This window comes from Triturus cristatus, chromosome 11, assembly GCF_964204655.1.
Source record: "Triturus cristatus chromosome 11, aTriCri1.1, whole genome shotgun sequence".
Classification (NCBI taxonomy): domain Eukaryota; kingdom Metazoa; phylum Chordata; class Amphibia; order Caudata; family Salamandridae; genus Triturus; species Triturus cristatus.
Window position 1 is genome coordinate 979,475,076 of NC_140594.1, and position 288,358 is coordinate 979,763,433.

General features: G+C 45.4%; 2 protein-coding genes across 4 annotated transcripts in view; one reads left to right on the forward strand and one right to left on the reverse strand.

Annotated features, from left to right (window-relative positions):
- The first annotated feature begins 50,283 nt into the window (after positions 1–50,283).
- Positions 50,284–174,682, forward strand: LOC146785778 (uncharacterized). Of its 3 annotated transcripts, none has more exons than XM_085633643.1 (5): positions 50,284–50,377; positions 83,986–84,038; positions 88,405–88,534; positions 155,798–155,851; positions 173,705–174,682. In XM_085633643.1, exons 2-5 carry the CDS (start codon positions 84,034–84,036, stop codon positions 173,849–173,851), a joined length of 336 nt encoding a protein of 111 aa, XP_085489769.1. In that variant the 5' UTR covers positions 50,284–50,377; positions 83,986–84,033; the 3' UTR covers positions 173,852–174,682. The 3 variants fall into 3 exon arrangements, 2 of the variants coding, with proteins under 2 accessions (XP_085489769.1, XP_085489768.1); XM_085633642.1 differs by lacking the exon at positions 50,284–50,377 and adding an exon at positions 55,513–55,611; XR_014970480.1 differs by lacking the exons at positions 50,284–50,377; positions 155,798–155,851 and adding an exon at positions 55,513–55,611.
- A 58,853-nt stretch (positions 174,683–233,535) lies between these two features.
- LOC146785779 (zinc finger protein ZIC 4-like) overlaps positions 233,536–288,358 on the reverse strand; it is a 394,504-nt gene continuing 339,681 nt past the window's right edge. The window contains exon 4 of the transcript XR_014970794.1: positions 233,536–233,647. The gene's annotated coding sequence lies outside the window, so the exon portion shown is untranslated. The remainder of the gene's footprint in view (positions 233,648–288,358) is intronic.

Genomic DNA, 288,358 nt, shown 5'->3' on the forward strand with positions numbered 1-288,358 from the left:
TGCATGCAGTGTTTATGCATAAATTGTAATCCTGCTATCCTTTAAAAATAAATGTAGTCCAACAGCACTTTATTTGCTGCAAGTATACCAATCAACAGGTTTTAACATATTCATTAGAACTATTTCATTATTATACTACAGTCTTACTGCTTACATACTAGAATGACTGCTTACTGCATCTCCTAATACATGTTACAGTCACTTAAGACAGAAAAACAAGTGGGCTATTTAGCAAGAATATAGCTCACTTCATAAATTGAACCATTTTTACTTCAGCTTTGATTAAATACATTTGTTCATACATTTAATGCATGAAAACAGTATAATGTAGGCCATATAGGCAGATCCAGCAAATGTCACATGCTATTTATTGTCACTGTAGAGGTGGAAAGACGTTACAACAAATTGCCAAATTCACTGCTCTTTAGTCATGGTACTTCTCATCAATCAACAATAGTAATATTTAGCCTGTTATTCAGAGAACAAAAAACTTTCTTTATAAAAACATATTCTTTTTTGCTCATAAAATCGTAACTTTCGTTTTTGAATACCCTACAAAATGCCACGAAAAAAACACAGTAAAAGCAATGTTATGGTTATGAAACCAAACTTGAAAACCCCTCAAACAGGTATTAACTATTAGCTATGCAAAACATAACTAACACCCCCACCATACTCTGCTTATGACTTCACAAAGGACATCACTAAGAACATCTCACATGACATCGTCAATGAAATCACCCAACTTCTCAAATGTCATCTTCATGACACCACAAATGATATTACTTATAATATCACCATTGAATTTATCAATGACATTTCTTTGGAAACAATATGATTACATGAAATTGTTCCATAATGTCAATAGTAGTAGTAATAAGTTTATTGTATTATTCAATGGTTACAATAATTCAGTATAACAAATCTGATACCTCCTTAAAACATGTATGGAATACAAATCTGTGTAAAAATAGTCAAATAAATAACATACTCTGAATAAATGAATTAATTAAAACTATGAGGTTGTTGAAGCTTTTTCTAAATGTGCAATTTTGGATGACAAATTCTATTGGAATACTAATGTTTATATAATGAATATAGATGTAATTGATGAATTAATGAAGTTACACTTGAAACGATTTTACCTAGATGTTTATTAACGTAGTTTAATTATGCCATATTTTTACATGAACACCATTTTCTTAAAATGGGTGCTGTTTATGTTGTTCTGCTCATCTTGCTCTTGCTCATCACCTCTCCCAATCAATGTCCCCCTGCATGTCCCAACAGTCTTCGCAGAGCACAAGACACAGTGGCACAAGTGGATATTTTCCTTAGAGACCATGTATTGTGAATAAAACTTTTTCTTCATGTTTCTAGAACAACTGTTTGAAGGGCACTTCCTCTAGTAGTTCAGATGCAGGCTTGCTAGCACTCTTGTGTATTAGTCTTTATTTTAAAATGTTTTATATTGTGTTGTACACCTCTGGACTGCGATGATGCTGTGGAAGCTAATGGAAGATTTCTTCTACCATAGAAATGGGTTAGTGTTGTAGCAATTTGTGTGACAATCATCATTCTTACAGTATGTGTTATTGCTAGTCATACCATGCTGAATGTGCAATTTATTATATTACTTATACCTAAAATGTGTATTGAAACTGCTGGGTTTAGGGGTGGGCCCAATACTTTTTGTTTTCCTCATGGGACTCTATCTAATTACTTTTTGATGACTTGTCTATTCCTCTAAGGACTCCGTTCATTTCTCTTATGGTTTTGTTGCCTATTGGGACTTAGAATAATATTGATTTCAGACTATCTTCTCTGAATCCAAACCTTTATGGCTTATATTCTGCATTTTCCCGTAATGCCTACTTTTGAGATTTTTTGTGTAATAAAACTCTTTAACTCTTCCTTGAACTACAACACTGTTATGGAGTGGTCTTAGTCACTACTTCATTTACTTTGCACATTTTTGGGTCTAATGTTGAAGGAAAGGATGGTGATTCTTATCGCTAGATCAAGGGTGCCTGAGCTGATCTGCCGGACGTAAATGGTGGGTGATCAAAATATTTTGGTATAGTGAATTATTGGGGTTTGGCTCCAATAACCTCTTGGTAATTTGTTTTGCATATTTATAAGCTTGATCAAGAAATGTCATACGTTTTCTAATAAAAGAAATGGATTGGGAATTAAAACACAATTTATTGGCCTATTGTACTGTCCTCACCTTGCATTCTTGAAAGTTTTCCTGTAAGTATTTTTTCCGTTAGTGCAGTAAATTTTAGTAAAAACAGATAATGTGACCAATGAAATCTTAAAGCCACACATCCTGCATCCAATGGTTCCGGCACAGAAATTGTTCCATGGTCCTTCAAAGTGGAAGATTGGTATGAATATTATTTTAAATCTTTAGAATGTCATTTTTACTAGGCCTTCCAAATTTGAACTGATGTGCAGCAGTTGTCTTGAAGTGAAGTAAGAGTCTAAAATGAATTCTGTATGTTTGTCTTTCAAATATATTAATACGTCATCCTCAAGTCTGTTATCCAGCAGTGTATTCTTTATTAATCTCTTAACTGTATTTCTTGGCATCTCAACTAGGTTGTTTAGTTGGGGTATTTTTTGTTCTTCAAATGTTTTTATTAGTTACAAGAGAGTCTGTCCTCCTTTCCTATCTGTTTTTATTTTGAACTCTTCTAGGATTAGCCATTAAAGTGTATTAGCATTCGTCCGACTGCATTTGCAAACATAATTTAATTTGGCTGCTGTCTGGTGTATCCACAGAGATGATGGGTTCAGTTCAAAACCCAATGTAGTTTGTGGTGTTGCTGACTGTAGATTGAACAAGGTTTCTCATGCCTACAGATAGTGTTCCTATCATGAATTGTTTTGTGCTGAAAGTCAATGAGCCATAAGTAATGATCGTATGTTTTTCTAGTTGACCACAGTGATTGACTGATCTATAGCCCTTCTTCTATAGCTCCTTGTAAACCTTTAGATTGATTGAGCTATTGTTTTTACTTTCTGTTTCTTTCTTTGAATGTATGACATCCATTTCAGTTTATCATCAATAGTTACACCGAAATACTCATAACTCTACTTTATCAATCGTAACTTTACCAATTTTATATAACATTTGCTTATTATATTTCCCAAGACACATTACTTTTGATTTGGATTAGTTGACCAGGATACTTTTCAAAATGTTAAATTTATGAAGTTTGATAGGTGGTACTGAAGACCTTTGGATGTTAATGAGAAAACTACCAGGTTGTCTGTGTAGGCTAAATGCGAGATTGATTGTTTTCCTCAATTTGGTGGTAAGCTATCTGCATTATCCGATTGCGCATGTAAATTGGAATTGTAGCGGAAGAACAAGAGAGGGGCCAAAATACAGCCTTGTTTTAATCCATTATGTGTAGGTATTTTAGAAAACAGGATGTTTTCATTCGATAGTTTAATTTGCAGCCACCTTTCCTCAGGCAGTGCCTTCATGAAGTTAAGCAATGAATGGTCAATTTCCCAATTCTGCAGCTTGGTCATCGATGAGATCAGTAGACTTTGTCAAATGCCATGTTGTATTCCATGTAGCACGCTCATATTGTGCAATGCCTGTCAATAGTGTTTTGGACTAACAACATCAAGGCAGCGATATTATCATTAGAAGAGCAATCAAGCTAGACTCCTGTCTGATGGTAGCTGATTACTTTCTCCTCACCTGTCCAATGAACTAGTTTTAGAATAAATATTTTGAGTGAATCTTACAGCTGCAGTCAAGAGAGCAATAAGCTATAGTTTTTTTGGATTGTTTTTCAGTCCTTTATTATATATTGGGTGAATGACAGATTCTTTCTGTTAGACCCTGTGGTTTGCGGCCAGCTAGGATGCATCAAAGCCAATCAGAATCTACTGTTCTAGACAGGATGAGTACAATACACATGTCCGATAACCTGTGCTCATCCTTGGGTAGCATGGCACCGAGCAGTCAGGCTTATCCTCAGGACCCAAGTGTAAAGTATTGCAGTGGCGGCTGGTGAGTTTGAGAGTGTTGGGGCTGAGCTTGGCCTTTGGGGGTGGGGCATGTGGAGGGGCAAGATATGGGAGTGCAGTAGGGCATTTTTGGGAGGCCAATCACCATTTTATGTGCAAATGCAATAACATGATATAGTTTTAACTGCACAAGAGTTATGGCTCTATTCTACTGTCCATACGATAGCAGGGTTCAATGTTTCTAGGTGTCATTAAGCTCCATGACATTCATAGCTAAAAACACATTTACCATAAACAAGGGGACCACCTGTCACATAGAATCTGCAAATATCCCTGTATGTTACAACACATGTGGAATCGCCTTGATGTTTACCTTTGCCCCACTGCACTGAAGTGCTTATTGAAGAGAGAGTTTTTAAATATGAACTATTTGTGCACTAACTAAAAGCCATACAATTGTAGACCCTGCAAGTGGCCCAGATTATTACAGAGCAAGTTCTGAGCAACATTAGCAATACCTTCTGATTGCAATTACTAGCGGATTTGTACAAAGTGAAACTAGAAAACATGGGTAAATCAGGGCTTCCCCTCTTAAATTATGCAGATTTTCAGCAAAGCTTATGCCTCACCAAATCTCTTTTCCTTCATTTTCATGTATGAAAGCACTTTCAATCAAATATGTGCTTTAAGCATGCCAGTTGTACAAAAATCATTAGGGCTGTCTTCATGTTAAGGTTAGGTCGCTGTCGTCATCTAGGGCCTCATGTAGGTAAATTACATTTACCACTTCATAAATACCGAATCATACCGATTCGGTATTTATGAAGTGGTAAATGCAATGTAGGTAAAAAGTCGGTAAATATTACCGATTCGGAAAAATTCGGTAATTACCGAATCGGTATTTACCGATTCGGTAATGAGGCATACCTTCCCATTGATGGGAAGGTATGCCTCATTACCGAATCGGTAAATACCGATTCGGTAATGGGGGAGCACATGCAAGGGTGGCAGGGTGTCACATTGACACCCTGTTGCACCCCTGCTTCGGCCATGTGTGCACATGTGGCGCACATACATGCCCTAAGGGCATGTATGTCAGCCACATTGCACACTTCTAAGCGCTATAAAATGCTTTTACACATCCATTCTTTATTTACCACCAACTATTAGTTGGTGGTAAATACCGACTCCAGACAACACCCACACACTCCCCCTACATCTCATTTCTGTATTCGGAATTTACCGAATCGGTAAAATTACCGATTCGGTAATTTTACCGATTCGGTAAATTACCGAATACAGAAATGAGCCCCCTACATGTCAAAAGCCTAAATACCGGTCGGTAACGGTATAATTACCGAAAATCGTCCGTTACCGACCGGTATTCGGCTACGTACATGAGGCCCATAAACACTACAGAAAAATGCACAAAGAGGTAAAAACCAAAGCCTTAATACAAGGAAAGACTAATAGGCTCTCAATTACTGGCTGATTTGTAAAGTGAAACCAGAAAAATGTGGATGAATCAGGGCTTCCCCTCTTAAATTGTATGATCTTAAGCACATCTTATGTCCCCACAACTCCTCAGAGTACAAAAACAATCACCATGCATATGATGAATTTACTTTAAAATATGTGCGTTCAGAATGCCAGTTATATCAAAACAATTATTGTTTGTACTTTTAATTAGGTGCGTAAATGGCAGCTGTACAAAAACCATTAGCTGTGTCTTTGGGTCAAATTCTCACAGTTGCTATTTAAAACTGTGGAGAAATGCACGAAGTGGTAAACTGAAACACCAAAGCACACACAATTGTTGGCCTAAAGTTTTTCAGGGACCGATGGAGTCATAACATACAAACAAACCACTCACCTCATGATTCACAGGGTTGGGACTCTGCAGAACACCATCTGGAATCTGCATGCTAACGCCGTAGGCCTGAGTCACAGACAACTGCAGTGTGCACCTGCACCACCTTCCCTCCACGCAGCCACCAGGTCCTTGGGTCTGCTTCTGGCTGCCCAGACAGTCCATCCCTGTGAAGTTCTACTCACAAAGGTTATGCAGTTCCTCAAGGCGGTCAAAGTGATAAAGAGGTAGGAGGAAGGGGATCCTCCTTGTCGGAACTAGAGTCTTCAAACACCCAGCTAGGTGTCATGCTTCATCATTTGGACTTGCTCCTCGCTGGGTCAGCGCTGCAATACCCAACGGGCACCTTCAAAGGGGCTTTTTGGCGGAGATCTTTTGTTCCTTGTCGTTTGGTGCTGTGGGTGTGAGGGGTCTAGATGGTGTAGATGTGGTGAAAGTGAGTGATATTAAAAAAGGTTGGATAGTCCAAATAAACTTTTATTCCAGCTGGCTAACCACCTTCTTAAAAACTATTAGAGTGGCTGCTTCAACTATTGATTCTTTTCTGACTGTGGAAATTTAGCTTACAAACTGAACATTATCTGCGCCATCTTGCCTCTCCTCAGCGCCACGCACAGCGAATGCACGGCCGCCATTTTAGGCACCCCACTCTCTCCCCACTCATTGTCAATCGCCAGCGCGGTCCCCTTGGCGCTGCGAGCATCCCCCGCGCGCTGGCCACCCCCGTTCTCTCATACAGGCCATAAACCCTCTCTTTCTGCGCGACCCTGCTACGGAACCACTTCCGACCGACAACCCATACATGGTCATGCCTCTCCTTTGATAACCCCCTTCCTCTGCGCCCCATTGTCTGAACTGGTCCCAGGCCATCACCTAGCCCTGCGGATGCAGTTTATTGCCCCTACTGTAAGGGAAACACCCCACATCAAAGGGATTACAGTAGATCAAAGCCCCTACTCCCTGAGACCCGACCGGTCACACACCCCCCAGGAATTGGCGGAATACCCTGCTGCGCAATAGCCATCTCCTACTGTGGGTGGGGTGGGAACTTCTACTGTATCTATGTGTGGGATCGGATCTGAACCGGGGCTTCAGGGGATATTCCCCCCGTACATCAAGGGAATCTCAAGAAGGTACTATGTGTAATAAAGCAATAAACCAGTGTATAAGAGACCAGGTCTCAGAGATGCAGTTAGAGCACCTCGTGACGATACCTTGCTGTCTGATCTGATGTGTTCTGCTCTGACGGAATAAAACTTTGTTTCCTGCCTTCCAGTCTCCGGCGCCTGCCTCTTTTATTGGTAAATTATCGAGTGGTATGAGAGGCGATTACCGCCGGGCAAATACTTGAAAGGTTATCGACTGAAACTGCCGCTACCATTTAACAATTGGCGCCCAACGTGGGGCCCATCAGTGACACGTGGATCCAGTGGGAGAGGTCCCGACGACAGAGTGAACGACTGCAACGATCGGGAGAGCTCCTGCCCAATAGACCCTCGTCTGGCAGCCGATCATCCGAACTTCACTGGTTCCGAGCAGACCTCTCTCGAGTGATCTACGGTTCTGACTGGGAACCATCAGGAGTGCCGCGGCAAATACGGAGAGTAGAGGACGATCGGGCGCTGGAGGCGGAAGACGAGAAACTGTCCACGCGGTCCGGGTAAGGTCGTGATACACGACAAATTGAGAAATAATTGATTGATTGTTTGATGCTTTGGAAATACTAGTATTGCTCATTGATTGTTCTTTTTGAGATATTCGCTGTCTACAAACGGGGAGGAGTAGAAATACTCTCTCTCTCTCTCTCCCTTTGCAGATAGTGAAGGGTAGGTAACGCAGACTTTTGTCCCCGTTGAAACCCGTCGTGCCTATCTTTATCTCCCCATTGATTGATTGTCCGAACATTGATTGTTTTGAAGAATAGTGCTTTTTGAGATATTCTCTGTTTGCAAATAACGTAGAATAGGAATATTCTGTCTAGTCTTTGCAAATAGTGAAGGGTAGGTAACGCAGACTTTTGTCCCCGTTGAAACCCGTCGTGCCTATCTTTATCTCCCCATTGATTGATTGATTGATTGTCTGAACACTAGTTGTTCGATATTGGTTCTTTGGAGGTATTCTCTGCTTACAAATAACGAAGAATAGAGATATTCTGTCTAGTCTTTGCAAGCAGTGAAAAGATAGGTAGTGCTGACTTTTGTCCCCGTTGAAACCCGTCATGCCTATCTTCTCCCCACTGATTGGTAGTTGGTTCTGCCCGGACCGCTTATTAGAGGTGAACCACCCGGCTCCACTGGAAGGCACCCCTAATAAGGACATGTTCACTAAATATGGACTAGTCGCCGTAGCTTATAGCAAGCTGTGGCATAAATATACCAAGAAGGACCCCGAAAGTCAGTGGCCACTGATGGGATCCTTCGACGACCATAAGATAGAAGCGCTAGAAATAGCTCTGCGTAGCAACAAGACAACGCCTACTATGCTTGACAGTATCGGCATGTGGCGCAAAGAAGCGACGCAACGGAAAAAGAGGGAAGAAGTAAAAGCAGAAAAGGAATTACGAAAGGCAGCTCACCTTGCCGCTAGAAAGTTAGAAGAAGACATAAAGGAGAGAAGGGAAACTAAACTAAGACAGGAGCCCGAAACCTCAGGCCAGTACTCTGTTAGGACCCCTTCTTTGCTCTACCCTGAGTTGTCCTCCAAGCAGCGAACGAATGACGAGTTACTGTTAGGTCCCCCGATCATTTACATGCCCCCTCCGTATGCACCCTCCCAATCAATAGTGCAACACCCACAACCCCCGAACACGAGCGAAAGCAGTACAGGGGCCTCGGCCCTCACGGCCTCCGCGCCGGCTGAGCCTCTTGTGCCGAACCCAACGTCGACTACAACGCTAGATGACCATGAGATAGGAAAGAAAGAGTCCACCAGAATGAATCGATTAACTAAGGATGAACGAGCAGGAATTGACAAGATAGTAGGGACGCTGGTGGAACGAAAAGAAAGTGAGGAGTATATAACAGACGTGTATAACTCGTACGCCGACAGCCGCAGACGACACTTCGTCGTACGGCTCTGTTATCACGCCCTGAATGCATATGAGGATAGGTACCACGATAAAGGTCCCGAAGGCTTAGCGGCCCTATATAGGAAGGTAGACATTGGGGAAGAAAGAGAGGGCGATGTAGCGAACCTCTTCACTCGTACACTCGAGGTCTACCGACACCTTAAAGCAGCGTTTTTCAACCACTGTTCCGCGGCACACTAGTGAGCCGCGAGATGTTGCCTGGTGTGCCGTGGGAAAACGTGGGAAAATGGAAGCAATCGAAAGATTTTTTTTTTAAAATGTCAAATTTTCCCCCACTAGGCCGGGCGGCGCCGGACTGTATCCTGGGTATGGGGGGGGGTGGGGTTTTTGATTGGCGCTCCTCCACCTTTCTGATGTCCGGGCTGTGATTGGTCCAGACTCCAGCCTGGACCTATCACAGAGCAGTATCTCCCGCCCGAGCGCAGTGTGCGCAGCAGCGGAGAGAAGAAGACGTCGCGACTCGAGTCACCAGGACTCCCAGGAGGACCGGAGCAGGAGCAGGAGGAGACGGACGGAGACCAGGACTCAGCACTGCAGACTCAGAGAGACCGCATCCGGATCCAGACCAGGCCGCAGGTGCAGCGCGAGGTGAGTCTCACTCATTTGCACCCTCATTGAATGTACGCGCGCCTGGGAGGTGGCCGCACGCAGCGCTCCGATGATCTGGAAGTCTTATTTTTTGTTTCTAATTTCAACAGAATGAAAGATTTTTGCCAGTAGAGTAGACAACACGAGTATCAAGTGCTCCCCAAGTTCCCATTTATCACCCTTGGCTATCTGCATCTGTGTATTTAATTGCTGACGACTGATTCTTGGTGATAAATCACTTTATATCGAGGAGGGAGTTGCGAGCCCTTCTATGAAAATGAGGGCATGATACCGTCAGCTGATAGGCATTGATGTGAATCGCATAACTGTGCAACAAAAGCCTGCCCGGATGTGCTCGCTGCACAAACAGCCCGTTGTTTCCAACAGTGCCAGTTGTCTCTATTAATGTCAAGAGGAATGCAATTTTATTAGTATGTGAGAAAGGCGTACTCAGTCTCTGACGTAGGACTCTTGTAAACTTCTTTCATCCGCTCTCTTAGCAATCCTTCTTACCATCCCCGAGCCCCTGCTGTACATAGGTGCAATCAGTCGCTACGGATGTTAAACGTATATTTAATTTAAACACATATTAAACACTGCAACAGTCTAATAATATTACAGAGGGGCTGCGTAAGAGGTACAGAGTTAAATTTTCTAACATTTTCTAACATTTTCTAATGGTGGTGTGCCTCGTGATTTTTTTCATGAAACAAGTGTGCCTTGGCTGAAAAAGGTTGAAAAACACTGCCTTAAAGAACATGGACAGACCACCAAAACAGAAACCCCCATAGCAACTAAGCCCCAGGGAGGAAGGTCCGATGCCATGATGCCCATTAAAGAAGCTGCCCCCTACTGGGTCCCCCCACGGGGTCAGGGAACACACGACGACATCAACCACCAAGATGCGAAGGGAAGGGTTGTATATAACTGGGTCTACCAGCCGTGGGACCGGCAAGATATTTTGACCTTTAGAAAGACTCTACCCGACTTGAGAAAGAACCCGACTGCCTTCTACACTGAATTGGGTACAGCCTTAGGCTCAACGATAATGACGTTAGCAGATATCGACTTGTTCTTTGGGCTATGCCTGCCGGCTGATGTGTGGAAACAAATCCGGAAAGTTGACCACGCTGAGCCGTTCGGATATGCCTGGGTACAACTCGATACCATAGATAAACAGCGAGAACCAGGACAGAAACCCCCGAAGGCCATCTTAGAGCTCCCAGACAAGATTGTACAAAAGCTGAAGACTCTCATCCCAGAAAGAAAGGTAGACTGGTCGATAGTGACGGCTTGCCGCCAGAAACCCCAGGAGGATGTGTCTGAATACTTCTCCCGATTCGAGACTGTGTTCTCCGATTACAGTGGCCAAGACATGACCACCGCAACCGGACATCACCTTTTTGTCCAGAATTATGTAAAGGGTCTGTCGCCAGAAGTTTCCCAGAAACTACAGACCAGCGAGAGTAGTTGGGCAGCCTCCAAACCCGCAGCAATTCTCCAGATGGCCCAATACTACGAAAACCAGAAGAACGAGAACGATAGGGCGTCAGAGAAGAAGAAAAAGGAATTAAAGGAGAGGGTGATGATAGCACAGTTGCAAGGGGTGACCATAGGAAGGGAACCCCCAAAAGAGAATTACCAACCAACCGCCCCTAGAAAGCTACCCCCTAGAGACCATACACCTACACCCTACAACGGACGGAGAGACTTAGATGGGAATCAATGTGCGTTCTGTAGAGGGTTCGGACACTGGAAATCCCAGTGCCCGGTCCTTCTGGAAATGAACAAGAATAGGGACCCCAGAGACACAGCATATGACCCCAGAAATAGAGGACAGGGACGAGGGCACACGAACAACACCATCAACGACAGGCCAGGCAGACCGAACACCTTTGATCGCCCCCGACGAAACCAGTATCAGCAGTCCGACTACGAGAGCACCCATGACTTCGCATAGGACCGCCAGGGACAAGGGAGGGATCCAGTCGAACTCCGTGTTGACCAGCAACGTCCTTACGTCACCGCTAAGGTCTTGGGCACAAAATCTCCATTCCTGGTAGATACTGGGGCGACACGTAGTGCGTTATCTAAACGACTGATTCCTAGGGCACCCTTGTCTGGCTCACACGTAACCTCAATAGGCTTTGACGGAACGCCCTCCACTAACCCCTTATCAGCACCAATCTCCTTTGACTTAGAAGATAACACCACTGACACGACCTTTCTGCTCTCCTCCAACACCCCCGATGCTATTATGGGGCTCGATTTGCTAAAACATTTTCGAGCCACCATCAGATGCTCCCCAGACGGAGTTCGAGTCATCCTACACGATAACCCAGATCTGTCCAGACCCTGTCACACACGGCGTATGCTCTCTATAACCGATGCTGATACGTCCCTACTCGACACATTACCTTCACATCTATGGGCTAAAACCGACTCAGATGTAGGGCGCATGGTGATCGACCCGGTACACATAACCGTCCGACCGGACGCAGTGCTCCCAAAGCTTCCACAGTATCGGATATCACCCGAAGGCGAGAAGGCATTGGTGGAAATCATCGAGTCCCTGGTCGAGGCAGGAGTGGTAGAAGAAGTAGTCAGTAATGTTTGCAACAGCCCTATCCTACCCATTGTAAAGAAGCAAGGTGAGGGGGATGAGAAAGCCTCCCTGACCGAAGCAGTCCTCCTCCCCACACGGTTAGCTGTGATCAAATGCCAGGCACACAAGAAGGTGACAGACATTATAGGACAGGGAAATGCACTAGCTGACATTACTGCCCGAACCACAGCCGAGAATAGGTCCACGACCCGTATGTACGTGACCAGGTCACAAACTGAGAAATGGAAGGATGCTAGGGAAACAATTAGGGATATCCAACTAGCCAGCACACCACACGAGTTAACTGAATGGGCCCGGGTGGGATTGAAGGACGATGACGGTTGCTGGCGAACCAAAGACTTGAACAAATGGTTGTTACCAGATTCATACTTGATCCCCATGCTGACCATGGCACACTCCCCCGCACACATAGGGTCTGCCCCCATGATCGAACTCATCTCTAAAGTCTGGCACAACGACAAAATACCAGACTCAGCCAAACGTCTAGTCCAACAATGCCTAGTATGCCTCCAACACAACCCTGGGAAAGGAACTGCTGTACCCCGGGGAGGGTTTGGGGTCCCCAATCACCCCTTTGAAGTCCTTCAAATGGACTATGTCCAGCTAGAAAGGTGCCAAGGTTTGAAGTATGTACTCGTCATTGTGTGTGCCTTCAGCAAGTGGGTGGAAGCCTACCCAACCCATGACAACACCGCTATGACTACCGCAAAGGTACTACTGAAGGAATTCTTCCCCCGATACGGCCTTTGTCGAATTTTGTGGAGCGACAATGGCCCCCACTTCGTAGCCGAAGTTATCCAAATCATCTTAAAAGGGTTGGGTGTAAAACAGAAGTTCCATGCGGTTTTCCATCCACAATCTGCTGGCCTGGTTGAACGACACAATGCCACATTGAAGCTTAAGATAGCAAAAATAGTCGCCACCACAGGGCTAAGATGGCCAGACGCTCTCCCACTAGCATTGCTATCAATGCGTTCCACCCCCACCAAACACCACTTAACCCCCTACGAGGTCGTCTTCGGGCGGCCCATGAACCTTTGGACTGCACCAAAACCGACATCCATCCACGACGTCCCGGACGTCCTCATGTCTGATTATCTGTACAATCTAACTAAAACGTTGTCTATCATCCATCAGCAGGTGCTGCACGCCATTCCCGATGTTTCCAGGGGCCCCGGGCACGACATCCAACCAGGTGACTTCGTCTTAGTGCGTAACTTCCAGCGCACCAAGAGTCTGGAGCCCCGGTGGACGGGCCCCCTGCAAGTCCTGATCACCACCCGAACAGCTCTTCGAGTGGAGGGGAAACGCAATTGGCTGCATGCACACCACTGCAAGAAGGTATCACCGACCCTGACAACCACGGACAACGTCACCGCCCAAGAGGAACTTCTGAACAAAGACCGACCATCCCTGAGCCGCTGCCCGGATACAGAGACACTTGAATTGATTGAATATCCCGATCCCACTGTGCCATCCAAAGAAGGGTATAACTTGCGACGAAAGGAGAGAACTTCGGCTAAGCAGACCACAGGCTAAGTGGAAATCTCAGAGCGGTAGCCTAGTCACTTCAAAGGCCACCAGGAGAGAAACTAAGCAAAGTCTGTGGTTCTGCCCGCTACCGAGTCTCTCGAAGGTGATGGAAGCGCCCGACATGAAGGTGATGGAAGCAACCGGACGTCCGAAGATCCCCTACAAAAACCCAAAGACTGACCGAATGCACAGCTTTAAGACTATAACACTTTTTATTACCCTTCTCTTTTGCCTTCTCCTCATGGTCACCTTCTGGATCATGGAGGAGAACACACCCGCTCATAAGACATTGCTGACCACCGTTCAACCTACCACCACGAAGGAGCACCATCTGATCTCACTTTCACCCCAACTCCGAGAAAGGCGTAAGGAGTTCTGGAATAACTCTTTTGTGCAGTTGCTCCACCAACACAATCTTGCCACCAACGCCACTTACTGCTGGATCTGTGGATTGCTACCACATGCCACTGGGCACTCAATCCCTTTCATCCCTTCACCTTTTTCTGTCCATGGTTCCTGCCTCGCCTGGCTGATCCTTCTGCAGGAGAGCTACAAGGACAATGCCACTTCCGGCAGAACCATGTCACACTTCTACCATGGGTTCTGGATGTTCAAAACTGGTAGAACTTCCGCCCTCTTCTGCCGTCTGAGATCGAACACTTCCTTTCACATGGACATCCCTGCCAAAGAACGAGTTGAAATGCAAGTGTTCAACAATCCAGCCAGACCCACCTTCTCTTACCTCCGAAAACGGACGGCCGCCACCCTAACAGTGGCCCTGTCCGTCATCAACATCACTGGATCTGTATGCCTCGAAGGCCTGGGGGCACAGCTGGTGGGCCACAGCTCCTGCCTCATCACCCGAACATTGGATTCAGTTGACCCACCCTCCTTTGTTGCCTCCCCGAATATGTACTTCGTCTGTGGTACTAAGGCCTACACCTGGCTCCCGAGAGGTTGGGGAGGCACTTGCTACATCGCCTTTGTCCTTCCTCCGACGTATGTGGCCCCAGCAAACCATCACCGACAGAAACGGGCCAAAGACATTGTGCAGGCCGACTCCACCGGAGCACAGTTCATGGACGCAGTCAAAGGCCTTGTTCCACTCTGGGGCCCAATGGCAAACAGCCGTGCCATCCGCCACTTAACCCAGGCAGTCGAAACGGCAATGAACATTACGGCTGGCGCCCTCGCCAACAACACCGCCGAGCTCCAGGCCGTCCGCTTAGTGGCCCTTCAGAACCGCCTCGTTCTAGATGTGGTTCTGGCTGATCGTGGAGGAGCATGCCGCATCATTGGGTCCAGCTGTTGTACCTACGTACCAGACAACTCACCCTCAGTCTACAAAGCAATTGAACACCTCCACAGACTGTCCACAGAGGTCCATCAAGAGCAAGAAGAATGGTCGCTGGGGAGTTGGTTTTGGGACGCTATTAAAAGTTGGGGATGGAGGCTGTTTTCATTTATCCTAATACCGATTGTGATACTATGTGGATGTTGCTTGGAGATTCAGTGTCTGCCACCTTTATGTTCGCTTTTTATGAACTGCATCTGCCCTAAGACTTTGAACTTTGAAACAGAACGGATGAAAGCCCTTTATGAGGTGGAGGTCCGTAGTATTATGGGGATAAATCCGAACTAGACAAGCTGGCGAGATATGTTAAAAGGGAGGACTGTGGAAATTTAGCTTACAAACTGAACATTATCTGCGCCATCTTGCCTCTCCTCAGCGCCACGCACAGCGAATGCACGGCCGCCATTTTAGGCACCCCACTCTCCCCACTCATTGTCAATCGCCAGCGCGGTCCCCTTGGCACTGCGAGCATCCCCCGCGCGCTGGCCACCCCCGCTCTCTCATACAGGCCATAAACCCTCTCTTTCTGCGCGACCCTGCTACGGAACCACTTCCGACCGACAACCCATACATGGTCATGCCTCTCCTTTGATAACCCCCTTCCTCTGCGCCCCATTGTCTGAACTGGTCCCAGGCCATCACCTAGCCCTGCGGATGCAGTTTATTGCCCCTACTGTAAGGGAAACACCCCACATCAAAGGGATTACAGTAGATCAAAGCCCCTACTCCCTGAGACCCGACCGGTCACACACCCCCCAGGAATTGGCGGAATACCCTGCTGCGCAATAGCCATCTCCTACTGTGGGTGGGGTGGGAACTTCTACTGTATCTATGTGTGGGATCGGATCTGAACCGGGGCTTCAGGGGATATTCCCCCCGTACATCAAGGGAATCTCAAGAATGTACTATGTGTAATAAAGCAATAAACCAGTGTATAAGAGACCAGGTCTCAGAGATGCAGTTAGAGCACCTCGTGACGATACCTTGCTGTCTGATCTGATGTGTTCTGCTCCGACGGAATAAAACTTTGTTTCCTGCCTTCCAGTCTCCGGCGCCTGCCTCTTTTATTGGTAAATTATCGAGTGGTATGAGAGGCGATTACCGCCGGGCAAATACTTGAAAGGTTATCGACTGAAACTGCCGCTACCATTTAACATGACCAAAGCGACTAACGCCATTTCTAGGGAGATAGCCCTTACAGAGCGTAGGCTCTCTTTGGGTGATGTCGCACACGACGCAAATGCTGGGACTACGGCCCCCCCACTGGCCTACCCGTTGTTGCCAAACTCGCTATTGAGCTCCATATACGGAACTTTACGCAGGGCGCTTTTGAACTTTATAATTCTTTACCTAACACCTCCACATCTGTTATTGACTCTATTTGTCTACCCATTACCTCTACTGTAACCAACTCCCTTCCTTCTCTGGTTTTGAATGGCAAGCGGAAGAAAGGCCTAACCAAAGAACTTTCGTCTACCAGAGCCAAGAAAACTAGGAAATCCTCTCCCCACCACCAAGGACCCCAACCCAGCACTGAACCTCATGTAACCCAGCAATCAATACCCACTATGGAGGACTTATGTGCAAAACCTTCCACCATGATTAGCCCCATACTATCTTGTTTAGCTAATGTCGAGTACAAAATCGATGGGCTCTTAGGGCAATATAAAGCTCCAGCACACCCACTACCTCCTTCCCCTCACCCTATGCAATCTCCATACACTGCGCTTATCAGACACACTGCCCGATCCCAGCCAGAACGACCCCTTGTTATGGACAATCAGGGAGGCGTCCTACAATCAGAGCCATCCTAAAGAGGGGGCACACAAACATTACTAGGTGACCCAACCCACATTCCTGACCCTTTAACTGCAATACCTCCCTCACCAGAACCTGTGAACAGCCTGGACATTCCTAATTCTTCTACCGGGTCTGGAAACACCACCCAAAGACATGTTACCCAGTTTCAGACAGATTTTATGCAGGCATACTCCAAACAATATAACCTAGATCTCCCACCTGCAGCCATCCCATACGTACTAGTCTTATTAAACATTCCCGCTCTAAATTCCTCTCAAATGGAATATACCACTCAACTTATGTCGGAAGGCGAGCTATTGGCTAACTACTCACATAAGGTCAGAACCCCTAATACAGAACTATCTGCTAATGGCATGGAGAACCCCTTGGGTGGGCCCCTCTTCTAAAACCTATGAGGGTGATTGTGTGGTCCTAAACTTTGAAAACCCACAACTAGTCAGCAACCTACTTTCACAACCTATAGGCAGTCCTCATAGTACCACTAGGATTGTCACTGCACCCCTCTGCTTCTTCTACAAACCACCTACTTCGCACTCGAGTGGGGTCCGGTACATACCGTAGATCACCTCCCATGAGGGCATAGGAACCTTCTGATTAATACAGCGCACTATTATACCTCTAACAGGGTAGCAGGTTTATATTCCTGTGAATCCAGGTGATAGTTCGCCATTCTCAGGTACCCAGTCCATCGGTGTGCACTTAACGGCCGCCTCCCAGCTCTCAAAGGAGGAAATCAAACAGCAGAGCTATACCGATTCACATACAACAGCTCACGCACAAAAGACTTCTTTATCCCCTCGCAGGGACGCACAGAACCTACCTTATTCTCTGGCAACATGGAGTATAGCTGGATATAATAGTAAGCACAATAACAGAGAATGGTTGTCTATTTTGGCTACCTACCAAACAATTTCCATTCAAGAAACCTGGAAGATGAAGCAAATTCACATTGACCGGTATTTAGTCTTTTCAAACTCTGGCATCTCCGTCTTAAGGGGGCAAGTCAAGGGGGGGCTTGTTAACACTGATCCCTAATGTGGTGGTTTTAAAGTTCTGACTTTTATAAATACATCCCCAAACTTTCATGTATGGGTGATTGAAGGACCTGCAGCCTGGGACGTTTTATTGATAAACTATTATAACAACAACTTTTTAGATCCAGAGGGGGTTCCCCAGTCTCTAGATAACGTGTTAGAGGAACTGGTGGAGTCTCACCACAAGATATTACATGTAATCTGGTTGGGGGATTTTAATCTGAAACCCTGCTCCTAAAACTCCCCAGAGCTAAGCAGAATTTTGGATCACAAAAATGAATGCATTGCCCATTTCCATCATGATATTCACGAGAATGCGCTCAATACCATGTTAATGAAATGGCAACTTGTAATTCATAATGCCAAAGACCCACTACCAGGTCCTTTTCCTCAAACTTTTATAGAGGCAAATACCTCTCTACATTAGATTACATCATTTTATCCGAGTTCCTAAGCTTAAGGCTTTCAACACCTAAAGTCCTTTTCACCAAATTTAGCGATCACGCAATCCAGTCCAGTGCTTTGTCATGGCCAGTGTCAAAGCCCCAAAACGCCAATAATTTCCCCAAACCAATATTAAGTAGATCTAACAGCGTTATTTTGAAATGGGAGAAGAATGATGTGGCCGTTCTTTTTACAAGTTTTGTCCTGGCTAACCTAGAGAGCATACACATCTGTCTGGATCCTTCCTTAGACCACTGTTGTATAGTCGAGGCCTTTAGTACTTAAGATCACAGCTGAAATGCTCGCCTACTGTGTGAGATTCCAGACTTAACCGGTGGTTTGACAAGAGCTGCACAGATGCTTCGCAAAACCTGCACAAGGCACTTAAAATTGCACCTAGAAATTCACAGCAGATTCAGATCCTTAGGAATATCTATAAGTCAGCCAGGGCAAATAGACTAAGTTAGCTGAAAACAGAGGCATGGGAGAACCTTAAAAAAGCATCTCTCCTTTGGGACCATACAGCCTTTTGGAAAACTGTTAATATGCCCTTCCTGAGTTATAATAATGCCCCTTCAATAGATACCAATATCTATGAAGCTTCATGGGTAAAGCACTTCCAGGATATCTTTCAAAGGGTGGAGCCTCCTAAAGGTATACGTGACCTCCTTATCTCAGATCCCTCCACACACCTATCATTCGACCTGGAAGAAGTCAAAGTAGCCCTAATCCAATCCCCTTCTGGCAAAACACAGGGGCCCGATGGAGTCCCTATGGATGTTTTTCTGCCAACATCCCATTCTGGGCCCTGCTCCTAACTGTGGCTTTTGATGCCATAGCTGTGAACTGTCCTCCCCCCTCTTGGAAACAAACCAGCTGCTCAAAACGTGGCTCTTCTAATGCTTTCCCCTCGCTGACCACTAGACTCTTTTTCCAGCGCCGAGAGATCTCCTTGGGGTTGATTTGTGCGCGATACAAGTGACCTAAATAAATAAATAATCATCCCGATATACAAAAAAGGGGATGCCTCTGCACCTGTCAATTATCGACCAATTTCTTTCCTCGACAGCTCGGCCAAGCGTAATGGGTCGCGTATTGCTAAATAAACTAGAAATATGGGCAGAGGAAAGGGCCATTCTGTCGGAAGTCCAGTATGGGTTTAGATAGGGTAGGGGAACGTTGAATCAGTGTCTAAATTTGACTCTAACTATTGGTAATTATATGAAAGCAAAAAACACTCAAATCTATTTTGCATTCATGGACTTATCCAAGGCTTTTAACTGCATGGTCCATAGTAAGCTTTGGGAAATTTTAAAGGAAATGGGATTGGACAAAGGCATTATTAACTTTATTAGGGAGCTCTATGGGGGCGCTTCTGCAACAGTACGATATGGGAGAAATGGTGAATGCACCAATCCCTTCAAAATAGAGAGGGGTGTCAGGCAAGGTTGTGCCCTGGCCCCCTTCCTGTTATCTCTCTATACTAACATATTAAGTAAAGCTGTGATTGAGACCACGAAAGATACCCCATTAGTATTATCATCTCTCCTTCCGATCCTGCTTTACGGAGACAACAACGTTTTACTACCAAGCACTACAATGGCACTACAAAATCTCATCTCCCAGCCGATTTTATGAGTACGTTGGACCTTTAATTTAGGAGGAGAAAAAATTAATCAAGTACATAATTTTTACTATTTAGTGGTTGTCTTTGACAACAAACTCACTTGGAAGGAGATGCTGCAAAATAAAACTAATTCAATGATTCAAAGTATCGCAGCTTTATTTAGGTTTTCCCAAAAACTAGGCCATGAGCTTATATTGGAAATGCTCATAATTTACAATGCAAAAGCACTTCTAATGGCCACCTACAGGGTAGCAATATGGGTATCACTGATGCAACTATCCTTCAAGTACAGGAAGACAAATTCATTAAAAGATTACTGTCAATTCCTCATTCAACCAGTAACTTTATAGCCCTCAAAGAAGCTGGCATCCCCTATATCACGGACGCTTTTAGATTAGCTCCACTTGCCCTTTGGTTATCCATCTGGAAAAGGGAAACTGTGGGCTTGAATCAAAAAATTATCACAGATATTTTAACCGCGGATTATGCCTACAGAATCCCGTGCATAACCTACATTAGAGAACATTTTAATTCTCTGGGTCTTGGTTTCCTGTTCGATACACCTTCTCTTTGAAAACACTTCCCTAAATCAAGACTAAAGGTGATCTTTTTAAACCAAGTTACACAGGATAGATGGAATAATCATAAAGGGAAAGCATCTGTAAAGTTTTATGAATCAATATCACAGATTTTAAATCATTCTCCTTCTTATCTACAAATAGTGACGAATAACCAGCATCGATTCATCCTGACAAGGTTCAGACTGAACATAATTCCTCTTATGCTTGGTTAATCAAATAATCAATTTGTCCTTAGGAACCTATCCTCTTGCCGCTGTGACAATAAGTCAGCTCAATCAACGTTGCACACCCTCTTCTTTGGCCCACATTATGAAAAAGAGAGGAAGACCTTCATAATTCCGCTTTTAAGGAAATTCTCAATACAAACAGTAGCAGCAGCCCTTACTTTATTTTATTCTTTAGATACCCCATTGGTTTGCTTTGCATTAGCTTCCTTTCTACTGGCTGTTTTGAGAACCCGTAAGGTCCTTTGCACTTTATCTATAGCGCATTAAGTTTTTACTTGCTGATGCCACAGCTTGTCTGTTTTAAAATATCAGTGTTTGCACTACTAGTCTAACCCTTCTCTGCAATGGTCATCAGTGATAACTTTGTACTGTATAATCCTTTTTTTTTTAAACGTATTGATTGCCAATTTGTTTTAATGAATTCCTTTTTAATGTTACTATTTTTATATGTGTACTTTTATGCAATTCACTGAACTGCGAAATAAAGTTTATAAAGTAAAGACAAAGAAGTGATATAAAAAAGTGATCCAGAGAATGGGATCTCATTTTATAAAGTTGATCGGTATGCCATTAGGTCCAGGTATGGTGCAGCCCTCTTGGACCTACTCTGGTTCTCCTTTAGTTTTAACTTTGCACATTTTTATTAGACTTTGTTTTAGCCCTGTTACCTTTTACATATTTTATTTTCATGATTTCATGATATGATTCTAAGTAACACTGTACATGCTGCTTATTTTTAGAAAGTCTTTCCAGTGACAAAATCTATACTCTTCATCCAGGGCTAGGAAAATCTAGTAACTGCATTGTGTGCTTGGAGACAACCTCTAGCATCTAGACACACCATTGCATCAGAACTGCATCACTAACAGAGTGGTCTTTATTTTATAAACAGTGCAATGTCACTAAGTTGGTCAGAGGGGGCACGCCAGCCACAAAGGTCCTGGTACAGCTGTCTTGCACAATGATCACAATGCTGGTTGCTTTGTTTTATCTGCCTGTTAAAAACAAATTCAAAATGAATATGGGGCAGCCCCTGCCCTGGATTTAGGGATGAAATTAATTGGCAATTTTGCTATAGTCTCCTTAGTAATATTAAGTGAAATGCCAACATCTTGCGCAGGAAGCAGTAGCAGACCAGGAGCGCGAATTACCAAATATTATTGTGGACACCTATACATCTATAGGCCAAGATAATTTGAGAGCCAGACCAAATAAGCCACAGCATAAAGATAGATCTGAGAAGGACAATATCAAACAAGCACCAGAGTCTTCTAAAAAACCATTGGAACTAACAGAAAAATGAGGAAAAAGCAAAATCACGGGGTGGATCTCCGCAACTTAAGTTCTCTGAAAAATGTTACAATTTACGTTACAGTGATAATATTAAACAGCCTGTTAGCTATCTGTCTACTGATACATGTCCTTCTTGTTCCTTTCAGAAATCATCAGACAGATGTCCAGAGAGAGGGGGGCAATCAGAGTGCCGGCTAGTATAGATGTGAAACCGAAAAAGTACTCACAATGCTTGTCTGACATCAGCATAAAAAAAGAGGAGAAACTTTCACAACTAAAACCCCTATTCAAGAAAAAGAGGTTTGTGGAAACTACATCAAAATATGCCAAACACATTGAGAACTCTCTTTCAAAACAAGATGTGTGCAGTGACTCTGCCAGACAGTGCAGCAAGGTCACAAAAGTTTTCCAGAATCTTTGAGAATTTCTGGATGCGAAAGCAACTGACTGCTTTATAGAAGTCAAAACCCCAGATCAACATGTCAGCCCTCCGGATAGGCATTATAAATTTAATATGAAAATTGAGGGTGACATATAGAGGCCTATTAGGGTAATATTCTAGAATGTTGTAACCCTTAGGGCGTGATTATAAGTTTGGCAGTCCTTGAACCGCCAGCGAATTGGCGTCGGGCTCACTGCCTGATGACTAGGCTGTTCACCTAAAGTGTTACGATGTTGGTGGTTTGCTGAATGAAAGACCACTGGAGCACCACCGTCAACTGTCAGAGGGCGGTACAGAAAAGTTCACCATCGTTCGAATTACGAGTTGGCTTTCGGACAAGCTGACCATGGTGGAATGATTGCCTCCTTCGAGTCAGTAGAATCGAAGGAATTGGGGTGCATACTCACCCATTTCCTTTTCTTCCCTTCAGTCTCCCACGTTGATCCCTTTCTAGAGGGCCCCCTTCACAGCAGAATCTTGACCTCAAAGAGCACGACCCTGTTTGCACCTAAATTCAGGTAAGTCCATTTTGTACTATTTACCCATTTACTTGACTGTGCACATATGGTCCGGACTCCAGCAATGAAAAATGCACTGGTAGTAGGTATGTTTCACGTATCATGCATATGTGTACATTGAACACTTGTGCAGTAAAAATATTCACACCAGTTTCCACACATATAAAAAAATATTCCCGCTGTCAGAAACACCACTGCTGGGCTAGTGGGAACATCATAAAAAGCGGGCGGGAGTCAGCCGTGGTCTTCTAGGGATCGACAGTGCAGCAGTAAGACCGACAAACTCGTAATCAGGCCTTTAGTTATGACATTCTCTTAGCGGAGGTCGCCTGGCCCCCTGAGCTTGTAAAAGCCACATAAGGAGAGGGAAGTAATTTTAACATAATTTTCAGTGCTTGTCCCCGAAGAGGTTAAACAAGCATATGCCGCAGAATGGGCTCTTGCAAAAGCCCCGGCATTATACCACAACCATGTAGGCTGGGATAAGGACTCTCCTTATCACGCTAAACCCATGCCCGCAAGTGCAACCACAATACCCCATTAAACATGAAGCACATGCTCCTGTGAGAGAGATTCTTTCACAACTTGAGTACTAATGAATCATTGCACCCTGAGTATCCCTTATGAATAATCCCTTATTTCCGGTAGCAAAACCAGATCACTCCTAGCGCATAGTCTTGAAGACTATAGACATTTGAACAGTTACGCATAAACATTTGCAATACAAAACTCGCACAGTACGGCTCTAATGAACAACATTGTCCATGAAAAATGCAAAACAACCTTGGATATCTCCAATGTTTTCTTCTGCCATAATATAGCAGCTGAAAGCAGAGACTTGACAGCGTTCTCAGCACTGAGCTTACAATGCCATTTCTGTTGATTGCCTCAATAGTATAAGAACAATCCATGAATGTTTGCTGCCCTAGTAACATAAATTCTACATGATATTGACTCAGAAGTATTTTCCTATGTGATGATATATATCTGATGGACAATGACCTAAACTCACATTTAGCCAGAGTAGATCGCATCGTACTGGGATATGATGAACAAGGCTACAAATTCAACTTTAAGAGAACCAGGACTTTAAGAGGACTTGGCCGATGGCTAGGGTGGTCGACCTCGAATCTGGGGAGCTGGGTTCGAGTTTTGGCAATGATGCTGAACATCCTGTGATTCTGGGCAAATCACTTAATCTCCCCTACTCAACAAAAATGAATGTGTGTCCTAATGTAACGTAACTGGTGCTACCTAAAGCGCTCTGATACCCGTTTCGAGTCAAGTTCGCGCTATATAAAACTCTGCAAAAAGAAATGCTTTTCTCAGTGTTCTATTCTTAGGATACAAGACCTAATGAGGGCAAGATCCTGGTAATGCATTTCCTAGAGAACTGTGCTGTGTAACAACTACAAAATGTACTTAAAAACTTGCAATCCACGTTAGGATTCTTCGACTTTGGCAGAACATATATACCAAATTATGCACAACGCATCAAACCTTTGTATGATTTAAATCACCCTAATTTTTCCAGTACACATTGGACATTGGAGCATACACAAATACTCAGGTCACTACAGTCTGACATGCCAGCATCAAGACACTTACACCCACATGTAAACAAAACAAATTTGGTCTTCCATATTGTTGCGGGTGCCATAGGTTTTACTTATGTCACATTCAATGAAAATGACACATTGCCAATTACATATAAATTGCATCAATGTTCCTATGCAGAAATGTATTTTGCATCTACTGAAAAATACTCACTTCTGTTCATTTGGAACTCATCAAGGAAAGACCACTGGCTCAAGGGAAAATAATAATTGTTGTTACTCTCATTCCAGCCTTTGAGGCTGATACAAAGGCCAGAAGTCCTAACACTAAAGCCTTACCTTTTAGATGGATACAATAGGCCACATCCCTGATGGCGACTGACGTAGACTTTGTTTTTGACACTACTCTGAAAACTCAAGATTTTCTCCAATATGAACATGAATACCCCATGCACAATAACATTTTTTCTCTCGATTAATATAAGGACATCACATACACTGATGGTTAAGCCCAACCTGCTATAGGTACAAAACACCAATATTCAGTGGGCTTGCGCCACGGTACACAGTGCCACGATTGATGGATATATAATAATATTCTTATCTTCTAGGCTAATATATTAATTAACATGAAAGGAAAAAATAACTACACCGCTCAAAGTTTGTCAGAAAACGTAGCCCTGAAAAGTTAAACAAATGGCCAAATTATGTGACCTGTAATCGGGATGGAGCGTCCATCTTAACGTATTACACCATGTATATAAATGTCATACAACGAAGAACATAACATCTGTAACATTTATCAGTTATATTCACACACAAAAAAGTCCTGCAGCCTAAATCATAATATTTTCCTATCCTCTAGGCTAATGTGTAAATTAGAAGGTAAAAAGTCAAAGAAACGCAACGCTCCAAATTATATCAGAAACCACATCCCAGAAAGTAATTCAAATAACCAGATCATGTGACCAGTAACCAGTATGGAACGGCCATTTTAACGTGAAAAAGCCAATGCAACCAAAATGATCACTATGCAACTCTTAGTATAAAATCACTTTAAAAAGTTCTCCCACAATAAGAGGTGGTTCGAATTAGCTTCCTTATTTATAGTAATTGGATCCACCTATGTAAAAGTACAGAAACATTTGTGTGTTGCTGAAACACTAGTAGTCACAACTGTTGGATCATATGTTGACATTTTCTGACCTATGGTTTTTTAATTCAATTTCTGTAATTTCTTTAAGCACCCTTTACTAAGATACGGCATGGATTCCCCTATAGATTCATTTGTACAGTCCAGAACTTCCTCAACGGTTATTTGGTTGTTTGAAATCTGAGGCACTTTTGGTCTGTCAGGCAATGTTTTAGTAGTCAGTATTGACTGGGGTATATCAGTGACCATTAGAGATGGAGTTATAGTGGCTGGGTGGACTGTATTGGTTTGGGCCAACATAATTGCTTGAATTATTGATGATCTAGAGCATTACAAGTATTCTGTTGATTAGTAGGTTTCCCTGGCAATTGGTGAATCAAATCAATATTATCATCCAAGCATGATAAATTGTAAATATTAGATTCATAATGTTTTTGCATTAACTCAGCAGTGTTTGATATTTATCTGAATTGTTTTAAGGTCTCTTTTAATGCTCCTTAATAAGGATACTTGTTCAGAAAGTTTGTTAGATTCATCAATCAATGTGTTTGTCATTTGCGTTAATGAGGTGCTGATGGCGCCCATTGCTGTTAAGACTGTATATACTGGAGGAATGACATCATCATTTAATTCTGGCTCAGCTAAGTCTGCAACACCGATTGGAGAAGATGATTTTTGTAGTTGATCAATTTGCTGGTTCTTTCTAGCGAGGCACACTAATTCATTTAGCAAGGCCAAATCATTGAGGGAGTTGTCCATTTGTGAGGAGCTGACATCTGATGCCTCAAACCCCTCTTACTCTTGCCCCCACCCAAGATGGCAGCCCGCAATCTTGAAGTGATAATAGATACCAAACTCTCCATGTCGGACCATATTAATAATATAGTTCACACTAGCTATGGTCTAATGCGCAGTCTTAGAAAAATCTTCAAGTGGATTCCTCTATCCTCCCGCATGCCCCTAGTACAGGGACTAATCATTAGCCGCTTGGACTAAGGAAACTCATTGCTGGCATCCATAAACGAAGAATATCTAGCAATGCTTCAGGTCCTGCAGAACACTGCGGCCTGGCTGGTCCTAAACCTCCCCCCCTCGCTCACCCTTGACCCCCAGTCTGAAGTCCCTCCACTGGCTACCCATCAGAAAGCGGATTCATTTCAAACTCTGCTATCTGGTACACAAAACCCTCAATAACAAGGACCGCAATATCTAGCTAAAAAACTGACAAAACACCAACCAGTAAGAACCCTTCGCTCCACCAGCAAACAACTCCTAACGGTACCTAAGGTCCACACAGTCAGGAATGGTGGTAGATCCTTTTACAGAATTGCTCCTGAAATATGGAACACATTGCCTTTACACCTCCGATTGGAGACCGATCACAAGAAATTCTGCATATCCCTCAAAACCTGGTTATTCTAGCACTGTCGCCCTTGTTCTTCTGGTTTTTGAGTATTAGCTAGCGCTATGAGACCTATTGGTGATATACAAGCTTAACAAATACCAAATACATAGATACATAAATTAAGTAATTAAGTGAGTTATCTAATGGCAGAATCTGAGGGCCTAATTTACAAAGGGCCTTTGCACTCGAGGCGAAGGTCCTAAAGTTGTGAGGGAGTGTCCGCACTCGGGAGGAATGTCCACAATGAGAAGTCTCATTGCGGAGATTCCCTCACACCCGAGTGCGGATACTCCCCTACAACTGTGGGTCTCCGCAACTAGTATGGAGGCCCTTTGCGAATCAGGTCCTGAATGTTTCAAATGCTATGTACTTCAGTTGTATGGTATGTGTAGTAAAAGACAAAATTGGCTTGGAGTATTATTCAACGTCTGAGGCCTCAAACGCCCATCTTTTCAGCTGTATATAGAGTCACTGTATGACTGGTCTCCTGTCAGGCTTGGAATATATAGGGTGTTATGTACTGCTGCTGTAGTTATAAGTGTTGTAATAGGTGATCTAGGCCTTAGATTAGATTCCGTTAAGTCCTCTGTGATTTCAGCTAATGATGTCTTGCCCCCATGTGTATACTGCTGGTATGAATTGTGCTGTTAGTCCAAAGCATTCCAAAATAGACAACTGCTTTTTGGGTATTTTATCCAGCAGCATTGCAGTTTTTGTGTTTATATCCTTGCATGATTCATCCCAGGTAGACATCTCACCATCACCTGGATGTAAAACAGCTGGTTGAGTTGTACCTGATAAAGAATAAACAAAGTCGGATTCCGACGTAAGAGTAGGATTTGCGAGACTTGCTGGTCCTAAATTAGTTTTGATAGTTGGAGGGTCAATTGAAGTGCTTGAAAAAGACTTATGTAAGGAAATTAGATGATTCTGAGGTCTCACGGTTTTATATGCCCTCATTTTACGTTTTTATGAACTTGTTTCATCTTAATGTGTTTGAAGATCCAGAAAATGCAGTAGTGTAAACAAACAAAACAAGGATTTCTTAAAGTTTCATAATATTAGTGTCAATTCTTCTATTTTGATTATTATTATTTATGCAGTTTCCCAACAACACTTTAATGAATTTCCTTTCTGGAAACAGGTTCATTTCTTATTATACAAAGCATCCAAACAGTTCTACCAGAGACCCTACCATATTTCCTAAATGAAGATCTATAATTCATTATAGTTAAAGTACATTCGTCATTACTATATAAAGAGCTGGAAAAAGTACATTTATCTTAACTCCATCTTTCTAAAATATATTTCATACATTTTTCAAGTAAATTCCAGATTTTGCATGCCAATTGGGTAGCCCTAGCAGGGGCCCCACTACCACAATCCAAATAAATATACCAGAGATATTGCTATGTAACGTGCCAGAAACAAAAGGAAAGTGCTGCTATACATTGGTCTGAGTTATCGCTCACTAAAGTTCTTTCCATATGAGGAATAAAACACTGCCAAAAGTTAACAAACTTCTTACTCCTCCCCACCCTCTTGGCATGTAAATATTTTTTGTTATAAACAGTGAGCAGCTAAGTCAGCCATATTTGAAATTCAGGCAGATCCTTTGATTTCCAGCAATTGGTTATCACTGATCAAGCAAATAAAAATTCTATGTACCACCAATGTATGTTTCTGGTCTTTATACCAGGTGTCTAGACCTTCCTAGAAGTATAGCCTTAGCATCCGTTACTAACGAAGCTCCTAGAACCTTCTGAACATATGTTTAAACTTTTTTCCAAACTCCACTTGGTTTCCGACAGCTCCAAAGCTTATGTTCCCACATACCCAATAGGTTACATCTAGGATATCTGTGTGGTATATTTATGTTACACTCATGCAATTTCTTAGAGGTATTGCATACTAACCACAATGTTTACATCTGCATCCATTTAAAATTAGCTCCCCTCAACATCATGGCATTGAAGACCAATATTTCTGACCAGTCCTGAAATTCTGAAAATGACTTGGAAGCAGTCCAGCAAAAAGTTCAGATCTAGCCGATGGTGGTTAGCATTGGCAGGTATGACTTGCTAATACCATTCATACTGATGGGCTTCATCTCGGGACACCAAAGGTTTAATAATGCCCGGTAATCCCTGTTAGTGATCGAGTAGAGTGAATGTGACCAAAATCACTCTCTGGAAGTGCCACGATTTCAAGGCCTGAGTGGGTGATCTTGCAGATTTCTGATGGAAGTTGACTTGGGACTGAAAACTGTGCTACTTTTTACTCTGACAATGCCTGGGAAAAGTACCTGGCTTGGTATAACGGATGGAGGCAATGAGCCGTCCTTTTGCTTAACTCTACCGGCAAGGCAAGCTAAGCATGGCCCTTTACTCACTCCCCCCCAGCTCAAGATGCCACCAGTCTGGTCAGCAGCCTGGTCACACAGTGCTCTCGACCAGGGTCTCTTAGTGGTGCAACAGCATAACTCACCTTCCGGCTTCCTGGAAGTTAGAGCTTCATGACCTGGCCACGCTGGCAAGATTAACCTTTACTCAAGGGGCCACCACCTATGACAAAGCCAGGAGACCTGGGGGCCTATAGGGCAAAGCAGGTAGACCACAGGTCCTGGTGGGAAAAGACACAGCAGGATCCTCAGAGCTTCAACTGAGGAGGCGGAAGACAGGAGACCTGGAGAGCAGGGTCACAGGCACAAACACAAGCATGGACAACGTTCCGGCATCACTGGGAGTCAGCAGTTGATCATAATGTCACTGTACATGCATGAGAAACAAATTTTGAAGTTACTGTTTTTAGTTTCTTTCAATCTTTTGTACCACTCACAAGTACTACCACATCTGCAAACTATGTTGTTAGCCTACGAGCAATAATGTCTACCCTAATTGTGTACATTGTGTACATTTTTATCCGAAGGTATTCTTCTAACTGCATGAGTAGCTAGACAATGTACTTAACAAGCATCTTCCATTGATTCAAAGATTCGAAGTGCCAAGTAGGCATAACTTTAAACCACAGTTGTTAGTTTATACTCACTATGTTGCCTCCAAGTTACATTAAGTGCAAACTTTCCTAGCTCCCAGTAGATATCATGATCAGCTTACTAGAGATTTGCATCAAGAGTTAACAAAATTATATAGCATTGCTGACTACATTATGTGGCAAGGAAAGGTAAGCATAATATGTCATGTTATGTGTCAATATTAGTTCACTCATTACTCTATTTAACATACATTAATTCTGTCTGGGACAAAGATTCACTTATCCTCCGCAAAGGATCAGACTTTTTTGCATCATTGACTTTGGCACTTGGCTTAGTAACTTTTGGTTCATTTGAACGGGCAATATATGGTTTTTGGTGAAGTCCTATAATTATGCTGCAGATAGTAATTTAAGTGGCAAATGCAGCGCATCCATAATTATGCAGAAAATGGTGTGGCCCCAGAATGACTTAACACCAGTGGCCCTGATCATAATTAATTTGTCATTTTACATGAAAGTTTAAAATTAAATTTCCTTTGCCATGCAATTCTGCCCATTGCAAACTGCATACTTCCAGTGGCTTTGATCATACTTAATTTGTTGTTTTCCATAAAAGTTCAATATTACTTTACTTGCAACATGAATACTGCCCAGTGCTTAACAGGTTGATCACGCAAGACAACAATAACTGACTAGCCCACAGGCACTGCCTTTAATCTCATTGTGTATGGAAAACTATTTAAAAATGTGAATCTATCTGGAGCATAGTAAACCCTTCAATCACATTCTGAGTTCTTACTGATGCATTCGCTAGCTTTTTCTAGAAATGCAGAGGTCAGTTTTCTAGGCCCCCTGGTACCAAGGATTTACTCGATGTGCCAACCCAAATAAGAAAATGAGTTGTATTGCAAGCATTCCACAGCTTACTGAGCAATATTTGAAACAAGATGTGTTTCAGGCAACTATTAACCCTGAGACATTGTAACCATAGATCGATGAATCCCAAACCCTCTTTCATTAAAGAATTACACACTCAAAACAATTTGAACAAAAGGGATACATTTGAAATTTGTATTTAAAATCATAACCCTAGTCTAGTGCACATACTATGTATGAAATGTAACCATAACCAAGACAAATAAAATTGCAACAACAATGTTTACGAAAGTGTAAGTAATAGGAACCACTCTAACATAGTTGCAGTGATAAATTTACAGAAATCCCACCCTCATTCCTCGACTTCTAAGCACTGATCTAATTCTAGCATAGCAGAAAATAAAATCTATTTCGAATTTCAAAGGTGGGACACACTCGCATACCTGTCTGAAAAATAGATTTTTTGTTCAATGAAGTTACAAGATCTGCTATTCTCATCTCAAAAGAACAGGTGAACTGATAATTCGGAAAGTGAAGTGTCCCAGTAGCCTTTGATTGGAAAAATATATACAGCCTTTCCCAGTTTCACCAGATCCCCTCTACCTTTCAACTTCTGCACTTAACTTTTGTAACATAATCCCATTCTTGTCAGAAACTCTTAACAAAACAATTAACAAAATGTTGCCTAACTCCCGTTTAATTATTTTTGTTTTGCAAGAAGGTGTTCCCATTGAAATAACAACAATTAACTTGACAAATAGGGCTCAATTCACAAAGGCAATCTGAGACAAAAGTCTAACTTTACAACTTTTGGTATTCACAGAGGTCATCTACGAGTCGTATCTTTACGTCCACAGTCAGGCCGGAATCTCCGGCTTGGAACATACTCTCTGCAACCGGCCATACTCTCCTGCTCAGGCTGTGCTTTCCAGCTCGGGCCGGATGAAGTGTAATCAATGGGCCAGAATGCATTTTTTACCAAAAGAAACATTAGAAATGTGTGATAAATGGTAGAGGAGTTCATGAAAATCAGTTTTGGGCAGGGGAAAATGGTGTGGCCGGAAACTACATCATATCCCAGAAAAGTTTGCTCCTTTGCATCATGGTACACGCAGTCCACAATTTGTGTTCCCTTCAGTGTTGACTGTAGTGCCAACACTACTGTCAACACTAACGAAGTATTAGTGGATGGGGCCTTGTTAGCACTTACCTTTGGACATAGAAGACTAAAAATGTTTTGCGAAGGTAAAGCTCAACGGGGAAAGGCTGCAGGAGGTGTCTAAGGAGGGAGTATCATCATAGGATAGCCTTGGGACGAAGTTTCGTGGAAGATTTCTACATTTGGATTTAGTCTTTGAAATGGAAGTCGAAAATCTCTAGAGGGACGAATCAGAGGGCTGTAGTCGAAGGCAGTTCCCAGAGGCCGGATACCCTTTTGTCGAAGGGCCGCTGGAAAGGATTTGCTGCAGCAGAGTATAACGTAGCTGGAGAAGCCGTGAAGTCAATCTGACCAGCAATGCACCTCGGGCAGATAGCAAAGCAGGTTGTTCCTGGTCTCCTCATGGTTCTCAGAGCAGTTTTTAACCAAAAACTTTTAAGTCCCCACTTTTGAGTTTTGGCTATCTGGTCACCTTAAGCACCACTTCCAAGAGTCCAGGATCGGTGGGGCACCACTCGGAGGGTCAGGACTCACTAAGGCTGGGTTCAGGTGTGGGTCCATGGTGAAGGGAGCCTTTTGTGTCCCTGAGGCTCAGAACAAGGGGGGCAGCAAACTGGTCCTTTGGATTTAATCTGGTGGTCCTGGGTTCAAATTGCAAGTTCAGCCCTTCTTCCCCAGGCAAGAGGGCGGCAGGGCAGAAAGACAGCAATTTAGCAAGGTGGCAGCAGGTCAGCAGTCCAGCAAATGGCAGTCCTTTCAGCAGTATAGCAGTCCTTCCTGACAGAGTACCCACAGGTCCAGAAGTGTACTGAAGAGTTGGTGTCTGAAGTCCTACTTTTATACCCTGGTGCCTTTGTTCTGGAATGCCTGCGAAGCTTCTAGACAGTGGCTTTGAAGAGCATGGGATTCCCTCTCCTGCCCTGACTCCAAGCTGGCTGCAGTGACAATGTGTAGGTGTTAGTGCCATTGTGTGAGGGCAGACCACTCCCTATTCAGCTGCAAGTGGAGCTGTGCTCAGCTCAACCCCCTCATCCTGCCAGGTAGATGGCCCACCCAGGCACACCTAATCCCTCTATTACGTGACTGTCTGGGAGTAAGTCACAAAGTCTAACTGTCAGTTACACCCAGTCAGGTGACCACAGGCAGGCTCCAGGCACAAAAGGGTTCAGGGCAGGAAAATGTAAACTTTCTAAACGGGGGCATTTTCAAAATTGTAATCAAAAGCCAGACTTTATCATTAAATATGGCTTTTCATTACAATTCCAAAAACACCAAATATGAAATGACTACCTGTTCCCATTGGAAATTACGTCTTATTAAATATAATAAGGAATCTCCAATGTTATCCTATGGGAAGAGTAGGCCTCACAGTTGTGAAATGCGAATTTTAGGCTTTTTACTACCAGGACATGTAAAACTTAAAAGTACATGTCCAACCTTTTGATTACACATCACCCCACCCTGTGGACAACCTGAGGCCTACCTTATGAGTGACTTGTATCTAATAAAAGAGGAGTTTAAGGCTTGGCAGGGGGGTTTAATGCCCAACTGCATTCCGGATGCAATGGCAGTACTGGGACATGTTTTAAATGTCTGTGAAGATGGGTAGCACAATAAGTGCTGCAGGCACAGTAGTAGCATTTAATTTACAGGCCCTGGCCATATGGTATGGCACTCTACAAGGGACTTATAAGTAAATTAGATATGCCTATTGGGTATAAGCCAATGTAATCATGTTTTAGGGGACTGAGCACAAGCACTTTAGCACAGGTTAGCAGTGCTAAGGTGCACAGAGTCCTATGGCCAACAAAAATAAGTTCAGCAAAATGGAGGGGGAGAGGTAAAATGTTTAGGGGAGGACCAACCTAAGGCTGACAAGCCTGTGGGAGCGCACAAAGGTGGTCACCAAATTTCATCCAACTAATCTGTTTAAGTTGACTTAGAGGGAATGTGAATAAACATCCATAAAACAATTTACAGTTTGCATAGCCCATTTGGTTACACAATAAGGACCAGGAATCAGTGGCTAAAGTTAAATAGGTTTGTTACACGTTAACACTCAATCCAGTAAATTAACTTATCAGGAACTTTTCATAAAAGTAAAGAATTATAACTAGCAAATGAAGGCGTTGAAACTAATTTTGACTTGTTAGTATAAAGCACACCAAAATTGCAGTCAGAACAATACAGATGCTGAGAATAAGGAATCGGTTTTACTTTAAGAAACTTCACTCCTACCTCCTAAAAATGAACAGATTCTATAGTCATCCAGTTAAGACTCTAACCTAACAGCAACTGGGTCATAGAGGAAATATCTCAAAGGAATTCAGAAATGCAAAAAGGTGTCAGCATGGTGATTATTTCAGTGGAAATCTTCTAAAGGGAACACACGTTTAGCATAAGCCATAAACTTGTAAGAAGCAACAAGGTCTGCACCTCTCAGAATCCAAAAGGGATCTGCACCTGCTCTCTAAGTCTGTGAACACCAGTTAAACCAAAGAAGTTTATAGAACGATAATCCCATTCCACGTCATCAGAAACCCAATTATTCTTTCCTTCCCTCCGTAGGTATCGGCAACGTTCATTAAATTTCCCATACCATACACCTCGACAGTCTCTGCGACCTTGAGTATCTCTTGGTTTCTGATACGCTATGAATAGAAGGCCTCTTCGGCTTGTTAGCTCCTCATGTCCTTGCCAAGATTTCTCTTCTCACGCCTCTCTATCACTTAATCAACAATTCTTCTTTACCTAGCTATGAAAACTTGAGACCACACCTGCAGACGAGTGAACACACAAAGCAATCACAATGCATTTCAAAGTAAGGCCTAGTCAAGTCAACTTTAGTCAAGCATTTCAATGTGCACTTCGAATACATGATTATATGTGCACATACAACTTCAGAATAAAAGCAACACGAATAAAGGAGTTCATGGTTACAAATGTCATGCACTTTCAAATGAATACAATGTGACTTGAAACATAGGAATGTAAATGAATAAGAACTAAAAATCTTCATGTTAACCCAAACATTAGAATACACATGTTTATAAATTCCTAGTTTCTACAGTTCAATAATATGTTTATATGTATCATTTCACGTTAATAAAGTTAAGTCACACAATATATAGCGTTCAGTACACATAAATATTGTGCTTCTGTGACATACAAGGGTGGAGCCTAAATTGTGCTGCCCCAGGTCTAACGGTTATGTTATGTCATGTTACTATGGCCTCTTTGTACTAAGTTGGTCCTCAAACTACCATACAAAGGATTCATGATGGAAGACAAATTTGAGACCAAGAGAGAAAGATGAACAAGGGACAGATACAGATAGAGGGGAAGATAGCGAAATGGGGATAGAGATAGAGATGAGATAGAGATAGAGATAGAGATAGAGATAGAGATAGAGATAGAGATAGAGATAGAGATAGAGATAGAGATAGAGATAGAGATAGAGATAGAGATACAGTGAGAGTAGAGGGGACAAAGTACGGATACAGAAATAGAGACATATAGAGTGACGAAGATAGAGTGAGCTATTCTTACAGACCCCGTTTATGGTGTAGGACAGAAACCATAATGGAGACATACCGAGAGCGGGGCTTTAAGTGACACAGGTCCGTCAGGGTCTCTGACCCAGTAGTAATTAAAAACGGGCACTAAAACAGGTTCTTGTCGGGTCCGATATTAATGTTCTTCATCTCAGTTATAAAAACACTGATTAATTTTTGACAATTAATGTAAAACATGTTAAAGGCAAGCCATGTGATGGATTCAGTTACTGTTTATTTGTCACTATTTACTGTTCACTGTCTCGCTGCCTTCGATCCTCCACAGCTTACTGGGTGAAAGTACCTCGGATCAGAAGAGCTAAGCTACGGGGACAAGCTTTTAGTGTTGCTGCTGAGAGACTTTGGAATAAACTGCCCCTGGAGCTGCGACAGGTGAAAGATCTTTTAGTCTTTCGTAAACAACTTAAAACCTGTCTTTTCCCTAGAATCTAACATCTTTCTGTCTATATTTTAATAATTGTCCCGGCTTTTCCCTCTTTAGCTCCAGGATGCTCGATGAGTTGCAGTGCACTCTATAAGTTCTTTTTACATTACATTACATTACATTTATTTAATCGTGCATTCCCTAACAGTGTTAGATATTTCCAGGAGGCTGTGTTTCTGTATTTTGTGGTTCAGCATATTACTCTTGTATAGTGTATATTTTTAAATAAGTTGTCTCCAGGTGTTTATCAGCTATAGGCCAAGAATGAGAGCTCCGGGGTTGAGGCTGAAGGAAGTGTAAGTTTCTAACAGTCAGTAGGTCTTCAAGTAGTCCAGAATACATGGATATCCAATCCTTTGCCTTTCTGCAGAGTACACAGATCAATTGTTATTCTGTGCAAATGTATGTGAAGGAGTGTGTGAAGAAGATAAAGAGTTGACAAAATGTTAACAAGGCGAAAGTAAAGGAAAATGCAGTGCATGAAGATGAGAAGGTATGTTGTGTGTTTGGAGGGTGGTGAAGTGAAGGATATGCGAGGAAGTGCATTCAGAAGGGAGTGCAAAGATGGCACTGAGAAAAGAGATGATATGTAAGATACGCAGATAGGCGAGATGTGGAGAGAAAAAATGGCATACATATCTAACATAGAGTGAGCATAACATCAGTGATTAAGACACTCTGAAGACTACTACCGCTTCCATAGGCCTCAGTCATTTTTAATTCACAGTCTCACATTTTAAAGCATTTTTAATATTAATTATTCACAACAAATTATTAATTATTTACAGCAAAATTGTTGTTGTTAGTCATTTATATTATACAACTAACAACCACTTACAGAACCAATACTACTGGCTTGGTTTAGGTGTGCGTCTGCTGTTGTGTTGTATATCTGGATGCAATAACAGGAAGTTCAGAGAGTAATCAAATACCTTCCAGGGGGCACACTACGGAAATCACAGAAATCTAGTTTATGTGTTTAAGCTATGCCCTTAAGTACATAGGCCACGCCTCATTAGAAGACACCTGCTCACTTTTTTTATTCCCCCGTATAGCCCTGACAAAGGGATACAGAGAAATAGATAAAGGGGAACACAGAGGTAGAGATAGTCATAGAGACAGAAATAGAGATAGAGACAGAGATACACATACAAAATAGAGATGGATACAGATAGAGATAGAGACACAGAGACAGAGGTACACATACAAAATAGAGATGGTTTCAGGGAGAGAGAGAGAGACATGGGTCCACATACAAAATAGAGATGGATACAGGGATAGAGATAGAGATAGAGATAGAGATAGAGATAGAGATAGAGATAGCGATAGAGACACAGAGACACAGAGACAGAGGTACACATACAAAATAGAGATGGTTTCAGGGAGAAAGAGAGAGACATGGGTCCACATACAAAATAGAGATGGATACAGGGATAGAGATAGAGATAGATAGAGATACCGTATAGAAATAGCGATAGAGACAGAGACAGAGGTACACATACAAAATAGAGATGGATACAGGAATAGAGATACAGATCCAGATAGAGATAGCGATGGAGACAGAGACGGGTACACATACAAAATAGAGATTGATACTGGGATAGAGATAGATAGAGATACATAGAGAGATAGTGATAGAGACAGAGACAGAGGTGAACATACAAAATAGAGATGATACAGGAATAGAGAAATAGAGATACACATAGAGTATGAGATAGAGATAGAGACACAGAGACAGAGGTACACATTCAAAATAGAGATGGATTCAGGGATAGAGATAAAGATAGAGATAGAGATAGAGATAGAGATAGAGATAGAGATAGAGATAGAGATAGAGATAGAGATAGAGATAGAGATAGAGATAGAGACAGAGATAGAGATAGAGACAGAGACGAGGGTACACATACAAAATAGAGATAGATTCAGGAATAGAGATAGAGATAGAGACAGCGGGGAACACGTACAAAATAGAGATGGGTACAGGGATAGAGATAGAGATATAGACAGAAGTACATATACAAAATAGAGATGGATTCAGGGATAGAGATAGAGATACATATAGAGATAGAGATAGAGATAGAGATAGAGATAGAGATAGAGATAGAGATAGAGATAGAGATAGAAATAGAGATAGAGATAGAGACAGAGACGAGGGTACACATACAAAATAGAGATAGATACAGGAATAGAGACAGAGATAGAGATAGAAACAGCGGGGAACACGTACAAAATAGAGATGGGTACAGGGATAGAGATAGAGATATAGACAGAAGTACACATACAAAATAGAGATGGATTCAGGGATAGAGATACAGATACATATGGAGATAGAGATAGAGACAGAGACAAGGGTACACATACAAAATAGAGATGGATACAGGAATAGAGATAGAGATAGAGATACATATAGAGATAGAGACAGAGAGACAGAGACAGAGGTACACATACAAAATAGAGATGGATACAGGAATAGAGATAGAGATACATATAGAGATAGAGACAGAGGTGCACATACAAAATAGAGATAGATACAGGAATAGAGATAGAGATGGAGATACATATCGAGATAGAGATACATATAGAGATACATATAGAGATAGAGACACAGAGACACGGAGACAGAGACAGAGGTACACATACAAAAAAGAGATGGATACAGGAATAGAGATAGAAATAGAGATAGAGATACAGATACAGATAGAGATACATATAGAAATAGAGATACATATAGAGATAGAGACACAGAGACAGAGGTATACATACAAAATAGAGATGGATACAGGGATAGAGATAGAGATACATTTAGAGATAGAGACAGAGACAGATGTACACATACAAAATAGAGAGTGATACAGGAATAGAGATAGAGATACAGATACAGATACAGATACATATAGTGATAGAGATACATATAGAGATAGAGATACATATAGAGATAGAGTCACAAAGACAAAAGTATACATACAAAATAGAGATGGATACAGGGATAGAGATAGAGATAGAGATAGAGATAGAGATAGAGATAGAGATAGAGATAGAGATAGAGATAGAGATAGAGACAGAGGTACACATACAAAATACAGATAGGTACAGGGATAGAGCTAGAGCTAGAGATACATATAGAGAGAGTGATAGAAACAGAGACAGAGGTACACATACAAAATAGAGATGGATACAGGAATAGAGATAGAGATAGAGACAGAGATAGAGACACAGAGACAAGGGTACACATACAAAATAGAGATGGATACAGGGATGGAGATAGAGATAGAGATACATATAGCGATAGCGATAGAGACAGAGGTACACATACAAAATAGAGATGTATACAGGGATAGGGATAGAGTTAGACAGGGCTTTAAGTGGGTCAGGTCTCACCGGGTCTGAGCAACAGCAGTTTTTTAAAGGGGGCCTCGGAACGGGTCTCTATCGGGCTCTGTTTTGTGCCCTGGCACTTTTTCCAGACTGCAATCACAGCATGCTGCTATCACTGCAGTCTGGAAAAAAACAGACCGCATGTGCCAGGGCACAGAACAGCCCGACAGAGACCCGCTTGAGACAGCAGGCACATCATGTGCGTGTGCTCACACTGCTCACTTCTCACTAGAGGAGAAGTTACGGCATGATATCATGCCAGGTCAGCATTGTAGAGGAAGGGAAATCCTTCAAAGAGAGTCATTTTCTCTCTGGGTTACATTGTTGTGATGTCACTAGGGCTTTAAGTGGAACTTTTTCAATGTTACATACAAGCCATAGTAGCTGCTTATTTAGCTTATGCAACTAACAAGCATTGACAAAGCCAATAGTCCTGACTTGTTGTAGCTATGATATTACTTGTTGTACCATATATTTGGATACAATGACAGAAACAGCAAAATACAAGTTGGGCGGCACACTATGGTAAGCACAGATGTTTAGCTTACATGTTTTTAAGTCACGCCCTTAATTACATTGGCCACGCCCCTTTGAGCGCCCCCCCCCCCACACACACAGTTTTGTCATCCCTCTTAAAGCCCTGGAGATAGAGATAGAGGCAGATGTGAATGTTGCAGAGAAAGAGACAGAGTAGGATAGAGAAAGCAATTAAAAATTTGCAAACATTCGTGACAAGAATTTTCAATTCTATTAAGGACAAGGAGGCGAGGATTATGCTTTCTCATTTCTTTATTAGAAATGCCCAGCAGCCAATCAGAACCGTTTATGAAACGAAAAACTACAGTACCCATGAGTACCCGGGTACCACGTGACAACCATAGAGTCTCTCCTATAAAAGGTACAACAGTAGATAGTACGTCCTCTTTCTTTGGTGAGGAGCAGTTCACATGAAAAACATGAAATCCAGTGGAAAAAGAAGCAAGCCAGGAACCAAGTCCATCAGCCACAGTCGGTGATCATCCTGACGCTAGAAACACAGCAAACGCCGAACAGAGGAAGGCAGCAGATGATCCAAGCGGAGTAAACAGGATAAACAGTAGAAATCACTATTTCGGGTCAGAACCTGAAAAGAAAAGTATAGCCGTAATACTCATCCAATAAAGAGAATGAAGGCAATAAAAAGGGAAGGGTAAACAATGAGAAATACAATGCATTGTCATAAATCAAATGCCACTGTGACAATGATAAACATGAGAATCAAACATTAATTTGGGTGGGATAATCCTCGCCTCCTTGTCCTTAATAGAATTGAAAATTCTTGTCACGAATGTTTGCAAATTTTTAATTCTATGTCAGGACAGGAGGCTCCGATTATGCTTGTTCAAAGCTGATCCACCACAACAGAAGCAATATGTTCGATAGGCTTGTAATAAAACGTTTTGAACATAGAATCAGAAGACCAATCTGCGGTTTTCATGATGTCCAGTAATGAAACACCCATCGAGAACGCTTTAGAGGCCATGGCCCCGCGAGCCGAGTGAGCACCAAAAATGGAAACATCAATTCCAGCCTCAGATAAGAGCCATCTAACCCAGCGAGCTAATGTAGCAGGAGTAACAGGACGAAAAGGTTTTTGCAAGGCAATAAGTAGTTGACCCTGTGTATCAGAACGTAAAGGTGCAGTACATACCTCGTAATCCTTGACACATTGAACAACGCAAAGGTTGGGATGATGAGGAAAGGAAGGATAAGTAACCGAAGAGGTAGCAGTCTTGGTGCGTTTAGAGATTAGAAAAGTGACACCCTCAGGTGTAAATCTTCGACCTGCCAAGTCTAACGCCCGCACGTCAGACACTCGTTTACAAGAAACGAGACATAACAGCATAGTCAATTTAGCAGAGAGCTGTTTACGAGAAAGTAATGAATTAGGAGGCCAAGCCTCCAAAAATCTCAAAACAATGGAGACATCCCAAAGCGAGACATACTTAGGGCACGGAGGGTTCGCTAGACGAATGCCCTTAAGCAACTTGGAAATTAAAGGATGTTCACCCGCCGGTTTGCCATTAATGGGAACATGGGCGGCAGAGATGGCGGAACGGAAGTTGTTGACCGTACGATAGGCCAGACCAGAAGAAGCGAGAGAAGCTAGAAAATTAATAATCAGAGCCACATCCGCTGAAGCGGGATCAACTTCCCGCTGAACACACCAGTCACACCAACGCTTCCATGAGGCTCTATATCTTTTGTGAGTACTGGGAGACCAGGCGTCACTGATGAATTTGGAAGCGTCGCATGAAAGGCCTGGGAGCGACCAGCGATCCCCGAAATTCGGCACGCCAACAGTAGGAGATTGCCGGATAGAACCAGGGGATGCGGATCGCCTAGGGGATCCAGCAACAGATTCCACTTCTGGGGAAGAAGGAACGGAACCGCACAACACATCTCCAGAAGGTCCGGGAACCATGGTTGAGCTCTCCACAGCGGAACAATGAGAATCAGCTCCGTTTGAAAACGTTTCGAGTAGGCCAGAACCCTGGGAATCAACATGGACGGGGGAAAGGCGTAGCACAGAGTGGACGGCCAAGTCTGAAGAAATGCATCTGTGGCCAGGGCTTTCGGATCCGGTCTCCAGCTGAAAAATAGAGGGAGTTGAGTATTCAGGCGAGACGCAAACAGATCTAGGTGACAATGACCCCAAGTCCGACGGAGAATGCGAAAAATGCGCGGATGAAGGCGCCAATCGCTGAAGTCGCGAAGATGGCGAGAGTTCCAGTCCGCAATCTGATTGCGGCAACCGGGAAGATATTCGGCAATAACTGTGATCTTCTGTTGAAGACAGAAGTGCCAAAAATCCTTGGCGATCTCCGCCAAAATCTTGGATCGTGTTCCCCCCAACTTGTTGACATACCGGACCGCTGAAACGTTGTCCATGCGGAGAAGAATACAACAATTGGTCTGATGAGGGGAGAAACACCGAATCGCAAAAGACCCCGCTAGAAGTTCTAGGCAATTGATGTGAAGAGACAGTTCCTGGGGAGACCAGCGACCCCCGGTGGAGATTGGTCCGCACCTGGCTCCCCAACCCCAAAGGCTGGCATCCGATTCTATCACCAGATCCGGAGCGGAGCCGAACAGGGCTCGTCCATTCCAGGCCTCCATGTGGTCCAACCACCATTGCATCTCGCTCTTCGCATCCTCGGAAAGAGGAATCAGATCTGAATAGCGAAGACCTTTTTGGAGGTGACGAATCTTCAATCTCTGAAGTGCTCTGTAATGCAGCGGACCTGGGAATATCGCCTGAATGGAGGACGCCAGGAGACCTACTACCCGTGCTAACGACCTCAAGGACACAATCTGTCTGAAAAGAACAGACCTCAATTCTCTCTTGATGTACCGAATCTTTTGGTGTGGTAATAATAGTTGACAGGATAGGGAGTTGACTTGAAAACCCAGAAATTCGATTACTTGAGTAGGATTCAAGATAGACTTTTGCGGATTGACTAGGAAACCCAGGGATTGTAGAAGGTCGATAGACCATTCCAGATGGGTTAAAACTGTGAGGGGTTTGTCCGCCATGAGAAGAATGTCGTCGAGATAGATTATCAGGCGGACACCCCGAGCACGCAGACATTCCACTACAGGCCTCAGAAGTTTCGTGAAGCACCAGGGTGCTGACGAGAGGCCGAATGGGAGAACTGTGTATTCGTACCATATTCCTTGCCAACTGAATTGAAGAAAACGACGATGAGGCTCGTAAATGGGAATGGAAAGATAGGCATCCTTGAGGTCGAGCCGAACCATCCAGTCCCCTTCGCGCAGAAGATCGCGCAAAAGATGGATCCCTTCCATCTTGAAGTGTCTGTAAACTACACTTCCGTTGAAATCCTTCAAGTTGAGGACCAGACGATTGCCACCCCCTTTTTTCTGAACCAGAAAAACATTGCTGATGAACCCGTGAGGGTGGGGGACAGTTGACCTGATTGCCCCTTTGGCGAGAAGGGAGTCTATCTCTGCCGAAATAAACTTTTGGTCCCGAAGAGAAAAATGGAGAGGAGGAGGGGGGAGGGATTGATGTTGGGTCTGATAGAATTCTATTTTGAAACCTTGAACAGTTTGCAGAACCCAAGCATCGTTGGAGATTTGACGCCAGTTCTGGAGAAAAAAACGTATTCTGCCCCCCAGAACCACCTCGGAAAAACAAATCAAACTCACCTGAGGTATTAGAGTCTTGGTAAGCACCTTGGTTGCCACCGGAACGGCCTTTCCGGAATTGACCTCTCCCTTTTCGGGAAGGATAGAAGTTTGAGCGGGTGTTGTAGCCGGAGTCCTGACCCCCGCCTCTCTGGGACTGATAACCTCTCTGGGAGGAGTTATTGGAGCCACGGCCGAACGAGCGTCCCCTATGTCGTCCGGCCCTGGCAAAAACCGGACGAAGTGCACGCTTGATAGAAGCTTGCGCCTTATCCAAACCACTGAAGGTTGCTACAAATTTAGTAAGTTCCTTAAGGAACGGTTGGCCAAATAAAAGACCCTGTGCCACCGGACCAGACTCGGAAGTGGAGAGTTCCGCCAATTTCGGGTCAATCTTTAGAAGAATAGAGCGGCGACGCTCACTGGAAATGGCACAATTTGCGTTGCCCAACTGGCAAATAGCCCTCTGAGCCCATTCTATGAGTTCATCTGGATCCACAAGAGATTCTGCTTCCTTGGCCTGAAATCCGAGATCAAGGATCTTGGTGAGGGGTCCCATTAAATCCAACATTTTATCTTGGCAGGACCGCCAAGATCTGTCCAGACCCTTTTTAGGGTCCTTAGCAAATTTCTTCAGATAGGAAAGCATTGTGGGGTCAATTTCAGGAGTGTCTGCCAGGTGATCTGCAAGATCCGGGCGAGGGCACTCGGAGCGGAGGCGAGCTCTAACCTCCTTTTCAAAAGGTTGACGGATGTGCGCCTGGACATATTCAGCTACTGCAGGAGAAGGAAGCCATGAAGATGAATGGGGGTGATATATCTCCGAAGGCTCAAAGGTTAGGACTTGCGGGTGAGTAGGAGCGTCCACGTAATGCTCCTTGCGAGCCTTCTTGCGTGGTGGAGGGACATCCTGGTCAGAAGAGGAAGAAGGAGGACCGTCAGAGTCAGTGTGACAGGCTGCCGAGGTAGAAGCGCCTACCAAAGGACTGGAGGAAGCCTTTTCTGAGGCTAGAGTTTTAGCCAAACGTTTGAAATCCGCCCTGTGTGGATTTATTGGGGATTTGGAAGAGCGAGAAGAAGGCAACCAACCTTGCTGCTTTGCATATTGCGTCAAATGACGCTTCAATGGGTTAATAGCGTGGACCAGGGCTTTGGTAACGGAGTGCTGAACTCCTTGGTCCAATGCTTCGACTAAATCTTGCTCAAGGAAACCTGAGCTCTCCTCTTCGTAAGAGTAATCATCTTCATCAAAATACTCCTCCATTATTCTTAGTTTCACAGGAAAAGTGAAAGTAATGCCCACCAAATGACAATTTAATGTCAATTAATATTACAATGCCAAAGGCACAATTCAGGGGGAGTGAAAAACCCCACAGCAAGCCAATTAATGGACAGAAAAAAGGCTGACCAAAAATAAATAATTAAATTAATTGTGGAGGGAGGGCTTGCTGAGTCACTCTAGGCAGAGCCTATGCGTAATTATACAGCCCCAGGCCTTTAAACAGCAAAGGGCGTCGATGGGGCTGAAGAGAAGCTGAGGCAGTGGGCAGCGGTGCGAAGAACAACCGATTCCTGAGCTCCGTGTGAAAACACGGTTTGTAAACAATGAAAATGGCCGCCGCGCATGCGCGGAACGGCCGCCTCAGTTCTTATGTAAATAGAGAAGCACGCGCGCTAGCGCGAGCTTCTCAGCCCCTATTCTCCCACTCCACCGAGTTCGGACACCGACGCTCGAGCGAGCGTCACGCCCAAGGGAGGTGAGACCACGCTCCCTGCATGCGCGCCGCGCGAAGCGGAGCAAACGAAATAAATGAACCGGGACAGCGCGCAACAATGTAGCAATAGCTAAATACAATTTGGAAGCGAGCGCGTCCCAACAGTAGTGCACAGACAATAATGCAACAATGTTACAGTAATAAAACGAAAAAGGCACTTAACTGGCTGCGGAGCAGCAAAGAAAGAGGACGTACTATCTACTGTTGTACCTTTTATAGGAGAGACTCTATGGTTGTCACGTGGTACCCGGGTACTCATGGGTACTGTAGTTTTTCGTTTCATAAACGGTTCTGATTGGCTGCTGGTCATTTCTAATAAAGAAATGAGAAAGCATAATCGGAGCCTCCTGTCCTGACATAGAATTCATACATATTGTACCCTGCCCACACAGACCAGTGCACAGCAGAGGAGGATACAAAAGTGCATGTTATCTTGCCATCAAAAGAGGGAGGGCTGTGTGAACAAAGGTCGAAGTGCACCGCATTTCACATACAGCTCCTTTGTAAATGAATGTGCCCTGTGATATCACTTGATGCTGTGCGCGTGCCACGGTTATCAGCCTATACGTGACGTGCTGATGCGAAGCAGAGAACGAGTTTTGAACCAACTGAATATGTGTTTCGAAGACGGAAGACAATAAACGGTCTTTGCACCGGCGCTGGTAATACTTATTCTGACGCTAATAATGAAATGTAATTATCGCTAACCTTATATAGAAAATTATTGAGGCAACGTTTGTAAATAATACCTGCACACGAATATATATAAAAACGTAAAGCAGGTATTTGGACTGGGAGCTATAATGTGACCTGCCTTCGGAACGCGCGCCTTTTATGCCTCTCCGAATGTCTCGCGAGTTTTTGTAACTCGAGTTAGTGTCTTTGCGCGGCGAGATATAACCTACACAAGTTCTTTCCACAATGTATCCGCAACGGCACTCACAGTGCTCGACTTAATTAAGCTATTTGGAGCATAATGCTGGAAGCCAACGGGAGTGCAAGTGGATTAACAATGAACAGTTCTCCTATTTTCGGGACGGTGCGTAATTACCTCACTGGAAGCATATATTAATTTTTGATGCTTGCGAAACACAAGCTCACTTTACTACCGGCTTCGCGATGCTCTCCCCGGTTCATCCGCAAAGTGCGCAGAGGATGCGCAAAGAGCGCACCGGAGACCACTGGGCCGCCTCGCGGTTCTCCCCAGCGTCATCGACGGGTGCATCAACCGCGCAGCGGAGGGGGTGGTGACAGGCATATGGATGGCCTTGATGTCTCATTTAGAGGCATTCATCAAGTGTGCCCGAGACGGTCTACGTCTCACAATGCAAGTGTATTGTCTACCAAGACGCCAGGTCGCAGCTCATTGTGCAGGAGGGGTCATTACTAATTGAATTGCGGTCTCCCCTTCACTTCCCCCGAGTCAGGTCGCCAGAGGGGGTAAGTGCTTGGGTTCAAGCAGTGACATCCCTCCGGGTGTTGCGGAGAACATGCTAAAACACCGCCACGGCACAGCAACACAAACCAAACAAAATCTGCAAACTGCCTAATGGAATTATAAAACCTGATGGAAACGACTTTGACAAGAATCCTTTACAAGTTTAATGTCGCGTCTCCGGCTAAGATGGCGCCGGTGTAATTGACGGAGCCACGCTGTTCGGGGGGCGATTTGCATTTTCCAAACCATGATCTAATATTTGCACAAACCAAAGATGAAACAGTTCTGGTCGCTTGACCTCTCGGAGTCCAACTTAATTTATCACCTTTAATTTTATTAAAAAGGTGGGCCCCCATCAATCATAACGATTTCCCGTGGAGTGACCGTATATTCCCATAAAATATGTCAGCCCGTGAAAAATGCACATCTTTTCGCCTTCATCTGAAGTCTATCAATTTCTGAAACCCCATATGCGCTACTTTTTTAAGCACTGGAATCCCAGAGGGCGATGCTTAACACTGACCTAACTCGCGGGGAATGTACAACTGACACAACTGACACCATTTTTTAAGTTAAAGACGCCCTCTGCACTCTTGTATTTGTTTTTTTCAACCACGTTCATAAAGAGTACATTTCAAACTGACATTTCTTTTTTGGCATTCTTTGGTGACTATTATTCGTTTTTTGGACTCAAATAAAAGCTAGAAGTAGGAATAGATGCTACTATCCCTCGCTTTTATGAACATTCACCAAATGCCACTTTTTCTAGCTCAATAATGCAGGTCGCATGCACAATCTTTCCGTGGTATTTCTCTTTAACGTGCTTCGTGTTATCTTGTAGCGCTGCATGCGCACGTCTCTTGTTTCTAAGAGTTAAAAGTAACAGGTGTTGCTACTACCATATTTAACGGAGCTCGGTTAGCACCACAACTAAATGGAATGCGTATTCAGCCCTGAAAGCATTTCAGCAACTGGCCTGAAAATCTCTGCTGATGTCAGCAGCGAGCGTTCAAACTAGCCAGTAACCGGGTTTACGGCGCATTTTCCCCGCATGCAAGAAGAAGAAAAACGAACTAGGAAATCCTGTTAGACTTAATGAAGTTATTTACATGATTTTATAAAATGCCACATCCGATCAGGGGGCATCAATTCGAATTTGGGTCCCTTCTTGTACCTGACGCAGGTGATGTTGTTTCGAGCATCTGAGTGACAGCGGGGGTGAGGATAAAATCAAATAAAAACTAGTAATGCCAGAGTCTATCCGTGCAATTAAACTTGGAAGGATGGGACCACCTCCCGCAAACACGCACGCGCTCGCGCGCACACACACACACACCAGCACACACACACACACACAAACACAAATCACCCAAAAAGGTAAAAGCCATCATTTATCTCTTCTCCGAAGACCGTCGAACATTTCATTAATTTACAATTTATGATTGTTTGACAAATATTATAAAGTATGTAAATACGAGCGGGGTAATGTCTTTTCGGCGGGGGACGAGGAAATGACCCAGGATGTGCGTGGCTGCTAGATTACACACGAGCCGCCATCTATCTGTTATCAAACTGTGCCCCCCACTCGTTGCGGCATATTGTGCAAGTGACAAGTGAAGTAGTGCAGATAAACCAATGGTTTAAAACGTAATAAAGGCAACATCCATTTGCATTTTTTACATTTTATTACCTAGGTAATTTACTATGACACATCCCCAGATGGGATTTATGAAAACACTTTAAAGCAATTATATAAAGTGTTCAGCTTTTGAGGCGCCAGATATTAAAGAGTCAAAAAGATGGCAGAACATTTTTACACGTGTTCCGCCATACAGAACTGCAATAATTTTATATGACAATGCTTTAATGGCATTTTAGAGAGAACTACTTGTTTCTTCTTTTAAACGAATATAAAGGTGTTCACTTCAAATAGGCAAGTAAAACCAAACCATAACTGAAGAACTACTTTCTCGTTGGTATATTTTTGTAAAATTACATGTTTTATAATCTATGGGGCTTATTTGCAAGCCCCGTACGTCACTTTTCCCCATGTGTGTGTGAATTTGTGTGTTTAGTGTACATGTAGCAGATTGTGCACGAAACTCAACGTAAATATTCAAATTACTCGGCATAGGCAATAACTACTATATATGGACTAACGTGATAAAAAAAATAAAGTTTCCTTTCCGTTTTGAACAGATTTAAGGAAGACTGGAACTCATTTGAAAAGATATTTGCATGCGTTTGAAATATAGCTTGTCTCAGCAGGAAAAGGAGTCAGACAGAATGTGGTATATTTTAACCCACTTTAGCGGTGGACATTCAACAATGATGTGCAATAAAAATTCGTCATTTTCTTTCATGCCTTTGGTTATTCTGTGTTTTGTTTCACTGTGCTTCGAGAGGGCACTTTGTTACTTCTTGGCGCAGTAACTTCGCAGAGCTATCTTTCTTTGGCGCTGAGAGCGCATTGATGCACACATGAGCGGGAAGGGTAGCCCCTCTGTGTTTGAAGTTAGAGGGGCTGCCTCCTTCCCCCCAAAACCTCGATGCCCTTCCAGTGGTGCGTGGAAGAAGCCCCACTGACAGGCCCCACCAGAGGGGGATTCTCTCAGAGAGACGTACTGCCTCGAAACCTCTTCCCACCAGACATATTAAACCCGATACCCTAAGAAAAACAGGCACTTGTCAAAAGTGAAGTCTTATTTGTGGGGTGACCTCGTGCAGGGGCGCAGGGGCTGCTGATATTTCACTCTCTGGGATGACTGCTTTGAAAGGCGACCACAGGGGCATTGTACAAAGTCTGGCCGGAGTTTGGGGAGTTCGTGAACTTCCCGCCAACACCCCCTTTGAACCCCGGGGAGGAACATTTCATTAGACCTGTACAGTAGCCTCCTGGAAGGAGGCGTGGCCTTGACGTCCGCCGGGCCCTTTATGAGGTATTATACGCAAGTGACGCAGCTGCATTTCCCGTTTGACCTTGCCTGCGTGACCCGGCGCACAATTGTCTGGCTGCTAATAGGGAAGCTGGAAGGCAAGTAGCTCCCTGTCGAGCAACATGTGGCCGGCATACTTGCTGCCCAGTTATGCCAACTATTGCAACAGAATATCCCAAAACATGCTTCAAATGTTTTCTTTACGGTTAGCATACCTTCGGAAAGACCCATTAAATGTTTTAGAGGGGGGAGGGGCCAGCAGGGGTCCGAACCACAGGTAGCCTTTGCAGAGGGGTGTATTTACATTCTCCCCCTCCGCTGCTAGTGTGAGAATACGTGTTTAAATAACACTCTTCAGCTACCACTTAACTATGACAACACTGATCCCAAGGACCCAGGCAAACACCGGCGCGCTGTTTCGGTTCCATTACTTTTAACACACACAGCAAGGAAGTCCATAATCCTCCAGTAGTTACTTTATGTATGTATTGCATCGAGGCTGCCGAAAGCCGAGGCTGTCCTGAGAACGTTGTCAGAACGTGAACTGGACACATTTCTCCTTCTTTTTCTTCTTTTCCTTCTTCTTTTTCTTCCTCTTCTTTTCCTTCTTCTTCTTCTCTTCTTTTTCTTCTCTTATTCTCCTTCTCCTCTTCCTCCTCCTCCTCCTCCTCCTCCTCCTCCTCCTCCTTCTTCTTCTTCTTCTTCTTATTATTATTATTATTTTTATTATTATTATATTCACCATCAGTATTATTAATGTTACTATCTTTATTATCATTATTGCTGTTATTACTTTTTTGTTATCTTTGTTAGTGCTGTTAATATTTTTTTGGTATTATTGCTATTGTTGTTATTATTACTGTTTGTTGTTCTTGTCATCATCAGCAGTAGGAGCAATTCAGTGTTATTTTTTGGGGGAAAGGGGCGTGTTCTTTTCTGATAAACTGAAATTAAAATGTGATTAGAAAAAGATGTGCGCATCGTGTTTGTTTCACCAAAAGGAGACAGACAATACAAGTGACAGGTACGTAGATATCTCTGGGACTGATGGTGTCCGAACCAGTTTTGACTTTGGGAATTAGATTGTCATTTGTTCTTGAAAATATTCCGTTGCTGAAGCTCGCTGTCCTCCTCGGCCGTGGGACACACCACGCCATGTAAGTGGAGTGATTGGCTCGGGTTACAGTAGTTCACTGCGCCCAAAAACAACACGTTTTGTTTGCAAGTTGGAAACTAGAGAAAACACAAGTGCCGGCCCGCTCAAGTGCCAAGTGCGCATCGAAGGACAGCGCCTTTTATAAACAATGGAAGGCAACAAAGAACTCGACAATGTGTCTGGTGCGGGGTGGGGGGTACAAGTACGCCTCTAGCCCCCACCCCTCACCCATTGTATCTGAATTGCCATGTTTTCATGACTTATAGTATATGCAAAAACAAACTTTCCCGCAGTGTTATTTTCTTGTATGCCCGTCAGGCGCTATTCTTCACGAAAGCCAGATGATTTTTAAAAAGAAAAAAAAAAAAGTTGAAGGGGGAAAAAAACGCAACACCCAGAAATGATGAATCGCGCCGCATAGCTAAATGGCTGCGGGGCGCGTTTACCGATTCATAAGCATTTATTCTCGGTGATATATGGCCGCAGCCCTAAATCTGAAGAGCTTTCTGTTCCAAGGTGCAAATGGCTCCCTTTTTTTCTTGCAGTAAACCTTGCTGCATTAGCAGTGATTGATTTCGAGCGCAATTCGTCCCAGAGTGCTATTTTAGAGGGGCAACACCGGCTTTTGGAGATTAACTGGGGAGTCTGTACATATTAATGAACCTGGGAGATATACTAACGTTTTGGTAATTTAGTTATGTGTGTCTGAAGACGTCTTCGTTATTTTCCGTTAGACCCCCGCGGTTGTTATACATTGAATTAAGAAAAAAAAGGCGCTTCCCGGGCATCATTTTTCCCGTTCCAGGGGCGACTAAACGGCATTTAATGTGAAAAACAAATGTTGACTTCTTTCTTGGAGGGGAGTGCTTGCCTGCAACTCTTTCCGGGTTGCTGCAGGTCAGCCGTGTGCAGTGACGATTCTGCGAGGTCAGACTAAGAAGCCTGGGGCGCGTGACAGGGACAAAACTGGGTTTATGTAGAGCAAGAAATGCACGCACGTCTTTTATTAGTGTTAACATATCGGTATTCGGTCGTTAAAATAGAAACGCTGAATAAAGTGGAAAATATGTGAGCGGCTGTGTAATACAGCCACATTAACTTTCTTTGTTAATTCAAATACTTAAAACTAGTTATTATGTAAAGAACCCATACTCTTCTAAAGCAAGTCTAAACGCATAGTTATGGCGTCTTAAGGTCAAGTTAGGCTAAGTTCACGTTACGTTTTGTGATGATGCCTTACGTCACGTCACGCCCATGTCCTCATATATGACGTTAGGTCATTTCATGTGCTGCTGTTCATGCTATGTTGTGTTTTGTAAGGTAGGTTATATATATATATATATATTTTAATGTTTTCGTATTCAGTGCAATGTGATATAAGACTGTACATTTCTGAGATTTGCCACGTATTTTTATGATGTAATTTGGTGCTGTGTTATGTTACTGAATTTTGGCAGGTTATGTTACGTTGTGTTATTATTTCTTACAATATTGTATGATTGTGCACAGCTCTTCACTTGTTAGGTATTCATTGTATTCATAGGGCAGCAAATGCTTATTTTGTACACTAACATGTTTGTTTTGTGGCTCTGTCTCCGCTCCCTCATGTACATATCAACAATCGGGGAACCCATGCACTTTTTGCCAAGATCTGTTTTTAAAACGTAGGATCAGTGGCCATCTTTTCATGTTTCATCTTTCGGTGTCAGAAATATCTACTGTCTTGCCTGTGAAAATATATACATACACGCCAGTCCTTCTTTGCCAACAACATCCACCAATCTCCTCATATAGATCGTAACATATATACATACTTGCACTGATACGTGCTGGTTACTCTTTAGATCAGGATGAGGTCGCCATGCGATAATAAATTAGTTATATGATTCCAATAACTCAATGTTGACGATCCTTCCTAATCTTCAAACTTTTCACAAAGTTTGGGCAGAATAGTGTAAGTGTGTGTGTGTGCGCGCGCGCGCGGTGTCTATCTATCTATCTATCTATCTATCTATCTATCTATCTATCTATCTATCTATCTATCTATCTATCTACATCTATCTATCTATCTATCTAATCTATCTATCTATCTATCTATCTATCTATCTATCTATCTATCTATCTATCTATCTATCTATCTACATCTATCTATCTATCTATCTATCTATCTATCTATCTATCTATCTATCTATCTATCTATCTATCTATCTATCTATCTATCTATCTATCTATCTAATCTATCTAATCTATCTATCTATCTATCTATCTATCTATCTATCTATCTATCTATCTATCTAATCTATCTATCTAATCTATCTATCTATCTAATCTATCTATCTATCTATCTATCTATCTATCTATCTATCTATCTATCTATCTATCTATCTACATCTATCTATCTATCTATCTATCTATCTATCTATCTATCTATCTATCTATCTATCTATCTATCTATCTATCTATCTATCTATCTATCTATCTATCTATCTAATCTATCTATCTAATCTATCTATCTATCTATCTATCTATCTATCTAATCTATCTATCTAATCTATCTATCTATCTATCTAATCTATCTATCTATCTAATCTATCTATCTATCTATCTATCTATCTATCTATCTATCTATCTATCTATCTATCTATCTATCTATCTATCTATCTATCTATCTATCTATCTATCTATCTATCTACCACACAAACAATGTTTAAAATGTGTGTAATGTGTGTATATCTCTCTCCAAGTTTCTGCGTGTCCAAACAATGTATATGTGTGCATATGTGAGCGTGTGTGTGTTTGTGTTTACAAAAGCTAAACGTCCTATGAGTAGAAGGGAACTGAAATACTAAAACAGAGGACCGAGTTCAAGTCCTAGAAGTGGCAACTTAATAAAGTTGTCTAATAAAGTTGTCAACAATGTCAAGGATCCGTTAAAGAAAAAACCCGCAGAATCAGCGGACACACAAACCGTCACACTCTGGAGAACAAGGCCATCTTAGTCTATCCCGCACGCTGGCTGGGAAGAACTATTGTTTTCTAGTCATTTTTGTTCTTTTATAAATATACGGCTCGAGAACTAAAAATAAAGAGCGAGGCTCGAGAACTTTGTTACAATGAAAAAAGGACAAATTAGAAGACATTTTTGCCGATCAAAGGACGAGGAGAAAGCGAGTGTAGGCATTCAAGGGGCTTGACTTATTCAGACAACTCCTTTGGAAGACAAAGGCAACAAGCGCGTGCCCCCTTCACAGATCCGCTCTATTCATGATGCAGGTGCGAGGTAGTGCGACGCATTCCCCACATTATGTACAAGAAGCCGGAGATTAGTGTTCGGACTTAATAAGTGAAGCGCTTTATTTACACCGAAAAAAAAGCTCTCTCATCCTTGAAAAGTAAAATCATTTGGAGGATTGCTGATATCCTCATCCGGGTATTGTGGCGCTGAGGCCAGTCCAGGCGGAGCGTGGATTGATTTCATTGGCATTGATCGCTTTACTGCCGCAGTACCTCTCGCGGGCAGGGGCCCCGGTGGAAGGTTTCCCCAGCGTCCAAAAAACCAACTAGTAGATTCAGGCAGCATATAGCGCTTCGCGGCAGGTCGCGCTAACAGCGCAGAGCTGCTTCAATGCAAACGAATCTCGCAAAATGGATTGTAAATAACAGTGCCTCGTCAGGGGGAGTGAGCGCTATATAAATACAACTCATGTTTGAGCACAAACTTGTACAACGTGCAAAACTTCCAAATACGTTTCTGATGAGACGTCTCTGGTATCCTTGTAAACGAGGACTTTCTTACCCACACTCCTAACGGGAACACCACTATTAAAAAATGCAAACATGAAAAAAGCCTATTTTTCTTTAATTAAAGCGAGCAATATTGCAAGCACAATGCTTCTCAGTAGTGTGCACGTCTTTGCATCCCCGCCTCCGCCCTTCCTCAGACGTCGTTCTCAAGAAGCATATGTTCCCTTATTGCTGTGTAATGAGAAACACCAGTACACCTGAGGTAAACACACCACACTTTGTGCAGGAATGGCATGTGACATTACTACATGCGATGGATAGCACAGGAAATGAAGGCAGGTGTTAATTCCCCCATTTTTGTTTAGCTGCTGTCCAAGCAATCAAGACAAAACTAAGTGAAAGGCAACCACTGCGATGTACATTTTATCAAACACGGCTCCCAAAATAATCAATAGTGTTGAAAAATGCTGTCATGACCTCTCATGCCTGACGCTACGCATGTGAGGTTTAATTTGTATAAACACTGCTTTCTGGAACTCTCAAGGATAATGTGCATTTTACAGGGAAAACAATCAAAAGAAAGGCCTTCATTAGGAAGTATGACTATTTGTGTTTATTTATTATAAAACACTTCTCAAAACGCAGTCTGTGCAGGGAAAAGCAAAGCGAGCAAGCACGCGCGCGCGCCAACGCATGCGCACACACGAGTTTCCGATTACGTCACGGCGCTCCTCAGTCGTTAGCGTCGATTCTCGGTGCTCGCGGCCGCCGTTGTCCTCCTTTCAGACTGGCCTAAAATCCATGACGCGAACAAGGTGAGTGAGTTGTCCGCCATTGTTCGCCCTTGAAAAGGTCGCAAGTCAGCCCATTGGTGCCTGACCTGTCAGGCAAAGGTATAAAGGCGTCATTCATGCCCTTGCCTCTGTCCTCTGGGCTCCCACAAATGTGTCGTGTAAGTCCTTTTACCTACCTCCTTCCTTTATCAAACAATGAATGGGCGACGACAACAGCACCTGCATAATGCCCCGGCCAGAGCTGCATACTAATTCGGGCGGCCTTTGCATCTGGTAATTATCACATAACATCAGAATTCGAACAAAAACTTCGGCCTTTTGCCCCGAAAAGCCGGGCTAATCCTTCCTAAAAGAGCCCTGTGAAATTATTCAGCACAGTTTCCGGAAATTTAATCAGCGACTTTCCCCCATACAATGGAATAGCTTATTACTGAATGAGAGATTTCCGTTTCGTTAAAGGTGCTGCGAATCCATTGTAGTGACGCACCGTCGTCCCTTCCTCTTTGCAGTAAACCGTTAGAACTGTGCATAATTCGCAGCCTTGTGAAATTCAATTATCTGATGATTTGAGTTTGACCAAAAAAGAAGTGGAGGCAAACTTTGCATAAAAAAATAAAATTAATTCGCTAGCGTTTTATTTATTTACATTAGTATTCATCTGGAGTTTTTATATAACGTCGCGTGTCGCCCTTCGGTTACTTCAGGCCGCCAGGCAAGAAAAAAAATATGGAAAGTTAGGATTATAGGTTTTGTAGTGTCAGTGTAAAAATATGACTTTACTGAGAGCTTTAAAAAACTTTCTAATATCTACTTTTCAATGCACGCTTTAAACATAATAAAAATGATAACACGCAGAAACCCCACAAAACTAAGAAAAAGAAAATAAGCAAGAGGGCTAGCACAGTTGTGTGCGCCTGAAGCCTGTGAAATAAGGCGTGCATTTGTGGCAAACGAGGCTTTCCTGCTGCAGTTATGAATATGAAAACCTATGCCCTGTGATTGATCGGTCTGGCTCTCAGTTGTATGGTCCAGTGAAACGCGGAAGATACATTTGCAATATTATACAATTCGTCTTCAGCGCCCAATGGTGCAAACTTGTAAATGCGTGTTTATGTTGACGACAACATGTGATTTATTCCCCTGGCGCAGCACTCCCATATCGAAGATGGCGACAGGGAAATGAAGCTACTTTGTAAAGATGAGACTGCAGTTCATGAAACGAGTTATGACGCTGAAATATGACCATCATCTGAACATGAAAAACAATCTGCGTTTTCGTCTGATTAAACAAAGAAAATCAAGATTGCAATGTTGAAGCCCACTTAAAATAGGACCAATCCATTATAAACAGTTTTTCAAGTGTATAGGGGGAAAAAATAGCGTAGCAAAGTAACTCAAAATTTGAATTAGTGAATTTGGTGCAATACTGCACAAAGTTTTTATTTTTCCTGAAAAAAACCAAATTCACTGCCCACGGTTTGATGAGTAGTTTTTTTTTTTTTGTGAATCAACATAATGGAAAGAGGCTAAAATAAAACGCAATTTTCTTAAAATCGGGACAAAAATATTGTCACTTCCCAACAGAGAAAATACTAAATTCACGAAATACCAATCCAAAGGGTGGACTTTAAACCTTACATAAAATAAAGGTCTCACAAGAAACTCTGAAAACGAACAAGCACTATATTGCTGTTGTCCAAGGATGTACATGCGCATGCATTAACTTTAACAGTTTTTGCTGACCAGGGTTACCTCTGTCTGAAATAGTTTTTGTAAAGTTAAACCTCTATCTGTACACAGCTATGACTCACCCCTGTCTGTTTGATCTATACTTCTGGTTTTATGTATTTTCCAAAACATGCCAGGCGCCTATTTGAAGGCTGCTATAACCTCAGTACTGTTGTGGTGTAAATAAATCAACGTAGGGTCTTGGCAAGGTCTTACAAGTCCAATCAGAGCTGTATAATCTTAACAAGACATGTGGCTTACATTAGATGATTGTGTTCTCATTTTAAACAAACAACTAGTTATTGTTTCATTATGCAGTTTTCTAAAGGCACCCTGAGCAGTGACTGTCCTGTTATGTTGTCTCTTAAGGCACAATGAAGCCGCCCAATTTTAGGAACAACTTTGGACTGGAATGATACTGTTAGACATATGTATTACAGTATAGGCAAGTTGCCATGTAGGGCCCACAGAACAGTTCAAGAGGATAGCTATAAATTTACACGGTTTGATAGGACTGCGAAGATTTCTATTACACTACTGTGATGTTGCATAATATCTGAATTTATATTATTGTGAAAGTAGACATTTTTGAGTGAAGGGAGATCTCGCATGCTTTTGTTCTGCGTGATACATGTTCAAGTTGAAAAAATGTGCCCAGAGAAACATTTTCTCCTCAAGCGACCCATTTTCTCCTCGAATCAGTCCCCTGCCTCACAGTGGCTTTTTTTTAGGTCATGGATACTCCCAGGGAAAAGTTTCTTGGTGTACTAGCGAAATTTATTTCACATGATACATATAATTTCAGGGGAAAAATCACAAATTTAATACACCTATATATTTTTAGAAAGGAGCATGCATAGCAATCTTCATAATTTGAACAAATGCCCTCAGAAATCACAGGAGTGACCACCATCTGTGCATTTATATGCTATTGCAAAATGACCCAATTGTATAAAGATGAAAATAGTTCGCTGAACATTATTTGATATCCACCTTTTTCTAGCCAGTTAGACAACCTCAGTGGGTTCAAGTTCCTACTGCACATATTTCTTTCAATCCTGTATTTTACATTTAACTTAAGCTGTATATAGTGAGTTAAAGCCCTGATGCAGACCTCAAGGGTGGGTCACAGTGAGGCAATGGTAGAGGCTTGAACTACCATAACATTGCTGAGGAAAGTTGCCTTGTTTTTCAGGTTCTATGAAAATGAAGATGTAATTGTTAAGTTTATCTGTCATTGCCATTGCATGCTTCTACCACTGGTGTGGTCTCGCAGCTCTCTATTGTCCGACTGGTTGAAGCCTTGATGCAGCCAGCCTTTTTCAGATGATTACAAGTTGGAGCCTGCATTCCTTGTCTGTATGATCGCAGGCCAGATCTGCATAAATGGTGGGATGAGCATGCGACTGCTATAAGAAGAACAGTCCATAGCAGCCTCTGTTGCAAGGCTTCTCTGCGATTTTGCCTTTGTAGCTGAATTTCCCCATGATCTTTGCTAATGGCAACAACTTAAGGGGTGATCAGTGTCCAAATCGGTGGCGAAGCTAATACCATGAATGTTTGAGAGACAGGTGTAATAACAGGGTCATAAAAATTATTGACTTTTTGGGGATTAGAACGGGTGGATCGGCAGAGCTGTAATCATTGAACTAAGGATGATAATGAGGTTCAACTAAATTAGGAAGTCTACCTAATTGTAACCCGCCCCCCCCAAAACAAAAGATAAGTATGAAAACACAGTGCCCAGTGATCGAAGTCTTGTAGAATAGTTAAGACAATCTAGACACTTGCTTATGTGTGCGATTATTTTTAGGTAGTTTAATAATACTGTAACTTCCAAGGTAATAACTCTAAGAATCCCTTGTATCTACCATCTAAAGCAGCAGGGTTCCCCCTAGAGAAATTGATCTAAAATATTTTGGGGCATATTCACAAGGATCTATCGCTGAGTTAACGGCACTTTATCGCAGCCAAAGTTGGAATAAACTTATCGCCCAATCACAAGCTGGTGTTAACAGCCCACAGCACCAGTATACTTGCGATAGCAGCCACAAAAAACATCGCCACAGATGACCCCGCAACTATCGCTAATGAGATGCAGTGTAGGCATTCCTGTGCGAAAAGCCGGGACAACACCACACCTCATCATTCTCAACAACCAGCCAGATCGGCGATAAAATCACAAAACATGCGATAAGGAAATTAACACCTGCTCTGACCTGGTGCAAAGTCAGATGACAGCCTGCACCACAAAAGGAAGCCCAGCCCACAGCCACATCGGAAGGGCAACAGATGCTATGGTGCCACTGGTCATGCGCCCCGGACACCCAAGAGGGCCACAACACACACCACCACCACCCAAGGAACCCAACCCCCACCTGGAACCCCCCCTCCCCCCGGACCACCACAGAGGCAGGGCAGACAAAGACAGCGGACCCCCAGGAAACGCACCAGCCTCACAGACCCAACAGCTACAGGCTCAAAAGGACAACCATCCTACACATCCTGACCATCATCGCCCAACAGGCCAATGGCACCAACACAGCGGACAACCAACATCCCACCCCACACAAAGCTGCTGGCTGTGCTGCCCCTGTTGGCCCCTGGTACCCCCAACCAACACCCACCAGAGTCGGAGGAGTCTCACAGCCAGCCTCATCCGAGTCCCTCACACCTGTCCTGGACATCACCATCAGCCTGGTACCTGAAGTCCCTATATGTCCAACACAATGCGCAGGATCTGCTGGAGACCAAGCAAGGACCATATGCCATAGCTGGATGCACGCATGTGTTGGGGGCAATCCACAGCACACATGTCATACCTGTGCCCCCTGGTGACACAGCACACAATCACCACAACAGAAAGCACACGTCTCACATCAATGTGCATGCATCCGAACACCGTGGAACCTCCACCAATGTCGCCTCCAAATATCCAGCCAGTGTGCATGATTACTTCATCCTCCGTCAGTCCATCAGCAATCAGCGTTCCCTGGATGGCACCAAGAGAAATGCACAGCCCCTTGGCAAGTTCCAAATCAACACCCCACTCACCTCAACTCCACAACCATGCAACTCACAACTCTGGCAAAGCACAAATCACAACCAATATGCAAAACAACATGCCCACCCACCAGACACGACAGAACAACTCACAATGGTAACCTGGGCAAGCCGTGAACATGAGCCATCAATGGCATGGCACCCCAGCCACACAATAGCCGAATGTGGGGAGAGGTGGCAGCCAGGCATGTGTGAAGGATGCAGGAGAACCATGATTGGCAAAGTACACAATGCCAAGAGTGGCGAAGATGTGCTGGACAGACCGCAGTATGCAGAACACACCCATATCCATGACAACATACACCTCTGGTGTATGGAGTGTAGTGGACAGTGGATGCAACCATGTCACCCCAGCCAGTGGGGGAGTTCACGGAAATGTTGCCTGTTACTTCCCCCCGTAAGCATGAGCGGAGTTGGATGGCCCGGTGTATGCCAGGCCGGCGTAAGGGTGAGAATAAAAAGCACGTAGCCCTGGGCTTGGTTCTCTTCCGGAAAGCCCAACATCTCTGCCAGGGCGGTGCCTCTCACCATGCCACAAGGCCGACGCCGTCCTCGTGAGCGGAGTTGCCTGCGATCCTGTGTGCCTGCCGTACCCCGGCCCGCTGGACCCCGAACCCGTCAGGCCAGCCCCTGCGCAGCCAGGTCACACTGATCACCTTCCGACACCGGCGTGTGTCAAAGAGGGCTCACCACGTGCCGGCGCAAGCTCCAAGCCCGAGGCCCGCAACCTTGGCAGCCTCCTCAGACCATCACAGCCTCCAAGACACAGGCCCACTTTAGTCCTTTCCTACTGCCACCTCTGTCCTACACCACTGTAAAGTAGGTCAAACATTTGGAACTGAGTCTTGATTACATGATGGCAGAGTACATATGTTCATTGCAGAATATATGTCAGTGTACTCCCTTCGATGTGGTGCCACCAACTCTGTGCATGGCATTCTTACAAAACGTCTGTTGTCCCATGCTGACTACTGCCTTCGGACTACACTACGGACAAGTAGGTCACACATTTGGAACTCAGTCTTGATCATACATTGTCCGTGTACGCACAATAATGAAGATTCTACTTCACTGTACTCCCTTCGGTCAGGTGGCAGCAACCATGTGCATTGCATCCCAATGACACATGGCTGTGGGCCCTTGCTGACCGCTGCCCCCAGCCTACACTGCAGTTGAATAGGTCACACACAATTTCAAATTCAGCCTTGATTTATTTATGGATGATTTGATGTAATTGTACAGGCCTCATCGCAGACTGCATCCCCTTTCAGCCCCGGTGCCACTATGTCTATTCCCCGAGACCCATGAACACTTTCTGGTTGGACTTTGGTGGCGACTGAGTCCATGGGCTTGGGGTTGTCGTCGCCATCATGGCGGTGATATTGACTTTGTGGCGAAATCGAGGCTGTGCCATTCCACCCCTCCATTTGCTGCTTCCGGACAGCTTCCACCCTCTGCATCATGCCCTGGAGGACACCCTCCACTGTCCCCCGCAACCCTCCGCAACATACACCTTGGACGTTGATGAGGACACGGTCAGGTCGAATGGCCCATCTGACTGCACCGTCCCGTGGCTGGGTGCCTGTGCCGGCCGCAGTGCATCCGGGGCCCCTAACTCTGTGCTGGTCATGTCCGGGACCCCTTCTTCTGATATATTGGATGGCCTCTGAAGCGATGGCCTTGGGGTCATCAACGCCATGTGTCTGTGGCCCTGCGCTGTCTGCAGCCTCCGGCCTCAACTGCGTCCCACCAGGGCATACACATCAAATCGAGTCCTGACCGGCCTCGACATCGCATCACTGCAGGAGACACAAGACACCGCCGCCAGAACTAACTCCAACCTCAAAATGCCTGTGTCTAAATGGTTGTACTGGCAGACTGACAGAGTTGCCTCCACATGTCGTGGATGCAATCTTCTACCTGATCCCCTGCTCAGCACTCCAGGTGCCACTGACTCAGTGCACCATGAATCATTGTCCATTACTGTCTTGGTTATGTACTGTGGTGGGTTCACGCAGCAATGTCACCTCATGTGGTCTGGGAGATCTGGGACGATGATGAGTAAGATGATACAAGTGCGAAACCCCCCCACTGCATGTAGGTCCCAAAGGGACAGAATCCTCGACATTCTCTTCACATGAGCGCGCTCAGCTCTGGTGCCCCATACTCAGCACACTGCAACTCATGGACACTTCTGTTTGCTCACTGTGTGCCCTCTGTACTTGCTCAGGCTACCTTCATGATGCTCCACAGTTGTCCCTGTAATGCTGGTGTTGTCTGTTTCTGTATTCATTGTGTTAACTGTTGTATTTGTTGCCAGCACCAACAACTCCCTGAGGGCTGGCTTGCACACACCCCACACATCCAGCACAGGTGTCACTGTGCATGTGGCTCTGCCAATAAAGAGGCCAGGCACACGTGCCCGTAGCCAGTTTGACATGAGATCTGCATGTGTCCCTGTGGTCTTGTTGAATGCATGAGGGCCATGGGCCCTACGACATTACATTGTGCTGTGTACAGCGGACGCAGACATGTCGCCGCAGGCAGCGGGTTAGAGCTTGGACATGTTTTTTTATCGTCACCCACTCAATTCGTAAGGGAAGTGGACTGTGCTGTTGTACGCAGAGCCAACGTGGGTGTGTGACTGATATGTGCATGCCCCTGGGTGTGGTTCTGTACTGGGAATGTGCATCTGCATGTGTCTCTGTGGCCGTGTGGGTCTCCTTTGTGGGGTGTAGGTGGTCCGTGAAGGGTAATGGACACCCACGTAGGTGTTCTGTTATGCCTTCCATGGGTTCGGACCACACCCGCACCTGTTGGGCCACTTCCTTTTGGCGTTCTGACACCTCGCATTAGTGTGCCATGTGTGGATCGGTAAAGTGTTCTGTGCCAGCCATGCTTGCGGGTGCTTCATGCTGTGTGGTCTGTTGCAGGGGCTGGGTTCTCCTCGAAGTGGCTTGTCTACCCTGGTCCTGGTGGTGCTTTGCGTGGGATGTCCATGGGCTGTTGTAGGGCGTCGGTGTCGAAGGTGTGGTGGTCGTCTCCGACATCACTGATGGGTTGTCTGGTGTGACCTGCTGGAGGTGTTGTTTGTCCCTTTGCATGTTGACATTGTGTTGACATTTATGCTGGCACATTGTTCTTGTGGACATGCAGACTGTGTGACAATGTACATCATGACTGGGCGGTGCTGGCAATTTGAGTTGGGACAGTGGACAATTGGACTGCATGACTGATGTGAGGTTGTACCCGTACATATGCATCTCACAGTTCCCTGCTCTGTCCAATGTGATTGGCCTGTTTCTGCGCATGGGTGGACCCAGTTGTGACCCTGTTCTGCAGTGTCTTTGTTGCACTTTGTGCCACATTGTCATGGGATGTGCTGTGATTGCTATGTGTGTGTGCTGCAGTGTGCCACAGGCATGGGGGACATGTTCCTGGGTATTTTTGGTTGTGCAGTGTGCTACACATCGTGGCACGTGTGCCATTGTGCCCATCTCTCCTCGTCCCCCCAGTCCCTTTTAGATCCTCACCCTGTTGTTGTTGTGTCAGGTCCTATCGAGTTGTGTCCGGACTCCCAACTCCTTGCACCGTCTCCACACTGATGATTGGCCTTCATTTCCTCCAGTTCCTCCTGTGGCGCAGGAGTCCCACCTCCTGTCACCGTTGCTGCCTTCCTGTTGGCAGCGGGTTTGCGCCTGGTTTAGGTTCCCAGGTCATGCCAGCACCTCTTGGCCTCCTCCATTGGCATCCTCGACACTCTGTCTGCATTCAAGATGTTTTGCTTGTGGGTCAGTTGCTGGTAGTGTTCTGTCACCTCCGTGCCGCGGGTCTTGTTTTCCTGCGGTCTGCACCCTGTCTTCCTCTCCTTCTTCCCCTTGGCCTTCCTCGACCCCGTTGTTCCTTGCTGGTGGTCTGTGGGGCTTGTGGGGTTCGTGTTGGCCTCTGCGCTAGGCCAGGGTGCATCCATGTTGCTACGCACCTTGCATTCTTTCTGGTGTGTTGTTTTTGTTGCTTTTATAGTGCATTTTCCCGCCGGACGCGTGGGATTTGCTGGCCTTCCGCTGGTTTTCGCGGTTTTTTGTATCACGATTGGCCTCATCGCAACTTTTTTGGCATTCATGGTTCGCATTTTTGCGGCGTGACATTGATTTTTGCTCGGCCATTTGACGCGTTATCTGGTGACTATCACATGCTACCGCCATGTTGTGAATACTTGGTTGGCACAGCGTAATTTACCCGCGATAGGCTGCGATGTTGAGAGTTGCATTAAGCTACTCTTGCGGTAGTTATCCCACGTTCTTGTGAATATACCCCTGTATTGTTTTACTTAGCAAAGCCACAAAAAAGTTCAACAATAGCATAAATGTACCATTGTAGATATCTACAATAATTATTTACAATTCGCTGTCCTTAAGTGGCATTACATTTTCCGAAACGCAAATGCAACATGAAAGGTAAACATTCATCCCATCAATTTTACTGTGCGTGCATATGACCTATTACCATAAATTAAAAAACAGGGAAGAAGATATATGTGTCGTAGTTGTAGAAAACAAATACAATGTAAAAGTACATGTTCATTAGAAAAATTACATTTTAACGCACTGGTACATAATCCATTAGTAAATTGCACTAATTTCAAAAACCTCTCAATTTGCCTCTCTGTATTAATTCTCACCTCCCAACTCAGGATAAGGTTCCTCTTGTGAGGATCAAGGAACAATTCAAGGTAAGGCTTATATTTTGCCAAACCTTTATACGTTTTAGTTAATGCAACACATTTTTTCAACTCCACATATAACATGATCAGATCTTTACTGTTTTTTAGCATGAGTTTTGAACATAATTTTTGTTCCGCCCACAATTTTCAAAATGTGCATACTACAAAAACATCTAATAATTTTGTCTAACTGGATTGTAAAACATCTGGAAAAATAATTTTCCAACTTTCCAATTCCCTGCAGGCCCTTGGCTGAGAGTTTACATTTAAACCGTTAGATCTGACAGTCTTAGGGTGGTCTTCCCCCAACCTTTTGCCTTTCTCTTCTACTTTTCTGACCTTGTTTTGGCTAGCCATAGGAATTTGAGGACTTTACCACTGCTAACCAGTGCTAAAGTGCAGGTATCCTCGCCCTAAAACATGGTGATATTTGTTCATCCCCAATTGGCATTTTTAATTTACGTATAAGTCCCCAGTAAAGTGTATCACATGTGCCCAGGGCTTGTAAATTAAATGCTACTAGTAGGCCACAGCACTTATTGTGCCACCCACTTAAGCTGCCCTCTAAGCATGGCTCAGGCCTGCCACTGCAGAGCCTGTGTGTCCAGTTTACACTGCCATGTCGACCTGGCAAGACCTATTGCCAGGCCTGAGCCTTCCCTTTTTATACATATAAGTCATGCTTAAGGTAGGCCCCGGTCAACGCAGAGGGCAGGGTGCAATGTGTTTAAAAGGCAGGACATGTACATTTTACTTTTGCATGTCCTGGTAGTGGAAAACTGTCCAATTTGTTTTTCACTACTGCAAGGCCTGTCACTCCCATATAATAACATTCCATTGTCTAAGTTCAACTACCAATTGTGAAGAGGTAGACTTCCCAAGTTTGGTGTAATTGGAATCCTAATTTAAAATCCTAACTTATGGTGAAGTCAGTTTTTAAATTACAGTTCTGAAAATGGCACTTTTAGAAAGTTGGCATTTTTAGGTCTTGTCTGGCGTGTGCAGCGCATGCGTTGCCCTCGCCATGCGAGGGCTTTTGGAATCGATACAGATTCCAAAGCGGTCACGCGGAGGGACAGAAGATGTGCATGCGGGGACTGGATGCTTTACTCATGGCGTGACACTCTGGTGACTTTTTTTTCGCCGCCATTAAAGCATCCAGTCTCCGCGTGCAGATCGATGAAGCTGTTATAATCATCGGGCATTGTGAGCGCGGGCCGCCTGGCTCGCGCTTGTTTTATTTTGTGAGTGCATACAAAGTGAAAACATTCTCTGGTTTAAGATGAGGGAGAGGGGGAAGTAACCGATCACAAGAAAATCACGCGTACTGTGCTTTCTAAAGAGGAAAATAAAAATGGTTATCAGCCCGCACATAACATAATTTCCAAAACGGCAGGCGCTCCTCGAGAAGACATTTCTCTTTCCCCATGGTGTGTTTTAATGCAGCGTGATGGATCATTTGGCAGCCCGTTAGATCTTTTGCCACTTTAGGGGTTTAGAGGGCAACTGATAAAGGCAATCATATTTGTCTGATACTCTTCAAGCTCAAGTGTCTGAAATAATATCAAAGCGATTCACTGTGACAGAGCAGGCGGCTTCACAACTGAAATTTCTCCCTGCGTCAGGATGTCAACAGCCCTTCAAGGCCTACTGAAATATTAGCTGTTGATTACAGATCGGTGTTTTGCACCGGGCGAAATTTCCATTGAGTTGTTTTGTAATTAGAGCAGGAGCTGCACCATCCTATACCCCCTTTAGCAGCTTTTGATCGATGGGTGAAGGTGCTCTGCTGCTGCAAAATGTCTGATTCATCTAGTTCGCAGAACAGAAATGATTCTCTCTGAATACCGCTTTAGCTAGAACGGAAAGAGCATGTTTTTGGTCATTTGAATGCAGGGACGGTATTATGATCCTGTTCTGCCTCGCGCACACAAGCACTATTCTGGATTTTCGTACTACTCTGTCTGCAACTCAGGCACAAACTCACAAAATTATTGCACGCGTTCTTGACAGCACAATGTTTTTGAAATCGGGGGCATGGTTCCCTTCTGCACCAGGTACAGGCGCAGAATAGGTTATTGGAATAACTTGGGGCGTTAAGCACATCTTTGAGCCTTTTTAGGTCACACCTGAGATACAAATACTGGGGGGGGGGGCTCTCAAAGAGGCGTGGCCATTGTAATTAATGGAGTGGCCTAAAAGCCTTCAGCTAAAAATCTGCGCTTAGCATAGTGTGCTGTCCGACTGGTATTTTGCTGCTTCTGTCATTGCATCCAGATATATCATACAACAAGTAACATTACACCTACAACATGACAGGGCTATTGACCTGGCCAATGGCTGTTAGTTGCATAAGATAAATAAGCAACAACTATGGCTTCAGTTTAATTCATATTGAAAATGCTTCAGCTCTGAATGATAAGACTGTGAAAGAACTATAACGAGTCTCTTTGAAGTTACATCAAAGACACTGAAGGGTGGTACTGCTGCAGAGTTAAGATTTTTTTTCACCCTGTTGGCAAAATGGACAGCCAGATAGGCACACATCTCTGCATCTGATTTTTAGAGCTGCCGGTGCTGAACACCGGGCAGGACCCAGCCCAATTTCAGCCCTGCCTTAGACAACACATGTTTCATTAGCTTAGAGTAGGCTTAAAGCCCACCCATTTGCTTCCGGTTGACTTTATTGTCACTCTGATTTGTTGGCTTCCAGTTTGTTGAACCCTCGTGGGCACCACATCCTCTCCTAGTGTTTGACTCTCCTTTGAGCGTGGCCAATGTACTTTTGGCCTTCCATCGCTTGCATTGTGGGGGAAACTTTTTTCTTTTGTTAAAGCTACCAGCAAGTACATATTTTGTTTTTGTCTGCTTGCTCTCACCCCCTCCTGCAGGCTCACCCTCTCTCCGGGTTTGCCTCCCTCCTCTATCCGTCTTCCAACTTGAGCCTCTCTCTCTGTTTGTGACGACTCCTGCCCCGCAATACAAAAATAAAATGCTATGACATGGCCTTGTCACAGGGCTTTTTCTTTCCTTCTTGTCCTTGTTGCCCTACACATATACCCCCTCCCTCCTTGTTGCCTCCCACCTGATCTCCATCCCTGCCAGAAATAAAACAAGCATTTGCAATGCAAATAGGTCTCGCATTTACGCGAGTGTGATCAATTGGCACTGTAAATGACATTGCCTTCTATTTGTGTTTTGGTTTTTAAAACATAAATAAAAGGCATTTTCATTTACAATGCCAATGGCTTAAACTCTTGTAAATGCGAGGCCTATTGCATTACAAATGCTTGTTTTACTTTAGCTATTTAGTGCCTTCTGCCTGTCTCTGATCACATGTCTGGGGTCGCTGACCAGCTTAGGTGTGACTTGATGGGCCATTCTGGCTGTATTGGATGGAGGAGCTAGACCCAGCCTCATTTACACCTGAGTAGGCCGTGTCCTGTCCCCACACAAAGGGCTGCCTACCCCACGTAGTGATTCTGGAGCCAGCAGAGGAAGGGAGGACCTCTGTGCACTTCAACGGCATATCTTTGAAGTCTCTCCCACTTCAAAGGCACAACTGGGTATAAGTACTGGAACGCAGGCACCACCACTTCAGTACACTTCTGAACCTGTGAAGACTCTTCCAGGAAGAAGGACTGCTGTGCTGTTGAAGGAGTGCTGCTTTGTGGGACTCCTGCCTTGTGGTGCTGCCCTGCTGCCTGTTGTTCTCCTGCCTGGGTGAGAAGACTGGACCTGCATCACCTGAACCCAGAGTGACTTGAAGGGCTAACTGACTGTCCTCCTAATCTGAAGTCACCGGAACATAAACCACTTCCAACCACCCTCCGTCTGCACATAGACTCTGCCTTCTGTGAGTCTGCCTTGCCATATGGTGCCATCCCAGTTTGGACCCTTGGAAGTGGGCCTAACGTTTTTGTTTCAGCAGAGCCAATGCTTCTGCTGTGGAACCAATGCAGTGCTCTTGCATCTTGGGCCAGAACCGATGCTCTCTGCTGAGCAGATCAAAACCAGTGTATCGCCTCTGTCGTGTGGATCAGCACTGATGCATCGCCACTACTGCGTGGATCAGACCCAATCATAGCCTTCAGAACCACCACTGTTAAACACGCTTCCAAATGCAGGGTTCTCGCATATCTGACCACGGCAGTCTCAACAAAGCCTCCACATTGCAGCTTACAACTCATCAGAGGCCGACGCATCGCTGCTGCTACATAAATCAGGACCAGTGTATCATTGCCACTGTGTGGATCAGCACAGGCACATCGATTTATCAGTACCACGCATCCTTGAATTCGACACACTCACGATTAATGTGCTTTTGTTCAGCAGACCTCACTGGGTCCCAGTATCCGAACCTCACTCCATTGCAGTTGGCCTGAACTTTTGACTTCGTCTCAGTCCAGCACAACCAGATGTCCAGAATAGTGCGTTTTGCTTCTAGGCACTATTTTTGCCAAAAAAACTTTGAAATTCAGGATAACAAGACCTACGTATTGGATTTTTGTAGTGACCTACTTATTGGATTTTTGTAGGGATCTACGTATTGGATTTTTGTAGTTTTGGTCTTGTTTTATTTATTACATTAAGTTCTATTTTTCTAACTTGGGGTGGAATCTTTTTGTGTGGTGTTTTCACTGTTTTACTGTTTGAAGTGTTGCACAAATTACACTTTGCCTCCAAATTAAGCCTGACTACTCTTTGTCAAGTTACCAGAGGGTGAGTACAGGTTAAATTAGGGTTTGCCTGCTTCTTACCCTGACTAGGAATGTGGTTGCTGCTTGACTAGGGCTCATACGTCAGTCAACCTACTACGCAATTTCTAACAAATACAGTTTAGTATTTAAGAAAAAAATGTATAGCTCTTCTTCCATTAATGCAATCTCACAAGCACATCGCCAGTTCGAATCTTGATGAATGTGGCATTCCGTATTTACCAATCCCAAAGGCGTTTTATGAGTAAACCCTACTATACCAGAGAAGCTAAATTTGTCATCTAAAATAAGGTCCTCACTTTCTTAAAGCAGCCTTGGAAAGAACTTCACATTATGGACTTCAAGAGAGGAAAAACAGAAAAACCTGTTACATTGTCCTAGCCCTCTTCTAGCAGTTTTCACTTTTGGTTCCTTTTTCCAACAATGTTTTATCTAGGACATAATGCTAGTAAAAGGTGTACCTACATATTGGAATTGTTTAAGAATTTATACTCTATTATGTTTTTTTAGCCAACATACATAATGAACCTTCCTCATCTCACATTTTTCTAGTTTTTCTTTAGAGTTTTAGGTAGCCCAAACTCGACCCGAAGGTATCAGATATCAGAGCGCTTTACATGAGCACCAGTTTCGTTACAGACAGACACAATACACATACATTTTTTATTAGGCACTGGGAAATTAAGTGCTTTGCCCATAATCACAGGATGTTGAGCGTCGTTGCCGAGACTCGAACCCGTCTCTCCAGCTTCGAGGTCGATCACTCTAGCCCATAGACCACATCCTCTCATTCCATTACTTTCGTCTTTTTGAGTGTTCATTTACAAATTATTTGAAATGTAATACTTTGCAATGCTTACATTTTATCCAGTGATCTTAAGGGGTCAAACCAAACCTACCTAAGCATCCATGAAGAAAAGTGAGACAAAATGCTCCTAGCCAGTTTTAGGAGAAAATTAACAAGAATTGGAAATAGCCAATGACACATCAGAAAGTAATAGAGTAGAATCAGTACAAACAAGCATTCTATCTTTAAGCTATTCTTTGGAGGACTTTAGGGAAAAATATGACCACTAAAAGTGAAATGGGCTTCTTAGATTTAACTAGCACCAAAACCAATACTGAAGGCAAAAAACCAAGCAATAAAATTCCCGAAAGAGAATAATTTATTAAACAAAATAGGGAAAATATGATTAATATAGAACTAAAAGAACCGGAGATGTGAGTTTTCAAAGTTTAAGGCTATCAACAAAAAGAAAACACAAAGCACCAATTAATGTTGATGGTAGCAGTTCCATCATGCACTGATACACGTGCAGGATGGAATGCTTGGTGTTTCCTAGCTTGCCTAAAATTCCATTGACTGTGGCCTAACATTAGCCACCCCTTGAATTGCTCAGGGAATTCTGTCAAGTGATAGAAGCATGACAACAAGACAAGAGGGAGAGATCAAAGGGAGGATGAATTACTCCCCTGTCTATGTTTATCAATAAACTGTGGATGTGAAGATTGTGGCATATACCTTTAAGGTTCATGCTATGTACCGATGAAAACACTGTGTTGGCCATTCACATTTGATTCCAAGGGCTTTTAAATGAGACTTGGCCTCATGAGAGGGCTAAGAGAGTTGTTATGAGTGGGCCAGATTATCACAATCATTTATTGTCAAAGTGTTTGCAATTGATTAATGATTGAGAACAGTATATGTTGGAACCAGTTCACAAAGGCACGTTGAAGTATAACAATTAGTACTGCTGCATAATCCTTCTAAATACTTGCCTTGGTGAATTAGCCCCCCAAAATTAAAATGGGAATACATTGGAATGTTTAAGGATTATTCATATACAAGTAGTATAAAGAGAAACAATTGTGCCCTCTTTGTACTTTTTACAAGAGGGGAGCTGGATGTTTCAGGGTATTTCACAAGGTATGAAGAGTATGTAAAAGAGTCTTCCTGTAGTTTGACATCCCATACTCATAAATGCCTCTTTGAATAGCCCCCTTTGTATGTAACTCAGGTGCCAGTGTTGGAAACTCTTTTTAATATTGACACTTGGTTCCTTAATTGTATTGTGCTTCATCTCGACCTTATCATCACCACTTTTCAGCTAAGTCTCGACTGCTCAATCAAGCAACCAGCGAAATTAAAAAAAACTTGAGAGGCATTGCTGTTGTCTTATCTATCTATGTATGTATGTATATATGTGTGTATATGCATGTATGATATTTCTCTAGCACAAATCTAGTAAAAAGGTAGCAGGCTACTGTACATGGTGAAAGGTAATCTTAAAGTCAGTGAGGCGTAGGATAGGAAACTGAGCTGTGGACCATTAATGCATTGAGATGTTGTATTCGTTGAAGATGTGAGTCTTCAACTCTTTTCGAAATTGGAGTAGCGTTTGGGCAGTTCTGATGGATATGGGGGATGTTATTCCACATCCTGGCTGCATAGATCAAAAAGGACTATTGTCTTTTTTTTCTTCTTTTCTGCAGTTCTTAGCCTGCAGTCTGATGGCGTCCTGCCTGCAGGTGTGCCAAGAAACACCAGAGATGGTGACCTTGTTTTCAAGATAAGCATGAGTGCTGATTGTGATGGCTTTGTAAATAATGCAGTTGGTTTTGGAGATGGTGCGGCTGACAAGTGGAGCCAATTGCTCTTGCTATCTGCACATTTTAAACCGTGTGGATTTCTTTTTGAGTGCAGCCACGCTAGTGCTAGGACTGACCTGACTTTGTGACTGATCCTAGAGCACTTTGAGGAATGTCTAATTATTAATACTAGTCCATTGAAAGGCAAAGTAGAATCAGAGCTGTCCAGGCATACTGCAAATGGATAATTATTGAGTTGTAGTAAACGGTTTTGTTTCCAAAACGTTTAAAGTACAATAGCATGTAGATTAGCAGCTCTACACGGAGCGCCAGAATCGTTGTATTACATCATATTTGACATAGGACACATATAAGAAAATCCTGTATTACATTTGTTGATGTTTTCAGGTTCAAACTAAAATACAGGTAATTTAGCCCATAATGGCTACATTTACAGTAGGATACTGATTAAGTATTTTATTTTTCAAATTTATGGTGTTCATTGCCAGAAGCCGTACACCAGTTGCTTAGTGAGGTTATGGCATATTTGGCTTGGAATAACAGAGACCTCCTCTCACGTTTTAATAACTCAGCCTGCCAATTCTAGGCTTCCAAATTTTAAAGGGATTATCTACACTGCCCTGGGAATAGGACAGACAATTACAAGAGGCTGCAGAGCTGTCAGTTGGGAAACTTAACCACTTTACTCTTAAAAACAAGTTTGGTCCCTTCCAGACTTCTTTCATTTTGTCTTCTGTGAGATAATCCCCTGAGTAGAATAACTACCATCATAGGATTTGTTTTAATAGACTGAATTAAAGTGGATGTCTGTGGCTCGATCATGGAAGCAAGAGAGAACAAAAAAAATGGGATTATTCACAAAGTGAATTATTTAGAATATTTTGTAGTACTACAATAGTACTATAAACGTTCTACAAAATGCTATTCACAAACCTACATACACAGCTTATGCCACTGCCTTTTGAGCCTTTGACTCATTTTAGGTTGAAGTGATGCAGGTCCATTTCTTCTCACACAGGCAAGGGAAAAGCAGGGAGAAAAGGCAGCACAGCAAGGCAGGAGTCCTGCAAAGCAGCAGTCCAGCAGAGTGTCAGTCCTTCAGTAGAATATCCTCCTTCTTCTAGGCAGAGTCTTTACAGGTCCAGTAGAATACTGAAGCGTTGGTCTCTGAGGTACAGTACTTATACCCAGTTGTGCCTTTAAAAAGTGAGGGAGACTTCAAATACATGCATTTGAAGTTCACAGTGGTCCTTCCGTCTCGTTCTGGCTACATACTCACTACAGGGGGTAGGGTATGCAGCCTTTTGAGTGTGGATATGACACAGCCTATTCAGGTGTAAGTGAGGATGTGTCCAGCTCCTCCTTCCCATCCTGCCAGGATTGCCCATGAAGTCACAACTAAGCTCCCATTGTGTGTGGCTGTCTAGGGGGACTTAAAAAAGCCCAACTGTCACCCACTCCAGACATGTTATCAAAGACATGCAGCAGGCACCAAATGACTAAAGTAAGAAAATACCAACTTTCTAAAAGAGTTATTTTCAGAATTGTAATTTAAAATCCGACTTTACGATAAGTTAGGATTTTAATTTAGGATTCCAGAAACACCAAACTTGGAAAGTGTATCTCTTCACAATTGGGAATTACCAATCACACTTTGACAATGGAATAAGGTGATCCCAATGTTATCCTGTGGGAGAGATAGTTCGGGCAGTAGTGAATAAAACCAATGTAAGATTATTTGACTACCGGGATATGTAAAACTTAAAATACATGCTCTACCTTTTAAATACATTGCACCCAGCCCACTGGGATGTTCAGGGCATACCTCAGGGGTGATTTTCATGTACAAAAAATTAAAGATTTGGGCCTGGCAAGAGGTTTATCTTGCTAGGTCTAAATGAGAGTGTAAACTGCACACACAGGCTCTGCTGAGGCAGGCCCAAGCCATGGTTAGAGGGCTACACAAGTGGGTGGGTCAATACGTGCTGCTGCCCACTAGTAGCATTTATTGTGCAGGTCCTGGGCACATGTTGTGCACTTTACTAGGGACTTCTAATTAAATTAAATATGCCATATTGGGGTGAATCAATATTACTAACCCTGGGCGTAGTGGGCGTAGTGGGCCTACGCGGAGCATCATGGAGTGGGGGCAAATCTACGCACACCCGCACACTCCGTGTAGCCCCACTATGCACCACCCGCCTCCCTCCCACCCACTTTTAAATGCAGTTATAATGTAAAAGCAAGCTGAAAGTAATTAAAATAACTTACCTGAGCTGCGGCGTTCCGGGGCTCCCTCTTCCTTCTCTATCACCGACTTCTTTCTCACAAATGCGCATGCGCGGGTGCCCGTGCATGTGCCTTTGTCATGACAAATGCGCATGCGCGGGCGCCTGCACATGCGCATTTGTGAGGAAGAAGTCGGCGATAGAGAAGGAAGAGGGAGCCCCGGGACGCCGCAGCTCAGGTAAGTTATTTTAATTACTTTCAGCTTGCATTTAACAGTTTTTTACATTATAAGGGCATTTAAAGAGGGCAGGAGGGAGGTGTGTGGTGGGCAACCCCACTCCGCTGTGGCGTGTGCGTAGCCTGCCTGTTCTACGCCTACTTCGCGGACCACGAAGTAGGCAAAGCTACGCACACTCCGCGGGCGGAGCAGAGCACTTCGCCCAGGGTTAAATATTACCATGTTTTAGGGAGAGAGAACATGCACTTCAGCACTGGTTAGCAGTGCTAAAGTGCTCATAGTCTTAAAGCAACAAAAATGAGGTCAGAAAAAATGGGGGAGGAAGACAAAAAGTTGGGGGTAAGACCCACCTAAATTTTGCCAGGTTTAACACATGCCCCCCCCAGTTGAAAGTGTGGTGAGCTATCCAAGCCCTTCCCCTTGGGAACTGTCATCACTATGGCGGAAAAACCAAGAGAAACCATCAACATTGGTGCGATCTGACCCTAGGCGGTGTTCCACTGTAAAGTCCATTCCCTGCAGTTTGGGATTGTCAGCCCTCATCTGCATGAGTCATCTCAGGGATTCCCAAACACGTATGGTCTCAACTTCTTCAGTGCCCAGACCACAGCTAAAGCTTCTCTATCAGTTGCAAGCCATCTCTGTTCCCATGGTAATAGCATCCTGCAAATTAATGCTACGTGTTGGACTAAGCCCTCACCCAAAATTGGAAATGGACTTCTGGGATTGAGAATCCCGACCTCTCTTTAGCCCACTCAGTCAGAGCGATCTGCCAATAGCCTGAGGTCAAATCAAAGATACTGAGGAAATCGACAGCGCCCAGCCTGTCAAGGTGCTCATCAGCTCTGGGGATATGGTCTGCATCAGTCCTGGTGATAAAATTGAGTCCTTGTTAGTCCACGCAGAACCAGAGTTCTGGTGTTGCACCCGGTGGGGCAGTCTTGGGTACCAGACCCATAGGGCTGGACCAGGGAGTGTTGGATGGCTAAATCACCCCTAATGTCAGCATCTTGGAAACTTCCCCCCTTGACGCTGACCCTCACCCTGCCTGATAACCTGTAAATGTTGATTTTCACAGGTAAGTTGTCACCTGTGTCAATATTGTGGAGGTATGTGAGTTCAGGGGTTAGTGAGAACAGCGACACAAACTATCCCAGTAGCTTGTAACAGTCACTGCTATTCTGGGGTCAGAGTAGAAGAGAGTTTGACACACTCCACTGACCCATCCTGTTTCTGTGCATTGACTAGGTCTGGGAGATACACACTATCCTCTTCCACTTCCTCATCTGTCACCAGGAGCATGTTCACTTCTGACCTCTCAAAGTGAAACTTTAGGTGGTTCACATGGGGCACCCTTATGGGGTTCCCGGGGGTCTGGTGGTCTACCCAGTTGGTGGACTCCCCATTTCCCTTTATTTCTTATGTGCCGATGCAGCAGTCCTGGAGAGCCCTAGGTTTAACTTCTTTCATTACCCTTACTTTCTGGCCTGGCTGAAACTTCACCAGAGTAGCCTTCTGGTCATATCAGAGCTTCATGACCTCTTGAATGGTATCCAGATTACCTTTTGCATTTTTTCCAGAAGTGATGCATCTAGTTGGGGAGGGCCAGCATGTAGCTGACCACATCCAGATGGGGGGTGGGTCCTGGGAGCTTGCTCCCATCCCACCCTCCCAGACAAGGTTCAAAGGTCCCCTAACAGGGTGGTCATTGTGGAGTCTCAAAGGGGCTGAACCCTATTCCTTTTTGTGGCACCTCCCTGAAGGCAAAGAAAAAGCATGACAAGAGGACATCCCACTTACGCCTCATGGGTTCAGGCAGGTCTATGATGATGCCCTTTAAGGTCTTGTTGAATCTCTGTAAATGACCACTGGTTTGGGGATGATAGGATGTGGTGAACTTGTAAGTTACACCACGCTCATCCCACAAGGTCTTTTGAAGGAAGTGCCCCGATTAGGGCCATCTGGGTCACTCGCGACCACCTCTCAGCCTTCTATAAAAATGAAGAGTCGGTCAGACAGTAGAGAATACAAACCAAATATATTTATTCAGATACACTTGAGCGGAGCCCACTCTGCCCAGTCTCTTAAGATTGCTGCAGAGGGACTGACATCAGCAAACATGGAGAAATATTATGTACAACTCAGAACCAATGAAGGCACGCCCATAATGGAATTTTCCAGGCAGATCCACTTAAACAAAGAAGTCCAGAAGGGTAGGTTTCGATTCTGAGGCCGGGCACACACTATCTCCTACCCAAGGTCACTCTGTCCGTGCCCGCCACTAGAATAGTGGGAGAAGACCTCTAGCTAGTGGGAAAGGTATGCACTAATAAGAACAGTGTATTCATTAGCAAAGCAAGGCCCAACCTTGGAGAAACGAAACTCACCAAAGGCCGTTTCTCATGAAGAAAATAAAGATTAGTTTTAATCATGGTCCAAACTGGCGGCCAAACATAAAATGGTGCCGCGAAGGCTAACTTAAATAGAACAATATGTAGGCAAAGTAACAAAAACATTTTCATTCCAACAGACCCTCCTTTTTGCATGAGCTAACAATTTTTGTGAAATGATCAAAGAAAACATAACATTTCCAAGGACAAAGGAGCATTAGTATTAGGAGCAGGTCATATAGTCAGTATCAGGGATGGAGGATGCAAGGAAAGATGTAGTCTCAAAAATACCTTAATCAATCTGCATCAAATCGTCAATATCCTTATGTATCATAATTGCGGCATCGGTATCATGAATTTACATTTTCTGTTTGGGAGTGAGGATATTGACACAATAGGAGCAACAAGCTGGGAGAGATTGAATGCAGAGGCAACATGTAAAGATGATACCGGCTACCACAGCCAAGAAAATGAGTACCTTCCATCCCCAGGATGTTAGCATTTCCAAAACCACCCCAACAGAGTCCAAGTACCTGTTTCTTGGAGTATCTCAGCTGATATTCTATGTATAACGTCTAACACCATCCTGTTCTTCAAAGTGACTAATCTCGTAGCCTGGAGCTCAACTATGATATTTGTCACTATTCCAACAGTTGCAGTGCTAACCCCTTCAACAACTCTTGTTAATTGACAGATTTGAAGGCTATTAGCCATGGGACCCCAAAAAGGTAGCAGGGCCTTCATAGGCGATGTGCGGTGGTGTCTGTCTGATCTATATCCTTTGTGTCAACAACCCTTTTGGCTCAGGTCAGGCAGGTACTTCTACATTGATGATTTTTATAATAATTAGATGGGGCAACATATACAGGGGGGAGAAGGAAGGAGAGATAACATGTACCTGACTTCCCCTAGTGAACCAGACGTGAGCTTGTGACCCACAAACAAAATAGACATTATGAGGCAGGACCAAAGGCGGACTATTAGTCATATTCAGCTTGTCAGTAAAATGACATCTACTCTCCCCCAACTTTATCTTCCCTGTCCACTGTACACAAAAACTAGCTGTTGTATTGACCACCGACACAGGTATCGGCTTTTCTTCGGTAAGATTTCGACCTCTGAAGGATTAGAAGTACTCAGAGGTGTTAAACCATTAGAAATCAACCATTTCCATTCTAAATCAGGGCGTATCATTTACCCTACTGTACGTTTTCAAACATGACTTTGAGGACAGTGTCCCTAGAATCCCTTGTCCTGCTGGTCCTATAGAGGTAAACACTTGATAAGAAGCGTAAATATTGTTTCGCAATGTAAGAATCAGTGGATGTTATCTCCAAAGTAGAAATATGAAATTGGAAGTACACTAACCGAAACAGTTCATACCAACCCTCAGCTGCCAATATATGACAGTGGTATAGAGAGCAGATTGTCCCTCTTATGAGTCACAGAAGGGAGCCACCCACAAACCCCACAATTAGTTGTATTGGACACATTATGAGCATGTTGCAACATTTGTATAAACACATTGTATAGGACTGCCTATTCACTTCCTTGTGTAGAGCTAGAGTAACAAAAATGTGCTTGGGGGGCTGGAGTTGTACCAACCGAGTAATGTACATGAAACTTCTCCTCTAATAACCAGGATATTCGAAATATTTTTGCTAGTGCAATCATAACAATTAATATGCAAACAATTTTTCTCTTTGTCGACCAACCCCTCATTGAACGCAGTGTTACAAATGGCTGTTCCCCCTCATCAATAGGCCGACCAAAGGGATGCATAATTAAGCAAGGAGAGAAATGCAACAAAATTGATAGTAAAGGTAAGTATTCCTGGTGTCCGTCAGAGCCTCACTGGTACAGGCTCCTATTTTTAATCAAATGTTGGCGCTCTTGAGCACTGGAGGTGGAGCTTGCTCAGTCCTAACCTCGTGATGTATCCCACGCCGATCAGGATAATGTATCCCCCCTCCAAAGTTAGCACGTTCAATTTATCCTGTCCAGTGTCAAAACAATGCACAAATCACACTTCACCCTAAACTAACTCCGGTGGTACTACAGCAAAGTACATCCTAACTTGCACAGTCCATCCCTGTCTAACCTGACTTCTCCTTTTGTGCACTATTCCTCAGCCGAGGACGTAGATTGTACCTGGTGGCTCCAGGCACAGAAGGATCGGTGAAAAGGGGTTCCTGAATAGTTTGTATCTCTGGTGGAACGGCTGCATTCAGCACTTCATTATTTTTTGCATCCGTTTGGGTCCAGGTGAGCTTGGCATCACTAAAGGGGAAGAAATGAGGTACCTTCTAGCACTGAGAGTCCCCTATGACATCCCTCACCCACTGGTCATAGGGCAAGGGCAAAGGTATCCTGTGGCAGTGGATAGCGTGTACCCAGTTCTTTCAGCTGGCAACCTTCACAGCTGTACGAGTAGTCAGGTGGACCTGTTCTGGTCCCTTCCAACGCGACTCTAAACTCTTCTTCCTCTGGAAATAACGAATTCAGATGAAATTGCCAGGCTGAATGTCATGTCCGGGACCCTATGGTGTGGGTGGCAGGGCTTCCCGGACCTATTGGTGAATAGAACACAAATGTTCAGTTGACTGGTAAAGGTAATTGATCAATAATGGATACTCAATATCTGAGAACCACAGAGGATGCGGGATGCCCCAGACATTTGCCGGGCGTCCAAACACAACCTTGTACGGTGACCATCCTGTCCTAGAATGTTCTGTTGTTCTTGTCAACAAAAGAGCTAATGGTAAAGCATCTGGCCACTGTAATCCTGTTGTCTCCTGAATCTTTGCGAATTTCAGTTTGAAAGTACCATTTTACTTCTCAACCAAACCTGCCGATTGCGGGTGGTTTGCAGCATGAAACCTTTGTCTTATGTGCAAACCATCACAGATTAACTGAATGACCATAGCATTAAAATGACCTCCGTTATCACTCCAAATCAAACGGGGCAAGCTGAAACGAGGAAAGAACTCCTTCAGGATTACCCTTGCAGTTGTAACAGCTGTATTGTCTTTAGTGGGGTAAGCCTCAACCCATTTACTGAATGCACAGACAACCACCAACACATACTTCAAGTTATTGGCCCTGTCTAATTCGATATAATCCATCTGAAGGACCTCAAAAGGGAAAGTGGGTGGTGCAAAATTACCAGGTGGTGTAGTGGTACCTCTTCCAGGATGGTGCGTCATGCACACCATACAGTATTTCACTAAATGTGCAGCTGTTTTTGAAATGTTGTAATTCTGCCACACAGGTTCTAACAGCTTGCAAATACCCTTAGAACTAATATGGGCTGGGCCATGAGCCATCGTGACCACAGGGAGAACATAAACATTTGGCAACATCCATCTCTGTTTCTCTGACTTATCAATCCAACATCCGTCATCGTTCAATTGGGCCATGCTTTCTTGCCATATTGCTAACTCTTCCTTTGTAGCCTCACTCTGTATCTCCTTCATATTCTCAAGCGTATCCTCAAACATGGTAACTTCAGGCACCAACCTAGTGGGACCTGCTACAAGCATTTTCTTCATTTTAGTCTGTGCCGTTTCCTTAGCTATCTGGTCAGCAAAAGCATTCCCCCTACCTACATCATCAGTAATTTTCCTATGGGCGCTACACTTCACTATTACCAACTTCTTAGGGAGTGTCAAAGCAGAGAAAAGCCTCAATATAACGTTAACATGTTGGATCTTTGTACCACTGGAAGTAAGGAACCCTCTCTCAGCCCTAAGTCGCTCAAAATTCTGCGCGACCCCGAAGACATACTGGCTGTCAGTATAAATATTGATAACCAGTCCCTCGCTCATTCACAAGCTCAGATAAGGGCGGCTAACTCAGCTGCTTGGGCTGACTGATACGGGACTCGTGATGTCTATACAACTGTTCGCAATGTGGTGATAGCATAAGCAGAAGTTGTAGTGCCATCTGGTAATTTAAACACAAGAGCCATCGACATATAGTTCCCCTTGCGGGTCAGATAAGGGAACATCAGTCAAGCCTACCAATCAATTCATCTCCTCCTCTGTCGGGAAGATACAATCATGTATATCAATTTCATCACTCTCAGAAGGGAGGGGCAGTAACGTGGCTGGATTCAAAGTGGCACATCGTTTGATTGTGATGTGTTTCACAAACAGGATTAATTCATAGCCTGTCAGACATGCACTGGTGAGGTGCTGTGTTTTTGTTTTATTCAAAAGTATATCCACAGCATGGGGTACCATGACCATGAGATCAGTATCAAGTACAAGTCCTGCCGATTGCCTTATTGAGACAGCCACAGCCACGGCCGTTCTTAGGCAACTCGGGAGGGCTCGTTCGACAGGGTCAAGCACAGCAGAGAAATAAGCACACAGCCATTGCTTATTTCCAAATTTTAGTGTTAAAACAGAAAGCTCACAAGCAGCTGTCTCATTGACGTACAACACAAAGGGCTTGCTATATGTAGGTGTGCCAAGCACAGGAGCCGGACAAGGCTCAGCCTTTAATTGCTCAAAAGACTGCTGACTTTCAGGCATCCAAGGCAGGGGCTCATGCACATCTTTAGTGGTTAGTGCAAGCAGGGGTTTGATTAGTAAGGAGTAGTTAGGTATCCACTGCCTACAGTCGGAAGTGATACCTATGAAAGCGCGCACATCTTTCTGAGTCTGTGGGATGGGCATTTTAACAATGGTACTGATGCGCTCAGGAGTCAATCTCCTACCCTCCTTCGACAGTAGGTGACCTAAATAGGTGACCTCCTGTCAACAATACTGAAATTTAAAAAGGGAGACTTTATGTTCATGGTGTGCCAAATGCAACAACAACTTAACTGTACTATCCCTGCAACCTTGTTCTGTGTCAGAAGTGATGAGCAAGCCATCAACATACTTTAGCAATACATTACCTGTGGGGAGCGACAAAGAAACCAACTTACCTTTCAGTGCCTGACTAAAGATACTCAGACTTTCTGTATAGCCTTGAGGAGCGCAACAGAATCTAAAATTTCTGATAGCTAGGGTGAACCCAAACAGATATCTGCTATCAGGATGAATAGAAATACTGATGAACACATTTTTCAAAACAATGACAGAAAAGAATTTAGCAGAAGAGGGAATCATTGTCAAAAGAGTGGTGATGTCAAGAACCTCCAGAAACTGAGGAATCACAATTTTATTAACTTCGCGCAAATCGATCACAAAACGATAAACATCTTTATGGTCATCAGAGGAACCTGGGGGCGCCCTTTTGATGATCGGAAGAGTAGGGCTATTGCAAATATTAGCAGTGGTCTCCTCAACCACTCCCTTCCCAATCAAATACTGCACGATCTGCAATAAGGCTTTCTCTCCTGCCTGCTGTATTTTATATCGATTGATACGAGGTAAAATGGCACCATCCTTAACACGTATCGAGACAGGCGATATCTGCAACAATCCCACATCTGTGTTGCCCACAGAGTGGGTGGTAAATCTTTAAATTCAACAGGAAGGGGTGCATCTTTGGACAGACACAGCTTAGCGCTCACCACATCTGGACCCATTGTCATATAGACACCTGCTGGGGAACACTAAATTGTGCATGCAACTTTTTCAATAAATCCAAACCCATCAAATTCTCACCATAATTAGATGTCAGCAAGCATGGCAAATCTACAGAGAAAGAACCGATGGTCAATGCAAGAGGTTTTGAAATGGGGCTTACAACCGGTACACCAGAAAAACCTACAGAAACATTATTATTGCTGGACAGAGCCGCCCCAGGGACCATATTTCGAGAAACAGAACTTTTCGTTGCACCTGTGCCGAGTCAAATATCTTGGGGGAACTGTCTCCTTCACAGTGTGCCACATTACAATCAGATGGAGTAGAATGCCAAGAATTTCATAATAAGTAGTACCATTGGGATTAATTTTTAAACAACTGCTGACAATCTTAATATAGATTGTAGGACTCTGTTTAGGATACTCACCCTATAACGTGATCTGAGAATGACTAGTGTAAAGTCAGATCCATCAAACTGCCTCTCTTGCATGTATTAATGTAGTCAGTTGCAGACTGCAGTAGCTGTATGGATCTTTGGGGAAATTAAACAGAAAACTACTCAATAAAATCATACCACATTATAGGCATGCACTGGTAGTATCAAGTATTTAGTTGAATACATATGGTTATTTCACGTCAGCAATACAAACATTTTGTGCCATGTGCAATATTTCAATATAGATATCTTATTCCTTCTATCTTTTACCTGTTGTAACTCCAAATTCCTTTCCAAACCTGTCTGTCATGGTGCCATTGCATGGGTAGTATGTTGTATATTTAGAGCTCAGATAAAGAATACTATGTTTGAAGACATTCTTTACCTAGTTAATATGTAGCCATATCTCACGCACACTAAAACTAATCTAAGTCAGTGACATCATGGAATACTATTAGATTATGGTTGGAACATTTAATGAGCTATTGTCAGTTTACATTGTGGACTATTGTTTTAAACCTTTGTCCAACACAAAATAAATGAATTATCTCCTTTCTGGGATACTACAGATTAATATGTATGCATTTATGTATGTATGTGTGTATTTATTTGTTTATGCATGTATTCAGAGATCTTCGGAGAAGAAGGGGAAGACCATTATTTGTTCATCCAAAAGCAACAATATCACTAATTAAATCATGCAACACTCTCTTGTAGGTACTTGAGCCAATGCTGGGACCTACATGGACTTCAACATACTGAACAATGACGTAAGATTTATTTCTTCAACCATTGATGAAATGCCTGCCAGGGGTGACCACTCCAAAGCTTCAGCACCATATAAGAAAGGAGAAGTTAACCAGACAGTGTGGGCCTATTTTAGATTTATGTCAAAATGTTTTTATTGGTTTTAGAGTCAGAACAATACAGAACAAATATTGGCGGGAGACACCAGTACATCTTATAGGTCCAGAGTTACAGAAAGCTAGACTACAATATTCAGTTTGTGTACTAGGACTCGATCTGCTATGAATATTCACTTCATGACCCTTACTGGTCCCCAGCGGGCAAAGCATGTGTCACAATTCAAGAAGTTCACATTGATGGTCATGTTAAACTTTGGTACCTGCATCTCCCACCCTGTAACTAATAAATAAATAAATAAATAAGCAAACTATGGTATCACGGTCGAAAGGAGTTCAAGCTTGGTTGCGAGTGAGGGCAAGTCTATGGAAACCGGGAACACCCCAAACTCGCGGGGACCCCCCCCGCCCAAGTCAGGGAGTACTAGATATGGAAGAGGTGGAGAGCCCTCAGTCTGGACACACATGCAAACAGAGGCAGACCCTCCGATAAGTATTCAACCAGGGGGGCCCAAACATACTTAATCCCCTTTCTTGAGTCCTCCACAATATCCGCCATTCTTTCCATCACCAGTGCTTGCCATAACCTGGGATGCCATTGGGTAAGGGAGGGGGCCTCCACCTTCTTCCATGCTGCTGCCACTGCCATGTTGGCCGCCCCTAAGCACAGCCACATCACAGAGCGGTCCCCTTGTGTTTGTTTCAAGTTGGGATCCCAAATCCCCAGGAGAGAGTTGTGGGAATTGGGTAGCCCAGAATCAACTTGATTTGGGATAGTAACACCTTCCAAAAGGACTTGATGCATGGACAGTCCCACCAAATGTGCCTGTAGTACCCTTATAGCTTGAAACCCCTCTAACATCTATCTGAGGTAGTAGGTAAGATTGTGTGCAACTTCTAAGGATGTAAGTACCAATCGTACATGATTTTATAGTGGGCTTCTCTAAAAAACATGGATTGATTGTACTTAGGGATGTCCCTGTATAGGGACTTTCATTGTTTTCCCTCCAATGGAGTAGTTACAATTGAGTCCCAGAACCTTTGGTGCCTAGGAGTTGGGTGGGATCCCAGAGCCCATGTGAGTGAGTAAATGAAGGAGATAGTCCCTTTCGTGGAGGCCCTTGATTGTGCAAATTTTCAATTGGGAGTAAGTCCCTAGTTGCGGCCAGCCGTATCTGCAGTTGTCGGACCCAATGTTTAAGTTGCATGTAGTGGTATTTTTCGGAGGGCTGGAGTTTAAAGCCTTTAACTCAGTCCGCAAATGTCAGCGGCTTCACCTGTTTATAAAGATCAGATATCGTGAGGCAGCCACCCTCCCGCCAACATTCGAATGGCCCCTCCTGAAGTGCCGGAGGAAACTCGGGGTTGAAGTGAATGGGGGTATAGGGGTCGGGAAGGTGGTAAGGGGTATGGATCTGGCAAGTTCATCCCAAACCCTCAAGTTGGTAGCCATGGGGATGCTAATATAGGCATTTTGTGGTCGGTTGGGTTTCTCTTTCCACAAGAGATCCCAAATCGGCCTGCCCACTATTTGTCGATCCATGTGGAGCCAGAGTTTTTCCGATTGACGGAGTGACCAGTCAGTGATCACTCTGAGTTGAGCTGCTCTGTAATACCCCAAGAAATCCGGCAAGGCCATTCCCCCTTCCTCCTGTGCCCTGGTTAACACTCGATTGGATAATCGCACTCTCTGCCATATGAATTTAGTGATAATGTTTTTCACGTCAGTAAAGAAAGTCCTTTCTACTGGGATCAGTAGACCCTGGAAAAGATAAAGCAGCAGAAGGAGAATGTTCATTTTGATGGCGTTGACTCGCCCTATCCAGGAGATGTAGGCTGTTCTCCAACTGGCCAGGTCTGCTTTAAGCTGGCGCAGTAAGGCATGATAATTAGCTCCATAGAGATTCACTAGCTTTGGAGTGAGTTTGATGCCCAGGTATGTGATGTCTTTGTGAGTGCTTTGGAAAGGGGACATTATTTCTATGCTCCGCATGGTCTCCTTGGATAGGGTTAAGTTAAGGAGATAGGATTTGAGAGGTTCACCTTAAACCCGAGGCTTGTTCATATGAGGCAAGCTCTGATTGAATGAGTGGGAGAGAGGACTTCAGTTTCGTGATTGGGAGCAGCACATCATCTGCGAAGAGACAGATCTTGTGCTCATCTGTACCGAACAGAGCCCACCCTATGCCTGGATTGGACTGGATGCGTTCTGCTAGAGGCTTGATGCTGAGCGCAAAAAGCAGGGGAGATAGTGGGAAACCATGCCTAGTTCCCCGGGAAAAATCAAAAGGTTCCGAGGCTGCTCCATTCACCAAGACTCAGGATCTTGGAGTGGAATAGTTAGCCCGCACCATACCTATGAAGGTCTCATTGAATCTAAACCGCCTTAGTGTTCGGGTCAGAAAGTCCCAATCAACCCGATCAAAGGCCTTCTCCGCATCTAGCAAGGGAAGGGCTGCTGAAATGTCTTTCCTCTGCACATTTGCAATAATGTGCACAACCCTCCGCAGATTGGCATGGGTTTGCCTCCTCCTGATGAAGCACGCTTGGTCCGGCTTAACGAGCAGCGGCATGACGTGCTCTAAGTGCATGGCTAATATTTTAGAGAATAATTTGGCGTCTAGGTTCAGGAGCGCAATAGGCCTATAAGAGGCTCAACTTATGGGATCTTTTACCAGTTTGGAGATGACTGAGATCAGCGCTTCACCCAGAGACGGGGTCACCCGTTGTGTGGCAGCTATATCATTGTAAAGCGCCACTAGATGGGGAACCAGCTACAGAGCGAATGTACGATAGAAGTGGACATTTAACCCATCAGGGCCAGGTGCCTTTTGGAGCTTAAGCATGTCTATCGCCTTTTGGACCTCCTCAGCTGAAATAGGTCTGCTGAAATCTTCGTTTGTGGAGGCCAGGACCTGAGGCAGATCCAAAGCCTCTAAATAATGCTCCTGATCTTCAGCTTCCAACGGGTCTGCGGTATACAGGGAGCGGTAAATTTCTCCAAAGGCTCCTGTTTCCCTTCTTCGCTTTACTGGGAGAACCCCTTTATATCTACTATATGCGTGATGTATTCTTCTTCTTGCCTCACTCTCAGTTGGCGCGCCAGTAGGGCACCTACCTTATTTACCCCCTCGTAGCTATGGGCCTGCAAGAGTAGGAGGGTGTTTTTCGCCCCATTAGTGTAGATGGCCTGTAGCTTCCCCTTAATCGGCGTAACTTTCCTCAGGGATCAGACCGAGGGGTTGGTCTTGTGGTAATTTTCGGCATTTCGGAGTTCCCCTTCAAGTAGTAGTCGTTCCCCCTTGCGTTATTTTTTGAGCGTAGCATCTAGTTCAATGCACTTCCCTCTGATGACTGCCTTGAAGGCATCCCAATTATTAGCTAGAGATGTTTATACAGGGTCATTAAGGTCAAAATACTCTGTGATTGCCTTTTTTTGTTCATCCCTAAGGAGACGGTCTCTACATTGAAAGTTGGGGAAATACCATCTAACATGTTTGGAGCGCGGGCAGGCCAGTCCAGGACCAATTCTAGAGGGGGGTGGTCTGAGAGGCAAATCATGTGGAACTGGCATCCTGATAGTGTGTGGAGAAGGGATTGACTAATGAATGTGTGATCGTCACTGAATCTTTGTGATTGAAGAGTATTGTTTAGCTCTAGTCTTATTGTACTATAATATGATGGAGCATTATGCAGAAAGGTGGTTGGAGGTCATATGATGGATGGGATATGTCATGTGTGAAGCTTAGACGTGCAAATTTAACAGATGTAACTATGCTAATGTACAGCCAATTTGTGATTCATACACGTTATTTACCTACTGGCTCTGAGTGGTGTTTTCTAAGAATATGTACCACTCTCTAACTATGTTCACAATGACAACATCTTTAATAAACAGATCAAACAAAAAAATGAATGTGTGATCGAACCTGTCCTGTGTCAGTGCGAAAAGAAGGAATAATCATGAGTCGCGGGGTGAGCACCCCTTCAAGCATCCAATAGCCCAAACCCCTGTAGTGCCGCCTTAAGCGATATGCTAAACACCCCCCTATTGCTCTATGTGGGTGGGTAGTGTCAAGAGATGGGTCCCAAATTGAGTTGAAGTCTCCCAGTAATAATATGTCGCCCATGGCGAACCCCTCCAATGAGACCAAAAAAGAGCTCAGAAAGTCTTGTTGCCCCACGTTGGGTGCATAGATCGTGGCAATGGTGCATAATCTTCATCTTAGTTCACCCCTGACCATTAAGAACCTCCCCTCTTTGTCTGTTTTAGAAGCCTGGAGAAGATATTGGATGGAGGAGTGAAAAAGAAGAGCCACCCCGGTGTGCTTTGTGTGTGCCGAGGAGCGAAAGATCTGTGGAAGGCCCTATTTTTCAGCCAGCTGCTCCTCTCTACGTGGGAGGTGGGTTTCCTGCATGGCAGCTATTTTAATCTGATGGTCTAACACGAATTTCCAAATCTGTTGCCTCTTGTTGGGGGAGTTAAGGCCCCTCATGTTCCATGTTAAACAATTAACCCCCATTATTTACCGCGGGACCTGTCTATTTGCCTCACTAACTGCGCCCTTGAGAGCGTTGTTCTCTCTCCCTCCTCCCCCCCAACCCCTCCCTCAAACAAACCTTTGTGGAATTAGCGCAAAACGTACTGTGATATCAAAACAAGTTCAACAGAAACAAATACAAACCATGAGTTTGAGCTCCGAGGCTCTCAACCTCAGAAGAGACCCTCATCTTGAGCGTTACCTGGGGCGGACCAAATTCTGCCTCCATGGCCCATAGAACATCTACTTGGCACACATGTAGCATTAGCCATCAAACTCTTTAGCCAACAATGATAGCTTCTACCTCTTATCTTCAGAACCCTCAACCCCATTGTGACAGCCAGATTAGCTGGCAACTGCCATGTATGAGCCCAGTCCCCTTTTAGGAGTCCTGCCTCCTTCGAGCCACCCTGGGCCACTCGGGTGAAACATTCCCTTGCCCACACAACAAGTCTGTGCCTGAGTCAACCCGTCGTGTTCTTGCCTGCTCTTTTCGTCTGCAACCAGGGACCCCCTCCATGTTTCCTCATTCTAGTTGAAGTTCCCAGGTCTCTTGTTTCCGTCAACTGTGTCGGTGCAGGTACGTCGATCCCCAAAATGGCCACTGCTTCTTCCACTTCTGTACAGTGATAGTTCTTTTTGTCCAGTGAAAAAGCCAGGCCAAAAGGGTAGGTCCAGCGATATTTCAGCTTGTGTTCTCTCAGAACTGCCATGATTGGTAAAAACTGCTGCTGATGAGCTAGTCCGGCTTGGGCCACGTCTTGGAACAGCGAACATGACACATTCTGGAACAACACTTTGTCAAGGGCCCGTGCTTTCTGGAGGACCAGCTCTTTGGTCTTGAAGGAGCTGAATTTCGCCAGCACATCCTTAGGCTTTCTGGAGTCTCCTGGTGCTTTCGGCCCCACCCTGTGAACTCTCTCCAGCCGGACCTCCGGTCCTGTTTCTCCCAGCGCCATCGAGAAAAGTCCCACTATAAATGCTTCCAGGTCTGGGCCCTCACATCCCTCCTCCAGGCATCTCACACTGATATTATCCTGGCGGAAGCGGTTCTCAAGGTCTTCGCACCTGAGCAAAGTGACTTTCAGCTGATTACACAGGTCTACAGATTGGGCCTCCAACAGTTGCACTCGGTCAGCCAGTTCCTGGTATTTTGCCTCGAGGTCCAGAGTGCGGGCCTGACAGAGGCAACATCTGCATGTAGATCCACCAGTCGGCCCCACCTCTCAGCTTTGAATGCATCAAATGAAGCCCCCATATCAGCCTTAATATCATCTCTCAGCTCTTTTTTAAACTCTCTCAGTGAGGTCATCAGGTCTTCCCGTGTGAGCGCAGGCTTCTGGGTCTGAAGCCCTCTCAGGTGTGATGTCTAGGCGCGCAGGCTGTGTGCTTTGTGGCGACCTGAAGCCTCCATCCGGAGGCCCCGTCATGAGGCTGCTTTCAGGTGCCTGACCAATGCCATTTTGAGGTCAGGCACTCCGTTCTCTGGGCTTCGCTGCCAATCTCTCGATGGTCCAGGGGACCCCCAGCGCATCCTCGATCCTTAGATGTGAGGCGATTTTCCCCTGGGCTAGCCCCCGCCTCACATGGGACTCCACTCCTCACCTGGGGGTCTCCGCATCGAGAGCGCTTCTCCTCTCAAGGGCGCCAAGGCAGCAGAGCGTGTCCCACCGGCTTCAGTCCCAACTCCCAGGGCTTTATGTGTGGCGACGTAGGAGCCCCCGATTGTCCACAGTCATGGGCCTCCTGTACGCCCGTTATTCTCTCCCGAAGCCGCAAGGCTCGCCACTATACTTCATCCTGATGATGGCCGCCATCTTGGCTCGATCCGCACGACCCACGGGATCTGAGTTTCTATGATGCAGCTCGCATCGCAATGGTCCCAGATGATTCATCCCGGGAGCCCCCACTTGTCTGGTTGCCCAAGTGGCTCGGGTGAACCGATTCTTGGGTTTCAAGTGCCTCTAATTAAGCTAATGTGGCCAGGCCTGGAGCGGAGCCGAACGGAGTTACGTATGGTCGGCCATGATGGTTGACCACGCCCCCTATTGTAGATTTAAATTGTTTTGTCCCCTGTCCCAAAATTGTTTTTTTTGTTTGAGAGAGGTTCCTGAGGGGTTATGATTACAGCCAACATGATAGATTAACCAAGAACTTTAATTTCTCCATAAATCAGGCAGCTGTGTAATCTCAAATAAATTCTCTTGGGCCTGATAGCCGACCTTACCAAAACTTCCGTAGGCACGGCAAGACAGACCATTTGGCATTTCCTTGAAGGCTGTTTTTAGGTCAAAGCCTACCAGACAGCACAGCTGCTAAAGACATCTTGGTAACATTCAGAAAGATGACCTAGGAATGCATTCAGCCTGTTGCTTACCATTGACTTTGTGGTTTGTAACTCACTTTTAATGGCTTTCTATTTGCAGGCTTTATTTGCTTTAGGCTACTAAGCTTGAGTTTGTCCCTCCCATTGCCACAACTTTGTTTATTGCATTCTTCCACAAATTTGCTTTCTGTAGGCCTTTAAATCTTGTTCTTATCTTGTCACATTTGTGTGCATTCAAAAAGAGAGATCAAATGTCAAGCTGTCTCTGCAGAGAAAGCTTGGTGTTTACTTTTCTTTCTCTGACTACAAAGTGAATTTACGTGACAGTTCTGCTGAGTATCCATGGAAGAGGAGAGTGTGTTGGATGTTTTTTTAGCACACAACAAAAAAAAACTGTGCTGATGTTTCAGAAGATAAAAGAATTAGTATCAATCAATCAATCAATCAATCAATCAATCAATCACGGGTTTGTTAAGCACAACTACTAAACCGAAAGGGTCTCAAGGTGCTGGGGGGTTGGTGCCCGGCTTCAGGGTGTTACATTGCTTTTTTGAAGAGCCAGTCTTGAGTCTCCCCTAGAACTTGGCAAGTTAAGATGTCTGTCGGAGGTGGAGAGGGAGGGTGTTTCATGCCTTGGCCGCAAGTAAGGAGAAGGAGCGTCCTCCTGTTCTGGTCTTTGTGATACGTGGTACCGTCGCAAGAGAAAGCTGGGCTGAGCGTAGGGATCTTTGGGGTGCGTGGATCGAGAGGCAATGGTTCATGTAGGCCGGTCCAGTGTTGTAGAGGGCTTTGTGGGTGTGGGAGAGGAACTTGAAGGTGATTCTCTTCTCAACAGGGAGCCTGTGTAGTGTCCGTAGGAATTGCTGGTGTGGCAGTGGCGCAGTAGGTTGAGCACTGGCCTGGCGGCGGCATTCTGGATACTCCGGAGTTTGCGGGTGAGGTTCTTCTTGATATTAGAGTGCGTTGCCGTAGTCCAGTTGGCTGCTCATGAGGGTGTGAGTAACTGCTTTCCTGTGTTTGTGAGGAATCCATTTGAAGGTCTTTCGGAGGAGGCGGAGGGAGTGGTAGCAGAAAGATGTGACAGCTTGATCTGGCGTCCAGCTTGAGTTCAGATTCCAGGATGATTCTGAGGTTGCGCATGTTGTCCCTGGGGAAGGGTGGGTTCCCGGGGGCAAGAAGCCACCTGGTGTCGTTCCCGGTGCCCGCGGACTCATGGTGAGTACTTCAGTTTTGTCTGTGTCTAGTTGTAGGCAGCTGTTCTTCACCCACTTGGTGATTGCTTCCATTCCTTCTTTAAAGATGTGTTTGGAGATGTTGGGATCGCTGGATAGGGAGAGGATGAGTTGGGTGTCGTTGGCGTATGATACGATGTTGAGTCAGTGTGATCTGGCAATGGATGCGAGCAGGGTCATGTAGACACTGAAAAGGGTGGTGCTGATGGAGGATCCGTACGGGACTCCGCAGGTGGTCGAGAGAAAAGGGGGGAGTCTGACCCGCTGTGTTCTGCCGGAGAGGAATGAGCAGATCCAGTCGAGGACCTTGTTCCGGATACCTGTGTCATGGAGTCTGCAGACTAGGGGGCGGTGTGAGACTGTGTTGAAGGCAGCGGAGAGGTCCAGGAGGATGAGGGCCACAGTTTAGGAGATTGATCTGTAGTTCTTGAGGTCGGTGGGGTCCGCCGAGGGATTTTTCAGGAGAGGGTTGATCTCAGTGTGTTTTCAGTCTTCGGGGAAGTAGGCGGTCTCGAAGAAGCAGTTAAAGATTTGATGGATCTTGGGAGCGATGATGTCCGCTGGTCTGTGGCAGATGTTGTGGGGGCAGGGGTCTGTGGGGGCCCCGGAGTGGGTTGACATCATAGTCTTCAGGGTGTCTTCAGTGCTGATGGCGGTCCAGCTGTCGGGAGTCTGTTGTGCGTTGTGGGGGATGGCGGGTGTGGGTTCCGCATTGAGTTTATTGTCATCAAAATTGTCATAGATGGTCTTGACTTTGAGATGGAAGAATTTGCTGAGTCAGTCGCAGAGGTCCTGGGAGGGTAGGAAGTCTGTACTCTCACTGTTGGATTGGGCGAACTCTTTGATGATTTTGAAGAGTTCCTTGCTGTTGTGTGCCTGGGTGGAGATTCTTTCCTGGAGTGCTTTCTTCCTTGAGTGTCTAATGAGTTTGTGGTGTGTGGTGGTGGCTGCTTTGAAGCTGTCAAAGTCATCTGTGGTTTTGGAATTCATCCATAGCTTTTTGAGGCAGCTGCAGGTTCATCTAGATTCTCAGAGTTCGGTGGAGAACCAGCTGTCTTTCTTGGTGTGGGGAATGGATGTTTTCTTGGGGGGGGTGATGGTGTTGGTGCAGTTGGTGATCCAATTGTGTAGGTTACTGGTGGCGGTGGTTGGGTCGTCATCTGTGGCGGTGGGAGAGGAGCTGCTGAGGGAGGCGGTGAGTTGGAGAACTTGTTCCAATTCCTGCACTGGAGCTGTGAGGACGTTTATGGGTGATGTTGGTTTTGAAGGTGAACTGGAGGCAACAATGACCTGTCCAAGGGAGTTCAGAGGTGTGGCTGAAGATGATGGGGTTTCCTGCTGTGAAGATGGGGCCGAGGGTGTGTCCCACTGAGTGCATTGATTCTGGTATGATCTGTTTGAGTCCGATGTTGTGGAGGTTGTCAAGGAGGGAGGTTGAGTAGGTGTCTTGGAGGTTGTCGAGGTGGAAGTTGAGGTGTCCCAGCAGATTGTAGTTGGTGGAGGTGATGGCTTGCGGGTGGTGATGTCGGTGATGGAGTCGGAGAAGAGTGCGCGGGTTCTGGGGAGTCTGTAGATGAGGGTGCCCCGAAGGGTGGTTAACAGGTTAGTCTATATCTTGAAGTAGAGGTGTTCCATCAGGTCTGTGGGCCCGTCAGTGTGGGTGCTCAGGGGGAGGTTAGACTTGTGAGCAAGGGCGATGCCCCTTCTGGGGCAGTTGGAGCAGTCCTTCCGGGTGATCTGGTAGTCTTCGGGAATGGCAATTGCGATGTCATGTCCTGAGGCGGCATTCGTCCAGGTTTCGGTGAGGAAGGCAATGTCAGGGGTGGTGCTGTCGAGAAGGTCCTAGATTTCTGCGGCGTGCCTGTGGAGGGAGAAGACATTGAGGAGGATGCAATGCAGGGTTTCGGGAGCAACTGGGTTGTTGCTGGAGGGTGGAAGAGGGTCCTGGGTCTCGGTGAAGGTGAACGAGTGTCAGCAGTGTTGGCAGGTGAAGGGTCTGTGGGTGTCAGGTGAAGAAAGCTTTCAGTTATTGTTCTTGCTGGTGTTGAGTGCGTGGAGAGCTGAAGAGCTGTAGCGCTGGCGGGTTGGAGGACCAGGGTTCCTGTGCTGGTCGTGGGCGGGCCATGGATGGGCACAGACGGGTTTGCCTTTGGAATGACTTTGGCACATCAGTGGCACGGCTGCGCAGCTACCGGGTTTAAGTAGGGGTCGGGGGGAGGTTCGACACAGCTGGGAGGCAGGAGCGGGAAAGCGTGGGAGGGGACACGAGGCAGCAGCAGCGGGCAAAAAACGTAGGAAGAAGCAAGGGAAATAAAAAGTAAAGAGGATAGAAGAAAGAAAGAAGAAAGGGGGAAGTAAGTTAAAATGAGGAGGAGGAAGTAAGCGAGAATGAGATTAGGAGAAAGCAGGGGAAATAAAAAGTAAAGAGGAAAGAAGAGGAAGCAAGCAAAAATTAGATTTAGAGGGCAACAAAAAAGGGCACTGACGGAAGAAATAAGAGCAGGGCGAGGCACAGGCCTCAAACCGTGGTCAGCCGGGGTGCAGGGAGGTGACAACACACAATGAAGTGCATTTCTGTGGAAATTTGGAAGTGCGGTGGAAACAAATATTTGAATGCGATCAAAACATAACAATACACTAGGTGATGGCATTTGCATACATTATTGTTGCAGTCAAGTCATATTTTGGTGCAAATGTAATAATCATTTCAATTGATAATGTGTTTTCTGTAGTGCCAGTGTGCTATCACACCGTGCATACTCCACATTACGCCACTCCACTCTACTCCACTTTATGCCCTTCCACTCCAATCTATGACACCCCCCTCTTCTCTACAACATGCCACTCCACTCTATGCCCCTCCACTCTAAGAGGTCATGACACTGAACTCCACACGACTCTAGTCTACGCCACTCACTCCGCAACACAACATGCCACTTCTCTCTATGCTCCTCAACTTCACACCTCTCCAATCTACCCCACTCTACTCCAATCTGTCCCACTCCAGTGTACCCCAATGTACCCCACTCCACTTCGCTACAACCTACTTCATTCAATTTCACTCCAGTCTACCTCACTTCCATCTACCCCACTCCAGTCTATCCATCCCAATTTACCCACACCACTCCATCACACCCCAACCTACCCCACCCCACTCCAGTCTACCCAACTCTAACCTAATCTACCTCAATCCACTGCAAACAACCCAATCTACTCTACTCCCATCCAGTCTACCCCACTCCACTACAATCTACCCCACTCTACTCTGCCCTACTCTACTCCACTCCACTCTACCCCACTCCACTCCAATTTGTTTCACTGCAATCCAATCTACCCCACTCCACTCAATCTAACCCAATCAACCCCAATCCACACCAGTCTACCCCAATCCACTCCAATCTACAGCACTCCACTCAAATCGACCCCAGTCTGCACCAATCTAACCCAGGAGAGTTCACTCCACTCCAATCTACTGCACTCCAATCAACCCCACTCCGATGTACCCCAATCCAACCCACTCCGCTCCAATCTGAACCTACTCAACTCCACTCCAATCTACCCCACTCCACTCTACTCCACTCCAATATAACCCAATCCAATTTGCTCCACTCCATTCCAATGTATCACACTCCAAACTCTGCTGCACTCCATTCAACTCCTCTCCACTCTAATCTACCTCATTCCACTCCAGTCTACCCCACTCCACCACAATCAACCCCATTTCAATCTACCACAATCTACCTCACTCCACTAAAATCTACGGCAGTCCAATCCACCCAATCTACCCCATTCCTCTCTAATATAGCACACAACTCCACTGTACTCAAATCTACCCTACTCCACTTCACTGCAATCTACCCCACTCGAATCTGCCACACTCCACTCAAATCTGCCCCACTACACTCCAACCTAACCCACTCCACCCAATCCACCCCATTCACCCCGCACACCAATTTACCCCACTCCAATCTACCCATATCTACTCACTACAATCTGTGCCACTCCAATCGACCCTAATCTACCCCACTTCAAACCACTCCACCTCACCCACTTCACCCCACTCTACCCCACTCCAATATACTCCACTTTACCCCGCTTCAGTCCTATCTACCCCTCCACTCCAATTCAACCAACTCCAAACTACCCCACTCCAGTCTACCCCACTCCAAACTACCTCACTCCAATCATCCCTCTTCGATCTACCACACTCCAATCCATCCCACTCCAATTTACCCCACTCCAATTTACCCCACTCCACTTTTCCCCAACCTATCTCACTTCACTGCAATCTATCCAACTCCACCCCACCCCACCCCACTCCACTCCAATCTACTCCTCTCCACTGTCCTCCAATCTACCCCACTCCAATCTACCTACTCCAATCTACCCAATCAACCCTACTCTAGTCTACCTCAATCTCCCACACTCCATTCCACTCTACCAATCAACCCCACTCCACTTCACTCCAATCTACCACATGTCACCCAAATCTACCCCGCTCATGTAAAGTCTAACCCACTCCACCCCAATCCACCCCGCTCCATCCCACTCCAAATGCCCAATTATCAAAAGAGAGACCAGCTAATAACGCACACCCTTCTTTAAAGTACAATAGGTCTAGACACAACACATTGTAAGAAGACCAGTATTCCTGATAAATAGATAGGCAATTCAAAAAAGTTCTTGGAGGATTCAAAATATTCCACTGTTCCACCGGATAGGATGAAATAATCGTCAAAGCTTCTGAAAGATGTTCTTTTGATTGGTTTTGAAACCCATATTCAATATCCAAAACAGCCATCAAATATCCAAAGCAGCCAACACGTGTTTCGTCCGTGCATAATATACACAATGACTTTCTCAAGGCTGTGGACATAAAGATGTGTACATAAGCAATATGATGAAACTTGAAGAAAACAATATTTTATACTAGCAAACACATCTCAAATGTTACCTTAAAACAAAACAGAGCAGAGAAGATCTCACCAATAATGAAAAGAAACACCCGAACAATAGTGAAAGTGCTCAAATGCAAAATCCTATAGACAAAGTATATCACCCAAAGCAGTCTGACAGTAAGTGCAAATAACCAGAGGAGAAGGAAATCAAAGGGAAAGAACAAGCATATAGTAGACCGATGGTGGTGTGTTATAAGCTTCGTCATAAAGACCTATTCTAGAATCCTATAATGGTAAAAGATATATATAAATTTACCTAGTAATTCACCCTAAATGTTCTATGTGATGTCCCAGCTCTACGTGCAATATGAGTATAAGACATATACTCATAAAAAGTAAGATGCAAGAAGAAATACGGGGGTGTATAATAAAAAACCCACCTGATTGTTGGTTTATTGCTTCCAGACTTCAATGCATGATATCAACAATAAGATATCAGGTCAATAAGACATCTCCAGATGCCCAACCCCAGTCTACCCCATCCAGTCAGCCCTACTCCAATCAGCCCTACTTCAGTCACCCCAATCCACTCCACTCTAATCTCCTTCACTCCAATCCACACCACCTTAACTACCCATTCCACTCCAATCTACCCCACTTCCCTCCAATATACTCCACCATAATCCACCCAATCTATCGTACTCAACTCTACCTCACTCCACCCTAATCTACTCCACTCCAATCAACTCCTCTCCACTTCTAGCTATCCCACTCCACTCTACTTCACTCCAATCTACCCCACTCCACTCCAGTCTACCCCAGTCCACTTCACTCCACTCTTCCCCAATATACCCACTGTAATCTACCCTAATATATCCCACTCCATTCTACCCCAATCTATCCCACTCTAATCTACCCCACTCCACAACAGACTGCCACACTCCACCCTAATCTACACCACTTCCCCATTCTACCCAATTCAATCCACCCCACTCCCCAATTCCAATCTACTCCACTCCAGTCTGCCCCAACCTACCCACTCCAATCTACCCAACTCCACTCCTGTCTACACCACTCCATCCTAATCTACTCCACTTTCCCCATTCTACCCAATGCAATATACCCAACTTCCCTACTGGAATCTACCCCAATCTACTGGACTCCACTCTAGTCTACCCCAATATATCACACTCCACTCTACCCCAATCTGCCCTGTTCTACCTGTGCCTGTCTACAGCACTCCAACCTACCACACTTTAATCTATCCCAATCTACTCCACTTCAATTTACCCCACTCCACTGAGGAAATATGAATTTTGTGATCAGTTATGTCCCCTATCGTAGACCCCAACGGCTCCATGTGCATGCTCTAAGTACATGTATGTTCCCTCCTACTCCAGTTTTGAAGACGCAAATATATGTGCGTCCACCGTCAACATGTCCTCTTTCAGATCCGCAATGAATGGGTCAGATATTCCATTCCTAAGTATGAAAGGCCACCGACTTTATGTGGTTCACTTTCCACATTTTACAGATTCAGGCGAGTAGGCCCTGAATTCTGTCATCAAGCCTTTTCCTGCCTTCTGCCTCTGAAAGCTCCAGTCTGAGCCTGCATCTGTATCCATGAACTTTGTCCTACTCCCTGCGCGGCTAACGGTGCCTGATCCAGCATATTGCCTGCCAAAAACTGTATTTCACCTTCAAGATTATCTACTCCGCTCCTCATCCGATGCATTCCTGTCTAGCAGTTTAGGTAAACATTCCTTCAGCTACCGCGCAAAGGGGCCAGGCCTCGCTGTCCTCATGCAAGTAATTCCTAGCTCCGTTACCATGGAATATTCCTACCCTCTCGCATCTCATGTAGACACTTAGACGCTTGTACACGCACTAACAGTCAGTATAGAATAGATTCTGTCCTAGAGACCTTTCCTTTTGGATAACACAGTTCTTTAAACATAGGATATTAGATATGATTTGGGATTAGGTTGACATAACCCCCAGACTTCTGTCTCCACATGTAGATCTAAATGTCAAGTCCCCTTCACCCTCTAGTTGCACGTCAATCACACGTCATGCGGCTGCGCGCGCATCTCTGCCAAACATTTCTGCTGACATTGCAGGATTCTTTTATGGATCCACCCACTTGTGACATCATATTTAATGACGTATTTTAGTTACACCCATGTATACGCCTCTATTAGTTACGTATGCACAGTTTATCTGTATTATCAGCTGTTACGCCTCTTGCATCTGTTTCACTGTAATGTATTTTCTATAAAACTGCTTATCTGTCAATAATGTATGCCCTTCCTTCCTGAACTTTCGTGGTGATGGAATAGAAGGCCCACAATTCGAATTGTATTCCTTTGTATAGGAATAAAGCCTTTTAAAACCTCTAATACCACGGATTCTGCCTCTTATATTTACTGAGTTATTCTTAATAGACTTTACCGCATAAAAAATAGTACCGGTAATTAAATATTTACCACATAAATTGGTGCCCGAACAGGGACACTTTCTCATCTCACGCGCCGGCGGTGCGTTGCAGGCCCGGTCTCCTGCCACAGCTGAACGGACAAAAACGCGTACCTGCAGGATTTCCTGTATCTCCCTCCGGCCAAGCGGGGGCGACTGAGGCTGCGATCAACACCCAGACGAGGCGGTGAGAAGTGCGAAGTATCCCGACCAGAGCCTAGCTGAGAGAGCAAGATCCGAGGTATACAGAGGCCCACCAGGTTCCGAAGTTCCGAGTCCAGTCGAGTCGAGTCCAGTCCGGTCCAGTTTCAGTTCCGTTCCGAGGCCTTCCGTTCCGAGCTACCCGGTGAGTACCATTACCGGGGAGGCATTTAACGTGCACATAGTCTGTGCCGGTCAAGACGGGTTTGGGTACACAAATCCGGTCTGCACTGTTTCAGCAGTGTATCTGTACTGTTTAGCAGTATATATAGTATGTCTTGCATATAAATAAGTATTATCTAGTATCAGTATTATGTCAGTAACTAGTTTTCTATTAGTTATCATTGTTCGTTAAAACTGTTAAATGTTAAATGTTTTAATATGTTCTATACATTGTGGTGTGAATGACTGTTCATTATTGTGTTCATTGTATAAAGTGTGTTCTAGAAACAAGATCTAAAAATGCCGCTCTTTTCGAAACTAAGACAGATCAAAACCAGAAAAGGGGTACTCGAAGAAGCTGTTCCCATCCCACCTAGGGACACTCCAGGATACTTTATGTATCATAAGCATGGCCTAGATGCCGTATTTTTTCTTGATTTATGGGTGGACTACACCAAAGAATTACCAGAGAATCAGAGATGGCCCGCAGCGGGGACCTGGGATGCAGATTGCATCATGAGAGTAGAAGAAGAATTATGGAAAAAGAAAGCCAGACAGTCACAGAAAGATGCCATTGAATTATGGCGTAAAGAATCATACAGACGTACAGAAAAAGCACTCAGACAGGAAGAGAAAGGTAGAGAGAATTCCAATAAAACTCGAGAAAATCTATTACTTGAGGAAGGTACCCGAGTAAACTCAGAACAAGTAGATAGACAAAGAAACACTCTTATGAATGGTATGTATCCTCTTCTGGCCGAAGGGTTACCTAAGGCTACCCCGGAAATACCAAAAGATTTAACTCCTCCATTACTCCCGATAAAAGCACATCCCAAAACACATCCCAAAACAGCAAAGGACGTTTTCCTTTCCTCCTATTTAGATGACGTAGCTCCCGAGTATGCTAATGCCATACCACACATACCGCTTGCAGATGGTGTTCAACACCAAGAGCATCCGTCTGTATCTCCGCAACTACAAACTCCTACACAAGTTCCTACAGGTCCGTCCGTTTCTACAGTTTTTCCCGCATCTACAATCTCTATCCTACGTCCAACGAATCCTTTCGTGCCTAGCGCCTCAGATGGTGCTACAGGAGGTACGACAGACATGTTTGCCACCCCGCCGCGAAATAAACAGACCCTTAGAGATTTAGCACTCCAACGTACACCCCAACTAGCGACATCCGACATGTTTAAAGAACAGCTTGTGGATTGTAGATACGACCCAGTACCAGGTAGACAGGATAAATTGCTCATATCATCACTACGTATAAGACGAGCTACATTATATTTAATGACAATACCAGGAATGGGTGAACACCTAGACGAAATATATCGCTTTGTCCAAACAGGGCGAGGTCCAGAAAGTATTAACGAAGCTATGGAATACCAGAAAGTGGATGTCCAAAGACAACTACTACGTTTTTTCATAAATTGTGTAATTAGGAATCAAGACAGGCCCGGGGCAGATCACGATACCATGCAAAGACTTGTCAAATGGGGTCAGAACATATCAGAAGAGAAACATGATAGACAGGCGTGTATAATCGCCATGTGTCGAAAGATCCGCAAGGAAGTAGAACGAATACATAAAGAAAGACGAGAAACAGACAGAGTAGAATCCGAAGAGGAGGAGGAGCAAGATTCAGAACAAATAGAAACGATAGCTTATGTAGGTAGAGGAAGACCCCATAATAATACTAGAGGCTTTAATGATCAGATACGCCCAATACGTCCAGAATATAATAGACATTTTCCAAACCCTATGTTAAATACAAGGTCCCCCGAACACCTATTCCAAGCCGTTGATAAATTACTCCGAGATCGAAGGGGGTACCATATGCTCGATTCCATGGACGAACAAGAATTAGCCAGGTCAGCAGTACAATGGGCTGACAGTCCCGGCGAATACAATGATGATGTACTTGCACACACGTTTCTGAATCTTGACCCATACGAACAGCGTTTAGCTAGTATATACATGATTCAACACCTCCTTATATTATATAAAAGCCAACACTCCGATCCAGGACCCTTACCTGACATATTGACAGAACTACTAACGAACATATGGAGAGGGTCAGGCACTGATTTGATCAAAGAAATTCTAGAATTCCGAAACCAATATTTACATTTCGTATGCCCAGAACACGTTCCAGTTCCCATCATAGGAAGAAAAATGTATCACATAGATAGACAGAACCCGTTACGCGAAGTACACCCAATCAGAGGTGACGGTAATAACTTTACACGCGTGTTTGTGTACACGCCTATAACTAAACTGGAATTATTAGAAATGAAGAAAGTAGTACCCAGCCATGACAAGGACCCAGCAGGTTTCCACCGCGAGATAAAAGACATGTTACTCATGGGAGAGTATACCTACCCCGACATTATGAAAATATTAAAAGTCCTATTACCCGCCGGTGTTTACGAGAAACTCAGAGAAAAGGAATGGGAGGTGGGAGACCAAAAGATAGATTGGACAGCATTAGAAAACGAAGAAAGGGCCCGAGCTGCAGGAGCAGGACTTGGGGAAAAGACTACAGCACTAGCAGGACTACTAGTGCAGGTACTGCCACGTTTATTAACTACGAAAAAGGAAGACTGGGGTGCAATATCAGCCTGTAAACAAAAGCCAGACGAAGACACTAGTGATTTCTATTCCCGATTTGAAAAATGTTTTGGTATAAATAGTGGTATAAAAGCCAGTAGTGAGTCATATCCACATCTGTTTGTGACAAAATTAGTTGAAAATTCTCTGCTACAAGTCAAGAATAGAGTATTGAAATTCGAAAGTACCTGGCAAGGTAATACCCCATCACAGATGTTACAGATGTTACAATATCATCACAATAGAATTAGAGAAGAACAAGAACACGAACAAAGACGTATGAAAGATACAAAAATGAAAATGCTTGTTGCACAGTCAGTTCCAGCCGATGGTCACCAAAAGGGTAATTCCGCAGGTCCTACGAAAGGGACATGCAACTATTGTAAACAACAAGGTCATTATATACACGATTGTCCAGTTCTGAAACATAATATTGCTACAGGTAGAACCCAGGAGAGACCACGTCCACCTAGACAGGATCAGAATCAACAACAAATCCCTCAGCATGCACAACCTAGGCTAGCTCCGCAACAACTAGCTCCGCAACAGGGAGCTCCACAACAGACCGTAGCACCACCACAAATGCAGCCTATTGCTGCAACACAAGCAACAACACAACAGATGTATCAGTATGCACAAGCAGATTATCCCGATTATCAGCGATACTCATGAGATAGCCTAGAGAGGGAAGTTGGCTTACCCCTTATTGAGGTTCCTGTAGACCAAGAGGGACCTTATGTACATAGTGAACTATTAGGGGAAGACAGAAAGTTTTTACTTGATACAGGGGCAAGCAGAACTACTATACGACGCAGTGAAGTTCCAGGGGCACCCCTCTCAGGCTCACAAAATATTTCCCTTGGATTCTCAGGAAAACCTATAATAAATGACGTAACACAACCTCTTCCACTCACGATTGGTCCATTGACACGTACTACAGATTTATTGCTTACTAAATCATGTCCAGAAAACTTGTTAGGTATAAAAACATTGAAAGCTCTAGGAGCTATAATATGTTGTTCTCCGGAAGGAGTACGACTATTTTTACGTGACTTCAAAGGTCACTACGTGTCCAGAGACATGGATCACCGACTGCAGAATCTACCTACACATTTATGGGCACAAGGCCCCACTGATGTTGGTTGCATGAATATTACACCATATCGTGTCACACTAAAAACAGGAGTAATACTACCACGAATACGACAATACAAGTTACCACCCGATGCTGTAGTGGCTTTGCTGCAAATCATTGACGAGCTCATTGCACAAGGAGTGGTTGTCGAAACTGACTCCAATGTATGTAATTCCCCGATAATTCCGATTCTTAAAAGAACGGATCCAAAAGCACCACCAGTATATCGATTAGTTATTGATCTGCGCGAATTAAATAAATGTTTCGTACCACAATACCCTGTGGTCCCAGATATCTCTTCATTACTAACAGCTATTGACTCAGAAGCAACGTTCTTCACTGTAATTGACCTCAAAAATGCTTTCTTTAGCGTCCCAATAGATCCGGAAAGTCAATACTTGTTCGGGTTCAGTTTAAATGGACGAAGTTTTAAATTCACACGCGCACCTCAAGGATTTACAGAAAGCCCCAGCATCTATAGCCAAGCACTGAAACAAGAACTTGACAGTATCCACATGCCAGTTAACACTGCCTTGCTTCAATATGTCGATGATCTGCTGATCACCGCCCGAAGCGAACCTGAATGTGAAACAGCGTCACTGACGGTTTTAAAATTTTTGGCTAACAAGGGACACAAGGTGTCCCCTTCTAAGCTGCAATTCTGTGTCCAGCGAGTTGTTTACCTTGGGCACTCGCTGTCCAAGGAGGGAAGGCAGCTTACACCCGACCGCATCCAGTTAATCGCTAACATGCCACCACCCAGGACACAAAAGGAGGTGCGGGCTTTTATAGGCCTCACTTCATACTGTAGGCAGTGGATCCCTCAATATGCATTTCTAGCAAAACCACTCATCCAGTTGACAACACAGGAGGCAGCCACATCGACTGTCCTCCCTTGGACTCAAGAACATACACACGCCTTTGAAAGCTTAAAGAAAGCTTTATGCCAAGCACCTGTGTTAGCAACACCATGTTACAGCAAACAGTTTACACTCTTTGTTACAGAACGCGAAGGTACTGCCTTGTCAGTACTCACTCAGGAACAAGCAGGATCACACAAACCATGTGCTTATTTCTCTAGTACATTAGATCCAGTAGCTCAGGCTCTTCCTGTGTGCCTGAAATCGGTGGCAGCAACAGCTTTAGCAATCAGACAAAGCGATGCCATAGTGTTAGGACACCAATTGACAGTACAAGTACCACATGCAGTAGAGGTTCTCCTGAACCGCACACAAACACAACACTTGACTATAGCGAGACTCACTGGTTACGAACTGACATTATTTCAGCCACACATAGAAATCAGACGTTGCAATACGTTAAATCCTGCCACACTGTTACCAGTGGACGGAACAGATCCATTGGCACATGATTGTGTCGAAGTTATTACTATCACGACGAAACCCAGACAAGACTTGACAGATATCCCTTTGTCAGATCCAGACTTGACATTGTATGTAGATGGGTCATGTATGAGAACAAGTACAGGAGAGTTAGTGGCCGCTTACGCAGTCACAACAGACACTGAAGTCATTGAAACAAATCGTATTAACACTTTGTCAGCTCAAGCAGCAGAGCTCATCGCTCTGACACAAGCCTGTATTCAAGCCAAAAATAAGAAAGTCAACATATACACAGATTCACGTTATGCATTCGGAGTCGTCCATGACTTCGGCGTACTGTGGCGAGAGAGAGGTTATTTAACTTCTCACGGTGCCCACATCCAGCACGGACCCCTCATTCAAGCCCTATTAGACGCGATTCATCTACCTACTGCAATATCGATTATGAAATGCAAAGCCCATACAAAAGTTACCGATATCATTTCTCAGGGTAATGACCTAGCTGACAGAACAGCTAAACAGACTGCTCAGAATCAGACTCTCACAACTGACATGACAAAGACAATAGTTCAGACACTAACACATTGCATGACAGTTAAGGATCCCGCCCTTGATGTAATTGACATACAGACACATGCTACACCAGAAGAAATAAAGAAATGGACTGAATTAGGAGGGATCCAAACGGATCAAGGATGGATGACGAAGGAAAAATCTATATGGTTTCTTCCCGACTCAATGGTTCAAGTTATCATTAACACAATACATAGTCCAGCGCACCTAGGAGAAAACGCTATGCTAGACAGCATTCAACACATTTGGTTCAACAAACACTTGCGAGCAGCAGCTAAACAAAAAGTTCGTACCTGTATGATATGTTGTCAGTTTAATCCAGGTAAAAGCATCCCCGTAGAGCAGGGTGGATTTCAACCTCCCGATCATGCTTTTGAAGTCCTCCAGATGGATTATATCCAGATGGAACGATGTCGAGGATTCAAATATGTTCTCGTAGTTGTCTGTGCTCTTTCCCGTTGGACAGAAGCATACCCGGTTTCAGATTACACTGCTCCGACTACTGCCAAACAGTTAGTTCGAGAATTCTTCCCACGGTACGGTTTACCACGTGTTGTCTACTCAGATAACGGCCAGCCGTTCTCATCCGAACTAATGAAACACGTTTCCCTTTTGTTAGGCTACCAATGGAAATTCCACTGTGTCCGGCATCCCGAGGCCGCGGGTCTCGTGGAACGCCATAATCAAACTCTGAAAATTAGATTGTCCAAAATATGTAGGGAGAAAGGTGTCGATTGGATAGTAGCCTTACCAGTTGCACTCTTTTACATGAGAATGGTAGCACATTCTCGAACAGGGCTATCCCCGTACGAGGTGATCTTCGGTAGACCACCAAATATGTGGGGGACGCCTATACCTCGCAAAATAACTGATGTTGACTGTAATATGCTGACAGATTACCTGGCTTCCTTGATGTCTGCACTACAATCTTGTCGTTCACAGGTAACCGCAGCTTTTCCCGATAATACTGAGGTGAAGCCCCATGACGTGGTTCCTGGTGACCTGGTTTTGGTCAGGAATTTCGACCGGAAGACCCAACTGGATCCTAGATGGAAGTCGCCTAAGTTGGTTCTACTGACTACAAGGACTGCCGTGAAGATTGAGGGTCGCAAAGGGTGGTTGCACTCAAGTCATATCAAGAAATTTTATGGACTACCATCCAGTATCAATACTCAACCTTGTATTCCCTCACAGACAGACTCAAAGCTCCCCTTGGTTGAACAATCGAAACCAGAACTGTACAAACTGAAATTGAGGTCTAGCAAGTCAGACAATTTGATTGTTTAAGTCCTCTCCAAGGTGAATCGGTTGAATTAGTCTCTGACATGTATCCTCTAGACCGGAATAGAGAAAGAAATCAACAGATGCAGCTGAAAAAACATGCATATTGTAAATCACTTCGTAGTCACTGCACAGTAACATTATTAATTTTGTTTTTTCTAAGTCTTCTGATCATTATTTTCAGCATACTATTGCATATGTATTACCCTATTCTTAAGCGTGCTTACAACATAACTGCAGAACATTCTTTTAGCGAATTACCTCCGCATGAGTTGTCCTATAGATTTGCGCTGCGCAACAACACATTTATTAGTATGTTACATCATTCCCATCAGACCAGCAATGCCACAAATTGTTGGATATGTGGCCGACTCCCTCCCTATCAGAACTATAAGGGAGTTTTGCCCCTCTTTCCCTATCCGTTCACACACAATGGCTCCTGTGGAGCATGGTTTAGTTTGATTAATTCCCTAGATTCAAATTCCGCAGTTTATCAAGACAACTGGGTATGGGGAAACCTGAACCTAGTTTTGCTTAAAGTCTGCTACCCTAACAAGGAGGGACTTCCCAAAAGAACAGGAACTGATCTAGAAAATGAAGTATATGGATTAGGTAATTTTACACTTAACCTCATGATCCTGAACGTTGAATCTGAAGCTACACCAATCTTGCCCGCCATGTCAGTATTCCCAGTAAAAGGGGAATTATGTATAAGAAAGAATGGTTCCATACATATGGGCCATAGTAAATGCACCACTGTAATAAAATTCAGTGATCAAGGCAAGTCTACATTTAGAGCTTCCCATCATTCCTACTTCATATGTGGCCAGACCGCATATATATGTCTACCTCTAGATTGGGATGGTACATGTTACATAGCATTCCTTCTGCCACCTGTTTTCCTAGCTCCTCCTGATTATCATAGAAATACCCATTTAGTACACAATAGACAACAGAGAGATCTCCCAATTGTCGATTACACTGAAACAGCATGGGAAAAATACACAGATTTCAATAAAGGATTCTTTCCCTATATAGGTACAGTCACTAATAGTAAGCTGATACGTAGATTAACCAGAACACTTGAAGCAGTAGTGAACGAGACTATTTCCGCCTTAGGCAATTTAACAGAAGAGCAGTCTGCTATGCGGATTGTTGTGCTTCAAAATCGTCTTGTCCTTGACGTCATCCTGGCCGATAGGGGCGGAGCTTGTAGGGTCATCGGATCAAGTTGCTGCATTTTCATACCAGAAAATTCGCCGTCAGTATATAAAGCCATAACCCGCCTTCATAAGATTATAAGCCAGATACACCAGAGTCCAGGCACCTGGACTTGGTCCGGTTGGTTCTGGGGCGTGTTGTCAGCCTGGGGATGGAGAATCCTATCCTTCCTAGGTATTGGCTTTCTCATACTATTCAGTTGCTGTTTATGTCTACAATGTGGGCCAGCGATTTGTGGTCTGTGTGCCACATCGTGTATCCCACATCCAAGTTTTCGTTCAAGATCCCGGAAGAAGAAAGAAGAACAAATGATGCTATATGAACAGATCGATGGATTGATGAAGATCGATATCTCCTGAGGGTCCGTAGGGGACAAGGAGGGAATGAGGAAATATGAATTTTGTGATCAGTTATGTCCCCTATCGTAGACCCCAACGGCTCCATGTGCATGCTCTAAGTACATGTATGTTCCCTCCTACTCCAGTTTTGAAGACGCAAATATATGTGCGTCCACCGTCAACATGTCCTCTTTCAGATCCGCCATGAATGGGTCAGATATTCCATTCCTAAGTATGAAAGGCCACCGACTTTATGTGGTTCACTTTCCACATTTTACAGATTCAGGCGAGTAGGCCCTGAATTCTGTCATCAAGCCTTTTCCTGCCTTCTGCCTCTGAAAGCTCCAGTCTGAGCCTGCATGTGTATCCATGAACTTTGTCCTACTCCCTGCGCGGCTAACGGTGCCTGATCCAGCATATTGCCTGCCAAAAACTGTATTTCACCTTCAAGATTATCTACTCCGCTCCTCATCCGATGCATTCCTGTCTAGCAGTTTAGGTAAACATTCCTTCAGCTACCGTGCAAAGGGGCCAGGCCTCGCTGTCCTCATGCAAGTAATTCATAGCTCCGTTACCATGGAATATTCCTACCCTCTCGCATCTCATGTAGACACTTAGACGCTTGTACACGCACTAACAGTCAGTATAGAATAGATTCTGTCCTAGAGACCTTTCCTTTTGGATAACACAGTTCTTTAAACATAGGATATTAGATATGATTTGGGATTAGGTTGACATAACCCCCAGACTTCTGTCTCCACATGTAGATCTAAATGTCAAGTCCCCTTCACCCTCTAGTTGCACGTCAATCACACGTCATGCGGCTGCGCGCGCATCTCTGCCAAACATTTCTGCTGACATTGCAGGATTCTTTTATGGATCCACCCACTTGTGACATCATATTTAATGACGTATTTTAGTTACACCCATGTATACGCCTCTATTAGTTACGTATGCACAGTTTATCTGTATTATCAGCTGTTACGCCTCTTGCATCTGTTTCACTGTAATGTATTTTCTATAAAACTGCTTATCTGTCAATAATGTATGCCCTTCCTTCCTGAACTTTCGTGGTGATGGAATAGAAGGCCCACAATTCGAATTGTATTCCTTTGTATAGGAATAAAGCCTTTTAAAACCTCTAATACCACGGATTCTGCCTCTTATATTTACTGAGTTATTCTTAATAGACTTTACCGCATAAAAAATAGTACCGGTAATTAAATATTTACCACACCACCCCAATCTATCCTAATTTATTCTACCCCACTCCAGTCTACCAAACTCATCTACCTAACTCCCCCACTCCAATCTACCCCACTCCATCCCACTTCAATCTACTTAAATCCACCTCCCTCCATTCTACCCCGCTCTTCCCAAGCCACTCTACACCAATATATCCAACTCCACAAATACCCCAATCTACCCTCTCCAGCCTACCCTATCCTATCCCACTCCACATGACTAACTTTTAACCATACTAAACAGCAGCCACACTGTTGTACATAATTGCTAAAACACATTGCCAATGGCAATAGCTCTTGCATAGGTGAGATCTATTGGCTTTGCCAATGCTTGTTTTACAGTAGAGTCGTGCTCCTGGTTCCTCTGATGCTTTCCCCAAATCCCTGAGGTTAATTACAGCAGGCACAGGGAGGCTTCATGAGACAGAGAGAAAGAGAGGGGAGAGAGAGATAGAAAGTAGCAAGAAAGTGATCAGAAAGGAAGAATCAAAGGATGTTAGAAGGAGAGGGAGAGAAGGAATGGATGGATGGAATGAGAGATATTGCTCGAGAAGGTGAAGGGAGTGGGACTGGTTTGAGCATTTTTGCCAGGGCTGCTTGGGTTTCTCTGTCTGGACCTGCACATGGCACTACACAGTGTAGTGCTTCAGCTGTGTTCCCACTTATTATTAAGCGAATATGTTGCAATACTGGGAATCAGTTTTTGCCATGTGAGTGCCCATGCAAAATGTTAGATAATTGTTACTGATAGAATTCCTCAGTCATAATATGAACTGCTTTTGGTAAGGTGTGCTGTGCCTTGCATGTCCCATAACCTTCAGAAGGAAATAAGCATTGAGCTCAGACAATGCAATGCCTCTGTCAAAAAAGGTTGATTTTTCCTGCAACAAAACTCGCTGTTCACATACTCTATTTACAGAAGGGGGAAATGCAAAGTTACAGAAGGCAGATCCTCATCTGGCTCTGCAATTAACAAACTGTGCCACCCAACTTAGTGCAAGATGACCATCTCTGGATTTCTATGCCATGCGCCACATGCAGTCATGGCCAAGGATATTGTAAGAAAATTCCCCCTTTTGGCATAATCACCCCAATGTTTTGGGACTGATGATGCTCTTTTTTTGACTCTGTTTACTGGGATCCTGCTAACCAGAAAACAATGCATGTGCTTTGACCCCCTAAAACATGTTGAATATGGCTATACTCCTGATTGGTACATTTAACTTTCTTATAAGTCCCAAGTATATGGTACAGAGTGCATGCAGGGCCTATAAGTTAAACTTCACTAATGGAATGCATCACACATTGATTCACTACTAAAGTGACAATGGAACACAAACAATACTGCAGGCCTGCCACTAGTAATTTAGCTGTGCAGGTGTAAACATGCAAATTCAACCTTTGATAGGCCTTAAACCTCCTTTTAAATATTAATAAGCCGCCCGAAGTAGGCCTTAAATCCCTGTAACGCAGAGTGCATTATAATTGAAAGTAGGACTGTAAAAGCTTAATGTTAAGCATGTTCTCTTTTTTTCAATGTGTTTATTTAATTTCATGTATATAACAAATCCACATAGCACATATAACAGTAATGCTCCATATCGAAGGAGGGAGGTCAGTTGCAGCTTCATATTTCAATATGCGTGGTGAAATAAACATCAAACAAGATCAACAACCATGATCAAACATTTTTGTGTCTAGCCCTGCTCCTCAATTTCATCCCCCATGCAGCCCCCATTTCCTCCTTGATGTCACAATCTGATATCAGTTTATCCCCTCATTCACCAGTGCAGGTGGGGCCAACCCTCTGTAGCTCCTGATCACCAAAGCTGCCCCTCCACGTATCTCTTCATACAAGAAATGGTCTTGAATGGTAAATGTTACCCCTGTCCTACCCAATGCCCTATCTGGCCCCATTTCAGTATCATGGAGGTCGTTAATCCGAGTGTGTCTCTACCTTTTCCAGGTAGATAGCCCAGCTACATAATAGATACTCCCCACACCCCCTGGTACAAAGCCTCCTATGTACTGCCAGTTCAACCACGACCCAACTGCACATTTCAGCACACCATTTACTGATTGGGTGCGCCGTAGATGATTTCTATGCCATTGTTATACATCGCTTCACTAATATCAATGCCAAATTCTGGAACTGCACAGGCCCTTTGTTTTTTTAGTAATGTATCCTATATTAAAGGGACACTGCAATGGGTCCAAGGGGAAACACGCATCCCATTATCTTCACCACTAACTGCATGACTTGCTGCCAGAAGGGAGATATCAATGTACATGACCACACCATATGTGAAAAATCTAACTCCCCTGCCCCACATCTAGGGCACTCCATAACTGCCCATGGGTACATCTGCCCAATCATCTTCAGGGTCATGGAATGCATGATGCAGGTATTGAAACTGGATAAGTCAGAATCGTGCTTTCCATATCACCTGCCTAACTGATTGCTGACAATGAGACCACACCTTGTCAGAATACCGACTGACAAGGTCACCAATTACCAATATCTCAGTGATACGGTCTCCCTGGCTTAATGCTTCTGCAGTGTGGCATATAGCTAAGTAATGGCCTTAGAGCAATCCCCTAGTTCAGTACCACAGCTAGCTGGCGGCCCTCAGTGATGGGAGCTCCCTGTTGGAACCTCACGTCTTCCACATCATGCCCCTGAGGGAGGAGTAGAGATGGAACTGTTCTGAGCCAAGTACATAGTCTAATGTCACCTCCTGAAGCCACAGAGACTTTCATCAGACATCACGTCTACCCATGTACAAATCCCTGCCTCTTCCCAGTCCCGAGTTCTATATGGCACCAGCAAGCTGCACATTATGGCATTGCCCAGATTGGGGGACTAGGGCGTTAGGGAGTGAACCTCACACCCCTACAAGTGTAGCACATCCACATTTTTGTGCCACTCACAGCAGTGCACCACCTGAGGCCTTGATGGGTGTGGGATCTAGCAGCTTGTGTACCAGAGGCCATCTACCCAGTTCCTGCAGCGCACTCAAGTGTTCCAGCTGCGGAGCACATGCCTGCCATTGCATTGCAGCTGGGTAGCTGTATAATATAGCTCATAATTTGGGGCGATTAACTACCCTCCTCCAAAGGTGCATAAAGCTTGCTAAGTCCTACTCTTCATCTGCCGTTGGGCCATATCAGTTGTGTCAACAGCCCCTGCAGTTCTTTAAAGAAGGCCTCCCTCAGGATCAACTGGATGTCCACCCTGGGCTGCACTTGAATTTTAGAAACATCAATCCTGCCCATTGGTGACAGCGGTAAGCTGGTTCAAAAGGGCAGCGACTGGTAAATGAACATCATCAATTTGCCCAAGTTTCCTTCAAACGAGGTAGCCTCCTCATGATACAGTTGATCCCCAGATAGTTTATAGAGTCAAACTGCCAGGGGAGCACAATGTCTGGTAATGCTTCCCTCTGCACATCTGTCAGCGGTGCCAGAAGGAACAGGCAAGCCTTATTCCAGTTAATACAGACTCCTGATATACTTCAAAAGTCCTCTAGGACAGCCATAGCTCCCGGTAGCTTAAAAGGGTCCCCTCTCAGGTATATGAGCGAGTCATCGGCATAGAGAGAAAGGATCTGTGGCTGCCTCAGCACCACTAGGCCTCACTGTGGTGCTCGGTCCCGCAATAAACATGCCAGCGGTTCCATCGCCAGAGCGAACAACAACAGGTACGAAGGCCTCCCCTGTCTTGTCCCTCTGGTTATGGAAAACGATTCAGATATTACTCTCCCCGTACGTACCTGGGCAACTAGACTAGTGTATAGTAATGCCACCCATTTAAGAAAGAAAAGGCCCAATCACATTTTCTACAAAACCGCCATTATATAAGGCCACCTGAAAGTATTGAATGCTTTTTCTACGTCTAGGACTACCACCCATTCCTCAGTCCCCAAGTGCCTTGTACAGTCCATGGTCTGGAATAGTCGCCTCAAATTCCGAAACGTGTTCCTCCCTGTTATAAAGCCATTCTGGTCAGGATGCACCAGTGTTACCACCAATTCTGTCAATCGATTAGCCAAGATCTTACCAAGTACCTTGTAATCTAAATTTCAGGCAGTATTCACAGTAATATATCACAAATAAAAGAGGGGGGGCCAAGGAGCTATTCAAGGTCCAGTGTCCATGCTCCCAAAGTTTACATTCAATTTCACAAAGGGACACAGTTCCTATGGCAGGATGCAACAGTGTCACCCATGCTCGAGGGTGCAAATAGTCACCCGTGCAACAAGAAAAAAAGGGGTGAAGAAGTAAAAAAGAAGAAGAAAAGGCATCCTAGGTAAAAGTGACCCAATAGTCAAGTGGAACAACCATTGGTGTTTCCTCTGTTGCCCTCACACACCCCAAGAGGTGTCATGCTTCATCATCGGGCTGTAACTCAGGGTTACCGTCCGTAGGTCCAATATAAAGCGGTGAGTGAATAATTCTATTATTGTTGATCTTTCATCACTTTTCCATTAGCATCGTGGTGAGCAAGTCATTTAATTACTGATCGGTTTGCCATCATGGGTTCCAATAAACTAGGCACGATCCGCTCTCGCTGGTGCTCATTAGGGATTTTTTAATTACCAATAACCATCACCTCCATTCCTTAATAGCACTACGTTTATTGCACCGTTTTGGTTATGGTCACTTCAATGGGGTCACGAAGCATTGAGCTCAGACAATGCAATGCCTCTGTCAAAAAAGGTTGATTTTTCCTGCAACAAAACTCGCTGTTCACATACTCTATTTACAGAAGGGGGAAATGCAAAGTTACAGAAGGCAGATCCTCATCTGGCTCTGCAATTAACAAACTGTGCCACCCAACTTAGTGCAAGATGACCATCTCTGGATTTCTATGCCATGCGCCACATGCAGTCATGGCCAAGGATATTGTAAGAAAATTCCCCCTTTTGGCATAATCACCCCAATGTTTTGGGACTGATGATGCTCTTTTTTTGACTCTGTTTACTGGGATCCTGCTAACCAGAAAACAATGCATGTGCTTTGACCCCCTAAAACATGTTGAATATGGCTATACTCCTGATTGGTACATTTAACTTTCTTATAAGTCCCAAGTATATGGTACAGAGTGCATGCAGGGCCTATAAGTTAAACTTCACTAATGGAATGCATCACACATTGATTCACTACTAAAGTGACAATGGAACACAAACAATACTGCAGGCCTGCCACTAGTAATTTAGCTGTGCAGGTGTAAACATGCAAATTCAACCTTTGATAGGCCTTAAACCTCCTTTTAAATATTAATAAGCCGCCCGAAGTAGGCCTTAAATCCCTGTAACGCAGAGTGCATTATAATTGAAAGTAGGACTGTAAAAGCTTAATGTTAAGCATGTTCTCTTTTTTTCAATGTGTTTATTTAATTTCATGTATATAACAAATCCACATAGCACATATAACAGTAATGCTCCATATCGAAGGAGGGAGGTCAGTTGCAGCTTCATATTTCAATATGCGTGGTGAAATAAACATCAAACAAGATCAACAACCATGATCAAACATTTTTGTGTCTAGCCCTGCTCCTCAATTTCATCCCCCATGCAGCCCCCATTTCCTCCTTGATGTCACAATCTGATATCAGTTTATCCCCTCATTCACCAGTGCAGGTGGGGCCAACCCTCTGTAGCTCCTGATCACCAAAGCTGCCCCTCCACGTATCTCTTCATACAAGAAATGGTCTTGAATGGTAAATGTTACCCCTGTCCTACCCAATGCCCTATCTGGCCCCATTTCAGTATCATGGAGGTCGTTAATCCGAGTGTGTCTCTACCTTTTCCAGGTAGATAGCCCAGCTACATAATAGATACTCCCCACACCCCCTGGTACAAAGCCTCCTATGTACTGCCAGTTCAACCACGACCCAACTGCACATTTCAGCACACCATTTACTGATTGGGTGCGCCGTAGATGATTTCTATGCCATTGTTATACATCGCTTCACTAATATCAATGCCAAATTCTGGAACTGCACAGGCCCTTTGTTTTTTTAGTAATGTATCCTATATGAATTAGGATACATTACTTGACTATTGTGAATAGTCAAGTGGAACAACCATTGGTGTTTCCTCTGTTGCCCTCACACACCCCAAGAGGTGTCATGCTTCATCATCGGGCTGTAACTCAGGGTTACCGTCCGTAGGTCCAATATAAAGCGGTGAGTGAATAATTCTATTATTGTTGATCTTTCATCACTTTTCCATTAGCATCGTGGTGAGCAAGTCATTTAATTACTGATCGGTTTGCCATCATGGGTTCCAATAAACTAGGCACGATCCGCTCTCGCTGGTGCTCATTAGGGATTTTTTAATTACCAATAACCATCACCTCCATTCCTTAATAGCACTACGTTTATTGCACCGTTTTGGTTATGGTCACTTCAATGGGGTCACGAAGACACGCCAAAACTGTAGTAAATGTATATAGTGTAAATACACAATTGAAAATATTTGTATGTCTCCTTTTTACTTGAAATACTCTCAATGCAAAATTAACCAAATTATTCTGCATGCGCACACGGTGAGATCAGGGTAGTGGAGCCAAACATCATGTCCAACCTGGAGTTTAGGGCGTGCACCGATGAGTAGTGTGAGTATTCCCTGTTTGTTGTGTGTAGCACCTCCAGAGTTTCCCTAACTACATGTGTGCCTATGTACACAGCTAGTGTGAGACCGTACCTGTCTGCACCCCGGAGCAAAGGAGTGGATCTATTGGACGTTAAGTCCATGACCTCGTTGAAGTCTCTATGGGATCTGTAAAAAGGCTACCTGCCCTGTGTTAGGAGCCTATATAACCACCACCGTTAATGGCAGCCCATCTAGCATTTCCACCACTACCACAATGTTATGTTAAATAAATTTATATCGCGCTCAGCTACTCAACAGAGTGTCCCGGCACGTGCAGAGGTAAAGGCAGACAGTACCTAGGAAACGTCTAAAACAAAACAACCTTCAGGATCTATCGTGATATGAGACCGTGAAGGGAACCCACGAGGCCACCTACACCAACACTCGCCTGACATAGCCCAATAACATGCAATTTAATATGTTCTGCTGCTGTTAAATGTGTCTCTGGCAGACATTCAAAATGTGCCTGCCGCCACCTCTAGTAGGTATAGACCCTATGGCACTTAACAAATTAACCCCTACCTCTCACGTTCCATGTGAGCAGATTGAAGTTCTGTGAGGTCATGTAGCGTATATGTGCCTGCACTCCCAGTGTACTTCAGGGATGTTGGGTGGGTGGGCTAACTATCTCAACCTCACACATGTCTGAAAATAAAACATTTACCCTAATCTCCCCTCCCCAGGATTCCACACAATTATGTGGTGGCTGGCAAACCATAGCAAACAAAAAAGATAGTCCTGTGGATAGTGTGGGGTAATGCATGGCAACAGTTCAAGACATTTAGAATGACCCATGAGTCCCCCGGTGCCACTTCTCACCCTGTCCACCGCACCAAAATAAACCCCAATATTGTTCTTCGGAACTACTGAGTCAACAGCTCTACATGTTCCAAAGCACAATCAAAAAGGATACCACAGAGTGTGAAGGCTTCACAGGAGTTTAGGTGTTCTCAGGGTGACAAGGGCAAAAGGGCCTACAGTATCTCATCTGGTATGGAGCCACACAGTGAGGGTGTCCCAGTTCCCCCCGGGCTGCCGTTGACCGAGCCTGGGGAACCAGTCCTCTCCAGTTTCACCATCACCTGTGCACACTTGTGTTCTGCCTGCTCCTTAGTAGGATGGGCTTGTGGTCTTTGGGCTGATCTGCTTCGGTTCTGCACTGATTTTCATCCCCTGTCAGTCTCAAGAGAATCTGTGGGCGGGTGCTCTTCCCTGGATTCGAGCCACTCCCAGGCATCCTGGGTTGACTGAAAGATAAATGCCCTATTATATTATGTTACTTAGATTTGTAGAGCGCATGGCTACCCAAACACAGACTTCCTATCGCTACCCTGTCACCCTCCAGAACCTTCAGTAAGGCCGGGAACATCAAGGCATATTTAAGACCCATATGTCTAAGTTTCTGCTTTGCTGTGTAATAGGGGGCTCTCCATGTCTGCACATTTGTCATGTAATCTGCCTGCTTTTCCACATGCCATGGGCCTTTGGCACAGGCAATCTGTAGAATGTCACACTACCACTGGACGCGGGGATGACCTGGCTGAAGGCGGGGCTGGCTGGTACATATGTAGAGATCCATACTTTGGCCCTCCACCTGCTTGGGTAATTCCAACCCTCATATGCTATTGTGGTGTGACTGACCCTCCACGTCATCTGCTCTCCATCGCAGTAATTCCACTTTTTGTTGGAGTACTATAATTTGAATCTGCATCTGCGTCATCAACACTGCAGGCTGCAATTCCAAAATGGTAATCTCTTGCACTGAAAACTTCACCTTTAGTTTGCTGTGTTCATCCTTCATGTACCCGATATCAATAATCAGCATATATAATTTAGGCTTAGATGATATCTTCAGGTTTTTCCCAGCGGTGACGAGTTTCATACATTTTACATTGGTATCTTATACTACATGCTCTGCACTAGGAAGAGCGCATCTCAATAGAGGGGGTGGGCAAGAAGGGTCTCCCCTGCTTTAGAGCACTTCTGCCGTACCATCATGGTGTTCCAAATGAAAACCGAATGCAAAGTAGCCCAACTCACTCAAGTGCCCTCACTCGTTCCTGTTGATGTGGTCTCAGTCAGTGATTGTCTCACCAATGCACCAACCTCGCTAATGTCCTGTCTCACGGTAGATGCTCACAGAGTTGCAAATCTCATTCACGCAATATGCTCACATTCTGTCAATGGCAGGCGATCCAATAAACAGTTAGTGGCTGCACGTACACAATACCCCTGTAACATTACCAACAGTGTCTCGTGCATGTCCCCCAATAAGGACAGTGCCAGAGCCTCCCAGGAGCAGATCAAGAGTTCCCCAGACAGATACCACAAAGTATTCACTTGTGAGTCCAGTACTGCTTAATGTTTGCAGCCGTGTCTCAGGATCCTGCCACAGCATGTTTGACTCCTGGCGCATGCAGCTAGAACAGGAATCCATCAGGCCGCAGTGCCCCTCAGGCCTTCAGCGCTTAACAATGGGAAGGGAGCACCATCCTCTCCTGTGTATGGACAGTGTCAATGAATCCCGTCAGGGTCTCCTGTGTCCTCCCTATTTCCACAGCTCCTCTGCAGACTTGTCAGAACCAGCAGGGGTTCCTGTGTCCATGCAATGCGATGGATGATGGGGGTGGAAGGAGCCCAAAGTGACGTGGGACCCTTGTTAGGGCAACTACGCCAGCTCTACTGTCAGCAGGATTCCAGTTGCTCTGCCCCATTGATTCAGTCCAAGTCCCAAAGGGGACTCTTGTAGGCCCCTGGGGACCAGTAGGCCAGTAGTTCTCCCTAGCCTTTTCTCCTGGGCCCCCATTCCAGAAAAATAACACAGGACAGCAGTGATTCAAGTGGGGTGCTCCTGGTGCCCCTCTCCCTCTCACAGAGGTCACTCACATACCGCAGGACCTTCTCAGCCAGTCTCCATGACCATATAGGCCCCACAGAGATCCCACTGGAGGGAGGGGTCAGCGTCATCCTTTCTGCCCCAGCTGTGGTAGAGCTTCCCTCATGGCTGGACCTCTCGACAATTCCCTCTGCGTGAATAGTTGATCCCTAGCTGAGTTATAGGCATTGGCTGACTCCTTCTGACTCCCTGACGGGGCTCAGCTCAGACCGCCACTGCTGCAGGCCCATCACAGCTGGCTTCAGTAGTCAGGGAGGACTCTGAGGATTGCTAGTGGGGGATGGGCTATCTCACCTCGCTGTGTCACAGCTGCAGCAGTGCTCTTTCTCAGACAGCCCCTCAGCCCACTTGTGTGTCGAAGCGGGCACCACCTTGCTGGGTCCCGGGGCCAGCGCAAACCCTGCAGAACCTCAGATGGGGTCTCCACATGACTGCTATGGACAGGTTGGACTCACAGCCTCTGGGTGCCCTTCAAACGTGGCCCCCATTGCGATGTCACACATCAGTCACCCCAATCCGCAGTTGCTGCCAGGTGAGGGTGTAAGTGTTGTTGCCACCTCAATAACAGCAGAGTAGAGGGCTCACAGTCCTGATATTTTCAGGATGCCTTTAGCAACGGGATGGAGCTCGCCTTTATGCAACTTCTGCCTCCGCCATCTTGGCCACGCCCCCATCACTAAGCATGTCCTTAGAGTGAAAAGGCCTACAAATCTACTTTCATTGTAAGTGGCTTACCTGTCCAATTCATTGATGAAATGGAATGTATAACAAATATTTTACAAAAGGAACTTTTAAAAAGGTACCTTTAGCCTGTGTCAAGCCTCTAGATAGCCTGAGCTTGCCTCTGTCACCTTGGCATGGTATAGCCCCTGATTAAGTGAGAATTGGCTACTAGAGCTGAAACCAAGGGCTTGGGTGTGGGGAGGTGTGCTGTTCCTCTGACAGGATGACCAGAAACCTAATTTTCTTCAAAGGGCCTTGCCTTATCACACACAGCTCTAGCTCACACCTGGGCCGTTTTTTGAGTGACCACAGGTGTGGGTTTGTTTATTTCCCTGACCATACCTCTAAGGTGGACAAAGGAGCTCTGCAAAGGGGAAGTAAGTGAAGTAAAACCACACAAGTGAGGTAGGTAGAAAAAGGTTTATTAGATATTTGCATCCAGTGCTGTTCTCGGTCACCAAGTAACATCCAACAGTGCCTCACACCAACATTCCATTCAAACTTCATTTCAAAATTCCCAATGCCTCAACTGGCACAGCATATCGTGTTAGAGATTTTTATGGGCTTGCATTTCGTGCATTATTAAGTGTGTGAAGTATGCATTTAAACACTCAAATTTGCATGTGTAGACTGGTATAATATGATTGGTTTTAAAACTAATTTCCCATGACATGTACATGAGCAGTTTTTTTACTGATTATTAACTATTCATCATTTCTATGTAAATCGCCATCTTGTCCAACATATGAGTCATCTCTGTTACTCATTCAGTGCTTCCCTCCTGCATACATCCTCTCCCACAAGCTTAGCAAAACACAGTCAAGCTGCCATGTAATGAGTTGTATTCCACTGCTATGAAGGAAGTGGCCCGATTATGGTTCCCCGGGTCCCTCACGACCACCTCTCAGCCTTTCGTACCAAATACAGAGTCGGTCAGACAGTAGAGAATTCAAACCAATAATAGTTATTCAATAGTTTATTCAAAGAACACCAGTCGCTAGGAGTGATGCAGAGGGACTGACATCAGCAAGCATAACAGTACATTATGAACACTTCGAAACCAATGTAAGCACGCCCATCATGGAATTTTCCAAGGCGATTCAGCTGGACAGTAAATTACAAACAAGCAATTTTCAATTCTGAGGCCGGGCACACCTTATCTACTATTCAAGGCCACTCTGCCTGTACCCACCACTAGACAAGTGAGAGAAGGCCCACGTCTAGGGGAAAGGTATTTGCTAATAAGAACAGTGCATTCATTAGTGTAGCAGAACTCAGCTCTGAAGAAACATAACCCAGAGAAGGCCTTTTCTCGGAAATGGCAAAGGATTACTTTCGGTTATAATTCAAAATGGCGTCCATATACAAAATTGTGCCGCAAATGCTAACTTATGCAAAACAATACCAAAGCATATATTTCTATTCTAACAGACCCTCCTTTAAGCATGAGCTAACATTTTAGATAATGGCAAAGAAAGACATATAATGCAATAAATAATGAATAATTATCCTAAGAACACTCCATATCTTTGGCTTCGGGGGGGGGGGGGGGACAGTAAGGAGGGAAGAAGTCTCAAAAATACCCTCATCTATTTGCATGAGATCTTCTACTTCCTTTTGAATCATAATTGTTGCATTAATATCATGGATTGATATTCTCTTAGAATCATAATTGTTGCATTAGTATCATGAATTGATATTCTCTTAGAATCGAAAAGAGTGGTAAAATAAGAGCAACATAAGGGGAGACACTGGACCAGGACACAACAGAAAATCAGAATCACAATGAAGTAATTCACCTTCTCAAGACATTGTATTTTTAAACAATATTACTCCAGAACAATTGACATACAAACATGCGTCAGTACTATTAATTATCGGGCAACATGCGGGATAATAACCAGCTTTTCGAGTAACCTTTAAATCTTGGTAATGCCAGCCCACTAATGTGATGTTCTGCTCTCTCATGCACAAGTTAACACAATACGTGTTATTCTCACAACCTGTATACCACTTTCCTTGTGGCTTTCTATAGTACAAATAAGGGCCAGGATACCCCATAACAAACTCACCCCTTACCTCTATGAAGTGGGCTGGGCGAGTATACGTATAATTGACAAGTGACAATGGGTAAGCTGTCCACAAACTTATAACAGATTCTGTGGGATAACAAGCTGTTCCTTCTCCAAAAAACCTTTTATGTGTGTCGAAAAACACATTACTTGGGGCTGTCCTTTTCGTACGAATTTGGGAAACAACCTTATTGTTAATACATGATGGTGCATTTTGATCTTGTTCTAAAACCTAGGACACCCCACCCAGAATCAATAGCAGTAAAATCACAAAAGTAGTACATAATATCTTTTTCTTAGTTGACCAAAATATACGTCTATGAACAGGGGGAATCACTGGCTGCTCTTCATCAGCAACCATTCTGCCAAAGGGATCCATAGCAAATGATGGAGTAAGGGGGCAAAATGCCTGCAAGCGGAATTGCAACTTCATAGTCTCCGTCAGAGCCTCACTGGTACAGGCTCCTACTGTCCATCAAAACATTGGCCCTTTTAAACAGCGGCGGTGGAGCTTGCTCTGTCCTAAGCTCGGGTTCCCACGATAACGAGGATAATGTACCCCCAAAGGAATACTCACGATATATCCTGTCCAGTGTCCAAACAGTGCACAAGTCTCACATCACCCTAAACTAACTCCGTTGGTACTATAGAAAAGTACACCCTAACTTACACAGTCCATCTCTAAATAATCTGACTTCTTGTTTGGTGCACTGTTTCTCAGCCGAGGTCACAAATTGTACCTAGTGACTCCAGGCACAGAGGGATCTGTGAAAAGGGGCTCCTGGATTGCCCGTATTTCTGGAGGAACTGCTGCATTCAGCACTTCATCAATTTCCTCATCCGTTTTCGTCCATTTCAATCTGTCGTCGCTGAGGGGGATAAACCGAGACACCGCCTCACACTCGGAATCCCCTACTCCATCTTTCACCCGCTGGTCATAGGGCAGAGGCAGAGGGACCCTGCGACAATGAGTCTCATGGATCCAATTCTTACGGACGGATAACTTGACTGTAGTGTGTGTTGATAGGAGGACCTGCTCCGGTCTCTTCCACCGCGGCTCCAAACTCTTCTTCCGCTGAAAGTGTCGCACTAGCACAAAGTCCCGAGGCTTAATATCGTGTCCAGGCCCTCTGGCGTCGCTGGCAGGGATTCCTGGAACTGTTGGTGAATAGAACGCAAACTTTCAGTTAACTGGCAAAGATAATCTATCAACAACGGATACTCAATGTCAGAAAACCGCCGATGGCACGGGACACCCCAGACATTTGCCGGGCATCCAAACAGGACCTCGTACGGTGTCAATCCTGTCCTAGAATGTGCTGTTGTTCTTACCGACAAAAGAGCTAATGGCAAAGCATCTGGCCACTGTAACCTTGAAGTCTCCTGAATCTTTGCCAGTTTCAGTTTGAGAGTACCATTGTACTTATCAACCAAACCTGCTGACTATGGATGATGGGCAGCATGAAACTTCTGCCTGATACTCAAACCATCACAAATCAATTTAATTACTTTGGCATTAAAATGACTTCCGTTATCACTCCAGATCAAGTGGGGCAAGCCGAAACAAGGAAAGAACTCCTTTAGGAGTACCTTTGCAGTCATAACGGCTGTATTGTCTTTAGTGGGGTAAGCCTCGACCCATTTACTGAATGCACAGACAACCACCAAAACATATTTCAAATTATTGAACCTATCTAATTCAATATAATCCATCTGAAGGACCTCAAAAGGGAAAGTGGGTGGTGCAAAATTACCGGGTGTTGTATGGGTACCCTTTCCAGGATTGTGCATCATGCACACCATACAATATTTCACTAAATGTGCAGCTGTTTTCAAAATGTTATCATACTGCCATACAGGGTCTAACAACTTGCAAATACCTTTAGCACTGATATGGGCTGGGCCATGGGCCATCGTGACTACAGGAAGAACATATGCGTCTGGCAACAACCATCTCTGCTTCCCTGACTTCTCAATCCAACATCCCTCATCGTTCATTTGTGCCTTACTTTCTTGCCACATTGCTAATTCCTCTATTGTGGCCTCACTTTGTATTTATTTCACATTCTCAAGTGTGTCTTCAAACATGGTAACTTCAGGTACCCACCTAGCAGGACCTGCTATGAACATTCTTTTCATTTTAGTCTGGGCTGTTTCCTTAGCTATCTGATCGGCAAAAGTATTTCCCTTACCTACATCGTCAGTGACTTTCCAGTGGGCACTACACTTTACTATGGCCAATTTCTTAGGGAGTCTCAAAGCAGACAAAAGCCTCAATATGAGGTGCCCATGCCGAATCTTTGTGCCATGCGAAGTAAGGAACCCTCTCTCTGCCCAGAGTCGCATAAAGTTATGTGCGACTCCAAAAGGCGTACTGGCTGTCAGTATAAATATTGACCACCAATTCCTCACTCAATTCACAAGCTTGTATTAAGGCAACAAGCTCAGCAGCTTGGGCTGATTGATAAGAAACTCATGATGTCTCAACCACTGTAAGCAGCGTGGTGATAGCATACGCAGCAGTTGTAGTGCCATCTGGTAATCTAAAACAAGAATCAACAACTAAGTTCCCCTTGTGGGTCAGATAAGGGAACATCAGTCAAGTCTACCCGTTCTTTCATCTCTTCTTCTGTCCGGAAGATACAATCATGTTTGTCAACTGCATCAGTCTCTGAAGGGAGGGGCAGTAACGTGGATGGATTCAAAGTGGAATATCTTTTGTTCGTGATGTGTTTGGCAAACAATGTTAATTCATAGCCAATCAGACGTGCACTGGTGAGGTGCTGTGTCTTTGTCTTATTCAAAAGTGTATCCACAGCATGGGGTACCATGACTGTGAGGTCAGTATCAAGTATGAGTCCATCCGATTGTCTTATCGAGACGGCCACAGCCGCGACCGCTCTTAGACAGCTCAGGAGGGCACTTGAGACAGGGTCAAGGACAGCGGAGAAATAAGCACACAGCTGTTGCTTATCTACAAATTTGTGTGTTAAAACAGAAAGCGTGCAACCAGCCATCTCATTGACGTACAACACAAACAATTTATTATATTCAGGGGTGCCAAGTACTGGAGCTGAACAAAGTGCAGTTTTCAATTGCTCAAAAGACTGCTGACAATCAGGTGTACAGAGCAGGGGCTCATGCACGTCTTTAATAGTTAGTGCAAGCAAGGGTTTGAGTAGTAAGGACTAGTTAGGTATCCACTGGCGACAGTAGGAAGTGATACCTATAAAAGTGCACACATGTTTCTGAGTCTGTGGGATGGGCATTTTAACAATGGTACTGATGCGCTCAGTGGTCAGTCTCCTACTCTCCTTCGACAGTAGGTGACCTAAGTAGGTGACATCCTGTCAACAATACTGACATTTAGAAAGAGAAACTTTATGTCCATGTTGAGCTAAATGCAGCAATAACATGACTGTACTGTCTTTACAACCGTGTTCAGTATTGGAAGCAATAAGGAGGTCATCAACATACCGCAAAAAATCAAGTTGGGGGAGAATGGATCATTTGTCCTGTGAAATCAGGGTCTTTGTCGTTACGTAACCTTATAAAAAACCCTCATATAAGTACACAGGTCGGGGGCGGTATATCTTGATTCTCCGCCTCAGTGTACTGTCACAGCATGATCATAGGGTTTCGTTTTTGTGTATATGTGCTGTCCTCCACCTGGAGGTAGACCAACTGATTTGCTAGTAGTGTCCAGATATCAAAAAAGAGGGAAGTGCAAGTGCTCATGTGTGGTGATGTTTAAAGTTCCCTACATCACTCTAATGCAATAAAATTTTATTAGAAAAAGAGGGTGAAGTGGGAAATTAAAAGAAAAAGCGTGGTGCGTTTGTAGACCTAGTTACTAGTCTACTGCACTAATAGGTCAACATGTTTCAGCCTTCTTGCATTTTCTTGAGGCTTTCGTCAGGACCAGGTGTGTTTAGGGGCTCATTCTGCCTCCTAATCTGAGTGGTTGAAGCGCCACTTCTGTGTTAGTTAGTAGTCAGATCTGTCGTATCTGAAACTGAAATCAAAATTGAATTGAATGTCGCAATGGTTATATCAGTATACCCTATGTTTTTAATATAGTGACTACTTTGTCCTATACTTCACAAAGGTGCTGCAGCAGTATTCACAAATTCTTAATTGTTATTAGTGCTGCTATTAGGTAAACTCTGAAAGGTGCAGGTGTGCTCATTCTAGTTCGAATGAGGATGGGCAGTCAAGTGGTAGAGTTACAAGACAAGGTAAGTTTGGTAGGATTCTAGAGAAATGCAGTGATAACTACTAAGTTTCTTAATTAGCTTCGCAATGTCATCATCACGGGGTTGCGAATATTCTGCGCTCGTGCTTTACCGTTGTGGAAACAAGGATTAAAGATTTCTAGAGCGATCTGTTTTGTGTATTTATTTATTTATTTATTTATTTTTACAGTTTATTAAGCGCAACGTTTGCCCTTAGGCGTCTTGGCGCTAAGACTTTCAGCAATAATCAGAGGGGATGAAATATAGCAGAAACAGTAGGCATAATTATTGGTTAACCAAGTTTTCAGTAATTTCCTGAACTGAAGGAGAGTTTGACTTAATTTGATGTGTAGTGGTAACATATTCCACATTCTAGCTGCTGATACCACAAAACGTCTGTCTCCCCAAGACACAGTTTTTGTGCGTGGGACAATGATTTGTAAACTAATCACAGATCTTAGGGATCTGGTGGGTTGATATAAGGTTAGTTGATCTTGAAGAACTTGTGGGCCTTGCTTGTTTAGGGCTTTAAAAGTAAGACATAAGGGGCCATATGTAGGTAGCCTAACATTTACCACTTCATAAATACCGAATTTTACCGATTCGGTATTTATGAAGTGGTAAATGATATGTAGGTAATCCATCTGTAATATTTACCGATTCGGAATGGGTCGGTAATTTAGAATCGGTATTTACCGATTCGGTAATGGTAACTGGCTTCCAGGAGGCCCATAGGAATCAATGGGAAGCCAGTTACCATTACCGAATCGGTAAATACCGATTCGGTAATGGGGGGAGCACAATCAAGGGTGGCAGGGTGTCACAGTGACACCCTGTTGCACCCCTGATTCCTGCATGTGTGCACATGTGGCACATATACATGCCCTAAGGGCATGTATGTCTGCCACATTGCACACTTCAAAGTGCAAAGAAATGCTTTTTTCCAGCTAATCGTCATTTACCACCAACTTTTAGATGGTGGTAAATAACGAATCCCCACAACAACCACACACTCCCCCTACATATCATTTCAGGATTCGGTATTTACCGAATCGGTAAAATTACCGATTCGGTAATTTTACCGATTCGGTAAATTACCGAATCCTGAAATGTGCCCCCTACATGCCAAAAGCCTGAATACCGGTCGGTAACAGGATATTTACCGAAAATCGGCCGTTACCGACCGGTATTGGGCTTCCTACATATGGCCCAAGGTCTTAAATTTGATCCTATTCCTGATTGTAAGCCAATGATAATCCCTAATGGTTTGACTAATAGAAGCAAATTTGGGGGTTTTAGAAAGCAATCTTGCCGCCGCATTCTGGATTGACTGCATTTTCGCTATCACCCGGTTTTGAGCATTTGCAAAAATGCCATTACAGTAGTTTAAAGATGAGAGAACTAAAGTGCTCACCACTGTTTTAGCCGCATTGTCAGGTAGGAACGGAATGACTTTTTTAATAATCCTTAATTTCTGAAATGCAGTTGAGGCCGTCTGATTTGCATGAGAGGCGAAATTAAGTTTATCATCGAAGACGATACCTAGGTTCCTAACTTTAGATACCGGAGTCGGCAGCGTTCCCATAGATGGAGGCCACCAGACGGATCACCACCCTGGGGAAAGTTTCCCAAAGATGATCACCTCAGTCTTCTCAGAATTTAATTTCAGGCAATTCGCTGCCATCCAATCTCTGATTGCCAGCATACCATCCTGGAACCTTGCCGCTACCTCCTCCCCATCGTTCTTAATGGCAAGCACAAGCTGGGTATCATCCGCATAAGAGGTCAGGCTCATCCGGTGTTGTTTAATAACCCTAGCTAAGTCCGACACATAGATATTAAAAAGTGTCGGACTTAGGGATGAGCCCTGCGGAACCCCACAAGGCAACGCCAGACTTGCAGATTTGAAAGGGCCTAGCGTTACCGCCTGTGTTCTGCCTGATAAGAAGGAGGCGAGCAGATCCTTGGCTTTTGCTTGAATGCCTAGATTTCCGACACGGTCAATCAAGATGGAATGATTGACCGTGTCGAAAGCCGCAGAGAGGTCCAGCAGTATTAATACTGCTGTCCCACCTTGATCTTTGATGACTCTGATGTCGTCTGCGGCTTTAATCAAGGCCGTCTCCGTGCCATGAAGCTTACGGAAGCCAAATTGTATATCGTCCAGCAATTTATGTTGTTCTATATATTCTGCCAGCTGGGAATTTATAGCCTTCTCGAACACTTTTGCCAGGATTGGTAGTCCAGCAATAGGTCTGTAATTCTTAAGCTCCTCTTTGTCCAAAGAGGGTTTCTTAAGAAGAGGTTTAATTGTCGTGTTTTTTAGGCTATCTGGGTAGGTACCTGTTTTAAATACAGTATTACAAACTAAGGTGACAGTCTCTATAATCATTTCCAAGACTGAGAGAAGAATTTTTGGAGGGCAGGGATCCAGTGCCGATCCCGATTTTATCTGCTGTATGATGGTCCTCATGTGTGCGGTATCTATATCTTTAAATTGGTCTAAGGAACAGTTCAACCGCGCATGATTAGAAAAATTGTTGTCTACATTGTCCTTGGATGCAAACTCTACATAGATATCATTTACTTTAGTAAAAAAGAATTTTGCTATAGAGTCGCAAAAGCTCTGCGAGGAGGGAGGGCTAGATCTACCACTTTACCTGCCAACTGCTGTACTACTCCAAACAATTGTTTACTCGAGTTCCTAGCATTCTCTATTTGTTATTCATAGAAATTTTTCTTCGCCTCGTTGATCATTTTTTTTAAAACAGTGTAAGAGCATAGGTGTATCCGCCGACGCTGACTACAGGGACCACAGTTCTTTGGGGTAACACGCAGGTAGGTCAGCAGTGTGCGACCATTTGGATTTAGTTATTTAGTGGCTCTTTGAGCCGGGGAGTCGACGGGCTCAGGTTACGCACCTGCGTTGCTACGAGAGGTACATACCTGATAATGATTTTAGCAGCCTACACAGCAACCCTGCACTCTTTCCTACTCCCTGCTGACGAGAGGCAACAACCTCGAAACACGTGTCCAGGGATGGCTAACGCTATTCACACTTGCACTCACGACACGAGCATAGGTGTATCCGCCGACGCTGACTACAGGGACCACAGTTCTTTGGGGTAACACGCAGGTAGGTCAGCAGTGTGCGACCATTTGGATTTAGTTATTTAGTGGCTCTTTGAGCCGGGGAGTCGACGGGCTCAGGTTACGCACCTGCGTTGCTACGAGAGGTACATACCTGATAATGATTTTAGCAGCCTACACAGCAACCCTGCACTCTTTCCTACTCCCTGCTGACGAGAGGCAACAACCTCGAAACACGTGTCCAGGGATGGCTAACGCTATTCACACTTGCACTCACGACACGAGCATAGGTGTATCCGCCGACGCTGACTACAGGGACCACAGTTCTTTGGGGTAACACGCAGGTAGGTCAGCAGTGTGCGACCATTTGGATTTAGTTATTTAGTGGCTCTTTGAGCCGGGGAGTCGACGGGCTCAGGTTACGCACCTGCGTTGCTACGAGAGGTACATACCTGATAATGATTTTAGCAGCCTACACAGCAACCCTGCACTCTTTCCTACTCCCTGCTGACGAGAGGCAACAACCTCGAAACACGTGTCCAGGGATGGCTAACGCTATTCACACTTGCACTCACGACACGAGCATAGGTGTATCCGCCGACGCTGACTACAGGGACCACAGTTCTTTGGGGTAACACGCAGGTAGGTCAGCAGTGTGCGACCATTTGGATTTAGTTATTTAGTGGCTCTTTGAGCCGGGGAGTCGACGGGCTCAGGTTACGCACCTGCGTTGCTACGAGAGGTACATACCTGATAATGATTTTAGCAGCCTACACAGCAACCCTGCACTCTTTCCTACTCCCTGCTGACGAGAGGCAACAACCTCGAAACACGTGTCCAGGGATGGCTAACGCTATTCACACTTGCACTCACGACACGAGCATAGGTGTATCCGCCGACGCTGACTACAGGGACCACAGTTCTTTGGGGTAACACGCAGGTAGGTCAGCAGTGTGCGACCATTTGGATTTAGTTATTTAGTGGCTCTTTGAGCCGGGGAGTCGACGGGCTCAGGTTACGCACCTGCGTTGCTACGAGAGGTACATACCTGATAATGATTTTAGCAGCCTACACAGCAACCCTGCACTCTTTCCTACTCCCTGCTGACGAGAGGCAACAACCTCGAAACACGTGTCCAGGGATGGCTAACGCTATTCACACTTGCACTCACGACACGAGCATAGGTGTATCCGCCGACGCTGACTACAGGGACCACAGTTCTTTGGGGTAACACGCAGGTAGGTCAGCAGTGTGCGACCATTTGGATTTAGTTATTTAGTGGCTCTTTGAGCCGGGGAGTCGACGGGCTCAGGTTACGCACCTGCGTTGCTACGAGAGGTACATACCTGATAATGATTTTAGCAGCCTACACAGCAACCCTGCACTCTTTCCTACTCCCTGCTGACGAGAGGCAACAACCTCGAAACACGTGTCCAGGGATGGCTAACGCTATTCACACTTGCACTCACGACACGAGCATAGGTGTATCCGCCGACGCTGACTACAGGGACCACAGTTCTTTGGGGTAACACGCAGGTAGGTCAGCAGTGTGCGACCATTTGGATTTAGTTATTTAGTGGCTCTTTGAGCCGGGGAGTCGACCGGCTCAGGTTACGCACCTGCGTTGCTACGAGAGGTACATACCTGATAATGATTTTAGCAGCCTACACAGCAACCCTGCACTCTTTCCTACTCCCTGCTGACGAGAGGCAACAACCTCGAAACACGTGTCCAGGGATGGCTAACGCTATTCACACTTGCACTCACGACACGAGCATAGGTGTATCCGCCGACGCTGACTACAGGGACCACAGTTCTTTGGGGTAACACGCAGGTAGGTCAGCAGTGTGCGACCATTTGGATTTAGTTATTTAGTGGCTCTTTGAGCCGGGGAGTCGACGGGCTCAGGTTACGCACCTGCGTTGCTACGAGAGGTACATACCTGATAATGATTTTAGCAGCCTACACAGCAACCCTGCACTCTTTCCTACTCCCTGCTGACGAGAGGCAACAACCTCGAAACACGTGTCCAGGGATGGCTAACGCTATTCACACTTGCACTCACGACACGAGCATAGGTGTATCCGCCGACGCTGACTACAGGGACCACAGTTCTTTGGGGTAACACGCAGGTAGGTCAGCAGTGTGCGACCATTTGGATTTAGTAAAGTGTCTTTGTATTTCCTTCTGCTCTCAATGTCATAAGATCTACGCCAGCAACGTTCCTGAGTTCTGCATTGCTGCTTTTTTATTCTTAATTCCTCATTAAACCATGGGGCAGATGGTGTTGTCCTATTTTTTGATATAGATTTTATAGGTACAAGAGTATCAATCGCATTTCCAATCCAGGAAGTATATTGATTGGCAGCTGCATTGGCTTCTAGGGAAATCTTAGGACGTGAGCTTTCTAGGTGCTCTTTAAAAGCGACATAGTCTAAATCTTTCCAAATTTTAAAGTACTCTTGATTTCTAGGCACGTGCTTCCTACAATGTACAGAATTGACGATAATCCCGGCCAATATGGCATGATGGTCGGACCACGTAAGTGGTAAAATATCAGAGACCTTTAGCCCATTAATATTAGAGAAAATAGCATCCAACGTGTGGGCAGCCTCAAGTGTGGATGTGGTAATCTCAAGGGAGAGGCCAAAGGCATCCAGGTCTGCCAGTAGCGTTTGCGTGTCTGTTTCGTCAGTTTTATCTAAATGGAAATTCCAATCCCCTAGTATCATACAGGAGTCTTCAATAGCTAGGGTTTCCAGCAATGAACTAAAATTAGACAGAAAATCATTGCGGGGGCCCGGTGGCCGGTATATAAGTATACCTTTGAGATTAAATGTAGGTGTGAGCAAGATATTAAAATGTAAAGCTTCACAGGACGAGGAGTGAATGGGATTAGTTCTTATAGGGAACTCAGACCGGGATATTATTCCTACACCACCCCCATTCTTTCCCCGCCTGTCCATTCTCTGGATGGAGAAATCCGGTGGGACTCCAATCACTAAATACAGGTCAGAGGTATCGTTCAACCATGTTTCTGTCATAAATAAAATATCTATATTATTATCCTGGATTAAATCCGCTATTTCATGTCTATGCCTACCAGCTGAAGGCGCATTAATTAATGCCACAATAATATTTTTGGTTTCATTTCCAGTCTTTCCATATCTTGATTTATTTATAAATGGTGGGATGCACTTACATTCTGGACATATGATGATAGCATCTCTAATCACAAACTCAGGATCGTAGTGGGGACACCCATTAGTATGTCCTGGTCTGAGCTGGAACAAGGAGTCTGAGGAATAGGTAATCTGGGCCCCTTGCGTGGTTAAACCAGGGGTTCTGGCCCTCGGCTCGAACCTGGCGCGGACGGGCGCGGACGGGCGCGGACGGGCGCAGACGGGCTTGCCTTTGGCGCGCCTTCGGCGCGCTGACGGCGCGCCCGCTGCGCCCGCCCGCTGCGCGGTCGGGAAGGCATGGAAATTTATACTATGCAGAGGAGGGCGGGAAGCGTCCTAGAGCTGGACCGCAACCTGTTTTGTCCCGGTAAGATGGCGGCTAGCGTCCTTTGACCCCACGGCGTCAGCACCTTAATCGGCTGAGCCGGGAGTGAAGGATCGGGTACAAGGAGCCTCGTTGCGTCTAATATCGCGCACATGAGTGTCCGGTCTCTTAGCTTAAAAAAGGCAAGTTAAAATATTCACAAGTTTTTAAAATCGCTGCCAACAATTCAATCTTTTTCGTGCAAAGTAGCAAAAGGCAAAAATATAGCCCCCGGCTTCCGCCTCAGGGGAGATATAACTAAAGTCTACAAGTGTATGTTAATCTCAATGGGCAAGTCATTGTAATGGTTATTGGTGCCCACGTTGCTTAATAATTAAGTTCAGAAATTAGTTATAGTGTGAGCGATTATCATTAAAAATTGGTTTGGTATAATGCTACACGCTTGTGCTGCCTTTTCCATGAGGTTGTGAGGCTGCGTTGCGACGGTAGTCTTAGCATATAGCTTATACAATCAAATGGAAATAATACAGGGCTAAAGCGCGATGGTATTTGTGCACTATCACCTTTAAAACCGCCGTAGTTTGGCTTCCTCGGGTCACCGGAGATCGAGGAAGGAACCCGTTTCTGTAAAGGTAATACTAATATAACCATTGCGACATTCAATTCAATTTTGATTTCAGTTTCAGATACGACAGATCTGACTGCTAACTAACACAGAAGTGGTGATTCAACCACTCAGATTAGAAGGCAGAATGAATCCCTAAACACACCTGGTCCTGACGGAAGCCTCAAGAAAACGCAAGAAGGCTGAAACATGTTGACCTATTAGTGCATTAGACTAGTAAACCTCACCACACACGAGCACTTGCACTTCCCTCTTTTTTGACATCTGGACACTACTGGCAAATCAGTTGGTCTACCTCCAGGTGGAGGACAGCATATATACAATAATGAAACCCTATGATCATGCTGTGACAGTACACTGAGGCAGAGAATCAAGATATACCACCCCCGACCTGTGTACTTATATGAGGGTTTTTTATAAGGTTACGTAACGACAAAGACCCTGATTTCACAGGACAAGTGATCCATTCTCCCCCAACTTGATTTTTTGTACTAGCCATTGGAAGCCGGATGGATCACAGCTTCTCATTCCCTCCCCACTGATTACTACACATCAACATACTGCACCAATACATTACCTGTGGGAAGCGACAAGGAATCCAACTGACCCTTTAGTGCCTGGCTAAAAATGCTGGTACTCTCTGTATAGCCCTGAGGAGCTCGACAGAACCTAAAGCTCCTACCAGCTAGGGTGGACCCAAACAGATATCTGCTATCTGGATGAATTGTAATGCTGAAGAACACGTTTTATTAATCGATGACAGAAAATTATTTAGCAGAAGAAGGAATAATTGTTAAAAGGGTAGTAATGTCAGGGACCACTGGAAACTGGGGAACCACTATTTTATTTACTTTGCGCAAATCAAGCACAAAATGATAGACATCTCCTTGATCATTAGAAGAACCCGAAGGCGACCGTTTAAGAATGGGAAGAATAGGGCTATTACAAGTATTAGCAGTCATCTCCTCAACTACACCTTTCTTAATCAAATCCTGTATAATTTGTAATAAGGCTCGCTCTCCTGCCTTCAGTATTTTATATTGAGGGATACGAGGCAAAATGCACCATCCTTAACCTGTATCGAAACTGGTGGTATCTGCAGCCGTCCCACGTCTATGTCGTCTGTCACCCAAAGAGTGGGAGGCACATCTGCAAATTGCACAGGAAGAGGGGCATCCTTGGACAAACACTGTTTAGCACGTACTATATCAGGACCCATTGTCATATAGACACCTGCCAGAGAACAGTAAATCATAGCATACACTTTCTTCAACAAATCCAAACCCATCAAATTTTCACCACAACTAGATGTCAACAAAAATGGCGAATCCACAGTGAAAGGACCAATAGTCAACGCAAGGGGTCTTGAAATGGGGCTTACAACCTGTATACCAGAAAACCCACCAAAACATTATTATGGCCAGACCGAGCCGCCTCAGGGACCATGTTTCGAGAAACAAAACATTTCGTTGCACCTTTATCCACCAAAAATTCCTTACTCGAACCTTGCAGTTCCGCTGTTACATAAGGACCACGCTGGTCTACAGGTATCGGAACTGGTCCCCCACTCTGTCCCTGGTTGTCCTATTGCAAGACATTTCTGTCACTTCATCCATATCATAATCATCATGGTATTACTGTCCATCCCAATGGTCATCAAAGTAATTCTTATCAGAACAACCATATGAAGCTGCAGCATTCTGTGCCCTATCAGCCCCACCAGCTCTACGACCCGTCCACGAGAACCTCGTCCTCTAGGGACCGTTACCTTCGTTAAAAGCGCGGGACACTCGCTAAGCCAATGTCCCTCCTCCTTACAGTACACACACCGATTCAGCCCCAAAGGCGTCGTATTCGGCTATCTACTAGTGTATGGAAGCTGTCGGGCAAGACCACGACGTCGTCCACCATTCCCTCTAAAAGCCTGCTGTAACAACACCTTCGTCTTTAAATCCTTCTGCCTCTTCTCTGCCCTCTCCTTTTCCTCATTATCCCTATGTTCATAATACTGTGCCATTTTCAAGATAACAGAGGGGGAAGAGGTGGACCAAGTACTTTCAGAGGCCTGCAATCAAGTCCCAATTTAAGGAAGCAAATTAGAAACAAATCTATTAACAAACAACCGGACACCTCCCTCAATAGACAAATCCTGCCCACTGTAATCCAAAAACATACCTTTAAACCCAGTGAAAAATCAGACACACTCTCATCTTTCTTTTGTCGACAAGCCAACAACTTATCCCGATCTACCTTTCCCGGCGGAATAAGGGAATGCGTATAAGTAATAATGCGGCCTGGCAATGCCAACATTTCTGCTCTGGGCTTATCACCTGGCTTTCTTTCCCGGTCCCATTCTTTAATTTGATTCCAGGTACCTCCAAATTCCATAACACGATCTTGTGTGTGCACATGCCTTCAAATATCAACAGGAACCAGTAAACCAAAAAACACTTCAATATCAGCAAGAGTCATTACAGTGGAAGAGGTAGCTTCGGTCAATTCTTTATAATATGCAGTAGGAATTTTCCTAGGGTTGGGCAAATGACTCTTAAGAGACAAAACGTAACTTCTTTTCCACGGAGTATAAACCCATTGCTCCTGAAACCTGTCTGCCACTGCCGCTCGAGTAACATTACCACAGCCATCCGTTAATTCCGGTATCTCGGGGTGATACATGGGATGAACCTCTCTCCTCGGAAACTGAGACACTGACCTGGGACTTTTCTCATGCAATCTTCCTCCATAAGCTATTATGGTTGTGACATTAGCAAAGACTTGTTCTGGCCCCAATTCACTAATATACACTCGATCTCTTATGTCATATAAAAAACTTTGAGGGGCTTCCGCTTCAAAGGATTGTTGCCAAGACCAATTAAAGTTGTGCACATATGTTTCAGGGCATGCTGCTGAATAAAGGGCTCAAAATCTCTTTTAGTCGCCCAGACATCCTCTACATTATAAATAGGATTACGGGCCCACTGTGCAGTCTGATTGGCTATCACCTGTTTCTCATCATCTCCCACATCAGATCGCACCAACAATTTCGTCCAATCCCTATACTCAAATACACGTACCGGCGTCCCGCTACTTACTAATGTCGGAGGATGAAAGACCATAGTGGGAGAAGCAACAGAAGTTACAGGCACTATCGTCGCTAGTTGTTGTGCCACAGGAGAAAGAGCTGGTGAGAGGGACACTGAGACAATAGGTGTGGCAGGGGTACTAACAGTCACAGTTGCCACAGATGGCAAAGAGATAGAAGGAAGAGGAGGAGGAGGAGGAGCTGAAGCTGCAGCTGCTGACATAACAGCGGTAAACACAGGGACAGAGACAGTGGACTCAACTGTAACTGGCGGCTGTGAGCGCACTGGAACAGTGGGATATATTCTTTGCGGGGCACATGGAGTCGGGGGTCGGTCATCTAACAATTCTTCCACAAAAGTATCATCTTCTACCTGAACCACATATGATTTATCAATTTGTAATTGAAACCTTCTGTCTCTACTTTTACCTCCCTTTTCCTGTTTTTCCCTATCATATGCCACAGCCTTGTGAGTCAATGTCTGCATTCTCCCTTTCTGGGCCTCTTTTTCTGCCTTCAACTGCCTCTGTCTAGCTATTTTCTGCCATGTTCTGAGCTAATCAAACATAGACTGCTTACTTCGTCTCTTAAACAGCTGTTCTTGTAAATACTCAATATTATGTTCGTCGAATGTGCCCGTCAATGGCCACTACAACTCGGCGTTGTCCCTTGTATATTTGTGCCATGATGTATTAAACATAATAGGGCAAAGACCATGGTTCACACACATATCAAAATTTGGAGTGCCTTCTGGAGGCGCCGGCTGAGCTTCTTCCAATCGAGCATCAGCAGAACAACGGCGACAGCACAAAGAAAACAACGTACTGAATCTAGGTATTTTAAAAGAAAGCAAGTGCACTATTTATGCCTAGCAAAACAATTGCAAATGCTCTTATCCAAAAAACGGCCCTGAGACCGTACCCAATACAAACCAAAATGGTACCATATCCACAAAGAACCAAAACAAACACACCTGATATGTACAAGTCAAACAAATTTATTCTCGACTGCCGACTTTTCAGACCAGATGGTCAGATCCAAGGGTTTCGCCGTTCAGACTCCAGTCTGGATGACCACTGGGTGAGGCACTGTCCGGCGGGACAAAAGGGTCAGCTGCGAGCAATCAATGCTCCTCATATAGGGATCCCTAATCTGTCAGTCCGAACCGACAATATCCTCGACCTCCCCCTGTGCACGGAAGGGGATGGGTCACTCAACCGAAGGAGTGCCTGTTCGGGTTCCAACTGAAGGAAGTGGCCAGATTAGGGTCATCCGGGTCACTCACGACCACCTCTCAGCGTTCCTTACCAAATGAAGAGTCAGTCAGACAGTAGAGAATACAAACCAATAATAATTTATTCAAAGGACACTGAGAGCAGAGCCCTGCCTGCCCAGTTGCTAGGAGTGCTGCAGAGGGACTGACATCAGCAAGCATAATGATACATTATGTACACTTCAAAACCAATGTAAGCACGCCCATCATGGAATTTTCCAAGGAGATGCAGCTGGACAGTAAATTACAAAGGAGTAAGGTTCAATTCTGAGGCCGGCACACCTTATCTACTATTCACGGCCACTCTGCCTGTACCCACCACTAGACAAGTGGGATAAGGCCTACGTCTAGGGGAAAGGTATGCGCTAATAAGAACAGTGCATTCATTAGTATAGCAGAACTCAGCTCCAAAGAAACATAACCTAGAGAAGGCCGTCTCTTGGAAATGGCAAAGGATTATTTTTGATTATAATTCAAAATGGCAGCCAAATGCAAAATGGTGCTCGAATGCTAGCTTATGAAAAACAATACCAAAGCATATTTTGCTATTCTAACAGGTATTATTGTTTTGTTCGTGTAGAGATTTTCCCGGTTCAGCTGTAACTTGTAACATGTTTTGTTGTCCAATGGTCATTCACATAAGACTTTATTGTTCATGCATCATATTCTGTTCTAGCATCTTCGGATGAGATTAGCACAGAGGGTGTTGATAATTATTCACAAAATGAAAGAGTGCTTAGGTGTTAAGTCAATATGAAACTTATTTTTTCATGTTCTATGATTTGCAGAAGAAATGATGCATCACACCACGATTAATCTGCAGAACAGTTTCTTTAAGATGCACAAATAATGTATAAAAACCCTCAACTCTGGGTGTGAGCGAGATTGTTTAGACCTTTCATTGATACTGCTAGGGATACTGTCCTTTTTTTCTACTGATTTTTCTGCCCATTTGGGACATGAAATAATTTCTGATTTTTACATACTCTGAATAACTTTGCATCCAAGAGCCTTTATGGCATTTACTCTGCATTGCTTTACTTATTAATTTTGTAATAAAACCCTTTAACTTTTCATTGATGTGGAACACAGATATTTAGTGGTCCCAATCAATTTTAAATTGAATTTATTTTAATGTAATACATTGAAACAATGATTACCCTTCTCTTAAGGTGCAATGCAAAGTACAAACAACATAAATAAGTTATTGGAAACCCTGTCAACCGCGAGCAACACAGTGCTCCAAATACGGTTAACACAACTCAGGAATAAAAAGCAGTTCGCAAAGTTAATTTAAAGTATGCCATTAAGAGGACATCAACACTGCCCACTGGCCAAAACACAAAACGGAAATATAAATGTTTTAATGCTTGGTTTTGTGAAAGATTGGACAACTACAAGTTGTTTACTAGTGCTGTAGTGATGTGAGTGTGTATCCAGGCAAAGTTTGATAAACAGTCAGGCATTTAACTCTTTTTGGATAAGAAAAAGCAATGAAGTGCTAAACAGTTCGACTATACCAAATTATAAATTTTAAATAAATATTGATCCATTTTTGTATTGACTTTTTTACATCAAGAGATTTCGCAAACATATGCAAAGTGTCATTCTGTTTGTTTTACAATTGTTTTGTGCTTGCTTGCTATAAGCTAAGTGTCTAATGTTCGACATAAAATACGCAGTCAGGTGTGAGCGCTGACTCTAAATCTTACCAAACTACTGATAACAGATATGAACGTTTGTGTGATGTGTGGGTGGAGTGTATTCCAAGCATCACTATGCAGGCATGGATAACCGATTATAGATAGCTCTCTCTATGCCAGATCCTGTGTTGCTGTAGTGTGACCATTGTAAAAGATGATGATGTGAAACAGCTTCTCTTAATGAGTAGATATCAAAATAAAGATGTAAAGAATTTACCCGTTAAAGGATAAACGCTGTGTGGGCCCTTTATTTTTTAATCGGAGATTACATAATACTTTAGCAATCTACTTATTAGATGAAACAGAATCAACAAATTCCTTTGGATTAAAACAAATTAGTTTAATTCACCCAAGTTCCACTCTGACTTAGTAGCGTTTTAGCTTAAAGTGGGCATATTAATAAGTTACCCCTGCAATTGGCTTGTGAATCCATCACTTCTCGTTGTATAATATTTAACAGCTTTGCTGTATTTTCTCAAAAGCCTAATATCTGTCAATATCAAGTGTGGGGTTTTAGCTCTGTGGTGTGGTTCACAAGCCAAGAGGCAGCCCGAGCTCGGCAGCGAGGAGAACAAATCGCTGACAAAGGACACTTTACGTTTCATCAGTGTTGTTAGGACAACAAGCAGGAATTTCAGAGATAATAATTCCGACTTCAAAGATTCCTTGCTGAATGGAACTCGGACCGTCCTTTTAAATCCCGCACAAGGACCAGCACTAGAGACAACTTAACTGTTTGAAAGGTTCGTTTTGTTTATTTTTCTCCTATTCATCGGGGTACTAGGGTAAAATAAACAACATGACAATTATTGAACTATATGTTCCTAACTTTATATGGAAACATACCCAGTCCCTCCCCCTCCGAACGCCCTCCTCTTACTGACACCCTGGTAGACATGATCTGGATTGGATTTTTGTCACAACAAAGTTTCAATTGACAGTGTGCCACTGATCACTGCCATGCTATTTTAACCTAGCCTATTAGCATATATTGATTTAATAATAAAGGGGACAAGGTACCCCCTTCCATACATTATAAGAATATCGCAACTCACCGAGTTCCATAACCATATAGCGGTATGATGCCGAAGGCTGTGTTCCTTTATAAGGTTATGGAACTCCGAGGTGCAATATCCTTATTATGTACACCAGTGGATACTTTATCCCAAATAACACATGGTGACACCATCACCTTTGTAACAAACCACTTAAAACTTTAATGTGTAGCTCTTTCATATGAGCGAGCATCTTTTCAAGCATGAAGAATACAAATAAAACCTACAGTGCAAAACTAAACACATCAAAAACCTGTTAGTTATTTGTTTCAAACCAGTATTAGAAACAGTTCAGTAGAAGTCTGTTTTTTAAGTTGCACCAGCATGGAATGTTTAGACACAATGAGTGCGTAAAATGAAGGTTCTTTCTGCTAAGCTAAAAAATAGAGCAGAAGAAAGGAAGCAACCTTCCATTTTTGTTGTTTTAAATAACTGCTTCAATTATGCTTTGGAACATGAACTACCTTTTACCTCTGGTGCTGACTCTGGCAGCAGGCATTGTGATGTCAGAACGCAACTGTAATAACTTATAATGGTCAAGTTCTGATGTCTTTTCCTTATAATCAGCGAATGGGTGCGTCACAAGTCACCAATTTTAAAGAAATAGGATTCTCTTGTTTAAACAGGGATTACAAAGTCCCATGTATATAAATTTGTTATATACTTAAATTCTTATTAGACATGGGATTCTGCAATTCCTGTGTAAAAACCTGTCTTAATTTCTTTATAATCGGTGACTTATGACGCACTCAGTCGCTGATGTTAAAGAAATTGTCAGAACTCAACTGCAATAACTTATTATTCAATACAATTGAGTTCTGCCAGAGTCAGCAGCCAGGAGAAAGGCAGGTCAGGTCACAGAGCATAATCAAAACAACTGTTTAAAAAGTGAAAAACAAAACAAAAATCTTTTCTTTCTTCAGCCCTGTTTTTCTAGCTCTACATAAATAACTCAGAAAGGAGGTATTTATGGTAACATGTTTGTTTGTAGGACTACTTAGGTTATTATAGAAAAGGAAGAGTACTAGATGCACATTAATGAGACGCGTTAGCAAAAAATTGCAACCGTATTATAAAGTAGTGGACCTATTAGATCGATAACAACTTACAATTTCAAGTCACTCGAGGCAAAACCAGTGTCATCATATCATTACAAAAAATACATAGTTTACATTTCGTAAATAAATAAACAATACATTTATTACGCTAAAACATCCTAGTCAGAACACATCAGAAGCCAGGTTTAGGTTGCTTGGGTATTCAGTCAAGCATTGTTATAAATGACTTGCTTTTGTGGCCAATTTCTGGTATGGAAAGGGCAAGGCATTGATTTAAGCTAAAACATCTTAGTCAGAGCACATCAGAAGCCAGGTTTAGGTTGCTTGGGTACTCAGTCAAGCATTACTATAAATGACTTGCATTTGTAGCAAATTTCTGGTATGCAAAGCACAAGGCCTTGATTACATCCAGCGTCTAGGACAACCACCCTTGCTGAAGACTAACAAAGTTTATCCACAATGCTCAATTCAATGGTCCTTGTTACAAATGGGGGTCTCTAGTTATCAGAGGTAGATACCTTTGTCCAAATAGGGACCCTTGTTTCTAGTCAAGGTAAGGAGGATACACACTTTAGATAACCCCTGCTCACCCCCTGGGTAGCTTGGCACGAGCAGACAGACTAATCCCAAAGGCAATGTGTAAAGTATTTGTACTCAAAACACACAGTAATACAGTGATAACACCACACATGTTCACCAAACCTGTTTAGGAAAAATAAAGTATATTTCTCTAAACTCAACAGGACTAAAATGACAAAAATCCAACATACGTGTAAAAAGAATATGACTTTAAAAAGGTTTCAAACAACTTGGTCCATAGAAAACTATGGGTGCGTGATTTCTCGCAAAGTACCTGTAGATGCGTAAAAATTCACAAGGCCAAAAAGTCGCAGAAAAGGGAAGCGTCGAAAAGCAGAGATGCATCAGTTCCTGAAACCATGGGGAGGCGATGCGACAGTTCTGCACGCAGGAGGAGTGATGCGTCGAATCGGGTCTGTATGGGGAAGTGATGTATCGATTCTGATACAGTTCTGGTCCGCGAGTGATGCGTCGGGAAAACTTACCACACAGGTACGATGCGTGGAAATCTGGGATGCATCGGCGCTTGATGTGGCGAGCGGTGCTACGTCGGTTCCTTCAGCCGCGATCCCTCGAGGCATCGGTTCTTGCAGCGATGACAGGCGCTGCATCTGTTTCAGCAGCAGCGATGCGTGGAGATTCTTCTTGCACAGCCGTGCTGCGTCGGAAAAAAACACATCCGCAAGAAGAGCGATGCGTCAATTTTTTCAGTTCTTCCTGCAGCAAGCACAATGTTTAGAGGACCAGAACTGGACCAGGCACCTCCTGGCAGGTCAGAACTCTCAGCAGCAGAATTCAGGGGAGCTGGGGGTTGACGTTTTTGTGTCCCTGAGACTTCAAAACACACACAGGCCCTTGGAGAACTTCTTCAAGCAGGTTCAAAGCAAAGTTCCAGTCCTTGTCTTCTCCGTGGCAGAAACAGCAACTGCAGGCTAACCCCCAAACAGCAGGGTTAGTACTCCTTGTTAGACATGGCATCATTGACGTGGGTTTCCCCTGTATTTTTTGCCTTTTTGCTTTCTGTGTCTTGTGTGTTGGACTTTGTTTTGCTGGTCTAGATGCTTTGAGCCCTTTTCCACTCCCGTTCAGTGCCAACATGTAAATTGTTATTATGGATTGGTGATTCCATGATTGGCATATTTGGTTCACTATTAAGCCCCTAGTACAGTGCACTGTGTGTGCCCAGGGCCTGTAAACCAAATGCTGCTAGTGGGCTTGTAGCACTGATTGTGCCACCCACACAAGCAGCGAAGTCGACATGACAGTTAACAAACTTTGCACAGACACTGCAGTGGCAGGTCTGAGATACCTTTTCAGGGCTACTCATGTGGGTGGCAAAATCAGTGCTGAAGGCCCACTAGTAGCATTTGATTTACAGACCCTGACACACTCAGTGCACTTTACTAGGGGCTTACGAGTAAATCAAATATGCCAATCTTGCATAACCAATTGTCATCACAATTTACACAGAGAGCATATGCACTTTAGCACTGATTACATTGGTAAGTGGAAAATTGCCCAGCGTTCTAAAACCAACAACACCAGGTCAGGAAAAAAACAGAAGAAAGAAGCAAAATGTTTGGGGATAACCCTGCAAAAAGGGCGAAGTCCTACAGTCCCCTCTACCAATTTCTTGCTTTAAGATATCCCATGTGCAGTACATCCTGGAGCAGGAGAGAGTCGCTGGCTGCAGTTCTCATGTGGTCACTAGGTAACAGGAAACAGTCCTGCTGGGAAAAATAAGGTGCCAGGCAAACAAGACTGATAATCTCACCGTCCACACCTTAGAGATAAGCAGGTGGGTGTGTCTAAAACCTTGACGGTGTCAAGCTGGGGTAGAGGTGGGGTTCATTCCCCATTTAAACCCCAGTGAAGTGGGCTTAAATGGGGAATGGGAAACTTCTTCAAGCAGTGCTAGCCAATATGTCGCTCTGAGCAACCTCATTCACCTACAGAAAGGCTTCCCACTACTCAAAGGGGTCACTGAGAGATGCTTTTTTAAAACTTTGCAAGTGATTCACATTGCATCACTTGCAATTTTTTTGAACTCTTAAGCTGCAAAAGATGAACCTTTGCAATAACGCACAGTCCTAAATGTAGTTTTCTTCCCTAATCAACCTTCTCACAAATGTCATCTATTGTTCCTGTCTGTAATGTCGGCGGGCATTTTTCTTCCTCCATTTTCTATTTTAATTTTAATTTTTAATGAGGGACTTGGACAAAAATGCAGTACAGTGCAGCATCTATTCAAAATATACATAGGAATATTTTAGTCCAGGGTCCCGAAAACCTTTTAAAGAGAGCAAAACATTAATGGCTTCATTTAGACCTGGTCAGAGGCAGTACTTATGCCCTGGCACAACACACCCATGGCCTCGTCCTTAGTCACCAGGGTTAATTGGCATTGATTACAGGAATGGAAATGGCAGGGGGAGCCTGCATGACAGTGTGCCTTATCTGTCTGGCAGCTCTATTGAGCTTGTTGTTCCACTCACTTATTGTTATATCCCAAAACGCCCTTCCAATCATAAAGGTCTATTATCATGTAGTAATTGAGTCCCCTTCAAAACTTATAAATGCACCTTTTGGACCAATATCGGTCTACATTAAGTTAAAATAGCTGTTGATGGTGAGCATTTTGTAGCAGAGATTTTGGTGAATACTCTCCTCAGGTAATTAAAAGGAATGAGACATATTATAGAAGCAACCAATGATAACACTTAAGATTAATCCTGTTAAGTTTGCACATGAAACATTTATTATATTATGTGCTAAGTAACACAAACCATTGAAACACTTTGGTCCACTTGGGCATAATTTTAAGCTACACAAAATATCAACATGAGAACATTTACTGACAGAGCACCACTACAATATTAGAGACACAACACAATTTAGTCACATTGATTCGGGTATTAGTAGATAGACTACAATGCTACGCATCTAGTAACATTGATGTACAGACACATTATGTCCCTGCTAGGTCCTCATTCTTGCATTTAATAGAGTACACCTGTGATGGAAAGCCTGAGGCACTACAATGGTTCTTCAGTGTCACTCTTGGTTGCTTCTGTCAGAGGATGGTGTGGGTTATCACCTGCTCCAAGCTGAGTGGCAACTACACCATCCTTCCATTTTGCCATACAAGACAAAAACTCAGATGGTCAAAGCATTTTCATAAATCATACATGTTGGGGGTTTAGCTAGATACTTGTAGTAGTGGAAGTGGGGGAATGGAGACAAAAGGGCATTTCATCCATTTCAATTGAAAGATGCCCCCTGCCTGCAACAGGCCCTCACAGAGTTGCAAGAAATTAAAAGCTAGCAATGCATATCTCTTGTCTTGTTGCAGTGATGTTTTAAGGCATGGACAAAGTGGGCAATTTCTCACAGCCCCCACCCTCTAATGGGCCCTCTTTTAAATTTAATAGAGAAGCCTGAAGATCCTAGCAATAATGGTGTGCAGAAAAAACACATTATTTTTCAATTTGAACACTGGGCATGCACCATTCACAAAATAGCCTGCCATTCTTAACGTTTGCACTCCCAAGCAGCTGGTGGCATTTAATTTATAAAAGACTCTATCTGTCACATGTGTCTCTCTTCTTACTGCAACCCACCTTTTGTACCTCAACCCTTTCCCTTTATCCCCCCCCCATTTTCCTATCTGCATCTATGTGTAGCCATTATTTCTCCCAACTCTGCCTCTCCTAGATCTACCTCATCTCTTTCTCTCAAACAAGCTTTCTCTAGCCCACCTCCATTTACCTCTCTCTAAAGCAATCTCTGGGGATCTCTATAATGCTACCTCTCTGTCGCCAATCTCTAACTCCATTCTCCCACTACCTCTACCCTATCTTTGCATCTCACTGCACTGTCCCATCCTACCTCCCTATAGCTCAACCATTCTAATTCACCTCACTCTAAAATTATCTCTTTCTGTACCTCATCTCTCTCTTTCTATATATCACCTCTTTCTACCTCTTTCTTTTTTCTCTCTCTACCTCACCTCTCTCTGCCCCACCTTTCTCACCGCCTAATCTATCTCTACATCCCACCTGCATCTCAGACCATCTAACCCCTCAATTTACCTCACCATGTTTACACCACCTCAGCTCCAACTTCCCTCCCACGCTTTACATCTCTGTTTACTCTACTTGACCTCTTTTAATACCTTACTCCTTTCTCACCATCTAATTGTCTTACTCTACCTTTTATGGTCTGGCTCTACAGTGTAGCTGCCCCCAGTTCTTTTGTGATGACCAGAAAAAGTAGTTTAAGTAGCAGTACTCTGGGAAAAACTTGGTCTCTGCCCACATGTTGATCTTCTCAGCGGTCTTGATTGATAAGAAGGTTCATGCTTCTATTGAAAAAGAGTCCTTTTATTTCACTTTTCCATTGTCTGAAAGCTTGTGGTTATTATAATAGGCCTGTGGTGCTTATGGTGATGAGCCAATCATCAGTGCTGTAGGCCTGATTGATTCACTGGAAAATGTTATATCAGATGCCATAGTTTTGATCTGCTTTTTACGAAAAGTTATGACAAAGACAGATGGTTTGACTTATTTACTCCGAAAAGCATATGCAAAGACAAACCCCTCTCCTCTCTATTTCTACCTTTGTATCATTCTCTATCTCATCTATGTCTCTCTATTTCACCTCTTTTCTCTACATACCTCATCTGTCTTCTCACCCTTCACTCCTCTCTCTCTATCGTTCCCTCTGCCTCATTGCTCTCTTAACATGACCCATCTTTCTAAAAGTCTTCTCATGTTGCACATCTCTCTGCTTCACTGCTCTCTCTATGCTTCTCTTAATACCACGCCTATCTACCTGTTTACCTGTGCTTCTCTCTATCTATACCCAACCCGTAAATGTATCTCATCCTTCTCCATCTCTCTGCATGTTTTCCCCTATACCGATTTCTAAAAGTTATTTATCTGTCTTCTCTTTCTCTACCTACCTCCTCCCCTATCCAACTCTCTGTACCTTTCCTTTGTTCTAACTCATCCCTCTTGCATTAGTGTATAGCTCTTGCTCAACGTTGTTTATCTCTAGCTCCCTTCTCCTTATACGTCAACTCTCTTATTACAAGGTCCTGGTTACCTTTCTGTTCTCATGCCTCGCTCCCCTCATCCTTTATTTTATTCAGCAGAGTTGGGGGGTCACTGTCTGGTTAGAGAAGTGTACACACCGAAAGAGGAGAGACAGTACAAGTCCAGGTCAGAGACAATTGCCATATTTCACCAGATGCAGTGACGAAAATTTTGAGAGCTGTTCAATTCTGAAGAACTCCAGTGGGGGTTGAGAGTGAACCCGAGGACTACTGCCTAGTCCCCCAAAGCTAACACTCAAATTCGCAAAGCGAGGAGGGATCCAAAGAGGACTCCTTTCCTTTTTCTGATGAGTTGCTACCCCACCTTAGGAGTCAGTTATTTATCAACGGTTTGTGGCCAGAATTCCAGTTGCATGCCATAGATACATCAGTACCGAATCACAATTTGGAAGGCACACCCTCCACACGCATCTTTCAAATTGCAATTTTGTATACATTTCTACCCACATTTTCGCAATGGATAAAACTTTATTGACTCCTAAAGTGGTCTAAGTACATAAAAAATCACTTTTTAGCCATTACAAACCCTCTGATTGAGTGAATTGGAGGGAGTGTGACCACCAAGAATTTTAGAACATCTGGCCCTAGAAAGTGCAGCAGATCGAACTCCATAAAGAATTCTGTATAACAGAAAATGGCACATTGAGGAAAGTGGCTGTATGTTGCCGAACAGGATGTCCAAAAAGGGGGATGTCATGGTGCACTCAAGGCTGCGCTGAGATAAACACATACAAATCTGCATATTGTGCAACACATCAATGACAATCTCTGTTCACTGAGAACTGTCCCATCTGCCCTAATGGAGCAAGATATTGTTTATGCAATACAAATGTAAGATTTTTTTACACATTAAATATTGTGTCCTATGCCCTATTGTTAAGGATATTAAGTGCAATATAAATGACTAAATTGATTTACACACTTCTAAAGCAGATATAGAAGTGATTGTTTTTGCTTATTACATTTACCCTGGTTCTCGTGGGCAAACAGAGTTGTCCTAGTGTTGTATATATGTGAATGAGCAGATGACTGTCTGCAAGGACACAATGGTAGCCATTTGCACCCATAGTGTTCTTTTAGAATGGCAAAAGAAACCCTATCATATACTAAGGAATTAATTTGCAAAATCATCCTTTCCTTTTGGGGAAATACAGGATTGTTGAGCCGTAGAAATTGAACTGATCTTGAAGAAATAGAAACTTTAAAGAAGAAAGCAGTAAGAACAGGACTACACGGTAAACTTCTTATGGAATACTTGAAGGCAGATATTTTCCAAGTAGGCCTTCAAGTGAAGAATATACCAATTATCTTCACATGCAGCAAAAAATATAGGACCAATTTTAGTTTCATTGGCAACAATTGTTCCCGACAGTGGATGATGCTGGGGATAGACATAGCTTTGGAAATACTGAATTTACTTAAACAACAGATTAAGGATTTAGAAGACAAAATCAAAGGTGACAGCACAATGGAAAACACTAAAGCAGTACTCGATAACTTAGAAAAGACAATAAAATAGTTTCACTCGATTCAATTGAGTAAAAACATAGATAAGGTTAAAAACTACAAAACATTTGATAACAAAGAACTAGTGTACCCTAATTTGAGAGCAGACTTCTATACCAAGGCTGGCTCACACCGTTCTTACACATATAAGAGGGTAAATTTTTCAGAATCCTCAGCTAGTGTTGATGATCAAGAAACACCAGTCCCCAGCACCGCTGGTCTGTGAGCAGCTCCCATGGACCCTCAACCTCTTTTTTAGGGTACGACCAACCAGGAAGGGGGAGACCCAGAGGAAGGAGGAGGGGTTGAGGAAGGGGCTAACAGGGCAGTTAATAACAACTGGAACACGCCAGACACGGAACCAATGCCACAGCTGATGAAGGATGATAAGAGATAAAGATTCCCCATTTTCAAAGTATCAAAATGTGTTTTGAATCACGACGAAGAAAGTATACTAAAGAAGAGACTAGGTTTGTAGTCACTGACAAACTGGAATTTTTCAAGATCAAGGGTGAATTTTACTACTTTGTTTAACTATCAGGCTTAGAAATCTTTTCAAAGATAGACTAGATACCAGACCAAAGTCAGAATCTGATATGTCTCTCCTATCTCAGTTTGATCCTCCATCATACCTCATGAGGGCAGAGATATATGGTACTCAAGTAGGTTAAGGAGTTTAGAGATTTGAATAAATTAATTCCATATATTTCAAGGCACGAGAAGCTATTACCGTCTACTTTGTACTCAAACCCAGACTTCACTATTAAACCTGCTTACAATGGTGGTGCCATTATAGCCCAACACCCTCATAATTATGAGCTGGAGATCCATAGACAACTGAAAGATGAGAGATACTACAGGCAAATAACCAATAACCCAGTACAAAATATTCAAGAGGAAATCCAGCCTACCACATCCAAGGATTTGAATGAGGTTGTTATCAATGAGAATGATTATGTCTTTCGGAACAGGACTCCCCAAGAACTCTGGTCATTTACACACTCCCTAAAATTCACAAAAATCTTCACAAACCACCAGGAAGGCTAATTGTTTCAAGAGTGTGGATAAAGTATTGGAGGTGATTTGTAGGGTTATAGACCATTATATTAAGAAAGAGGGCCCTAAGATTCGATCTTTTGTGAGAGTCAGTAAACAGTCTGTTAATGACACAGAAGGTGTAGAATATAATGAGGTAGAGGATACTCTAGTGACATATGATGTTGAGTCTCTATACACTAATATCCCTCAAGAAGCTATTGAAGTTATAAAAAAGGTTATCAGGAATGAAAGTATTGATGAGGGTCTTACACTATGGAGTTAGCATCCATTGCTTTAAAGAAGAACTAATTTACGTTTAAAAATGAGTATTATGAACAGAAGAACGGAGTGGCGATGGGAGCTTGCTTTGCCTGGAACATAGCCAACCTGTACATAGGGTAATCTGAAGCTAAAATAATTAATGACGACAATAATCCATTCAGTGGGAAAGTAAAAGTATAAAAATGTTACATAGATGACATCTTTGTGGCATTGCATGGGACTGAAGACAAACTTTTACTGTTCAGCAAATGGCTCAATGAACAGAGCCCAGACTTAAAGTTCACCAGGAACTGAAGCAATATGGATATCAGTTATCTGGATGTCTTAGTAATACAGAAAAGATGAAAACTGCATACTACCCTTTGCAGGTAACCAACTCACTCTAACTCATTACTCAGATACACTAGCCACCACCTGCGTACACTAAGGGACAATTTTCCTTACGGACAGTTTCTGCAATTACGCAGGAGCTGCCTCTTATAGGAAGATTACTTTAGGGAAGAAGAACATCTGAAAAGAGATTTATGGAAAGGGGATATCACAAGAAATTTATTAGTAAAGCACTCAAACGAGCTTGGTTTTATCCAATAGAAAGATTACTTTCTGCAGAAAGTAAAAAAGAGCACAATAACAGGATGGCAATGGTTAGCATTCTTTCCTTTCAGCAGTAACATTCAGAAGATCATTAAGTGTCAGTGTCCATTAATACAAGATGTGTGTAGAGAAGCACCAATGTTTGACTTTAAGAGGAACAACAAATTTAAGAGGCTATGTGGTGAGAGCACACAAGGAAACCAATTTGAAAAGTGACATTAGAGCCCTTTGGGGTTTACCCAAAATGCAAGGCCTCTGAAAATGTGGGTGGTGCATAGCGTGTCATTTTCCTGTGGACACCATAGTTTTGACTACTAAAACCCCAACATTCACCTTAAGGAGTTTTTCAAGTTGCAATGCATGCAATGTGTTGTACATGATCAGATGTTCAAGCAATGATATCTATGTTGGCAAGACATCACAGAAGGTAAAGCAAAGAGTTTGTCAACTCACCAGTCGGATCAGATGTAGAGTAGAGGGGGCACCTTTGGTCCGTCATTTCTCCGAGACGGTGCACACAGAGGATGCCATATACTGGCAGGGATTGAAGTGGTCACATTGGATACTCGAGGAGGAGCAATCTCCACTCGTTTGGAACTGAGGCAATGCAAATGGATGGACTCGTGATGTTACCTTACAGATGGACCTAATGACCAATGTCACTTACATAGACTTTCTGTGTTACAAGTATAGGAGAATTTGCCTATGATTTCTATGAGATCTTCTGGCCGATGAATTACCAACATCAGGTTTCTTGGACTATTTGCTAACACTAAAGAAGTGTTAGGTTAATGAACACATAATTTATCATACAGACCATGCACACTATGATGCACACATTGCCAGTATTATGCTCAGACCAATACATCACATAATCAAACTCTGTGCATGCAAGGTGCACCATAGTGACTCTTATTTAATATGAGGATATTCTTCCAACAGGGGCAAGGTGAATGACCTCCGATAAATAGACTATGGGCCATTTGTATGATGCTGTTTTGCGATCGCAAACACTGCGAATCGCAAAAATACGGTGTTTGCGATCGCAAAAAAGAGTATTCCTATGTATCAAAGTGTTCCGGTGCGCAAAAACGGTAATTGCAAATTTAGCGATTAGCAATTTTGCGAGGCATTGAATCTGCGAATAATTTTGAGAACTCGTAATCAGCGACACGTCATTTGTGAAATTCGCTAATAACGTGCTCGCCAATTGCGAAATCGCAAAATGAAATGCATGAAAAAATCGCGATTTGGGATTTTGGGAAATTCGCAATTTTGCACATTGCAATTACCACCAACTCTGAGCAGGTGGTAACCAGGTGCACCCTATTTAAAGAGGCCCATAATGCCACAGGGGTTTTCCACAATGGCTGGGCTGTATGTGATAGCCAGGAGGCTGCGAATCACAGCTCCTGCACAGAGAAGGAGACGCCAGGAAAGGATCTTCAGAGCGCGCATCATCCTGTCCCGGTGGACTGTGGAGGAGATCCATGTGAACTACAGGCTGGACGAAGACAGCATCCTGGACTTAATAGAGGAGCTCAAACCCATACTAGAACACCCCACATGCAGGACACACACCATTCCCTCCCATGTACAGGTCCTGTGCTCACTGCACTTACTGGCATCAGGGAGTTTTCAGGGGGTGATAGCCACTGCAGGAGGGGTCTCTCAGAGTGCACTGTCGTGCTTCTTCCAAGCTTTCCTTGATGCAACGGTACAGAGGCTGCATCACCACATCCAATTCCCCAGCACACAACAGGCACTAGATCAGACCAAGCAGGAGTTCTACCAGATAGCCCAATTCCCCCACGTAATTGGCTGCATAGATGGGACCCATGTCGCTATCTCCTCCCTCACAGAATGAGTATGTGTTCTGGAACCGCAAGTTCTATCATTCCCTGAACATACAGGTAGTGTGCAATGCCAAACATGTCATTACTGACATTGTTGCTAAATACAGCACACATGACTCATTCATTTTTCGCCACAGTAGAATTCACCGACGACTCACAGATGGGGAGTTTGGTGAGGGCTACCTGCTAGGTAAGTGCATGGCTTCCAAAGACATAATCAGTAAATCTCAGAAGTGGCAGGACAACGTTTAACCTGATTCTTGTCACCCTGCAGGTTACAGTGCGTATGCTGTACGTGACTACATCCTGACTCCGTACCTGAATCCAGCCACTGCTGGGGAGCGGAGGTATAACAGCACCCACAGAGCCACCTGCTGTGCCATTGAGAGAACATTTGGAATCCTTAAGAGCTGTTTCCGCTGCCTATATACGAGTATAGGAGCGCTACAGTACAGCCCCAAGACATTCTGCAAAATCGTGGTCACATGTGCCATGCTACACAACATCGCCACCAGGAAAGGCACCCCAGTGGAGCTCACAGATTCAGACTCATCAGATGAGGAGGGGCCAGCTCCACGATGCAGACCAGCCGGTGGTCTTGGTGCGGCTGCCGGCCGCCAGAGACGAGATGAGATACACAGAACTATTTCTAGGTGAGTAATGATGACACAATGCTACAGATTGGTGCAAAACTGTATTTTTATTTCCGTGAGTGCAGGAGCATATCCGTCACACAGCCTGACATGCACACAATGTGAGTCCAAATTGCTTGCACATGTTAAACACACAGTGCAAGTCTGTTGCTCAAACATGAGTCAAGATGCAATGGGTTGCCTCATCCATTGCCATGTGCCACTGATGACAATTCATCTTCTGTGGGCATGGCCTGTTGCCCCTCACTCAGGGTGCCCACTGCCCTCCCCTGAGTCCTAGGCAGTTCTTCCCTGCTGTGCACTCCGACGTCTGTCCTGGGGAATGGGTGGAGTGATGCTGCTCCTGCTGGATTCTTCCTCACTCTCCAGTGAGCTGAGGGGTCCTGTGCCACTTGTGGCTGTTGCCTGCAGCTGGTCCATGGTATGTGTGACCTGCACCAGGCCCTTGGCTACATCCTGGCAGCAGTGTGCCATCTCATGCTGCATGCTGAAACAGCAACGTGCCAGTGGACAGGCGGTTCACAGCTTTTGTGTATATGTCCAGGCGAATGTGGAGACGTTGTCTCTCCCTGCGCCTGGCTGTCCGGTCTCTCCGCATCTCTGAACACAGTCCTTCCAGTGCACCAGTCATGCCAATGAAACCCTCCCTCATCTGGGTCATGTTGTGGTTGTGTGCGGAAAACTGGCGCTGTATTGATTTTAATGCCTTTGCTTGCAGACGCTGGTCTTTTAGCATGTTTCCTTCGAGCCCTGCAAACACCGTGTCTTCACCTACAGCAGCTGTGCTTGTGGATGGCTGTGCCCTGCGCCTGGAGGAAATTCCTGAACTAGGATGGACAGGGGACAGTGCTGTGTGCTGTGCTGCACGCTGGCCCTAGCCTGGATGATCTTCTCCACTTGTGTCCAGTGGACCTGCCTCCAGCGGTGGTAGTGGTGGTACTATGAGGCACCGTCTGCGTGTCACAGGGATTGCTGGGCTGCCTTCCTCCTGCTCCTCTGGTCTTCAGTGTGGGATGCATCCTCCCCTTCTGCCATTGATTCCTGTGTTTCAGGTGGTGCTGTGAATGTAAATGCACACATTAATTTGGTGTCCTGCCTCGCATTGGTTATGCAATAAATGTGTCAGGTTTCTAGTCACATGGGTACTATCTGTCTGTGTTTTGCCCCTCCTGAATAACTCATTCTGATTCTGCCTTGCTGGGTCTCACTGCTCCACTGTTTGGTGCATACGACTACATCTCCCATAATGCATTGCTGGGTGTGCTTGTTAACATGCACTGGAGTTGCATTCATGTTAAGTGCCTGGGTCTTTCCTGAGTGTGTGAGTGATGTGGTGATGTCTCAGGGGAGTAATAGCATGCGTCTTACCTTGTCTGGTGTTTGGGGGTTCGAGGCTGTCCAGGTCAGCCACGCCACTGACACTCTCCGGCTGCAGGGTGCCCTCCACCAACTCCTCAAGAGGTGTAGAATCAGTTGCAGTGGACGTCCCACCACTGGTCTTTTTTGCCTCTGCAAGCCTTGCTGCCACCTTTTCTTTGGATGTTTGGCGCATATCATACTACCTTTTGCGGAGGTCCTCTATGGTGCGGTGGGTCACACCAATGGCATTTACCTTCTCCTGTATATCAGCCCAGATGTTCCTTTTGCGTGCCTCTGGCACACGTAGGGATTGCTTCCCAAACAGGACCGCATGGCTGACTACCATTTCCTGTATGAGCACCTCCAGCTCCCTTTCACTGAACTTTTGCTTCCTCTTTCTGGGATTCTCCCCCTGCTGCTTCTCCTTCCCCTGTGTATCCATTTCTCCTTCTCTCAGTTGCAGTGCACAAGTGTCTCAGCTCTCCTCCCAGCCTCTCACTCAGCTTCTGGCACTCAGGTGCAGCATGGGCAGTCACACTTCCTGGTTGTTATGTCATCATGCTGCACCTGAATTGCCGATTCTCAGATTTGCGATTCCTTATTTGCGAATTCGCAAATAATGAATTGCATAATAGGTATTCGCATCAATATTCTGCGAATTTTTGGGAATTGCTATTATTTTTGCGATCTTTTATTTACATCAGGTTTTGCGATTCTCAGAATGCGATTTGCTAAAAATCGCATTTTAAGAATCGCAAATTCCGATTTTGATACATATGGCCCTATATAACTTGTTTTTTCTGTCAATGGGCACAATATATATTTGAGAATATTGTACGACTCAGGTACTTGGCAGACCTAGTAAGGCATAGATGATAAAGTCTGATCTGCTGCTTTTGGAATGGAATGTAAATAAATATTGTTGATTGGATTGCAGCCATGGTGGTTGGTAGTACATTATGTGCACTATCAGTAATGGGTTAATGATAGGAAAACCGACATTGGCCCATTGGATGATTGAGTTACATTTTAAGGATGTGTCATTTTTATACACCAAAGAAGATGGCTAACAGTTAACAGCCCAGTCATTCACTTTATCTGCAATGATGTCATTTTCAGCCTTCTACAATCATTGCAGTGGCATGTCGGAATGAGTTTGATACTTCTACATTGGTAAGTCCAATACTCGATTGTGGCTCTGCAAACTAAATGTTTTGAATGTAACAGTTTTTACTGAGGAATGTATTGGAATTTTTGCAGAACTTAACTTGGACGGGACTATTAATGAAGGATATCAGCCCTAGTTGACATTGCTGGTACCACTTAAGAGGTGTGTCAGTGTGGTCACTACACAGGGTGCGTGTGTTTGCATGAAGTATTGCCCACACGGAGGTCAATATTGGTTAATGCTTCCTTTATAGAGTGATAAATATGGTTCTTTGAAAGACCCATGGGTGAGAAAACATCAGGGTACGTTAGGCCTTTTTTGGTATTATATGTCTTTTGGGGAGAAGACCTAAGGATTGTTTTTTTATCTTGTTTTTTTTGTCTTTGTTTTAGGAATTTTAATCGCGTGACTTTTTGTCCTTATGAAACATGAAAAATAAACATGGGTCGATACGTTAAAACTACTTCCACAGTTGCTCGTGAAAATTCTGTGTTTCCCTAGGAGATACATTAAATGTATATATAGGATCTCTGCTTCTACCGTGAAGTTATAGGCAACTCTGGGATTTATTCAGTGTCTTGGGTGATGTTGTTTTGTATATGTATCTGTTCTCTGAGCACTGAGTCTCCTGCATTAATTTTGGAACAAGATATTGTTTAGTATTGTATATTGTTCGTGCAATATAAATGTCCGAATAATTTGCACACTAATTATAGTTAGGGGTGGGCGGAATTTGCGGAATTGCGTTACGCAAATCTCCGCGAAACGGTAAAAATCTCCGCGAACACGCAGAAATTCCGCGAACACGCGGAATTGCTTGTTCGCGATGCTTTTTTCCTGTTTGCAATTGCTGTTTGCGTGCTCGAGGAGAAATATCTCGCGAACATGCATTTGAGAACGCGAACAAGCAAACATTTCGCGAAATCGCGGAAAGCATACTTTTGAGCAATCTCGCGTTCTCCGCGGAGCGCGAAATCACGCAAATTTCGCAAATTCCGCGAGCGGAACGGAATTTGCCGCCCAGGCCTAATTATAGTGTCCTGTACCCTATCTCTGTGAATATTAAGGTTGATAAATTGATTTACACAACTCTAAAGCAGATATAGAAGTGTGGTGAATGAGTCCCATGGGACAGTGTTTTTTGGTTCTTACATTTACCCTGGCTCTCGTGAGCCAACAGGGTTCTCCTGGTGTTTTATACAAGTACTTTGGGCAGCAGGAAAAGTTTACATCAGGGGGCAATGAGGAAGGCCTCCGCACAACAGCATTTGAAAAACAATGCGCTCAAAAGTTTTGGCTCTGCAACAGACTAACTCACAGGTCAGTACAGGGCACCATCTGCTGAAATACTAAAAAAAACTTGACAGATACTACATTTGAGAGCACTCATCTTTACATTCTGTCTTTTGTACCAATATAGTCCATTTAATGGTTTGAAACTCAGTCTGAGTAAGCCATTGTCAATACTTATTTAATCTCCTTAATCGACTTAGTTATATGTGGAACACCTCTCTATATAGTTCTGAATCACAATCTACACGCTTGTTTCATATGCTTGATGTGCCCCTTTATAGATCAACTATATAAATGACATTGTATTTGGAATTTTCTTTACCTTTCTAATGTATATTTTCAATTTTAGTTCACATTGGTGGGCTGTACAGAGTGTGGACATGATGGTACCACATATATTTGTTTTGAAGTTTATGATGTCTCAGATATGTAAAGATTCTGTTTTCAAATAAAAAATATTTAAAAAAGAAAATGTACAATCCCCATGGACTGTGGGACACAATGAAAAATTGAAAGTGTTTTTGAAAAACACAAGGAAGCAGATTAAAGTAGTTAAGCTCTCCACATAGTAAATCACAGGGAAAAAACAAAAACAATGGGGCCGATTCACAAAGCTAATCTGAACCAAAAGTCTAACTTTATGGGGCATATTTACCACAAAGTAGTAGAGCATGGCGTTAGCCTCCTTGGCTAAACGCCACGCTCCACCACTTCTAAAACGCAGGGCTGCACCATATTTACAACAATATGGTGCAGTCCTGCGCTGATGCTAAATTTAGCAGCCTAGCACGAATGCAGGCCCCCTTGCACCATAGTGCAAGGGTGTCTGCATTGAGGGGAAGATTGTTTATGTGCAGGAAGGTCTTTAAATGGCGTTTTGTCATTTCTATGTGTGTTGCGTCATTTAAAAAAAAAAAGATTGTCTATGTGCAGGAAGGGGCAACTTCCTGTACATAAATAATCAATGGGCTGTTGCCATTTCTGTGTGTGCTGCACAATGCAGCACACATGGAAGAAGCAAAAATGTAGAGAAATAAAGCATTTCTACTTGTTTCGCCTGTTTAAGACCAGGTTTTCCCTGTTCTTAATTTCGGCGCTGCCTCCTATTTACGCTGCCCTTGTAAATAAGGGGCAGCGTCAAAATCAATGCGTGTTTCTATGGAATGCCCAACGCAACACCCATTGCACTCCCCTTTCATGCTAAGTACAGCGTGAAAAGGTGCCTTATTTGCAAGGAAGCTTTAATCCACGTTATGTGGCTTAACGCTGCCTTGTAAGTAAGGCGAAGCTCTTATCGCCACAGGAACGTCACTAAAAGTGACATTCCAGTGGTGATTGGGGCTTGTAATTATGCCCCTATGACTTTTGGTATTTACAGAAGTCATTTACAACTTTCAGTATTCACAATAGTAATTTATGAGTCGTATCTTTACGCCTGCACTCGGGGCGGAATCTCCGCACCCTAGCTAGAATCTCTGCCGCCGGACGGGAATATACACAGTTGGGCGGAGCCTCTGCAGTCCGGCCGGAATCTACGCATTCGGGGGGAATCTCTGGCTTGGGCCGGAGGGTCATTGTCTTCAATGTTAAACACATGTGTAAGTGCTTTCCACCCCCCCTCCAGCTGAAACACTGCAGCCCAAAAGCCAATCACAGCCCTGCAGCAAACATAAAAGCAGAGCTAACACATACAAACCTTTCAACATGTCACTGAATGCGTTTGTTGCTGTCCCTTGCCATGCGCTAAAAAGATTTGAGGAGGAGAAGAGTAGAGTGGATTTTTAGACAAAGTATTAACTTATTTGGGATGTCCAGCCAAGATGTCAAGGTCAGATACTGTTTCCCCCCAGATGTCATAATGGAGATGGTTTGTGAGTGGGAAGCAGGAACTTGACTCTGTGAGCTGTCACTCCCAGCCTATCTCAAGATCCTTGCTGCTCTCCATTTTATGCTACGGTGAGGTTCCGTGAGAATCGTAATGGCACATTTTGGGTGTGTTCGAATATGGACGAGTTTGGTATCTACGAACTGCAAATGACGAGTTTAGTGGGTGTACGCGTTTTCGCTACGCTACTATGTACGGTTCGTCTCATTCCTGGGTATGTCTATCTGAACCCTTGGGTTCCATCTTAGATACGGCATCCATTTTGTTTCTTGCCCTCAAGTAGCCAGCGAACGGACACTGTCCGCTTCGTGACCCTGGGATTTCCAAGCTTTCGTGGAGGACACGTGTTCCTTTGAAGGTGTTTTTATGATGAGGGGGATGACACGGCAAAGGCAGATGGCTCCGCTCGAGGCTCATCTTGCCGTGCCAGTCTATTGTTTCAGTTATGCATGCATTAGGCATGAGTCCTTTGATCCTGCAATCGAGTTTCCGATATTGCTCTTTACACTCTTTTTCCAATCTGTTGTGCATCCTTGTTTTTCCTTTGCATCTGTTTCTGTCCCTTCTCCTAATTCGTTTACAGTCAGAATGGAATGTGCTTAATGTGGGGATAATGTGCTTTTACAGTTGGGAACCGGCAATGTTGCTGTAATTATGTTCCGGGTTTCTGAAACATGAATGCGACCCTTTTGAAGTTTACTGTGGGAACTGAGTTGTAACCTTTTGTTCGTCATGTTGTGCAATGACGAAAATGTGTATAAAAGGAGCGATCCACTTGTACAATTTGAAGCAGTCTCTCAGAACCTACACGTTGTGTACTTCTTGCGATTTCTGTATCCCTGCAGTAAATAAACGCTGATCTTTGACGTCACAGGAGGTGTCCCGTGTCTCTGTGTTTTGTACGCCGGAACAGGTAACCCACGAAGGTTTCAGGTGTTGTCCCCTGGCACCGCTGGGCCTTAGAATAGCCCAGTCCTTCAGTTGGCGCCCAACGTAGGGCGACATCAGCGGTACCGGTCCAAAGCCCGGCGATCGTGGGGAACTTCGTGTGAAATCTCCGAGGGAAGGTGCACCCCGCTTCATCGATCCAGTTTTCGAAATAAGTGGCCCGAAGACTTTTCCCGCGAAGATTCCCGCCTCCTGACGGCTGCGACGGACTGATGCCCTGACTGTCGACCTGTTTTGGCACCTGGCGTAGTCCTTTGTACGGCGAGACGATAGACGGGCCTTCCTGGTGACGCCATTGCTCTTTCAGTTAAGTATTTGTGGGTCGCTCCCAGAGTTCTTGGTTAAACCTGGTTGTTTGCATGGTTCCATTGCATTTGTGGTTCTTAGTTGTTGGTTCTTAGTTGTTGGGTTTTATTTGACGATTGCAATTGCCAAAACCGAGGGTCTTGCATTTTTTTTGCGAGGACATCGTAATTCGATAGCCCTTGAAGTTTGTAAACTCGGTTAGTGTGCACGATGCCTGGCCGTAGTACTTTGTTTGGTTTCCTTAAATGTTGCAGCACGGATTCCCGACTGGAGGATTCATGTCCGATACCTCCAGTTGGAACTCCAATTTATGAGCTCTATAGTCGCCACGGAGTAGGTCCTATTGTATACAATGAATATTGGATTCGTTACACTAAAAATGATGGTGTTCTTAGTTGGCCATCACATGGTAGTTTCGAAACTGCAATATTAGATAATCTTGAAGCTAAATTGTTTAAAAAGAAGGTTAGGCCGGCCATGTTTGATTCCTTTCGGTTATGGCGTAAAGAGGCCAAGCAGAAAGAAATCAAACAGATTAAGAAAAATAAGAGAGAAGGTGTTATTACGGTGATGCGAAATGCAGAACAGTATCAGCGAGACAAAGACGAGAAGGAGCAGGAAGTTTGTGCTAGACTTCATCATATGGCGGTGGATAAATGTTATCCGGTTTTACCGTCTAGTCCTGATAAGATGGGAGAAGAAGCGGTAGAAGATCCCATATTGTCTTATCTATTGAAATCACCACCTCCCTATGCACCAGATACTGTGGGTCCTGTGATTCCTCCTGTTCCTCAACCTGTTGTTCTGGTGGCTGCTGGTCAGCCTGTCGTTCCTCCTGTTCTTCCGAATCCCCTTGTGCCACAAATTGTTCATCCTCCTTTACCCGCTCTTTTTCCTACTGCTCCTTTGCCAGTATCTCATCAGCCCAATCTTGTTACTACTCCCGTTATCCCGACTACCGCTACTGCTTCTACGTTTACTTCTAATGTCGTTGCTCCTGTGCTTTCTTCTTCTTCTCCTTCCGTTCGTAGTCGTATATTTAATGCTGTCGCTAATCTCTATTCTCCACTTTTCGGACCAATACTCGGGTCTGATCTTTCTGATGTCGCTCAGAGGCGCAGTCAAATTCCTGATGGTAGGGAACGTGAGTCGTTAGTGAAAATGGCGCGTAAATGGATTAGGCATCCTGCGAAGTACACTTCGCGTATAGTTTTTGAGACATTTTCCCAGTTCAATGAGCCCACACAAAGATTCGTGTTCGAGGAAATGTGTAAATCCTTGAGAGAAGAGTGGGATAATGAGGAGGTAGACAATGTACCGCCCGAGATCACTGAACTTCAGAATCAGTTTTCGACTGGTATGATTGTGGGTGGTAATGTCCGACGTGCTTTAGAGCGTCTGTTATCTTTTCGATCTACAGTCCAACCTCGAGCATTGTTTAAGGACGAAACTGAGGAGCGGACGGCTCAACCTGGTCAGTATCCTATGCGGGAAGTTCCCCCAGTATGGATGCCAGGTGATCCTGCTGCTAATCCTGTTGTTCTACCACACTTTCAGAGAGTTTGGATACACCTCCCGTGGAAGCGATCGGAAGTTTTGCAGGTAAAACAAACTTTGCCTGACCCCCGCAAAAATCCCGCAGGTTATTATAAGGAGTTGTCCCAATTAGTGGATGCTACTGTCATGAACCTTGCCGATATCGACATGTTGTTTGGTAACGTAGTCCCTCAACCGATTTGGGCGAAAATCCATCAAGAGAACCACGCAGCTGAGTTAGGCGGTGATTGGGCTGCTCTTGCGGCGGCTGATGGACGGCAGGTTGGTGGGGCTAAACCTGAACAGATCATTGAGAATCTGCCCCAGAGGATAATTACACTTATGAAGACACTTATGCCAGCAATACGCGTTAATTGGGACAAATTGTCTGCGTGCAAACAAAAGAAGGGCGAGAGTGTCTCCGATTTCTTTACGAGATTTGAGGAGGCATTTATCGATCATAGTGGTCAGGATATGAGCTCTGAGGGAGGTCAGCAATTGTTCGTTGATAAATTTGTATCGAATTTGTTGCCTGAACTAAGCAACAAGTTGAAGAATTCTGAAAGTTCGTGGGCCGTTTCTACTACTGCTCAGATATTAGCCACGGCCCAATACTACGAAAATAGAGAGAAAGAAGAAAGCGAACGCGCAGATAAGAAAATGAAGGATCTTAAAACTAAGGTCTTGTTGCAGCAAGCGTATCCTCCGCGCTCGAATCAAAATGACTCGCAACAGCCAAATCGATTACAATCGCAGTTTTCTAGATCGCAGTCGCGTACTGACTCCTCTACACCTCGCTCTATGTTGGGGTATAATCAATGCGCATATTGTAGGGGTGAGGGCCATTTGAAGTTTAATTGTCCAGTTTTGCGTGACCGAAACAATGGTGTTTCGGCTCGAGGAGGTCGTAGTGGTCCTCAACAAGCGTCACGTGGTAGAGGTCGTGGTGTTACTCAGAATCAGACTGAACGTTTTGCCACTTCATCAGACTCGCAAAATTGCTTTGATCGGCGCGATCCATCGTCTGGTAGATCTGCGCAGTATCATGTGGACGACTATTATGTCGAGCATGATGTTGATGCTGATGGTACTTACTAGGACAGCCATAGACAAAGAAAGGGAGTAGTATCAGTTCCGGTTGATCAGAGAGGGCCTTATGTCGCAGTTGCCACATTGGGCGTAGTTGAGCCTTTTCTGTTGGACACTGGTGCAGCGAAAAGTTCCATCATGCATTCGAAACTCCCTGGCGCACCTTTGTCTGGCTTAACGAATGTTTCCGTTGGATTCTCTGGCGCCCCCGTTAGCAATCCAGTTTCTAGCCCTTTGCCCCTTACAATTGGGTCTCGTGAGTTAGAAGCTCCTTTGATTTTGACTACTGGTTGTGGTGAGAATCTTTTGGGCCTGGATTTGTTGAAGCGGTTATATGCGACTTTGTACTGTTCTCCCGCGGGAGTGGAGCTTACGTTGGGTCAGAGAGTGATCTCTCCTATGTATTTGTCGACTGATAAGCTCCCACCGGAATTGAGTTCTCTTCCTGAGTGTTTGTGGGCAACAGGTCCCAATGATGTAGGCCTGTTGGATATACCACCTTATGTTGTTCAATTGAAATCAAATGTGCGATTGCCGCGCATTCCCCAGTATCGTATCTCTCTTGATGGAGAACGAGCACTATTGGCGATCATTTACGATTTGATCGATAAAGATGTTATTGAAGAAACTCGGGGTAACGTGTGTAATAGTCCTGTGTTACCTATTTTGAAACGAACTGATCCATCCAAGCCTCCTGTGTATCGTTTTGTTATTGATTTAAGGGAGGTAAATAAAATTGTTATTCCACAGTTTCCCGTGGTGCCTGACATTACGGCTTTGCTGACTCTGATTCCAGCTTCTGCATCATGGTTCTCGGTAATTGATCTGAAGAATGCTTTCTTTAGCATTCCAATTGCTGAGGAAAGCAGAGATCTATTCGGTTTCTCATTAGGTGGTCGCAGTTTCAGGTTTAAACGCGCACCTCAGGGCTACTGTGAGAGTCCATCGATCTATAGCCAAGCTCTTAAGAGTCAACTTGATGCGTTTGTGTTACCGGCTGGTGCGGCCTTGATTCAGTACGTTGATGATCTGTTGGTAGCTGCTGACACTGAACAGATTTGTAGAACTGCTACAGTATCACTGTTACAGCATCTATGTGACTTACATCACAAAGTGTCACCTTCTAAACTACAATATTGTTGTCAAGAAGTCACCTATCTAGGTCACTTATTGTCAAAGGCGGGAAGAAGGTTGACCCCTGAAAGAATCGCAGCAATTGCTCGAATGACTGTGCCAATAACTCAGAGAGATGTGCGTGCCTTTCTCGGTATCACGTCATACTGCAGGCAGTGGATTCCGAACTTTTCACTGTTAGCGAAGCCATTGATAGCTCTCACGTGCAAGGATGTTTCGACTCCTTTGCCATGGACGGTAGAATGTCAGAAAAGTTTTTCTGAACTACGTGATGCGCTGTGTTCGGCTCCTGTGTTAGGTAGTCCTGATTACAGTAAGCCATTTACACTATACGTTCACGAGAGAGAAGGTTGTGCGTTGAGTGTTTTGACGCAACAATTTGGTGGTAAGCAGCGTCCGTGTGCGTATTTTTCCGCGACTTTAGACCCGGTAGCTAGAGCGTTGCCAAGTTGCTTGAGAGCGACAGCGGCAGCTGCGGTGTCTATTCGACAATCCGCAGGTCTGGTCATGGATAATATGCTCATAGTGATGGTTCCACATGCAGTTGACACTCTCCTGAATCGGACAAAAACTCAACATCTGACGAGTGCAAGGTTGTCCGGGTATGAGTTGACACTTTTGGCAAGTCATATACAGATCAAGCGTTGTAATGTGCTGAATCCGGCGACATTGTTGCCGACTATTATGGAATCAGATGATGTACCACCACATGATTGTTATTTACGAACTGAGGAAGAAAGGAAGGGTCGGGTGGACCTGAAAAACACTCTATTGACAGACCCCGATGGCACATTGTATGTTGATGGTTCATGTTTTAAGTTGCCGAATGGTGATGTGACGACTGCGTATGCTGTAGTGACGTTGAGTACGGTTGTGGAAACTGCGAGATTGAGTCAGAATTCAGCGCAAGCGGCAGAATTGATTGCATTGGCAAGAGTGTGTGTTTTATCTAAGGGAAAGCGAGTGAATGTGTTTACCGACAGTCAGTATGCGTTTGGTGTTGCACATAGTTTTGGTCGATTGTGGAGAGAAAGAGGATTTATGACATCGCATGGTACGAAGATCCAACACGGACAGCTCGTGAACGATCTTTTGGATGCACTTACATTGCCTAAACAGGTGGCGATCATTAAATGTAGTGCGCATCGAAAGGTTACGGATGACGTTGGTCGTGGTAATGCATTTGCGGATGAGATTGCTAAAGAAACGGCTAAGAATCTTGTAACCCGAATGTATGTTACGAGTTCAGTGAGGTGGCCGACGGAGACTGGTATGTGTGAAGACACTGTTGAGAGCGTGAAAGCAATTCAGAATGAGGCCACTGAAACTGAAAAGATCAAGTGGAAAGAAAGCACGGGGAAGTTAGACGCGCATGGATGTTGGGTTGACTTGTCAGAATATCAGAGGTGGATGTTACCGGATGCATATGTGCTAGCTGTTGTGACTATGGCTCACGGTTTGTCAGACATTAGTGCGAAAGGTATATGTAAGTTATTGTCCCCTGTATGGAAGAACGATGGTATTGCTAAATGTGCTGAGAGGGTGGTTAAGAGTTGTATGGTGTGTTTGATGCATAATCCTGGCAAGGGCACCCCCACTCCACCCGGTCATTTTGCTCCTCCTGCCTGTCCCTTTGAGGTTATCCAACTGGACTTCATCCATATGGAGAGATGCAATAATCTGAAGTACGTTTTGGTTGTGGTTTGTGCGTTCTCCAGATGGATCGAGGCCTATCCTCTTAAGGATAATACTGCCCTGTCCACAGCGAAAGTCCTACTGAAGGAATACTTTCCTCGGTATGGAATGCCGCGGATTGTGTGGTCAGATAACGGAAGTGAGTTTGTGGGAAGTGTGATGCAGAGTGTGTGTAAGGGCCTTGGAATTCGACAGAAATTCCATAGCGCCAATCATCCCCAGGCAGCGGGTTTGGTTGAAGGGTACAATGGTACTCTGAAGCTGAAACTTGCGAAGATACAAGCTACGACTGGTTTGTCATGGCCTGATGCCTTGCCTCTGGCTCTCTTATCAACCAGAGCGACTGTGCACTCTCGAGTAGGGCTCAGCCCATATGAGATTGTGTTCGGCCGCCCTGCGAACATTTGGGGAGTCCCGAGGCCTAAGGCCTTTGATAGTCTTGAGTATCCAATGCTAATTGATTATCTTCATGATCTGACTGCTAAACTGAGGTTAATTCATCAACAGGTCTTTGAAGCTTTACCGGCACAGACAGAGGGTCCTGGACATCGGCTTCAACCAGGTGACTGGGTTGTTACCCGCAATTTTGGCAGAAAACGTAACTTGGAGCCGAGATTTGTGGGTCCCTTCCAAGTGCTGCTGGCTACAAGGACTGCAGTTCGGTTGGAAGGCCGGAAGAACTGGGTGCACGCCTCCCATACCAAGAAGGTCCCGATCCCTTCACCAGCAGACAGTTGGGTGAGAACTGGTATTGCGGCAACGGAAACCGAGACCCCTCTATGCTTTGTGCCGTTTAGTGATGCTCAACCTGTAAGAGACAATTCATTGCAGCCAGACACATCTGTTGAGCCGTCAGTTTTGGAGAACTCAAGGTCTGCATTGTCATCTGATCGACTGAACACTGTTCCACCAGTTGAACAATTATTTGAAGAGCAGACTCGACCTGGAAGAAATCGATATTTTCTTCGCTCACGTGACAAAGACTAATAAAATTTTTCTTATATTTTCCTTTACTGTTGCCACGAACATTAAGAACAATTACATCCTTTTCTGATTTTTTAGTTCCTTTTTATGTGTGCTCTTTACAGCTAAGAGATTTTTATTAAGTTGAGTGTTTGTTTAAAAAAACCTATCATCCGGGTTAACCGTAGGGCCGTGCGGGTACTCCTTTCTGTTTAGCAGGTTCCTGACACTAGGTCGGTTACTTTTTGTCGACTCCTGGGAACTCCTGGGAATTGATAATCGCTACTCAGAACGAAGGGCGTCAAGGACGTCACGGACGGTTTTTAGAGGATGGCATTCTCTAAGCTGTTGGAAGTAGAAAGGATGTCGGCGCAAAGATCAAAATTGCATAAGATTATACGAACGAAATGTTTTTTGTTTCAGGTATTCCTGCTGTTTCTGACTGTATCTATGCTATTGGTGGGTGGAGTGTATTTTGGAATACAGTCGTTATTGCCTTCCATTTCACCTACTTTTTCTCCTAAACTAAATTCTATTACCACTGTTTCTCCACATTCCTTTCATCCTCTGCCCCAACATGAACAGGTTAGACTTGCGGAATTCATGAATAATTCCTTCGTTCAACTCCTACATCAGCATCAGTTGGTGATGAATACTACCAATTGTTGGGTGTGCGGGTTAATGCCACATACCATGGATAGGGGTATTCCGTATTTGGTTCTTCCTTATAGCTCCCAAGGGTCAGCTCGAGCATTCCAAACTATGTTCCGTAGTGCACTAGATTCCTACCCCAGTCGAGAGCCACGCTCTGCAAACTTTGGTCCTGGGCCGTACCACAAGCCTTTGGCGATAGCGATTGCTGATTTAGATAGAGATATTTTTGATGCATCGCTTATTCCAGATGAAGAGGTGTAAGCCTATAAAGATCTGAGTGAGGCTGAGTATAGTATGTCAGTGGGTGATAGACAGCTTAAGAGCTCGTCTCCAATATGGATCGTACCCCACCTCGGTAATTTCTGCTTGAAAGGTCTTGGTCGAAATCCGAGAGCACAACTTGGGGAGAGTGCTTGTACTGATACGTATGTTCTACCGATGCTCTCTTCCCCTGTTTTCTTGACTGCCAAGGGTACCTATTTCGTATGTTATGAACGTGCATATACATGGTTGCCCCGTGACTTCTCGAGTACCTGTTATATTGCGAATCTTTTGCCACCAACTTTTACAGTTGCCTCAGACTATCACAAGACTAGAGTTGTGAGAGGCGTTATTAGTGAAGAGGACACTGCCGGTCAAGAAGCAGGAGACTTCTTTAAGGGTTTCTTGCCGTTTTGGGGACCTATGGTTAATAGTAGGAACCTGAGACAGTTGACCCGTGTGGTAGAGTCGACTGCTAACATAACTGCGAGTGCTCTTGGTAATTTAACAGCAGAACTTCAGGCGGATAGACTTATGACGTTGCAGAACCGTATGGTTCTAGACGTTGTTCTTGCAGATAGAGGTGGTGTGTGCAAAGTGATCCATTCAAGCTGTTGCATTTTCATCCCTGACAACGCTCCAACTGTTTACCAAGCCATCTCGAAGTTACATAAGATCTCTGAGTCCATACACATGGACGAAGGTGGTTGGACACTTCTAGGATGGTTTTGGGGCCTGATATCAACTTGGGGTTGGAAGATTCTGATGATCGTAGGGGTTGTTGTAACGTTTTTATTCACGTGTGGTCTTTGTGTGCAGTGTGGTCCTGCCTTATGTGGTCTTTGTGCCACAACGTGTATAAGAAGGCCATCTGTTACCAAGGAGACATTGATGGATAGAATGATGTTCCAGCAACAACTGAACGATTTGATGAATATCGAAATCGATTCTGATCTCGACTAGTGCTTGCCTACATGAGGGCAAAAGGAGCGTCTGAGGTTCCGTGAGAATCGTAATGGCACTTTTTGGGTGTGTTCGAATATGGACGAGTTTGGTATCTACGAACCGCAAATGACGAGTTTAGTGGGTGTACGCGTTTTCGCTACGCTACTATGTACGGTTCGTCTCATTCCTGAGTATGTCCATCTGAACCCTTGGGTTCCATCTTAGATACGGCATCCATTTTGTTTCTTGCCCTCAAGTAGCCAGCGAACGGACACTGTCCGCTTCGTGACCCTGGGATTCCCAAGCTTTCGTGGAGGACACGTGTTCCTTTGAAGGTGTTTTTATGATGAGGGGGATGACACGGCAAAGGCAGATGGCTCCGCTCGAGGCTCATCTTGCCGTGCCAGTCTATTGTTTCAGTTATGCATGCATTAGGCATGAGTCCTTTGATCCTGCAATCGAGTTTCCGATATTGCTCTTTACACTCTTTTTCCAATCTGTTGTGCATCCTTGTTTTTCCTTTGCATCTGTTTCTGTCCCTTCTCCTAATTCGTTTACAGTCAGAATGGAATGTGCTTAATGTGGGGATAATGTGCTTTTACAGTTGGGAACCGGCAATGTTGCTGTAATTATGTTCCGGGTTTCTGAAACATGAATGCGACCCTTTTGAAGTTTACTGTGGGAACTGAGTTGTAACCTTTTGTTCGTCATGTTGTGCAATGACGAAAATTGTATAAAAGGAGCGATCCACTTGTACAATTTGAAGCAGTCTCTCAGAACCTACACGTTGTGTACTTCTTGCGATTTCTGTATCCCTGCAGTAAATAAACGCTGATCTTTGACGTCGCAGGAGGTGTCCCGTGTCTCTGTGTTTTGTACGCCGGAACAGGTAACCCACGAAGGTTTCAGGTGTTGTCCCCTGGCACCGCTGGGCCTTAGAATAGCCCAGTCCTTCAGTCAACGGGGTCATTCCAAAGGGTCTCCAGTGACCCTGTGGGCATCTCTCAGGCAAGCCTGTCCAGGTGCTTACATCAGGTACTGAGTTGCATCAGTACAAGAGCCCACCTCCACATACAAATGCCCCCTACACTGGACAGGAGACACACGCTAGATAGGGATTTTTACCTCATTTTCTGCTTCCCACGTGTGCTTGCTGCAATTGATTGTACTCATGTGGCTCGCCACATTACACACATCTTCTGCAACAGACACCAATGGCATTCCATCAATGTACAGGGTATTTTTGATGCCAGTGGTAGATTCATTGATGTGCATGCAGTGTTTGCAGTCAGTACCCATGACAGCTTTGAATTCCGCAGGTCACCTCTTGCCTGTTGGATGGCTGCGGGAGAATTTGGTAACATGTTGCTGCTGGGTAAGTACCAAGCACAAAACATGTGTGATATGTATAAATGTAGTGTATAAGTGCTATCTCCCATAAACAACCATTTTACAACAATATTCATCATGCCACATACACTGCCTCAACAAACACTGCATGTACTAAAGTACAGATCATGTACTGTACAGATGCAAGAGGGACATGTAATCAAGGCCCCTAATTTCCCTCCTCAGTGATGCTGGGTATGTACTTCCCCTCAACTCCTCACACCATGCCACTATACCTCAGCGTAGGTACAATAGGGCACACATATGAACTCGAGCCGTCACGCAGCATACTTTGGTCTACTATTGTCGCGATTCAGATATCTTGACCATACGGGGGGTGCTGATGTACTCCCCTGAAGTTGTGTGCATGATCATAGTAGCCTGTAGTGTCTTTGACAACATAGCTTTAAGTCATGGCTTACACACACCCCAGGACCCTCAGCCATGTCTGAATCCGGGCAACTGGGCCATTGCACAGAACAGAGGGCAGGGGGCAAGTACGTGATCAGCTTGTTGGCACTTTTTCCACCAGAGCAACCTGTTGTGTTATGGACAAAATGCGGTTTGCAGTCTCTTGTCAAGGATGAAAGCTGGATATTTACAACTCTGTCCAAAAATTCCTTCCTGAGACTACTTTGCAATCCGCACTCAATGTGTGTAAACCATAGCTGTTAACAGGAGTCAAAAGATTGGTGATCCAATATGTCATGTACAGATGTCAGCAATAAGTGTTGTCAATGTCTCTAAGGAATCCATTGCTTCAGAGGATTAAACATCTGTTTATGCTTGAGACCTCCCAGGACCTTTTGACAATGGGTGCCTGATTCACAGAGGGACCTGCCTATTGCATTGTGGAGTATTTGCCCCCAACTGAAATGGCTCACCCACAACTGAGGGGCCCCCACCGTGAGTGATAATGAACTTTGTAAATCAGGTCCTATGTGTATGGAATACACAGCACTGCTTCCATCAAATTTGCCGTAACACTATAGTCAACTCTGAGATGAGTGCAAAATATGGACTACATCTACCATGATGCAAAGGAGCAAACTCTTCTGGGATGTGAAGTGTCTGGTCACACCATTATCCCTGTCCAAACAGATTTTAATGGTCTGTCCACCTTGTTTTCTCAGGTTTTAATGCTCCATTTAAACTCTGTTATGGCTTATTTTCGGATTGTGTGCTACGAATGCAGAGCCTGCGCTCCTCATGTGTAGCCTCCGCTCCGCATGCAGAGAGTACACAATCGGGCTAGAGATGTCGGAAACGGGGCGGAACCCAATCTATTCATAAAGTAAATGATGTACAGGAAGTGGTTTTATGTTGTTATGAACATAGCGGTCCCTCACAAGCACAATGAGAAAGAAGTAATGAATATAGAAATGCAATTAGATCTATATTGTGCTGTCCAGACGTACAGGAATCCTTTAATGTAACAAAAAATCTTATTAGGACAAACAATGAAGTGGGAACCAAGTATTGCTTCGAGTGAGACACAAACAAAACAGAAAAGGCTCAGAAAAAGCTGGGTGCTTGCAATAATTTCAACAATTCAAGAAGCACAAATCAAGGACAACACCATTACACATTGGGAAACAGTAAGTATCTTTGTGTTAGGGTGTCAAGCAGTCGACGACTTTTCGATCCATACGTAGAATTGAGGATCATCATCAGGACATTAAGTTACATGCCTGAGTGATTGCCTTTTGAATAATGGGAAAAGAATAGAAGGGAGAAAAGGGAGAGAAGAGATGTAGAGTTTAAATAGAAATAACCATTAGCTGAAATCCATGTATTTCTAAGGAGTGAGTGATAGTTGGTGAAGACTTAGAGTTATCACTTGCTCAAGATGAATGGCGGTGTTGAATAAACAGGTAGGGATAACCAGAGAACCTAGAAGTAATGCTTAGTAAGTGGCGGTGTAGAAAATAACTATGGTAGCGACATCATATAATTACCGTGGATATTGGCCTACAGTGACACGAGATGCTTGAGTGATCAGTAACTCATGTGAGTGCCTGTAAAGGATTGATAACAGCGAGCGGTTATGGAGTGAACTAATGCTTGGGTGCTTAGCGGTGAATTGACTTTTGGTAACAGCGACTATCTTAACCAGAACTCTTGTGAAGAAGGTTCAAACACGAGAGTCAACTTACCCACTGCACGGTAGGGATGGTCTGCAGTGCGGTGAAATCGGATGTGTAGATATTCTTGTACGCCTAATTTAAGAAGCGGATATAGTGAAACGGAATTAGATCCAGGTATTCTGGTCTTGCTCTTGGGAGGGAGTGGAATAGGGGCACCTACCAGAAGTAAGGGGAGATCTGCATCAATATGCAGGGATCCACGAGGAGTAGCAGAATCCAGTCACTCATGCAGGCGTTCTAGAAAAATTATATGGAACGCGCATTACAAACGGAATAGAGGTTGGTGGAACTGCTGCATTAGCCGGGACAAAACTTACTGATTGGAAGGGCAGGGCGCTCGTAGTACACACCTCTACGGTAGCCGCTCGATGGTGGCGTTTGGTGTGAAGCTCTGTGTGCGCGGTGAGGAGTCTAATAAGGCCGTCACGCGAGAAAACATGTGACGAGGTCACATGGTGTAGTGGTGCGAGTATTAAGAGGCAGCCATCTTAGAGTGAATACGTGTTGAGAAGTGGACCCAAGGTGTGCCAGGAGGCCAACAACCTGGTGCTGCACCCAGTCACGTGATCGCGTTGCGGGGTGGGTCGGGAGGAGAGAGAGGTGCGACGATTAGGGCTCTACTCAGTTTGTCCTCTACCCCGGTAATTCCACTGCACCCTCACGTATCTATAGATGACCCGCAGAGCACTGGTGATCCCTCACACCCTTTCCCATTATATGAAGCCAGAAACGAATACTGACGCATACCGTCTATTTTTTCTTCTTTGCCTGAGGGACTGAGTTTCGCCCCCTGTGGGAAGGAATAAGAAGAAGACCCCAGCAAGCCTGGATAAGGAGAATTATCCACTGTACTCTCTCTGAACTCTGGTTACACACAGGAGACGAGTATATAACAAAATAAAACCACAGTTATCACAGCCTTGTCTAGACCTCGATCCTTGTTCTACGTCACAGATACTAACTTCTCTGAGGGGGCCACATACACACGTCTTCCCAACTGTGGCTCATTTATCCAGCCAAGGTAGCTGTAACAACTAGCCACAACTGTTCACCAGGGTACGGCACTAACTGAGCAGTGTTTGAAGGCAAAATGTGGCACTAGACTGTTTGCTGTTGTGAGGGAATATCAAAATGTTCGATTCACCACTTAGCAAAGCTAATATCCCAGCCCCTATTTGGATATGTACCCTCAAATCTGCATTTGTGTTGTCTCATTCAATGCTAAACAGCAGATGACGTTTGTTAGAAAGTGTATGAGCGTAGAGACTCCATATCTCAGGATCATTCCAATACCATCCGGACTGTCTCTGATCTCCTTTTGTAGACTGGCATTGGAAGATGCCTATGTAGCAATGACAGGAAACACAGATTACAAGAATGCAGAAGGTGAGGGTTGGTCACTGCAAAAGTGTATGCCCTCAAAATTCAAGTAAGATGTCAATGCGTGAGTCAAATCAGGAAATCACAGTGAACATACACGTACTTTAGGCTTCAAGTCACTTATATTTGGATAGTGTGATCAGAGGAGAACAAAGTCTGAACTTGCTTCATGTAGTTATGTGTGTCTTTCTAATGTGTACAACTAATACATTATGATTTGTCTTCCATTTCAGTGGTCCCAGCTGGCCAAGAGGACCAGGGTCAGAGCAGGACATCATTGGGGCACTGGTGGCCATGACCTCTCTCCACAACCAAAGAGGAGGAGAAGGAGGAGGGACTTTCAACATCAGAAGGCAGGGGAAATGTACCCACCCGGATAGAGCAAGAACACTCCTCAAGTGCTACAGACTGGGTGGAGGCTGAAGAAATAGACACCTCTGGCCGGGGAGGAAGAGATCAACTCTATCCCTGACAATTTACAACTTTCATTTGTTGAGTTGTCCCTAGGGCAGGTCACACCACAACCTGGGCCTGCCATCAGCCCCTCCTTGATTCAAGAGGCCCCCATTCCATCTGGGTCTCCAGCTGCATCCCCTGCCACTAGTCCCCCTCCACATGGCTTCCAAGAAGACCCTCACATAGGGTCTGAACCTGAAACACCACAGTTCTAATGTCCAACCCAACCCCTTCCTGTATTTTGATTCCTGTGGCTGCATCCCAGGAAGTGATAAGGGCATGTGAGGGTCAGCCAGACATGTCTTCTAGCTTCATGCTGCAGCTCTGTGATGAGGTGCATATGTTGTGAGAGGAGCATGCAAGATCTATGGCCAACCTCACTGCCAGTATAATTTCCTTGGGTGCAGCAATTTTGTCTGCCCTTGCCCAACATCCCTCCTAAACCACCCTCAATGTTTCTCCCTGTACTTTGCCCCACACTGTTTCCCCCATACTCCTCGTGTGTTCCAACCCTGTGTGGTGCCTGGTCCTGGACCAGCCAGCCAGGAGCCTGCATTGAAGTTGAGGATGACCAGAAGGACAGTTAACTTGTTTGACTAGGACTTCCTTTTAGACATTTACTTTGACCCTTGTACATAGACTAGTTCCCCAGATGCTTCCTGGCGTGTTTTATTTATGTTGCCCTACCCCCTCTAAGCCCCCTTGTCCATTCTGTGCAAAGAACATTATTTGCTATTCTTTCTTCCTTCTAAACTGACTAATTTTTGCTTCTTTTTTTTCATCCATTTCATTTACATAAACGTATATTTTGAATCAAACTTTCTCTATCTTGTTAACTTCATTGTAAATGTTGCGTTCAAAGTATGGCTATATACCTTGGGAATAGTTATTTGCTCTGCACATGATAGCTTGTTGCACTGATGGGGTTACACTTTTACGTGTGTCACTGACACACATTCATACTCACATCTCATGGCTATCACAAGGGTAAACAATTGGCCATCAGTACATAGAACGCAACTTAGTCTTGACATTTATCTTTTATTTACCCATATTCATGATGATATTTTTTCCTGTTATCAAGAGCGATCGTGCTTGCAACTTTGCAAATTTGGTGGTGAAGATCACTGTGAGAAAGTGCATTTGTATTGTTGCCGAGGTACCGGTTGGTGTGGTGCATTTGCCTGTACAGAGGAAAGTTCCTGGACACAGGCTGATGGTGTCTGTACAGTTGGAGGGGAGTGCCAGGATAGTGGGTGATTTTGGATCTGCGGGGGGAGTGCCTGGACAGGGGGTGGTGGTGGATGTGCAAGTGGAGGGTGTGTCTGGACAGGGGGTTGTGGTAGCTGTGAACTCTTGCAGCGAGCCTGTGTAGCTTGTGGTACAGGTAGCTGGGTTTGATGTGCTGCAGGTAGATGTGATGGCTCCTCTTCCTATGTTGAACTTGAAGGGAGACTTTGGATACGTTTCAGCATGCCCTCCATCATCTTCATGGCCTAGGCATGGTGGCTTTCACTCTCTTCCCTATGGATGGATATGATGTAATTTATCTTCTTGGACATGTCTTGCCAAGATCTATACCTCCTGTCCAACATGTGGGTCAGTCTGTCCACCACCTGAGCGTATCCTGAAGTGCTTCGGACATGTCTGACAGAGTAGCCCCTTAGCACGAATGTCCAGCCTAACATCAGCCTGCTGTTGGAAGAACTCCTCCTCCCACTGGTCACCACCGCCATCTGCTAGCCCCTTCTGCATAGGATGGACATAGATAAGACCTTCAGGTCTACCAGCAAGTGGGGGGTGGCAGTCTGTGGTCAGGAGATTGGTACCCAAATGCTACCTGCTCCGCAACTCTGTCCATCACCCCCCCCTTTTTCCCAAATCGATTTTATCCACACTCAGTGTGGGAAGGTTATGCTCAGACGTGAGTCCCTTGCTCATTGCACCATCAGGATTCAGGCAAGCCGGGCCGACGAAGGCTGTGATGCCAGAAACCGGTCCCCGGAAGCTTGTTTCCTTCCCAGTATAAGAATTGGCTTGGTAGTTTGGTTTGCCCTGTTCCCATCATGCACTGGGACAGGTACAGACTAATTTGCATGTAGCCTGGTTCTGAGCTGGGATGGTGCAGTGAGCTAAAAAATGGTGATGGATTAAAACCATGATCTCTTGACTTGGTAAGAGTATTCTGCATCATTCAGAAACTCTGTCCATCACCCCCCCCTTTTTCCCAAATCGATTTTATCCACACTCAGTGTGGGAGGGTATGCTCAGACGTGAGTCCCTTGCTCATTGCACCATCAGGATTCAGGCAAGCCGGGCCGACGAAGGCTGTGATGCCAGAAACCGGTCCCCGGAAGCTTGTTTCCTTCCCAGTATAAGAATTGGCTTGGTAGTTTGGTTAGCCCTGTTCCCATCATGCACTGGGACAGGTACAGACTAATTTGCATGTAGCCTGGTTCTGAGCTGGGATGGTGCAGTGAGCTAAAAAATGGTGATGGATTAAAACCATGATCTCTTGACTTGGTAAGAGTATTCTGCATCATTCAGAAACTCTGTCCATCACCCCCCCCTTTTTCCCAAACCGCAACAGGAGTGGCAAGTCCCTCAGATGGTAGAGAGAATGCCCCGGATGCACTGTATTGGGAGGAGTGTGTAGAGTAACGACCACGTCGGTCCTGGATGTGAGGGCTGTTGGGAAGTGATATATGCGTTGGGGTATGCGAGAGCCATGGCTGGTTATTGCTATGCTGAGAACAGGCAATTATGGGCTCTGGCTAATGAGGCACTTTGCTGGGCAGAAGGTGGCCTTACACATTTGGCCAGTGTACCGATTGTTCTGGTCAGGGCATCTGGGTCCTCATTCTCTCTGAAAAGGGCCAGATAGTCTCCATCATCCTCCAATTCATAAGCCTCTTCTGGTACTTTCTTATCCTCCTCCTGCACAGTACTGGCAGCTAAAAAGGCTACTTGCAAGAGTAGTGGGTTCTCCCCTTCAATTGCCTGTCATCTACCACTAGTGGAAGATCCATTGTCCTCATCGTCCTCATCACCTGGGAGACAGAGGTTGCAACAGGATAAGTAATTGACCTAGTATATGATGTGGTGCAACACATGAGTTGATTCTACTGTACTTTGCATCAACAGATGATGCACATGTGACCTGGATTGGGTACACCTACACTTGACAGCTCAAACCATAGCACTAAGATGTTGAATGAAGATGTACAATGCACAAGCAAACTCACCAGCTCCAGCCACAGCTCTGTGTTGCTTTGAGATCTCCCTGATGTCAAATGCTGAAACGTGCTCCTCATAGGTGTAGCTGAAAATGTGGTCCTTGATTCAGCAGCTTGAGAAGGAAGTGAGACCATACTTAATGATCTGCATGACTAATATGCCAACAGGCACACATGGCATGCACATAACTAAAATAGTATTTATGTAAATTTTACACACCAGCTACATATCCTATGCAGAATAGGATTTGGATCTTCAGAATGATTTTGTAGTCGATACTAGAGAAACACTTAATGGCATGCTTACCTGATGGACAGATGCGAGTGGGTTTCACTGCTGCAGCCAGGATGTCTTGCATACCTCGGGATGGTGTTGTCTGCAGCACTGATAGAATCCTGCCAACAGCTGTTATGAGACATACATGTCCATATTCAAGTACACAGGATGATAGCAATGAGTTAACATTTATATGTCTTTGTCATAGACCAATGACAGACAAACGTGCATGAGAAGGTAGCTGATATTTGAAGAAAAGGGGTAATTGTGGTGAATGCCTCCGCTCGCTTACCTTTGGTTACACATCAATTGTTCGGCCTATCATGCAGACGAGTTTCACATTTGCACATCAGATCATATCATTGCATTTGAGAGTTGATATTTGAGATGTCTAATAGTCAGGTACATTTTGTGACATACTTGTGCTTCCCTCCCCATGAAGTCACAATGTCCATTTAGGACTGGAAGATCACACATTTGTTATGTTCAATTTTTGTGTGACCTCTGTTCCCATTATACATGTACAACACCATGGTAGAACTTAGCTGTCAATGGATGATGTCTTGTACAGTACACATCCTAACCTCATAAATTATCCTGTCACTTATATATATGAGAATAGGGTAGAAGAGGAGGCAAGCTGGATTCAACATTTGTCTAGGATCACATATTGTGGTACAGTGTAGAAAGTTGGATGGTCGCCGCCTCCACTGGATTTGCATTGTGCAGTTGAGACACCAGATATATATTTTTCACTTCCTCTACATTCACCTTAGCAGCCCATACATCCCTCCCTAAACAACACAACTTAACTAGCATCAATGCGACACTCTTCCATATCAATTTCAATACATTTTGGGCCCTGTGATTTTGCTTGAGGGTTTTCATGTCAAGGACTTACAATCCAGCTGTGGCTACTCCACTTCATATGACACAATATAGTCTATTAAGTATATACTGCACTCATTTGCAATACATTTAGGGCCAGATGTACAACCTTGTTTTGTGGCCACAAACGGGAGATCAGCCGATTTGCAACCGCAAAAAAGGTTCCAGGCATGTACAAATGTTAGATTTTGCAAGTCACTGACCCGCAAAATAGCATTTGCGACTCTCGCTATTAGGAAGGGACGTCCCTTCCTAATAGCGAGTCTCCATGCCATGTACTGTTGTTTTGTGACTGCATTTGCGGCCGCAAAACACTCGCAGTTTATCACCTACTTCAAGTAGGTGGTAAACTACTCACAAACGGAAAGGGCTCCCCAGGGGACCCCTTCTCCTTTGTGAATGGATGCGTAAATCTTTTTTAAGAGCAGGCAGTGGTCCCAGGGACCACTGCCTGCCCTTAAAAAATGAACCTGAAAAGATTCATTTGTCTTTTTTAAATGTATCCCGTTTTCCTTTAAGGAAAATGGCCTGCAGTTAAAAAAAAAACTGCTTTATTTAAAAGCTGTCCCAGACATGGTAGTCTGCTGACCACAGCAGGTCATCATCCTTGGGAGTGCTAGCCATTCCCAATGGGGTCGCAAATTGCGACAGCCTCATTATTATTCATGAGTAATGCAATTTGCGACATTGCGTCTGAGACACTGTTGTGCATTAAGTTTAGTGACTCGCAAACTGCGAGACGCAATTTTGTGCAATTTGCGACTCGCTAAACTTAATGGTCGTACATCTGGCCCTTAGTGTCATCTTTTCACTAGCCACCATGGTGTCCTTTGGTATGCGGAAAATGCCGTATGTGGGCATATTGAGATGAGGGATAACAGTGATGTTGAACACATACAACGTATTGTGGACATTAAATCCACACTGTATGAGCACGAGCATTCAGGTACATCGTTCTTGGGTTTAATTATCAGGGTCCCGCATCTGCCCAGTGTGTGGTTCCTGACCAGATGTCACAGCCAATCTTGTAGCAGATGTCACTGTGGGGACTGGAATCCTAGACAACATCATTGGGCCTACAAAGATTTTTGTGTTTGCCAGTTAACATTTCAGTTGCCACATGTGATGCACTCAACATCAGAGTTCAGTTCACAGTTCTGGCACTGTTGACGGACTACATGTAATATGTCCATGTGTTGTCTGCTAACAATGTAGGCTTTTGGACACTCTCTTGACCACTTTTACTTACAAGTTTGTGATGGTATGGATTGCTGTGGAGTATGATGTTTCCTCCCAGCAGATGCAGGAATCTCTGCTACAGTGGATGACTGTACTCTGGCTGAATGTGTCAATAGAGGAGAACAGAGAAAAGTCAGCAAACCAAAAATGTATATATGCAACTTGTCACAAATTTCCTCAATAGATCTACATGATACCAGTGATGCTAAATGCAGGTGCAGCAGGTGCAGGTAGGAGCAGTGGGGCAGGTCAGCAGAGAATTTGACAGACGACGGAATAGGGGAATTAAAAAAAGAAAACCACTTACCTTGCGCTCGGCGAGGCGGCGAGCGCAAGGTAAGCAGCTTTATTTATTTTTTACATTTATTTTCCCTATTCCATTGTCTGTTGATTCCGCCCACCTCCCCACCACTCTTACCTGCCCCGTCTAGCTAATTGGAAGGGACACTCTGTCTATTGCTATTTACCAGTGTTAGGTATATATGCTAGCAGTGCTTAGCCACTGTTTGTGGTAGTGAAAATGGGATTTGCCATTTCCATCATAAAAGATTCTGGGACTTGTAGTGCAACGTACAGAAGGAGACACATAGGACACTGACTCACTATACTTTTTACACATACTTGGGACAACTTCCATAGTCACAATTGTAGTGCAATGCAGGCAGCCATTTCATATCCTTGTTCTTGTCCTCACATTTATCTGGCACCAGATTGAGGACATCACCCATGGAGCATGTGGGGATGTATGTTGTGGAGGACATCCTCCTCTAGTGGGGTGAGACGGAGGTGGGGTCCGAATTCTGCACCAGGAAGAACTCAGGCCACCTCAATCCTGGCTTACTTCTCCTTCACACGCCTTTTCTCGCCTTGCCACTTCTTCTTTATGTAATTTACAGTGCAGACATCCTACCTCAATGCTGTGACTGTAGTGGCTACATGCTGCCATAGGACTGCCTTCTATGTGCCACTGGTGCTGTAAGAGGGGAAACCATGAAGACGATTGAGGTGCCTTACAATGAACTCCCAGATCATGGTGGTCTTCTCCTCATTATAATTTTTCTTACTCCTCTGGTGTAGGATTTTTGTAAGTAAGAGCAGGCAAGCAGGAACTCTTTGGGGCTGATTCCGATCCGGGTCGGAACGGCACCGAATGTGATCCGGCCAGAAAAACTATGAGCCGTACGCGTGTTTTCCGGCCGACTTGTACAGTTGGACGAGCGAGCAAGTACGATGCGAGCTACATGAAGGTCACCGACCGAGTCATTTCTGGGTCCGAACCACTCCGTACATCTCGGTCATAAGCTAACCGTGGCGTGCAATGGATGCGATTCACGACCGAGCCAGTACGATGCACGCGTTGGACAGCCGGTGCGAGTCAGAGTTTCCGGCTCGCAAATCGTCTGGGTGGTTGCCTTTGGGGGTCCATGTCGGACCCCCTGTCTCCCGCAGCCCTCTGACTCAGACACAGGGGGAGACCCATGGGTCTCCCCAACACAGGCATGTACGGTGCGGGTGGCACCGACGCGTACCCACTGTAGGTGGCGCACTTGTCCGCGACTTACCCATTCAGTCAATGGGAGCCCATGTACGCGTTGTACGACCGGCTCCCATTGACTTTATGGGAGTCCGACCGAACTGAGTCCGGCAGCATACGGCCGCATGGTACTCGCTCCGTCGGACTGCAGGACTCCGGCTCAGTCGGTAAACACTCCGGATCTGGCTCGGTCGGAGTGCTTTCCGACCCGGATCGGAATCGGCCCCTATGTGGCCAAACCTGGGCCTTGTTTGTGTGCTGCTTGTATATGAAAGTAGTGCAAGTCTTGCAGGTGGTGTCAATTGACTGCAGGTGTAAGTAATTATACTTCATCCGGACGAGTGCGGGGGTGGTGGTTAGCACTTACACAGGTGTTTAACATGGAAAACAATGACCATCCGGCCAGAGATTCTGCTTGACTACATTAATTCTGGCCTGACTGTGGAGATTCTGGCCCGGGTGTAGACATTCCGGCCTGAGTGCAGAGAGTCCGCCCCAAGTGCGGAGATTCCGCCCTGAGTGCGTATGTAAAGATACGGCTCATAAATGACTCCTGTGAATACAAAAAGGCATAAATTACTGCTGGGAATACCAAAAGTCATAAATTTAGACTCTTGTCTCAGATTACCTTTGAGAATCGGCCCCAATATATTTAACTTTTATTTAAACTGAATATTAAAAATATTTTATGTTAAATATTAATCTAAATGCTTTTTATATTTGTGTAAATGTAGAAAAAAAGCTACAGAACTATTGACTTAATTTTTAACAAAATCTTCAAATAAGCGAAATATGTAAAATGAAATTAAAAAATGTTTTTAGACTTTTAAATGAAAAAATAAATTCTAACCTAAAGAAAAATTACAATTTTACTATGCCCTATTAATTAATAAAAGTTATGTATATAATTAATTAATATGCATTTAATTAAACTTTATTAAACATTATTGGTATATTAATTTTAAATAGGGTATTATAATATTTTATACTTATATAGTAAATATGTATATGTATTTATACCTTTAACTATTCACATTTATTTAATTTGATTTTATAATATTTCCCATGGGGTTTTACTTTATTTCTCTACGTTTGTTCTTTCCGATGTGGAGGGTGTTGCAATACCAGTGCTTGTATATGTGTGGTGCTAGATTTACAACTATTCTTTTTGTAATAACTTACATTCAAATTTTTTTCAATAAGAAAAAGTGTAAATTACTGAAACGTTTAAGTTACCTTTATGAATTGGGTCCTTAGTTGTTAAATAGGCTTGCCAGGTTCAGCCACACCCTCCTGCCTTTTTAACAACACTGCTACTGAAAAAAATGGATAGAAATAGTGATGGGGACATGTTATATGGTCTAGAAGAACATAAAACTCAAAAGGCAAATTGGTGAGAGCTTAAAGGTGGCATAATGTCCCATGTTTTTTTTTTGTCCTGTGAAAACCTTTTGTCTTTAAACGTCTTTGCATGTGTTAATCTCTTCCTTTTGCCTGTTTCTCATCACAGGGAAGCGAGGCCTCCAGACAGGTATAATGTGGGTCCAAGCCTGTGAGATGTAAGATGTTTTGATAAATGTGGCTGTCTAGACAGCTCAATATCACAACATCGTAGTTTGCTGCATTTTATGTTTGAGGTGTATTTAATTGGAATGGAGGTGTGTTGGCCTGAGTACTGTTGATTGACGGTGTTAACATAGGTCAGGTTTGAGGTACAGTAACATATTTTCCAGGAAGCTATGGTCCTTTTATTACTGACCAGTAGCATACCGTTGTCAATGATTCTCTATTATGACCTGCAACATGCCTGAGTTACCCTATAGGAAGACATTAACAGGGCTGTGGAGATGCACCTCCATACAGTGCCCACTGTGCCATTGATTGGACTTTTAATGAGCTCTTACAGTGCTCTACAATTTTCATTTCCACATTGCTCAAAAAGTTGGTTATTGACTTAGTAATGGAGGAACTTACCAGTATAATAAACAGACTATGGTTAGTTAGGTCTTGAGAACAGTCTCAGAGAAACTCTTCCCAACCCCTTGTAGCTGGAGTAGGAACAGCATGCTCTCCCTCAGAGAAATGTGAGTAAAGCTCAAACAGCACCAATGATTTCAAATTCAAGAAAACAACTCAGCAATATTCCACAAATAATTTGAAAATATAGCATACATTTAATGAGCAGAAAGACATCCACATCAAAATTGAGTAACCAAAGACATGAATTTTGAAAGCTTTAAGGAACAAAGTGGCTAGAAAAAGTAAATCACTATTGTTCATTTAAGGATCTAAGTGAGATTTCAGTCTGACTATGATGGAGCAGAGGTCGGAATCACCAAGTGTGTTGTCCTGGTCAAAGTATTAACCCTAGGACTTAGGGCCTAATTTAGGGCTTGTAAATGTTACCTGTTCATCAGGGGGGTGGAGGACATTACGTCAGCCACCTGATGAATAGAGGACCAGCATGTTTAGAGATAACTGCCTGCCCATCAGCTATTTCTGTACATTCAGATGAACCAGTGGTATGGTGGTCCTTCTAAAGGTACCAACCATTTGGTCAGTTTTGACAGACTTCCACCAAAATGTTTGTTTTTCAAAAGTAAACTACCAAAGAGAGAGCTTGATTTTGAAAAACAAATACCTAATGACCCCCTCATCCAAGAAGATGTTTTCCCCTGGGTGTGAAGGCAAATATTTATGTTTTTCTGTTGTTCACTGTCAGGTTTTTCCTGGCACTAAGGACAGAAAAAAAACATCAGACGAACGACTCTAAATAGCATGGGGGTGTGATTCCCCTTCTCCAAAGGCTGGGACTCTATCAGGGATTTGGAGTAAACTTTTGGTTGATGGAAACAATGAGTGCAAACCATCCTAAAAGCTGACTGTCTGCCTGACTAACAATAGCAAAAGACAAAAAGTGTACCTTGAGGAATCATTCATCTATAACTTAATTTTTTTTAATAGTTACATATGTGAACAAAATATTCATCAATCAGGGAATTTTCAAGAGTTTATATTTTCTATGTTTGATTTAATCAATTTTGTAAAAAACATGGGAAATAATTACATCCATTATATCATGTACGGCAACAATTGTACTACTAACTCAGTATATGTGATCAACAGTAGTAGCAAACACCTTTTGATTGGAAACAAAAGTATGGGCAGTGCATAAAAGAAACCATACATTGATATTAATTAATTATTCATATTGATTTCATTGTGCATTAACAGACATAAATTTAAAAAAAGGCATAATTGCGTTGACGTTTCGGTCTCTTTAATGGTCTACAAGATCCACAAGACCATCTTCAGGACGGTTACGTTGCACCATGAATCTAATACAATAAAAACAATCATAATAAACACTTAGAAAAACCCTGAGTTCAATCGTATCGTCTGTTCATAACTCAATTTGATAATGGAGTTAAATTCACCCTATGTGCAATAAAATATGCAAACAATGTGCCTAAGTTAAATACCAAACTAGAAATATTAAATCTATGTGCATGAACATCCACACCAATGCCACTAATCATAACAAATCAATCAATAACTAATAGTGACCAAAATCATACCGCCGTATGACAGAAAATCTTACTTGATGGACAAACACCAAGATGTATCTTGCTAGTCTGTAACCTTTCCCAAAATCTAAAACCGACAACAAACCCATAAAACTCCAGCACTAATCATAGGAATACATGAAAATGCTTTACATCAAACGCGGACCTTCTCTTACCTTTCACATAAAATACTTCCAAATTTAGAAACCAAAAGCACATAATTATACATTGTATCACACTCATTCCGCTATCACATGATTCAATATCATGCTCTGAGGGCGTGGGTACGGCGCGTACACCTCCATCACCACTCCAATGGTGGTATGGGCCGTACCCACGCCCCCACAGCGTGGGTACGGCCCGTACCACCATTGGAGTGGTGACGGAGGGGTACGCGCCGTACCCACGACCTCACCGGCCCGTACCACCAATGTGGTGGTGATGGAGGGGTACACGCCGTACCCACGCCCTCAGAGTGTGGGTACGGCCCGTACTCCCTATGAATGCGGGGTTAAGGTCCGTCCCACCCGTACCCCTACAGCACCAGTACAGAATGGATACAAGGCGTACACACGCCATGAATGTTGGCATAGGGCCTGGTGCAGCATATAAGCAGTATATTGGTGTGTGTGTATGCAAAGGGCAGCAGTGTACTGCACCAAGGGGGCGGGTGGGTGGGTGGTTGGGTGGCTGCAGAGGACTCCCAGCAGTGGACAGAGACATGGGGGTGGGTGCCCAGGACTCCCAGCAGTGGCCATACATATGAGGGGTGGGTGCAGAGGCTTCCCAGCAGTGGCCAGACATATGAGGGGTGGGTGCATATCACTCCCAGCAGTGCCCAGACATATGAGGGGTGGGTGCAGAGGCCTCCCAGCAGTGCCTAGACATATGAGGGGTGGGTGCATATCACTCCCAGCAGTGCCCAGACATATGAGGAGTGGGTGCAGAGGCCTCCCAGCAGTGCTCAGACATATGAGGGGTGTGTGCATATCACTCCCAGCAGTGCCCAGACATATGAGGGGTGGGTGCAGAGGCCTCCCAGCAGTGCCCAGACATATGAGGGGTGGGTGCAGAGGACTCCCAGCAGTGCCCAGACATATGAGGGGTGGGTGCAGAGGCCTCCCAGCAGTGCCCAGACATATCAGGGGTGGGTGCAGAGGCCTCCCAGCAGTGCCCAGACATATGAGGGGTGGGTGCATATCACTCCCAGCAGTGCCCAGACATATGAGGGGTGGGTGCAGAGGCCTCCCAGCAGTGCACAGACATATGAGGGGTGGGTGCATATCACTCCCAGCGCTGCCCAGACATATGAGGGGTGGGTGCAGAGGCTTCCCAGCATTGCCCAGACATATGAGGGGTGGATGCCGAGGTCTCCCAGCAGTGCCCAGACATATGAGGGGTGGGTGCATATCACTCCCAGCAGTGCCCAGACATATGAGAGGTGGGTGCAGAGGCCTCCCAGCAGTGCCCAGACATATGAGGGGTGGGTTCATATCACTCCCAGCAGTGCCCAGACATATGAGGGGTGGGTGCAGAGGCCTCCCAGCAGTGCCCAGACATATGAGGGGTGAGTGCAGAGGCCTCCCAGCAGTGCCCAGACATATGAGGGGTGGGTGCAGAGGACTCCCAGCAGTGGACAGAGACATGGGGAAGGGTGCAGAGGATTCCCAGCAGTGGCCTGACATATGAGGGGTGGGTGCATCATCCTCAGATGACCACAACTCCATGGGTCCATGAACGCATCCCCAATGTGCGACTATTTTGAGAGTGCCATATCAACACATCACTGACAGCAGTGTCCCACTCCCATGAGGATGGATGTCATTCCCCCACTGCATGACACACCACATGTGGGTGCGATGACAAATGACACATGCATACCCACCCCTGGCGGATGCAGCACAATACACACACTGAGATCATGTCACAAGACTGTATAGTTATGTGAAAGCCTACTAAACTAAGAGAGCCAAAGGGAACACACACTGTCACGGACATTCCAGGACTGATAGGAATGTACAGGTGCTGGCACAGCCACCAAGTTGTTGTCTCCCATGGAAGGAATAGGGTGGACTTCCCACAGATGCAATGCCCACAATTGTCAGTCAGGTGACCAAATACCCTGCAGAACAAGTACCATATGTGTGCTAGGCTGGGAGTACACACATGCATAGTGCGGAAAAGGGACCATTTCCCATTGGAGGCATGGTAACATACTCTATACACAAGTACAGTGACTACCAAGGATGGCACAGACGATGCAGCCGGACACATTGCTGAGCAGGCATGGACATAGTTGAAGGTATCCATCAGCCACCAAGGGAATGTAGACACAGGTCAGCACAACAATGGTGCAACTCCCTGCAGGGAAGATGTCAGGTGCCACAGAGGAAGGAACACTCCTTGGGACAATGTCTCCAAACACAAAGAGCCTACACGACCAAAGAATCATTGCAGAGACCTTGTGATGCCACGCAGATACCAGGGTCCACCCCATGAGCAGTAGACTACTACATTTCCCAGATACCCAACACATGATCACCACCCCAACTCATGGAGCATCAGCACCAACATCAATACCTGAAAAGCAATCGTGTGCAAAGTAAAAACAAAATGTCTTATTCAGCATGAAAACAAAAAGTAGAAAAGGACACTATTTACAAAGGCCATAGGCCAGTCCAGACACGAAGTCCTGGGGGGGACACATGGCCACGCGTCTCCCCGAGCTTGCCTGCACATTAGATACCTCTGGTTAATCGACTGGGGTGGGGGCATCATGTGGGGAAGGACCAGGCACCGCAGGGACAGGAGGGGGTAGGGCAGGTGTTGAGGGTGCAGGGACGGATGACTCCACCACAGGGGGTGGGGCTGCGCCAAAGGTGAAGGTCAGTATTGCGCAGCACACATCCGCAAGCTCTTGCAGCGTCTCCCCTGCACCCGAAGGAACCACAGGCCCCAAGGAGGGGGGGTCGGAGGGATGGGTTGCAGCGCTACTGGGGGAGGTGGTGGACAGGGGGGGACTCAATTCCCCTACCCGTGGAGTGCCTTGCCCGTTTGCGCGCAGGTGAAACAGTGGGGCTGAGGCCCAGCACAGCCAAGTAGGTCTCCTTCTCAGACTGTGGGGCAGGGGAGTGACATTGGAGGGACTGGGGAGTGAGGCATGTGGACTTCGACTGTGTCTGCGTGTCTGCCTGTGTGCCCTAGACCCAGTGGGTGTGCCTTCTTCCCCCTGAGTGTGCGTGACAGGACGTGTGCGCTTGCCCTTCCCTGTTGGTATGCTGCCTGTGTCTGGTGTGGTGCCTGCCTGGGAAGGTGTGTGTGTGCTTGGGACAGGAATGGGAGTGGGAAGTGTGGATGGCGCAGGGGTAGGTGGGGGAGCAAGCGCTGCAGGACACTCACTGCTGCCATCAGTGACGAGTCCATGGACCTCAGCAACATCCGTTGGTCAGACATCGCTGATGACATGCCCTCCATGTACGACACCATCTGTGTCAGCAGTCTGGTGTGGCCATGGAGGACAGTCAGGATCGATGTCTGCCCAACCTGCAACTGCCGCTGAATGTCCTCAGACTCGGCAGTGAGGGCAGCAGGGGAGACAGAGGCAGGGGGTGCGGTGCCTGGCACGAAGGAGACACGTTGTTGCCCTACACGGACAGAAGGAACCGGAGCAACTGGGAGGGCGGTGATGGGAATGGAGGGGGTGGTGACAGTTGTAGTGCTGCTGCCAGCTGTTGGAGCAGCCTCCGCCCCCTCAGGGAGTTCAGCCTTGGACCCGTCTGCGCCGTAGTCGGTGGTGGTACTACCCAGGTCCTCCGCCGCACTCCCCTCGCCCTCCATGCCACTTGATGCTGCCGACTCGCCAGGAGTGGTAGCACTGGAGCTGGATCCCTCCTCCACGTCTGTGCAGGTGTCTCCCTCGGTGTCCCCCGATGATGCTCTGGGCAAGGTGAAGAGACAGGAAATAATCAGTCACCTGTGTACATCTGACACATGAGTCCAAACTAAATAGGTCACAGTGCATATCATGAAAAGCATCATGAGGAAAATCTAGAATACCCAGCACATATGTAAGCCCTGCACTCCCCAGTTGGTTCACCCAACATGCCCCCTGAAATAATGAAAATCAGGACACCACAGCAAATAACTGGATATCCAATTATACAGAGAAGCTAGTGTCTGTGAACAGTGGAGCACAGGCAGACCATGACGGCATGCCACCTCCTGGTCACTGTGAAGAAAATAGTATTGGTGCACCCAATGCCAAATAACAGACGCCAATGCTGAAGGGTTACCCACACTCATAGACCTGTGAGTACTGTAGAAAAGTAAAAGTGATACTATCTGATCCATTGGGAAGCACAAAACTGTACACAATTGACATATTTGGAATGTGTGAATGTCCCTCTTGTGGAACAGAACACACATGTGCATGAATATCAGAAGTCACACAAGGAGGTGCACACAAAACTACATTTACACAGTCATTGTATGAGCTGCCCGCCCAATGCCAAGAAGCCAATGTTAAGAAGAAATGTGGTATCAGGAAGTACATATACATGGCACCACGGTGGTCGGGACGACTTGACACCAGTAAGTTGGCATCAGCAACAACCAAGGACTAACCCAAATGCTAACACAATGTGGGAACATGGATATATATAATTCCTAAACAACATTTGGACAGAAATGTGCCCATGTTCTAATTGTGCCAGCGTATTCCACAAAAGTGTAAAAGTGGTACTTGTGCACTCCCTTGGGAGACATCTGTCATGCAGGCACATCATTGTCCTTCACAAAAATCAAAGTGAAGCATATAAACTATTGGGACATGTTGACAAGTGTAGTGAGTGCCAGGGAACATGACTTCTTGAATAACAACTTAAAACATGCCACCCATCACATGGCCATCCGTACCATGATGACACAGTTGGCAGCACATCTAAAACACTACCTGTCATGTGGATTGGCACACATGTCCAGACACAGGACAATGCATTAGCAAATGGCCCTGAAATTGTTTTGGAATAAGGAGCACCTGCTCTGAGGAGACACCCTGATGTGAACGAAGAATGTCCACACAGATGTCAGCACACACAGACCAAACCACAAGCATATGGAGCACACACCGGTGCCAATAATGGATGAGCAGGAAACATGTTTTTTAACTTGTGAATCATGCTGCAAAGCACAAACATGACACCCTGCACAACATGCCTGGGTCACTGCACGTTGAGTGCCTGTCCAGACAATCATCACACACTGGTCAGACCTGGCAAGGAGGCATAAGGTTTGGACATGTAGTCCTTGCCCGCACAAGATGAACCCGAAGGCCTTGAAAGAATGTGAGGCCAAGCTCTTCATGGTAAAAGCAAGGAAGGAGAAGAGGGATCGGAAAAGGTCCAAATTGAAGTCAAAGTCTTCGGCCTTGCATGCTTTGAAGTCGAGGAAGCATAAAAAGAAAAGGAGGCATGGCTCTTGGCGTCGTTCGTCGAAGGGAAAGGCTTCGAGGTCACCTTCTTCGGCACCTCAACGTCAACAAAATTACTTTGTGTCTCCATCGCCTTCGCCATCTCCTCAGGTGACTCCGGTTCATTCTCCTTCACCTAAATGTACCCCGGTATGGTCGCCAAAACACGGAGGGGCTCTCGGGCTTCGGAGGGCTTACCGGCTCAGGAAAAACCTTCTCCTGTGCACAAGACTGTGCCTGTGGCTCCGACTGTGGATCCAGCTGTTCCGGCGCCGGATTTTCCTCGTGTGGATACTGACTCGGCTCCGTATCCTCCATTTCCTGGACCGGGTTCAGATCCCGCGCATTTTTTAAATGCTATGTGTGGTGTGTTTGCCAAGGCAGCCTTCCCCTACTGAGCACCTTCGGGTCCCATGGGTCCGCTTGCCTTCACTCTGGGCGTGCCGCGACAATATACCCAGGCACCCTTCATGCCTTTTATTCTGACGGCACCGTCTTGGCAGTTTACGGCACCGAGGTTTTCGACGCCATATGCTCAGTCTCCAGCGCCATCTGGTGGCCCTTCCTCTCGACTTAGTATGGTGCCGATTCCTGCCGATTCCTGCATCGGACTTTCCATCGACGCCGGCTCCGGAGCTAACGGTGCCACGTGTGGCGCCGCCGACGCCACAGCCTAAGTTACATTCGAGGAGAGAGGCACAGAGACTGTTGGAGGAAGAACAGTTTCAAACAGAAGAGGTTGAAGAAGGCAAATTTGAGGAGGCTGTCGACGATATCGAGAGTCTTCAAGAGGCTAGTGGCCTGGACACCTCCCCAGAGTGGGAGCTTTCTTCTTCAAGAGCCTCACCATCTCAAGAAGTGGCTCCTTATCATACAGCCATTAGAAAGGCTGCGGAGCTTTTGGACTTGCAATTGCCTAAAGCAGAGTACAAACCAAATTTGCTCACAGAGGTTTTACATTCTCCATCTTCTATAATTGAGCCACTGTTTCTGTTTAATGAGGCTTGAGTTTGAGTTTGAGTTTAAAATATTTATAGAGCGCACGTACACCTGGCGGTTTCATGGCGCTATGAAGTACTGAGCCCAAGAGGGCAAGAGGGTCGAGGAGGAGGGGAAGAGTAGGACGATTATGATGGGAAGGCCTGTGAGAAAAGCAAGGTTTTGAGTGCCTTGCGGAAGTGCGGGTATTGTGTGGAAGATCTAAGGTGGGCGGGGAGAGAGTTCCAGAAGGCAGGGGCAAGTGTGGAAAATGTTGTGCCCCCCCACTTTTTACGCCTAAAGCGGGAAACTGTCAGCAATTGTTGAGAGGATGAGCGTAATTCCCTGACAGGGGCGTAGGCTTTGATTTCCGAGGAGATGAACGCAGGGGCTACGCCAGCCCGAGCTTGGAAGGTGATAAATCCTATCTTGAACTGAACTCGTTCTCGAATAGGGAGCCAGTGCAAGGACTTCAAGAGCGGAGTGACATGGTGGAATTTGGCCAGATTGTGAACCAGGCGGGCAGCCTGGTTTTGGACCAGTTGCAATCGGCGCATGCTGTAGGCGGGCATGCCGCAGTATAGAGCGTTGCCATAGTCTAGGCGGGAGATTACCATCGCCAGGACAATGAGTTTCAGGGCGGAAAAAGAAAAGAAACGGGAGACTTTGCGGATGGTGCAGAGTGAAAGAAAGGAGGAGGAAACCACGGAACTGACCTGGGAGTGCAGAGTGAGTTGGTCGTTAAGTTTGATCCCTAGAGTTTTCACAGAAGAAGAGGGAGGAGGGGGGGGGACCTAGGGAGGGGGGCCAGAAGAGCGGGGTCCAGGGACTGGTGCAACCACCTGTCAGAACCAACTCAGGTTTGTCTGGGTTTAACTTCAGGTGGTTGTAATTCATCCAGTCCCGGATAAAGATCATAATAGACTGGAAATTAGCCATGGACTCAGGGGAGGGGGATAAAGTAAAAATAAGCTGGAGGTCGTCTGCATAATTGTAGACGGAGACCTCCATTTGCTGAAGAGCAAAGATGAGAGGGGCAATTAACTAAAAGAGGAGAGAGGGAAGAACCCTGGGGGACCCCGCATTGCACCTTCCGGAAGTCCGCCGAGTAATCGCCCAAGCGGACAGCCTGGGTGCGGTCCGTCAGGAAGGAGGACAGCCAGACCAAAGCTGAGCCACCGACCCCCGCCGCTCCGACACGAGAGAGTAAGATGGAGTGATCAACCATGTCAAAAGCGGCGGAGAGGTCGAGGAGTACCAGGGCCTGGGTGTGGTTAGTGTCCATGCCTTCTCTGAGGTTGTCAAGGACCGTTAGCACTACGGACTCCATGGAGTGTGCGGGGCGAAACCCGGCCTGACGGGGGCTAGCACTCCATTTTCCTCCACAAAGGTACTGAGAGCTCTGGTGACATGGCGCTCCAGCACCTTCCCTAGGAAGGGCAGCAATGAGATGGGGCGATAGTTAGCGAGAGCGGAGGGGTTGGCGCCCAGTTTTTTGAGGATAGGGACAATGATGGCCGATTTTAGAGGTTGAATAACAGTGCCCTGGGACAGTGAGCTATTGAGAAATTCAAGAGGAGGCTGCGCACAGACCGAGTAAATGTGCCTCAGGATGTGGGCAGGGCAGGGGTCAAGAGGAGAGCCTGATTTAATCAAAGGGAGAAGGGAGAGAAAGGCTTCCTCAGTCAAGAGAGGGAAAGAATCGAGGCGTGCCGCGACTAATGGACACTGGGGGTTGACGAAGGAAGGGGGGGAGAAGGGATATTAGCTTTGATGTTAGAGATTTTGTCCAGAAAGTAAGAGTTAAGAGAATCACATAGATCCTGGGAGGGGGTGGGTTTGAGGGTGGCTCTGTCAGAGTAAGCAAGGTCGTGAACAATAGAGAAAATTTCTCTGGGCTGGTTTTCAGCAGCCATGATTTTAGAGGAGAAGTAGGCCGTCTTCATAGCCAAAATAGTTTTTTTATATTGAGACAGGAGGATGGTATACTGGGTTTTGAAGTTAGGGCAGTAGTCACGTCGCCAGGTCCGCTCGGCATGGCGCACTGTGAGTTTTAGTGCCTTGAGTTCCTCGTTGAACCAGCGGTTGGCGTCGTTCGCACGTCTGGAGGACACCCGCCTGAGGGGAGCGACAGAGTCGCAGCCTGACAGGAGCCAGGAGTTGATGGAGTCGGCCTGTGCGGAGGATGACAGGCCGTGTAGGTCCGGACTAGATGCAAGGAGAGTGGCGGAGAGAGCGGGCACGTCCACCTTGCTCCATGAGCACACCCAGGTGTTTTTGGGGAGAGAGGGCTTGGAGACCAGGCTAAGGTGTAGGGAGAAGGACAACAAGAAGTGATCAGACCAGGTGCAGGGGGAGATGAGCAGGGAGGCTAGAGGGCAATTTAGGGACCAGATTTGATCCAGGATGTGGCCCTGAATGTGGGTGGGGGAGTGAACGTGAGAGTCAAAGTTGAGGGAGCGGAGAGTGTCTGAGAAGTCTTTCGAAATCGAGCATTCGGCGGGGTCGGACGGCCAATAGTTAAAATCTCCTAGTATCAAGATAGAGGCGTTGTTGACCGCTAGGGTGGCCACTAGATCTTGGAAGCCGGGGAGAAAGGATGGAGAAGGTTGGGAGGGCGGTACATGAGCAGGCAGGTAAGTGGGACTCTAAAGGAAGGTGAGCGGACGACTAAAAAGTCTGATGATCCGATGAAAGGAAAGGATAACGGCTGAAAGGAGAATTCTTTGCGGGCGATCAGGGCGACGCCGCCTCCCGATTTGCTGGAGGGTCGTTCGGCGCGCAGAGCATAGTAAGCAGCGGGGAGGGCAGCTAACAGAGAAGGAAGGGAGTTGTCACAAAACCAGGTCTCTGTAAGGAATACGAGATCCGGTTTGTGCGAGTCCAACAAGATGAAGAGTTTGTGACAATGCTTAACTGCTGACCTGGTATTAAGATAAGAGACGGACAAAGTAGTGGGCGCGGGGGGGGCAAGGGGGACAGGTGGGGGAAGGGTGAGGGCAGCTGAAAAGGGGGGGGCGCAAGGCCGTCAGTTCCAGTCTGTCGATGTGCGACATCACGGAGTCCTCCAAAGGCCACGGGCCTTGGAGGGTGTGGAGCTGAGTAGAAGAGTATTGAACAATCTGGGCATGATGGATGGCCCCTAGGCCCGGTCGGCCGCGGACGGGCGCAGACGGCTTAGCTTTGGCACGCAGTCGGCGCGCAGACGGCGCGCCCGCTGCGCTCGTCCGCTGCGCGTCCGGAAGATGCACATGATTTATGGATAGGTGGGGCGGCAGCGGGGGGGCATGGCCTCTGAAAGGGGCGTGGCCTCCGGGCTCGCGGGAATGGCGGCAAAACAAGTTTTGGGTAAGATGCCGCGGCAGCGCTGGATCCGCTGCACGAGCAGAACTGGGCAAGGAGTGAAGTGAGTAATTTTTAACAAGATATACAAGTGACAGTCAATGATAAAAGTTTTAAAATCAGAGTCTCGCTCCCGGCTTCCGCCTCAGGAGCTCAGTGCTTAGTGGTCAGGCGCTTGTAATCAGCGTCTGTTTGTAGGTTGGCGGCGGGGGGGCGTGGCCTCTGAAAGGGGCGTGGCCTCCGGGCTCGCGGGAATGGCGGCAAAACAAGTTTTGGGTAAGATGCCGCGGCAGCGCTGGATCCGCTGCGCGAGCAGAACTGGGCAAGGAGCGAAGTGAGTAATTTTAAACAAGATATACAAGTGACAGTCAATAATAAAAGTTTTAAAATCAGAGTCTCGCTCCCGGCTTCCGCCTCAGGAGCTCAGTGCTTAGTGGTCAGGCGCTTGTAATCAGCTTCTATTTGTAGGTTGGCGGCGGGGGGGCGTGGCCTCTGAAAGGGGCGTGGCCTCCGGGCTCGCGGGAATGGCGGCAAAACAAGTTTTGGGTAAGATGCCGCGGCAGCGCTGGATCCGCTGCGCGAGCAGAACTGGGCAAGGAGCGAAGTGAGTAATTTTTAACAAGATATACAAGTGACAGTCAATGATAAAAGTTTTAAAATCAGAGTCTCGCTCCCGGCTTCCGCCTCAGGAGCTCAGTGCTTAGTGGTCAGGCGCTTGTAATCAGCTTCTATTTGTAGGTTGGCGGCGGGGGGGGGCGTGACCTCTGAAATGGGCGTGGCCTCCGTGCTCGCGGGAATGGCGGCAAAACAAGTTATGGGTAAGATGCCGCGGCAGCGCTGGATCCGCTGCGCGAGCAGAACTGGGCAAGGAGCGAAGTGACTGAGCCTATCCTTAAAGTGTGGCGTAAACCTCTATCTGCTCCTGCTGTTTCGAAATCGGTGGCAAGGAGATACAGGTCTGCTCCAGGAGACCCTGCCTTTCTTTCATCTCATCCGTCCCCTGAAAGCTTAGTGGTACAGGCGTCCTGTTCTAAACAGTCTACAGGCACATTTCCTCAAGCTCCTGCCAACAGGGACTCTAAAAAATTAGAGCAATCAGCCAAGAAAGTCTTTTCTTTTCTAGCATGGCGTTAAAGTCAACCAATGCTACCTGTTTGCTCGGAAGATACATACACGCCCTGATGGATCCTGCTAAACAATTAGCATCCAAGCTGCCTGACGAGGAACGTGGTAATTTTATGGCGGTTCTGATGGATGCACAGGCTGCAGCTCATCAGGTTATACAGTCTGGTCTTGACACAGCTGATTCGGTGGCCAGGGTTATGAGCTCCTCCATCATTACCAGGAGGCAGGCTTGGCTCAGATCCTCTGGGTTTTCTCCAGATATGCAGGCTACCCTCCTTGACCTTCCGTTTGATGGATCAAAACTGTTCCGAGAGAAGGCTGATTCTGCGCTTCAGAGATTCAAGGACAGCAAAGCCATGGCAAAGTCCTTAGGTTTGCAGACTCAATCGAGAGGGTTTGGTCCTAGGAAGTATCGAGTGTTTGGAAGCAACAAAACCCTCTTTACAAATCTTACGGAGGGAAAAACAGGGGCTGCCCGTGAGGGTCAACCTGTCAATTCTCCTCCTCCTCCTCCTCCTCTACCTCTCCTACTCCATCTGGTAACACAGGAAAGCAGCCCTAGATCCTCCATCCTGGAGCATGGGGGTCCTGTGGGGGGTCGGCTGTCCCACTTTCTACAGGATTGGAAATCTGTCACTTCGGACCTTTGGGTTTTAAATCTTGTAGAGAATGGGTATGCCCTTCCCTTTTGGGAATTCCCTTCTCCTTACCCTCCTTGCCAAGGATTCTGTTCGGAAGATCATTTACTTCTTCTCCAGAAGGAGGTCCTTGCCTTATTGCAAAAAGGTGTGATAGAGGTAGTCCCGGAGCAGGAAAGGCGTCAGGGATGCTACTCCTGTTATTTCCTGATTACCAAAAAGGATGGCAGGTTACGGCTGATCCTGGACCTCAGGGTCTTGAATTTTTACCTCAAACAGGAGAAATTCAAGTTGCTGACCCTTGCTCAGGTTCTTCAAATGCTGTGACAGGAGGACTGGATGGTGTCGTTCGATTTGCAGGATGCGTATTTTCACATCCCCATCCTGAAGTTGCACAGGAAGTATCTCCGTTTCACGGTGGGGTCGCAGCACTACCAGTTTGCAGTCCTTCCGTTTGGTCTTACTACTGCACCTGGAGTCTTCACAAAGGTGATGGCAGTGGTGGCAACTCATCTCAGGAGGTTGGGGATTCCGGTTTTCCCTTATCTGGATGACTGGCTGCTCAAAGCGGAGTCGCTGGAGATGGTGCTTCATCATCTGCGAGTAACAGCTCAGCTGTTGTTCAACTTGGGTTTTTCAATAAATGTGCCCAAATCTCACCTGGTGCCCTCTCAGTGCAACCTGTTCATAGGGGCAGTACTGGATACTACTGTGTGTCGAGCTTTTCCACCTCCTTAAAGGATTCTCGACATTCAGGAAATTATCTCTTTGTTTCACGATGGAGCGGTTGTTCCAGTCTTGAAGGTCCTTTGCCTTCTCGGTCTGTTCGCCTCCTGTATTCTGTTGGTCAACCATGCACGCTGGCACATGATGGCGCTCCAGTTGTGCCTCCGCAGGAAGTGGTTTCAACACAACGGGGATCTCAGGGAGGTGGTCACGATCTCTAGAGACACTGCAGCGGATCTGGCTTGGTGGAGCGTGGAAGGCAACTTGTCTCAAGGAAAGCCTTTTCAGCTATCTCCGCAGGCGGCCACAGTGATCACGGATGCCTCTACTCTATGGTAGGGTGCTCATCTGGGGGATCTGAAGGTCAAAGATCTTTGGTCTCCAGAGGAAAGGTTGCTTCACATCAACCTTCTAGAATTGCGGGCGATACGTTTGGCACTAAAAGCTTTCCTTCCTTCCCTTCGTGGTCAGTCGGTTCAGGTCCTGATGGACAACACTACCGCGATGTGGTACATCAACAAACAGGGAGGTGTAGGGTCGTATTTTCTCTGTCAAGAGGCTCTGCAACTCTGGTCCTGGGCTCAGGGCCATCAGATTTGTGTGTTTGCAAATCTTCTTGCCGGTGTGCTGAATGTTTGTGCGGAGAGTCTCAGTCGGCATTAGTCGGCCGTTCATGAGTGGCGGCTTCATCCAGAGATGGTTCATCACATCTTCGAGATGTGGGGGTCTCCTCGGTTGGACCTGTTTGCCAACTGTGAGAACGCGCACTGCCCGTTGTTCTGCAGTCTCCAGTATGTGATGCAGGGGGCGCTGGGTGACGCGTTTCAGTTGGATTGAAATTCACAGCTCCTTTATGTGTTTCCTCCCATACCCTTGATTCCTTGGGTTCTGTGGAAGATTCGCCAAGACCAGGCCCAAGTTATATTAATCACTCCAGATTGGCCAAGGAGGATGTGGTACACAGATCTACTTCACCTCTCATTGCACCCTCCGCTCCGTCTCCCTCTCAGGGCAGACCTCCTCTCACAGTCGCAGGGGCAGGTTCTACACCCACACCCCCAGAGCCTGCACCTTCATACCTGGAGATTAAACGGGGCAACCTGAGTTCCTTCTCTCTCCCGCCGGATGTGGTGGATGTTATTTTATCATCCAGGCGACACTCCATTAAGTCTATTTACTCCTCTAGATGGTCTAGATTTGTCAAATGGTGTGGAGAGGGGTCAATTGATCCTTTAAAGGCCCGCTTGTCAGATATTCTTCAGTTTTCGCTGTTCTTGGCCCAGCAGGGTTGTGCTGTGGTCACTGTTAAGGGCTATTTGTCGGCTTTATCAGCATTTCTTTGTTTGCCGGATCAGCCGTCTTTGTTTAAATCTCCCATTGTTTTGAGATTTATTAAGGGCCTTACCAATAGCTTTCCGCCTTCTCCCTTTGTTATGCCTCAATGGGATTTAAATCTTGGTTTGGCTTTCTTGATGGGCTCTCAGTTTGAACCCTTACATAGTTGTCCTTTGAGACTCCCATCTTTTAAAACAGTGTTTCTTGTGGCTATTACCTAAGCCAGGAGGGTAAGTGAGCTACAGGCTCTAGTTCAAAACCCCCGTTTTTGACCATTCATGCTGAAAGGATGGTCCTCTGGACCAGGGCTGCTTTTCTGCCTAAGGTGGTTACTCCCTGCCATCTAGGGCAATCCATTACTCTTCCTGTATTCTATCCTCCCCCTCACCCTTCCAAGGAGGAGGAGAGACTTCACCGCCTGGATTCTAAAAGAGCGGTTAGCTTTTATTTGGACAGGACTAAAGGCTTGCGATTGGACGATCAGCTCTTTGTGGGCTACGTTGGATGTATGAAGGGCACGGCTGTGCACAAGTGCACTCTTTCCAGATGGATCATCTTGAGCATCAAGTTCTGCTACGCCCTGGCTGGTAAGGAACCGCCTGAAGGTATTAGAGCTGATTCCACCAGAGCCAAGTCATCCACTTCTGCTTTGGCCAGAGGTGTTCCTGTATTGGCCATTTGTAAGGCTGCAACTTGGGCCTCCCTCCACACTTTTTCAAAGCATCATTGCTTGGATTCCGAAATGAGGAGGGAGGGCCACTTTGCGCGTTCTGTCCTGAAGGATGTTTTGGTATAGAAGGGTGGACACACTCCTCCGGGAGTGGGACTGCTGTGGGATTCTATTCAAAAGGTGAGGAATCCACAGGCAGATGTATCCATCAGAAGAACAAATTACTTACTTTCGGCAACAATTTTTCTGGTGATTACAGCATCTGCCTGTGGATTACTCACGGACCCACCCTCCTGCCCGATGTCCACACTTGTATACCTTAAAAGTGGCATTGTTTAACATGTTTGTTTTGCATTGTCTCTTCTATCTGCCTTTGTGAGGTTTATAGGAAATGCTATTATTATTTGGCTTTCCTTCTTAATTTTACACTATATGTATTTGTATGAATGTTGTGTACTGTGTATAATTTGAATCTGTTGTCGGTCCACCTGTACACCTCGGAGGCACAGAAAAATGGGGGAAACTGACATCATCACGCTGACGAGGCTCTCTTATGGCTCCGGTGATGTCATGCGGAGTCGCGAGTGGAGCAGTGGTATTGTAACGACCTCGTCGGCGTGGAGAGCTAGGAAAAAAGATTCTGCGGAATGCCGGCTCAGGGGATATTCAAAAGGAGAGGATTCCACAGGCAGATACTGTATCCACCAGAAAAAGCGTTACCAAAGGTAAATAACTTGTTTGTCTGACCCGTGCCCCCCGGCTGCAAATGGGGAGAATAACCCAACCCAACCCAACCCCAAAATGAGTAAGTGCACTTACTCATTTTGGTATTCAGAGAAGGCACTTACTCATCAGTGAATAAGTGCCTTCTGTGAATACCAAAGTGAGTAAGTGCCTTCTGTGAATACCAAAATGGTAGTAAGTTTAGGATTTTGTCTTAAGTGAGTTCTGTGAATCGGGCCCAATATACTTTTGATTTTGACAGGCATGCTGTCCCCAGTATCAATATCATGGGTACACAAGTGTGTAAGCAGAGGAGTGAGGGAAAATAGGGAGGCAACATTTTCCTGTAACTGGCAACAGGTCCTCTGCTGCTCTGGAGTCAGGATAGGGGAGAGGTTGACACCTTCCACTGACCCATCCTTCTCTCTGGATGACTGGAGATCAGGGAGAGGTACACTCTCCTCCTCCTCTTCCCCATCATATGTCACCAGCAGCATGCTGGTGACAGATGATGGGGTGATTGAGATGGAGTACCCTGAAGGGGTTCCTAGGGGTCTTGAGATCACCAGGTAGGTAGTCTCCCCCTTCCTCTCCACTATCTCATATGGCTCCGTCCAGGGATCCTGGAGAGCCCTGGGCTCCAATGGCTACATCACCCACACCTTCTTCTCAGGTTGAAACTTCACAGAGGTAGCCTTCTGGTCATTCCACTGCTTCATAACCTCCTGACTAGCCTCCAAGTTCTTAGAAGCTTTCTTCCGGAATTTGGCCATCTACTTCTGGAAGGCTAGCATGTAGCTAACCACATGCTGGATGGGTTTCCTGGGTGCTTGTTCCCACCCCTCCTTGATCAGACTGAGAGATCCTATTATGGGGTGACCATATAAAAGTTCAAAAGGGCGAAAAGGCTGCTCCCTTCTGAGGCCCCTCCCTGTAAGCAAATGCAGGCATGGCAGTAAGATGTCCCACTTCTGCCTCATGGGCTCCAGCAGGTCCATAATCAAGCCTTAAAGGGTCTTGTTGAACCTTTGAACAATCTCATTTGTTTGTGGGTGGGAGGGTGTGGATAACCTATAGATAACTCCACACTCCTTCCACATAAATTTCATGTACACAGACATGAAGTTGGTGTAAAGTTTGTGCCCCTGTCTGACACCACTACATTTGGGAAAGCCAATCTAATGAATCCCCATTAGGGCTCCTAGGCACTAAAGGTGCAATAATGGATCTCAGAGTGATGGCCTCTGGGGACCTAGAGGCTTGGTCCAGGAAGACTAGGACAAACCTATTGCATAAGGGTGTCTTAGGGCCCGAGGGTCCTATAATATCAATTCACACCCTTTCAAAGTACGTACCAGCAACAGGCATGGGAATCTGTGGATCTTTTAGCTTTTCCCAGCCTTACCACTGGCCCAGCAGGTGAGACAAGTCCTGCAAAAGGAAGCAATGGCTTTCCTCATACGGTATCAATTACTGTAGACAGCCTGCCAAATGTCTTGTCCTGCCCCAGATGTCCTGCCAGGGGTATCTCATGAGCCAGCCCCAGTATAAAAGCACTGTAATATTTGGCACCACTAATATATGAGCTGCCCCATGCTCAGAAGCCTTAGGCTCACTATACAGGAGGTATTTCTCCTAATATATGAGATGATTTCCAGATGTATCACCAGTTGCCTGGGCTTCCACTTGTTACCTCAGGCCCTCAAGGGTGGGCACTCCTGCGCCTTGCAGATCTCCTCTCTACTGGGCCCTTCTTCTACTTGCCATCCAGCAAGTTCAGGCAAGGTACCATGAAGGCAATGTCCTCCCCAGTAGGCTCCGGGGCGGCCTCCTTCGGTGCCCCATCTACCTATTCTGGGGGGCATTTAGGGGCTGTATCCCCACACCTTTTGCCCTTCCTTTTTCTGGCAGATGTCTGGGACATTCATCCAGGCTCCAGACCTTCTTGACTCCCTTCCTAGGCAGCAGTGGACTTAGTGGTCGCACTGATCCACTGAGGCAACCCTAAAATTTCCAGATGTGACCCGAGCTCCACTTCCCTCCAGGCAGTATGCTCCTAGTCATTACCTAACAGACAATCCATGGGCATAGCAGGGCTCACAGTAACTTTCAGAAGACCTGAGACTAACTTAAAGGTAACAAGAGCGACTGGGTAGTGGCTCTCCCAGTTGTCTGCTACCACTTCTTGGTGGAATGTATTAGGTATCACCTGCTCCAAGGATGCCAGATGCCTCTTGACAGTAGTCATATTGGCTCCTGTGTCCCTCAGAGCCTCCACCCTCCATTGATAATGACCCACTGCCTATACTTTGAAGTATTGGAAGGCATGTGGGCTTTTGGCATCATCTCTGCATCGCCCAGGGACACTAGGGTATCCTCACTACTCTCCCCCTCACTAACTGGGGCAATCTCCTCCTCCCAAAGCGCTATGCTGGCTATCTCCTGTAACTGCCCAACACTGGGGGGGGGGGGGCGTGCTTGGAACACTTAGCATCTCCCTTGTTATGCTCATACTCATAACACTTACAGATAAATGTTCCAGGTTTCTGATCTGTGGAGCTGTTAAACCTGGTATCCATAGGGTGGTCTTCTCCAAATTGTTTTGCTTTTTACCGTCACATTTTTCTGTATCTTTGTGTTGGCCTTAGGGCACCAAGCACTTTACAACTGCAAAACAGTTCTAAATTGCATGTGCCTCTTCCCTAAAAATTTCATGTACACAGACATGAAGTTGGTGTAAGGTTTGTGCCCCTGTCTGACACCACTACATTTGGGAAAGCCAATCTAATGAATCCCCATTAGGGCTCCTAGGCACTAAAGGTGCAATAATGGATCTCAGAGTGATGGCCTCTGGGGACCTAGAGGCTTGGTCCAGGAAGACTAGGACAAACCTATTGCATAAGGGTGTCTTAGGGCCCGAGGGTCCTATAATATCAATTCACACCCTTTCAAAGTACGTACCAGCAACAGGCATGGGAATCTGTGGATCTTTTAGCTTTTCCCAGCCTTACCACTGGCCCAGCAGGTGAGACAAGTCCTGCAAAAGGAAGCAATGGCTTTCCTCATACGGTATCAATTACTGTAGACAGCCTGCCAAATGTCTTGTCCTGCCCCAGATGTCCTGCCAGGGGTATCTCATGAGCCAGCCCCAGTATAAAAGCACTGTAATATTTGTCACCACTAATATATGAGCTGCCCCATGCTCAGAAGCCTTAGGCTCACTATACAGGAGGTATTTCTCCTAATATATGAGATGATTTCCAGATGTATCACCAGTTGCCTGGGCTTCCACTTGTTACCTCAGGCCCTCAAGGGTGGGCACTCCTGCGCCTTGCAGATCTCCTCTCTACTGGGCCCTTCTTCTACTTGCCATCCAGCAAGTTCAGGCAAGGTACCATGAAGGCAATGTCCTCCCCAGTAGGCTCCGGGGCGACCTCCTTCGGTGCCCCATCTACCTATTCTGGGGGGCATTTAGGGGCTGTATCCCCACACCTTTTGCCCTTCCTTTTTCTGGCAGATGTCTGGGACATTCATCCAGGCTCCAGACCTTCTTGACTCCCTTCCTAGGCAGCAGTGGACTTAGTGGTCGCACTGATCCACTGAGGCAACCCTAAAATTTCCAGATGTGACCCGAGCTCCACTTCCCTCCAGGCAGTATGCTCCTAGTCATTACCTAACAGACAATCCATGGGCATAGCAGGGCTCACAGTAACTTTCAGAAGACCTGAGACTAACTTAAAGGTAACAAGAGCGACTGGGTAGTGGCTCTCCCAGTTGTCTGCTACCTCTTCTTGGTGGAATGTATTAGGTATCACCTGCTCCAAGGATGCCAGATGACTCTTGACAGTAGTCATATTGGCTCCTGTGTCCCTCAGAGCCTCCACCCTCCATTGATAATGACCCACTGCCTATACTTTGAAGTATTGGAAGGCATGTGGGCTTTTGGCATCATCTCTGCATCGCCCAGGGACACTAGGGTATCCTCACTACTCTCCCCCTCACTAACTGGGGCAATCTCCTCCTCCCAAAGCGCTATGCTGGCTATCTCCTGTAACTGCCCAACACTGGGGGGGGGGGGGCGTGCTTGGAACACTTAGCATCTCCCTTGTTATGCTCATACTCATAACACTTACAGATAAATGTTCCAGGTTTCTGATCTGTGGAGCTGTTAAACCTGGTATCCATAGGGTGGTCTTCTCCAAATTGTTTTGCTTTTTACCGTCACATTTTTCTGTATCTTTGTGTTGGCCTTAGGGCACCAAGCACTTTACAACTGCAAAACAGTTCTAAATTGCATGTGCCTCTTCCCTAAAAATGTCTGTGGAATTGGTGTATACCTGATTGATATATTTAATTTACTTGTAATTCCCTTGTAAAGTGATATGCCATATACCCAGGGCCTGTAAGTTAAATGCTACTTGTGGGCTGCAGTACTGATTGTTCCACTCCACAAGAGTAGCCTTTCAAATCTATCTCAGGTCTGCCATTGCAGTGCCTGTGTGGGCAGGGTACTGCCACTCTGATTTGCCATTTAAAACTACTTGCAAAGTCCTTAAACTCCCATTTTTATTAATATAAGCCACCCGTAAGGTAAGTCCTAGGTAGGTAAGGGCAGGGTGCTATGTAAATAGAAGTTGCGACATGTACTGTTATGTTTTCCATGTCCTCGTTGTGACAAACAGCAAAATTCATTTTTCACTACTGTGAGGCCTACCCCTCTCACAGGTTAGCATTGGGAATTCACTGATACATTTTTAAGTGCTAATTCCTGATCACAGAGAGTGGCTGTTTCGTGTTTTATATCTTTGGATTGGAAATATTAAATCCTCCTTACTGGTAAAGTTGGATTTAACATTACTGTTTTAGAAATGAAACTTTTACTAAAAGTAAACTGAGTTGGCATGGTGAGCAAAAGAACGATGGATTTAACCCAGATCTCTTGAGTAGGGGTGAATGTTTGATTTGCTTTGCATTCCGTCCATCATCGTTTTGTGTCTTTTACTTTTAGAATGTGGACATTTCTCTGCACTTACAGCTCTATGTGCTTGATAGCCTGTCTCCAATACACGTCTGGGATGGGCGAAAACTACATTTGTGCATTCGATCTAGACAGCCACAACACAGGACACTCACCCGCATCTGCATTCATCTTCATAATGATGGGTCTTCCAGGGCAGGAGGGCTGAGAGGAGCTGATACTCCACTTAATAGGTAGTGTCCTGTTCCCACACAAAGGACTGATTTGCCCCCCCAAAAGCTAGACTGGCAAACAGGACTGATATTAAAGGGGGAAATGTGCACCTCAGAGGGCTGCTTTAAAGTCACTCACACATCAAAGGGACTTTGGGTATAAGTATTGGGCTCTAACCCCTTCAAATCAGACACTTGTTGGACCTGTAATCAGATACTGCTGGCTCTTTATCTGCACATTGCCAGAAGGACTGCTGTGCTGCCAGGAGGGATTGTCACTCAGCTAACTGCTCTGCTGTGTTGGTCTGCTGCTTGTTGAGCTGCAGGAATGACTGCCACTTTGCGACCTGCCTTGTTGTGCTGGCCTGCTACCTGCTACCTTTGTGCTGTCCTGACCCAAAGAATTCTCTAAGGGCTTGCTGGCTTGCACCCTATTGCTAAAGTCTCATGGCCATCAAAGACTTCAGCCTACTACTGCCTTGGGACCTTCAACTGGTGAGTCCAGCAGCCTGAACTTGACAAACATCAGCCATGCGTGATTGCTAACTCAAATTTGCCAAAAGACTTTACCGGCACTATTTGGGCTTGCTGTGTCTGCGGTTCCAGCGTGTTCGCCATGCCGACTGTCGCGCCTGCTCCTGCATTTGCCTCCATCTTTGTGGTGAACCAGCTGGGCTTGCCGCGTCGGCCCTGCTCGTAAAACTTACCACAGTGTCAAGGGAAGCCTTCCTAACATGACAATGCCATGTTCCTCGGGCAACTCAGAGTTCCCCCAATGGTGTCAGCCGTTCGCCACAACCCCAAGGGTGGGGCACAGACTCCAAAAGAGATAGCCACCTCTGTGTGTAGCTTCCTCATTAGACCGCCAAGTCTGCCCGTTGTCACAGCAAAAGAACCAAAAAGTTAACATCACATTCCTTGGCCACAGAAGAGGTACTGCAAAATTGGATCTGTGAGGTCTTTGTAATCATCCTGATCCCAGTTGAGCTTTCCTGCACATCCCGGTCCCATGAGACCCATGCAGGATCTTCGTCAGTACTCTTTGCACATTGCTTTAACCCCCACATGATGAGGAAGTAATCATTTGTATATCCTGAACAGGTTAAGAGTAGTTCTCTCCCCCGACTCCCGCAACTGCCAATAAGTAAATTATTGTGAGTGTTGATTTGGCAGTGTGTTTACTTTTTATGCTTAAAGGCCAAATCTTACAAAGTACTTATTGGACTCTTGTTGTTCTGATCGTGTTGTGTTTATAATATAAAAACGTATTTCTATAAGCCTGTATGGAATCTTTTTATGGTGTTTTGTGTTTCTCTGGATGTGTGTTTGTGTGCTGCACAAATAATTTACACATTGCCGCTTTTGATAAACCTGCCTGCTCTGCGCCAAGCTCCGAGAGGTGAGCACAGGTTATCTCAGCTGTGTATCTAGCTTACCCTGACTAAAGTGGTGGGTTCTGCTTGGCCTGGGGAAATACCTTAGCCAACCAGAAACCTCATTTTGAATAGAAGCCTTTCTTATGGTGGCCAGATTAGGAATAACATCATTTCCCCTGTGAACTGTTTTGGGGGCCTTGAGAGAACTCCTTGGTTTTATTTTTTTTCTCCTCCCTCGTTCTTTTGGTGGAAACCCTGACCACCCTTTTGGGAGTCTCCTAGATACTTAATAGACACTGGTGTTGAACCAGAGGTCTGCCTCCTCAGCAAGCTTCATGGAATGAGAAAGCTTGCTATCCACTAGGTGATGGTGCAGCTCTGGAAAACAAGTGCTGAACATGTGCTCCCTCAAAATTAGCTTCTACGGTCCAGTAAAACCATTCACTTTGCTGCCTCTCAGCCAGCCTTATAGTGCCTTGCTGGCATAATCTAAGAAATCCACCCAGGACTGATTTGGGAGCTTGTGGCTGTCTCTGAACCTCTGATGGTACTTCTCAGTAGTCAGCCCAGATTTAGCAACAAGGATTGCCTTTATGGGGTCGTACCTGGTGTGATCCTCTTCTTCTAGTGACAGAAGTGTGCCCCTTCCTACCATTAGCATGTGTTCCCACATGCTTCCCCCCTCCCCAGTACTCCTCTGGGACCTTATATACCGTGAGTGCAATTTCATAAGCAGCAAGCCACTTATCTATATTATCTCCCACCACATATTTAGGTACCAGCTCCTGGGGTTTGCTGACGCTCATCTCACCAGCAAACACTATTGGTACGCTGCTATTATCACTGTTGGGGCCTGTAGGTTGCCTTACATTGAGCTCTAGCTCTCTAATGCTCCAACACTAGCTTTTTTCAGCTAAGGCCCTCTCAGCCTCAGCCTTTACCTTTGCCAAGGCCATCTCACCCTCTGTCTGCTTTGCCTCCTTTTCCATCTTCACTTTGGCCAGCTCTAGTCTGACCTTCCTTTCTTCCCTCCTGACTTCCAACTCCTCTGGGGACAGGCCCCTGGAGGTCACACTGCTCCATGAACATGAGGGAACTTTGAACCCTGGGAGTAGGTAACCCTCCTCCTCAACAGACTGCATTCCAAGCTCCTCCTGTTAGTCTTGCTCTGATCCTGCCTCATCATGATCTCCCTCCTCAGCATCTGTTTCTGTTGCTCTCACCAGCGATGAGTGGACTTCCACCTAGGCCCTCAGCACCTTTTGTGGCTCTCCCTTCCTGGTGGTGCTGTTTGCGAGAAGCCCTCACTTTTTACAGAACTTCTTGAACAGGGCCACGGTGTAGAACTCCAGCCTAGCCAGCACAAACTCCATGCTTGTAGAGGTGGGTTCAGGAAAAACAGTCAGAAAATTTAGAAAAAGCAAAAATGCCAATAAGGGAGAATTTAGATTTGAATTGGTCTTAGATATGGTATGGTAGTGTATAGGAAATCATTGTATGGCACTGAACAAACACAAGTGCTATCCTCACCACTGATCACCAATGTTAGACATTGAGTTACTGGTTGACTGAGGTGTGAGCCCTGGTCAAACAGCAATAACAATTCTAGTCAGGGCAAGGCACAAGCAAACCCCAAATTGGCCTGTGATCAACCTGCCAAAGAGCATTCAGGCGTAACTTAGAGGCAATATGTAAAGTATTTGTGCAACACTTCAAACAGTAAGACAATGAAAACACCACACAAAAAGATGCCGCACTAGGATAGAACAATAGAGCAAAGTTCTATAAACAATACAAGACCAAAACAACAAATATGCAATTGGTAAAACCAGAGTTATGACTTTTTAAAAATGAACTATAAAATAGCACCTAAATGCATAAAGCCCCATCAGCAGGTATCTAGTCACGCTGGAACAGGTCAAAGTCAAATGTTCAGGTCGACATCTAAGGAGCGCGGGCCAGATACAGTCCCAGATAAGTCCAGCTGAATTTTTATCTACTCAAATTTTGTGCTACGAGTCCCGTTCGTGTTGGTTAGGGCTGCAGGGAGCAAGGAGAGAATCGCTGATGGTGGTTGAAGGGGTGTGAGGAGCAAGCCGGGCGTCACAAACAGGCGGGCTGGAGCCGCATATTGGTAGTCCTCCGCAGCAATTGATGCTTGCTGTGCAAAAAGAAGGGCTGGACGTGGCTTGCACTGATTTTCAGTGTGAACGGCGTGGTTCCGGTGCAAATAGGCCTGTTTGCAGTTGCGAAAAGCTCATAAGCTTGATATCAGAGCACACTGAGCCACACCAAGGTTCCAGGGCCTGAGGGGCACCACTTGGGGGTCATGAACTTGCTGATGCTGGGTCCTGGAGCTGTAGGGGACACTTTTATGTTCTTAGGGCTAAGATCAGGAGGCCAGCAGATTAGCCCTTTGAGTAACTTTGGGGTGCAGGGTTTAAGATGGGTTGCAAGTCCAGTTCTTCCTCGCCAGGCAAGACAGCAGCTGGTCAGCACAGTAGGGAACAGGGGCGGTTTCTTGACTAGGGCGGTAGGGCTCCCCCCGCTTACATTTTTGCATCGATTGCTGTCAAGTTGTAAATGATCAATTCATTATAACTTCAAAGAGTGTGACCCTCGCTCTGCGCGATGGTCATTCAAAACCAGACACTTTCAAAAGGGACATGTGCCGTCCGTCGCAGTATTTAAAGGGCTTACCTGAACTCATCCCTGGACTCAGGCAGCGTACAACACTGTAAGGCACTGCCCTCTGATGACACACTGCAGCCTCGCTGATTGAAAAAAGTCTGGGCGCTTTAATCAAAAGCCCTGGGTTTCCGAGGCTGTTTGTCAATCAGCGAGGCTGTGTACTGCTGTAGCCCACCTACTTCCTAACTCATCACAGGGTAGGGTGTGAACAAGCCTCCATGACCCCACCCTACTCTGGGAGGAGCTGAGAGGATTTTGGTGCACACGAGGTTTGCTTTGAGGTGAGCTATGCTTGACAAAAGCAACCAGCTTCCAGTTAGTGGAGCAGCAGTGTGAAGGTGAAACGGAGACTACAGACCAGGCCACAGTCAGAAAATTCACCTAACTGCTCCTCCGTGACAAGGCAAAGCAGCAAACGTGATCGGATCCTAGGACAGCTGGTAGCAGATATTGCAGGTGCCAAGTGGAGTCATTCAGAATTACTGAGGGAGGGGGCCTATAAACGATAAATTAAAAGAATGCACTTGCAGGTAAACAAAACAAGAAAACACCGGTTTTGATAAGGTTTGATCTTATGAACCAAGTTTCAGCTCTTTCGTACCATCTCTGGCCAGGTCACAGACAGTGCATAGTTGTACTCGTCCAAATTTTTAATGCATTTACATCTAATATTCAGGGATCCAGCAGCAGCTTATTATTATAAATGCAAATAATTACTGCAAAATTAAATCTGTAACTTCCTCACATTTCTCATATGTGAGGTCCTGTTTTGATCTCAAAGAAACTTGCTTTATGGATGTTGAATAAAACATAAACACTACATTTTTTTGCAAACTGTCTGCAGCAGCCTCCCATACATCATCCACGTTAGAAATATATTAAATAAAAACGATATTGAAAATAATCTAAAAATTATTGAAGGTCATCAGGGTAAGACTATTTGCAGAACCAAGTAGCCTTTATCAGGAGGCCCCCCTAAAAGCATGGGGCCCTGGGCCAGGACCCACTTTGCTCATGTCTTAAAACGTCTCTTCCTAGAGGGAGCAGGTTGTTAATGGCTGTATGATTCAGGTGCTAAGCACCTGAAAAAATGAAAACTTAAAATGTACCTCCACCAGGACATTATTTCTTATCATCCACTTGGGCGTGTTTGCATAAGTTAAATATCAAACATGCTCGAGTTTGCTTGTTTCTGAGCAATTAGATGGCCAAACTTATTTTTGAGCAGATTAGGAAACACGTGACATCTGATCAATGTAAACTGTGGATTGATTGCAAATCAGAATTAATCACAGTGCCGTGTTAGGCTCTGCAGGTACCGTCTGCAGTCAGTCGCAATCGATCAATCTCTTCCAGACAAAGTTTAAACTATTCTGGGAATAAGAAGAGAAAACTATTTAATACGCCCCTTGATAACCTGGATTATTTTATTTTAAGGAAGGCACGTCCATCCAGCTTTGATGTAGATGGAGACAATTCCTGTTAATGACTCACGCCTGCAAAACATTACGCTAACAGAGTGATTGAGAACGTGGTTCAAATACAGGCAAGCAAATGCACTTTCATCAAGATGGAAGGATGGTTGGATGCTCTGATGATTCACCAGTGGTGAAAGGATACATGGATGAGTGGGCGAAAAGTTACAGGAGAGTATGCCCTGAAGGATGAGTGGATGTTTACATGAATAGATGAATGATCTATATGACGGACAAATGAATTGATGATTTTCTAGTGAATTGATACATGAATGGATGGAAGGGTGACTGAGTGAATGGGAGAGTCCCTAGTATGTATGCTTGAATAGATATATGTAGTGGATGATGGAAACTTGGATTAATTACTGGGGGGATGATTCAGTGAATGATGAACGGGTTGAATTCCCGTATGTCGTCTGGACTCACTCGCTAAGCAAAAAATGAATCCCAAACTTTTACACGCACCACTTTGAAATGTCACCAGCCGCCACTTACAGGGAAGTAGCTCCTTCAGCATAGCAGTCCAGCAGAGTGGCAGTCCTTTCAGCAGCGCAGCTTCTGGCATAGTATCCACAGGTCCAGAAGTGTACTAAATAGTTGTTGTCTAAGGTACTTCTTTTATACGCTGATGCTCTGGTTCTGGAAGGTGGGGGGTGTCTAGGCAGTGCCTTTGAAGTGCATGGAATTCTCTGCCTGGCTTCAAGCTGATTGAAGTGACGATTCAGGGTCATTAGGCCCTTTGTGCGGAGGCAGGACATAGCCTATTCAGGTGTAAGTGGGGCTGTGCCCAGCTCCTTCCTCCCATCCTGCCAGTGATGACCCATTCAGTCATACCAAGCACCCCATTGTGTTTGACTGTCTAGGAGGAATACACAAAGCCCAACTGCCAACTACACCCAGTCATGTGATCTGAGACAGACTGCAGGCATCAAATAGCTAAGGCAAGAAAATCCCAGTTTTCTAAAAGTGCCATTTTCAGATTGCAATTTAAAATCTGACTTCATCATATGTTAGGATTTTAAATTGTGATTCCAGAGACAGAAAATTTAAACCAATCATCTTTTCCCATTTGGAAATTACACTTATAAAATATAATAAGGCATCTACAATGTTATCCTAAGGAAGAGATAGGCCTTGCAGTAGTGAAAAACAAATGTAAGAATTTTTCACTAGCAGGAGCCGAGCCAGGTGCATGTCACACGGTTTTGGCGGCGATCCTCAACCGTGCATGACGCTTTCATAGAGCGACTCCACCACTGCTTATGGAGCCTTAGGCCATCTACATTAACGGTTGGTTTACTTATTGATTGCACCAGGTATACTATATACGCTAATGCACTGGGACTGGTACGGCTTTAGATAACACATGTGCCTAAAACTGGCCTCCTCCCTATGAGTAGTTTAGTTTTTTCACAGTCCTGACGAATTGCCTTGATTCTTTGTGATAATCTTTTGGCAAGAAACATGTTGACCAACATTTATATTTAGAGCCAATGTGGACCATTATTTCCACTCTGGCCTACATCTGTTTTTAGCATGACCGAGGGTTCCACACATTAAACATTTGCCTTATGAATACCTTGTCATTTTTAATCCACCACCCTACTCACTTACAACACCCTCACATAATACACCACACTTCACTACGGCAGCTCAAAATAACTCCAGCAAAGAGCCCCCCTGTGGGGACCGTTGGGCATTGCAGCGCTGGCCCAACAAGAAGCTGCCCTATGATGAAGCATGACACCCCTTGGGGTGTGTGAATGCACTCTTGCTCCTGAAGGATCCGACCCCCTGACTTGATTCCTCAGGTTCCCTGACCTTCCCTTATATAGGAACTGCACACCTCTATGTATACTTACATTCCTGGGAGAACGTGTGATGGACCTTAAAAGGCCCCCTGTCCCTCTCTGTGATTATTTAAAAGGTTTATTTTGCCATGTTGAATCAGCAATTTAAAACTGCTTACAGAGACCCTGCAATGGCAGGCCTGGGACATGTTTAAAGGGCTAGTTAAGTGAATGGCACAATCAGTGCAGCAGGCCCTCTAGTGGCATTGAATTGACAAGCAATAAGTGGCATCAAGTAAAGGTTTGAGATGACAATTTCTCTGTTGTTTGGTCTGATAGCGTTTTTGTATGTCACCTACGCTGTACTCCCCATTGACAAGGAAATAATTTCTATCATGCATACCGGTATCCCTTGCTTTGGGTTGGTCCTCCCCATTTGAGTTCTCATCCATTATGCCCGAGCACAATAACACATCCCAACCACGTCTGAGCATCGAAAATACATCTATCAAGGCCAAATCAGCCTATTACCACTAATCCCAATAAAGTTTTGAGTTTCAATTTCCCTCTTTTGGCTGTTTGTCGACATTCATTGATATACAATAACATTTTGAGATGACAATATCTCCTGTTTTTGGGTTGATAGCGTTTTTATGCCACCTACGCTGTTAATGCCACCTACATTGTATGCCACCCATGTCGAGCCATATTGGCCATGGTATTTATGCCTGTATGTCTTTACCACTCCTTTATTGATGCCTCTTAGCAATAATAACTTTTTCTCATTGTCTCCAACATTTCAACTATGTGGGAATTTGAGATGTGTGTACCCATTTGTTTTTTTGGGAGAATTATTTTCAGTCCTTTGTAGTGCAATTTCAACTGTGCAATTTCACTCGTGATCTTACACATATAGCTGCCAAGCTGTCTCCAACCGCTTGTCAGAGGACGGATTCAGAGTCCTCTCTTGGTTTCTGGGAATTTCTCATGAGCCTCGTTGGTCTTTGTCAGTTTCTAGCTTCTATCTTTCTGAGGTGGAGCTTAGTTTCAGCCAGACGTGTTATATTGGGCGTGCCGGACTGAGCTTCTTTCCCATCCCGATCGCACAAACCGGTTAGGAGCAACTTGCCCCCGAGGTAGGCATTATCTCACCTTGTTTTACCACCATTTGACTATATTAGACTCCTTATAGCGAAGAGGTTTCCACCACCCCCTTCACTAATTTTGAGAGATCGCTAGTATTTTGGCGTCTCTCTTCATCCTAGGAACAACCGGTGCACAGTGAGAATATAGTGTTTTTAATATCGAGATACAAAAATATCGAGTTGTAAATATCGTGATACAGGAATATCAACAGCAAGAATATTGTGATCCAGAATATCATTTTTTTAAAATATCGAAGCCAGTAATATCATTTGCAAACATATCGTTGTTTAAAATATCGATTTTTATTTTAATGTTATGTATTTTAAAATGATGTGATCTAATTTTTTCAAGTAAGTATTGCTTTTGTTTTTAAATATATGTGTTATATTTTTAGTAGTGAATAATTTTATGTTAGTTCAACTTTGTGTTTTTTAGTTCTGTAGCGGATTGTGGGTTTATAGGGTAATAGGGTGGGAAGTAATTTAATTTTAATAAATTAATAAATATTTTGTAATTATTAGTATTTATTTAATTTAGATTTAATAGTGTTAATTGTGGGAATTCATTTATTATTAATTGGTTCATAATTATTATTAATTAATTGGTATTTATGTTAATTGTGTCACTTTAGTAGGAGCGGGTTGTGAGTTTATAGGGGAATAGGGTGTGAAGTAATTTATTTAAAAATAATTAATAATTAATTGTTAATTAATGGTAATTAAATAATTAAAATATATTATGGAAATTGTTTAATTAATATGAGATGTGAGTTGTGGGGTTTATAGTGGTAAAGGGTGGGACGTACATTATTTTAAATTAATTAATACGTTGTTGTTAATTGATAATAATTTAATAATGTAAAATTAGTTATGGAAATTGTGTAATCATTTTTATGTGTGTTGTGGTGTTTGTTGGGGTAGAGGGTGGAATGTATTTTAAGTTTTATTAATTGATAATTGTTTGCTCATTATTATTCATTTATTAATTGATACATTTTTATGGTAATTGTTTATTTTTATTTTGTGTGTGCATTTTGGTTTTATAGGGGTAATGTTTGGAGAGTAAATGAATTTTTATATGTTTTAATTTGATTTGTAATTAATAATATTTGTTTATTTGATCATTAATTATATTAATTATGGAGGTTCAGTTTTTTAGAAATTTATATGTGTGTTATGAAATGTGTGGTTTTATAGGGTGGGAAATAAAAAATAATGATTTAGTGTGCTAATTGGGTGTCGATTCCGATCCGGTAAAAAAAATTACCGTAAGACTCGTATCCGTATTTTTTTACGTACGAGTCGCACAAGTACCGTACAAACTGCCAAGTACGATTGGTACGTGACAAATAACTCCGAATGGTGGTGGGAAAAGTTTACGAGAGTGCGTCGGAAAGTGTTCACGTCCGAATATCGTCGGGAAAAGTGTACGAAAGTGATCCGGACAGTCTCACGTACAAATCGTAAAACACAAGTCCGAGCGCGCAAGTACGATCCCGACCGTCCGTCCGAATACACAATCGCACGTAAAAAGGCCCGTGCGGAGCCAATGCAGTAGCACACATGTACACGGGTAAACCCATGCCCGTGTATGAGCCGTACAGCCCCCCACCCCCAAATATGCCAACACCGTACACCACCCTGTCCGCACTGTACCCCAGCCCCCCATGTACGCCCTGTACCCCCAGCCCCCCCACCGCATTTACGCACCGCACACCAACACCGCATGTACGCACTGTGCCCCCAGCCCCCCCCACATGTACGCGCCAAACACCAACACCGTACCCCAGCACCCTCATCCAGCATCGCATATGTACAGGTCATACCTACGCCAAAAAGACACATACAGAACCAGGACAGTGTAAAACTGCACAAGGAGGGTCAAAGCAACTCGCACAACAACACAAAACATGTCCACACAACTAAATACAACGCAATGACTGACCTGCCACATCCAAACTGGCCAACAGAGGCCCCAAACACAACCACCACTTATAACACACCCACCAAAATTCAAACACAGCCACACCCAAAAATTGACCAATAAAAAGGGCCCACACACACAAACCATGAGCCTTTGCAACAGACCTACTGCGGGCAGAGCCCACACACAAACCACCCCACAGAACTCATACCTTCGCTACACCGCAACACCACCACTCACACACCTCCACCCAACCTCCCCCACAAACATCCCCCTCTTCACATTCACACACACACACAATCACACCCACACACCCACAACCACCCACACCCCACACCATGCCCACAGACAAGAATCCAAAGTTCACTACGGCGGAGCTGGAGCTCCTTGTCAACGAAGTCATCAGGGTCGAGCCACAGCTGTTTGGAACAATGGTCAGACAGACCAGCATATCTGAAAAATCTGCCATGTGGCAGAGGATCGTCGACAAGGTGAATGCCGTTGCACCCGTTTGAAGGACCAGGCATGAATGCCAAGCCAGGTGGTACGATCTGCGCAGGGCGGTCAAGAGGAAGATGAATGAAGAACATGCCCAGACCAACATTACTGGAGGTGGGCCGCCCCGCAGACCCGTACACTACCATCCCTGGGAGGAGAAGGTGATGGCCATGCTACCGCCGGTGGGACTACACGGAGTGGAAGGAGTCGCAGAGCCTGGTGAGTACAAAAACAAAAAAAAATTACCGTAAGACTCGTATCCGTATTTTTTTACGTACGAGTCGCACAAGTACCGTACAAACTGCCAAGTACGATTGGTACGTGACAAATAACTCCGAATGGTGGTGGGAAAAGTTTACGAGAGTGCGTCGGAAAGTGTTCACGTCCGAATATCGTCGGGAAAAGTGTACGGAAGTGATCCGGACAGTCTCACGTACAAATCGTAAAACACAAGTCCGAGCGCGCAAGTACGATCCCGACCGTCCGTCCGAATACACAATCGCACGTAAAAAGGCCCGTGCGGAGCCAACGCAGTAGCACACATGTACACGGGTAAACCCATGCCCGTGTATGAGCCGTACAGCCCCCCACCCCCAAATATGCCAACACCGTACACCACCCTGTCCGCACTGTACCCCAGCCCCCCATGTACGCCCTGTACCCCCAGCCCCCCCACCGCATTTACGCACCGCACACCAACACCGCATGTACGCACTGTGCCCCCAGCCCCCCCACATGTACGCGCCAAACACCAACACCGTACCCCAGCACCCTCATCCAGCATCGCATATGTACAGGTCATACCTACGCCAAAAAGACACATACAGAACCAGGACAGTGTAAAACTGCACAAGGAGGGTCAAAGTAACTCGCACAACAACACAAAACACGTCCACACAACTAAATACAACGCAATGACTGACCTGCCACATCCAAACTGGCCAACAGAGGCCCCAAACACAACCACCACTTATAACACACCCACCAAAATTCAAACACAGCCACACCCAAAAATTGACCAATAAAAAGGGCCCACACACACAAACCATGAGCCTTTGCAACAGACCTACTGCGGACAGAGCCCACACACAAACCACCCCACAGAACTCATACCTTCGCTATACCGCAACACCACCACTCACACACCTCCACCCAACCTCCCCCACAAACATCCCCCTCTTCACATTCACACACACACAAAATCACACCCACACACCCACAACCACCCACACCCCACACCATGCCCACAGACAAGAATCCAAAGTTCACTACGGCGGAGCTGGAGCTCCTTGTCAACGAAGTCATCAGAGTCGAGCCACAGCTGTTTGGAACAATGGTCAGACAGACCAGCATATCTGAAAAATCTGCCATGTGGCAGAGGATCGTCGACAAGGTGAATGCCGTTGCACCCGTTTGAAGGACCAGGCATGAATGCCAAGCCAGGTGGTACGATCTGCGCAGGGCGGTCAAGAGGAAGATGAATGAAGAACATGCCCAGACCAACATTACTGGAGGTGGGCCGCCCCGCAGACCCGTACACTACCATCCCTGGGAGGAGAAGGTGATGGCCATGCTACCGCCGGTGGGACTACACGGAGTGGAAGGAGTCGCAGAGCCTGGTGAGTACACAAACAACTCACGTAACATGGGGGGAATGGCATCCACACCCCAACAACAACATATGCACGCACCTACCCCCAAGCACTCACCGCACACAACCACACTCAATAACCACGCCCATGTCACGAGCGTCACCATCCACCCTTCACAAATCAAGGCAAGGCCATGTCCAAGGCCACAACAACCACAAACACAAAACAGGATATCCGGGAGGCTTGGAGGGTGGGCCCCACACAACACATCGTCAAAATGAGACGCAGACAACAATATCCTCAGCCCATATAGCATAGGGACATACCCATGCACAATGCACAGGGACTGGCAAACTACTAACAAGGTCGCTGACACTGGGCCCCGCTGTATGCAGCACAAGGCCCTCCTGGGACCACTGTACACTCAGACACCAACTCCACAAGCACAGGTATCTAGCACAGGAACTCACACACACTGTCATGCCAGCATACACCATGAGGGGACACACACATCACCTGGGAGACCCAATGACAACTCACACTACACACAACAGCACGCCCGGTCACACCCCCCCCTAACACAAGCACACACCCCCGGGGCAGGCAACGGATTCACACATTCCCACAATGGACATGTGACCCAACAAGACCAATCCAGAGCCAAGTGAGCATCAGAGCCAGGCGGGCAACTAGAGGCAATTTCCGGGGGGGGCAGGAAAATATTTCAGGGGGGGCTAAATCCTCCAGCCATAGGCAGAGTGGCTGTAAGAAGGGGTGAAGACACAACATAAGCCTCATTAACGAGTAAATGGTCTTCCAAAGACCTGTGAAGTACTCGGGTCTGGCTGCAATTAGACGGACGCCAGCCCGCGAGGCTGTCTCAGCCGGGCTGACACACATGAGGGGGGGGCTGAAGCCCTGTGAGCCCAATGGGTGTTGCGCGCCTGATCAGAGCCAACTACCTACAGGTCACACACTCAGGAGAACATCCCAATCTGTCCCCCGCAACATACCCATCCCCAAGTGGACACTGAGAGGAATGCTAGGGACATCCAACTACCTGGGGGAACTGTGTCAACTTGAATATGTATGAAACATGGATGTGGCATGACACAGCATTAACATTGTCTCTCTCTCACACACAGGGCAACGTCGGCGATCTCCCCCAACACTGGGGGGGAAGAATCACAGTCCCAGGCACCGCGTGAAGACGATCCCACCGGCAGCAACGACTCTCACCACTCCGTGGATGACCCCGACCAACCTGGACCCTCTGGTGTACAAGCATCTGCAGCACCTGCGTCAGGTACATCTGTGCCAACCACCACCCCCATTCCCGCCACATCCCAGGACACACCCAGGATCCCTGCTCGCACTGAACAACACAGCCAGTCTGACCAGGAGGGACAAGGTTCTGCGGGCACCCTGGAGGAGACAGGCAACCCTGCAAATGCCAACCCTCAGGGGTCCCGTAGACCCGATGTGCCCACAAGGGCAGGCCAGGCTCAAATGGGCAGGGGTGGTGGGAGTGGAGGCAGGCGGAGGCGCGAACCTGACCAGCCAGCTCAGGAACCCGGTATTGCACACATACGCAACATCCTGGACTCATAACGGCGTGACACCAGAGGCATGGACCAGGTCGTGTCCAGACTTTCCGGGATTCAGGGGACCCTCGATGAGATAAAGAACCTGCAGGTCAAGCATCATGCCAGTCATCAACAACACCAAGGATGGATGGAGGCACGACTGGCTGAGCTCCCGGCGGTGCACAGGGACGTGAGCCAATCACTCCGTCAGATCGCCCAAAGTCTGGCAAACCCTCCCTGTCCCACCAGGCGTAGACCAGCACCAGACACAGGGAGGGACGAGGAGGAGGCCTGCATCTGAGGGTCCCCGGAGGAAGGTGGGTCGTCCACATAAAAGACCGTGAGAGTCAGCGGACCATCGCCATCTCCCAGGTCACCTGGCCTGGCACCTGGCCCTCTGGCACAACAGCAGCACCTCACCCAATGACATTCTCTGCCACATGGACTTGCTGGTCACAGTCTGACCAATGCTGACCAACACTGTGGCCTGGACTCTGATGACTTCCAATGCCAAGGATGCCATCTCCCCCAGTGAACTTTGGATTCTATTCCCCCCGTAGAGCACCTTCGCACATCTACCAAAAGACTCACCCCCCCCAAAATAAATTCACATTGTACTTCACATGAGATGTTGCTGTCATTTTGCATTATTCTACGACAAATGTGTGTGGAAATGTCTAACCATGCCTGAGTGTTGAACCAACTCGAGCCATCCATACCCTGGGAACAGAGTCTGGTACAGGACACACATGGGTCACAAGGTATCATTCAATGTAGGCATGGAGCACCATACTCACCTGTGATGGGCGTTGGCTGCTGAGGGGGGGCTTGCAAAACTGTGCGGAGAAACCTATTTGGGAGATCACCATCAAGGTGTAGAGGTCATGGCCCATGTGGAGGTACCCGGGGAGGGAGTCCCAGGTATGTGTGGCCAGGTGGTAGTACAATGTCCTGTATGATGGAGTACGGTGGATGTGAAGAACGGTGGCCAGGGCAAGGTTGAATGCACGGAGATGGACCAACGGGATCTAGGATGACAGACGTACAAGGTTGGTGTGGGGTCGGGTCTGTGGACTGCCTCCTGAGTGTGGGTGGGGTGTGTGGAGGACACCCTGCAGCAGACAGTGATCCATTGCAGCTTTCTATGGTGAACGGTGAGGTGGCTGGGGCGCAGGGTGTAGAAGCTGAGGTGTGCAGATGCCTCCTGGAAGTGGACCAGTGTCCTTGGAGTTTGGATGTAGTTGCTCCGTAGAGGGCAGGGCAGTATATGAGATGGATGTTGTCATGGACCTGGGGGATGGTCTGTCGTAACTTGGAGTGGATCAATCTGTGGATCATGTGCATGAAGCAGAGGGCGTTGCAGCATGAGGTACAGTTGCAGTGGACTAGCATGGCATATGTGTGCGAGCCAAACATGATGCACACCATCTTGTGTGTGTGGCCACTGGGTGCTTGTGCAGGGCCTGCAGCAGCAGGCGCCATCTCCCTGCCAAAAGGCCCATTTTGCACGCAAATGCTAGGATGGCAGAAGGACAACTGCAACAGGCGCGTGTGTAAAGTGAGGAGTGTCCAGTGTCACATGGCACACCCAGAGACAATGCATGCACAATCACCAAAGAACCATTACACCGGATCCGGAAACTGAAGGTCGACCTGCGCACTGGAGACACAGCATCAGCAACTGGTGATGGCCCATTGTGTGGTTGACCTCGCCAAAAAACATGCACGACCATGTACTACATGCCCAATAGGGAGCCTAATCCATGATCTACTGCATGCATGTCGCTAAACTACACATGGACTCCTATGCATTTTCTACAGCAAGTATGCCAGAGATGCCGCATGCCAAGTGGCAAGAGACCTGCATTGACAGAGACGAGGCACCTTGGAGTGTGACGAACACCTTTATTACTCATCCTCACACTAATGGAATGGCATCCATTGGAACAGAAGCACAGGTCATTCGGGTGAACATGTGTGACCTACACTGGACACCCCCTGCAACACCCAGATGTGGTAAATCCTACTGAGCTGGCACACATGTGAAGGTGTTGAGCCTCACACCCTTCGCTGCACACGGAGAGTCTACAATTCCACATTGAGCCTCATATGGGGATGTCCCACACCATGTCCACCATGGCCATCCCGTATGTTCCTGAGGGACGTTACACACACATTGATGCCTTCATCAGAATCCACAATCCATGACAGATGACTGTCAGGAAGGGTGACTATCAATTCATGGGAGCCATGCAAGACGTCACGTGGCCCATGGTGAGTCGACATGTATGCATGGTAACACAACATGCACAGGAGCAGTCCCCACATCTCACAAACACGTACCACCCACAAAAGCCTTGCTGCACTCCTTACCCCAGATGACTTTTCACCATCTCTGTGCATGTAACTCTGATCCAGCACACGTTGCAATAGTCATGAGGGATAGCAGGAGTGCAATGATGACATGAGCAGACGACAGCCGCAGGAACCTGGGGAGGACAGACACACAACAAGTCAGCGAGGAGCTAGTAGTCCGCAGACATGTACATGCACTCTACAGGATTGATTTTGTCACCATGGTAATCATGATTTTTGTGTTCCTGCACAAATATGGGGAATGACATTATCACATGTATGACACATCAGAACAGACCTCCAAGTCACGTGGCACACAGTCAGCTCGACACACACATTGCAACACATGCCACACAAGGCTTTAAGCGTGCACACTCAGCCACAGGGACTCACCATCATGAGAAGAAGTTGCGGATAAGCTGACTCCGGATGTCCTCATCCTCATCCTCACTTGCCCCGTGCCCAAGCCCTTCATCGATCCAGGATGAGTGGCACGGCCTTCTCCACTGCCATGTTGTGCAGCATGCAGCACACCAGGAAGATTTTGCAGACCTTCACCGGGGCATATGGGAGTGCGCCGCCGGTCTTGTGGAGGCACCGGAATCTGCTCTTCAGGAGTCCAAACGTCCTCTCAATCACGCGCCTCGTCTGCCCATGGGTGTCGTTGTACCGGTGTTCTGCGGCTGTTCTGGGGTTGCGGAGAGGCGTCATCAGCCATGGCATGTTGGGATAGCCAGCGTCCCCTACATGGAAACATCATGGACAGAAGTAGGTCAGGAGAAGCAGTAAGATATGAAGAAACCGCCAAATACAGGACTGACAGAGTATACCCACCAACAAGACATGCACGTTCGTTGCGCAGCTGCAGCATCATTTCCGGCACCCTGCTATGCCTCATGATGTAGGCATCGTGAGCTGATCCTGGAAATCGGGCACAGACATGGGATATCATCATGTTAGCAAGACATACCACAAGGGCATTGATGGAGTGGTAATGCTTGCGGTTACGGAAGGCTACCTCCTGTGCGTGTGGTGGCACCAAAGCCACATGTGTTCCATCAATGGCCCCAATGACATGGGGCATCCCTCCCAGGGCATAGAACTCACCCTTGACACCTGTCAACTGCTCATGGGTTGGAAAAGTTATGATTTCATCCAGGTGTAACAACATGGCCTCTAACACATCATGCAGGACACGGCTGAACATGGTCTGGGACATGCCACCTACATCAGCTATGGTCAATTGAAACGTACCCGTGGCAAAGAAATGTAGGGCTGCCATCACCTTCATCTTGGGTGTCAGTGCAGTAGGATACCTGTGTAGCGGTTGGTGGTGTGGCTCGAGCCTTGTGGTCAAGTCGTCAATCAACGGTTGGGAGAAGCGGTAGCGGCGTATACAGTCACGTTCCCTCATGGCAGCCAAGTCTGGCATTGGTCGGGGGAGAGGCGGTGCACTGCAGAAATTTGGAAAGATTAACGAAGATTGAGTATAGCACTACACCACTGTCAATGGACTGAGCACATGTTCAACAGCTACTACACATCTGCTACATACAGAGTCTGTACTGTGCAATGCATCCAGGACACGTATGCCAGCCAGGTAACACCCCTAACAACAGTCAGCTACACACGTGGGTGCGCAAGGTCAACATGACATGCCATGGAACTAGGTGTGGGCCAGTGTTAGTGAAGAGGCTGACGCATTACAGGAGTGACAGACATCCACATATGTGCATGAGAAGGATGTATTATCACACAGACCGGTTGCGGGACACTGGAGCCACAGGTCACATGTCCTTGAAATAGGACAGTCCACACACCTTGCCATGAAGGGGTACATGTCAGGAATGATCAGACATACATTGAGACTATGCAGATATGCCCTTGTCTCGCAAGTCCATGTGCGAGGCATACATACAGCCGTCACGTCTGATTCCACATGTGGCCTGGTGTGCGTAATAGTGTGCCATGCCCATCGACACGCACACACATGTTGGATGCAGCAACTGCAGATGCATGTCACGGAACAACTACAGCAAGCTCATGGGAACACATGACACACACATGACATAGTCACATCGTGCAACGCCGGTAGTTACATGTCAGGTGTCATTATCTGTGTCCCTGGCATCGGGGGACAGTTGCGGGTGTAGGTGACTGTGCCATGCCAGTGATGCAGTGCTCGACTGTCCCCAGAGAGTGGCTCCTCTGTATCGATTCAGATCAAGTGATTTGCTGTTGTGTCATGCTCCCCATTGTTTCCCAGTGGCATGGTGGGTAAACCAACTGTGTGGTGCAGGGCCTACATATGTTTGTAGTATTGTAGATGTCACTCATGTTGCTGTTCATGCTATGCGCTGTGTCCTATGTAGTTTGGACTCATGTGTCATATGTATACAGGTGTCTGATCATTTCCTGTCTCTTCACCTTGGCCACAGCATCGTCGGGGGAAACCGAGGGAGACACTGGCAAGGGCGTGGGGGAGGGATCCAGCACCGGGGCCACCAGTGCTGGGGTTTCTGGTGCAGCAAGTGGCACGGAGGCCGAGGGGAGTCAGGCGGAGGACCTGTCCAGTCCCAACACCGACTATGACGCTGACGGGTCCGAGGCTGAGCCCCCAGAGGGGGCGGAGGCTGCTCCCAGAGCTGAATGCAGCACTCCATCTCTCGCCGCACCCTCCATTCTCATCACCACCCTCCCAGTAGCTCGGGTTCCTTGTGTCCGTGCTAGGCGACAACAGGTGCGTGAGAGACAGCAAGGAGGTGTATTTAAGAGGTGAAGGGTGCACTTCCACTCCGGATCATTCTGTGGTGTGTAGGCACCATCAATAGCATGGTGCTTGTCACATGCACGCTCATGATGTAGCTTGTATTCTGATAGGGATTCGTGTGCCAGTCATGCCCCGTCTTGTAGGCTGCTTGCTAACGGTAATTATGTGCTATTCAATGCTGAAGCTTGCTGTGGGTTGCTTCCGGCAATTCCTGACATCGTGACTGTATCACTACGAGTGGTTTTCTGTCATTACGACCTTTTTCCCACCCCCGCATGGCCGGCTGGATGTATCCATCTGGCCTTCCATTCCAACCTTGAAAGCGGAGTTCAACAAGATGAGCAGTATAAGGGCTCCATTGTCTCAAAAACAAGTCGTGTTGACTTCATCCCGAGAAACATTTGGCCTTCACGTAGATCACACGCGCACAGAGGTGCAAGCGCTTTTTAACACTGATCTCCCACTACATATTTGGGACTCGGATTCAGACTATCTTTCATGCCTCGTCAACAGGTGGCCTGGCTGTTTTTTTCTACATTGTGGGCTCTGGACTTGTGACCTCCTTCCAAACTCTGTTTGGTGTGATCCCCCCATTTCATCATTCGATTTTGTCTACCGTCCTCGGAGATGTCCCTTTGCTTCTCGCCCTCGTAGCTGGGGTGCCATAATTGATCTGCGTACTACGCTGTGGCTTCACAACTTGCGTTACAAGACAGCATGCACCGGCTGCTCCATCTTCGGAACATGATGCTTGAATTCTACGGCACTCTGCCGCTGGCGACCTTAAGCAGTGCCTATGGATTGTCTTTCCGGTTTCCCTTCTTTACCTGCGTGCAACCTGTCTTTCATTGCCTAGATTGTCCATTCAATGGGCTCTGGATTTGTGCCTGTCTAACTCGGTGGCTCCTGACCCGGATTTTGATCGACTGATGAGCCCCTTAGTGGCTCATGAGTTGGACTGTTCTGGCGTCAGTGTCATGGCCTGTGCTGCTGCACATGGAGTCCTAGGGAATTGAGACATCGGAACGGCAGCAAATGAATTCTTATCCAGAAGTTATCTTGATGTCCCCACCTGTTGTCCACAAATTGTGCTGGATGCCCCGATTGTTGAGGAACACGTCTGTTCTTTCCCCCTGCTGAACTGGATGGCAGACAATTTTTCGGAACGTGCAGATGATTTCCTCTTGGAAGCTGTTGCAACTTATAGTGCCTATGCCTTGATGGATTGACTTTAGCCCTGCTCATTTCATGGTGCATCCGTCGATGTGATATTTTTCTCCCCTTTTACATGGTTAATTGCCCTTCAACATCGTTCATAATTGACATTTCTTTTCTGACTTTTTCGCTTCCCTTCTATGGACTTCCAGTTCATGCCCTTGGTTCCGTTCTATCAAACTTGAACTCTGCGTTCTCGAAATTGCGCCCCTAGTGGTTAGTGGTACGAACAAGAGGGGGTGTAGTGACGATTCCTATCTCCCTATGTACAATGCTAAGTTGGCACCACCGCGTTAGTTGTCAGTAAGCCATCTTGCCACTTTTTCTGCTTTTGCACGCGACACTGTGGTTGCGTGTTATTACTTTTGAAATGCCTACTCGAGTTTACTTCACATGAGGACTGTCTGTTGAATGACATCCTTCACAGTGAGCAGCGAGCTTGTACTGTACATTGTGTACACACAGAGTCAGGGTGACTAGACGGTGCATGTTGTTGTGTGCAGGTTGATCTTCCCACTAGTTAGCCATTACATGCACGCAGCTGCAGATACCTGATAGACGAGTGCTTGCCATATTGCAGTGCAGCACGTTTTCGTTTCATTGTGATGGAGGACTTTTGCAGGAGATGGGACTAGATGATCCTGTGATGTGATTCCACTGAGCTGATCTGTACGGTGGGGGGTCCCCCGTTCTAGCTTAGGGACCTTCTATTAGTTGAATGATACTACTATTAGTTTACTGGCGACAGGAAGGTTGCTGTTTCCACTGTCAGTTTCTTATGATTGCTCCTTTCAATGTCTATGATATTGCAGCAATGCTGATGTTTCTGGCCTTAACCATTTGTCTGCTTATGTTGGCCACAGTCCTGCATCTTAGGACGCGAGGTTCATTGAATGTACTCATTAAACTTTACCTTGTCTGTGTCTATTCTGTTGTGGACTGATCTGTGAATCATGACGAACAGGTATGTCTGATTCCCACCATTCCTGAGGATGTTATAAGTCGCTTGTTCTGGCTTGTCTATACATTGGGACCACCGGGCCCAACCTCGGATATCGAATGGGACACTTAGCTAGTCGGATGTGGGGTTCTGGGTTCTGAGGGGAGTTTGTGATACGCCAAACATGTCTCCTTCGTGCCAGGCACCGCACCCCCAACCCCTGTCTCCCCTGCTGCCGTCAATGCAGAGTCTGTGGACATTCATCGCCAGTTGCAGGGTGCCCGGACATCGCTGCTGCGTGTCCTCCATGGCCACACCAGACTGCTGACACGGATGATGTCGTACATGGAGGTCATGTAATCAGCGATGTCTGACCACCGGATGTTGCTAAGGTCCATGGACTCGTCACTGACGGCAGCGGTGGGTCTCCTGCAGCGCTCCGTCCCCCCCCTACCCCGGCACAATCCGCACTTCCCACTCCCATGCCTGTCCCATGCACACCCAGACGTCCCCATGCACGCACCCCACCGGACACAGGCAGCACACAACCAGGGAAGGCCAAGCACACACCTCCTGTCACGCACACACAGGGGGGAGAACGCACAGGCACTGGGTCGGGGGGCAAACAGCAGCCACACTGTCACAGTAGGAGTCCGCATTCCTCATGACACACTACCTCCAATACCACTCCCTTGGCTCTCTTGCCCAACAGTCGGACAGAGTGTCCTTCATGGCCAGTCCGTCCCTCAGCCCCAGTGTGACACCAAGCGTTTGTGGTATTCCCCTGGCAGGGTAGTTGAGTCCCCCCCTGTCCACACCCTCCCCCAGTTGCGCTGCGCACCCATCCCTCCGACCCCCCCCTCCTTGGGGCCTGTGGTGCCTTCGGGTGCAGGGGAGACACTGGAAGAACTGGCGGCCGTGTGCAGCGCCATACTGCCCTCCTCCTTTGGCGCTGCCCCACCCCCTGTGGTGGAGTCGTCCGTCCCTGCACCCACGACACCTACCCGTGCCCCTCCTGTCCCTGCGGTGCCTGGTTCTTCCCCCTCACATGATGCCCCCCCTTCTGTGGATGATATGGTACAGTGAAGTGTGCAGGCAGGCTTGGGGAGACGCGTCCCAACGTGTCCCCCCCGGGACTTCGCAACTGGCGTGGCCTATGGGCTTGTTGAATGGTGTACTGCAGCTACTTATGTTCGAGATGCTGAATGTGGTTGTTATTTTTTCCTTAGCACACTATTTCTTTTCTGGTATTGCTGCTGGTGCTGCTGCTCCCTTAGTTGGGGTGGTGATGATGTGTTGGGTGTCTGGTATATGTTGTTGTGTCCTGCTCATGGGGTGGACCCTGGTATCTGCATGCCGTCACAAGGTGTCTGTATATATTCGTAGGTCATGTTAGCTCTTCCTGCATGGTGACATTGTCCCAAGGTGTGTTCCTTCCTCTGTGGCACCTGCCATCTTCCCTGCAGGGTGTTTCCCAATTGTTGTGCTGAGCTGTGTCAACATTTCCTCGGTGTGTGACACATCCCTTCAACTTTGGCCATGCATGCTGTGCAATGTCTCCACCTGCATCCTTTGTGGCATCCTTGGTGGACACTGTACTTGTGTATGGAGTTTATTGATATGACTTCATGTGCACATTTTCCCTTTTCCGCACTTTGCATTTGTGTACTCCCTGCCTCACACACATGTGTTACATGTTCTGCAGGGTATTTTGGCACCTGCCGGACAATTGTGGGCATTGTATCTGTGTGTACTCCACCCTTTTCCTTCCATGGGAGGCAACGGCTTGTTGGCTGCCCCGGCACCTGTACATTCCTATCATTCCTGGAATGTGGGTGACAGTGTGTGTTCCCATTGGCTCTGTTGATTTAGTGGTGTTTGACATGAGGATGCAGTCTTGTGGCATGATCTCAGTGTGTGTATTGTGCTGCCTCTGCCAGGGGTGGGTATGCATGTGTAATTTGTCATCACACCCACATGTGGTGTGTCATGCAGTGGGGGAAGGACGTCCATCCTCATGGGCGTGGGACACTGCTGTCAGTGATGTGTTGTCATGGCACTCTCAACATTGTCGCACATTGTGGATGCCTTCATGCGCCCATGGAGTTTTGAGCATCGGAGGGTGATGTACACACCCCCATGTCTCTGTACACTGCTGGGGGTCCTATGCACCCACCCCTCATATGTCTGAGGACTGCTGGGAGTGATGGGCAACCACCCCTCATATGTCTGGGCACTGCTGGGAGTGATGGGCACCCACCCCTCACATATCTCTGTCCACTGCTGGGAGTGATATGCACCCACCCCTCATATGTCTGGGCACTGCTGGGAGTCCTCTGCACCCACCCCTCATATGTCTGGGCACTGCTGGGAGTGATAGGCACCCACCCCTCATATGTCTGGGCACTGATGGGGGTCCTCTGCACCCACCCCTCATATGTCTGGGCACTGCTGGGAGTGATAGGCACCCACCCCTCATATGTCTGGGCACTGCTGGGAGTCCTCTGCACCCACCCCTCATATGTCTGGGCACTGCTGGGAGTGATAGGCACCCACCCCTCATATCTCTGGGCACTGCTGGGGATCCTCTGCACCCACCCCTCATATGTCTGGCCACTGCTGGGAGTGATAGGCACCCACCCCTCATATGTCAGGGCACTGCTGGGGGTCCTCTGCACCCACCCCTCATATGTCTGGCCACTGCTGGGAGTGATAGGCACCCACCCCTCATATGTCTGGGCACTGGTGGGAGTCCTCTGCACCCACCCCTAATATATCTGGGCACTGCTGGGAGTCCTCTGCCCCCACCCCTCATATTTCTGGGCACTGCTGGGGGTCCTCTGCACCCACCCCTCATATGTCTGGGCACTGCTGGGGGTCCTCTGCACCCACCCCTCATATGTCTGGGCACTGCTGGGAGTGATAGGCACCCACCCCTCATATGTCTGGGCACTGCTGGGAGTCCTCTGCACCCACCCCTCATATGTCTGGGCACTGCTGGGAGTGATAGGCAGACACCCCTCATATGTCTGGGCACTGCTGGGGGTCCTCTGCACCCACCCCTCATATGTCTGGGCACTGCTGGGAGTTATAGGCACCCACCCCTCATATGTCTGGGCACTGCTGGGAGTCCTCTGCACCCACCCCTCATATGTCTGGGCACTGCTGGGAGTGATAGGCACCCACCCCTCATATGTCTGGGCACTGCTGGGAGTGATAGGCACCCACCCCTCATATGTCTGGGCACTGCTGGGGGTCCTCTGCACCCACCCCTCGTATGTCTGGGCACTGCTGGGAGTTATAGGCACCCACCCCTCATATGTCTGGGCACTGCTGGGAGTCCTCTGCACCCACCCCTCATATGTCTGGGCACTGCTGGGAGTGATAGGCACCCACCCCTCATATGTCTGGGCACTGCTGGGGGTCCTCTGCACCCACCCCTCATATGTCTGGGCACTGCTGGGAGTGATAGGCACCCACCCCTCATATGTCTGGGCACTGCTGGGAGTGATAGGCACCCACCCCTCATATGTCTGGGCAATGCTGGGGGTCTTCTGCACCCACCCCTCATATGTCTGGGCACTGCTGGGAGTCCTCTGCACTCACCCCTCATATGTCTGGGCACTGCTGGGAGTGATAGGCACCCACCCCTCATATGTGTGGGCACTGCTGGGAGTCCTCTGCACCCACCCCTCATATGTCTGGGCACTGCTGGGAGTGATAGGCACCCACCCCTCATATGTCTGGGCACTGCTGGGAGTGATAGGCACACACCCCTCATATGTCTGGGCACTGCTGGGAGTGATAGGCCTATGTATCTGTCCACTGTCGTGGTACGAGCCGTACCCACGCGCTGATGGCCTGGGTGGGGTCCGTACCCCTAGGGCACCCCAACTTTGGGGGTGTGGCCCGTTCCCAAGCCTTTGGGACGTGTGTACAGGCCGTACCGGCGTAGTTGGTGTGACGTAGGGGTGGGCATGGTATGTGCCGTCCACATGCGCTTTTGGCCTGGGTAGGGCCCGTACCTCTAGGGCACCCCAACTGTGGTGGTGTGGCCCGTAGCCATGCCTGTGGGACGTGGGTACAAGCCGTCCCGCCATTGTTGGTGTGACGTAGGGGTGGGCGTGGTATGTGCCGTACCACCATTGTGGTGATGATGGGTACGCGTCCACGTCCACTTCCGTTGTGGCGGGACGTGGGATTGGTAGACACGCCCCCAGAAGTCACCAGTCCATGGTGGTAACATGATGTTTTAGTAATTTGTGGGGTGTGGGTCATGTTTCATGACCCTTGCACACACACACACCCCCCCCTTTGCCTCTGGGGGTTGTTCTGACCTTCTGCGGCATCTGCGGCGGTTTCTGTATACGAGGTGGTAGGCTATGAGGGCCGGGATGACGCGTAGGTTGGGGTCCATCGTTGTCCGTGGCGTGCCAGGGCTCCTTGTTCGCGTTGTCCTCAATTTCCCGGCAGTTTTTGGCTCCCGTAAAAACTGCTGCGTGCGGAGTGACGTCGGCACGAATCATACTTGCTGGTCCGTGAAACGCTGCCTGACTCCGTCCGGACGTTGCTTGTGCACCGTCCAGACAGAGATTTGTATGTAAATTTTTGCCGGTCGGTGTTTTTTCCGACTCGGCGGTAATGGTATTTCTGTGCAAATCGTACTTGCAAGTTTGTAAGGTTTTTTTCCCGGGTACGAGTTGGATGGAAAAAACGCTCCGTCCGACCATTTGTACCCGGGTTTTACGGGATCGGAATCGGCACCTTAATGTTTTTGATAATATTTAATGTATATTAAATGTAGTTATTTGTTTGTCAAATCTTTTTTACATTTTCATGAAATAATGTTTGGAGGTAATTTTTTGATTTTTTTAAATATAATATGTTTCTATCGTTTGTAATTTTTAATATTTTTATATAATTTTTATGTTTGTGTTCTTAACAATTTTTGTATTGTAGTTGATATTTTGTTTCTTTTTTATTTTGAATTGACTTTGTTGGGAATATTAATTTTAAAACTCTCTGCTATCCAACATTTTCCCTATTGTTGCACTCACTGGAGTGGGACAAGTAATTTGTACCCCTCTGCTATCCAACACTTTCCCTACTGTTTCACTCACTGGAGTGGGAATAGTAATTTTTACCCCTCCGCTATCCAACTCTTTCCCTGCTATTGCCCTCACTGGAGTCGGAATAGAGATTTTTACCCCTCCCCTATCCAACAGTTTCCCTACTGTTGCTCTCTTTGGAGTGGGAATAGGAATTTGAACCCCTCAGCTATCCAACACTTTCCCTACTGTTGCACTAACTTGTGTGGGAATAGTCATTTTTTCCCCTCCGCTACCCAACACTCTCCCTATTGTTGCACTCAATGGAGTGCAAAATGTAAGCTTAAAAATTATTAAATCTTTTAATAATTTAATTTATAATATAACTTTTTAAATTCGATTTTATGTTATAGGTGTATGTATATATATATATTATCCAACACTTTCCCGTAAGAAAGAAACCAGGTCGCACTCCGGTAACCGTTTCGAAAATGTTCGTGTGTTTATTTCACAACACTCCCCAGTTTAGAAAACAAACCGACGCGTTTCCATCTCCTCTGAGATCTTGTTCACGGTAACGCCCCCTTCATTTGTTACACAAACTTAAAGCACAATAATCCTTACATCATTTCCTGTGTCAAATGCTATGGGGCATTATGGGATTTGTAGTAACCATTTTCACATTGATACACTAATTACTGTACATTTGTATGTGAATAAATAGCAATTTGTAAAAATTAAATCAATTTCTGCTTCAATTGTAAGTTATCTTCAAGAATGATTATATATAAGAAGCAACATATACAATAACGATATATTCTATTAATGCCTCCAGTGGCCTTCAAATGGTTTCTTATTTGAGCCGATGGCCAATTACATTGATTATTTTCTGTTACCTTTTGTTTCAAAATTGAGTTCTACATCAAGGATACAACGGATATGTTAAGACACTTAAATGGTACTCCCTGGCATCCAACTTACAAACTGATAACGATGGATGTCATATCGTTATACACAAACATTGATCATGAAATTGGAATCTCAGCATGCAAATTTTTCTTGAAGGAAAGAAACATCCATTATACACAGCATAACATCATGTTGGAAGAAATGATAAGAATGTGCCTAACACAAAGGGGCCGATTCCGATCTTGTATTTTTTTTCCCGTCCCACTCGTATCTTACAGCTGTTTTTGGCTCCCGTAAGAAAAGAGCCGTACGGAGTGCCGTAGAGACGAATCGTACTTGCTGGGCTGGAAACCGCTGCTTAAATACATACAGACGTCGCGTGCAAGCTGTTCCGGATCAGAATCATTGGTTTATTTTAGCTGTATGGCCTTTTTTACGATTTGTATGGAAAGAGGCTTTCTGTACGAATCGTACTTCCTAGGTTGTAAGAATAGTTTACCGGGTACGAGTTGTACGGGGAAAACGCTCCATACAACGATTTGTACAGCCTTTTTCCAGGATTGAAATCGGCCCCTAAATGTGTTTTATTTTGGAGAAGATATCTTTAAACAAACTAATGGCACCGCGATGGGTTTTTCCTTCAGCCCAAGCTTCGCTTGTCTCACTATGGGCTGGTGGGAGCAGAAATGGGCATGGCAATCTGATAATGACATTTTTTTAAACAAAATAATTCTATGGTTACGCTTCATTGATGACCTCCTTATCATCTGGGATGGGTCGGAGCTTGAATTCAAGGAATATTTTGAGATCTTAAATAAAACACCTGCAAATTTCAAATTTACTTATAAATTAAGTGAAACGAGAGTCATTTTCCTCGACAAAGAAATCTATATTGAGGCTAATGAAATTCAAACAACGTTGCATAGAAAAATGACAGCCACTAACGCAACCTTGCATGCAAGTAGTTTTCATCAGCAATGCTTATTCCAAAATATTCCATACGGCGAGTTTTTAGGAGTTCGCAGAATCTGCTCTGAACAAGCAGAATGGTCAAAGCAGAGTGCATCAACTTTTAAAAGATTTAAAAAGAGAGGATATCCAAAATCTCAAATCCAAAATGGATGGGAGAGAGCCAATGAAAAAGACAGAAAGGAATTATTGAAAATAATTCCGGAAAGTGAAATCAAAAAAGGTGAAACTGAGCCAATAAGATTTATAACCACCTACTGCTGGCTGAGAGGTGTGTGGCAAGATTGATGAAGACCACATAACAGGATTGTGGATGTTGCAACAATCGGTCCACTTCCAGGTGCCGCGTGCAAGATTGGTCCATTGGTAATCTGTAGATACCTGTCTTACGGCTTCCTATGTCGGAGCCTCTTTGAAGCATCTGTCGATATTACTATGTTATGCAGTGTTTTGATGATGACGGAAGTTGTAATTTTGAGGACACCAATAAAGTTTGTTTAAATCTAAAAAAAAAAAAAAAAAGATTTATAACCACCTTCTCAAAGAGTCAACACGGATCAGACAAATCTTAAAAAGAAATTGGAAAATCTTGAAATTAGACACTACTGTTGGACCAATTATGGGCAATGCACCTAATATAACATATCGACGAGCAGCGAATTTGAAAGATCGGATGACACACAGTCATTTTCAAAAAGAAAAGAGCAAGTCATGGTTACAAGGCAAAGGCTTTAAGAAATGTTATAATTGTAAAGTATGCCAGATTGCGAGAAACACTCAAGAGATCAGGATGGCAGATGGAAAAATTTGGAATATACAGGAATTGATTACATGCAGGAGTCAGTACGTTGTCAGTGTAATAGAATGCCCATGCCAACTCAAATACGTGGGTAGTACCATATGTGAATTGAAAAAGCGCATTCTTGAACATGTGAGGGCAACTATTCATAAGGACAGGAGCAATGCAGTCGCTAAACATATGGAAACAAACCATGACAGTAATTGGAAGACTCTAATCTTTTATGGCATTGATACAGTTAAAAAGCAAGTGCGAGGTGGGGACAGAGAAAGCAAACTCAGACAAAAAGAGTCAAGATATATTTTGGATTTACGCTCTTTAACACCGTATGGATTCAACCAAAGTGAGGAACTTTATACACATTTGTAAATAATATGATGTAGGAAAACCATTGTAGTAGTAGTTTTTGTAAGGAATCTAATCAGTATGACATATTGGAATTGATCAAGAAGAGAAGAACAATTCTCTAGCCTATAGTGTTTAAATAGGACACTGAAATCACAGTATATTTATTTTGGTTCAATTGCACTTTTATTCACTTTTTTCTCTTTTTTTCATTATTTAGGCAATTTAATTGGCAAAAATCAGCTAGAAAGGAACAATGAAAGGATATTAATGAGCAACTGGAGGCATTAATAGAATATATCGTTATTGTATATGTTGCTTCTTATATATAATCATTCTTGAAGCTAACTTACAATTGAAGCAGAAATTTATTTAATTTTTACAGATTGCTGTTTTATTTACATGCAAATGTACAGTAATTAGTGGATCAATGTGAACATGGTTACTACAAATCCCATAATGCCCCATAGCATTTGACACAGGAAATGATGGAAGCATTATTGCGCTTTAAGTTTGTGTAAGAAATGAAGGGGGTGTTACCGTAAACAAGATCTCAGAGGAGATCAAAACGCGTTGGTTTGTTTTCTAAACTGGGGAGTGTTGTGAAATAAACACACAAACATTTTTGAATCGGTTACCGGAGTGCGACCTGGTTTCTTTCTTACGGGAAAGTGTTGGATAATTTAAAGCGGTTTTGCTCAACCGCGAGGCAACGCACAGCTGTGAAGAGCGCCACGCTAGCGAGGAGAGCTGCAAGAGGTTAAGTATATATATTATCTTTTGGCGGTCGCCAGTAGATAGTTATAGTTAGGACCGAGTTCCCATAGGAAATCTGACAATTCTATTTTGAATAACTTTGGCGCCGGTTGACTTATCTTTGTGAAATTTTCAAAACTAATGGGGTGCTCCGCTCAGCTCCTACCCTGAAAGTCTCGGGGTGATTCGTCAAGCGGGGGCTGAGAAAAAATGGGGGTCCCAAAACACGTTTTCCCCATTCATTTTCCCATAGGACCTTTAGTCGAAGGTACAGCTCGAACGGCTCAACAGAATTACTTGAAATTTGGTAAAGAGGTAGTCCTCAGGTCAGGCATGTGCCTTTTGGATGTATGGTGTCAATCTGTTCAGTAGTTCCTGAGAAAATTGCAGTTAAAAGTACATAAATATCTATAGGCGCGCACGGTGCGCACACGGCGGCAAAAAAATCATTAAAAAAATAGAATTAAAAATCAAGTTTAAGTGTTTAGATGTTGGTTGGCTCTAAAAAGAGCCGTTGTGTTCAATGAGTGTTTTTTTGTACCTGCAAGTAAGTACCGATGCAGAGTCTAAGGTTCAAGAGGAAGACTCTGTTCCCTTCATCTGTGAAATGTACACCGTCTCCTCTATAAATGCTTTGCATGTTGTAACAGCACGGCAAGTCATGTGATTATGAAACAACACTTTTCATTGGTTCATAGTAGTTTCTGTTCCAGAATCTTCAAACACCACACCCACTCCCCTCACTATTTCTTCTTATTTCCTGGGACAAGGAGCTGAACAGCTATCAATTTTACTTGAAAATGGCAGAATAGCAGTCTACTTCAGGGAGTGAGGAGGAGACCTGGATGCACTCAGAAGGTGTCTTTCAGTAGAATGGCAATATGAAAAGAAAGATAGTTGTAAAATGGAGGTTTACATACTTTTTTTAAAATATGAACTCATTGGCTGTTTCAGACCATTCAACACTAAAAACTAGGCTGTATGTTGACATTTTTAAAAGCATGTTTTGTATTGGTTCAGAAAAATGTGTTCCCACAGAACATTACTTTGGATTTGCTGTTAGGTTTGAAAAGTCAAGCACTCTTGCTCTTTGGATTAGAAACATTGTGTGCTGAACTTCTGCCCTCTCTGCTCACACTAGTGTTCCATGATCTGTTGCTATGGTAGCAGGCAGAAGTCATGTTGGGGGTAGGAATCATTTGGAAGGGGTTGAAATTTGCAACCAATAGAAATGTGTGTTTCCATTTAAAAGAAAGGTGGAGAACATGAAAAGGGGGCAGAGTAGAGAGTTCCTGACCCCCTAGCCTTTTTCAGGGGGTCCCTGAAGTATCCCGAAGGGTGAAAAAAACATTTTATTTTTTTTCAAAAAATCGCGGGGTGCGCGCACGGTGCGCGCACGGCGGCAAAAAATACCTAAAAAAAATAGAATTAAAAATCAAGTTTAACAGTTTAGATGTTGGTTGGCTCTAAAAAGAGCCGTTGTGTTCATTGAGTGTTTTTTTGTACCTACAAGTAAGTACCGATGCAGAGTCTAAAGTTCAAGAGGAAGACTCTGTTCCCTTCATCTGTGAAATGTACACCGTCTCCTCTATAAATGCCTTGCATGTTGTAACGCAAGTTGTTGTGGTATATAGAACCCATACCATAGTCTCTGAGGAAAGCAGAAACAGACTTATTGACGCGCTTTCTTGCTTTCTCAATCTGCGGACAATATTGGTTGGACCAGTTCCACTTTTGCCTTTGGCATATATTAGAATATACAAAGGTAGTTTGTGGAAAAAGTGACATCAATTGCACAAAGGTGTCCTTAACAAGCATTTCCAGACCTACCCCAGTTAAAGTACCTAGGTCATTTCCAGCACAGTGCACAATTATAAGGTTAGGCTATGGGAGATGTAGAAAGGATTTCACCAAAGGCATTAATTGGTGCCACTTTAACCCTCTCTGACCAATCCATTTAATGTCTGCATTTGGCAAAGCAAGGTCTTTCACAATACCTCTTTTTTCTGCATACTTTTCACTCCAGTAGACATAGCTATGACCTACAATCCACACTGTGAACATCTTTCAAGGAGATCTGGATGCACTCAGAATGTGTCTTTCAGTAGAATGGCAATATGAAAAGAAAGATAGTTGTAAAATGGAGGCTTACATACTTTTTTTTTAATAAAAAGAACTCATTGGCTGTTTCAGACCATTCAACACTAAAAACTAGGCTGTATGTTTACATTTTTAAAAGCATGTTTTGTATTGGTACAGAAAAATGTGTTCCCACATAACATTACTTTGGATATGCTGTTAGGTTTGAAAAGTCAAGCACTCTTGCTCCTTGGATTAGAAACATTGTGTGCTGAACTTCTGACCTCTCTGCTCACACCAGTGTTCCATGATCTGTTGCTATGCTAGCAGGCAGAAGTCATGTTGGGGGTAGGAATCATTTGGAAAGGGTTGAAATTTGCAACCAATAGAAATGTGTGTTTCCATTTAAAAAAATGTGGGAAGCAATGTGATTTGAAGTTAACATGTATATGTGTGAAAAAAGAGAGGGAACATTTTCCATTTAGTGGTTCTGGTGAGAGGAGTACAGCTCAGAGATTCTGGCTCTGATAATCTGCTGTGTGAGTGGCACATTTCTTTCTCAACTAACTACTTTTAAAGGTGAGTTATGAATTTGCGAGGGGATGTATGTGGTGTATTTTGATATAAATAATAGAAATATGTTTCTTCTTTTAAAGTTGTGTTTTATATTTTATGTTTTGGAAGATATTTAACTGCCTTGAACTTGTAAGATATTATGGAGTATGTCTTCACCATAAGTTAAGGTGTACTGGTATCACCCAGGAATACTGTTTTGTGCCTAGAATCACACCATGAGTCTGTGTGCACACAGGAATTGTTGTCAGAGATTTAATTTGTGTTGCTCTTGTTCTGTAAGTCTTGCACTCGTAGGAAAGGGGCAGCTTGTTTTCTAGAACTGTGATGGTTAGCATTCAGCACAAATTACTATCTCACAGATGAGAGGCAAATGCTAACACATTTGAAAACAACAGGGTAGATGTTCCTTTCACTCCTGCAATGGGTGAGGTAGTTCCTACATGTTCATAAGCCCAATTAACCCTTACCACATGTGCTCTTACATACATCTCTGCAGTCTTCATGCAGTTGTGCAAGCGTCCATGCAGATATCTCTTGCACCGGACAATACACAGTCTCCAGAAACACACTCTTAGCACACAGGCAGCTGCTTCTCCTGCACTCCCATGCTTACTATTCAGCACTGTGTGGTATTTCAGATAGCAGTGTGTAACGCTAACACATTCAACATCACCAAGGCTCATTTCCTTTGCTCTAGTCTAATCACTCACCCAGGTTCCACATGCTCATGGTCTCTAGTAGCTGTTAGGACATGTGCTCTTTTCTGCCTCTCTAAACTATAAGGAAAATGTGTCAGGCTGTTACAGTAATTATCACTTGCTCTACCACAGTAGTAAATGTGCTTTGAAATTGCCAAGCAAATATCGTTTTCTGCCTAGAATCACACAATGAGTCTGTGTGCACACAGGAATTGTTGTCAGAGATATAATTTGTGTTGCTCTTGTTCTGTAAGACTAGCACTCGTAGGAAAGGGGCAGCTTGTTTTCTTGAACTGTGATGGTTAGCATACAGCACACATCACCATCTCACAGATGGGAGTCAAATGCTAACACATTTGAAAAAAACAGGGTAGATTTTCCTTGCAGTACTGTAATGAGTGAGGTAGTTCCTACATGTTCATAAGCCCAATTAACCCTTACCACATGTGCTCTTACATTCATCTCTGCAGTCTTCATGCAGTTGTGCAAGCGTCCATGCAGATCTCTCTTGCACCTGACAATACACAGTCTCCAGAAACACACTCTTAGCACACAGGCAGCTGCTTCTCCTGCACTCCCATGCTTACTATTCAGCACTGTGTGGTATTTCAGATAGCAGTGTGTAACGCTAACACATTCAACATCACCAAGGCTCATTTCCTTTGCTCTAGTCTAATCACTCACCCAGGTTTCACATACTCATGGCTTCAAGTAGCTGTTAGGACATGTGCTCTTTTCTGCCTCTCTAAACTATAAGGAAAATGTGTCAGGCTGTTACAGTAATTATCACTTGCTCTAAGACAGAAGTAAATGTGCTTTGAAATTGCCAATCAAATATTGTTTTCTGCCTAGAATCACACCATGAGTCTGTGTGCACACAGGAATTGGTGTCAGAGATTTAATTCGTGTTGTTCTTGTTCTGTAAGACTTGCACTCGTAGGAAAGGGTCAGCTTGTTTTCTTGAACTGTGATGGTTAGCATTCAGCACAAATCACTATCTCACAGATGAGAGGCAAATGCTAACACATTTTAAAACAACAGGGTAGATTTTCCTTCCACTCCTGCAATGGGTGAGGTAGTTCCTACATGTTCAAAACTCCAATTAACCCTTACCACATGTGCTCTTACATACATCTCTGCAGTCTTCATGCAGTTGTGCAAGCGTGCATGCAGATCTCTCTTGCACCTGACAATACACAGTGTCCAGAAACACACTCTTAGCATACAGGCAGCTGCTTCTCCTACACTCCCATGCTTACTATTCAGCACTGTGTGGTATTTCAGATAGCAGTGTGTAACGCTAACACATTCAACATCACCAAGGCTCATTTTCTTTGCTCTAGTCTAATCACTCACCCAGGTTCCACATGCTCATGGTCTCAAGTAGCTGTTAGGACATGTGCTCTTTTCTGCCTCTCTAAACTATAAGGAAAATGTGTCAGGCTGTTACAGTAATTATCACTTGCTCTACCTCAGTAGTAAATGTGCTTTGAAATTGCCAATCAAATATCGTTTTCTGCCTAGAATCACACCATGAGTCTGTGTGCACACAGGAATTGTTGTCAGAAATTTAATTCGTATTGCTCTTGTTCTGTAAGACTTGCACTCGTAGGAAAGGGGCAGGTCATATGATAGGATTTGAAAAGCTGAAAAAAAATTTAGTAATATATTTAAATTACATAAAGTTATTTTTTTTTAGTTTCCTTTAGGTATTGCTGAACAACACTGAAATAAATTAAATATGCCTATAAAATAAAGAAAGAGAAAGGAACAGCAAAAACCTCTATATTTGAAGACAACTGGACAACAAAAATTAGTTGAAGAACCTCATGTTGGAAAAAAGAAAAAGTCTTCTGGTAAGCAGACTAAGGATTTTTTTAAAAATATCCTCAAACATAGAAAAAATGTAAAAAATATATCCACTGCAAAAAGAAAACAACAAGACAATAGAAAGAAAATACTAAATGCTAATGTACAATCAGAAGCAAGAAAGAATGACTTAAAAAGAAAAACAGAATTTCAAAACATTCGTAAAAAAATGTTTCAGAGAAGAGTGGTGTTTAATTTGCTAAAGGATGTGAAAAAATATAGGAAGAAAGCAATATTTTATAAGAAAAAGAAACATATTGAATCAATTGTTGCAAAGGCTTTGGAATTAAAAAGAAAACTATTCATTTTAATTTTAAACAGGATCCGTATATTAGATAAAATAGTCAATGTAATGAAGTCAAAAAGCAAAAGGAAAAATGTAGTGAAAAAAAATAACTTTTGTAATGTGTTCTTAGGAGAATGGAAGCATAGTTCCAGTACTGAACCATTTTTTAATGAAGAGAGTTATCTTCAAAGTAATAGTTTGCTACATGCAGTTGACACCAGTGGTTGAGCTTATGAAGTTAAAGATGGTTGTGTAATGGAAAAGGAGAAAATGGTTCCAAGAAATGAGGAAGAAGTGTTAGCTGATGAGGTTATGGGGAAACGTCCTAAAGCCCCAGTGTACACTTGGAATTGTAGTAGTATTTGTACTGTACGACAAGAATCTATTGATAAATTACGTGACTTTCTAAGAGAATATAGTAAAAAAAAGTGTTAAACAGAAGATTAAGGTGCTTCAAAGACTAGATCCATGAAGAGTGAGAAAGAATACTGGTTTTCAAGGACATTCTCTGGCTTGTCTTTCTAGGAAAATCTGTCAAAGTGTTTTTCACCATTTTAGGATGCTGGCAGTACATCATTCTGAAATGAGAAAGTTTGTGAGAAGATTCTATTTTGCTAAAAGTCCAGCACTAAAGTTAAATGAGTTGAATAGTGCTATTTTGCGTGGATCTGTATCAGATGTAGAGAAGGTTACTGATGATATTCAGTTTTGTTACTTTGTTCCAGAACAAGAAAGTGCAGGAAATGACACAGTTATTAAGGAAAATGTGGAAGAGAATGTAGAGCCCACTGTTAGTAAAAAGTTTGAAGATCAAATGACAACATTTACTATCATCTCTAATGAAAGACCAAATATTACTTGTATTTGTTGCCGGAGAAGCCATTATAAAACTCAAACAAGGAATGTTGATCTCTATAAAAAAAGTGAAAAAAATAATAATTATGAGTGGAAGGTTTTTGCTACATATTTATTTCTGGAAAATTGTTTTGATTTGGGTGATGATCAGTGTATTTGTAAATACTGTTAGAACAAGTTAGAAGAAAATAAAATGCCAGCTAGAGCTGTACAGAATAATTTAGAATTGGTTGATATTCCTGCAGAACTTTGTGATTTAAATACGTATGAGTCTATACTCATTCAATGTGTCCATCCGTTTCAGTCTATAGTTCGTATGGAGCCCAAAACAGGTAAATTACCTCCTTCAGATTTACAAAGAGGTTTAAAAGGAAGAGTTATCTATTTGCCATTAGATTTGAAAAAAAATATTGTAACAATTGATGCAGATAGTTTGGAAACTGAACCATTAGTTATTCTGGTTAATGGTGTACCTACAAAGAATAAGAAAATTTGGCAGGAGCTAGTAGATGCATGAAAAGTACAAAGAGAAAATGTATATTTGAAAAGAAATAATAAGTACTATGAATCAATTTATATGGATGAAGATGAAGAAGTTTTACTAGCAGACACAGGAATACCAACTGGGCAAATTGAAAAAGTGGATAAGTCAAAAGAAGAAGAAATTTATGAACATTTCAGCATACATCCTCTTCATTCTAAAGAAGTTATGGGAAACACTATTGATCTGTTTCAGATGAAAAAAGCAAAAGGAACTCCCGTGAGTGTATGGGAGGAGAGCTTGGAAGCTCATTGTTTTCCCCAGCTGTTTCCTACAGGAAAAGGTGGACGATATGATGAACGTCCAGTACAGATTCCTGCTTCTGAGTATCGGACTACAAGATTATATGCAGAAGATCCAAGATTTCGTCAAAGTATTCCTTATTTGTTCCATCTTTTATTTGAAAGTGACTTGTCTGCACTATCTTATGCAGTAAATCATATTTTAACCCCTTGCATGCTTCTGACGGAACCACTCCGTCATGAGCCATGGGCGCCGTGTGCTCATGACGGAGTGGTTCCGTCATGCTGCGGCCGTTGGCGGTCGCTCCGCCCACGCGGCGCTGATTCCCCGACGGTGCAGGCGATTAGCGCAAGTGGGTGGAGTCATGACGGAACCACGCCGTCATGAGCACAGCTCGCCCATGACTCATGACGGCGTGGTTCCATCATGAGCATAGCGGCGCCGCAAACCCCCCAAACCCCCCCAGCGCTGCGGCGGAATTCGCGCCGCAGCGAAGGGGTTAAAAACTGGAGTACATCTACATAATGTGTCTGCAAAGGATTTTATGAACAAAGTGCAACAGCGAGATGATCATTTGGAATCTCAATTGATTAATCTGATGGCTTGTCAGCGTGGAACTAATGAATATTGGTACCGATGCCATGGAGAATTGAAATGTATGTTACGGAATTTAGGAACTCCTACATGGTTCCTTACCCTAAGCTGTGCTGAGTACGCTTGGGATGATTTACTGGATTTTCTTCGAGAGACAAATTCAAATATTGAAAACATCCAATACAAGACAGCAGGAGAATTGTGCTCATTGGATCCGGTTAATGTTTGCAGATATTTCAATCATAGATTTGAGGCTATGATGTCCTTCATCTGCAATAAAAAAAATCCACCTCTTGGAGAAGTTGTGGATTTCTTTTGGAGAAAAGAGTACCAAGCAAGAGGTGCTCCTCATATTCATATGCTGTTGTGGATCAAGGATGCCCCAAAATTTGGAACAGATTCTGATGATGCAGTTTTATCTTTCATTGAAGAATATGCAACATGTGCTATACCTAAAAGCACAGAAGAAAAAAACTTAAAAGAGCAAGTTTTACGTTTCCAAAGTCATCGGTGTGGAAAATACTGTCGACGAAAGTACAAGAGTAAAGATAAATTCTACACAAAATGTCAATTTGGATTTCCACAACCTGTTCTTTCAAAAGGAAGAGTAAACAGTTTTATGTCAGCTGTGCGACATACCATTACAAGAAAATCTCCGAAAAATACCTACAACCTAAGAAGAAAAGAAGAGTCAAAATATATAAATGACTACAACCCAGTCATTTTATCCATGTGGAATGCTAACATGGATATTCAGTATGTAGCTGACAATTCTATTGCTGTTGCTCGGTATGTCACATCTTACATCACTAAATCTGAGAAAACATAATTGAAAGAAATGTGGGAAGAGATTTCTCATGAGACTGTCAGTAAAAAGCTATACAGTTTCAGTTTAAAGATGTTATCGCATCGAGAAATTGGGTCATACGAATGCTCAGATAGGTTATCATCTGCAAGTCTGTACTCCAAATCCAGAAGAATAATTTGGGCAAGTTTAGGCCTTGCAGGAATGCGAAATCGGGTACTGAAATCTATTCGAAAAATTGAATATTTAGCAGAGAACGAACCAGAAAGTACAGACATTTTGAAAACAAATATGTTGGACACATATTACCCAAACAGAAGTCATCATCTTGAGAACATGTGTCTCTATGAAGTGCTACAGAACTACATTTTTACACGGAATGCCACAGAAGACATCAACAATGGAAAATATAAAGTCATTGGTGAGGAAGGATGTTTGGTGAAACAAACAAAAGGAAATTTGATTAATCACAGGAAGCTGAGTTGCGACACTACTGACAAAAAGGAATTTTACTACTTAGCACTTTTACAGCTGTTTAAACCATGGCATTCAGAGAATGAATTACTTGGAGATTTTCAGAGCTATGAAGATTCCTTTAATGCATGTAAAGATAGCATTGAATGCAGTACTTTCACATATTATGTACAAATGTTAAATGAAGAAATTGAACAAGAAGCTACAATTGCAGCTGAAGTAGCTAGAGACAGTTCTCAAGACAGTGAAAGTTCTGGTACGCTCAGTCAAGATCCCCTAGGACAACCAATCGTTGAAAATGAAGCTGCAATAGCCATGACTGAAGTGGAAACAGCTATGAATCAAGCTCAGGAAGATTTAATAGACTTACCAAATTTGGAACAACAACTGAATGACGAACAACAACAAATTTATGAAGAAGTCACAAAACAAATTGATCATGGATTACTACATGAAAATAAAGAGTGCTCATGCACATCATTTGAACCAATCAGAATGTATGTGAGTGGACAAGCTGGAACTGGAAAAAGTTTCTTAATTAAAGTAATTAGAAGCTACCTACAGAAAAAAACTGATTCAACTGTGTCTTGTGTTGTTACTGCTCCAACTGGGTTAGCAGCATATAACATAAATGGAATTACCTTACATTGTTTGCTAATGTTACCAGTAGAGCATGAGAACAAAATAGAATACCACAAGCTAACAGGAGAAGCATGTTTTGAAGTTTCAAGAGTGTTGAAGAAAGTGAAAGTTCTCATTATTGATGAGGTAAGCATGGTATCAAACTTAATGTTTGCCTTTGTGCATTTAAGAATGCAGCAAATTCTAAAGACAGACTATGACGTGTTATTTGGACGAAAACATGTTATAGTTTTTGGGGATCTACTGCAGCTCACTCCAGTTAAAGGACAACCAGGATTTAATACTCTTGCACATGAAGACACGAAAAAGTAATTAGGAAGTATAGGTAATGTGAATATTTGGTCATACTTTGAGTACAAAGAACTCATTACCAATATGCGGCAAGCAAATGATGATGATTATGCAAGTATTCTCAAAGATATCAGAATTGGACTACTCACAGAACATTGCAGAAAAGCTTTACAGAGTCGATTGCTATGTAATTTGTTTCCAACAGAACAAATAGTTCCAGAGAAAATATACAAGAAAATTGCAGAAAAAAATACTGTAATCTGCTTAATGCCAACACTACATGAATGCTCTATATTCAATGAAGAACTTTTGAAATTGGAAAATGAACAGATTATGAAAATGGAAGCCATGGATAAAATACCGCATGAAAGAATAACTATTATATTGAAAGGCAAATTGAAAACTAAATTGGATTCTCTAGAGAAAAACATATCGAAAACAGCTGGTTTAGAAAAGAATCTTTATGTATGAATGAACTGTAGAGTAATTTTAAGACGTAATTTGAATGTAGAAAAAGGTTTAGTGAATGGAGCTATGGGTAAAGTTGTGGGTTTTGTTAATTACCAGAAAAAAGATGGAATTGAATTTTTAAAAATAAAATTTGATCAGATTGAAGATGTTAAAGACATTAGTCGTTGTTCAGTTCGTTTTTTGCTTGTGAAAGACTTATATGTACGTAGGAAGCAGTTTCCGTTTTCTCTAGCATATGCTGTAACTATTCACAAATCTCAAGGATTAAGTGAAGATAGTGCTTTTGTAAACATTGGATCTAGTGTGTTTAAAGAAGGTATGGCATATGTTGCTTTGTCACGAGTGAAAAAATTATCTGGTTTATTCATGATAGACTTTGATGACTCAAAAGTTAGTGCTGATGCAAATTGTGTAAAGGAGTATAATAGATTAAGAAGAAGCTATGCTCCTCATTTAGGTCAGTATCCTGTGTTTGAAAAACGTGTTGTTTGTCGGAAAAGGAGAATTGACAATATCTGTAATGAGGATGTACAGAAGAGAAAACAAAAAGAGAGTGATGTGATTGCAAGCCAAAAGAAAAAGGACAATGTTGAAGAGGTTGTTGGTTGTCATTTTGTAAATAGCTGTGGTGTCAACTGCTACGCTAATGTTGTGCTGAATGTTGTATTTTATCTTGAAAGTTTGCAAGAGCAGATAATACTAAATCATGAAAAAAGATTTTGTACTCTGCTGAGTTTCCTTTATGAGAAGTTGAGTGATGATAAAACTAAAATAGAAAGTGCTTCTGATGTTAGAAATCTTTTAGATGTATGTTCTGGATGTACACAGTTTACACAAAATGTCCAGCAAGATGCACAGGAATTCTTAATGTATATGCTTATGGTACTGGAAGATGAAGGGTAGAAATAGAAAATATGTTTGGTCTCTCTTATAAATGGGAACATTGTTGTGAAAACTGTATGAACACATGCAGCACTAATGTTGATTATGAAAGGTTCCTACATTTAACATTACCAGAGTGTAAATCAGTGACTTTCAGTAAATTAGTTAAAGATGCAAATCACAACATGGAATGTTCTCAATGTAAATCAGAAATGTTATCAACGTTATTTTTAAAGAAATATGGACAGTATATAATTTTAATGATACAACGTTGTAGAGCTGATGGAACAACATTGGACACTTTAATAAAGAAGTTTGTAGGAAATCAATTATCAATATCAGGAAAGACTTTTGTTGCAATAATTTTCCATGATGGACCTTCTATAACTTCTGGTCATTACACAGTTTATCTAAAATGTGAAAAAGGCTGGACACTGTGTAATGATTCTCAATTGATTTTCAAGCAACGTTTGCCTGCAGGATTACCAAATTGCTACTTAATTTTTCTAAAACCAAAATTTACCATCTGAAGAAACCATTATTTCGATTTTATAGGATTACCATTGGATATTTCACCTAAAAAGGATTTAAAAATTACCATTTGGCCTCATGGAAAGGTAAATGTTTCTATTGTGGACTTCTTTGACAGATATTATTTTGGTGTGTGTGCTTAAGCAACAAGATTTACAGACGTTATTTATTGCAAATAGTTATTGTTCTTAGAAGATATTTTTAATGTATATGTTACATTTCTATCAAGGTATGTTTTACTGAGGATAGATTCAGGGCATTTTTAAACAATCATTCAGATTGTTTATTTTTTTGCCCGCTGTTAAGTGATGAATACAATTGATATCACTATTTTCAGTGAAATTCAATATGTTCTGAAAACAGCAAAAAAAGGGCAAAAATTACTTTGTTAAATATGAAAATATGTGTACTGTTTTCTAAAATGTATTGTTAAATATTACTACTTTTTTTCTTTTTTTTCAGATCTAGAAAGAAAAATTAAGAAATTGAATCCTTTTTTCTTGCAATTAAAAACAACCATTTATTTCTAATTAAGTTATTTTGTTGGTCAGGTAAGTTTATAATATCTGTATTTCTCACCCCTTCACTTTCATGCTCCCTTTTCTTTACTTCTCATCACTCTGCTTTTCTCATTCCCGTTCCCTCTCTCTTCTTCCTTTACTGCTCTTTCGTAACTCCCTCACTCCTTCTCTACTACTCCCCTAGGTGTAGTGCCTCCATCACAATTTTTTCAACCATGTTTCTCTCCCTGTCTCCATATGTCTCAGTCATTCTAACTGCCTTACTCCTTCTCAGTTCGTTGCTTTCTGTCTCTGTTTCTGTCTCTCTCCCTCTGTCTGTCTTACCCTTAATTTCCTTAACATCTCTGGGGCAGATTTACAAGCCCCCTGCCCCACCACTAGGTCACTTTTCATGACGTACTGGTGGCACAGGGGGCTCCTCCATATTTACAAGGAGAAGAAAAGCCACCCTGCGTGACTTTTCCTCTCCTCGTAAATACAGCCACTTCACACGCAGCACTGTGCGTTGAAGGGGCGTTCCATGGGTGTTGTTGTGGGTGTTCCCACACAACACCCATAGAACTAGACACATCTCCAGATTTACGAGAAATCGTAACTCTGAAGATGCGTGTGAATGCTACGCCACCCTAGAGGTGGCGTAGCGAGGCACAATGAGGAGAAATGTTTTCATTTCTCCTCGTTTTTTCCTCTTTCATTGCGTGCTGAATGCTACAGCACGCATTGAAAGAGGAAAAAGCCTCTTGTGATTGTTTTTGTGCAGGAAGGTGTCCCTTCCTGCACAAGAACAATATCCCCACCATGCAGGCATCCTTGCACCATGGTGCAAGGGAGCCTGCGCCGGCGCATGGCTGCAGTTTGTGTGCCAGTGCAGGGAAAGCATAGAGATGCAACGTATTCTTGTAAATATGTCGCATCTCTGTGCTTCGAAACTAACGCAGCACGGCGCAGCAAAATGACTTGCTGCCCCTCTGTTTCTACCACTCCTCCTATCTCCATCACTCATTTTCCATCTATGTTAATTTTCTAACATTCTCCGTCATTCTCCTTCCCTCACCTTCCCTAACTGTCACTATACTTTACTCATAGTCACTCCTATTCTCCTACTTCACTTCCTCCTGTCTGTATCTCACACCCCTTCACCTTTTTGCATTCTTTCCTTCACTCTCCCTCACTCTGCTTTGCTCATTGAAATCCTGACTCCCTTTCTCTCACTCCAGTTTCCTAAATCCCTCCATCCCCACACTCCCCATCTCTCACTTTCCCTTACCCCCTTTTCTAATCCTCATACCCGTTATCTCACCATCACTCCACTTCTCTTACTTTCAATCCCTTTACCCTGCTGTACTTCATCTGCTTCATCTGTTACTCCCTTTTCCTATCTCTGTCCCTTACTCCCTTTTCTCACTCCCCCTCCCTCACTCTCCATTACTCACTGCCATTCCCATACTCATTCACTCTTCTTACCTGTATCCTCTACCCTTAGTCCTTTTGTTGCAGTCAGTCTTTCACTTCCCTTTCATGACTGATCATACTTTCCTTTTCTCACTCATTCTGTCAGTCCTTTCCTCCTCTTCACTCAGTAATTTCAATCATTTCAATAATTCATGTATACACTACACATTCATTCAATAAAATTACAACACAGTATATTAGGAATATAGCTCTTCTTGGAGAAGTGAAGTGAGTTCTGAAAAGAACTGTTTTTTTGTCTTTTTTGTTTTGTATTTTTTTTTAATTTTTTAACAATTTTGTATTTTTTTTAATTTTTTTAGAGCACAAAAAAAACAGGGACTGAAAAACTGTTCAACACAAACAAAAAAAAAATGAAAAAAATTATGGGCTGGAGCATTTGTGCTGCTGTATTTTGTTCTCTATCAAATTAATGCTGCTCTCTCCGTAACAAAGAACAGCATTGCACACATTGCAATGTATGTGCACCTTCTTGAAAAGTGGGCGGATGTCCAGTGCCCTGGTGCATGGTGAATCTGCAGCCGCAGATGATGTGCTCGGCTGAGCAGGTGGAGGGTTGTCCCTTAGGGCTCTAGTTGTTTCTCGAGCATAGCGTACTGGATGCACTGTTTTAAAGTGTCTCACCATCGAATAAATACTAAAGGAGTATTTTTTGCTGGGATTTCCTCTTGATAACACAGTTCCGCAAATAGTGCATGTCACCGACGGCGCATTCACCTTCTTTTGGCCCTCTGGAAAAGTGAAGTAATTCCAGATGAAAGAGTGTTTTTGTTTGCTCTTCCTTGGTGCTTCTACAAAGGTCTCCTCCTCACTCCCTGAAGTTGACTGCTGTTCTGCCATTTTCAAGTAAGATTTCACTCGAGTAGCTGTTCAGCTCCTTCTTCCAGGAAATAAGAAGAAATAGTGAGGGGAGTGGGTGTGGTGTTTGAAGATTCTGGAACAGAAACTACTATGAACCAATGAAAAGTGTTGTTTCGTAATCACATGACTTGCCGTGCGCGCACCGTGCACGCACGGAGCACGCACGCATGCACGCACGGAGCATGCACTGTGGACGCACGCATGCGCGCATGGAGCACGCGCGCATTCGCGCACGGAGCACGCACTGTGGACGCACTTATGCGCGCACGGAGCACGCACCGTGCGCGCACGGTGCATGCACCCCCGCGGCAGAAGATAGCCAAAGAGAAAAGTTTAGAACGTGAAAACTCGTAACGTAAGACACTTTCTAACACCCTAGGCCTTGTCACAGGGTCTCAAAAGGACCCACAAGAGCAAAAAAAATGCTTTTTAAAAAATAAAACATTTTTGCGGGTGCGCGCACGGTGCGCGCACTGTAAAAAAACCCCTAATAAAAATTTTAAAAAAACATTTAAACTGTTTATAAGTTTATAGAAGATATTAACTATGCTGTTCAACTTTATCCAAATTAAAAAAAAAAAGAGCTGAGCCATTCCATATTACAGGATACAGTCAATCTATAACTATATAAATAGGTAGTTTATTGTAAAATAAATATATAAAAAATATAATAATACATACATAAATTAGCATTTAAAAAAACTTGCAAATTCAGTAAAAAAACCATAGGTTTCACACACGTTAAAGTTAGGAATTAGCATTTAAAAAACCTTTGAAATTCACTGAAAAAATCATAGGTTGCACACACGTTATAGTTAGGAATTAGCATTTAAAATCCTTGCAAATTCACTGAAAAAAACATAGGTTTCACACACGTTATAGTTAGGAATTATCATTTAAAAAACCTTGGAAATTCACTGAAAAAACCATAGGTTTCACTCATGTTATAGTTAGCTGGACATTTCACTCGTACAAAACCATTGAAATTCCCCCGTTATAGTTAGTTCAGCTAACTATAACTCGCGCACCCGCAATCCACTGCTGATGACGTCACATATTACATCACTCATGACATGGTCAGTGACATCACTCATGACATCACTGATGACATCATCCTTGTAATAGAGTGGCAGACCTCCTAACCCCCTAATATAACCTTTGATACACACATTCAAAAATAGAAACTACAATTTTCAAAACAATGGACATACCAATACCAGTTACAACAACCTATTCAGTAATTCTAAGATCCACATACACATCCACTCATTCACAAACAGTCTTATACACTCACTCATACATGTACTCACTCATCATATGTACTCATATACCTATACATCCTGTTACACAACGTCACTCATCCATAGTTACTCATACACATAGTCACTCATGCTAAAAAAGAATCAAACATCCATTTACTTGCATATACAGTTATACATACACCACCACACTTACTTCTACAGAAACTTACACATACTTAGTCTTTTAAACAATCACTTATAGAAACACATACTTATTCATACAGGAACTCTTCCAATCTCTCACTCTCACATATACTCACTTATATACACCAATAGTCACATATGCTAGTTTAAAACATATGTAGTTACTCATAAAGACACTATTGAGACAGTCATTCACTCACTAACACACCCATGCACACACTCATCCACCCATACAGTCCTGCACACATGCTGACTTCAACACATACAAACAGTGAGTCACTCATTCATGCACCTATGCACTACGTAATACCCCCCACCAAACCATACAGACACTCAGACACTCATACTGATACTCAAAAAACCAACTAATAACCTATATAGACACTCATGTAGCTACTCACCAACCCATGCAGCCACTTATACACAAAGTGAGAGACTGATACAGATATTTACATATTTAAACATTCCTCACTAAGCCATGTATTCACTAGGATACACTTAATCAGTCAGTTATACAATCAATTTTTCAAAAACAAATCATCCATTTAGACACATATATGCCCATTTATTCTTCCATCGGCCTTGAGATATACATATATAAAACATATGTAATTTTCAGAAAAACACACATTCACTGGATGATGTCATCAACGATGTCATCAGTGATGTCATTTGAGATGTCATCAGTGATGTCATGAGTGATGTCACTGACCATGTCATGAGTGATGTAATATGTGACGTCATCAGCAGTAGATTGCGGGTGCGCGAGTTATAGTTAGCTGAACTAACTACAACGGGGGAACTTCAATGGTTTTGTACGAGTGAAATGTCCAGCTAACTATAACATGTGTGAAACCTATGGTTTTTTCAGTGAATATATATATATATATATATATTGTCTGCTGGCAGTCGCCAGCAGATAGTTATAGTTAGGACCTAGTTTCCATAGGAAAAGCGTTTTTCATTTTCCCAATAAATTTGGCGCCGGATGACGAATCTTCGTGAAAATTTAAAAACTTGTGGGGCGCTCCTGTCAGCTCCTATCCTGAAAGTTTCGGGGTGATTCGCCAAGCAGGGGCCGAGAAAAAAGGGGGGTCCCAAAACGCGTTTTTTCCATGTTAATTCCAATAGGAAACTTTAGACACGGCTACAGCTCGAACTGCTGAATGGAATTACACCAAATTTGGCAAAAAAGGTAGCCCTTGTTTCAGAAAGCGACCTTTTTTTAAATGGAGTAAATCCAATCAGTAGTTCCTGATAAATTCAAAAAATAGAGGTCGGAAAATCAATTTACCATAGGAAACTTTAGACATGGTTACAGCTGAAACTGCTGAACGGAATTACACCAAATTTGGCAAAAATGTTGCCCTTGGTTCAGAAAGAGACCCTTTTTTAAATGGTGTAAATCCGTTCAGTAGTTTTTGAGATATTAAAGGAAAAATTTGTTTATATATCTGGGCGGGACCTAACTACACAAGCACGAGATTGGCTCTAATTGGCTGACAACACTTCAATCCAGGAAGTGTTGGCAGCCATCTTGGTGCAATGCTTTAAGCTCTCGCCTAGCGACGCAGCACATGCACTGCGCGCTTGGCTAGATCTATTATTGTCGATCTACCCAAACATCACTAACCTAAACCCTAAAACACTACCCCCAGCCCGACCCCCTACACTACACAAACACCACTGCACTACCCTTCACCGTAAAACAATAACCCCAACACGACCCCCTACACTACCCAAACAGCACTGCACTACCCTAAAACCCAAAACACTACCCCCAGCATGAACCCCTACACTACCCAAATACCACTACTCTACCCAAAACACGACCCCGTACACTACACAAACACCACTGCACTATCCTAAACCCTAAAACACTAACTCCAGCATGACAAGCTACACTACACAAACACCACCGCACTAACCTAAACCCTAAAACACTACCCCCAGCACAACCCCCTACACTACACAAACACCACTGCACAACCCTAAACCTTAAAACACTACCCCAGCATGACCCCCTACAGTACCCAAACTCCACTGAACTACCCTGAACCCTAAATCTACCCCCAGTACGACCCCCTACACTACAAAAACACCACTGCACTACCCTAAACCCTAAAACACTACCCCAGCACGTCCCCTACACTACAAAACCACCACTGCACTACCGTAAACCCTAAATCTACTGCCAGCACGATCCCCTACACGACACATACACCACTTCTCTAGCCTAAACCCTAAAACACTATCCCCAGCACGACCCCCTACACTACACAAAAACCACTGCACTACCCAAAACCCTAAAACTTGACACCCTACACTACACAAACACCACTTCACTAGCCTAAACCCTTAAACAATACCCCCAGTGCGACCCCCTACACTACACAAAATCCACTGCACTACCCTAAACCCTAAATCTACCCCAGCATGAACCCAACACTACCCAACCACCACTGCACTACCCTAAATGCTAAAACACTAGCCCCAGCACAACCCCCTACAATACCCAAACACCACTGCACTGCCCTAAACCCTAAAATACTATCCCCGCCAAGAACCCCTACACTACACAAACACAACAGCACGGCCCTAAACCCTAAAACACTATCCCCAGCACAACCCCCTACACTACCCAAACACCACTGCACTGCCCTAAACCCTAAAACACTACCCCAAGCATGACCCCCTACACTACACAAATACCACTGCACTGCCCTAAACCCTAAAACACTACAGCCAGCTTGATCCCCTACACTACACAAACACCACTGTACTACCCTACACCCTAAAACACTACCCCCAGAAAGACCCCCTACACCACACAAACACCACTGTACTACCCTACACTCTAAAACACTACCCCCAGCATGACTCCCTACACTACCAAAACACCACTGCATTACCCTAAACCCTTAAACACTACCCCAAGCACGACCCCCTACACTACACAAACACCACTGTACTACCCTAAACCCTAAAACACTACCACCAGCATGACCCCCTTCACTACACAAACATACCTGCACTACCCTAAACCCAAAAACATTACCCCCAGCAGGACCCCCTACACTACCAAAACACCACTGCACTACCCTAAACCCTAAAACACGACCGCCTATACCACACAAACACCACTGCACTAACTTAAACCATAAAACACTACCACCAGCACGACACCCTACACTACACAAACACCACTGTACTACCCTAACCCCTAAAACACTACCCCCAGCACGGCCCCCTACACTACTCAAACACCACTGCACTACCCTAAACCCTTAAACACTACCCAGCACATCCACCTACACTACCCAAATATCAGTGCACTACCCTAAACCCTAAAATATTACCCCCAGCACTACCCCCTACACTGCCAAAACAACACTGTACTACCCTAAAACAGTACCCCTAGCACGACCCCCTACACTACACAAACACCACTGCACTACCCTAAACACTAAAACATTACTCCTAGCACGACCCCCTATACTACCCAAACACCACTGCACTACCCCAACCCCTACATCTTCCCCAAGCACAATTCCCTACACTACACAGATACCACTGCACTACCCTAAACTCTAAAACACTACATCCAGCACGACCCCCTACACGACCCAAACACCACTGCACTACCCAAAACCCTAAAACTCTATACCCAGCACGACCCCTTACACTACCCGAACACCACTGCGCTAACCTAAACCCTGAGGGCCCGATTCACAGAACTAACTTAAGACAAAATCATAAACTTACTACCATTTTGGTATTCACAGAAGGCACTTACTCATTTTGGTATTCACAGAAGGCACTTACTCATTTCGGTATTCACAGAAGTTAGGAGTCCTAACTTTAGGACTCCTAAATGCCTTCTCTGAATACCGAAAGTCTTAAAATTAGGATTTTTCTCAATTTAGTAGGAGTAAAGTTAGGACTCCTAACTTTAGGACTCCTAAATGCCTTCTGTGAATACCGAAAGCCTTAAAATTAGGATTTTTCTCAGTTTAGTAGTAGTATAATTAGGACTCCTAACTTTAGGACTCCTAAATGCCTTCTGTGAATACCGAAAGTCTAAAAATTAGGATTTTCAATTAAGTAGTAGTAAAGTTAGGACTCCTAACTTTAGGACTCCTAACTGCCTTCTGTGAATACCGAAAGCCTTAAAATTAGGATTTTTCTCAGTTTAGTAGTAGTAAAGTTAGGAGTCCTATCTTTAGGACTCCTAAACTGAGAAAAACCCTAATTTTAAGACTTTCGGTATTCACAGAAGGCATTTAGGAGTCCTAAAGTTAGGACTCCTCACTTCTGTGAATACCGAAGTGAGTAAGTGTCTTCTGTGAATACCAAAATGAATAAGTGCCTTCTGTGAATACGAAAATGGTAGTAAGTTTAGGATTTTGTCTTAAATTAGTTCTGTGAATCGGGCCCTGAGAAACTTCCCCCAGCATGACCCATTACACTACACAAACACCACTGCGCTACCCTACACCGTAAATCTACCCTAGCACGACCCCCTATAATACCCAAACACCACTGCACTACCCTAAACCCTAAATCTACCCCCAGCATGAACCCCTACACTACACAAACACCACTACGCTACCCTAAACCCTAAAACACTACCCCCAGCGTGACCCCTTACACAACCCGAACACCACTGCGCTAACCTAAACCCAAAGACACTTCCCCCAGCATGACCCATTACACTAAACAAACACCACTGCACTACCCTAAACCCTAAAACACTACACCCAGCAATACCCCCTACACTACCCAAACACCACTGCACTAACCTAAACCCTAAATCTACCGCCCGCACAAAACCCCACACTACCCAAACACCACTGCAGTACCCTAAACCTTGAAACACTACCCCCAGGCATGACCCCCTACACTACCAAAACGCCACTGCACTACCCTAAACCATAAAACACTACCCCAGCACGTACCCCTACACTACCCAAACACCACTGCACTGCCCTAAACACGAAAACACTACCTCCAGCACGACCCCCTACACTACTCAAACACCACTGCACTACCCTAAACCCTAAAACACTACCAGCAGCAAGACCACCTACAATACACAAACACCACTGCAATACCGCAAACCCTTAAACACTACCCCCAGCATGACCCCCTACACTACACAAACACCACTGCACTGCCCTAAACCCTAAAACACTCCCGCCAGCTTGACCCCTACACTACACAAACACCACTGCACTACCCTACACCCTAAAACACAACCCCCAGAAAGACCCGCTACACTACACAAACAACACTGTACTATCCTAAACCACTACCCCAGCACGACTCCCTACACTACCAAAACACCACTGCACTACCCTAAACCCTGAAACACTACCCCAGCACGAACCCCTACACTACTCAAACACCACTGTACTACCCTAAACCCTAAAACACTACCCCCAGAATGAACCCCTACACTACATAAACGCCACGGCACTACCCTAAACCCTAAAACACTATCCCAAGCACGACCCCCTACACTACACAAACACCACTGTACTACCCTAAACCCTAAAACACTACTCCCAGCATGACCCCCTTCACTACCCAAACACAACTGCACTACCCTAAACCCAAAAACACTACGCCTAGCAGGACCCCCTACACTACCCAAACACCACTACAGTACCCTAAACCCTAAGACACGACCCCTACACTACACAAACATCACTGTACTACCCTAAACCCTAAAACACTACCCCCAGTATGAACCCCTACACTAAATAAACGCCACTCCACTACGCTAAACCCTAAAACACTCATGCCAGCTTGACCCCCTACACTACACAAACACCACTGCACTACCCTAAACCCATACCACTACCCCCAGCACGACTCCATACACTACCAAAACACCACTGCACTACCCTAAACCCTAAAACACTACCCCAGCACAAACCCCTACACTACACAAACACCACTGTGCTACCCTAAACCCTAAAACACAACCCCCAGAAAGACCCCCTCCACTACACAAACACCACTGCACTACCCTAAACCCTAAAACACTACCCCCAGCACGACTCCCTACACTACCAAAACACTACTGCACTACCCTAAACCCTAAAACACTACCCCAGCACAAACCCCTACACTACACAAACACCACTGTGCTACCCTAAACCCTAAAACACTACCCCCAGAATGAACCCCTACACTACATAAACGCCACTGCACTACCCTAAACCCTAAAACACTATCCCAAGCACGACCCCCTACACTACACAAACATCACTGTACTACCCTAAACCCTAAAACACTCCTCCCAGCATGACCCCCTTCACTACCCAAAAACAACTGCACTACCCTAAACCCAAAAACACTAAACCTAGCACGACCCCATGCACTACCGAAACACCACTACACTACACTAAACCCTAAAACACTACCCCTACACTACCCAAACACCACTGCACTAACCTAAACCCTAAATCTATACCCCGCACAAACCCCCACACTACCCAAACACCACTGCACTACCCTAAACCCTGAAACACTACCCCCAGCAATACCCCCTACACTACCAAAACACCACTGCACTGCCCTAAACCCTGAAACACTACCCCCAGCACGACCCCCTACACTACTCAAACACCACTGCACTACCCTAAACCCTAAAACACTACCCGCAGCAAGACCCCCACAGTATACAAACACCACTGCACTACCGCAAACCCTAAAACACTACCCCCAGCATGACCCCCTACACTACACAAACACCACTGCACTGCCCTAATCCCTAAAACACTACTGCGAGCTTGACCCCCTACACTACACAAACACCAGTGCACTACCCTACACCCTAAAACACTACCCCCAGAAAGACCCCCTACACTAAACAAACACCACTGTACTACCCTAAACCCTAAAACACTATCACCAGCATGACTCCCTACACTACCAAAACACCACTGCACTATCCTAAACCCTAAAACACTACCCCCAACATGAACCCCTACACTAAACAAAAGCCACTGCACTACCCTAAACCCTAAAACACTACCACCAGCACGACACCCTACACTACACAAACACCACTGCACTACCCTAAACCCTAAAACACTACCCCCAGCATGACCCCTACACTACTCAAACACCACTGCACTACCCTAAACCCTTAAACACTACCCCATCACAATCCCCTACACTACCCAAATATCACTGCACTACCCTAAACCCTAAACCCTAAAATACTACCCCCAGCACTATGCCCTACACTACCAAAACAAAACTGCACTACCCTAAACCCTAAAAAACTGCCCCAGCACGACCCCCTACACTACCCAAACAACACTGCACTACCCAAAACCCTAACACACTACCCCCAGCATGACCCCTACACTACCCAAACACCACTGCACTAACCTAAACCCTAAATCTACCCTCGCATAAACCCCCACACTATCCAAACACCACTGTAGTACCCTAAGCCCTGCAAAACTACCCCCAGCATGACCCCTACACTACCAAAACACCACTGCACTACCCTAAACCCTAAAACACTACCCCAGCACGAAACCCTACACTACCCAAACACCACTGCACTGCAATTACCTAAACCCGAAAACACTACCCCCAGCACGACCCCCTACACTACTCAAACACGACTGCACTACCCTAAACCCTAAAACACTACCTGCAGCAAGACCCCCTTCAGTACACAAACACCACTGCACTACCGCAAACCCTAAAACACTACCTCCAGCATGACCCCCTACACTACACAAACACCATTGCACTGCCCTAAACCCTAAAACACTACTGCCAACTTGACCCCCTACACTTCACAAACACCACTGCACTACCCTACACCCTAAAACAATACCCCCAGAAAGACCCCATACACTACACAAACACCACTGTACTACCCTAAACCATAAAACACTACCTCCAGCATGACTTCCTACACTAACAAAACACCACTGCACTACCCTAAACCCTAAAACACTACCCCAGCACGAACTCCTACACTATACAAACACCACTGCACTACCCTAAACCCTAACACACTACCGCCAGCATGAAGCCCCATACTACACAAACGCCACTGCACTACCCTAAACCCTCAAACACTACCCCAGCATAACCCTCTACACTACCCAAATATCACTGCACTACCCTAAATCCTAAAATACTACCCCCAGCACTACGCCCTACACTTCACAAACACCACTGCACTACCCTACACCCTAAAACAATACCCCCAGAAAGACCCCCTACACTACACAAACACCACTGTACTACCCTAAACCATAAAACTCTACCTCCAGCATGACTTCCTACACTACCAAAACACCACTGCACTACCCTAAACCCTAAAACACTACCCCAAGCACGCCAACCTACACTACACAAACACCACTGCACTACCCTAAACCCTAAAACACTACCCCCAGCATGACCCCCTACACTTCTCAAACACCACGGCACTACCCTAAACCCTTAAACACTACCCCAGCATAACCCTCTACACTACCCAAACACCACTGCACTAACCTAAACCCTAAATCTACTGCCCGCACAAACCCCCACACTACCCAAACACCACTGCAGTACCCTAAACCTTGAAACACTACCCCCAGGCATGACCCCCTACACTACCAAAATGCCACTGCACTACCCAAACCATAAAACACTACCCCAGCACGTACCACTACACTACCCAAACACCACTGCACTGCCCTAAACACGAAAACACTACCCCCAGCACGACCCCCTACACTACTCAAACACCACTGCACTACCCTAAACCCTAAAACACTACCAGCAGCAAGACCACCTACAATACACAAACACGACTGCAATACCGCAAACCCTTAAACACTACCCCCAGCATGACCCCCTACACTACACAAACACCAATGCACTGCCCTAAACCCTAAAACACTCCCGCCAGCTTGACCCCCTACACTACAAAAACACCACTGCACTACCCTACACCCTAAAACACAACCCCCAGAAAGACCCGCTATACTACACAAACAACACTGTACTATCCTAAACCACTACCCCAGCACGACTCCCTACACTACCAAAACACCACTGCACTACCCTATACACTGAAACACTACCCCAGCACGAACCCCTACACTACTCAAACACCACTGTACTACCCTAAACCCTAAAACACTTCCCCCAGAATGAACCCCTACACTACATAAACGCCACGGCACTACCCTAAACCCTAAAACACTATCCCAAGCACGACCCCCTACACTAGACAAACACCACTGTACTAACCTAAACCCTAGAAACACTACTCCCGGCATGACCCCCTTCACTACCCAAACACAACTGCACTACCCTAAACCCAAAAACACTACGCCTAGCAGGACCCCCTACACTACCCAAACACCACTACAGTACCCTGAACCCTAAAACACGACCCCCTACACTACACAAACAACACTGTACTACCCTAAACCCTAAAACACTACCCCCAGCATGAACCCCTACACTAAATAAACGCCACTCCACTACGCTAAACCCTAAAACACTCACGCCAGCTTGACCCCCTACACTACACAAACACCACTGCACTACCCTAAACCCTAAAACACTACCCCCAGCACGACTCCCTACACTACCAAAACACCACTGCACTACCCTAAACCCTAAAACACTACCCCAGCACAAACCCCTACACTACACAAACACCACTGTGCTACCCTAAACCCTAAAACACAACCCCCATAAAGACCCCCTACACTACACAAACACCACTGTACTACCCTAAACCCTAAAACACTACCCCCAGCACGACTCCCTACACTACCAAAACACCACTGCACTACCCTAAACCCTAAAACACTACCCCAGCACAAACCCCTACACTACACAAACACCACTGTGCTACCCTAAACCCTAAAACACTACCCCCAGAATGAACCTCTACACCACATAAATGCCACTGCACTACCCTAAACCCTAAAACACTATCCCAAGCACAACCCCCTACACTACACAAACAAAACTGTACTACCCTAAACCCTAAAACACTCCTCCCAGCATGACCCCCTTCACTACCCAAAAACAACTGCACTACCCTAAACCCAAAAACACTAAACCTAGCACGACCCCATGCACTACCGAAACACCACTACACTACACTAAACCCTAAAACACTACCCCCTACACTACCCAAACACCACTGCACTAACCTAAACCCTAAATCTACACCCCGCACACACCCCCACACTACCCAAACACCACTGCACTACCCTAAACCCTGAAACATTACCCCCAGCATGACCCCCTACACTACCAAAACACCACTGCACTACCCTAAACCCTAAAACACTACCCCCAGCACGACCCCTACACTACTCAAACACCACTGCACTACCCTAAACCCTAAAACACTACCCGCAGCAAGACCCCCACAGTACACAAACACCACTGCATTACCGCAAACCCTAAAACACTACCCCCAGCATGACCCCCTACACTACACAAACACCACTGACTGCCCTAATCCCTAAAACACTACTGCGAGCTTGACCCCCTATACTACACAAACACCAGTGCACTACCCTACATCCTAAAACACTACCCCCAGAAAGACCCCCTACACTACACAAACACCACTGTACTACCCTAAACCCCAAAACACTACCACCAGCATGACTCCCTACACTACCAAAACACCACTGCACTATCCTAAACCCTAAAACACTACCCCCAACATGAACCCCTACACTAAACAAAAGCCACTGCACCACCCTAAACCCTAAAACACTACCACCAGCACGACACCCTACACTACACAAACACCACTGCACTACCCTAAACCCTAAAACACTACCCCCAGCATGACCCCTACACTACTCAAACATCACTGCACTACCCTAAACCCTTAAACACTACCCCATCACAATCCCCTACACTACCCAAATATCACTGCACTACCCTAAACCCTAAACCCTAAAATACTACCCCCAGCACTACGCCCTACACTACCAAAACAAAACTGCACTACCCTAAACCCTAAAACACTACCCCTAGCACGACCCCCTACGCTACACAAAAACCACTGCACTACCCTAAACCCTAAAACATTACCCCTAGCACAACCCCCTATACTACCCAAACACCACTGCACTACCCTAAACCCTACATCTACCCCAAGCACAACTCCCTACACTACACAGACACCACTGCACTACCCTAAACCCTTAAAACACGACCTCCAGCACGACCCCCTACACTACCCAAACAACACTGCACTACCCAAAACCCTAACACACTACCCCCAGCATGACCCCCTACACTACCCAAACACCACTGCACTAACCTAAACCCTAACTCTACCCCCGCATAAACCCCCACACTATCCAAACACCACTGTAGTACCCTACGCCCTGAAAAACTACCCCCAGCATGACCCCTACACTACTAAAACACCACTGCACTACCCTAAACCCTAAAACACTACCCCAGCACGAACCCCTACACTACCCAAACACCACTGCACTGCAATTCCCTAAACCCGAAAACACTACCCCCAGCACGACCCCCTACACTACTCAAACACCACTGCACTACCCTAAACCCTAAAACACTACCTGCAGCAAGACCCCCTTCAGTACACAAACACCACTGCACTACCGCAAACCCTAAAACACTACCTCCAGCATGGCCCCCTACACTACATAAACACCATTGCACTGCCCTAAACCCTAAAACACTACCGCCAACTTGACCCCCTACACTTCACAAACACCACTGCACTACCCTACACCCTAAAACAATACCCCAAGAAAGACCCCCTACACTACACAAACACCACTGTACTACCCTAAACCATAAAACACTACCTCCAGCATGAAGTCCCATACTACACAAACGCCACTGCACTAACCTAAACCCTTAAACACTACCCCAGCATAACCCTCTACAGTACCCAAATATCACTGCACTACCCTAAATCCTAAAATACTTCCCCCAGCACTACGCCCTACACTTCACAAACACCACTGCACTACCCTATACCCTAAAACAATACCCCCAGAAAGACCCCCTACACTACACAAACACCACTGTACTACCCTAAACCATAAAACACTACCTCCAGCATGACTTCCTACACTACCAAAACACCACTGCACTACCCTAAACCCTAAAACACTACCCCAAGCACGCCAACCTACACTACACAAACACCACTGCACTACCCTAAACCCTAAAACACTACCCCCAGCATGACCCCCTACACTTCTCAAACACCACGGCACTACCCTAAACCCTTAAACACTACCCCAGCATAACCCTCTACACTACCCAAATATCACTGCACTACCCTAAATCCTAAAATACTACCCCCAGCACTACGCCCTACACTACCAAAACAACACTGCACTACCCTAAACTCTAAAACACTACCCCTAGCACGACCCCCTACACTACAAAAAACCACAGCACTACCCTAAACCCTAAAACATTACCCCTAGCACAACCCCCTACACTACCCAAACACCACTGCACTACCCTAAACCCTACATCTACCCCTAGCACAACCCCCTACACTACCCAAACACCACTGCACTACCCTAAACCCTACATCTACCCCAAGCACAACTCCCTACACTACACAGACACCACTGCACTACCCTAAACACTAAAACACTACCTCCAGCACTGCCCCCTACACTACCCAAACAACACTGCACTACCCAAGACCCTAAAACTCTACACCAAGCACGGCCCCCTACACTACACAAACACCAGTGCGCTACCCTACACCCTAAATCTACCCCCAGGACGGGCCCCTACACTACCCAAACACCACTGTACAACCCTAAACCCTAAATCTACCCCCAGCATGACCCCCTACACTACACAAACACCACTGCACTACCCTAAACCCTAAAACACTACCCCCAGCATGACCCCTTATGCTACCCGAACACCACTGCGCTAACCTAAACCCTAAGACACTTTTCCCAGCATGACCCATTACACTACACAAACACCACTGCACTACCCTAAACCCTAAAACACTACACCCAGCATGACCCCCTACACTACCCAAACACCACTGCACTAACCTAAACCCTAAATCTACACCCAGCACAAACCCAACACTACCCAAACACCACTGCAGTACCCTAAACCCTGAAACACTACCCTTAGCATGACCCCCTACACTACCAAAACACCACTGCACTACCCTAAACCCTAAAACACTACCCCAGCACGAACCCCTACACCACCCAAACACCACTGCGCTGCACTGCCCTCAACACTTAAACACTACCCCCAGCACGACCCCCTACACTACTCAAATATCACTGCACTACCCTAAACTCTAAAACACTACCCGCAGCAAGACCCCCACAGTACTCAAACACCACTGCACTACCGCAAACCCTAAATCTCTACCCCCAGCATGACCCCCTACACTACACAAACACCACTGCACTGCCCTAATCCCTAAAACACTACCGTGAGCTTGACCCCCTACACCACACAAACACCAGTGCACTACCCTACACCCTAATACACTACCCCCAGAAACACCCCCTACACTACACAAACACCACTGTACTACCCTAAACCCTTAAACACTACCACCAGCATGACTCCCTACACTACAAAAACACCACTGCACTATCCTAAACCCTAAAACACTACCCCCAAAATGAACCCCTACACTACACAAACGCCACTGCACTACCCTAAACCCTAAAACACTACCACCAGCACGACACCCTACACTACACAAACACCACTGCACTACCCTAAACCCTAATACACTACCCCCAGCATGACCCCCTATGCTACTCAAACACCACTGCACTACCCTAAACCCTTAAACACTACCCCATCACAACCCCCTACACTACCCAAATATCACTGCACTACCCTAAACCCTAAAATACTACCCCCAGCACTACGCCCTACACTACCAAAACAACACTGCACTACCCTAAACCCTAAAACACTACCCCTAACACGACCCCCTACGCTACACAAAAACCACTGCACTACCCTAAACCCTAAAACATTACCCCTAGCACAACCCCCTACACTACCCAAACACCAGTGCACTACCCTAAACCCTACATCTATCCAAAGCACAACTCCCTGCACTACACAGACACAACTGCACTACCCTAAACCCTAAAACACTACCTCCAGCACGACCCCCTACATTACCCAAACAACACTGCACTACCCAAAACCCTAAAACTCTACACCAAGCACGGCCCCTACACTACACAAACACCACTGCGCTACCCTACACCCTAAATCTACCCCCAGCATGACCCCCTACACTACACAAACACCACTGCGTTACCCTAAACCCTAAAACACTACCCCCAGCACGACCCCTTATTCTACTCAAACACCACTGCGCTAACCTAAACCCTAAGACACTTCCCCCAGCATGACCCATTACACTACACAAACACCACTACACTACCCTAAACCCTAAATCACTACACCCCGCACAAACCCCACACTACCGAAACACCACTGCACTACCCTAAACCCTAAAACACTACCCCCAGCATGACCCCTACACTACTCAAACATCACTGCACTACCCTAAACCCTTAAACACTACCCCATCACAATCCCCTACACTACCCAAATATCACTGCACTACCCTAAACCCTAAACCCTAAAATACTACCCCCAGCACTACGCCCTACACTACCAAAACAAAACTGCACTACCCTAAACCCTAAAACACTACCCCTAGCACGACCCCCTACGCTACACAAAAACCACTGCACTACCCTAAACCCTAAAACATTACCCCTAGCACAACCCCCTACACTACCCAAACACCACTGCACTACCCTAAACCCTACATCTACCCCAAGCACAACTCCCTACACTACACAGACACCACTGCACTACCCTAAACCCTTAAAACACGACCTCCAGCACGACCCCCTACACTACCCAAACAACACTGCACTACCCAAAACCCTAACACACTACCCCCAGCATGACCCCCTACACTACCCAAACACCACTGCACTAACCTAAACCCTAACTCTACCCCCGCATAAACCCCCACACTATCCAAACACCACTGTAGTACCCTACGCCCTGAAAAACTACCCCCAGCATGACCCCTACACTACTAAAACACCACTGCACTACCCTAAACCCTAAAACACTACCCCAGCACGAACCCCTACACTACCCAAACACCACTGCACTGCAATTCCCTAAACCCGAAAACACTACCCCCAGCACGACCCCCTACACTACTCAAACACCACTGCACTACCCTAAACCCTAAAACACTACCTGCAGCAAGACCCCCTTCAGTACACAAACACCACTGCACTACCGCAAACCCTAAAACACTACCTCCAGCATGGCCCCCTACACTACACAAACACCATTGCACTGCCCTAAACCCTAAAACACTACCGCCAACTTGACCCCCTACACTTCACAAACACCACTGCACTACCCTACACCCTAAAACAATACCCCCAGAAAGACCCCCTACACTACACAAACACCACTGTACTACCCTAAACCATAAAACCCTACCTCCAGCATGAAGCCCCATACTACACAAACGCCACTGCACTAACCTAAACCCTTAAACACTACCCCAGCATAACCCTCTACAGTACCCAAATATCACTGCACTACCCTAAATCCTAAAATACTTCCCTCAGCACTACGCCCTACACTTCACAAACACCACTGCACTACCCTATACCCTAAAACAATACCCCCAGAAAGACCCCCTACACTACACAAACACCACTGTACTACCCTAAACCATAAAACACTACCTCCAGCATGACTTCCTACACTACCAAAACACCACTGCACTACCCTAAACCCTAAAACACTACCCCAAGCACGCCAACCTACACTACACAAACACCACTGCACTACCCTAAACCCTAAAACACTACCCCCAGCATGACCCCCTACACTTCTCAAACACCACGGCACTACCCTAAACCCTTAAACACTACCCCAGCATAACCCTCTACACTACCCAAATATCACTGCACTACCCTAAAACCTAAAATACTACCCCCAGCACTACGCCCTACACTACCAAAACAACACTGCACTACCCTAAACTCTAAAACACTACCCCTAGCACGACCCCCTATACTACAAAAAACCACAGCACTACCCTAAACCCTAAAACATTACCCCTAGCACAACCCCCTACACTACCCAAACACCACTGCACTACCCTAAACCCTACATCTACCCCTAGCACAACCCCCTACACTACCCAAACACCACTGCACTACCCTAAACCCTACATCTACCCCAAGCACAACTCCCTACACTACACAGACACCACTGCACTACCCTACACACTAAAACACTACCTCCAGCACTGCCCCCTACACTACCCAAACAACACTGCACTACCCAAGACCCTAAAACTCTACACCAAGCACGGCCCCCTACACTACACAAACACCAGTGCGCTACCCTACACCCTAAATCTACCCCCAGGACGGGCCCCTACACTACCCAAACACCACTGTACAACCCTAAACCGTAAATCTACCCCCAGCATGACCCCCTACACTACACAAACACCATTGCGCTACCCTAAACCCTAAAACACTACCCCCAGCATGACCCCTTATGCTACCCGAACACCACTGCGCTAACCTAAACCCTAAGACACTTTTCCCAGCATGACCCATTACACTACACAAACACCACTGCACTACCCTAAACCCTAAAACACTACACCCAGCATGACCCCCTACACTACCCAAACACCACTGCACTAACCTAAACCCTAAATCTACACCCAGCACAAACCCAACACTACCCAAACACCACTGCAGTACCCTAAACCCTGAAACACTACCCCTAGCATGACCCCCTACACTACCAAAACACCACTGCACTACCCTAAACCCTAAAACAGTACCCCAGCACGAACCCCTACACCACCCAAACACCACTGCGCTGCACTGCCCTCAACACTTAAACACTACCCCCAGCACGACCCCCTACACTACTCAAATATCACGGCACTACCCTAAACTCTAAAACACTACCCACAGCAAGACCCCCACAGTACTCAAACACCACTGCACTACCGCAAACCCTAAATCTCTACCCCCAGCATGACCCCCTACACTACACAAACACCACTGCACTGCCCTAATCCCTAAAACACTACCGTGAGCTTGACCCCCTACACCACACAAACACCAGTGCACTACCCTACACCCTAATACACTACCCCCAGAAACACCCCCTACACTACACAAACACCACTGTACTATACTAAACCCTTAAACACTACCACCAGCATGACTCCCTACACTACACAAACACCACTGCACTACCCTAAACCCTAATACACTACCCCCAGCATGACCCCCTATACTACTCAAACACCACTGCACTACCCTAAACCCTTAAACACTACCCCATCACAACCCTCTACACTACCCAAATATCACTGCACTACCCTAAATCCTAAAATACTACCCCCAGCACTACGCCCTACACTACCAAAACAACACTGCACTACCCTAAACTCTAAAACACTACCCCTAGCACGACCCCTATACTACAAAAAACCACAGCACTACCCTAAACCCTAAAACATTACCCCTAGCACAACCCCCTACACTACCCAAACACCACTGCACTACCCTAAACCCTACATCTACCCCTAGCACAACCCCCTACACTACCCAAACACCACTGCACTACCCTAAACCCTACATCTACCCCAAGCACAACTCCCTACACTACACAGACACCACTGCACTACCCTACACACTAAAACACTACCTCCAGCACTGCCCCCTACACTACCCAAACAACACTGCACTACCCAAGACCCTAAAACTCTACACCAAGCACGGCCCCCTACACTACACAAACACCAGTGCGCTACCCTACACCCTAAATCTACCCCCAGGACGGGCCCCTACACTACCCAAACACCACTGTACAACCCTAAACCGTAAATCTACCCCCAGCATGACCCCCTACACTACACAAACACCACTGCGCTACCCTAAACCCTAAAACACTACCCCCCAGCATGACCCCTTATGCTACCCGAACACCACTGCGCTAACCTAAACCCTAAGACACTTTTCCCAGCATGACCCAGTACACTACACAAACACCACTGCACTACCCTAAACCCTAAAACACTACACCCAGCATGACCCCCTACACTACCCAAACACCACTGCACTAACCTAAACCCTAAATCTACACCCAGCACAAACCCAACACTACCCAAACACCACTGCAGTACCCTAAACCCTGAAACACTACCCCTAGCATGACCCCCTACACTACCAAAACACCACTGCACTACCCTAAACCCTAAAACACTACCCCAGCACGAACCCCTACACCACCCAAACACCACTGCGCTGCACTGCCCTCAACACTTAAACACTACCCCCAGCACGACCCCCTACACTACTCAAATATCACTGCACTACCCTAAACTCTAAAACACTACCCACAGCAAGACCCCCACAGTACTCAAACACCACTGCACTACCGCAAACCCTAAATCTCTACCCCCAGCATGACCCCCTACACTACACAAACACCACTGCACTGCCCTAATCCCTAAAACACTACCGTGAGCTTGACCCCCTACACCACACAAACACCAGTGCACTACCCTACACCCTAATACACTACCCCCAGAAACACCCCCTACACTACACAAACACCACTGTACTACCCTAAACCCTTAAACACTACCACCAGCATGACTCCCTACACTACAAAAACACCACTGCACTATCCTAAACCCTAAAACACTACCCCCAAAATGAACCCCTACACTACACAAACGCCACTGCACTACCCTAAACCCTAAAACACTACCACCAGCATGACACCCTACACTACACAAACACCACTGCACTACCCTAAACCCTAATACACTACCCCAGCATGACCCCCTATACTACTCAAACACCACTGCACTACCCTAAACCCTTAAACACTACCCCATCACAACCCCCTACACTACCCAAATATCACTGCACTACCCTAAACCCTAAAATACTACCCCCAGCACTACACCCTACACTACCAAAACAACACTGCACTACCCTAAACCCTAAAACACTACCCCTAACACGACCCCCTACGCTACACAAAAACCACTGCACTACCCTAAACCCTAAAACATTACCCCTAGCACAACCCCCTACACTACCCAAACACCAGTGCACTACCCTAAACCGTACATCTATCCAAAGCACAACTCCCTACACTACACAGACACCACTGCACTACCCTAAACCCTAAAACACTACCTCCAGCACGACCCCCTACACTACCCAAACAACACTGCACTACCCAAAACCCTAAAACTCTACACCAAGCACGGCCCCTACACTACACAAACACCACTGCGCTACCCTACACCCTAAATCTACCCCCAGCATGACCCCCTACACTACACAAACACCACTGCGTTACCCTAAACCCTAAAACACTACCCCCAGCACGACCCCTTATTCTACTCAAACACCACTGCGCTAACCTAAACCCTAAGACACTTCCCCCAGCATGACCCATTACACTACACAAACACCACTACACTACCCTAAACCCTAAATCACTACACCCAGCATGACCCCCTACACTACCCAAACACCACTGCTCTAACCTAAAACCTAAATCTACACCCCGCACAAACCCCACACTACCGAAACACCACTGCAGTACCCTAAACCCTGAAACACTACCCCCAGCATGACCCCTACACTACCAAAACACCACTGCACTACCCTAAACCCTAAAACACTACCGCGAGCTTGACCCCCTACACTACACAAACACCACTGCACTGCCCTAATACCTAAAACACTACCGCGAGCTTGACCCCCTACACTACACAAACACCACTGCACTACCCTAAACCCTAATACACTACCCCCAGCATGACCCCCTATACTACTCAAACACCACTGCACTACCCTAAACCCTTAAACACTACCCCATCACAACCCCCTACACTACCCAAATATCACTGCACTACCCTAAACCCTAAAATACTACCCCCAGCACTACGCCCTACACTACCAAAACAACACTGCACTACCCTAAACCTCAAAACACTACCCCTAACACGACCCCCTACGCTACACAAAAACCACTGCACTACCCTAAACCCTAAAACATTACCCCTAGCACAACCCCCTACACTACCCAAACACCAGTGCACTACCCTAAACCCTACATCTACCCATAGCACAACTCCCTACACTACACAGACACCACTGCACTACCCTAAACCCTAAAACACTACTTCCAGCACGACCCCCTACACTACCCAAACAACACTGCACTACCCAAAACCCTAAAACTCTACACCAAGCACGGCCCCCACACTACACAAACACCACTGCGCTACCCTACACCCTAAATCTACCCCCAGCATGACCCCCTACACTACACAAACACCACTGCGCTACCCTAAACCCTAAAACACTACCCCCAGCACGACCCCTTATGCTACCCAAACACCACTGCTCTAACCTAAACCCTAAATCTACACCCCGCACAAACCCCACACTACCCAAACACCACTGCAGTATCCTAAACCCTGAAACACTACCCCCAGCATGACCCCTACACTACCAAAACACCACTGCGCTACCCTAAACCCTAAAACACTACCCCAGCACGAACCCCTACACCACCCAAACACCACTGCACTACACTGCCCTAAACACTTAAACACTACTCCCAGCATGACCCCCTACACTACTTAAACACCACTGCACTGCCCTAATCCCTAAAACACTACCCGCAGCAAGACCCCCACAGTACACAAACACCACTGCATTATCGCAAACCCTAAATCTCTACCCCCAGCATGACCCCCTACACTACACAAACACCACTGCACTGCCCTAATCCCTAAAACACTACCGCGAGCTTGACCCCCTACACCACACAAACACCAGTGCACTACCCTACACCCTAATACACTACCCCCAGAAACACCCCCTACACTACACAAACACCACTGTACTACCCTAAACCCTTAAACACTACCACCAGCATAACTCCCTACACTACAAAAACACCACTGCACTATCCTAAACCCTAAAACACTACCCCCAAAATGAACCCCTACACTACACAAACGCCACTGCACTACCCTAAACCCTAAAACACTACCACCCCACCAGCACGACACCCTACACTACACAAACACCACTGCACTACCCTAAACCCTAATACACTACCCCCAGCATGACCCCCTATACTACTCAAACACCACTGCACTACCCTAAACCCTTAAACACTACCCCATCACAACCCCCTACACTACCCAAATATCACTGCACTACCCTAAACCCTAAAATACTACCCCCAGCACTACGCCCTACACTACCAAAACAACACTGCACTACCCTAAACCCTAAAACACTACCCCTAACACGACCCCCTACGCTACACAAAAACCACTGCACTACCCTAAACCCTAAAACATTACCCCTAGCACAACCCCCTACACTACCCAAACACCAGTGCACTACCCTAAACCCTACATCTATCCAAAGCACAACTCCCTACACTACACAGACACCACTGCACTACCCTAAACCCTAAAACACTACCTCCAGCACGACCCCCTAAACTACCCAAACAACACTGCACTACCCAAAACCCTAAAACTCTACACCAAGCACGGCCCCTACACTACACAAACACCACTGCACTACCCTACACCCTAAATCTACCCCCAGCATGACCCCCTACACTACACGAACACCACTGCCCTAAACCCTAAACACTACCCCCAGCACGACCCCTTATGCTACTCAAACACCACTGCGCTAACCTAAACCCTAAGACACTTCCCCCAGCATGACCCATTACACTACACAAACACCACTACACTACCCTAAACCCTAAATCACTATACCCAGCATGACCCCCTACACTACCCAAACACCACTGCTCTAACCTAAACCCTAAATCTACACCCCGCACAAACCCCACGCTACCGAAACACCACTGCAGTACCCTAAACCCTGAAACACTACCCCCAGCATGACCCCTACACTACCAAAACACCACTGCACTACCCTAAACCCTAAAACACTACCCCAGCACGAACCCCTACACCACCCAAATACCACTGCATTGCACTGCCCTAAACACTTAAACACTACTCCCAGCATGACCCCCTACACTACTCAAACACCACTGCACTACCCTAATCCCTAAAACACTACCCGCAGCAAGACCCCCACAGTACAGAAACACCACTGCATTACCGCAAACCCTAAAACACTACCCCCAGCATGACCCCCTACACTACACAAACACCACTGCACTGCCCTAATACCTAAAACACTACCGCGAGCTTGACCCCCTACACTACACAAACACCACTGCACTACCCTAAACCCTAATACACTACCCCCAGCATGACCCCCTATACTACTCAAACACCACTGCACTACCCTAAACCCTTAAACACTACCCCATCACAACCCCCTACACTACCCAAATATCACTGCACTACCCTAAACCCTAAAATACTACCCCCAGCACTACGCCCTACACTACCAAAACAACACTGCACTACCCTAAACCCTAAAACACTACCCCTAACACGATCCCCTATGCTACACAAAAACCACTGCACTACCCTAAACCCTAAAACATTACCCCTAGCACAACCCCCTACACTACCCAAACACCAGTGCACTACCCTAAACCCTACATCTACCCATAGCACAACTCCCTACACTACACAGACACCACTGCACTACCCTAAACCCTAAAACACTACTTCCAGCACGGCCCCCTACACTACCCAAACAACACTGCACTACCCAAAACCCTAAAACTCTACACCAAGCACGGCCCCCACACTACACAAACACCACTGCTCTACCCTACACCCTAAATCTACCCCCAGCATGACCCCCTACACTACACAAACACCACTGCGCTACCCTAAACCCTTAAACACTACCACCAGCATGACTCCCTACACTACAAAAACACCACTGCACTATCCTAAACCCTAAAACACTACCCCCAAAATGAACCCCTACACTACACAAACGCCACTGCACTACCCTAAACCCTAAAACACTACCACCAGCACGACACCCTACACTACACAAACACCACTGCACTACCCTAAACCCTAATACACTACCCCCAGCATGACCCCCTATACTACTCAAACACCACTGCACTACCCTAAACCCTTAAACACTACCCCATCACAACCCCCTACACTACCCAAATATCGCTGCACTACCCTAAACCCTAAAATACTACCCCCAGCACTACGCCCTACACTACCAAAACAACACTGCACTACCCTAAACCCTAAAACACTACCCCTAACACGCCCCCTACGCTACACAAAAAACACTGCACTACCCTAAACCCTAAAACATTACCCCTAGCACAACCCCCTACACTACCCAAACACCAGTGCACTACCCTAAACCCTACATCTATCCAAAGCACAACTCTCTACACTACACAGACACCACTGCACTACCCTAAACCCTAAAACACTACCTCCAGCACGACCCCCTACACTATCCAAACAACACTGCACTACCCAAAACCCTAAAACTCTACACCAAGCACGGCCCCTACACTACACAAACACCACTGCGCTACCCTACACCCTAAATCTACCCCCAGCATGACCCCCTACACTACACAAACACCACTGCGTTACCCTAAACCCTAAAACACTACCCCCAGCACGACCCCTTATGCTACTCAAACACCACTGCGCTAACCTAAACCCTAAGACACTTCCCCCAGCATGACCCATTACACTACACAAACACCATTACACTACCCTAAACCCTTAATCACTACACCCAGCATGACCCCCTACACTACCCAAACACCACTGCTCTAACCTAAACCCTAAATCTACGCCCCGCACAAACCCCACACTACCGAAACACCACTGCAGTACCCTAAACCCTGAAACACTACCCCCAGCATGACCCCTACACTACCAAAACACCACTGCACTACCCTAAACCCTAAAACACTACCCCAGCACGAACCCCTACACCACCCAAATACCACTGCACTGCACTGCCCTAAACACTTAAACACTACTCCCAGCATGACACCCTACACTACTCAAACACCACTGCACTACCCTAATCCCTAAAACACTACCCGCAGCAAGACCCCCACAGTACAGAAACACCCCTGCATTACCGCAAACCCTAAAACACTACCCCCAGCATGACCCCCTACACTACACAAACACCACTGCACTGCCCTAATACCTAAAACACTACCGCGAGCTTGACCCCCTACACTACACAAACACCACTGCACTACCCTAAACCCTAATACACTACCCCCAGCATGAGCCCCTATACTACTCAAACACCACTGCACTACCCTAAACCCTTAAACACTACCCCATCACAACCCCCTACACTACCCAAATATCACTGCACTACCCTAAACCCTAAAATACTACCCCCAGCACTACGCCCTACACTACCAAAACACCACTGCACTACCCTAAACACTGAAACACTACCCCAGCACGAACCCCTACACTACTCAAACACCACTGTACTACCCTAAACCCTAAAACACTTCCCCCAGAATGAACCCCTACACTACATAAACGCCACGGCACTACCCTAAACCCTAAAACACTATCCCAAGCACGACCCCCTACACTAGACAAACACCACTGTACTACCCTAAACCCTAGAAACACTACTCCCAGCATGACCCCCTTCACTACCCAAACACAACTGCACTACCCTAAACCCAAAAACACTACGCCTAGCAGGACCCCCTACACTACCCAAACACCACTACAGTACCCTGAACCCTAAAACACGACCCCCTACACTACACAAACACCACTGTACTACCCTAAACCCTAAAACACTACCCCCAGCATGAACCCCTACACTAAATAAACGCCACTCCACTACGCTAAACCCTAAAACACTCACGCCAGCTTGACCCCCTACACTACACAAACACCACTGCACTACCCTAAACCCTAAAACACTACCCCCAGCACGACTCCCTACACTACCAAAACACCACTGCACTACCCTAAACCCTAAAACACTACCCCAGCACAAACCCCTACACTACACAAACACCACTGTGCTACCCTAAACCCTAAAACACAACCCCCATAAAGACCCCCTACACTACACAAACACCACTGTACTACCCTAAACCCTAAAACACTACCCCCAGCACGACTCCCTACACTACCAAAACACCACTGCACTACCCTAAACCCTAAAACACTACCCCAGCACAAACCCCTACACTACACAAACACCACTGTGCTACCCTAAACCCTAAAACACTACCCCCAGAATGAACCCCTACACCACATAAATGCCACTGCACTACCCTAAACCCTAAAACACTATCCCAAGCATGACCCCCTACACTACACAAACACCGCTGTACTACCCTAAACCCTAAAACACTCCTCCCAGCATGATCCCCTTCACTACCCAAAAACAACTGCACTACCCTAAACCCAAAAACACTAAACCTAGCACGACCCCATGCACTACCGAAACACCACTACACTACACTAAACCCTAAAACACTACCCCCTACACTACCCAAACACCAATGCACTAACCTAAACCCTAAATCTACACCCCGCACAAACCCCCACACTACCCAAACACCACTGCACTACCCTAAACCCTGAAACATTACCCCCAGCATGACCCCCTACACTACCAAAACACCACTGCACTACCCTAAACCCTAAAACACTACCCCCAGCACGACCCCCTACACTACTCAAACACCACTGCACTACCCTAAACCCTAAAACACTACCCGCAGCAAGACCCCCACAGTACACAAACACCACTGCATTACCGCAAACCCTAAAACACTACCCCCAGCATGACCCCCTACACTACACAAACACCACTGCACTGCCCTAATCCCTAAAACACTACTGCGAGCTTGACCCCCTACACTACACAAACACCAGTGCACTACCCTACACCCTAAAACACTACCCCCAGAAAGACCCCCTACACCACCCAAACACAACTGCACTACCCTAAACCCAAAAACACTACGCCTAGCAGGACCCCCTACACTACCCAAACACCACTACAGTACCCTAAACCCTAAAACACGACCCCCTACACTACACAAACACCACTGTACTACCCTAAACCCTAAAACACTACCCCCAGCATGAACCCCTACACTAAATAAACGCCACTCCACTACGCTAAACCCTAAAACACTCACGCCAGCTTGACCCCCTACACTACACAAACACCACTGCACTACCCTAAACCCTAAAACACTACCCCCAGCACGACTCCCTACACTACCAAAACACCACTGCACTACCCTAAACCCTAAAACACTACCCCAGCACAAACCCCTACACTACACAAACACCACTGTGCTACCATAAACCCTAAAACACAACCCCCATAAAGACCCCCTACACTACACAAACACCACTGTACTACCCTAAACCCTAAAACACTACCCCCAGCACGACTCCCTACACTACCAAAACACCACTGCACTACCCTAAACCCTAAAACACTACCCCAGCACAAACCCCTACACTACACAAACACCACTGTGCTACCCTAAACCCTAAAACACTACCCCCAGAATGAACCCCTACACCACATAAATGCCACTGCACTACCCTAAACCCTAAAACACTATCCCAAGCACGACCCCCTACACTACACAAACACCACTGTACTACCCTAAACCCTAAAACACTCCTCCCAGCATGACCCCCTTCACTACCCAAAAACAACTGCACTACCCTAAACCCAAAAACACTAAACCTAGCACGACCCCATGCACTACAGAAACACCACTACACTACACTAAACCCTAAAACACTACCCCCTACACTACCCAAACACCACTGCACTAACCTAAACCCTAAATCTACACCCCGCACAAACCCCCACACTACCCAAACACCACTGCACTACCCTAAACCCTGAAACATTACCCCCAGCATGACCCCCTACACTACCAAAACACCACTGCACTACCCTAAACCCTAAAACACTACCCCCAGCACGACCCCCTACACTACTCAAACACCACTGCACTACCCTAAACCCTAAAACACTACCCGCAGCAAGACCCCCACAGTACACAAACACCACTGCATTACCGCAAATCCTAAAACACTACCCCCAGCATGACCCCCTACACTACACAAACACCACTGCACTGCCCTAATCCCTAAAACACTACTGCGAGCTTGACCCCCTACACTACACAAACACCAGTGCACTACCCTACACCCTAAAACACTACCCCCAGAAAGACCCCCTACACTACACAAACACCACTGTACTACCCTAAACCCTAAAACACTACCACCAGCATGACTCCCTACACTACCAAAACACCACTGCACTATCCTAAACCCTAAAACACTACCCCCAACATGAACCCCTACACTAAACAAAAGCCACTGCACCACCCTAAACCCTAAAACACTACCACCAGCACGACACCCTACACTACACAAACACCACTGCACTACCCTAAACCCTAAAACACTACCCCCAGCATGACCCCTACACTACTCAAACATCACTGCACTACCCTAAACCCTTAAACACTACCCCATCACAATCCCCTACACTACCCAAATATCACTGCACTACCCTAAACCCTAAACCCTAAAATACTACCCCCAGCACTACGCCCTACACTACCAAAACAAAACTGCACTACCCTAAACCCTAAAACACTACCCCTAGCACGACCCCCTACGCTACACAAAAACCACTGCACTACCCTAAACCCTAAAACATTACCCCTAGCACAACCCCCTACACTACCCAAACACCACTGCACTACCCTAAACCCTACATCTACCCCAAGCACAACTCCCTACACTACACAGACACCACTGCACTACCCTAAACCCTTAAAACACGACCTCCAGCACGACCCCCTACACTACCCAAACAACACTGCACTACCCAAAACCCTAACACACTACCCCCAGCATGACCCCCTACACTACCCAAACACCACTGCACTAACCTAAACCCTAACTCTACCCCCGCATAAACCCCCACACTATCAAAACACCACTGTAGGACCCTACGCCCTGAAAAACTACCCCCAGCATGACCCCTACACTACTAAAACACCACTGCACTACCCTAAACCCTAAAACACTACCCCAGCACGAACCCCTACACTACCCAAACACCACTGCACTGCAATTCCCTAAACCCGAAAACACTACCCCCAGCACGACCCCCTACACTACTCACACACCACTGCACTACCCTAAACCCTAAAACACTACCTGCAGCAAGACCCCCTTCAGTACATAAACACCACTGCACTACCGCAAACCCTAAAACACTACCTCCAGCATGGCCCCCTACACTACACAAACACCATTGCACTGCCCTAAACCCTAAAACACTACCGCCAACTTGACCCCCTACACTTCACAAACACCACTGCACTACCCTACACCTTAAAACAATACCCCCAGAAAGACCCCCTACACTACACAAACACCACTGTACTACCCTAAACCATAAAACACTACCTCCAGCATGAAGCCCCATACTACACAAACGCCACTGCACTAAGCTAAACCCTTAAACACTACCCCAGCATAACCCTCTACAGTACCCAAATATCACTGCACTACCCTAAATCCTAAAATACTTCCCCCAGCACTACGCCCTACACTTCACAAACACCACTGCACTACCCTATACCCTAAAACAATACCCCCAGAAAGACCCCCTACACTACACAAACACCACTGTACTACCCTAAACCATAAAACACTACCTCCAGCATGACTTCCTACACTACCAAAACACCACTGCACTACCCTAAACCCTAAAACACTACCCCAAGCACGCCAACCTACACTACACAAACACCACTGCACTACCCTAAACCCTAAAACACTACCCCCAGCATGACCCCCTACACTTCTCAAACACCACGGCACTACCCTAAACCCTTAAACACTACCCCAGCATAACCCTCTACACTACCCAAATATCACTGCACTACCCTAAATCCTAAAATACTACCCCCAGCACTACGCCCTACACTACCAAAACAACACTGCACTACCCTAAACTCTAAAACACTACCCCTAGCACGACCCCCTACACTACAAAAAACCACAGCACTATCCTAAACCCTAAAACATTACCCCTAGCACAACCCCCTACACTACCCAAACACCACTGCACTACCCTAAACCCTACATCTACCCCTAGCACAACCCCCTACACTACCCAAACACCACTGGACTACCCTAAACCCTACATCTACCCCAAGCACAACTCCCTACACTACACAGACACCACTGCACTACCCTAAACACTAAAACACTACCTCCAGCACTGCCCCCTACACTACCCAAACAACACTGCACTACCCAAAACCCTAAAACTCTACACCAAGCACGGCCCCCTACACTACACAAACACCAGTGCGCTACCCTACACCCTAAATCTACCCCCAGGACGGGCCCCTACACTACCCAAACACCACTGTACAACCCTAAACCCTAAATTTACCCCCAGCATGACCCCCTACACTACACAAACACCACTGCGCTACCCTAAACCCTAAAACACTACCCCCAGCATGACCCCTTATGCTACCCGAACACCACTGCGCTAACCTAAACCCTAAGACACTTTTCCCAGCATGACCCATTACACTACACAAACACCACTGCACTACCCTAAACCCTAAAACACTACACCCAGCATGACCCCCTACACTACCCAAACACCACTGCACTAACCTAAACCCTAAATCTACACCCAGCACAAACCCCCACACTACCCAAACACCACTGCAGTACCCTCAACCCTGAAACACTACCCCTAGCATGACCCCCTACACTACCAAAACACCACTGCACTACCCTAAACCCTAAAACACTACCCCAGCACGAACCCCTACACCACCCAAACACCACTGCGCTGCACTGCCCTCAACACTTAAACACTACCCCCAGCACGACCCCCTACACTACTCAAATATCACTGCACTACCCTAAACTCTAAAACACTACCCGCAGCAAGACCCCCACAGTACTCAAATACCACTGCACTACCGCAAACCCTAAATCTCTACCCCCAGCATGACCCCCTACACTACACAAACACCACTGCACTGCCCTAATCCCTAAAACACTACCGTGAGCTTGACCCCCTACACCACACAAACACCAGTGCGCTACCCTACACCCTAATACACTACCCCCAGAAACACCCCCTACACTACACAAACACCACTGTACTACCCTAAACCCTTAAACACTACCACCAGCATGACTCCCTACACTACAAAAACACCACTGCACTATCCTAAACCCTAAAACACTACCCCCAAAATGAACCCCTACACTACACAAACGCCACTGCACTACCCTAAACCCTAAAACACTACCACCAGCACGACACCCTACACTACACAAACACCACTGCACTACCCTAAACCCTAATACACTACCCCCAGCATGACCCCCTATACTACTCAAACACCACTGCACTACCCTAAACCCTTAAACACTACCCCATCACAACCCCCTACACTACCCAAATATCACTGCACTACCCTAAACCCTAAAATACTACCCCCAGCACTACGCCCTACACTACCAAAACAACACTGCACTACCCTAAACCCTAAAACACTACCCCTAACACGACCCCCTACGCTACACAAAAACCACTGCACTACCCTAAACCCTAAAACATTACCCCTAGCACAACCCCCTACACTACCCAAACACCAGTGCACTACCCTAAACCCTACATCTATCCAAAGCACAACTCCCTACACTACACAGACACCACTGCACTACCCTAAACCCTAAAACACTACCTCCAGCACGACCCCCTACACTACCCAAACAACACTGCACTACCCAAAACCCTAAAACTCTACACCAAGCATGGCCCCTACACTACACAAACACCACTGCGCTACCCTACACCCTAAATCTACCCCCAGCATGACCCCCTACACTACACAAACACCACTGCGTTACCCTAAACCCTAAAACACTACCCCCAGCACGACCCCTTATTCTACTCAAACACCACTGCGCTAACCTAAACCCTAAGACACTTCCCCCAGCATGACCCATTACACTACACAAACACCACTACACTACCCTAAACCCTAAATCACTACACCCAGCATGACCCCCTACACTACCCAAACACCACTGCTCTAACCTAAACCCTAAATTATTATTATTATTATTATTATTTATTTTTGTAGTGCGCATAGTCACCAAGAGGTATCCCAGCGCTAGGAACCCTAATTCTACAGTTCAGCGGACCCGGGGCAGAGCAAAGGAGGGGGGGAGGTGGGGGGGAGGAAGCAAAGGCTCCGAATAATGGGAGGGCTTAAGACCTTAGGGAAAGAGATGAGTCTTTAGCTGCTTCCTGAAGAGCAGGTATTGTGATTCGAGTCGCAGGTCGCGGGGGAGCGAGTTCCAGAGGCGTGCAGCTTGGACCGAGAAACGTCTTCCTCCTGATCGGGCTTTCTTGAATCTGGGGGTGTTGATGAAGTTTTCTGTGTCTGAACGGAGGGGTCTTGTAGTTTTATAGCGGGTGATGAATTTGCTAAGAATAGGGGGGCCTTGATTTTGTAGTGATTTGTGGACTAGGCATAAGGCCTTGAATTTGACTCGCTCCCTTATGGGGAGCCAATGGAGGAGTTTGAGAGCAGGTTTAGCAGAGGTTCTGGCAGGGGTATTTGTGATAATCCGGGCAGCGGTGTTCTGGATTCTCTGAAGCTTGTTGAGGGTCGCTTCCGGAGCGCCCAGATAGATCACGTTGCTGTAATCAAGCCTCGATAGTATTAGGCCTTGGATTAGCAATTTTTGGGAGTTGAAGGGTAGGAGGGGCAGGACTTTCCTCAGAGATTTCAGGAGACCAAAGCAGGTCCCGGCTACCTTCTTTGCCTGTATAGTGAATGAGAGGTCAGTGTCAATCCACACACCCAGACTTTTTACCTCTGTTTTTGGGTCAGGGGGAGGACCCAGACAGGCTGGCCAGATGTTCGGGGAGAGTGAGATTCCTTTCGGGCCAAGAAGAAGAACCTCAGTTTTCGTCCCATTTAGCTTTAGGGCTGACCTATTCAACCAGCGGTGGACCTGCGTGAGGCAGTTGTATAGGTCAGCTGAGTGTTGTCTGGGGTGGGACAGAGACACCACTAGTTGCGTGTCGTCAGCATAGCTGATAACGCGCACTCCGAATGGGGTGATGACCTCCTCCAATGTGGACATATAGATATTAAATAATGTGGGGCTCAGGGAGGAGCCCTGAGGCACACCACATTGGAGGGGCATTTCGGAGGAGCGGGCGTTCTTCTCCCAGATCTGGTAGGTCCGTTGGGCCAAAAAGGATGAAAGCCAGGACAGGGCTGTGCCTTCCACACCAACTATTTTGAGTCTTTTGATGAGGAGTTGGTGGTTCACGGTATCGAACGCCGCACTTAGGTCGAGGAGGATTACTGCCACTGATCCTCCCCCATCCAATAGCGCTCTGGCCTCCTCCACCGCTGCCAGGAGGGCGATGTCAGTGCCCTGCCCTGGTCGGAAGCCCGTCTGGGAACTTTTTAGCTTGTTGTTGGCCTCCAGAAACTGCGAGAGTTTCCTATTAACCAGTTTTTCAGTGATTTTGCTGACTCCTGGGAGTAAGGAAATGGGCCTGTAATTAGCCAGATTTTCAGGGTCGAGGGATGGTTTCTTCAATAGGGCTTTTACGACGGCCGTCTTCCAACTCAGGGGTACAACTCCTTGTTGGAGTGAGGCGTTGATCAGATGAGTGAGAGGGGGGATGATTGTGGGGGCTACCTCCTTGAGGATCCGGAGTGGAGCAGGGTCCCTAGGGGATCCGCTCTTCATGGATTTAAGCGTGTTTCCTACTTCTTCTGTTGTAACTTGGCCCCACGAGGAGAGACAAGTAGGTGGTGTAGGGCATGGGAGAACGTTTTCTTCACACGGACTCGCAGGGGGAATTGAATCCAGAATTGTTCGGATTTTATCGTGAAAGAAATTAGCCAGTTGTTGGCATTTCTCCTGATCGGCTCTAGGATCGGAAGGGTATCCCGGTCCTTGTTCTGGGGTTTTTATAAGCTCTTTAAGGATGACATATGATTCCTTGCTAGAGCATCCCGCTTTCTCTATTCTCTCCTGGAAGAATGCGCTTTTAGTTTTCCGGATAGCAATTTTATAGGATAGAAGAGAAGTAGAGTAGATGTGTTTGTTAATTTCCGATTTGTCTCTTCTCCAGGAGCGTTCTGTTCTCTTGCACTCCTGGCGCAGAGCTTTGAGCTCTGGGGTGTACCATAGAGCAGAAGATAGTCTTTTAGGATGTTTGAGGGTCGCAGTTTTTGGGAGCAGAGTATCTAGGGATGAGGTGATCCACTCATTAAACTGCTTGTCAGCCATGGTAGGGTCAGAGGAGAACTCGGGGATGGAGTCTGTAAGGGCGGCGGCCCATTCTTCAGGTGACAGTTTGCGCCATCGTCGGTCAGTTACCTGAATTTTAGAGGTTAGGGGGTTCAAAGTGGGAATTTCCCAGGAGAAAGGGACCAAAAAATGGTCCGTCCATGGGAGGGTCACGGGTGATTTGGTGGTGATGGTTGCTATATTAGTGAGGATGGGGTCCAATAGGTGTCCTTTCTCATGGGTGGGCTCATTGTTCACCAGACGGATGTTTAGTGATGTTAGGTCTTGCCGGAGGTCAGAGGCTAACCGATCCGTGGGATCCATGAAGTGGAAGCTTATATCACCTAGCATCAGGAAATTGGAGGTGGACGAAGCTAGTTGTGACACCGATTCGATGACGGCATTAATAAAATTCCCAGGAGCACCTGGGGGGCGGTAGATCAAAAGCCCTGCCAGGGAATGAGCTGGGGAGGTTTGGATGGAGAATTGACAGCTCTCGCAATCCTCGATGTAGGCGTTGGAAGTTCTACAGGTGAATTGTTCCCTGAAAATTATGGCTACCCCCCTCCTCTCCCTTTAGGTCTGTGTAAAGCTTGAGAGAGATAGCCTGTGGGAAGAGCCGTAACGATGTCCGGGTCGGTGCTATCTGATAGCCATGTTTCCGTTAAAAACAGTATGTCGAGATCCTGATCTTGAATTAGTAAATTTAATTCGATCGCATGTTTAGGGAGGGAGCGGCAGTTAAGAAGTCCCATCTTCAATGCGGGTCTTGTCGAGTTCAGGGGGGTCGGTTTACAGCGCGAACAATTCGTGAATGTATTACCTTCAATATGTGTGTGGTAGCAGGCAAGGATTTTCTTAGGTTGTAGGGCGCGTAGTGCGTCTCCCGTATACATCACTCGATCCTGAGGGCCCCCAGGCAGAGTCACTGGGCCTGGGACCGTCTGGGCCCGGACGGGCCCAGACGGGCTTGCCTTTGGCGCGCCTTCGGCGCGCTGACGGCGCGCCCGCTGCGCCCGTCCGCTGCGCTCCCTGAACTGACACATAATTTATGGACGGAAGGAGAAATGGTCGGAGGTGGGCGTGGCCACCCGGAGGGGGCGTGTCCTAGTCTCCTCGCTGCCGGTAATGGCGGCGTGCGCGTGGGTCCTGGGTTTACACAGCGTTCAAATCGGCTGTTGCCAGTGCCACAGGTGAGTGCAGGGGGAGGGGTGCAAAGTGATTTTAAAAAACACACAGATTCAATAAATTTTTAAAAAGGTCAATCAGATTGCATTTAGCGTCGCTCCCGGCTTCCGCCTCAGGAGAATTAGGTTCAAGTGCAGCTCTCGTGATCAGAACGCGCTTTTATCTGTTTTTGGTCGGAGGTGGGCGTGGCCACCCGGAGGGGGCGTGTCCTAGTCTCCTCGCTGCCGGTAATGGCGGCGTGCGCGTGGGTCCTGGGTTTACACAGCGTTCAAATCGGCTGTTGCCAGTGCCACAGGTGAGTGCAGGGGGAGGGGTGCAAAGTGATTTTAAAAAACACACAGATTCAATAAATTTTTAAAAAGGTCAATCAGATTGCATTTAGCGTCGCTCCCGGCTTCCGCCTCAGGAGAATTAGGTAAATCTACACCCCGCACAAACCCCACACTACCGAAACACCACTGCAGTACCCTAAACCCTGAAACACTACCCCCAGCATGACCCCTACACTACCAAAACACCACTGCACTACCCTAAACCCTAAAACACTACCCCAGCACGAACCCCTACACCACCCAAATACCACTGCACTGCACTGCCCTAAACACTTAAACACTACTCCCAGCATGACCCCCTACACTACTCAAACACCACTGCACTACCCTAATCCCTAAAACACTACCGCGAGCTTGACCCCCTACACTACACAAACACCACTGCACTACCCTAAACCCTAATACACTACCCCCAGCATGACCCCCTATACTACTCAAACACCACTGCACTACCCTAAACCCTTAAACACTACCCCATCACAACCCCCTACACTAACCAAATATCACAGCACTACCCTAAACCCTAAAATACTACCCCGAGCACTACGCCCTACACTACCAAAACAACACTGCACTACCCTAAACCCTAAAACCCTACCCCTAACACGACCCCCTACGCTACACAAAAACCACTGCACTACCCTAAACCCTAAAACATTACCCCTAGCACAACCCCCTACACTACCCAAACACCAGTGCACTACCCTAAACCCTACATCTACCCATAGCACAACTCCCTACACTACACAGACACCACTGCACTACCCTAAACTCTAAAACACTACTTCCAGCACGACCCCCTACACTACCCAAACAACACTGCACTACCCAAAACCCTAAAACTCTACACCAAGCACGGCCCCCACACTACACAAACACCACTGCGCTACCCTACACCCTAAATCTACCCCCAGCATGACCCCCTACACTACACAAACACCACTGCGCTACCCTAAACCCTAAAACACTACCCCCAGCACGACCCCTTATGCTACCCAAACACCACTGCTCTAACCGAAACCCTAAATCTACACCCCGCACAAACCCCACACTACCCAAACACCACTGCAGTACCCTAAACCCTGAAACACTACCCCCAGCATGACCCCTACACTACCAAAACACCACTGCGCTACCCTAAACCCTAAAACACTACCCCAGCACGAACCCCTACACCACCCAAACACCACTGCACTACACTGCCCTAAACACTTAAACACTACTCCCAGCATGACCCCCTACACTACTCAAACACCACTGCACTACCCTAATCCCTAAAACACTACCCGCAGCAAGACCCCCACAGTACACAAACACCACTGCATTATCGCAAACCCTAAATCTCTACCCCCAGCATGACCCCCTACACTACACAAACACCACTGCACTGCCCTAATCCCTAAAACACTACCGCGAGCTTGACCCCCTACACCACACAAACACCAGTGCACTACCCTACACCCTAATACACTACCCCCAGAAACACCCCCTACACTACACAAACACCACTGTACTACCCTAAACCCTTAAACACTACCACCAGCATGACTCCCTACACTACAAAAACACCACTGCACTATCCTAAACCCTAAAACACTACCCCCAAAATGAACCCCTACACTACACAAACGCCACTGCACTACCCTAAACCCTAAAACACTACCACCAGCACGACACCCTACACTACACAAACACCACTGCACTACCCTAAACCCTAATACACTACCCCCAGCATGACCCCCTATACTACTCAAACACCACTGCACTACCCTAAACCCTTAAACACTACCCCATCACAACCCCCTACACTACCCAAATATCACTGCACTACCCTAAACCCTAAAATACTACCCCCAGCACTACGCCCTACACTACCAAAACAGCACTGCACTACCCTAAACCCTAAAACACTACCCCTAACACGACCCCCTATGCTACACAAAAACCACTGCACTACCCTAAACCCTAAAACATTACCCCTAGCACAACCCCCTACACTACCCAAACACCAGTGCACCACCCTAAACCCTACATCTATCCAAAGCACAACTCCCTACACTACACAGACACCACTGCACTACCCTAAACCCTAAAACACTACCTCCAGCACGACCCCCTAAACTACCCAAACAACACTGCACTACCCAAA

Bases quoted from the DNA above. Each gene is read 5' to 3' on its own strand.
- LOC146785778 (XM_085633643.1), top strand. The intron at 88,535-155,797 runs GTGGGTTTCCTG...TGTCATTTTCAG, and splicing joins TGCTCCTCTCTACGTGGGAG to CCTTCTACAATCATTGCAGT. The intron at 155,852-173,704 runs GTAAGTCCAATA...CTTCCATTTCAG, and splicing joins AGTTTGATACTTCTACATTG to TGGTCCCAGCTGGCCAAGAG.